The 288,358-nt window shown below is 40.1% G+C and overlaps 3 protein-coding genes and 1 non-coding gene across 9 annotated transcripts; 3 read left to right on the top strand and 1 right to left on the bottom strand.

Moving 5' to 3' along the window:
• Positions 1–5,098: 5,098 nt before the first annotated feature.
• HTR4 (5-hydroxytryptamine receptor 4) lies at positions 5,099–217,088 on the top strand. 4 transcript variants are annotated; one of them, XM_056124495.1, is made up of 8 exons: positions 5,099–5,181; positions 24,303–24,375; positions 116,420–116,545; positions 117,781–117,981; positions 135,711–135,864; positions 141,846–142,414; positions 200,312–200,387; positions 216,909–217,038. In XM_056124495.1, the coding sequence occupies exons 2-7, from the start codon at positions 24,350–24,352 to the stop codon at positions 200,370–200,372; spliced, it is 1,137 nt and encodes a 378-aa protein (XP_055980470.1). In that variant the 5' UTR covers positions 5,099–5,181; positions 24,303–24,349; the 3' UTR covers positions 200,373–200,387; positions 216,909–217,038. The 4 variants fall into 4 exon arrangements, with proteins under 4 accessions (XP_055980470.1, XP_055980469.1, XP_055980467.1 ...); XM_056124494.1 differs by lacking the exon at positions 200,312–200,387 and having other exon boundaries at positions 216,909–217,088; XM_056124492.1 differs by lacking the exons at positions 200,312–200,387; positions 216,909–217,038 and adding an exon at positions 180,722–181,694.
• Positions 30,640–30,746, top strand: LOC130033245 (U6 spliceosomal RNA). Its single transcript, XR_008793946.1, has one exon. It is a non-coding gene; the product is annotated as a U6 spliceosomal RNA (small nuclear RNA).
• On the top strand, positions 202,123–206,229 carry LOC130032790 (host cell factor 1-like). Its single transcript, XM_056124377.1, has one exon. It carries the CDS (start codon positions 202,123–202,125, stop codon positions 206,227–206,229), a length of 4,107 nt encoding a protein of 1,368 aa, XP_055980352.1.
• Positions 217,089–226,876: 9,788 nt separating the features above from the next.
• On the bottom strand, positions 226,877–272,735 carry FBXO38 (F-box protein 38). 3 transcript variants are annotated; one of them, XM_056124512.1, is made up of 22 exons: positions 272,660–272,735; positions 265,210–265,410; positions 263,103–263,236; positions 261,145–261,308; positions 260,801–260,966; positions 258,114–258,251; positions 256,896–257,033; positions 255,625–255,718; positions 253,004–253,134; positions 249,396–249,566; positions 247,628–247,770; positions 246,718–246,964; positions 244,330–244,446; positions 242,740–242,919; positions 240,740–241,234; positions 234,740–234,840; positions 234,482–234,584; positions 232,101–232,267; positions 230,699–230,844; positions 229,578–229,681; positions 228,811–228,924; positions 226,877–227,765 (listed from the first exon to the last, which is right to left on the bottom strand). In XM_056124512.1, exons 2-22 carry the CDS (start codon positions 265,335–265,337, stop codon positions 227,587–227,589), a joined length of 3,360 nt encoding a protein of 1,119 aa, XP_055980487.1. In that variant the 5' UTR covers positions 265,338–265,410; positions 272,660–272,735; the 3' UTR covers positions 226,877–227,586. The 3 variants fall into 3 exon arrangements, with proteins under 3 accessions (XP_055980487.1, XP_055980486.1, XP_055980488.1); XM_056124511.1 differs by having other exon boundaries at positions 240,515–241,234; positions 272,660–272,734; XM_056124513.1 differs by lacking the exon at positions 240,740–241,234.
• Positions 272,736–288,358: the final 15,623 nt, after the last annotated feature.

A 288,358-nucleotide genomic window follows, 5' to 3' on the forward strand; every position in this document is an offset into this window, starting at 1 on the left:
TATCTACTAAGTCCCTTTCTTCCATTGTTTCCCTCAGATGAAGTATGTCCTTGCTAAGCTTGAGTCTGGTTGATCTATCAAGAGGTGACAAAGCGGTGTTGAAGTCTCCCACTAGTATTGTGTTGCTATTTATGTCTTTTTCCAAATCTATGAGTAGTTGTTTTAAGTACTTTGCTGGTCTCTCGTTAGGTGCATATACATTTATTATTGTAAGTTCTTCCTGTTGTACAGATCCTTTGATCAATAAGAAATGGCCTTCACTGTCTCTTATGACATTCTTCACTCTGAAATCAATGTGGTCTGATATTAGGATGGCTACCCCAGCTTTTTTATGGGAGCTGTTTGCCTGTAGGATTGTTTTCCAGCCTTTGACTCTGAGACTGTGTTTTCTTTGTCTATTGAGATGTGTTTCTTGCAGGCAGCAGAATGTTGGGTTCAATTTTCTAATCCATCCTGCCACTCTATGTCTTTTAATTGGTGCGTTTAGCCCATTGACATTGAGAGAGATTATTGTTATGGGATTTTGTCCCATTGTTCTGTTGAAATTTGGTGTATTTGAGGGGCCTGTCTTGCCTTAATGTAGCCCATTTAGTTGTTCTTGTAACCATGGTTTTGAGTCTATGAAGTTCCTGAGCTGTTGTTTGTCTGTGAAACTGTGTGTTGTTCCTTCTATTATGAATGAGAGTCTCGCTGGGTAAAGTATTTTTGGGGAGGCATTTATTTCATTGAGTTTTTTCACTATGTCCCACCACTGTTTGCGGGCCATGAGGGTTTCATCAGAAAAATCAGCTGTGAATTTTAAGGATGCTCCTTTGTAAGAGATTTCTTTCTTCGATCTTGCTGCTTTCAGAATTTTGTCTCTGTCTAAGGTTTTGGTCATTTTGATCAGAATGTGTCTTGGGGTGCTTTTATTCAGATTTCTTCTAGCTGGTACCCTTCAGGCCTCCTGAATGTGGTCACAAGTTTTCTTCAGCTCTGGAAACGTTGTAGCAATGATGTCTTTGACAGTTTCTTCTTCATCGAGGTTTTCTTCCTGTCCCTCTGGGACTCCAAAAATTCTTACGTTACCCTATTGGCTTCGTCACGATCTTCTCTTGCCATCTGTTCCCGAATTGTGAGTCTCTTTTCCATTTTCTGCTCTTTCCTGGAGAGTCTCTGAACTTGATCTTCAAGCTCACTATTCTGTTCTCAGCAGCTGTTACTCTGCTGCTGAGGCCTTCCACTGAGTTTTTCAATTCGCCTACCAGGTTTTTTAGGTCTGACATTTCCGATTGCATTTTCCTCATTTCTGCCTTCAAATCCTCTTGTCTTTTATTGGCATTGCTTTCTATTGTTTCTTTTAGTTCCCGAAGCATCCTAAGTAGCTCCCTTCATAATTCCTTGTCAGAGAGGTTGTCTAACACTACAGTACTGTTGATGTCTTCTGGGTTAGCTTCTTCAATAATAAAGCTTGTTGGGCTTTTAGGTAGCTTTACCATTGTGACAAGTGTGGTTTAGTCCTTCACGTTTACTGTTACTATTCTCATGCAAACTTTCAAAGTAGTCTCTGATAATCTTTTGAATTTCTTTAATTTCTGTTGTGATATGCCCCTTTTCATTTCTGATACGGTTTATTAGGGTTATCTCTCTCTCTCTGTTTCTTTGTGAGTGTTGCTAGTGGTTTATCTATCTTATTTATTTTCTCGAAGAACCAGCTCTTGGTTTCATTGATCTTTCGAATTGTTTCTTTGGTTTCCATGTCATTGATTTCTGCTCTAAGTTTTATGATCTCTTTCCTTCTGCCTGATTTGGGCTCCTTTTGTTGATCCTTTTCTAAGATCTTGAGTTGTGAATTCAAGTTGTTTATGTGTGCCCTTTCTTCCTTCCTGAGAAATGCTTGCAGAGCTATAAATTTTTCCCTTAACATGGCTTTCACTGCATCCCATAGGTTCTGGTAGCTAGTGTTTTCATTCTCATTTGTTTCCAGGTATCTTTTGATTTTGTCCTTGACTTCCTTCCTGAACCACTTGTTGTTCAACATTGAGTTGTTTAATTTCCAGGTGTTTGATTTGGTTCTCCGTGTCTGTGTGTGATTCACTTGTATTCTCAGTGCATCGTGGTCTGAAAAGATTGTTGAAAATATTTCTATCTTCCTGATTCTATTGAGGTATGTTTTGTATCCTAGCACATGGTCTATTTTGGAAAATATTTCATTTGCACTGGAGAAGAATGTATACTCTTTCTTTCTGGGCCCTGTAAATGTCTATAAGCCCTCTCTTTTCTATTTCTTCTTTCAAAGCCAATGTTTCCTTGCTGAGTTTTATTCCTGTTTATCCATCCAGAGGCGATAAGGCAATGTTGAAGTCTCCGGCTACTATTGTGTTGCTAGCAATGTCCTCTTTAAAATCCATTAGCAGTTGTTTTAAATATTTAGCTGTTCCCTCATTAGGTGCGTATACATTTAAGAGTGTGATTTCTTCCTGTTGTACGTATCTCTAGGGTACATTTTTAAAGGAGAGATAGGGAGTTAGAGAATTCACATGTTTATAATGGTCTTACTTACAATAATAGCCCTCTTAAAATTTAAGCCTGATAAAGGTAGCCCTTTAATTGTGGGACTTATCTTCAACAAATACAAAACAAAAAATACAAACACAAAACAAAGGGAAGAACAAAGTCTATATTTTAAGCTCTTCCTCAAAGCAGCCCTGTTCACAACCATTTTACAGTCCCTGAGGTGGTTTCAATTGACTGAACCAACTAAATAAAGACAGATGGTGCAAGAGGAATGTATTAATATCCATCTCTGCTTAACACAACCCAACACTACATGTGTTGTCTTTATCCATTGACTCAAAACAAACAAACAAACAAACAAACATTTATTAAGTCCTCACTATTTACCTGGGAGGGCTTAGTGGTTTGGGATCAGAGAGCCAGAAACACTTTCAACCCATGTATTTAAATTCCTTTCTTCTTTCTAGTTACTTACTTCCTGCTGGAGAACACTGCTTCAAATGGAGTAAATGGAGTATTTACCTTAGTAAATACCTACAGAAAACCTGGGTGAGGCATTCTGAAGGAGGGAAAAATCAGAAACAGTGTGGTGAATTCTGATAGCATTTAAGAGAGCAATGCCAGCAATGTTTGGAGGAGGCTCTTTGGGAGGGCCTCGTGAGTGATGGTACAGATGGGGGCAGAGAAGATGGGAACAGATTGTTTCCCTTTGTCCAGGGAACAGATTGCTTGAAACACAAGATTTGACTAGAGGAAGATGGCTGAGAGTAAGGGCTACCTTGGGAAGAGTTAATTCAAGATATGGCATTTGTGGGCACCTCAACAACAGAAGGAGAGGCATTTTATCAGCGAACTGCTGCTGTAGTAATGAATTACTTAGAGGACTATAACAACACGCTTATTATAGCATGACTCTCTAGGTCAGTAGTGTGCTATGAGTCCCACTATGCTAAAATCAAGGTGCCATCAGAGCTGCACCCCTTTTCTGGAGACTTTAGAGTAAACTCATCTGAAATGTAACAATATCAGCAAAGTCCTTTTTACCAATGAGGTGACATATCCCCAGTAATCGGTAATAGAATGCAGTTATCCTTAGAAAGATCTTTTCCACCCTCCTTGTGCATTAGGGGCATAGGGCAGGAGAGTGATACCACTGGGAACCTGCCCAGGGAAGGGTGTACTGGTATTAGTTAGGAGGAAAGCTGGGGAACAGAGGCCAGTCAGAAGAACTGACCCAGTCATTACAGAAATCACACGCTTTAGTCTAGTGAGAATCAGCAGGGAAGGTCAGTGGATTGGGAAGAGGCTCCCTGGGAATGAGCAGGTAGTTGGATAGAGAGTGGAGGGAAGAGAAGAAAGACAGACTGGTCAGGATAGCTCAGGCCTTGAGCTTCCATGAGGGTGAGGATTATGGTGCGAGTCCTTTACTAGGTTTGAGAAGTGCTATTGAAGTTTCCATCTTATTATCATTGGCGAAATAAGAAATATGAATAAGATGAGAAAGAGAGGAAGTCCAAGAGGAAGAGAGGCATCGACTGAGTCCGGCAAAAGCAGGAGAGAAGTGAGAGACAGGAATGTGAGCAGAGAGGTATTGGTAAACGTACGAGCTCAGAGGTTTGAGGTGGAAGAGGTAGGTGAGTGTAAACTTTCAGTTCACTGGGGTTGTGTTTGCACGGGCAAGTGACTGATGTTCAGGATTGTTCTGGAAGACCTGTTTGCTTTCAACAACTACTTACTGTCCACCTTGTCTATTTTCTCTTTCACACCCTTGCACCTCCCTGTTCCACTTCTCCATTTCCTTTCCCTGTCGCCCAGCCTTCACACTGGAATTGTTGCTCCTGGAATCTGAGGCCTTTGAAAACGTAAATGGAGGACCAGTTTTCACCCTGTCACAGATCCTCACAGCTAGTACAAGGACTAAGGGCCACACGGGTCCAGGAACTTTGTGGGTCTGGACTCCTGGGAACTTATGGTCAGGAGCACCGAGTCCTGACTCCAGCCTCCGAAGAAGTTTACAAATGGACAGGGAAGGGGTTTCCTCTGTCTTGGGGAGGTGACAGACACACGCAGCGCATCGCTTAGGATGGGAAGGCATCCCGGGAAGGGACATTGTCTGGGGAAACTTGGGTGCTTTGTCTGGACACAAAGGGTTCCCTCTGAGCCTTATGCACCCAGTCTCTCTGCCCTGGCAGTCCCAGACAGAAGGAAGTCCGCGCCGCAGCGGTACCCCACCCCTTGGCCGGGACTCCACAGGCGCTTTCAGTTTTTGTGTTTATTAGCTTAGCCAGAGGAAGCGGCGCTCAGAGAGGTTGGCCAACTAGCACAAGCTCACCCAGGAGCCTGCAGGGAGCCCCGGCTCTGCACGGCGCTCCTGCCGGGGAAGGCGCCTGCTGGCCAGCCCTGGGGTACTGAGTTTCGTCCTGGCCGGACCCTACGCCCACGCCCCTGGGGTGGGCTGGGGGCGAGGATCATGCGGGCTGCGCCAAGGTGAGCGGCGGCTGGGGTTCCACGTCCGCCCCCTGTCCCGGGTGTGCGCCCGGCGCCCGCGGGGCCCCTCGCGCGGGGGCTGGAGCCGCAGCCGGGAGGCGGCGGGGAGGAGCGCGCGGCGGCGGCGGGAGAGGATCAGCGGCTGCGGTGGCCGCGGCGAGCTGCGGGGCGCGGGGTTCCCTTGGCCGCGGGTGGCAGGTAGGTGGGGCGCGCGCATCCGCCGGTTCCAGAGCCCGAGCCCAGGGCCGCGTGGGGAGAGGCGGCGGGGGCGGGCAGCGCTCCGGGTCCCAGGCTTGTGGCTCCAGGCGGCTGGCGGGGCTGGACGGTCGCGTGGGACTGTCGCCGGCGTGGACCGGGGGAGGGATGCGGAGCCAGCGCCTGGCGCGCGCGTGTAAGTACTTGTGAAACTGCTCGTGGGATCACAGCTTCTCGGAGGACTGTGTGTAGAGGGTGTGTGTGTGTGTGTGTGAGAGAGAGAGAGAGAGAGAGAGAGAGAGAGAGAGAGAGAGAGAGAGAGAGAGAGAGAGAGAGAGAGAGAGAGAGAGAGAGAGAGAGAGAGAGAGAATGGGACACTGGGCATCCGTATCGGGAGGTGTGTAAAGGGACGCTGCATGTTGCGCCCTGAGGATGATGCTGATGCTGGGCGTGTGACCCACCCGGTGTGGTGCTCTCTCTCCGCGTGAATGCCACCAGACAAGGCATATTTAAGTGTGTAAGGGCTGCATGTGCAAGGGCGCGTGAGTGTGCGGGCAGGCTGGCTGGCTGCGTGATCTCTGGCCACAGCCTCGCTCCTCCTGCATCCCGCTGCGTCCTACTCCCTCTCCCAGCTGTCTTCCCGTGGTGCAGGGGGCTGCAGGGGAGGCGGTGCTGCCCGATGCCTCGGACTGTGAGGACAGAGGAGCGAGTGGTGGATGACAGAGGTGGGGAAATGATGTGCTTTTGCTCCTTATTCTTCGTTTTCCAGTTCCAGACAATGCTGGCTTGCGAGCCCGTTCATTTCAACGGGGAATAAAATGTTCCTGGGCATGCAGGTGTGTCACGAACCAAAGGTGGCTTTGGGGGAAGGGACACTTACGTTGATTGCCTCCTTGTCTGGATAGTGCTGGAAGAGTGGCAGTTCTTACGTGCGTGCGTGGGGATGGGGACTCAGTGGGGAGCTGTGGCTGTTGCATTTCCCGGGGACCCTGAGTGAAGCTACAACCTCATGGATCCCGAGAGAAGTTGCTTCCTGCTCAGGTGGGACACACCACCAAGGACACCTTGAGATGCAACTGTCAGCCAGCAGATGAGACTTGTGGAATTCCAAGGAGTAGTTCTGGACTGGGAAGTAATTCCCAGGGGCAGGGTGACGGGGGGAGTAGAAAGTGAAGAGCTTTTGCGGCTTTATCAAGGCATATTTTCCCTCAGAGCCAGTGATCTTAAATTCTCTCTCATGCATTCACCCTCAACCCCCATGGGAAGGGTCTTATTCTAATCATTATTATGTAGTTGAGTAGAGTCAGATGGTTGGTCCTTTAAATTCCAGGGCCTAGGACCCAGCAGAAAAGAATTCCTCTGAGTAATTTCACTCCTGAAGCTATTTCTTTCAGGGACTACAGTGGCCTTGTCACCAAGTTAAATCTTTTTCCTCCCAGTTGAATTGTCTGGGATCTCCCTGGGACTGTTCATCCCCTTGTCTCTTTCCTTCATGATACATACTAAGGGATTGGCTCTTTCTAGCTCTTTTATTGTGCCACTAAATCCCTGTGAGTCACCTTTTCATCAGGCCTCTGCAGACTCCAGCAGCTGCCCAGCTTTGTCAATAGGCAGGATTTGGCCATTTTCCCTCCATATCCCTTGAATTAACAGCCACCCCCCTTTGTTTTTTTGAATCCCTTTTGATATCAATTTATCAGGGGAGGCAATCTATTGAAAAGTTGCCAAAGGAATAAATATCAATTATGAACACCAAGAGAAGACCCTTAATATTGTTACCCTTTTTGGACTAATCAGTGTCATAGGATTTTTTGGAAACATTCTGGGCATTCTGATGATTGTTGTATTTCATGACCTAATTCAAGTCTCTTGACCTTTCAAATTTGTTTCTTATCTATAAACTGTGATAAAATATTTCAACTGAAATTGAGTTGCTAGATTATTTCTTGTGGGAAATCGTCCTCCTAAGAAAACCTACAAGGTTGGGTTATTGTAAGGTTTTGATCTTAGAATACAAAAGGTTGGTAAATTGCATCCAGGAAAGAATAGAATAGATAACAGAACAAGCAAAAATGCACCCAGGAAAGAATAGTACAAAATGTTGAGGGACTTTTAGATGCCTGCTGGCTGGTTATAAAATACCCTAGCAATTACCTGTTGAATGTTGATGCACTTACTGTCTTTACTGTTTCAGTCAACTTAAACAATGGCTCTCCTGGAAACCCAGAGGGGTGTGTGGGAGGTGGGGAGTGATATTGTGTTGAGTAAAAGGCCTGCCTGTGAGACCTGGTGGCTGCTTCAGGTGTCCTTAAAGCTTGAACAGTCCATTTGTGTTTGTCTCAATCTCTGCTACTGACCCTCACTGGTCAGAGGTCAAAGGTGCCAATCTAAAAGGCATTAGATAATTTCTCAGGTTTGTTCTAATTCCAAAATTCTCTAATTATCCTAAATGATCTTTGGTTTAGCCAGAAACATTTTGCCTTAACTTACGAGTTCTTTCCAACATTAAATAATTGGGTTTATCTATCTACCTATCTATCTATATGTATGTATGCATATATGCATGTATAATTTGTCTTTAAGGGTACAAGAAATAGGGAAAAGGTAGACAAGAAGGGTGAAAATACACTATTATCTTTAAGTTGGGGCCAAGGATCAAGCCTTTATTGAGGAGGTGAAGGGATTATAGAAGAAACATTAATTTCTCTCATCAAATGCTGTAGTCTCCCATGCCGTTGTCTTTTGTTGGGGTATGGGTGCACCTGGCTTTCTTCTGGCTCTGCCCTCAAGGGCAGGACTCAGGGGCCCATATGGGATAGCAGGATCGAACCTGGGTTGACTGCATGCAAGGCAAAGACCCTACCTGCTGTACTATTGCTCTGGCCCCACGTGTCATTATCTTTCTGAAAATAGCAAAAGAATAACGTATCCTATCTTATTAAGATAATGTTACTCTGCACTGTAAGCTTAGAATTTCTTAAATTTCCATCCAATCAGCATTTGGGGTTTTACCACTTTTGATTGTGAGGAACTGTCCTTAGTCCTGTAGCACTGGCCAGCAAGCTCAAGGACATCCAGATGCCTGCAACTAACCCACAGTTGTAACAAGTGAACAGATCATCACAAATGACCATGTCTTGGTTGAAGGACAGTAGTGTCTCTGAGGAAAATCACTGCTGTAATTCAAACATAAGTCTGTGATCCTATGTACAGAAACGCTTATAATAAAGCATTTTAGTAAGTAGGTGAGTAGCCATATCACTCACTGCCTTGCCACCCCCATTCAATTTGTCCCCTCTCACATACCTACCTTTCTCTCTCCTGGTTTCTCACTGCCTTGTTCCTATGCCTGGAAATGTTCAAGATGCTGCTGAAGGCTGTGAAGCATTTCAGAGGCAACATAATAATAATCCTAATAGGTACATTAATCCAGTCCTTGAAACATACCAGGCACAGTTCTAAATGCTTTACGTGGATGATCTCACTTAATCCTCATTAGGAATATGATAAGGAAAATAGTTTCAAGTCCCCCGATTTTAGTGAAGAGGTGAAAGACATGCTCAAATTCTCTCAGCAATGAAGTAGGGGTGGGGATGGGGACAGGATTGGTTATGTGTGCTGTTTGACTCAAGTCCATGTTCAGACCTTCCACCAGTGCCTTCTGTGCAGAGGATCTCACTATCTCAGGGTGGAAATTATCTTAAATACCATCTAGTTCAATTATAGAACCAAGTCTGCTCTTAGAGAAGCTAGAGTCAGGAGGATGGTGGTTATGCTAGTGAAAAGGATGTGATTTCTCTCTCTCCTCTCTCCCTCTTTCTCCCTTTCTCTCTCTCTCTCTCTCTCTCTCTCTCTCACTTTCTGTCTTATTTGTGTCATTGCAGTTATTCAGAAATCCAGAAAGAGCTCCAAAGCATATGTAGAGAGCCAGAGGTGTGGCAATAACATTTGGGAAAACTGAGGAGAGGGACCCTAAGGAATGGAAAGTAGGCACAAAGGTTGGAGCAGACAATAAATGAGACATTTCTCTTTTCATTAAGTTTTTATCAACCACTAAATTTAATATATCTCTCCTGTCACCAAGATCAAAGTGGCCAAGAAAAACTCCCCTTTATCATATTCTTCTTAGTGGTCTCTCTCATTGTTCAAATTCTTCTATACAAATTCTTTTGAGGCAGTAGAGAGTAATGAACTTTTGAACAAAGGGAAAAATTAGTGCAATACAAATGGCCACCAAACCAATCTGACACGTAGAGTCAGGGTATGAATGACTACCTTAATAATCACTCTTAACATGGAAGATCCAAAACAGGTCTGAAGAAGCGTGATAGCTTTGTCTAAGATCTCGGTCCAGTTTACTCAAAAGCAGAGAGCTACTGTTGAATTCATGATAAAACCTTGGAAGCCTCATCATTTAACTAAGATATTATTTCCCAATCGCATCAGAATTCATCAGAATCATTTACAAGACCAATTGAAACAGATTGCTGGTTCCTACTCACATTTATCACCTGCTTCTATGCTTATGTTCTTATTTCTTCTCCAAAATGATCCTCTGGCTGCTATCTTGGAGACCACATTTGAGAATCACATGGCTAAGACCTAGATAACTAAATAAAGCTCTTGGTCCACCCACCCAAAATGTTTTAATGAAGAGACACATTGCAAAAGATGTCTAGCTTGCCTGCTCTTCATTTACATTACTATTCAGCATTCCCTTGCTATGCTTCTTTATATCCTACACATGAGTGAGATCATTCTCTGTCTATCCCTCTTCCTCTGACTAATGTCATACAGCGTGCTACTCTCCAGATGCATCCATGTAACAGCAAATTGCATACACCATCTTTTCTTATAGCCGAGTAGTATTCCAATGTGGAGATATTTCATAGATTTATTATCTAGTTATCTGTTCTTAAACACTGGACACAAAACATCTTGGATGCTTCCAGATTTGGGCTATTGTGAATAGAGCGCCAAAGAGCATAGCAGACCTCTTTTCGGCATTGTGTTTTGGGGCTATTGGGGGGGTATGTTCACAAAGTGAAATTGTTGGGTCATATGAAAACTCAATTCCTAGTCAGGGGTGGGTAGAGAGGGGGGAGAATTAGATTAGGGAAGGGTCCACTACCAAAAATTAAAGAGGTAAGTGGTCATTATACCAGGAACAGGTGATAAAAGGAGGTAAAGTAACATGCATGATATCCTATCAGTAACAGCATTTTCAATCACCGTGCCTAAAATGGTTGGGTGAGCAGGGAAACTGCCTGCCGGAGAGGCAGACTGGAGGGCAGGAGGGAAACTGGGGACATTGGTGAAGGGAAGTGGACACTGTTGAGGGATTGGTGTTGGAACATTGTATTCCTTAAATTCAATAATGAATAACTATGTAATTTAGTAATTGAGGCTATTCAGCAAAATATTTGAAAATAAGTAAATATAAGTAAACGGTGGGGTTTTGAAAATCAGTGAATAAAACAAGACCAAAATAATAATTATTTTTCAGAACTGATTGATACTCTCATTCAGCTTTGCCTCTATTTTCATTTCAAAAATACCTTTGCTTGCTCCCAGCTATAGTTTTGCTAAGTTGGGCTAATTTTGAACATTAAATCTTTTCATGCTTCCTACCTCTGTCCACACCCACTGCTGCCTCAATTTGGATAATATAATCCCCTTATCACCACAACTCACAGAAAAATCCCCCAAATCCCTTAATATCGTGTATACTTCCAGATAAGATCTGATTTGTTCCTCTGAGATTAAGAAAGTTACCTTGGGCAGAGTGGGGGATCACAAGGAGGGCACAGTTTGGGAGATGACTCCAAGGTGCATAGGGCATGTTTTGCATGCAGGACCCCAGGTTAAGCTCCTAGCATCATATGGTCCTGGGAACACTACCAGGTATAAGAAAGAGAGGAAGTAAGGAAGAGATAAAGGGGAGAGGGCAAATAAAGGGAGGAATGGAGAGAGAAGATTTACGCTGGGCCAGGATGATTGCTTGAAGCTGTGCTTGCTAGAAGCTGAGATTTAATCCCTTGTACCACATGGTTTCCAGAAAATCTATAGAGAACCCCTTATGTAGTTAAAAAGAAATAAATATAAATTAAGTTATCTGTGTAACCAGCATTGGTTTCCTGTGTAGTTGTTTTGTCTTTCTTTCCCCTAAAATCAATGTTAGTTTAATGAAGAATCCCAACAGAAACTCAAGTCACAATATTTATGTGTAGCCGATTAAAAAATTTAAATATCATACATTTTAAAGGGTTAAATTAAATTATTATTATTTGTTTCCCTTCCATTTCCTTCTTGTGGTTGTTATTTTGGGATCTGGACCTAGTGGTACTCAGGACTTACTTCTGACTCTAGGCTTAGGAATCACGCCTGGTGATGCTCGGGGGACTATATGTGATACTAGAAATCAAACAAGGATTGGACACAAGTAAGGCAAATGCCTTAACCCTGGTATTTTTCCTTCTGGTCTTTCCTGTTTTGTTCTTCCTGTTTTGGGGAACCTCCCAAGCGGTGCTCAGGATACCTAGGAGTCCCTCAGGCAATTCTCTATCAATCAGCTTGCAGTTCAATGCAAAAGCCTGGGTGCTGCTGGGCCCCTGTGGTGCTGGGGATTACCCAGACCACCCATTGGTGCTTAAGAGCTTCCAAGGTTGTAACTAGCAATCTTGGGAGACTGTGTGGTCCTGGGGATCAAACAAGGATCTGGCACATGCATGCTACCACAGTACTATCTCCCAAGTTCTCCTCTGTTGTCGCAATACTGGGAGTCACAGTGCCTCTCAGGTTATGTGGTTTGCAGACTTGGTGGAAGTGTGCAGTCGGGGTTGAGCAAGTTACACTCAGCCCCTTAGTTGTGGAGTTTGCACATACTTGGCTGCAGAGTGACTTAAATCACGTGAAGCAAAACTAGCAGAGCTGCTGCATGGTGCATGGTCCATGCACCAACAATGGGGGATGAAACTCTGAGCCCCATCTTCAGCCATCTTAGCCATGGAGCTCTCTCCTGGCCACATTTCATTTCATTCTTATTATTGATCCACCCTCCTTCCCTTCCCTTCTTCCCATTATCATTGTTGCTAAGACTGGGTGTCCCATACACTGAATTGTGGTGCATTTGCACTGGTTGTGTAGCATGTGTGCTTACCGGGAGTCACACACACACACACACACACACACTGCTTAGTTGTGTTTGGGTGTGTTTCAGTTGTAGAGCCTGTTGTGGGCTCTTTTTTTTTCTTTCCTTTTTTGAGGCACACCTGGAGATGTTCAGGGGTTAATCCCAGCTCTGCACTCAGAAATTGCTTCTGGTGGTGCTCAAGCGAACCATATGGGATGCTGAGGGTTGAACCTGGATCAGCAGCTTGTGAGGCAAATGCCCTACCTGCTACACTCTTGCTCCAGCGCCTGCCAAGGGTTCTTGTGCTCACACATATGTGTTTGTGGAGCCGGGACTGCACATGGCAGCACTGCTGTGCATTTCTCTCATACATGTGTGCTTGCGGTCAGGTATTGAATTTAAGACCTCATGCTTGTGAGGCAATTGCTCTTCTGCAGAACGACTCTTGGACCAGAAAAAGTTTGAGAGGCCATAGCCATAGTACAGTGGGTAGGATATCTGCCTTGCACATGGTCAACCTGGGCTCTATCCCCAGCATCCCCTAGGATCACCTGAGCCTCTCCAGGGGTAATTCCTGAGTCAGAGGCAGGAGAAAACCTTGAGCACACCCCCAAAACAAACCAAAAAAAGAGGAGAAAAGAGGGGAGATAGAGAGAGAGAGAGAGAGAGAGAGAGAGAGAGAGAGAGAGAGAGAGAGAGAGAGAGAAGAGGAAAAGAAAAAGTTTCCTGGAAATTGAGTCTGCACTGCAGTTTTGTTTCTCACCATTTGGTGGCTTCATTAACAATGTTCTGCTTTGTCCAAAGGCAAGGAACAAAAGTAGAATCGTGAATTTTTGGCATGGCAGTAATGACCATATCTGTCGCTATTTTTATTGTCAATTTCTGGCAGATAACTGAGTTAAGTAATTAATTTTTTGGTTTGGGGGCCACACTCGGCAGTGCTCAGGGTTCAGTCCTGACTCTGTGCTCATGAATTAGTTCTGCCGAGCTGGGGAATTCTTATGACATGTTGGGGATCAAATCCAAGTCAGCCATTTACAAGGTACTATTTCTGTACTATTTCTCGAACCCAATTTAGTTTTTTTATATTGATATCATTTTGAATTACCATTAATATAAAAACAGTGAGCTACTGGTGGAATGTATTGACATCAACATACTAAAACCAGGTTTAATTATTATTTTAAAATTAAATTTTTGTGTTTAATTTTTATTTGAAGCACATGATTTGCAATCCCTAACCCCCCCCCCCCCCCACACACACACACACCACCACCACACTATTTCCCTACATGTCTCAAGGGCCCCTCCTATCTACTCCCTGCTTTTAGCCCTTGGTAAATCAGTCTGTAGACCAGTTCCTAGGTTCTGTTGTCTGACCATTTGTTATTCCCATTTAATGTTTCTTTATATTCCAATTTTAAAGCTCAACCCACTGCTTTCTTATTTTTCACTGTTTCTTCCTTATAAGAGCATACACTCTTTACCCGAGAAAAGGTGGCTGCAAGATCCTAGATGGGAAGATGTTTAGAAAGTGATTCTGAAACTCAGATGGAATTGAAATAATCTACCAGTTCATCTTATTTCATTTTAGTATCACTCCTGGGAGAGGAGAAAAGATGTATTTCTCGTGTTTACAGATGAGGAACCAAGATCTGAGCCTTTTAAAAATGCTTTGTAATCGAAAGCTAATTGTCCTAGTAAATATATAGTTGAGCCATTAATAATGCATGAATTAGGGGTGCCAGCCCCTGTGTAGACTAAAATCCATGTATAGTATTTGGAATCCTCCCAGACTTAATTACAAATAGATTATTGTTGACTAGGTCAATGTTCTTCAACCATTTGTCCACAGGCATAAAAGAGTCGAAACCACTTCTCTGCTGCCTTGGTTATAACTTTCCCATCTGTGGATCCATATGCAAGAGAGGTGCTGGTTTGTAGGTGTGAAAAGTCTGGAGAGGAGTGAATTGGAGACCTTACCAATAACGTAAAGACGTTTGATGAACACATTGTTTATGTACTATGTGTATTATACTCTATGTTCTTTTAAGGGAGTGAACGAGAGAAAAGAAATGTTACTCAAGCAATACAGAATAAATTATTTTGGTTCTGCTTTGGGGACAGGGTTTGGGGTTTGGGATGGAAACATTCGAAATATAGTGGTGGGAAGGTATAATGGTGGTGGGATTGGTGTTCAAATATTAAATCGTCACTGTCCAGTCCTCCCATTGTTCATCGATTTGCTCGAGCGGGCCCGCTGATGTATTCGATATGCCAAACACGGGTAGCTTGCCAGGCTCTGCCCTGCGGGCGAAATACTCTCGGTAGCTTGCCGGGCTCTCCGAGAGGATGGAGGAATCGAACTCGGGTCGGCCATGTTGGCTGCGCGCAAGGCAAACGCCCTACTGCTGTGCTATTGCTCCAACCCAAATATAATCAATTATTGTAAACAACTTTATAAAAATTAAATGAAACGAAAATAAAATTTTTTTTTAAAAACAAAATGTTACTGAGAAAATCACAATAGAAACCATATCAGCAGCATGGTGCTGTATTTATCAATACCATACATTTATGCAATACATTTATACATAATACCATACACTCATGTTTATAACAAGATCTGTGTGTAAGTGAACCGACACAATTCCAAACCATGTTGTTCATAAGGGTTAATTGTATATATTTTTGATTATGCATAATTTTGGGGGGGTCACACCCGGTGATGCACAGTGGTTACTCCTGGCGCATATATTCAGGAATCACTCCTGGTGGTGCTCAGGGGACCATATGGGATGCTGGGGATCGAACTTGGCTTGGCCGCGTGCAAGGCAAATGCCCTACCTGCCGTGCTATAGCTCCAGCCCCTGCTTATACATAATGAAGTCTAGTGCTATTGGTTTAGAAAAAGTTGGAATTTATCCAAAGGATCACGCTTTCCTTTGGATTCTAGGTTCTAGACCTCAGAAAGCACTTGAGCCACATCATCTTTAGAGAACTCAGTTCTAGGAGTTTATTATCTTTTTTACTGTTGCTCTGTCACATGAATAAATATGAACAATATGAATGATGTGAATGGGTGATATGAATGAACTATATGAGCAAACAAGATGAACAAATAGTATGAATGCATATGAATGATATGAATGGACCCAAGAGTGTGTCTTTCTGTTCACATTCTCAAGAGGGAAACCTTCGGGGTATAAATCTATACTTGGTAAGACAGAAACATGGTAAAAACCAAAGGGTTCCCTCACCTTGACCAGCTACTGTCCATACAGTATGTCTTCAGTGCTAATGTCTGCCAAGTATTTATCCTGAGTGCTGCTGAAAGTGCTCAGGTTCATTCAGTTCTTCTAACAACCAATTCTTGCCCTTTTTATCTCCCAGCATTTTATTATAAAAATAAATTCAAAAGTTGAAAGACAGTGAATAGAGCCTTGTTGACTGTAGAATTAGCATTTTGCTAATTTGCTTTATCATATTTCTTATTACTTTCTCCTCAATCCAGTCTTCAGTGCACTTGGGGAATGATTTTTTTAAAGTCATTGTTTCTTGTTTCCCTTTTTATAATTGGGAGGCTGACACCAAGACAGCTCACCTTGGACGGCCACAAACGCTTTGCAAGGGTCCTCTTGACCACTTTCTTCCACCCTCCAATCCCATTTATCACAAAAGCCAGAGCCATTTTAAATTGGAGGTGAGAGGCCGGAGTGATAGTGTAGTGGGTAATGCCTTTGCCTTGCTCACTGCTGACTGGGGTTCAATCCCACATACCCCATGTAGTGTGATCCCCAAGCACAGAGCCAAGAGTAAGCACTGAGCACTGCTGGATGTGATGCAAGAAGATTGGAGGTGAGGGGGACCAGCAGCAACTTCCTCACAGCTGATAAGATCACAGTTCCAGACTCATTCCAAGTCTGTTCTCCTTCCTGCTCTCAGTACTCAGGCACATTGGCTTTGCTACTAGTGCCTCAGCTGTGTTGCATTCAAAACACCTTTGCCCCCAGTCCCACCCCTGAATTATGCCCCCAGAAGCCTTTGCACTTCTGATTTTCCTCCCCTCACTTATGCACACACTTCTCTCCCCAGGGGCCACACTGCAAGGCACTCTAGCTCAGCATTGCCTAAGATTCCAATCACCTAGCTAGAGTGCGTGTACTCACAGCAGTATTTGCTCATGGGAGTGTGTGTACTCCGGGGAGTGTTTGCTCACGGGAGTGTGTACTCATGGATGTGTGTACTCAGGGGAGTGTGTGCTCACGGGACTGTGTACTCATGAGAGTGTGTGCTCACAGGAGTGTGTCCTCAAGGAGTGTGTGCTCACGGGAGTGTGTCCTCACGAAGTGTGTGCTCACAGGAGTGTGTGCTCATGGGAGTGTGTCCTCATGGGTGTGTATGTATTCAAGGGAGTGTGTGCTCACGGGAATGTATGCTCACAGGAAGATTTCAGTTGATTCTTTTTCCACAGCCCTCACTTTGACTGTACTTTATAATGTTGGGAATCAGCAGTCAACCACTTTTATTTATTTAAAAAAACGCTGATTGTGGCAAAACTGCAGTGCCCGTAGAAAATGAGCAAGCATTTGCACAGGGCAGAAGTTAGTCATAGTGGAGGTTAGAGGCAGCTGTAATCCTATGCTTTCCTTGCTCTCCCGTTTGGAAAGAGGCAACTGTAGTTGGTTGATGAACACTTGATGCTTGACTAATACCACTGAAGGATTAAATTTTAAGTTCTATTAATTTCAATTAATTTAAATTTAAGTAGCCCACAGAACTAGTGGTTACCATATTGGATGTGCTATTCCAAGTCTACCTTAGTCCATACTCTGTCCAAATATATTCCTGACACCATAAGTTAGCATAGATGACCCTGCAACCAGGTTAGTTGTGACCTCTCCATCTCTGCGACAATGACTACAAAAATTCATGTTTGCTGTGTGGTTTTCTTTTTAAAAATAAACTGCAATAGATACTGGCCATGGGAAGATAATACTGGTAAAGGGAAGATTATTTTATATTTCTATATGGGTGCTCTTGTATTGTTTTTTTAAATGAAATTAATATAAACATTGTATTAGTTACAGGGGTATGGTATAGTGACTTAATATATGTTATTCTAAACTTGTCTTCTGTATGAAAGCACAGCTGGTAGGGCATTTGCCTTGCACGTGGCCAACTTGGGCCAACCCAGGAGAGCCCAGCAAGCTACTGAGAGTATCGTGCCCACACAGTAAAGCCTGGCAAGCAACCCATGAGGTAGTAAATATGCCAAAAACAGTAACAAGTCTCACAATGGAGACGTTACTGGTGCTTGCTAGAGTAAATCAATGAACAGCGGGAGGACAGTGCTACAGTGCTACCATATATTATGTTATTTGAACATCATGAGTAGTAGCAGATCTGCAAGACAATAAATGAACTGTCTCCCGAACACCCTGGGCAGTGTCAGACCCTGGCTTACACAGGCATTGAGGGACATACTCTGCTCAAGGCAAAGTTAGTTGGATCTTGGTTAATATACCCTCTTTCTAATGCACAGAGACTTTTCTTAGGTGCTTAATAGCTACTTAAATGCTTAAGAAAGCTGAACTGGAAGAGTTAAGCTAGGAGAACTTTGAAATCTAAATCTTTTGTGGATTAATTTAGCAATTAAAGATCTGGACCCTGGAGTCATTGTCTGGTATGGCCCTGGACAGCTTCTCCTTTATATACCTCTTTTTTTCACCTTCAGAACAGAGATCACTGCTCTACTCTTATGATGCACATGGAAAGATGAAATGAGGCAATGCATGGGAAGCACTTGTTACCTAGAACATATTTCATAAATCACTGTCATTGTTCTCCCGTTGTTCATTGATTTGTTCGAGCAGGCCCAGTAACATCGTGAGACTTGTTACTGTATTTGGCATATTGAATACATCATGGGTAGCTTGCCAGGCTTTGCCGTGCGGGCGAGATACTCTGGGTAGCTTGCTGGGCTCTCCGAGAAGGGCGAAGGAATCGAACTTGGGTCTATGCTGTAGAAATGTGTCCTAGCTCCATTCCCAGAAAGGAGAGAAATGTTTCACTTCCAGAAGAGAAAAGAAACATTTCACTCCTAGAAACCTCTTCTGTTAAATGGCTCCCTCTAAAAAAATCTATGAATTTACTTTTTATTTTCCCTCCAAGAGGTTTGTTTAGAGCTATTGGAAGGGGATTGTAGGCAGCAGCCTTTAGGGAAAAGACAATTTATTAAACTAGCAAAGATGCAGATTTTTTTCTCAAGAAGTTCCCTCTATACTGTAAATAGCCTGTGTTGTTTGAGACTGTGCTGGCATGCTTAATTGGATGTGATAATCAGTGCATTAGAGCTGCCCGTATACACTATATTCTAATTCAGGAAATTCAGAAGTAAAAATGAATGAGCACAGAGAAGGCAAAGAGGTTGGCTGAGCCCTTTCTTTTGCCATACTGAACAAATCCTGCTGGTCCTTGTGTTGATGAGGGATTGAGGCAGCTGGAGGAAGCCTCAGAAGAAAGTCTCAAAACGTGTGCTCACCTGGGAAGATTGTGCTGTTTCTTGCATTGTTATTCAAACTGCCTTCCAGGGGTCACCATCACTTTGCAAAATGAACATTCCAGATTAATTGGCTCAAACTTTATTTAGGTGAAATAAAAATTTGGGTTTGAGCTGCTTCAAACACTAGGTCCTTGATGTCAGTGGTGGCTAAACTATTCACATATTCCTAGACTCAGCTTCCGGGAACCTATCCTACCCAGAGAGAAATCATTTCTAAAATCATGTCCCACAGGTGCTAGGCGACCTGTGGGGTTCGTGGCCTGGTTCTGAGCTGGGTGGGTCCACAGCCCCTGAGCTTCCCATTGGGTGTGGCTGACCTGGACCACTCCTGGGCCTCTCTCTGTATCAACTCTCCATCACCATAGCAACCGCATCATGCAGTTGAGATGCCCTGGGCCCACGGCTTCCTGAACGCTGGGCAGTGACTCACTCAGCACCATCTTGCAGCTCAGCTATTGGCCACCGTGCTCTTGGGGGACGTTGGCCACTGGCTCTTTGGGGAATCCTTCCCACAAGTATTCTGGGTCATTCTGGCCCCTCAAAGGGTGATTCCACCCCCTTGGCCTCTTCCATACTCCACAGCAGCATCGGGGGAGCCTTGCTGTGCCAGGTCCAGATACTGGAGGCCCGAGCAGGAGGGACAGCGCCCTATGCTGGACTCAGAGCCCCTTGCTGCATCCTGTGTGCTTGCTTCTGGGGTCCCTGCTCAGAGACTCGCTTGCTTCTCTGCCATTGGGTCCGACTCATCATTAAGATTTTGTGTGTGTCTTTGGAGGCCTGGAGCGATAGCACAGTGAGTAGGGTGTTTGCCTTGCATGCAGCTGACGTGGCTGACCCGGCCGACCCGGGTTTGATTCCTTTGTCCCTCTCAGAGAGCCCGGCTAGCTACCTAGAGTATCCCGCCCGCACAGCAGAGCCTGTCAAGTTCCCTGTGGCGTATTTGATATGCAAAACACAGTAACAAGTGTCACAATAAAGACGTTACTGGTGCCTGCTTGAGCAAATAGATGAGCAATGGGAGGACATTGCTACAGTCCCATAATAGGGGAACGGACCTCCAGGTACAGAGTTACCTTTGTGGAGAAATTGAAGAGGAAGAACCCAGCTTCTGCAGAGCTGCAGAACACCCATCTCAGTATCTGGAGACCACTTTGTCAGAGTAACTGGCCACAGAGGATTCATTTTTAATTAATTTTCTGCAGAAGTCTTTTGAGGTTCATAGTATATAGATATATTCCCATTCTACAGATGAGGTCACTGGGGCTAAGAAAAGCAATTTGTCCAAGAGTATATTGGTAATTAGCAGAACTAGGATAGATCCCAAGACAATCCTCCAAATCAGAGCCTGGAAAATTAATTCTGTATCATCTCCTGATGATTATGCATTCTGAGAGCAGAACTGAGCAGCATCCTTTAAATTAGTGAAAGTGAACTTTTGCTCCAAGAAACATAAGACTTTTGCTGACAAAAGTAACCTACCTTTGCCATAAATCACTTTACCAGTGCTTCCAAAATTTCAATTATTAGACTATTATCTTTGTGATTTTTTCCACTTTTCCTTGTGCCATCTGGAACATTATTGGCATGTTTTTCTGTAGTTTGATTAGTTTTCCTTAAATAAATTGATTTCAAAGAAACCAAAATGTAAGTGGAAGCTAGAACAGCAAGAAACCAAAAGTAACTATCAAAACAAAGGCAAAAACTACAAAACAATGTATCAAATTTCAGCTAACGGGTTGACACAGGTATTGTCACCATTCCTCCCATCTTCCTGCAGATCCTCTATCAATTCTATGTACACAATTCTAACTTTAAAGGAGGAGGCTGCATAGTTCCCAGTTGAGAAATGTTTATCTATGCAGCAGGAATCTTTCCTTAGTAATTTTAAAAGGCATTCTGCATTCTAATTGCACCTAAAAGACCACCATGTCAGTTTGGTAGTCTCTTGAATCATGGAGTTGGCATCTATATGAATTTACATTTATGGAAAGTAAATGGTTAGAAGCTTCTTATTTGAAAGAGACACTTGAGTCCTTGAAAGAAACACTTGCAAATAAAGGTCCAACTCTTCAGAATGCAGGTTTTTTCCTTATATTTTATTCTGGTTTCTAGGCCATGCCAGTAATGCTCAGGGTCTACTCCCTGCCATGTGCTTGGGGATCATTCTTTCTGGTACTCAGGAGACCTTGTGGTGTCAGGATTGAATCCAAAGATCCAACATGTAAAGAATACAAAGACCAGGTCTTTGAGTATCATCATGGCCCTGGAGAGTTTTATAAGATATCTATTCTTATTTGCTGATATATTGCATCACATTTATTATTGTTCCAATTACTCAGTGCCCAATGGATGGTCTGTGATAGTACCCAGTGGATGGAGCCTGATTGACACATGAGTATGTGAACTGAGAATTCATCCTTTAAAAATATTGGACAATGATTAGATAGATGATAGATAGATAGATAGATAGATAGATAGATAGATAGATAGATAGACAGACAGATAGATAGTCTTTTGCGGGGGGACATTAGAGTAGAATTAACATGAACCCTCACCTTCCTTCAATTTTAACACTGGAAGAAATCAGACTCACTGTACTCATTTAGGCATTCTTAAATGAACACTCACATGCTGCCTGACTGCCCCGAGCAACTGGCTTCTTCAACATTTCCTTGAACTTCTGAGAAGCTCTAATTACTTGGAATTTGTCCCTTGACTCATGCTGCCGAGTCCTCAGTCGCAGGCTGTTCCACAGAAGAATAATCGGGTTGCAGACTGGTCAGAAACCTTGCTTTCAGTTATTGGGACCTTGAGACAGCTGGGACTTGTAGGAGAATCAGAAGAGTCAGAAGAGAGCCAGGCCCACTGACTCCTGCTCCTGTGCTCTTTGCAGTAGGCCAGGCTGTCACTGTAATTTGTTTGTGCAGCTAAACAAAGGGATTGGAATAAGTCCTTCCGTGTAGAAATTTAACCCGTGTAAATGAACTATTTAAAGAAATGTGCTTCTTCTGTGCACAGCTATGCATGACTATTGTCCATGCAACCAAACCAAGAAAACAAAGTGCAGCAAGCAAATGGAAATGACAGAGCTCCAGGGTGTTAGATGTGGGCCCAGTGCCCAGACAGCATTGCTAACGAACTCTGACAGGGGGACTATTTACAGTGCTCATAATAGAGATGCAACTCCACACCTTCTGTTAACTATTAACAATAGCTCCATAACAATCTTTCAGAGGTATGCTAATCCAAGAACAAGGGTGGAGATGGGATACATTTCCATTTGGGGGTTGCCCTTTGCTTATTTAAAATTTGTAACTGAAAAAGTTAAAAATCAGTTTAGGGTGGCACATGCTCTCTTCTTCCTTCTCCTCCCTTTTATTGTTTAGCATCTGGTGGTGTTCTGGAGTCACTCTGACTAGTGCTCCGGGGAGCATGCCATATCAGGGATTGACCTGGGGTCCCTGTAACTCAAGGCAATCTGTAGCTCTTTAAGCCATCTCCTGGGCTCTTCTCTTTTCTTTTTAGGAAAGATCTGAGTTTGAATATATAGATATCTGGGAAGGAGCCCCCCAAAAATCTGAGAGTATGTTGCTGTAGCTTTACCTTGTGAGTGGCCAGTAAAGTGTTCTGACTAATTCCAAAATCTTGAGCTTGTCCTCACTCTGAAAAGATACTGAGATCTTAGTTTCTTTTCATACACGGGAAGGACTTGCTTGACTCCATCTCTACTCCTTTCCCAGAACTTGTAATGCTCTTATTCTCATTGTAATGTTTGAGGACTCTTTTCCTAAAAAAAAAGCTGAAACCAACATGAAGGGGATCACTTCCTGTCTCTCTTTAGACTATGTAGTAGAATACAGTAAAACCATTATTCTCTCTCTCTCTCTCTAACACACACATTAAATTTTAAATTAACAGAATATTTAGCTGTACCTAGGAGATGTTTTCAATTGATGAGTTTTTAATTAACTGGCAATATTTTGTTAATAAGTCAGATATATAAGTCAATATAATAGTACAGTTCCTTGTACACCCTTCTCACTGTAAGCAATCTTCCCAACTTGAAGGGTCACTGTATTTATACTCATGACAGAAAATAATAAACTAATGGATTAAAAAATCAAAATAGGTAGTAATTTCTAACTCATCCTTTGTTCCTATCTCTCTGACAAAATGCATACTGTCTTTCTAAGTTGCTAAATGGCAATCATTTTAAATTTGCTTACTGGGCTTTGAAGAGGAAAATATAACAATATTCTTATATAAAGAGATGATGAATTTTTCAAAGACAGTTTTAATAAAATGAATTTTTCACTGATTTTCTTTTGTTTAACTGGTTTTCCTTCCTTCCTTTGAATTGCTACACAAATAAAGTATTGTTTTTGTGTACTATTCAAGATTATTTTGGTTGCAATTATAACTGATAACCAACTCAAACCGACTTCAGGAGGAGGAAACAAGAAATTTCTTGGTGCTTATAGTTGGGGAGTTCAAGGATAAATTGTTCTAAACTTTTAAGCCTTCTATTGTGTCAGCAGGACATTGAATTCTTTTATAACTCTGCATTCTTTGTGTTAGCCTCTTTCTCAGATAGGATCTCACCACAAAGTGTCAGGGAGATGAAACACAACAAATTGTCATCAGAGGCAACAGATGCAACTTTTATCAGTTTAGCAACAGCGACGCAAACAGAAGTTTTCATGTATTTAGCTGGTGGATGTTTTGGGGAAGACATGTACCAATGCCCTTAGGGTCAGTTTCTAGTCATGTGATCCTCACTGGCACTAGGATTTGAGGCAGAGGGAGGGCATTTGCAAACTTGAAAGCTGAGACCTTTTTCTCAGGTAAAGAGAGAAGAGACAGTCATCAGCAAATTTAAGCAAAAGTCCATTTTCATTGCTCCACTGGTGTTTTTTCTAAATAGTTCTCGAGAGTTCATTATGTTGTCAACGAGTTATGATTACCCACACAAAAATGAGTACTATGATTATCAAAAAAAGCTTTAGAAAGGACTAAAATACCTTATAAAAAGCAACATGAATGGCAATTTTTCAGTTATGCATGCACTATTTTAATCAGAACAACAATATGGTCATCAGCTATTACTAGCGAACATCCTCATGCAGATCATATAAATAAGCTGTTTCCAGGAAGAGTTAAAAATGACAAACTTATTAGCATAGAGTAAAAAGTAAAAAGAGATACCGGATGTTTTCATCTCCAGGAGATTCATAACATTTTTTTAAAAACTATCAATACTCACCTAAGCTGTAATTCATTGTCATTAGCTTCTTCTGTTTTTTTTTTTTCTGTAGGAATAAGTAGGAAACACATTACTTCATCATTTGGCTACCTTTTTTAGTAACAAGAAATTTATTTTCCTATGTTACCTTTTCACCTAAACTCTATTTTATTCTTCCATCCTAGGACTCTGTGGGCACTGAAATCCAACTCACCCATGCTGATATCCTGTTATGGACGAGCTTGATTCTAATGTGAGGTATGTTGCATTTCTTTATATGTTATGCTATAAATTATGGTCATACATAATATCGGGTTTCTGAAAAATATGTTACAGTTACGAGCTGATCAATGTGGACTCTCTTCAGTGTTTTCTATTAAATCAATGTGATACTGTTTGACTAATTTTTCACTTTTGTCAAATAATAAATATAATATTACAAATAATAAATATAATATAATATTACAATGTTTCTAGATATCTGTAGAGAAAGTCTGATTTATAGGAAATATTGTAACATGCAAATAAAAGGAAGATGTGTATTAAATCTCTGTATTATCTTCTGTAACAGAAATAAAGATACATTTAAATACACATAAAAACCCCAAACATTTAAGAATAGATGTGCATTTAAACCTTAGATATATGCATTCAAGTAGCTTATTTTTACTTAGTCATTAAATTGGATGGCATATGGCTGCATTAGGGATAGTTACAGAATGCTAAATGATTTTTGTCTTCTTTTCTTTTAACTTGCTGCAACTCTTGGAGATCAAATAAATGTATGGCTAATAGAGTGAAGTGATTTTTTAACTTTAAAGACAGATGCATTTTATTTAGCATAATCAAGTAAAATAGTAATTGTATCGCTTGTATCACTTGTCATCCCGTTGATCTTCGATTTGCTCGAGCAGGTGCCAGTAGTGTCTCCATTTGTCTCTGTTGAGTGCTAGGGTAGCCCAAGTGGCATCTGCTTGCTCCAGGGACATGAAGAGTCTCAAACCGTTTGTTCAGGGTTTTGACGAAGAAGTCTGACAATCTCCTAGGTGGGTGGCCACACGTCCTTATTAGAAAATATTGTTTTATACAGCACTGTACTGTCCTCCCATTGTTCATTGATTAGCTTGAGCGGGCCCAGTAACTTCTCCATTGTGGAACATGTTACTGTGTTTGGCATATCGAATATGTCACGGATAGCTTGCCAGGCTTTGCTGTGCGGGCAAGATACTCTCGGTAGCTTGCTGGGCTCTCCAAGAGGGACGGAAGAGTTGAACTCCGGCCAACCGGGCTGGCTGTGTGCAAGGCAAATGCCCTACCGCTGTGCTATCGCTCCAGCCCCACAGCACTGCACTGTTCTTCTGTTGTTCATCAATTTGCTCAAGTGGGCCCAGTAATGTCTTCATTTTGAGACTTGTTGTTACTGTGTTTGGCATATTGAATACGTCACGGGTAGCTTGCCAGGCTTTGCCGTGGGGCTCCAGTGGCGCAATTGGTTAGGGAGTGGTACTTACATGGCAGTATGTGCTCCAGCCCCATTATTTTATAATTTTATAATATAATAATTATTAAATATTATAATTATATTTAATTATATTTAATTATTTTAATAAATAGTATCATTCATTTATTTTTATTATTTATATTTATGTTTGATAAATATAAATGATCATTTTAAAAGAAAAAATTGTTTATTTATAAATAATTGTCTATTATAACAAACAATAATTATTCATTAGTAAATAATTTCATTATATTTAATTAAATATCATGGTCACGGTCCTCCCATTATTCATTGATTTGCTTGAGCAGGCCCAGTAACATCTCCATCGTGAGACTTGTTGTTACTGTGTTTGGCATATTGAATACGTCACGGGGAACTTGCCAGGCTTTGCCGTGAGGGCGAGATACTCTCGGTAGATTGCCGGGCTCTCCGAGAGGGGCAGAGGAATCGAACTCGGGTCAGCCATATTGGCCACTTGCAAGGCAAACGCCTTACCCGCTGTGCTATCGCTCCAGCCCATAATTAAATATATTTATATTTAATTGATTATTAAAATAATAAAATTATCAAATATAATTATTAAATAAATAATTATTAAAATATTGTAAAATAGTAATTAATAAGGCTTAAATCTTATTAAATAGCATCTGTGGCTGAAAACTACCCATTCATATTAAAAGCAAGGAGACATCCTAAAAGAATACAAGCTTGGTGCAATCCCAGCAAGTTTTACCTTCACTAGAGATTTGTAGAAAAGCAGGTTTCTTTCAGTCATAGACCTGAGACACGTGGCCTCAGTGTGTAATACGAAAAGTGACATGGTAGAGGGAACCTGCTTAGTAGCTCAACAGACAATAAATGAACTGGGTTTCTTTCTTTTTTTTTTCCCCCTTTATTTTATTTTATTTTTTTTAAAGTTGTAGATTTACAATTTTTTGTGCTTTGGTTTCAATTATACAATGATCAGATACCCATCCCTCCACCAGTGCCCATTTTCCACCACCATGGATAATATCCCTCCCACCCCCATCCCCCCATCCCCCCTGTCTCTGTGGCAGGGCAATCCCCTGTGTTCTCTCTCTCCTTTTGGGTGTTGTGGTCTGCAAAAGAGGCATTGAGTGGCAAACATGTTCAGTCCATAGTCTACTTTCGACATGCATCTCCCCTCCTGGGAGGATCCTCCAAACATCCTTTATTTGGTGCTCCCTTCTCTATCTGAACTGCCCTTTCCTCTAGGATACCCGGCTGGCCTCTAAGTTATGGAGTAATCCTCCTGGTGCTGATCTCAGCTATTCTTGGGTATTAATCTCATACTTTGTTACTTTATATCCCCCAGATGAATGCAATCTTTCTATGTCTATCCCTCTCTTTCTGACTCATTTCGCTTAGCATGATACTTTCCATATTGTACCACTTGTATGTAAATTTCATGACTTCATCTTTTCTAAGAGCTACATAGTACTCCATTGTGTAGATGTACCAAAGTTTCTTTAACCAGTCATCTGTTCTTGGGCATTCAGGTTTCTTCCAGGTGAACTGGCTTTCTAAGATGTGCTGCCACCTTGATCTGCCATCTCTTGAGTAGAGAATGTTTTTACTGCGGAATCATAGATACATGGTGGATATTTAATGAAGGGGGTGATAAAGCAGTTCTTGTTGTCCTACAAGAATTTCAAATCAGGTTGTTTTCGTATACCTGCTGCGCACAGAAACTCTTTATAGTTAACAATAAAACATGTATCCCTTCAAGTGATGTCATGGGCTTTTTTATTTACCCAACACGTGAGCTCGATGTAGTCTTTGAACTTCAACACAGATTTTTATGTGCCTGTGCTACATTTTTATCTAAAATTTTGTGAAATTATTTTTCTAAATAAAAGCACAGTGGAATGTAGAGAATCCTGATTTATTTTTGTTCATTCAAAGGTCAAAGTTAACACTGGGAATGAGGATAGGAAATTGTTCTTAAGTTTCAGACACTGTATAAAACTGGATCCATTAGTTAAAATGCATTTCTTGGTGGTAACCCCAATTTTGTGATCCCTAACATTTTTTGATTTTCTTTTTTTTTTTCGTTTATGTTAGCATAATATTGGCAGAGTACAATTCAATTAAATAAAAAGGAGCCATTTCTCTCAGTGCTATGGAGCAATATTAGTGCCAGATGCAAGACACTGCTAAGCTCCACCCCCCCACCATCTTGTCTCTGAACTCTCCTTATTGTCATACTTCTAACCTGATCCCATCAACGTATGCTCATCTTCATCCACACCCACTCCCAACCTATAGTATCAACTTCCTACTATACAAATACCATAAAATTTCTCCCATTTTATCCTCATTACAGCCTCTGGGGGTATATAACAAAGGCCATGGCGTGGTGGGAGGGTTTTTGAGCCATACCCAGTGGTGATGTTCGGATGCTACTCATGGTTCTGTGCTCAGGAACAACCCCACTGCTCCCAAAACACACACACACACACACACACACACACACACACACACACACACACTGCTGGTGCTCAGGGGACTGACCACATGCAGTGCTAGAGATTTGAACCAGGGTTGTAATCACCAAAGCCACATGCAAGGCAAGTGCCCCACCTCCTGCACTATCTCTCTGGCCCTAAAGAGTATTTTTAGGGTTCACACTTTCCAAATCATGATGCACTTCCCAACTCCATGCTAGGTAGTATACTTTTTATTTTCAAAAAAAAAAATTTGAAGTAAATTCAAAAGTTAAGTAACCTTAAAATAGTGAAAATATGGTAATACTATTTTGCTAATAACAATAAATAAACAATAGAGAATTCTTTTAGAATATGGTTATTTAAATTTGGAAAGTAAGTTTATTTAACATGGGAGAAAGGGGCCTAAAGACGGTTAAAATGGCAAAGAGGGATTAACTATTTGGTGATGCATGGAAACTAGACTTTTTTGATGGTGTTATATGGAATCTACAGATACGGAATTACAATGTTGTATATTTGAAAAACACCTACACACATATATTAACACAAATAGATGCATATATATGTTCACATGCATGCACACTACAAATCAATGTTGCTACAATAAACTATTATTAATATTTAAGTCATGTAAATAAAAATGTTACTTTATGATATTTTCCAAAAAATGAATGTGGAAAAACATAACAAGAATACCACGCTTCTGACTGGGGTCTAGAAACTATTGCTCTCGGTATAACTAGACAGAATAAATGTTACCATTTTAAAGATTAGAAGCTAGATATTTTGAGGGGGTAAGAAAACTTAGGTCTTCACTTGGTAAAGATCCTCTGTAAAATGAGAACTAAATAATTCAGATTCTTGGCATAGAAGAGGACATTTATTTGCTTGTTTAGAAGACAGTGTGGTGAATGGAGTGAAGGGAGACGACTGGAAAAGAAACACTCAGAGAATGAGAATCTGGATACCTCTTAGAACCTGTGAGGCTTTGGTGGCCTGGCCTCTGTGAGGCCACTGTGAGGCCACTGTGTCTTTGGGTTGGTTTTTTTTTTTTTTTTTTTTTTCTTTTTGGGTCACACCTGGCAATGCACAGGGTTTACTCCTGGCTCTGCGCTCAGGAATTACCCCTGGCAGTGCTCAGGGGACCATATGGGATGCTGGGAATCGAACCCAGGTCGGCCGCGCGCAAGGTAAATGCCCCACCCACTGTGCTATTGCTCCAGCCTCTGTGTCTTTGTTTTAAGTGTCTACCTTTTTGTTTGTTTTAAATGTCTACCTTTTTGTTTGGGCGGGCATATCCAGCAGAGCACAGGCCTTACTTCTGACTCTGCACAGGGATCATACCAAAGATTATATACAGGGCTAGAAATGAACCCAGGTCAGCAGTATCTAATCTATGGCACGGTCCTTATCCACTGTACAAGCCCTCTGGTCCTTTGCTCTAAATGTCTGTTATGTGTAAGTTGGTCTGTCACAGAACCCAACTCTTCATTAATTCTTCGCAGCTTAGTTAAGAATTGAGTACTGACTGTTTACTAGGATTGATGTCATTATGCACTATAAACCTAATATGTATTTTCCCATTTAAATTTTAAAACAATCTTTTCAAGTTAGTAATCACTGTTTTCTCTAATTTACAATGTATGTAACTATGACACAAAATAAATCTCCTAGCCATCTTATAACTAAATTTCTCCCTATTGTGCTATGAAAGAGAGAAGGGGGAGAGAGGAATAGAGGGAAAGGAGAGGGAAAGAGAGGAGAGAGGGAATGAGAAATGAGAGAGGGAGAAAGGGGAGAGAAAATGAGAGATGAGAGATGAAGGAAGGGGAGAAGGAAGAGAGAGAAGGGAGAAGAGAGAGAAGGAGAGAGAGAGAGGAAAGAGGAGGAAGAGGCAGAGGATAAAAGACAGAGAAAGAGAGGGAGAGTGGGAGATAAAAGAAGATGGATAGAGGGTTGAAAGAAGTAGAGAGAAGAAAATAAAGGAAGAAGAAGGAGAGAAGAGATAGAGGGGAAGGGGAAGAGAAGAAAAGGGAGAATATAATGAAAGAGAGAGAGAGCAAAAAGGAGCAAGAAAAAAGAGGTACAGCGAGGGAGTGAGAGAGACAGTAAGATGGGTAATAGTACTGTTGGATTACAGGGTAAATGTGGTTTGGCATATGCAAAAATGCCTCCCCCAAAGTCAGATTTTAGAAATCTGAAAGAAAGTTAAGTTCTGCAGTCCATAAAATTGATAAAGTCCAGACAATTTTTATCAGGTAACAATGAACAGTAAAACATAACAAAATGATATCATAATTGTTGGCATGTTGGAATAATACAATGTCAGGCATTCAAATATTTTGTCGGATCATGCTGGCTATATCATTATATATATTTTTTGGTTTCACTAAGTTGAATTTTCTAATTTAGCTTGATCATTGACATTACAGATCTGTCAGCAATATTGACTACAAGCACTCCTAGCATAGTCAGAGTTTCTTGGGGAGGTACTGTATTGCACAGGCTGAAACATGCTGAAGTACTAGACTTTAAAAAAAAGAACATTGAGTGCTCGCTTCGGCAGTACACATACTAAAATTGGAATGATACAGAGAAGATTAGCATGGCCCCTGTGCAAGGATGACACGCAAATTCGTGAAGCATTCCATATTAAAAATAAAATGAAATAAAGAACATTGAGAGCACATGGAGACCTAGGATGTGGTCAACCTTAGGAAGAAATGACCATTCTTTGTGTATCGTGGGTAACATTGACCACTTCCTCTTTTTACATATGACTCAAGAGTCTGAAATATGGGTCAGCGGAATATGGAGCATATGTTTCAGATGTGTGATGGCCTGGGTTTTATCCCAGGCATAGAAAATCAACAAACAAAATCCAATGAGACCTCCAAACAGTTCTGTGACGTGGCACCTGCTTGTCCATGCTAAGAAGATCACATGTGTCTAGGCCTCATAATGGGTGACAGGTGCCACTCAAAGATGATATGTCACAGAGAGTTAAGTCCTCCAAAGAAATACATGCATTGTCTGTAGCACTGTCCTCCCATTGTTCATCAATTTGCTTGAGCAGGTACCAGTAATGTCTCCATTGTGAGACTTGGCTAGACAAAATGCTACCAGTGTTCACCCCATTTGTCTGGTAGCAGTAGAGTTTATCTACACTCTCTAAGTATGTTTCTCCATGAAGAAGTGAAAATAACTGAGAAGTCCTTCATTTGTTTTCTCTACATCATTAGTCAAGCCTCTAAACTATATACCAAGAGTTAACCTGAGTAACTATTCTTTAAGACTTAAGGAGCTAGCTAGCAGATGATCACACAAAGGCATTAAAGGGGAAAAAAGGTCTTCTTAGGGAGATACACTAGGAGTTCTATTGGGTAAGACTTCTCAAGGCAGAACTTGAGAAATTGTAAGCATTTATCTCCTGGAGCTCTGCTGCAGAGAGCAGAAGATGGAGATCCAGAGGACTGACTCATGATGAAAAGTAAGCAGAGAATCAGGTTGTAGTTAGAGGGGTAAGTTCTGATGAATCCTTTCCCTTGGTAAACAATGTCTGGCAAACCTGGCAGTCAGCAGACAGCTATTGCCAGACAATGTGACACTTCCTGATGTTAGATTTTGGTTTATTTGTTCCTTTTGGAACATCTGGGTTCTTTTTCAGAGGTTTACAGACAGGAAACTGCATACAGTACTTTGGTGGTTTTGCTACAGGTACTGTGTACACCAGTATCAGTTTGTGTCTGTGGAGTGAGCCTGAAGTTGTTTTACAGCCAAGGTTGTCCCTAACCTGTGAGGTGACTTCCCATGGCATACACACTCAGAGGCAGCTTTCACTCTCGGTTTTGCTTTCTTTACCAAATTGACACATGATCTGATGGGTCATGTGATACAGAAGTCCATTCAGGTCTTCAACCTTCTCTTCCTGCTGTTTACTGCATTTAAGGCGTTTCTGCTCTCTATGAATTTCTCATACCAAGAAAGTACAGTGTTGTGGAGGAAGATGAAGCGGAGAACCCAGAAACACAGGCTTGCTCTTTGAGATTTTTTTTTTTTTTTTTGCTTTTTGAGTCCACTCGGCGATGCACAGGGGTTACTCCTGGCTCTGCACTCAGGAATTGCCCCTGGTGGTGCTCAGGGGACCATATGGGATTCTGGGAATTAAATCTGGGTCGATCGCATGCAAGGCAAACACCCTACCCTCTGTGCCATTGCTCCAGTCCCAAGAAGGTTTTTCTTTTTTTTTTGCTTTTTTTTGTGGTCACACCCGGCGATGCACAGGGGTTACTCCTGGCTCATTCACTCAGGAATTAAATTACTCCTGGCAGTACTCGGGGGACCATATGGGATGGTGGGAATTGAACCCGGGTCGCCGTATGCAAGGCAAATGCCCTACCCGCTTTGCTATCACTCCAGTCTCTGATATTTCTCAGGATAGTGACCCTAGGTACTTTGAGTGGATAAAAAATTTATTTAGTTTAAGACTTGATTTGGGAAAGGTAGTGCTCCCAAAAAGTCCTCAGGGGTCCTTCATGAACCTCTCCTGTCAATATTTGCCAAACTAGGGCTGGAGCGATAGCACAGCGGTAGGGCGTTTGCCTTGTACGCAGCCAACATGGCCGACCCGAGTTTGATTCCTCTGCCCCCTCGGAGAGCCCGGCAAGCTACCGAGAGTATTCGATATGCCAGACACAGTAACAACAAAGTCTCCAATGGAGACGTTACTGGGCCCGCTCGAGCAAATCGATGATCAACGGGAGGGCCTTTACCTTTACCTTTTTAGTGTTGAGGTTCAGTGCTCAGACCCAGCAGATTCTTCTCTGTTAGAAGAACATCCTGGCTGATGACTTTCTCTTCTGCATAGCTGTTGTGATTTCTCATTAATATTTCCCACTAGCAACCAAGAAAGTGTTTCATAGGTATGGTGAATCACATAACTATAGTATCTTCCTCCCTGTACTAAGGTTCCTAGGAGCCAAGTTTATAATTACCATTCACAGTACAGATGATCTCTGGGCATATACTATGGTTTTAACATCCCTTTATTTTATTTTTCCGACCTTCTTTTCCAACTTTGTTTTAGTGCCTTTGTTTTCCTTTGCATGCTTTCTTTTTTTTTTTAATGTTTTTATTCTTTTTTAGTTTTTATTTAAAAAATTTTTTTATTAGTGAATCATCGTGGGGTACAGTTACAGACTTACAAACTTCCTTGCTTGCATATCAGTCATACAATGATCAAGTACCCATCCCTCCACCAGTGCCCATTCACCACCAATGATCCCAGTATCCCTACCCCACTCCCCCCACCCCACACCACCCCATCCCACTCCACCCACCTCTTTGGCAGGGTATTCCCTTTTGTTCTTGCTTTCCTTTTGGTGTTATAGTTTTTGCATGCTTTCTTAAAGGTACTTTATTTATTTTTATAAACCACTTAAAAAAAGGAAGAATAGAAAGAGCAAAAAGGAGAAAGGAATTCAAGAAAAAAAAGCTTTATTTTTAACCAGAGGGAGAATCTTTGCTTCTCCTTTTGGGAGAATGCTCTATATTAGGGAGCCACTAAACATTTGAACAGATCAAAATCACAAAATTTATGTAAAATATAGAAATATATAAATAGACACTAAAGGTGAAACTAAACATAAATACATACTCTTAATGGAATTGTATTCACCAGGTTTACGCATGTGGCAACTTTAATTTAAAAAGTGAGTAGTTGGCTTTAAGTTAATTAAGTAATCTCAGCTCTGTCATGGCCCTGGATTGTAATTCACTATAGAAAATAAAGAAATTAAATTAATTGGAAATCAAAACTGACTACAAGAATTAATTGAAATGATACAATTTTGGTGAAGAGAAAAAGAACTTTTTTTCAGTAAGGGAATTGATATTTAATTTAACATTGGTGGTAATACATGTAGTTCACTGAAGTCTGAAAATAAAGTTGAACGTTTAATGCTGAAGTCTTGAAATAATTTGTAACACCTTAAATTAATATATACAAATTAATATATACAAACTGTCCACTGCAAAGGCTTATGTCATTGATTTGTTCATGTTGTAACCTGGCAATTGGAATGGTGAATATGTGCAACTTTGAGCAGTGGAATTGTTTTGTAAGAAACCTCTCTTGTCAGGCTTTGAAATTGTGACACGTATTAGCATATAAGGAGAAAGTGAGTGGGTGCCACTTAAAAGGGTTATTTTTGTGTTGCTTTAGAAATGTAAATGAGAATAATACTCAACTTTATTGCTTGCCTGATAAAATGGTGATTATTCAGTTAGTCTTTGATTAGATCATAGTGAATAAAAGCTTTTGCTCACTCTGTGTTGAGAACCCCTATGCCTTATGGGGCCACTAGATGCTTCAGACTAGAGGCCTTAAAAATTGCTAGAGGAACCATGATATATTTACATCTCTAAATCAACTCTCTCTTACAATCTGAAATTTCCTGCTTGTGGAAATACACTGGCAATCCTCTAGATGCCTATAACACCATACTGCTTCCAAGGCACAGAGACCACAATGATTTCAACTAGTGACACCCTGGATACACCTTCCCATCTCCCAGACCTGATATTCCTGGGGCATATGGACCAAGGGTAAGGTCCTGATCGGTGGTTTCAAACGCTCCACATTTACTAGAACTAATGCTCACATACTTCAGTGTAGATCCTTGCTCAATCACCTTAGTGTGTCTAATTCCTTTTCTTAGGATACCTTGTCCTTGAATTTTCTTTCCAGTCATTATCATTCTTTTTAAAATCTAAACAATTATTTTTTGAAGAGTAGATTTTTATTTTCACTTAATTTTAAAATAATTTATTTATTTATTTACCTAGTCATAATCTTTATTTATACAAATAAAATTTTTAACCTCACAACCTTCAATGGTCTCAAGTTAGCCTGCATTGAAGCTGATTATGGAAATACATAAGAAACTATTTTTTTACTCTTTTAGTTGAATCACTGTGATATAGACCCTTACAAAACTACCTCATGGTGCTTCACTAATAAAAAAAAAAAGGAAAAAAAACTTATTGGATAGTGGGACTACAGTGATAGTTGAAGCTTGCCTTAAACAAACTTAGAGTGAAATATTAGATTATTTTGTTTCTGCTTTGGGGCAAGGATTGGGGTTGGTGTAATGGTGATGGGACTGGTGTTTGAATATTAAATGTAATAAGATATTGTGAACTACTTTATAAAATAAATTTTTTTTGAAAAAAAACAAAAGTATCCATAATTAGATTTCAGTCATACAGTATCCCAACACCCAAACCACCACTAGTGTACATTTCTCACCATCAAAGTACATTTCTCATCCCATCATCCCCTACCCTCAGCCCCTGTCTGCCTCTGTGGCAGGTGCTTTTCTTCTCTCTGTGTCTCTCTATCTCTCTCTTTCTCATTCTCTCTCTCCTTTTGGGTATTTTGGTTTACAATATTGATACTGAAAGGTTATCAAGAATATCTCTTTACCCATTTTTAGCACTTAGTTCTTGTCCTAAAATATTTTTATTAAGGCATTGGTTGAGTTTCAGACATACAAATGTTCCAGCACCAACTCTACCACCAGTGTCCCTCTCACTCCCCAGCCAGCATCTATGACAGACATACTTTTTAAGTTTGGTTGTTGTAGTTTGGATCTACTACCTTAAGTTTTGGTGGTTTTGTAATATATATATACACACACACACACTTATACATCGATATGTATATTGTATATATTGAGTATATTATATATGTAAAAATGTGTTGTGATATATATGTGATATATATAGATATACACATATACATAAATATCATATATACACATATACCACCCTTATATCTGAGGCCCTGTTACTTCCTGACCTGTTACTTCCCTTTCATCTTCTTATACCCTTGCCCCCTCCCCACTCTATTACTTTCCTTCCCTTTCCTTCTCATTTCTTGCATCTAGGGACCAGGGTAATCTAGCATCCTCCTTTGACATTTGGCATCCCCTGTTCAGTTATTCTATAAACCACAGATAAGTGAGGTCAACTGGTATGGGTATTTCTTATTCTGACTTACTTTGCTGAATACGGTATCCTGCAGTTTCATCCAAATTGCTGTAAATTGCGTGATTTAATCCTTTCTTGCATCTGCATAGTATTCCATTGTGTGCATATGCAACACTTTCCTTATCCACTCATCTGTGCTTGTGCACCAAGGCTGATTCCATTTCCAAGTTATTCTGCCAAATACTGCAATGGACAGTGATGTGCATAGACCTTTTTGAATACATGTTTTTGTGACCTGGGAAGTAGATATTAAGAAGTGAAATTACTGGGTCATGTGGCAACTCTTTTTTTTTTAACTTTTCTGAGAAATCTGTATGCTGTTTCCCACAGGGGTTAAATCAGACAATATTCCTACGAACAGTGAATGAATTTCTTTTTTTTCTTTAAACCTCATCCACAGCCCTGCCAACAGAGAATGTTTTAAGCTTTTTTTTAATAAGTGCCATTCTCGTTAGTGTGATATCTCCTTGCCCTCTTGATTCATGTTTCCCTGATAGCAAGTGATGATGAGTGCTTTTCACATGCGTTTTGACCATTAACCTGTCATCTTCAGACAAGTGCTGATTCATTTCTCTCCCCATTTTTTGATTGGATAGCACAGTGGGTAGGGCATATGCCTGGCATGTGGCCAACCTAGTCAATCCAGGTTCGATTCCTCCACTTCTATTGGAGAGCCAGGCAAGCTATCGAGAGTATCTCGCCCACGTGGCAAAGCCTGGCAAGCTTCCCGTGACATATTCGATATGCCGAATACAGTAACAAGTGTTACAATGGAGACATTGGACACAATGGAGCAAATCGATGAACAACGGGAGGACAGTGACAGTGATTTTTTTTTTAGATTTTTATTAGTGAAACACCATGAGGTACAGTTGTAGATGTACAAATTTTTGTGCTTGGGTTTTAGTTATACAATGATCAAATACCCATCCCTCCACCAGTGCCCATTCTCCATCACCACTGATCCCAGTATCCTTACCACTCCCCATTGCCCCCATCCCATCCTGCCTCTGGGGCAGGGCATTCTCCTTTGTTCTCTCTCTCCTTTTGGGTGCTGTGATTTGAAAAAAAGGCAATGAGTGGCAATCATGTTTTGATTAGGTTTTTTTGTTTAATTGTTGTTGTTGATTTTTATGAGTTCTTTATTTATATTAGATAATGAACCTTTACCTGATGTGTTGACTGCAAATATTTTCTTCCACTCAGCTTGGTATCTTGTAGTTTAACTCCTATTTCTTTTGCTATGCAGAAAGTCTTTAATTGGGTCAAATTTCAACTTGTAAGATAAGATTTTCCAGATAGTTTCTGAGGACCTGTGTAAATTAATGAATGCTAATAGTTTAGCAAAGATTGAGATAGTTCCCATTTTTATAAAAATATCACAAGATCTTTTTGTACTTAGCTCCTGTTTGTTCAGAATTTCCTCTATGCTAAGATTACCATATGCCCTATATTAAAAGGTTATCTGATTCCAGAACTGTTCTTTCAGATTATTCTTTTTAAGACAGATGAAATTCAAGAAACAGTCCTATAGTGAGAATTATTTGAAATTTCTTCCAAGTTCCTTTTCATGATATCGAGTCTGGCACTTGTAGTTTCTTCAAGTTGCTAAAGGCACTGCTCAAAAGAAAAAAGAAATAACCTCCTGAGAGGCTAAGTGAGTTCCCCGAAGCCACACAGCTAAGGAGTGGTTTAGCTTACCCTGAGGTTAAATCTTACTATTGTTTCCCAAATGATTGCTATTTCATAAATTATTCCTAACTACACAAAGACAGCAAATTAATTCCTAAAGAAATTCCAATGCCAATTTAGATCAATATGTTTAGATCAATATGCTAGTTAACCATGGGTTTAGAGAATAATAGAAAAGTATTTAATCACTTGTTATTAACTACTTCAAATGTTTGTTGAAAGTGGTTTGTTGTCACTTAGGTGCTCCTTTAAGCACATGGTCGTTGTGATCTCATTTAATTCTTACAAATCTGTGAATTCCTGACTATTATTATGATTGCATCCCCCTAATTCATATATCAAAGTTCTGCTCCTAAACAAAATGATATTAAGGGCACAATTAGGTTCCGTGTGTGTAATCTTGGCCTGTTTAGTCCCCAGATCTGTGAGATCCTCATACTTGTGTTTAAGCCTCCTACATATGACTTTTTCTTATAGCAACCCGAGCCTAAGACATTCATCAACAGTTGGCTATGTTTCATTTTTCCATCAAGAGGTGAGATTGGGAGGGACTGTCTAGCCATAATTCTGGTAAGAAGTGAAGCTAGTATTTCCACCCAAGCCTGCTTGATGGAAGAATCTAGTGTTTGAGTTGGACAGTTTGTTTGGATAAGAATTTCTTTTGTAGAGGCCCTGTCTTTAGACATTTTCACATAAGGACTCCCCAATGGAAGTCCTGGCACATGTTGGTTGGGCCTGCCTAGGTTTCTAAAATTTAACTGCAATGTCTTTGGGAGGCTGAGTGAACTCTACTGTACCGAGTCACAATAATCCCTACTGTGTTTAAAAAAAAAAAAGCCAATTTGAAAGTTTCCTTCCATGGCCATGGTCTGACTCCTAAAAGCTTTTAATTTTATTCTTAACTTTTTAAAACAGTGGTAAAAAATATTTCCAGTTTTACAGGCCTTACAATGATACTTGGTACCAGCTATCTTCTCCCTAGAAAAGTGTTTTATTGCCATCTACCAAAATAGTGCTGAATTTAAGACCTTTTTTTCAATTAAGGAATTGGAACAGGTTTCTAAATAAATGCCTGTTAAGTGATTACTATATTATCAGTCAGGTAATGATGTTCAGGCAATGTTCTTATTTGCATTTCTAAAGAACTGTAAGAATAATCTCCCCACCCCTCTTCTCTTCTACCCACTCACTTGCTCCTTAACTTATAATGGCTTTATTAATTTCAGTTCTTGCAAGAGATTTTTTGCAAAGTACTCATCTTTTAAATTTTTAATAGTATCACGCTTTTATGCATATCAGGTAGAGATGTCTATTTATTATAAGGTCTCATTCCCAACAGTTTGATTGCCATTTTTAGCCTCATCTCATTTCAAATGTCACCATTTTCATTATTTATAATTACTGCACTCCATGCCCTTAAAAGTTGATCTCTGGACTGTAAAGATAGTACAGAGGGTAGGGTATTTGCTTTGCATGTGTCTGACACAGGTTTGATTTGGGGGCCCCAGGTTTGATTTGTTGGGGACTCCAAATGACCCCTTATTACCACCAGGAGTGATCCCTGAGCATGGAACCAGGAGTAAGCTTTGAGCACAGCTGAGTATACCTCCAAGACAAACAAACAAACAAACAAACAATTGAATCTGTATGGCTGAGAAGAAAGCTCAGAGACTAGAACATATGCTTCGTATATTGGAACTCTGAGATTAATCCCTGGTGCCAAATGGTCCCTTGGGCACTGAGTCAAGAATAATCCATGTGCATTACCAGGTATGGCTCAAAAATATACTAAAGTATTATTTATGGAAAGAATGTGTATGAAGATTTAAGTCTTTAAGTCCCCTTTCCTTTCCCTTGTGGTTATGATGACCGGCGTTCCAATACTCCAGTGCATTGGCTGCTCATTTTGTGGCACCCGCCAGAGGTCACACACTTTAGCTGTGGTACTTGTACACATTTGATTGTAGTGCAGTAGTGAGCACATGCCCTGTTTTGTTGTAACATCAGGGACCTCAAACAGCAGCCCTGCAGGGATTATCATTTGATAATAATGTGAGGAAATGCTGGGATCAAACTCACAGCCTCAGGTTTTCAAGAACTCTGCTCCCACTGCACAGTCACTATTTAAATGTAGGGGGGTGGGGGAAGAGAGAACTTGTTGGCATTTGGAAAATGTTGGTTAAAGCAAGTACTGAAAACCAGGTCTAGAAGTCCAGAAATGTGATCGGTTTACACAAAAGAGGGGAAAGTATTATCAGGTATCTTGGAAGAAGAGTGGCAAAAGGTGCTAGGAGCTGGGGACTCAGAGACTTGCTTGTTCCATGGAAAGAGCTTAGAGGCAAGAACTAAGAATAGGACAGCAGAGGTTGGGGCAGAGGACCTAGATTAAAGAAAATTAGGAAGTTCATGATAGAAGGGGGCCAAGTGCGTGTGAAGGAAGAAGATAGAGTTTTGAAGGTGAAGATGGACAAAGAGTGGTATGTGCTAGGAAATAGAACTAAGTGAGAATCTGGTTGAGATCCAGAAATCTCAGACATTCTGAGGAAAAAAATCATCACATTTATTTATTTATTTATTTCCCTTTTTGGTCACACCTGGAAATGTACAGGTGTTGCTCCTGGCTCTGTACTCGGGAATTACTCCTGGTGGTGCTCAGAGGGCCTTACGGGATGCTGGGAACTGAACCCAGGTTGGCTGCTTGCAAGGCAAATGCCCTACCTGCTGTACTATTGCTCCAGTCCCTATTAATTTTTTTAACATAAATTTCTAATGATATATAGGTTGGAGTGTGCCTCATTACAAATCGACCTGCGTCTATACATGTCAAGTCACTGCTAAAAGTTTAGTTTGGGGCTTGGCATATGGCTTCTGTGGGAAAGCACATACCCAGCATGTGCAAGGCCCAGAGATAGATACCACCCCCTGCATGCTGCCCTGCCAATTAGCATCGCCAATGTGGTTCTGGTACTCCTGCGGTACCACTAAGTGTGGCTCTGTTAGTCTCCCTCATACTGACACAGGTATTAGAGCACCTGAGGAATTGACCATGTCCCAGAACCTCTGTACATTTAAAAATTATACATAACTTTTAAATGTATATGTGTGTGTAGCAGGACTTCATACATGCAAGGCATATGCTAAACCTCTGGGCCACACCCCCATTCTCAACAGTTGATTCTTTTGACCTAATTTACCTACCACCCTTCCTCTTCCCATCTGGTAATCAATGATCTGGTCTTGCATTCAGAATGTTTATTTTAATTTAATTTATTTATTTATTTTTGGTTTCTCTATATATCACACATATAAAAGTAAAATCAGGTAGTGTTTTGTTTCTTCATCTGACTAATGAGAAAAGCTTGACTAAACTGAGGTGGAGCTCAGTGGAAAAATAATTTGGGAAAGATTCTGATTTAATTTGCTACATGGTGAGTTGAATACAATAGAAATTGGCCTCCCAAACTATCAATAATAACCTAGACAAAAAATGAATTTAGCTCTCCAAATATTAATAACTAAACACTTCCCAGACACTTTCTTTCTGAGACATCAAGGGTGACCTTCATTCTCTAACTTGCAAGGACTAAATAAATTTGACAGTTAAGATGTGTTTAGGATGATAAGCTAGAATTGTCCCCTAAGCACAGTCAGGAGAGACCTGAGTGTAGATCCAGGGTAAGTCCTGTGAATTGCTGATTGTAGCCTCCAAACAAAACAAAACAAAACAAATCAAAAAGCTAGAACAATGGGGCCAGTGATGTAAATTGGTGGTAAAGCACATGTCTTGCATAGAATTCTGGATTTAATCCCTGTCATGAAATGTAAATTTTCTGGTCTCTTAGACCACAGGTTAGAGGATTAAACCATCTGATGTACATTTTTGTGTGCTCTGGAATTACTGAAATTTTTTTCTTTGTATTTTCATTTCTAATCAGTACCATTATGATTGTTTGGAGTGATAGCACAGCGGTAGGGTGTTTGCCTTGCACGCCGCCAACATGGCCGACCCGAGTTCGATTCCTCTTTCCCTCTCAGAGAGCCTGACAAGCTACCGAGAGTATCCCTCCCGCACGGCAGAGCCTGGCAAGCTACCCGTGATGTATTTGATATGCCAAACACAGTAACAACAAAGTCTCCAATGGAGACATTACTGGGCCCGCTAGAGCAAATCAATGAACCATTATGACAACTGAGTCTTATATTATTCATAGTAAGTAAATTTCTTATGACTCATGAAGGTTAGAATGAAAATACACACAAGTATTTTGAAATTAAATAGCATGTTAATTTAGTATGCATTTTAGAGAAGCTATAATAATTATTTTTCCACCTATTTAGTGCTTTAGTGGAGAATGAGATAAAAATCACCATCCCTAAAAGAAAATGCTCTGATGACATGTTTCGGCAGAGAACTGAATTGTATTCTTATACTACTGACAGAAATTTTGAAAAACAAATTGAGTCACCCCAAAGAATTCTGAGAATATGAAGAATTATCAAGCATAATAATCTGAAATTATTATGCTTATAAATTTAAGCACGTTGAAGGATTTTACAGCCCTTCAGACCCTATCTCTGGATTATTACCTTAAAATCAGAGTTTTGACTACTACTATAAAAGAGTAACTGGTTGTAGATAAGCATCAGCAGAGGAATCAAGAAGGCATTATCTGTGGGAGAGAAATCAGAAAAGATCCAAAACTCTTCAAAAAAGTTTATCTTCATGTATACACAGTGAAATACTATGCAGCTCTAAGAAAGAACAAAAGTCATTTTCAGCAACATGGATGGAACCAGAGTATATCATGTTGAGCGGTTAGTCAGGACAGGGATAGCAACAGGATGATCTCTCTCATATGTGGGACTTTTATATATGCAGAAAGATAGCAACAAAGGTCCAGGGCAACACAATGGGATAACTGATCCACACAATACAGTTGGGAGGAGGGGTTGAGAGATGGATTGTTGAGGTCATTGGGAAAGGTAGGTGGGTACACTGGTGAAGGGTGTGATACTGGAATTATATGCATGAGACACCAATATTAATAACATTGTAAACCACAGACAATCAATAAAATTTAATTAAATTTTAAAAATGTATCTTCAAGAACACTGCTTTGTTAGTAGAAACAAAGATACTGATAATTTAGAGAAGGGAAATTTGAAAGGGATTTAAAATATCTCATGTATCACTGTATCACTGTCATCCTGTTGTTCATTGATTTACTTGAGCTGGCACCAGTAACATCTCCATTCATCCCAGCCCTGAGATTTTAGCAGCCTCTCCTTACTCTTTCTTCCCAATGGTGCCATATTGGAGGCTCTTCCAGGGTCAGGGAAATGAAACCTGTTATAGTTACTGTTTTTGGCATATCGAATATGCCACGGGGAGCTTGCCAGGCTCTGCCGTGTGGGCGGGATACTCTCAGTAGCTTGCCAGTCTCTCTGAGAGAGACAGAGAATGTATATAAGAGAATACAAGCATGTTAAAACCAAACATATATTCAAGGCTGCGCACTTCCGGGATCTTTGTTTTATAGTCTCTGGATCTTGACCATTGATAGGATTATATGGTGCCAGGGGCAGTTGTGGGTGTGACTGCCAAGCTACTGGAAAATGGAGGGTCTGGGTGGAAGAGGCCCAGTTCCAAATCAAGCAGGCTTGGAGATCTCAGCCCCGGGTCCTGCATACCTGGGTTTCTTTGCCAGTTCCTTCATGCATGAGGCTCATGTAGCAAAATATCTCACATAGCAAAAAACAAAAACAAAAACAAAACAGCTAAGAAGTTAGTCATATCCTTTAAATAAATTTGCAATCCATTTATTTTTTTGCTTTTTGGGTCACACCCGGTGATGCACAGGGGTTACTCCTGGCTCTGCACTCAGGAATCACCCCTGGTGGTGCTCAGGGAACCATATGGGATGCTAGGAATCGAACCTGGGTTGGCTGCGTGCAAGGCAAGTGCCCTACCTGCTGTGCTATTGCTCCAGCCCCTTGTAGTCCATTTTTGATAAATTGACATGCATCTATCTCATGTGGAACTGATGAAGCTTCCTGTTATGTGGAACTGATGTTAAAAAAATAACTAATACCTTTTAGACTACTTGGATTTCAGCATTCTTTGATTTAGAATTATGTAACTCTGACCCCTTTCTCCCTGCCATCCCCCATCACTGCTGCTCTTCCTTCACCATTTTTATTCTCAAGGATCCACACTGTAATCAAACTCCTGTCTTGACTCTGCTGTCCCACCTTCAACTCACTTAACAGCCAGATGATCTACTGTCTTCCTAGAGATTCAGCTTTCTAGAGCCATTTTTGAATATTGTTTTTACTGAATTACTATGAGATACACAATTACAAAGTTGTTTATGGTTGGGTTTTAGTCATACAATATTCCAACACCAGTCCCTTCACCATTGTAAGTTTACCACCACCAATGTCCCCAGTATCTCTTCCTGTCCCACCCCCAGTCTTTAGAGCAGAAACTTTTCTCACCTGTCTGTCTGTCTGTCTGTCTGTCTGTCTGTCTGCTGTCTGTTTGTCTGTCTGTCTGTCTGTCTCTCTCTCTGTTTCCTTTTGGTATTACTGTCTGCACTACAGGTATTGGAAGGTTATCATGTTTGTCCCTTTACCTACTTTCTGCACTCAGTTTTTGTCCAGAGTAATCATTTCTAACTATCATTGTCATAGTAGTCCCTTCTCTATTCTAACTGCCCTCCCCCCACCCCACCACTTGCAGAAAGCTTCCAATGGTGGACCAGTCCTTTTAGCACTTGTTTCTACTGTCCTTGGGTATTAGTCTCATACTGAGATTTTTATATCTCACAAATGAGTGCAATCATTCTATGTCTGTCTCTCCCCCTCTGACTCATTTCACTCAGCATGATACTCTCCATGCCCATCTATCCATCTATATATAAATGAATTTCATTATTTCATTTTCTCTGGTGGCTGCATAGTATTCCACTGTGTAGATATATCATAATTTCTTTATCTAGTCATCTGTTCTCAGGCACTTGGGTTGTTGGCTATCATGAATTGTGCTGCAATAAACATAGAAATGCAGATGGCATTTCTGCTGTGTGGTTTTGGGCCCCCAGGGTATATTTCCAGAAGTGATATTGTTGAGTCATATGAGAGTTCAATTTCTAGTTGTTTTGAGAAATGCCCATATTATTTTCCCAAAAAGGCTGGACCAGTCGGCATTTCAACCAACAATAAATGAGAGTCCCTTTCTCCCCTCATCTGTGCCAGCATTGGTTTCTCTTGTTCTTTTGTATGTGTGTCAGTCTCTGTGGTGCAAGATAATATCACATTGCTTTGATCTGCATCTCCCTGGTGATTAGTGATTTAGGTATTTTTTATGTGCCTTTTGACATTTGTATTTCTTCTTTGAGGATCACTTAAATCTTTGATAAAGGAGCAAGAAATACGAAGTGGAGCAAGGAAAGCCTCTTTAACAAGTAGTGGGAAAGCTGGGCAAACAAACATGCAAAAACAAACATGCAAAACAAATGAACTGAGACCACTCTCTAATGCCAGACACAAAAATCAAAATGGGGTAAAAATCTCAATATCAGATGTGAATCCATAAGGTACATGGAGGAAAACGTAGGCAGAACCCTCTATTACACTGAAACTAAAGGGAACTTCAAAGATGAACACCATTGACCAGGCAAGTGGAAGTAAAAATAGACAAATGGGACCACATTAAATTAAGAAGCTTCTGCACCTCAAAAAATAGTAACCAAGATACAGACAGCCCATAGAATGGGAAAAGTTATTTACCCAATACTCATCTGATAAGGGATTAATATCAAAGACATATAAGACACTGCTAGAACTTTACAAGAAAAAAAAATCCAGCCCATCAACAAATGGGTAAAGAAATTAACAGAAAGTTCTCTAGATCCATCTTGCTGGATCTTTGCTTGCTTGCTTTTACCATCTTCTTATTCACACTTGACACCTCCTCTGCTGGACAGTGCTGGACTTTAGCACACTGTGGAATATGATAGTGTTGGAAGACAGCAACTTGTGCCGAGAAGGACTTTCTATTTTACTTTATAACTTTTGAGGCAAGACGCTATTATCACTGAAAACTTGTCATAGGCAGCCTTGCACAGTTGCCATTGCTACCTCCCATTTCTCAGGCTCTGCATTCCACTTGCAATTATGAATTCTGGGGCTATGGCATTTGTAGTGGAAAAGAATGATGGAAGAAATGCAAGCTCATTGTTTGACACTGGAAAGTCTCTCCTATAGAGCTACTGTTCATGGTATACACCCCTGGTGAAAATGTGGCTCTCTATTTTTGTATCTTCTTCCTGGAACCGAGCACTTTACAGTACTGTCATGCCCTCCCCCCATCCCTGCTAACTCCAGCGTAGGATTACATTAAAGCCTTTTTAAGTCTTCTCCACTTACTCCCTATAACATTAGTGTGAATGAGGCCCCTTTATTATCTCCACAAGAGTCTCACTCAGCTATACAAAGATTATCTAACTTACCCAAGGATAAGTCCCTCCAAGGGATGAGTCCCAAGTTTTGACTGTTGCACTCTTTTTCAGATCACTTTACAGATCTGACATATTAGATAAATCAGGTTCTATGATATCTTGTATTATATATCATGTCTTATATAATCAACATGATATGTTGATATGTTATTTATTATATCATGTATTAAGACTGCAAAAACTCACTTTACTTTAGCTTCTCCAGTGAGTTCCTAGTGCAATATTCTTAGACATCCCTTTTATAGACATCACTGTAAACCTCCCTTATACCTAGAGGGCAGCAGTACAGAGGGCTCACTCTGAAAGAGCACTAGTCTATGGGCTCCCAGACCACAAACAAATTTAATAATATTTGATAATAATGATAGACAAATTGAATAAGCCAGAAAAAATTGACCTTATGATTCAGCACACTCAGGAGAGATTTCTCGAGATTCAACACCATCTTATTCTCTAAAACTTCTCCTGCGTCTCTAATTAGAAATCCTTTTGCTACCACACCTTTTCCTCCTTATCCTCTAAGGTGACTGACATTAGAGGAAGACCAAGAATGGCCCTTGAGCTCAGTATGATACTTGACAGGCTGAGAGTAGAGCTGCCTCCTGGTGTCAGAGGGCCAGGGTAGTGTCCTTCAAAGTAGTGACTCTTCTGCTTCAGAATACCAGCTTTCTCTTTATATAGGTTCAAAGGATTGGTAAGATTTGCTCTAACAATCAATTCAGTTGATTAAATCCAGATTCCTACATAGTTTAGTGAAGAATAGTGAGACACTATCCAACTAAACATTCAGGATTGGCAGTAGGACTTACAGCATAGACTGTTATGTTTAGCCAACCCTTTGCTCTGTATTCTGTTTTCTAGGATGTTGGTCAAATACTCGATGCTGTCTAACTACTCTCCTCATCTCATCCCACTGTAGGCACTGGCAGCATCTGCCTGGGGGAGAAAAGAGGAGGTTCCAGACTTCCCATATTGGCTTACTCTGATTTCTTAAGTTCCAATGCTCTATAACCCCACTCCTACCCCCAATCACCTGACTAGAGCCACTGGGGAGCATAGTATCCATTCCAATCTTCACTCTTAGGGGTTTTCCAAGAAGATAACTATGGCTTAAAGGATGATCCATCTCTTTCTATATTTATTCCCTACTCACTGTTTTTTTCTCTCCTCTCTCTAGCTGTGAGTATGTGCCTGTCACCTTGCATCGTTCACCCTGTCTTCTCTGATTCTCTTTATGTCTTGGCTTTCCACTCCACCCAACACATCTGTGCTCATCCCCCAATACATGTTTTTTTCAGTCTTTAGTCCCTAAATCCTTTACTTGGTTCATTGGCAAACATTTATCTTTTGTTTTACCAAATGAATGTTTTGGAGTACTTGCACACATATTACAAAACTGACAAGTGTTTACTATCTGCAATAAGTATGATGGTTTACGATTGAATTGAAATATGAGATAACAGTTCTAACTAGTGATAAAAACCTGACATTAGTAATTTATTTAATGAATTCGAGCAAATCGAATAAATTAAATAAGAAATTAGAATTTCTAAATTTACGATGTGTTTTCACATATCTTGCTCTCTAATTCTTTTAAATATCCAGGAAAATAAGGAATACCTTTTTAATCTGAATTATAAATAAAATTAAAATTCGTGAGATTATGAGATTTTTTGCATGTTCCTAAAGTCATTCTATTGATAAATAACAGAATGAAGGTTAGAACACAGTTGCTTTGGTTATTACCATATTCTGTCACTATACATGTGGTCATAAGTAAATCCTTGGTGTAAAAAAATATGGCAGAATGGTAAGAGTGTGATAAGATGCTAAGATGCAAATAGAGAGGCATGGTGCTCTTTAAAGGCATATGCTCTTTAGTCTAGGTAGGTGAATTTGTAAAGCCTGATAAAATTTGGTGAAAAGTGACTAAGCTCTGCAGATTATTTTTTTTCACCGAGATGGGAAAAACAAAGCAAGCAGATGATAGTCTAGTCCATAAAGTCATCTTTAGCAAGCAGCTGGCAATAAGCAAATCCAGCAAATGATACTTGGAACACAGCAGTGAGAATCTGGAAGTTAGCCTTATTAAACCGTGTATGTTGTCCCTGGGGAAGTTTCTCAGAATGTACTAGAGATATATCTTTGCCTTCCTACACTGGGAGGAATAATCAAGTAGATTCTTAATGCTGCAGTGACTAAGGTTTGGGCCAATTATTATAAAAGTCAGAAGCATAAGGACGAATTTGGATAACAGTCAAAACTAGAATGCAAATTGGCATCTGGGTCTTAGAATCCATACAGAAGCCAAGTGCTCAGAGCTGGGAAAAAATCCAAATGAGCAACAAGGATGACTCGATGTCCAATATTGTCAGTAACTCAGCATGAAATACCGAAGTGACCTTTGAATTCCCTTGATTATGGAGGGACCAGATTTCCAAGATAACTTATAATAATCATAATGTGCCCTATAAATTGGCAAAAGACAAAGTGAAAGGAACATTCATAGTGAACTTACATCAACAAGGGAAACTTCAAAAGAAGTTGATCTTCAAATTGTAGGAAAAAACAAAAATAATCTAAGAGTCAGATTCTCTGAGTTTTAATCAAATAAAAAGTAGCATAAGAAATAGTTAGAATGTGCTAGCTTACCAGCTGAAAAGTTCAGGAGTATAACTTCTGGACAATATCTTCCAGCAAGATTCTTAGAATTTCTTTTCTCTGCTATCATTTGAAGCAGTACTTTTTAGGCAGTCGTTAAGTTCCTTACTTAAATCCTTTAGCATCCAGTCCATAAAATCCTGTTTTCATTTCCCAATAGTTCTAATGAAGTCCCAGAATAAAGTCTATAGGATCAGCTTGCACCCATGGATGCATTCATAGAACCATTTTGGTTCACATTGAATTTCTATTGGAATTTCCACAATGATTAAATACGGTAACTGTTCAGTCCTGAATTATGTGCTACTCTGGAGGAGAGGAGAGAAAAGGTTTAGCCTCACACAAACCGCATAGAAAAAAAGTAGGGGATAGGTGGTTCCCCCAAGGACAACGGCCTTCTTTCACCAATTGCTAGGAGGATGAATGCTTCACAGCCTGCGCCAATACAGGAGTCATCTCCTCACAAGAAGATTATAACCTTAAAAACCAGAGTTCTTTGAAGTTCAATTTTGAAGGAAATCCTTTGTTTGCTTAAGTAAGTCTGCATTATGTCATTATGTAAAATCATTGTGTTACTCTGAACTGTACCAGATGTTTGATGCGGTTGGAGGGAAGAGAGAGAGAGAGAGAGAGAGAGAGAGAGAGAGAGAGAGAGAGAGAGAGAGAGAGAAAGACAAAGACAGAGAGACAGAGACAGAGACAGAGACAGAGACAGAAAGACAGAGGCAGCGACAGACAGGCAGACACACAGAGATACAGAGAGAGCCAGATGGTAGGTTGCAGTGGATTCAGTGGAACTGACAAGGATTTGACTCAGAAGAAAGCAGAATTTTGGAGATGACAGCTAAAAGAGAGTGACACCAATTGTGTTGGTTGGTGATAGCATGAGAGGATTTTATATCAAGGCAAAAGCTTGGTTTTACTCTCTGTTATACATATGTATCTCTAGAACTCAATTATAGATAGAAGATGAAATCACATTGGGATCACCACTCAGTAAACTCATTTCCTGTTAGAGAATAAAAGACTAAGTTCAAACACTCTTGGATTCCAAAGAACCCATTCTTATTAACAAGCACTAATGACTCTTTCTGTTTCAAACAAATGATTAGTCTTGACAAGTAGAAATAGAAATCTCGCTGTAACTAATGATTCTGTTAATATTTCTTTCCTATTTATGGATATTATTATGACACATACAAATATGGTTGTGCATATATATGGTCAGTGGGTGTACGTGTGAGGAGGTGGTGGTGACTATTCTTCTAAGTGTGTGTTCTCAGGTGGGTGTGAGTTGTGTGGTGTGACACAGCAGCTGTCTAGTCTTGATGTGGTTTTCTTTCCCTTAGTCTAAAACTAGGATCTTCTTGAAACATATAAGAGCTAAGTAAAGACTTTCCAGTATTATACTATCACAGAAGATTGGAGAAAAGTGGAGTTTATCATAATAGCTCCATCCAGTGGAAGTATAACATTAAACACAGACATAAACCACTTGTGTGATTTTGAGCTACCCATTAAAATAGGTTAAAAATAAGTTAGATTAGTTTTAATTAATTTCAATGTGACATGATCATATGTTAGTGAGATAGTCTTCTTATATTTAGTCTTCAGAATCTGGCCCTTATTTTCCACCTACAGCTTCTCTGAATTTGGACCAGGCATATTTTCAAGTCTTCAATAACTGCATGTGACTGGTGAAATCATATTAACTAGCATAGTTCTATAATGCATGATTCAAAGTCAACAGATCACTGAGTGACCCATCCCTCCCCACTTCATTGCCAATCTGCTGCACTTCTTTCCTGGCATGTGTCCTGATTCTATGACTCTACTAACTTTCTCAGTGTTTGAGGTAGCCTTGACCAATTGATCAGACACTTGGCAAATGACTTGAAACCAACTTGCCGATGCAGAGAATTCCACCTCTGACTTTTTCTCCACATTCCTCCACCTTATTGGAGACTTCAGAATTCTCATACTGTTCTGGTGCTGGTGTCCTGTCCATGCCTTGCCTTGCCCTTGGTAAATATTTTGCTCTCAGGAGCAAAGTCCCTCCCTCACTTTACTTCTTTCCCAGAATACGTCACCAAGCTAAGTATGCTGATGTCCTCTTCTTATCCTTGACCATTCATGTTGAATATTTTTAGTCCAAAATATCTCAAAACTTTGCCCATTTTTGGGGTATCATTTGAAATTTTCCAACTGCCTCATTTCAGTGTGAACAGCATACATTTTCCAAACTCCTTCTTTAGACCTGATATGTTCTTCTTGTTTTCCTTGGCTACTCTATCAAGTCACAGCTTATTTCCTTGATCTTCCTCCTACACTTCCCTGAGCATGGTTAGATTAGGTAAACCACACAGCAGTATCGGGACTCCCTATATTGTGGCTTTTTAGCTGGATTTCTAATCTTGCATGGCAGTAATGGCTAGCCTGTGTGGTCTCCTGCTGGCTTCATTAGTGCTTTCCTTAGCAGCACTGCAGAACCCCATTGATTACACCACATTGCCTGTATATAAAATTTGGTCTGTAGCAAGAATTTGAACAAAAGTAATTTCGTTTAGAATTGAGATCAGTGCCTTTGATTTTCATTCCATGATGAACTAAAATGATTGTCTAGTTTTTAAAAATAATTTGCTGTCCGGGGAAGGGGAGACATTTTTAATCAAATATAGTAAAATATCTTTTTAAAAAAGATACTTGTAAGTAGATCTGTTTTCCAGGCATCATCAATTGTTGTTCATTAGAATTAAATAGACTATTAAAACTAGAAGGGGTTTTAAAGATGGTCTAGTTCAATTCCAGAATTTGACAGGTCCAGATAGTGGCACACGTGGTCTTAACATCTTCTGTGGCAAGTCACAGGCAAAACAGATCTAAATCTCCAGGTTTCCTGACTCCCAGGTCAGAACTCTTTGTAATCTGTGCCATTTTCCCATGTTGTCCTTCCTTTTAATCCTTCCTCCTTTATTTTCTCACTAACTCTATTCTCCCTCATTTTCCCTTCCTTCTCTGCTTGAGAAACTGGATCCTTTGCTTTTAAGTATGATCAATGTATACCCCAGGGAAATTCATACTTAACCAAATATAAAAGCAGTTGGAACCACAGGGCATATCAAATCTCTAGTGTACATCTGTGATAACAGTGACTAGAAATTGTATTAAATTGACAGTAGACTTTACTTCTGACCTTTCAGAGGCACATTCATTTCTTGACGGAAGACTTCACAGGTTAATCAGATTTGTTATAAAGGAGCAGGAGAAATTTGATTAGGAACTTGCACTCACCTGTCAAGCTCCTGTAGAAAATGGGAAGAAGTCAATGGGAAGGGGTCAAAATACATCCAGAATTGAAGTCATCAAGGAAGGGAGACTGAGCATCCTGGAACAAGAGCAGAAAAACGTTCTCCACGATCTGCCTGAAAAGGCAAGGGAAGAGTTATGATCCGAGAACTCTGAGGTTGTCTGAGACTGACTGAGCAATTCATCCAGCAAGACCAGTAGTAGTCAGTATAAGGATACAGCAGTGGTCAGTGGGTAACCCCGCAAGGAAGGAAGGGTGAAATCCATCAACCCCACTCTTCTGAATGTACCTCCTGTTGGACACCCAATCAGAAGCCAGAACAAAGTGAAATGATTAATAGGCTCCCCACACAGAGCCCAGGTGGAAAAGTGACCAGTGGATCTTAAGGAAAGAATAGCATATTGACTAATAATAGTAAATTGCTATTGTTTTTGGACTGCACAGTTCTATTCCTCTTTTCTCAGTTTCCCTGTTAACAATAGTCAGGATTTCTGTCCTACCTCTTGTCCTCCTCCCCGACACACACACACACACACACACACACACACACACACACACACACACCTGGGATCACAGGCCAACATAGCCATAAATATCCCCTTGGTATATGCATCAGCACTGGAGATTGAGTCTTGACTTCATGCTTGCCAAAAAAAAAATTGCTTTCAATCATTGATCGGTCTTCCCCAGAATCCTGTTGTTTCTTTATGGAATAACACCTCCTTGTATGTTAGATTCTTGTGTTATAGGTGGAGTAAACAGTGTGCCCAGCTGCAGAGTGGGCATGTTCTCTAGACCTGCTCCCACTCAGAAAGCCTGACCCAGGGCTACTGTGGTTTGGTTGGGGGAGTCAGAATAAAATCAGAGAAATGTTCTTTCCCGTGGAATTTAGCTATCTTGAACATGGAGAACCTGGAGGTCTACGTTTCTTGAATCTTTGGGGTTGAGCCTTCCCAAGAACAAAACAATTGCAGAAGGGAGAATTGCTAGGAGGTGATATAAATGAGGCCAAGTCCCACTTACCTTATTTGAGTCTGAAGAGCTCACTGTGCAATCCACTAGCCCCATGTTACTGTCATCTTTTAGTTAGTTACCAATGTTCTCATAAGTCATTCTGGGTTGGGGTTTTTGGTATTTAAAGCCAATAATTTTACTTAATTCACTCTTATAAGAATTAATGTAAGTGAGCTAGAGGGATGACAGTGGATAAATGCTTGCCTTGAATGCTGCCCATATGGATTTGAACCTCAGCAACACATGATTCCCTAAGCTCTGCCAGAAGTTATTCCTGAGTGCAAAGCCAGGAGCAGTTCCTAAGCAAGTTTGGTACCAAAAGGAACAGCAAAAAGAAGGGGGAATGGGGCTGGAGCAATAGCACAGTGGGTAGGGTGTTTGCCTTGCACGCAGCCAACCTGGGTTCGATTCCCAGCATCCCATATGGTCCTCTGAGCACTGCCAGGGGTAATTCCTGAGTGCAGATCCAGGAGTAACCCCTGTGCATTGCCGGGTGTGACCCAAAAAGCAAAAAAAAGGGGGGGGAGGGAAGGGGAGGGGAGGGGTTGGGAAGAATGAGGAGGGAAGGGAAGGGGAGGGAAGAAGAGAGAAGAATGTATGTATGAGATTTGAGTGAACTAGGACACTAGTAGAAATCAAAAGGGATTAATAGCAAGACTGAGGCATTATGTTTAAGCTCTTTAGGTTTAAAGGATGAACAAGAAAATTATCTTTCAAAAAGTGTAAAATTATCTTTTAACAGGACATTACTGTTAATTACATAAAGATTTATGAAAATAATTATACCATATATTATTGATATAGTATTATACAGAGTTAAGACCAGAGAAATAATTTAATTTCTTGTAAAGACCAGAGAAATAATTCACAGGACTAGAGCACATGCCTTGTGTTTCATCCCTAGATGCCATCCCAGGTATCACATGGTCCCCTGAGTACACCAGAAATGACCCCCAGACACCAAGTCATTTGTAACCACAGAGCACGACGAAGGGTGGCTCAGAACAAATAAATTCCAAAACAACTACATTGGCTGTTACTGAATTTATAAAGCAAGTCAGGGTCTCACATACACAGGTAATACCATCTGTAAGAAAAACAAAACATACTGACTCAGAAAATAATTTAGAACAGTATGTATCAAGACATTTGCATTGATTTTTCTCTCACAACTAACAGAAATAAATATCAGTATTCATCTATGTGTCTGTTTTTCAGTGTTTTGCTTATTGATCATGTATTATTTTGTAATAACAAATTGGAGTTCATTATGTTCAACTGTGTTATATTTCTCACAGGATTTGAAGAGGGTAAAAGGCTGGTCAGAGGAGACAGTAGCTGTTGAAAAGGAAATATAAGATGGGCATATAATTAACCAGCTAGATGAGATGAAGTAAAGTGCAGACTGGGAGCTATTAAAGTTCCCGGCAATGCAGTCCTTTACCTGGGAAATGTAAACAGAGGGCAGTAATAAAATCTATATTCCCACTTTGAGCTGTTGAGTATGGTAACATTCTGTGTCAGCATTCAATGGAGGAGAATTTTAAACACATTTTGGAAATTTAAACCATCAGAAAAGGTAAAAGCATGCATTTACCTTTTCTTGTGTGTCAAAAAGCACTAACCCCTGTAGTTCTCAAAATGGATCACTCACTGATTCTTTCTGTTTTGCCTTCATGCACATGCTCAGAATCCATTTTTTGGGCTTATACATGGCCTCGTTGCCTAGCAACGTTAGTGGAATTGCTATGTATGTTATTTGATGACTGTTAAGCCTTGTTCTTTATTTCATATAAAAAACTACAAAATAAATAAATAAATAAAAGGAAGAAAAGATGTGGAAAACAAAGAGAAAAGAAAATGGCCAGACAGGAATCTGGAAGTTTCCAGATGCAGATTGAATCATAACTTTGATGAGTGAGTTTAGTCAGGGGAGCTTTTTTCAGAAATATTTTTGGGCCCACATGAGGAATTTAGTGACACATGAAAGTCATGAGTCAGCATTTTGTCCCGAGAGTCTGTAAGAAAGCTCCAAGAACTTTAACTTTCCTTTTAGGATTTATATATGTAACACCATAAGTATATAAAAAAACTCATGCTCTTTTTCTCTTGGGTGGTGGTGAAAGACAATTTTTGTCGGGTTTTTAGGAGCTCCCTCTGGTTTCCCTCAAAATTTTCCTGGAAGTTAACAAAATATGTACTTTCACATTCTACCACATTTGGGTTAATGAATTCTATTAATTCTAATTTACTTTTCCCTATAACCAGATCTCCCTGAAGAATCTTTGTGGTCAGTACCTCACTTTTTTCCCCCATCATTTCCCACGGTGATATGGTAGTAAAAAATCAACTGTAATATTTCTTATATTGTACTTCTCTAAAGTACAATATGCCAAATGAGGACTGATAAGCCCCCAATAAATTCACAGTACCATTTTTCTAATGTTGAGACAAGTCACTATTTCTTCTCTTGAGGACCCTATGAAATATTTGGCTATTGTTTAATAGAGGTATGATCTTAAAGAGTCAAAAATGTGTATTCTTTTAGTTGAATGATATTGTAAATAGAATGTTTCTGTCCTGTAAGAGAGAGTGGAAGCTGTGTTGATGGAAAAGACAGTAAGTGTCCATTTACTATCTCATACATTTGGGGTGTTTGTGTGTTTGTGTGTGTGTGTGTGGTAGTGGTGGTGGTGGTTATGGTGATGGGGTGATCATTCAATGGTGCAGTAAGCAGAATTGCCTTTAATATTCAAATGGTTCCTTTTTCTCTCAGAGAAGGTTAAATGAGTGTACCTTGTAACTCCACTGTTACTAGTGTTTTATTTTTAGTTCTAGTGTCTTCAGACCTTATGCATACTTGAGAAGAATCCTGAGTGATATGAACCTGTCCCTTACATAAAATCTCCCTATATTAGCATCCCTAATAGAATTAATCATCATAATTAACTACCTAGGTTCTTGAGGTTGAATATCAGGGAAGGTAAGAATTAATAAAATATTAAAACCAACTGCTTTTTTCTACTTACCCTTTTGAAATCTTTGTCTACCTATATGACAAAATCTTGATTCAGAATACAATAATCTCTCAACTGGGTTGTTGCAGAAGCCTCTTTATTGGTCCCCTGGAAGGACAAATGCCAACTTTCATTTTTCATGTTTTTTTGCAACCCATTCTGCACACTTCATGGAGTGATGTTTCTAGAATGTGAATCTGTGTAGTCTCATGCAGTCAAATTAAATGAGTACTATGAGGCCCCAGTCTGTGTCCAGGTGCCTAGACCTCTAATGCCACCCCTTTTATTGAGGTATAATTATTATTTTATATTATGTTAAGTTAGTTTCAAGTAACAGGATAATTCAATATTTGTATATTTTGTGAACTAATCACCACAATAAATCTAGCTAACATTAATAGTTACAAACTTATTTTTCCTGTAACATCAGTTTCCCCCTATTTTTTTGCATTGAAATACTGATTCTAATAAATAAGATTGGAAATCAAATGAAATTTGCATATTATTATGCCATTTCTCTGTTGGAAAACTTTTAGCAGTTCTCTATCTCTCATCTTCTTAACAGGGCTGGTAAGGATTTCACTGCAAGGATCACTCATACTGTTCTGCTTGCATTTAATCCCTGGACAATGGTTTTTGGCAATTTTATTTGTTTCTTTGGGGTTTTTTTGGAGGGGGGCACACCTGCTTTTTCTCAGGGCTCACTACTGGTTTTGCACTTAGATAATCATCACTGGAGGCACTCAGAAGACCATAGAGGGTGCCAGGAGTTAACTTGTTTGGCTATGTTGTACAATCTTTCAGGTCCCTTGATTTTGTATTTTTAGGGAATTCCCAGGTGATATTAAAAAGGGCTGGACATTCCTTCTAGCATTTCTCAGTCTGAGAATGTGGAATCCTGCCACTGTATTTAGGGGTCATACATTGGATCACATTTGGTAATGCTCAGGACTCACTTTTGTCATTGTTCAGAGGGCCATATAGTGCCAAGGACAGAGCGATAGCCAGTTAGTGCCTTAACCCCTGCTTTATCTTTCCATCCCAGATGACACTTACTCTTGGATTATTTTAATCTAAAAGACTGGATTAGATAACCTTCTATGGTGCCCTCATAATTTCATTATGGAATAATTTCCTATTATTTTTCCCCTACAAGGTCTTAATAACATAAAGGCAGAGACTAACTTACCATTTAGAGTTAAACATGCTTAATAAACATTAGTTGAATCACTGCTAAATTAAGGCAGGCTACACTGCAGCCTTCACGCAGACTTAGCTGTGTCTTGGTAAGATAGTGCTCATCAGACAAGACCATACAGACTATATTTTTTGAATGAACTGAAGATCTTAAGGTGTGGGCCACACTATCTCCTGAATCTCCACTAATGTTTAGGCAGTTCAGAACAAGGGTCTAGGTATATGGCTTGTTCCTTGTGCTAACTCTCTTCTAACTAGAATTCACGAGGAATCAGGGACTTGGAAGGATAAACTTTGCCAAGTGAACTTTGACAGCTTCAGATAGAGTTTCTGTGCTTTCTCTATTTTTACATGAACTCTCAGAAAAGTCTAGTCATTGAATAAAGGTGGGACTTTAATCCTTAGACTTAAGATATGTCCAAGTTCAAATTACTCAAGCCTAGTCGAAACAGAGGATCTTCTGATTGCTCCCTGACCTGGACTCTTTATTCTTAGAATCAATTTGGATCAGGTGTTCAGTAAAGAAGTGGCGAGGCAATCATTGAGTCCAAAGGAATCCGGTACTCTGATTGGCCAATCTGGGACACATGATTCATATCTGGAGGCAAGAGAAGCCACTTGTAAGGTGAATGAGAAAGAAGATATCCATCAAAGACGATTTAGTGCCCTTTAAGGAGAAGAATAAGCAAAGCATGGGTGTGGCATATAATAAAGTTCTAGCTAGATTTAAAGGTAAAAGGTAAAGGTAAAGGCCCTCCCGTTGATCATCGATTTGCTCGAGTGGGCCCAGTAACGTCTCCATTGGAGATTTTGTTGTTATTGTGTTTGGCATATTGAATACGTCACGGGGAGCTTGCCAGGCTCTGCTGTGCGAGCGAGATACTCTCGGTAGCTTGCCGGGCTCTCCGAGAGGGGTGGAGGAATCGAACTCGGGTTGGCCATGTTGGCTGCGTGCAAGGCAAATGCCCTACTGACTAATTTTATTTCCTTCAGTGATCTTCAGCCAATTCTTGGCTCTGTAAGTTTATCATTATAACTACCTTATTTTTCTATGTAGAGAAATATAACATGCAGTTAACTTCAAGAACTAGTTGAACCTACACCTTTTATTGTGGTTCACTGAGCTATTTTGCTAGCTTTCAAATTTCTGGAGCTAAAAATTACAGTGAGATAGTAATACTTATTTTACCTTAAGATTTGCAGTTTATCAAATGCTTTTCTTCCAGTGTTTCATTTGACACACTAGAAGTCATTTTCTCCCAGTTACTCCTCAGCTGGCTCAGAAAAGTAGTAGAAGGAATGTTCCTTTCTTGCTCTTTTTGGTTTGCTTGTTTTTGTTTGGGGGCCACATTGACAGTGCTCAGAAGTTTACTCTTGGTGCTGACTCAGGAATCACTCCTGGATGTCTTCACCGTTTTTGATGTGGGACAAAGGCACAGCAGAGTCCCTATGTGCAAACAATAACCCTTTTGCTATTTTTCTTGCCTCAGAAAAAATTATTCTTGAAACAGCTGTTCTTATATTTTCAGATTTTTGAGGTAGTTGGAGATTTTTGAGGGCTGAAGTATTCTGTACTCATCACCTCCTATATTATATAAGTGGCATTATTATCTTGTTAAGATGTCAGCTTTGACACGAGTGTTTTTGGAATCCCTTCAAATGAAAATTGAATTATAAAGGCGAAGGAAAACATCAGGAATACTTAACAAATGACTTTGCTCAGAGAAAATAGAGAAAAAGACTGCTGAAGAAAACAAATATGACTTGTTATTTAAAAGTAGATTCTCATCAGAAGTATAAGTTATATATAAGAATGTTCCTAGATAATGATATATCTTTACAAAGGTTCGCAAACAGAGAAGACCTGTGTAAATAGTACCTTAATCAGGAGATAGAATGTCACTGGCATTGCAGTGTAGACGGGTTCTCTACATCATCTTCAATGCTTGTTATTTTATTTGGGCTGAGGTTCAGGGGCGGCTGGTATTGGGCCATATACAGCTATGTTCTGGGCTTCCTCTGATTTCTGAGCTCACAGATCACTCTTGGTGTTGCTCAGAGGACTGTGTGAGGTACTGGAAATTGAATGGGTCAGCGGCACTTGTAAATAGCACCAAATTCACTGCATTATCTTTCTGGCCCTTTTTTATTTTCACCCCCCTTCCCCTGTTATTTCTTATTTTATGAACAGTGACAAATCTAGGGTCTTTATTAGTCTTTTCAAAAATGGAAGTTTTCGTTTGCTAATATTTTGCATTTCTTATTGTAATTTCATTTCTGTTTTAGTTCTTTCTGTTTGCTTCAGTTGTTGTTTTGGGAAATGAACTTGTTCATTTTCCTAACTTTTTCAGTGATGATTTAGATTAGTATTGAAACAGGTTTGTTTGCAATGACTTTAGTTTCCATTTTGATTCATTCTGTGTCACCCATGTTTTATTTAGAGGTATAACACTTAATTTAATAGTTTTTAATTATTTATTTTGATACTAATTTCTAGCTTAACTTCACTGTGTTCAGTAGATTATCATAAATGATGGTTTGCAAATTAAATTTAATTAAAACATTTTGAAATGTATTCTTGATAAACAGATGGTCAGGTTCATTAAAACCTTTGAGTACTCAAAAAGGACCCATGTTCTGTCATTGTTGGCCGGGTGTTCAATTGTGCTTCTGACGCCACATCTATTTGTACTGGTCTTCTGCCCTCTTTGGCCTTCTTTTCTGCTTTCTTTTTTTTTTTTCAGGAAAGGTATGTTAATGCTGCCTACTCTGGTGATGGGTACATCTGTTTTGTCTCGCAATTTTCCAGGTTTTTCTTTGATACTTTGAAGATTTGCTAGTTGGTGTGTAATGACTTTGTAGAATGTGTATTATCAGATGAAATGAGCTTCTGACATATTAAAAATTCCCTTTTACTTATGAAATACTTCTGGAATTATTTTGTTATTAAAATTTTTTTCACACCAAATTCCTTTTATATTCATATCATATATATAAGCTGACTTTGTTTTATGCAAGCTCTAATTTTACTCTACTTAGATAATCTTTATTTCCTTTTTTGATATCTTTGAGGCTGCTTCCTTTCCAGGATACTGGGTTTATATCCACTGTATACTTTGTTTTATATTTCCTCTTTTTAAAAAATTATTCTCTATCTTTGTCTATTTCTGTCTTGTAAAAAATCTTCTTCTTGCATTCTTATTAGATTGATAAATCTATATTCTTTTACTATCTAACCTAGAGGTTAAAATGCATATTCTTATGTTATTAGAGATTTTGTGCTTTTACAACTTCTAAATCTTAAATCCTTAAAAACTCTATCCCTACCTTCTCTTATTTTGTTTTACATATGAAATGCGCACAATTTAAATACGCATGATTCTTATACTGTTTGTACAGTAAAATATAATCTACAGCTACTCATAGAGTTACCAATCTTTTTAAGTTTGTGTTTGTATTTCGTTTTTCTCTAGGGTAATTTCTTTTGCTTTCTTTTAAAGAGGACCAAGGACTTAGTAGTAATGTGCATGCTTTGTTTGTATGAAGCCCTGGGTTTGTCCCTCAGCATAAAAAAAATAATTATAAAGAATTTTCTTTAAAATTAGCTTTAATTTATCATTAGTGCAAGTCTGATGATAAATTTTCTTTATTTAGACATGTTTATTTTTCTTTGACTTTTGAAAAATTGTCAGTGAATGCAGAATATAAAGGCTGGCAGTTTTATTCTTATTCAGCACTGAAAAAAATATTTTATTGTTGTTTTACTTTGGTTACAGTTGGGAAATAAGGATGGATGTAAGTTACACTGTTCATTTGAAAGAATGCTTTCTCCTGTGGTTGGTTTTAAATAGATTTGAGTTTTAAGCAATTTTTATCCTTTATTTTTTGCTTGGGTATAATTGTACTTTGTATTCATCTTCAGTGGCGTCATATTTCTGCTCAATGATCACTCTAGGTGCTGTTCAGTGAACCTTATCGGGTGCTGGGGATTGAACCAATGTCAGCCATGTGCGAGACAAGCATTTTACCTGCTGAATATTCTCTTTGACCCCTATAATTACATTTTAGTGTTTTGAATTTTTGATTAAATTATTAAAACTTTTAAAGATTTTTAAAATAAAATCTGTTTATCTGGATTATTATTATTTTAAAATATATTCATTATAGTACTGTTGTTACTGTAATAGTTACAGTATAAGGATCACCCATCAGCCATCACTTCTACCTTTCAACTTGAGCTAGTAGATTCATTTTACGTAGAAGATTTTGTCAGAAATGTTTTTTTAGTATTTACTATGTGGCAAGACCCTGTGCGAAGTGCTAAATTTAAACAGCTAAACCATTTTAAGTTACCGGACTCGATGTTAATCAGCAATTATTCATTTATTGTAGTTATTCTAATCTCAAAACTCCTAATATTTTGATCATCACCATCCTTTATTTCTTTACTCTCCCCATTCATCTCTCTAATCTCTCATTATTGTTTCCTCTTTGCCGCAGACTCTTCTGATCAACATACCCTTTTATTGATCCTTTTTTTTGGAACCTCCTTTTTTTTTTTATTAGTGAAACACCCTGAGGTACAGTTGTAGACTTACAAATTTTTGTGCTTGGGTTTTAGTTCTACAATGATTGAGTACCCATCCCCCCACCAGTGCCAATTCCCCACCTCCAATGCTCCCAGCATCCCTCCCACCCTGAACACCCCCCCATTTAACCCCACCCCTGTGGCAGGGCATTCCCTTTTGTTCTCTCTCTCCTTTTGGGTGCTGTGGTTTGCAAAAGAGGCATTGAGTGCAATCATGTTTGATCTATAGTCTACTTTCAGCATGCATCTCTCATCCTGGGAGGATCCTCCCAACACCTTTATTTGGTGTTCCCCTCTCTATCTGAGCTGCCTTTTCCCCCAGCATGTGCAGCCTGCCTCCAAGCCATGGAGTAAACCTCCTGGTACTTATCTTAGCTATTCTTGGGTGTAATTCTCCCATTTTGTTACTTTATATTCCCCATATGAACGCAATCTTTCTATGTCTGTCCCTCTCTTTCTGATTCATTTCACTTAGCATAATACTTTCCGTGTAATACCACTTGTATGTAAATTTCATGATTTCATCTTTTCTAACAGCTCCATAATCCTCCATTGTGTAGATGTACCAAAGTTTCTTTAACCAGTCATCTGTTCTCAGGCACTCAGGTTTTTTCCAGATTCTGGCTATTGTAAAGAGTGCTGCAATGAACAAATAAGTGCAGATGTCACTCCGACTATACTTTTTTGCCTCTCTGGGATATATTCCCAGGAGTGGTATTGTTGGGTCAAATGGGAGCTCAATTTCTAATTTTTTGAGAATCGTCTATGCTGTTTTCCAAAAGGGCTGAACCAGCCGGAATTCCCACCAGCAGTGAAGGAGAGTCCCATTCTCGCCACATCCACGCCAACACAGGTTGCTTTTGTTCTTTTGGATTGGGCCAGTCTCTGTGGTGTGAGAAAATATCTCATTGTTGTTTTGATCTGTATCTCCCTGATGATTAGTGATGTAGAGCATTTTCTCATGTGTCTTTTAGCCATTCGGATTTATTCTTTGGGAAAGTTTCTGTTCATTTCATCACCCCCATTTTTTGATGGGGTTAGATGTTTTCTTCTTGTAACATTCAACCAGTGCTTTGTATATCCTTGATATCAACCCTTAATCAAATGGGTATTGGGTAAATATCCTTTCCCATTCTGTAGATTGTCTTTGTATTTTGGTTATTGTATCTTTTGAGGTGCAGAAGCTTCTTAATTTAAGATAGTCCCATTTGTTTATCTCTGTTTCCATTTGGTTGGTCAGTGGAGTGTCATCTTTGAAGATACCATTAGCCTCAATATCGTTGGAGGCTTTTGCCGACCTTGTCTTCAATATGTCTTTTGGATTTTGGCCTGATGTTGAGATCTTTAATCCATTTTGAACTGACTTTTGTGTATGGTGTTAGGTCGAGGTCTAAACCCAGATTTTTGCATGTGGTTTTCCAGTTATTCCAGCACCATTTGTTGAAGAGGCTTTACTTGTTCTACTTTACATTTCTTTCTCCCTTATCAAAGATTAGATGTTCATACATTTGGGGTTGTGTGTATGGGTATTTCACCCTGTTCCATTGGTCTGCGGCCCTGGCTTTGATGGAACCTTCTTTTAAAGGGTTAATGGGACTCAGGGCTCTCAGAATTTTTGCTCAGATTTCACCAACTTTTAATTGAGAGTTCTGAATGCCAGGGCGAGAACTTTGTGGACTTGTAAACAGTCCCCAATTAGGGCGAATACAAAAATGAAGTTGGTAAGTGAGTGCATTTGAGATTTGCCCCAGGAAAATGAGTCAGGAACACTTATTAATGAATTAATGGTAATTGAACCATTTCATAATAAAAAGGAATTTCTCCAGATAGTTATTGAGACTAGAATGAGACCATTATCACCACATCTTAAGGTTCTTACCAGCTTAATTACATGTAGATTGCACTGTCACTTAAACTGAGTGTTTCATAGAATCCATACATTCTTGGATTGTTTGACTACTCATTAGTTGTTTGTACAATGACTATCGCCTTAGCTTTTGCTCCGGATTATAACAGAAGCACAAATACCATATGTTTCGATGGATTTGCAGCCATAGACTTTGATCAGAAGTTGTGGGCTGCTGATTGGTGTCTGAGACAACTGATCTTTTGTATTATATTTTTAACTAACTTGGCGAGATAAAAAACATAACACTTCAATTATTATTAGTCATGAAAGTAAATAACTGTGTCACCACCCAAACTCATGCAGCCCACAATTTATGAATTTTCATACTGATGAGTTGTATTACTTTTAGAATTTATAAACAGAAAGATTTTAAAAAATATAGGCTACTGTCAACAGTGCTCAGGGTAGTGTGGGGCCTGGGAGATCAAACTTTTGTTCTCACACATACTAGGCACATGTACTGCCCTTGCACTATTTCCTCAATCCTGAAAAAAAATGTTTTTTAAAATCTTTTTTAGGATGCTGGATAGTGGAGTGGGGTCAGACTGTAGAAAATTTGAAAATGATCTCTTACATGTCATATGAAAGAAAGAAAAAATTAAGTTGTTCATTTCATTTGGAATCAGTTCATATAGAATTACTTGCTGACTGAAACAAAATCTGAAGGAAGAACAAATTTGGGAATAAATGATTCATAGTGTTGTTTTGTCCATTTACTCTAAATGCCACATATAAGTGATATTATCCTAGTTCAAAGGGGAATTTCTAGATCACCCTTAGCCCCAGAGTATACGGGGGAGAAAGGAAAAAATAGACTTAAGGGAAAAAGGGAGAAGACATGATGAGAAGCACTGGGGGCAGGGGTTAAGGGGAGTCAGGAGTGGGGTTAAAGAATGATAGAGCTAAATACCTAAACCACAGAGTCAACAGCACTGAAACTGTGCAACCCAACATTTATAATCAAATTTAAAGGGTGCTTATTAAGATGGCAGACTAAGGCTGATGAAGGTAGAGGAGGGACCCTGGGAACACTGGTGGAGGGAAGTTGACACTGGTGGCAGGATTGGTGATGGAACACTGTGTGTCAAAAACTCAACTATGAGTAACTTTATAATACAGTGCTTCAATAAAATAAAATTCTGGAGACAAAACAGTTTTGTAATGTAGATATAGCATTCAAATTTCTGTTATTGGCCTGGGAACTGTATGCCAAGAAAATGTCATAAAATTGAATCTGGAAGATAGATCCCTTGCTTGAAGGAAATCCTTAACTTCTTTAGAGAGACATGCTGACCCAAGTTTTCTAGCATTCTTACAGAAATAAGGGCTGGAGCGATAGCACAGCGGTAGGGTGTTCGCCTTACACGCGGCCAACATGGCCGACCCGAGTTCGATTCCTCCGCCCCTCTCGGAGAGCCCGGCAAGCTACCGAGAGTATTCGATATGCCAGACACAGTAACAACAAAGTCTCCAATGGAGACGTTACTGGGCCCGCTCGAGCAAATCGACGATCAACGGGAGGGCCTTTACCTTTACCTTTACCTTTACCTTTACCTTTACCTTACAGATAAATCTCACCAAAGATGTATTAACATTTCAAAATTGCAATATACATTAGAGAAAGTTGCTTTAAACAAGAGTAACATTCCTGTCCCAAATCAGCAGGATTCTAAATTTGGGAACTTCATTTTCATATAAATTATAAAATAATTCTTTAAAATCAGTAAAAATTTTAATCTCAAAAGTCAAAGCTATAAATTTATCATGAGATTCTATGATAAACATAAACCAACATAAGCTACTTAAACTTCTAAAAAATACATAAGTGGGATTAAAATTTTTCAAAGGAATGTAAAAGACAACTGAAGAATTAAAGAACTTAGAGAGAAAATGAACAAAGTATCACTTGATCACTTGACATCCCATTACTCATCCATTTGCTTGAGCGGGGGCCAGTAACGTCTCCACTCATCCCTGTCGCGTGCTAATGTAGCCCAATGGCATCTGATCATTCTAGGAACATGAAGAGTCTCAAACCGATTGTTCCGGCTCTTGACGAAGAAATCTGACCATCTCATAGGTGGGCGGCCACGTCATCTTTTGAGGTCCCGTGGAATCCAGTCGGCAATGGCTCTAGTTCAGTGGTCATCTCTAAATCTCATTACGTGTCCAGCCCATCTGATTTTCGATGCCTTGGCAAACAAGACAGTGTCCCTGATTCTTGACCGTCGATGAAGTTTGGAACTCCGGATTCTTTCTCTCATTTGAGTGAAGCGTGATACTCCAAGCATAGCTCTTTTGATTCCTCTTTGGAGGACCCGAACAGTGTTTTCATTCTGTTTTCGTAGGGCCCAGGTCTCTGAGGCATATATTAATGCAGGAAGAACAGTGGAATCAAAGAGCTGTGCCCAGAGCTGGAGGTTCTTGGTCCTCTTAGCTATTTCTTCGACGTACTTGAAAGCATTCCAAGCTGCTCTCTTCCTCCTGTGCAACTCAGGTGCCAGGTCATTTGTCATGTTGACTTCTTGACCTAGGTACACATAACTGTTGCATTCAGAGATGTTTGTCCCATTGAGAGTGAATGGAATGTCAGGAATAAGACCATTTCTCATAAACATTGTCTCCGTGAGATTTATCTATAGTCTGACCTTTCCACACTCATGGTCGAAGTCGGCTAGCATTTGTGCCACTTGGCTGATGTTCGGTGTTATAAGAACAATGTCATCAGTGAAGCGGAGGTGGTGTAGTTGCCGACCGTCTATCTTCACTCCCATTCCTTCCCATTTCAGTTGTCGCATGATGTTCTCGAGGGTGGCACTGAAGAGTTTCGGTGAAATGGTATCCCCCTGCCGAACCCCTCTCTTGACATGAATGATCACTTCTTTGTAGAATGGTGAGAACAAAGTATGGCTAAATTTTTTTCAGAATTGAAGAAAATGGATAATAATATATAGTAGTTATGATCTCTCTATATACATTAAATAAAAATAATCATAAATTTGTAAGCAATTTCAATGATGTGTAGCATCAAGGACATAGACAAAGAGAAATAAGAATGAAGAATATGATTTTCAGAACAAAACCAAACTAAGTAGCAATATAAGCTAATAGATTATTTTCTTCAGAGTTGGGGAGAATTAATTTAGGTACCAATATCCAATTGGGCTGGAGTGATAGCACAGCGGGTAGGGCGTTCGCCTTACAAGCGGCCAACATGGCCGACCCGAGTTCAATTCGTCCGCCCCTCTCGGAGAGCCCGGCAAGCTACCGAGAGTATTCGATATGCCAGACACAGTAACAACAAAGTCTCCAATGGAGACGTTACTGGGCCCGCTCGAGCATCCAATCAAAAAGCTTTTAGTATTAATTCTGAAACAAACACATTTTCAGGGGCTGAATAATCCAACAGGTGAGGTTGCACATGCTCCCCTCTCCCCCCTGCTACTCATATGGTAGCATATGGTTCCCTGAGCCACTACAAGGTGATTCCTGAGCATGGCAGAGTGTGACCCCAAAATAACAAATACTTTTCAAAAAATTTAGTAGTTCATCTTTTAAGTATTAAGTATTTAAGGGTAAAATTTTCTTGGTTTGTCACTAATAAAAATTTGTTAAAAAGTATTTAGGGTAAAATTTAGGAAAAAGAAAAATCAATCAGAATGTAGAAATACCATGCAAAGCAATATGAAGCAAATAATGTGATGAACACAGAAATCATAGCATTGACTTGAGTTTTCTATACTGTTTCTATTCTATCCAAATAGAACAAGATGAAAATAATACTAGTAATTAAGGGAAATAAAGCCAACATGGAACTTAATCCTGGAGTAAATAGCATTTTAGGATGGAGGAGTATTACCAGGACCTATACCAGGCTAGAGTATAGGAAAATATCATTAATGAAACACAGAAATAATACTCCAATGATAAAGTATATATTTATATATATGCATGGCTACATTAAAATTAAAACTGAACATAAAATATGGAAAAAGTGGGGTTTTGTCTTTTCAAGTATCTCTGTATGACCATCAAATTGTTTAATGAATCAAAGACACTGAAGTATTGGCAGAATGCAGGGAAATAGAAGCTCTTATTCATGGGAAGATTAAAGAGTGTAATTATTTCACAGAGCCATTGAACAAAGTTGTAATCTATGTATTTTTCAAAATGCGAGTTTAACTATTTTGGAGAGCAGTGAGTAACGGAACATACACTCAATAACCCAACAATTCTCTCTTGCAGATTTCTGCACTGGAGAAACTCTTGAACTTATACACAAGGATGTTTTTTGTATATTTCTTATGAGAGCACTTAGTACTTATGAGAGTAGTTTTCTTATGTCAGCGAAACAAATGACCTACCTCTCATAATAGAATAAATGCATAGATTGTGGTTTACTCATATAGATGTACAGACATTTATATATCTTGTATGAATGTCTACCCGAGTTTGAGTCCTCTGCCCCTCTCGGAGAGCCTGGCAAGCTACTGAGAGTATCTTGCCCACACAGCAAAGCCTGGCAAGCTACCTGTGACATATTCGATATGCCAAACACAGTAACAAGTCTCACAATGGAGACGTTACTGGGCCCGCTCAAGCAAATCGATGAACAACGGGAGGACGGTGCACTGCAGTGCAGTATAAATGTCAAGATGAATGAACTCAGTATATGTGTATACTACAGATGAGGTTTCAAAGTATGACATGAAATAAATGAAGATACAGCCAATATAGTTCCATTATTCACATAAATGTAAAATGTGTGAAACAAAAATTATTGGTGCATTTTGCTTTTATGTTTGCACATGTGTTTGTTTAAAGAGACTGAAATAAATCTTTGAGTGACATATACTGACTTTTACTGCCGAGTGACCTCTGAGGAGGGGAGTTGAAGTAATGGAAGCAGTTTGCCTTCATCATTAATGTTCAGGCCTCTTGTATCAATGAACTTTCGGGCAACTGTCTTTGAATCCAATTTGACCCTTTCATATCCCCAGAAATCAGTGCTCAGTCCTGGGTGTCTGTTTGTGCCGTTCTTATTTGCTCAACTCTGTTTGATTTTCTTTAATATCTGGAAATTGTAATTTGTAATTGGAAATTGATATCTCAAGTTGTTTTTCTTTTAAGAACTTAATAAACAATGGCAAGTGCTGCAGGGATTAGATCAGACAGATGCTGAGAAAAGCCTACTAGTCCTTGAACCACAAAGCTGATGGATAATCTAGCAGAAAACCAGTTGCAGGGGCAGACTTAGTCTCCAGTCGAAAGAGTCTAGAATGTTATCATTTCTTCCAGGTGAGCACATTTCTTCCCTGTGCAGTCAAAATTCCTCCAAGTTCCTTACATACTCATATGGTAGTAAGGAGAGACTGATAGTAATGTCAGCATGAGAGAGCAAAATAACTGAGGCCACTCATTCTTTTGAGGAGGCAGGCATGGCCAGGAGAGGAAGTTTGGGGATGATGTGGGCGCTTTCTGGGCATAGATAGCTTCACTCTCTGCCGAGGGATGTTGAGTCTGAAGTTCTGACTCTCCTGGTAAGACTTTCCCGGGAGCCCTGGTGGGATGATGTATATGAAAAGAGGATTCTGCAAGCCTGAGTTTCCTTCCATTCGAGCTCTGTTCCAGATTGCCACTTCAAAGGCACGTCATTCTCTCCCACAGCTTGGATCCCCACACAACCTGCTCAGAAAGAGTAAACAGTAATTAGTTACATAAAGTGACAGAAAAGATACAGATACAAATTAGTGAAGGAGGATGAAGGCGCAATGTCTCATTATGCAGGAGGAGCTACCATCCCACCTTTCAGAGCTTTACAGGGAGCAAGGTGGGCTCCGAAACAGGCAGGCTCTGCCCAGGCAGAGTCTTGATGATCTTCAATCCCACCGCCCACCACCCAGCTTCCTCCCACCCTCCCAGTGGCCTTACCCTGTGCCAGACCAGTTGTAACCTAAGCAAGTTTGACTTCCCATCTCAGATCTGCTCTGTGACCTAAAACTCGCCACCTTTTCTGAGTTTCACTTTCCTTATTCTCAAGTGAAACAAGAACAAAAACATTTCTAAATTTCTTCTGCAGTGCATATTATATGAAGTTCTGTTTATCTTTAAGATGCTGTACTCCCAGCATCAATGTACTCTGCATCAATACTTCACAGTCAAATGTAATCTAACGCATTTGAAGAAAGTAAGTTGAGCTTCATAATCAGATGGAAAACTCAGGTGTCTTGAGAGACCAGGGAGCTACCATAAATATCTGAAGATATAACAAGTGTGTATGTGTGTGTGCATGTGAGTGTGCATGTGTGAGTGTGTGTGTATGAGAGAGAGAGAGAGAGAGAGAGAAAGACATAGAGAGAGAGCAGTTGTGAGATCAGAGAGCTTCTGCATGTGAATGCGCGTGTTTCATTATAAAGGTGCTTAAACAGACATTAAGTCTTCTGAGGCTCACAGTTGGGTCATGAGTTACTAAGAGTGAAGTCACTGATGAGGATAAGACTCTGATAAAATTTTATGTATTGATCATTTGCTTAAAATGATTGGAGACAGTGAAGAGGTGAGAGAAGGTCATATCAAAGCCAGGGTTGGGGGTGAAGAGCTGAGAGAAATCATTTAATAATTGATCATCACTTGCTATCTCACCCCAGCATTCCCCAGCTTTTAAGATGAGTCACCTGTGACAAATTCCCCTCAACCTCACTTCCTCTCTGTTTTGGATTAATCCAATGCATTAGATTGGAGACAAATCCTGGCTGTCATTTTTCTCCTTTCACAAGGAAGAGTTGGAATAGCTTTGCTCCAAAATCTCATCAACACTGGGTATGGCTTAAAAACAAAAGGAATGTCACAGAAATAAAATGAGGGAGGCACAGCAACCAGTGAAGAAAATAGTGCCAAAGTCCTAAAACAGGACCAAATTTGAAGTGCTACCGAAGTACACTCCACGTTTTCTGGAGTGTCATGAAAAGAGTGTGGTCAGAAGTGAGGGAATCTCCACAGCATCTATTCATGGAACACAGCAAAGTGTGTACTGCAGTTCCATTGGAAACTCTAAATCCAGGAGTAGGGACTTCGACAGTAGACCATGCAACACCTACCATTAACTTTGTGTCATTTAAGTCTGTAATTCACTTTTTTTTGTAATTAACTCCAGGAAAAACCTTAATTCATTTTGGAAATATACACGTAGATAGCTGCCAAACATGGTTGAACAAACTTAGAATTAGAAATAGAGGGTGAGAAGATGATATAGGCAGCCACTGACACCTAATTCACTTTTCTCTGAGCTTCAGTTTCCTCATCTATACAATCAGGTCATATCAGATAGTATTTTATGTTGGCCCCCATCTAGAACATAAGCCCTATTACAACTTTATTACTAAATTATCATAATTATTACAAACATTCTTACACTTACTAAAGTATATAATGATTAGGATGGTACTGAGCATATATTTGACTAAATTATTGATGGCATCGACTGGTTCAGCACCTCCATGAATGTGCGAGGAACGCCAAGAGAGAGATAGCCACAAAAAGTCGCCTAATTCGCCAGCGTGGTTTGGCGCATGCCTCAGGCAACCGCAAGCTAACGTCCGAGCTTGCAAAGCAGTGCAGAGATGCGATCAAGGAAGACCTCAAAGAGAGAAGAGCAGAAGTACTGGTAGATGCGGCAGAAGCCGGGAAAAGTATTCGTAACGCCCGCCTGTCCTTCGCCAACTATAAGACCAAGATGACTGCCCTCCGACGTCCTGATGGATCCATCACATCCTCCAGAACGGCAATGGAGAAGATTATCCATGACTTCTACTCAAATCTCTTCGATAGCCATGTCCACTTGCCGACATACCAAATTCCAAAGGATGGGTATGTCGTTCCCAACGTTCTCCCTTCCGAAATCCGACACGCCATTTCGTCGGTAAAGAAACAAACAGCACCCGGCCCAGACAAGGTCAGACCTGAACACCTGAAGAACCTGCCGTCAGTACTCATCAATACACTGGCTCGGCTCTTCACTCGCTACCTGTCTGAATGCAAGGTTCCGTCCCAATGGAAAACCAGCAGGACCATACTACTGTTCAAGAAGGGAGACATCCATGACATTGGCAACTATCGCCCGATCTGCCTATTGTCTGTCATCTACAAGTTGTTCACTCGAGTCATCCTGAATAGGATTGGCAGAATACTAGATGAAGGACAACCATGCGAGCAAGCAGGTTCCGCAAAGGATTCAGCACCATCGACCATATCCACACGATAACCAAGCTCATTGAGGTTTCTCAGGAGTTCAAGATGCTGCTCTGCTTAACGTTCATTGATTTAAAGAAGGCCTTTGATTCTGTTGAGACAGAAGCGGTCATTGAAGCCCTAGCCAATCAGGGCATTCAAGCCCAATACATCAGGATCCTCCGTGAGCTGTATTGCGGATTCACTACCAGGATCTCACCATTCTACAAAGAAGTGATCGTTGATGTCAAGAGAGGGGTGCGGCAGGGTGATACCATTTCACCAAAACTCTTCAGTGCCACCCTCGAGAACATCATGCGACGACTGGAATGGGAAGGAATGGGAGTGAAGATAGATGGTCGGCAACTACACCACCTCCGCTTTGCTGATGACATTGTTTTAATAACACGAAACATCAGCCAAGCGGCACAAATGCTGGCCGACTTTGACCGTGAGTGTGGAAAGGTAGGACTACAGCTGAATCTTACGAAGACAATGTTTATGAGAAACAGCCTTGTTCCTGACGCCCCATTCGCTCTCAATGGAACGACCATCTCCGAATGCAACAGCTATGTGTACCTAGGTCGAGAGGTCAACATGACAAATGACCTGGCACCCGAGCTGCGCAGGAGGAAGAGAGCGGCTTGGAACGCCTTCAAGAACGTCGAAGAAATAGCTAAGAGGACGAAGAACCTCCGGCTCCGGGCACATCTCTTTGATTCCACTGTTCTTCCTGCATTAACATATGCCTCAGAGACCTGGGCCCTACGCAAACATGATGAGAACGCCATTCAGGTCTCCCAAAGAAGAATAGAAAGAGCCATGCTTGGAATATCACGTTTCACTCAAATGAGAGAACGAATCCGGAGTTCTGACATCCATCGATGATCAAGGATCAGGGACGCTGTCTCATTTGCCAAGGTGTCGAAAATCAGATGGGCTGGTCACGTAATGAGATTTAAAGACGACCGTTGGACTAGAGCTGTTACTGATTGGATTCCACGGGATGTCAAGAGACCGCGTGGCCGCCCACCTACCAGATGGTCAGACTTCTTCGTCAAGATCATGAACGATCGGTTTGAGGCTCTTCATATTCCCGGAGCGAACAGATGCCATTGGGCTACACTAGCACGCGACAGGGACAAATGGAGACGTTACTGGCGCCCGCTCGAGTAAATCGACGACTAACGGGAAGTTAAGTGATAAGTGATTGATGGCATTGGTAAACATTGAAACATCTTTCTAGCCTCAGCATTCTAGAAATCTTGATAAACTTGTTTGATTTTAGTAATATGGTCCCTTCAAAATGAACCTCTTATTAAGTTCTGAGTGTAAACCATGTTTTCAGCCCCATAATTTTTTTAAATCTCCAAGTAGAGATGTTAGAACTGAACATATGGAAATGAACACTGTCACTGTCAATGTCCTCACATTGTTCATCGATTTGTCAACTAACGTCTCCATTGTGACACTTGTTACTGTGTTTGGCATATTGAATAAGTCACAGGTAGCTTGCCAGGCTTTGACATGCAGATGAGATACTCTCAGTAGCTTGCCGGGCTCTCAGAGAGGGGTGGAGGAATCGAACCTGGCTCAGCCAGGTTGGCCTCATGCAAGGCAACCGTCCTACCCGCTGGGCTGTTGCTTCAATAAATAAAATTTATTCAGCATGTATTCCTGATCATAGAATAATGAAATAATTTTAGAGATAGGTGTCTGGATTTTCTCAAACTACCATATGTTGAGGACCTGTACATAGCACCATTGAATTCCCTTCATATGCAATAGTCATCCTTTATCTCAGGAGGCAATGTCTTTCATAGTTCCTTTGTTAACACCATCATTGGGTGTGGCCCAAAAACAAACAGACCAAAAAAAAAAAAAAAACCCAGAAATTCTGTCACCCAGGAAGCTGGAGAAAATGGCTCCTGGGAAAGTCCTTGTCAGTGTCTTCAGTACCTTCCAGAACATTCTGGTTAATGAATCATCAGGAGGCTCTTCTTGCTGAAGTTGTGATGAGTTGTGATGAGCTATTCCTATTTCATCATTACTTGCTTGGATAAGCACAAACAATAAATAAAGTCACTGAGCAGGGTTTTTGTACTCTAAGCCAGACCCCAGGTGGAGTTGTATAGTGAGAGAGTGCCCCTTTTTGAAATGAGCAACTTCTAATGCCCCTCTGGTCCTGGTGTGGTCCTGGTGTGGCTACTGCCATGGGCCTTGAAAAATAAACTTCCTCAGCTTTTGCACTGGTGAACTGAAGTTTGGACCAGATAAATTCAAAATTCTTTTGGAACTCTTTGCTGACTTATGTTGATTTTGGATAGACATTTAAAAAGAATCAAATCAACAGAGATCAAATGTAATGTTAAAAGGAAGGCATTTTGCAAATTTCACCACTCAGTTGTTGCCAAGACTAGAGGCTTTAAAAGTCTTATATGGGCAGATCCAGAACTTGAGCTCTAATAGCAACAGTCCCTGGGGAAATAGCCCCCCAAATGAGTAAGCATCTTTCCAGGGAAAGAGTGGCTCCTCAGAAATGCCTTGTAAAGCGTCCATCTCTACAGTCTTTGCCTACCTTGTGTGCCAAACTGTGAACTAACAAATCATCTCAAAGGCCATTTTATCTTTTTATGATTTTACACCCATGCAAAAATCATGGGTGCTGCTGTAGGCTTTGGGGGTTCTCTTCTCTAGTATAAAAGTAAGACAGCAATGACTGTCTTAATAAGGAGTAGAGTGATGCTGATGGATGGCAACAGCTTGTATTTCTGAGTGCTAGTATTGTTGGTACCTGCACTAAGTCCTATCTCTAAGCTTCAGTTTCTTCCTTTGTAAATTGTGGTGCTTCTTAACACATACTTTCATAGTACGAGTTATCATGGATGCAGTCAGCATTAGCCGCTCAAGGAGTTTATGTGTTAGGCTCACTTCAAATGGGCTGGTCAGAAGATAAAATGAAATAATGAAAAGCAAGGGCCTCATCTTAAGCATAGTTGGCATTCAAACTTTTTCTGTTGTTTCTTTGTGTCCACATGATTTTTTAAAAATATATAATATATAATAAACACCATTCCCCCCATGTCTGAGATAGAGCCCTAGGAGTCTTACTATGAGTGGCACAATTTTAATATGTCCCTCTGGATTTCCTACACTTTAAAGTACCAACTTCTAGAAACAGTAATCAAGATAAGACTGTGATGGAATCTTTCAGGATTCTTTCAGATTCCAGATAATCTGATCTTAAAGTAGGAAGGTTATCCAGGTTGTTCTGATCCAATTCCACAGGTTCTTTAAACCTCAATCTAAAGATAAGAGGCAGGAAAGTTGGAGATTTGATTTGCAAGAGGGAATGAAAGTGAAAGGAAATTCCTGCTGACTTGAAAATGAAGCTGACCCAAGACTGATAACTAGATTGTTGCAAGAGTCATCAGCAGTTAAAGGAGCCTTAATTGAAGAATCTGAAATAGGCCAACTATTACGTGAGTGTGAAAGAGTCTGAAAGGAGCATTGTACTAGGATACATCTTAATTTCTGCCAGTGAGATCTCTAGCATAGAGTTCACATACTCATGTCCAGACTTCCCACCTGCCAAACTGTGAACTGATGAATCATCTTAGAGGCCATTTTATCTAGCTATAGAAAACTAGTAAATTACCTTAGGGCATATGACTAGCCCAAGATATAGCTAAGATATAGCTAGTGTGCCTGGCTCACTGTAAAACTTTAATTATTGAGTTTCTTTTAAACTGAAGATTTATGCAAATTCTAAATGTTATATTAGGAATAAAATAGTCTAGATATTTTAAATATTTATGTGCAAATATTAAAATCACACGAATAATGTTATGAATTTGGGGTAAATTCTCAGCACTCAAAGGAAAAATAATTCCTTGAAAATTACATATTCTGGGTGTAATAAAATCAACATAAAATATTATTAGAACAAATGTGGAAAAGGAACTAGGTTAAATATCCTCAAGGCTTACCTTAAAGAAAAAAAAGGTGATATATATAAATACTGAAGTGTATTTCTCTAGTTGCCAAATCAATTTGGCAAGAAATGGCAGCTAAAAATAAATCAAAGAAGCTGTTCTTTAAAAAGGATGGAAAGATTCACCTTTCTGCCTGAACATACAGACACAGTGACTCTCAGCCACACCTGACACCCTTTGGCATAGCTCCACCACTGAACCTCTAGCTCCATAGCCCTTGGAGTGAGAGGATATATGACACATTTGAATTTCGTAGTACTGTCAGCCAGCCCAATAGGACCACAACAAATCTTTTGAGAAAGTTGCATAGAAGACCACCAAGCTTAATGAGAGAAAACGCTAACACAGAAGGTCCAACCAGCACCACCCAGCCCAGTAAATTCTCAGACAATGGCTTTAGTAACACCATCATGAGATATAACAGCTCTCACAAATTGACTTTTGTTTCTCTTTTTTGGTAATTCCCATTTCCCTTCATGTGTTAACAACCAAACTGAAGTAAATTTGTTTGTGTGCCTGTGTAAGGGCAGGCTTGGGAAATGGGAGGGAAGGTAGGGACAATGGAGGAGAGGAAGTCATATTAGTGGGGAGACTGGTGTTGGAATACTGAATGACTCAAATAACTGCATTATGAGCAATTTTATAAATAATAGTATTATGATGTTTTAAAAATAAAATAAAAAGAATGCCTGGAGTTTGGACAAGTGCTGGAACCAAAAGATGAAACATTTCCATGAGTTCCACAGTATTTTTGCAACTGATTTACAAAACTGACCCTGTTGACATGAGTGGGTACAAAACATTTTTCTTCTAAGAAGTGGTTATGAATTTGTTTGGCAGAGGTAGAGATGATATCAGAAGAATCCTTCCCCATGAAACTTAATATTGTCACTATACATGATAATAATAACTTATTACACACTATGTGATATGCTGCTAATATACTATTAGGTTCACTGTCATTGTCACTGTCCTCCCATTGTTCATCGATTTGCTTGAGCGGGCCCAGTAACGTCTCCATTGGACACTTTGTTGTTACTGTGTTTGGCATATCGAATACATCACAGGTAGCTTGCCAGGCTCTGCTGTGCGGGCGAGATACTCTCGGTAGCTTGCCAGGCTCTCCGAGAGGGGTGGAGGAATTGAACTCGGGTTGGCCATGTTGGCTGCATGCAAGGCAAATGCCCTACCACTGTGCTATCACTTCAGCCCTTGTGCTATCGCTCCAGCCCTATTAGGTTAATCAAGGATTTCCTAGGTACCAGATTTCTTTGAGTGCTTTACATAAAATTTCCTTATCTAATCTTTAAATAATCCCAAGACTTTGATATTTGTGATTATCTCTATTTTCTGTTTTTTTAAAATATTTAATTATTTTTAAATTTTTATTAGTGAGACACCATGAAGTACAGTTGTAGACTTACAAATTTTGTGCTTGGGTTTCAATTATACAATGATCAAATACCCATCCCTCCACCAGTGCCTATTTCCCACCACCACAGATCCCAGTATCCCTCCCACCCCCCCCACCCCATTCCACCCTGCCTCTGTGGCAGGGCATATCGTTTTGTTCTCTCTCTCCTTTTGGGTGTTGTGGTTTGCAAAAGAGGCATTGAGTGGCAATCATTTTTGGTCTATAGTCTACTTTCAGCATGCTTCTCCCATCTTGGGAGGATCCTCCCAATACCCTTTATTTGGTGCTCCCTTCTCTATCTGAGTTGTCTTTTCCCCTAGCATGTGTGGCTGGCTCCAAGCCATGGAGCAAAATTCCTGGTACTAATCTCTGCCATTCTTGGGTGTTAGTCTCCTATTTTGTTACTTTATGTTCCCCAGATGAATGCAGTCTTTCTATGTCTATCCCTCTTTTTCTGACACAGATTATCTCTATTTTCAAGATGAGAAGCTTGGTATAGAAAATGTGAATAACTTTCCCTGGGTAGATATTAAGCATTAATGGAAATTCAGGCACCTCTCTCGTGATGATTTTCTTAGTTACTATTCCCTTGTCCATGGGGAAAAAATCTGAATTTCAAAAAAATATGTATTTTTTTAAAGAAGGAAGTTCATTTATATAGCCACAACATGAGGCAAAATGAAAGCATCTAAATTATATTATCATATATGTAAAATACAATGCACACTGTTCAAATAAAGTAGAAAAAAATAATAGCAGAAACCTCTGGAGTGTGCCTGAGATTAATGTTAGGTAGCAGTCAAGGGGAGGATTAGATCATCTAGAAGTGCTTGCATTTTTCTCTTCAGTGCTTATAATTTGTTATGAAATAGGTCAAACTAACAAAGTAGCCCATAATCTAGCAGTAGGGTCCATACGTACATCAGATTAAGAAGTAAGACAGGATAAGTGCACATACTATGCCCTTGTCTGGGAGGCCTCTTCTCACACCCCTCTGAGATCATTGGTCCTTTTCTCTCTGGTTTTAGAGTCTGCCATTTGATGCATTTCTTCATATGTTTAGCACATTAGTATGCATTCCCAAATAATGTTTTCATGCTTACTTTTCTTCCTGTTTGTTAGGGGGCCACTCCCAGCTGTGCTCAGGGCTTATTCCTGACTCTGAGCTCAGAGGTCACTCCTAGTTGGGCTTGGGGGATCATATGGAGTGCCAAGTCAGGAGTGCCGGGTGAGGGGTATGCAAGGAAAGTACTGTACTATTGCTTCAGTCCCAGTGTTTTCATGTTTTTAATTTTACTTTTAGAATAGAATATTAATTTACTGTTCTAATTTAATAATGTGCCTCATTTTTTATGGCCATGTGTTTTAAAACTGAACATATGTGTGAAATGTGTTGATAATCGTATCTAGTCTAAATGTTTTCACCTCTGCACCTCTGCATGGAAGATTACTTTCTAAACTGCAGTTAATTTTGATGGACATTTAATTTCTGGTGATTTAGAACAAAATTTTTCCATACCTTCCATACCTTGAATTTATGTCTGAAATTATCTAGATTCTGTGCCTAGGAATGGACTTGAGGGTGCATATTTCTTTATTTTACTAGGATGTGTCCAAATCGTCTACAATCTAATGTCCAGTCTTACTAGCAGGTCATTAGAAAATCCATTATTCCAGATCCATCAGCACATGGCAATGTTGGATGTTCATTTCATTTCATTTCATCATCCTGTTATTCGTCGATTGCCTCGAGCAGGCCCCAGTAACGTCTCTTTCATCCTAGCCCTGAGACTATATTCAAGGCTATTTAGGAGAATGAGACCCATCATTGTTACTGGTATCTGGCATATTTGGTACGCCACGGGGAGTTTGCCAGACTCTGCCCTGTGGGCAGGCTACATTCGATAGCCTGCAAGTTTGTCCAAAGTAGTAATGAGACAACAAGATGTCATAAAAAAAAGGTTCTGATAAGATATCGCGCGGCCGCGAATGCGGCCGCGAGGTTCCGGGACCTGAATTTTATAGTCTCTGAGTCTTGGCCGCTGATGGGATTACACGGCGCCAGGGGGCCAGGTGGTGGGTGTGACCCCCGCCTACTGGAATTTGGAGGATCTGGGTGGAAGATGCTCGACTCCAATTCGAGTAGGCTTGGAGGTCTCGGCCCCGGAACCCGCGTGGCTTTGTCCCTCTGCCAGTACCTTCATGTGTGCGGAGAGTGGTCTCAGCATGGTGGTGGCTGGTCCTGGAGGTCTTCGGCTGCCGGAGCCCTGGTCGGGGCGGGGAGGAAAGCTCAACCCACTCCCCTCCAAGGGGCTCCGGGAAGGAACACCCAGGCGCGGGGGCAGAAGACTGCACTGTTCTGTCCGGGATCTGGATTTTATAGTCTCTGAGTCTTGGCCGCTGATGGGATTACACGGTGCCAGGGGGCCAGGTGGTGGGTGTGACCCCCGCCTACTGGAATTTGGAGGATCTGGGTGGAAGATGCTCGACTCCAATTCGAGTAGGCTTGGAGGTCTCGGCCCCGGAACCCGCGTGGCTTTGTCCCTCTGCCAGTACCTTCATGTGTGCGGAGAGTGGTCTCAGCATGGTGGTGGCTGGTCCTGGAGGTCTTCGGCTGCCGGAGTCCTGGTCGGGGCGGGGAGGAAAGCTCAACCCGCTCCCCTCCAAGGGGCTGTTAATTATTGGATGTTAATTATTGCTAATCTCATTTTTAAAACATAAGAACATATTAATGTTCACTCATGTAATTGAAAAGAAGAAGAGAGAAAAGAGAAAGAGGGAAAGGGAGTGTGGGTGGGGTGGGATGAAGGAATGGAAGGAGGAAAAACTAAGGAGGAAAGGGGACAAGTTGGAGAGAGGGTAGGGAGGAGAAAATAAAGCACAGGGAGAGAAAGAAAGCCAGGCGCTGAACTAATAGGCATATTTTGTGCTAGGGTAGGACCAAATTGGAGTCATAGGCATACTGAATGAATGTTTAACTATGAGACTTACCAGGGGCTACCTACTCTTCCTTTTATCAATAGTACTACTAACACCAGAATTAGAAGTAGTGAGGAATCTGTCATGACTAGAAATAGGAGAGAAGGAACAGGGGAAAGAAGAAAGATAAAGGGGTAAATTACCTAGAAACTCTTCTGTTGAGTTTGGTTCCATCAACCAGGCAGCCAGTATATTTAAAGATAATTTGGTTTATTTTCTTGGGTGCTTGGTGGCTAGTATTATTTATCTATAATACTTTCTTCTCTTGAGATGTTATAATCAGCCACACTCTGTCGTCAATTAAACAACAGAAATCAGAGAAAAAATATTTTATAGGGTCCACACCCAAAGGTGCTCAGGAAGTCTGTGGATAAGCCTACGATATTTGTCCTCATAATATAGATAATGTAGTTTGAGTGATTTGGTACTTGGGCCCACCTTTGCTAGTAAAGTGCCAGGGCAATCTGGGTAGTGCTGGGAGTGCCAGGTGCTGCTGAGATTGAATTTAGTACCTTATAGGTGCTAATTAATTGGTCTACCACTTAAGCTATCTACTTGCCACAGAGAATTTTTTCATGTCCTTGTTGACTTATGACAAATAAAAACAATTCTGTACTTGGTATAAACTTGATTTAATGTAGAAAGATAAGTAAATTGAGAGCATTAGGAAGTACCACATGTAATAGGATTCTTGGCCCCTCAAGCCCAACATTCCATTACCAACTCTGCAACAGGAATGCACTAGTGGGATGAAGAAATTCTTTCTCAGTGTCAACTTTGACAGATCAAGATGTAATTTTTGATACACACCTGCTGAGGTGCTTTCCTGTGTACTGTACAAAATTGCTTGGATAAAAATAAGTGTTAAATTTATCTTGCTGAATTTGATTTTATCTTAAAAGATTGTTATAATAACCTGAACATCTCTTAATTATGTAACTGAAAGGAAATGGCCAGGAACATTTTGCTAACTGAAGGGAAAATTCAGATGTTATTTTTAAAAATGCATCATCTATGTGTGTGTGAGAGAGGAGGGGTGGAAGAGAGAAAGAGAGAGAAATAGAGGCAGACAAAGAAGGAGAGGAGGGGAAAATGTGAGGGAGAGGGAGATGGAGAAAGAGAATTAGCAGTTAATATATAATAGTCTATTTTCTAAGTTGCTTTATATTTATCACTGATTAATTTGATTTTGTAATCATGGACATAGGTGAATAGCACTGCATTTTTCTCCATTTTTCTCACCTAAACATCTGCTGTTCTGTCTGTAGCTGCCCAGGGAAGGATATAGACAGATTATTATTTTATGAGAAAATCATAAAAGCACTTTAAGTCTCTCCATTGGAGTTCTCCCAAATGAAAACATTTACCTTTCTATTTGAATTATATTCACCCATGACGTATTCGATATGCCAAACACAGAAACAACAAGTCTCACAATGGAGACATTACTGGGCCTGCTCGAGCAAGTTGATGAACAATGGGAAGACAGTGTCAGTGACAGTGACATATGATTTATGATAAGGATAGAGGAATATAATGCATTCTCTCCTGGAGAAGAGAAGCAATGGCTAATCCATAATGGTCAGTTATTATCAAGATTTTGGTTACTTGAGTAAAATTAACTCCAGTGTTTGGCTATTTAGTTAGTTTGATAACTAGTGATTTATCTCCTGACAACTAGCTGCACCATGGCTAATTGTGCTTTTTTAACTTTTTTGTCAGTGTTGTAAGGAAAGCGTATGAAACCTTAGTACCATGGCGTCATAACTTCTTCTCTAGACTGTTTGACAAGAGAATAGCCTTTCTGGTATCAGGGGCTCCAATCCTCCAACCTTGACTTGTGCTCTTTTGTGACCAAGAAATTTCCATGTTGTGAGGTTTTGTAGGGGAAGCCCTAGAGATTAGGGCAAAAATGAAAGTAATAGACTTCTCAGCCAAAGTTAGCTGGAGCCGTGAGGCAGACTACTGCTCGCTGTGCTGCTGGTGGAGGTTTTGTTGTCCAGGTGGGAGCAGATTGTTACACACACTTGAACTCTCCCACTTCCTAAGTCCTCTTTCCCTCAAGCATGGTGACATGCAACATAAAGTGGTGTCTGCTCATCAGTATGGGTCTCTGAGCGAATGTGATGAGCAGAGCTTCCTGGAATCACCAAAATGGGCATGTATACTGAGTGAAAAATAAACCTGAGTTCTTTGTTTGTTTGGTTTGGGGTGGGCATGGATTTTGAGTCACAGTGGATGATGCTCAGAAATTACACACACTTTTGGAGTCATGCCCAGCAGTGTTTGGGGGTCCATCTGGTGACAGGAATTAAAATTGGGGTTCCTGCATGCAAGGCATGTGTTCCAGCTCTTTGAGCTATCTTCTTGGCCACTGGACCTTTGTTCTTTTAAACTTTCAAAGACAGGGGATGTTTGTTAGCACTGTAATCTAGCCCATCCTAACAGAATACATGCTGGCTGCAAATGCATTCCAGAGATGTTCTCAGTATGGCATCTCAGCATAGCATTTCAACTTACAGAAGTAGATTTAAATCCATGCCACATCCCACCTACTTCCTCCAAACACACACGCAAGTTCTCTTCACTGCTGTTGATGTTGCAAAGACCAAGGGCCACAGTACACCAGGCTGTGGTATTCAAATGTTTAGTAGTGATGCTCACTGAGGATCTCACAACCATTTGTAATAGTTGCACACTTGGCTTCAGTGCTCATCGAGCTTTGTGCTCCTTTAGTTGTGGTACTTGCACACACTCACCACAGGTCACCCTCCAGCTTACATGCTCTCTGATTATAGTGCTCCCCACGGGGTGCTATAGGAACTAACCGGGAATCACACTTTCTGGCCACAGTGCTCACATATTCTTTAGTTGCAGTGCTTGCCAGGGAGAGAGGAAGAAGGGAAGTCTCAAGTCCTTGTTGTGGTTTTTGCACACACTTTTGGCTTTGGTGTCACCCAGAATTGCTTGTGGCTCCAGGTATCACAGACAGCAGAGCTGTTAGACTAAGACAGAGTGGACAGGATTGATCTCAGCTCGTGTGACAACACTGGTTACTGAATTCACAGTCTTACATCTGCCAGAAAAGGTAGTCCAGGCTCCTAGGTTATTGCTCTGGGTTCCCTACACGTGTGCTGATTAATAAAAGGTACTTGTCATGATCCTTTTGGTCAATTCTTTTCTTCTAGTATCTTCCTTCATGGGACCCAATCTTACTCTTCAGAGCATATCATTTGAGAAATCAAAATGAATTATCCCAGAACCTCTAATTTATTCATGTAAGCTTATCTAGGCTAAAATGCCCATTTCTGACTTCCCTATTTGTGATTCAGGGTATAATTCTGAAGTCTTTTAAAAGTTTGTGTTAACTCTATCTAAGTATGTTTTAGTATTATTTTGGAGTCACTCTTATGTAAGACTATTCTTGGGTCTCCTTAGACTTAAAGAAACTTTAGTATTCATGAAATATTTCAGATCCCATAACCTACTTGGGTGTGTCATGTGAGAAAGGTTAAGGATAGGGAGAGACTGTTAGAATCAATGTATTGAATATCCTCAGAGGGCCAACGAGTTGCTGATGCAGAGTGCTAAAGGAGTGAGTTGTAAATCTCTGGAGAGCTAAGATATTTAAAGTTGGAATTTTGTGATTTATAACTCTTGGCAATGACAAGTTCAAGATTTGGATGTCAGAGTGGAGAATGAAGGAAGAATGGAGCAGAAGCTCTTCAGAGAACAGTAGGTTCAGAAAAGTGTAGTTCTTTTAAAAAAGTAGAGCATTTTAAAAAAGAGGTATGCATTTACACATATATATTTTCAAGATTATGTAGTTAAACTTTTATAGTACTTCATAAATTATTATACTGATTTTTCTTTAACATTTTGGAAATTCATGCTAATTTTAACATTAGTTAATTGTAATATGCTAATTGTAACATTGTACCATGATAATTGTAACATTGTAGAGGTAAGAAAACCTGGGTTCAAATTATGTGATTTTGTACACATCATTTAGGGCGTTTGCCTTGCTCGCCACTGACCTGGCCAACTGGGGTTCGATTCCTCAGCCCCTCTTGGAGGGCCCGGCAAGCTACTGAGAGTATCTCGCCCGCACAGTAAAGCCTGGCAAGCTACTCATAATGGATTCGATATGCCAAATACAGTAACAAGTGTCACAATGGAGACGTTACTGGGCCTGCTCGAGCAAATCGATGAACAACGGGAGGACAGTGACAGTGACAGTGACAATTTAATGTACATTAACTTAACTCCATAAGCTTTATTTATTTCAGTAAAAAATAAATTAGTGAGATCTTATGGTTTACAATGCTACAGAGAATGGTTTCTCATGCACATCATACCAATACCACATTTACCACCAGTGTACCTTCTCCCTAGTTATTTCATTTTTAAACTGGGTATCTCATAGGCTTGTTATGACAGTGCAGTGAGTTACTACTTGAAAAACAATACTCTTCCTGGCACATGGTAGTACTAAGATAATGATAATAAATGTTTTTTGTCCTGTAATTATTAAAGCAGAGAGACCAAAGAGATCTGAGGAGTTAGAAAATTGCCAATGTCAACCCTTAGGGAATACCCTGATTTTGTTATGTTATATTACATTATATTACATTACATATCCAGCCTTGCATTTATTTGAAGCTAAGTACAAAATTAATTTTTCTATCTCAGCAGTTTATATCGCATGGAAACTTTTCTACTTCATAAATTATTCTGAGAAAGAATAACACACACATATACACACCAGAATTTCAGAAAATTTATTTACAAATATTGTCAAATTAGATATTCATAAGATACTAAAATATGACTTTTCCTGGAAGATGTGTATTGCAGCTGCTAAAAATCCTCAAGGCTCTAGATGAGAAAAGCTTATGTCTAGAATAGGTCTTTCTCATCTTTATAGAGAAGGTATCTGCTAATTGTCTGTGCTCTGTTACTTTGAACAGCTAACACTCACTGATATTCCTTAACTGCTTTACCCTGGATTGAATATCAAGAATACTGTAGTCTTTTCAATTCAGAACAGATGCCTGAAGTTCAGGAAAATAGCCAAGCTCTTGAAAAGTCATTGATTCTTCCAAATGACATTGATTTTTCTAATGACCAATGACTGCAGTTATCAACCACTAACCTATGTTTTTGTTAGTAAATATGTTGTAATAGTCCTTGACTATACTTAAGTAAAACCCACAAATTCTATAGCCTATCTTAACACAAATTTAAAACTGGTCATTTAGAGTCTTATTGGATTACTTTTAAAAAAGCAACAAAAGTAATTGATGATCAAATAATATATTTTTTGTTTGTTTTGTTTTTGGGTCACACCCGGTGATGCTCAGGGGTAACTCCTGGCTCTGCACTCAGAAATCACTCCTGGCGGTGCTCGGGGGACCATATGGGATGCTGGGAATCGAACCTGGGTCGGCCGCGTGCAAGGCAAACGCCCTACCCGCTGTGCTATTGCTCCAGCCCTCAAATAATATCTTAGGTGATGTATAGTATTAAGAATACAAAAGCAAAAAGAGGGGCTGGGGAGATGGCACAAAGGGTATGACACTTACATTGCATGTAGCCAACATAGGTTCCATCCCCAGTATTCTGCAGAAGTGATTTCTGAGCACAAAGTCAGGAGTTATCCCTGAGCAGCTCTGGGTGTGGCTCCAAATCAAAACCAAACCAAAGCAATACAACAACACAGCAGGTCAATATGTGCACTTGTATGATCATCACAAATGCTTCCTATGCTAACCCCATTCAGCACGACCGTGTTGTGTTGGCAGCTCCAATACCAAGAGAGACTTTGCTGTTAGTGAAATATAGAGAATATGTGCTTGGAGTAAAATAAGTTTTCCTTCATTTAATTGTCTATTTTTGAATACAAATGGAGATAAATATAAATTATGTAATTTTTATGTATTTATTTATTTTAATTTATTTTTTAAAGTTGTATTTTATTTTCTTATGTTTATAAATAGAAACAGATACCTTTAGTATTCTGGAAATAATATTGATAATTGACAAGTTTCTTAAAATTTCATCTAAGGAATTTTGTAGAGCAGGTAAGGCAATTGCCTTGCATGGGGCCAAACCAGGTTAAAAACTCAGTGGGTACCTTTAACAGTAGAAATACAACAGCCAAAAACAGAATCAGTGAGCTTGAAGCTGAACTGCAGAGAGCATACAGGCTACAACAGAAGATGGAAAAAGACTTCAAAATAGCTCAAGGGCGAATTATGGGATGAATTCAAGAGGAACAACATGAGAATCATCGGAGTACCAGAAGGACAGGGAGGCAACCTAGTAAAGTAGTAACAGTTAAAGATATCATTGCTGATAATTGCTGAGAACTGGAGGATGCAGGCATCCAGATTGAAGAAACTTGAACGGAACTGGATTAAAAAAAAAAAGATTAGGTAATTTTTAAACAAAAATTTCACTGTACCAATGACTGGGAGGGCATTCTCAACTAATGGAGGGGATCAGAGTACAGGATTTAAGGTGCATGCTTTGCATGTGGCTAATTCCAGTTTGATCCCTGGAACCACAAGATCCCCCAAGCATTTTTGGGTACAGTCCTTTATTTATTTATTTTTATTTATCTTCCCCTGATAAATAAAATAATGGAGAATGTGAGACTGTATTTTTGTATGAGAATTCATCCCTCATATTATAACACCATTTTTCCCCCTTATTGCCTTTGGTCATAAGGAAATAGGAAACCACAAATAGGTACCCACAAACATCTCACACAGCTTTGAGGGTTACCACTTCCTCTGAGAACCAAATTCTAGATGATTGACTGAAGTGGCTATATACCAAAAAGTGTTTTAAAATTACTTAGGTCAAAAGTATTCTCAAAAAACAAACAAACAAAATTCAAAGTTGCCTTCTGTACTCACAGCCAAGTCTGATCATTCAACTCCCAGTGGCAACCTGCTAACCTCAAACGTTTTTGGTTTCACACTGATCCAATGATACAAACCTAAGTACTTGGTCCTGTTTTAATCCCATTGCCATCGGGCTCCCTTGCCATGGCACAACTGTTAAGGAATTTTGGTCCTCCAGCTAGTGGAATAAGTTGTGTCATTCTCCTGACTACACTTTAAACCCTGTTTGATACTACATTCTGCCATTTGTCATTATGCTTACCTATATCCTTTTAACTACAGCTCTGTTGTCACTTCTGAAAATGAAGGTCAGTGGTTTCGTGTGCACACCTCTCTTCCTGACCTCAACCATGGCTGCTAGTTGACAAAATGTACGGTAACTGATAATCATAACTATCTGCTCCAGTAACCTCTGGGCTTCCCTGGAGAAGAAACCGAAACCATGCCTATTTTTCCTTCTCAGCGACCCAAATAAAGTAGATCTTAAATATTCCGTTGAGTGAATATACAAACAGTTGAGTAGACAAAGGAATGGTTGAATGAACAAATGAACAAACAAATACCTGTAGCTAAGCTGACATTCCTTGGTGAAACCTTGTAGAGTTAAAGAGTTTGTTTTCTGGTTAGAGCAGCCCAGATACTCAACTGCGTAGGCGAATAAATGCTCTCACCTGTGACCCAATCATCAAGAACAGATTAAACTTCTAGTATGAAGTCAAAAGTGTTATTTGCTAAATAAGATGGAATTTCCAGGAGTATGGAGTAGAACTTCTTTATTTTCCTACCTAACTAGCAATACATAAGCTTATTTTTATAGCCTAAAATCTCCCAGAGAGTTTTCCATCATCTTCCATTTTTCCTATTCAAAATATTTATGATTATTACTTTTGTGCATTTTTATGGTCCAAACCTCTGATTCTACATATATGTATATGTATATCTCTCTTTCTTTCTTCTCCTTTTTCTTTTAAGCATTTTATGTTATAACACTATGTGTATCAGTCTATGATTTTTTCATTTGACTATGTCAGAGCTATTTTATTATTATTATTTTATTTAACTTATTATCATTTTATTGAATTACTGGGATTTACAATACCCTTAGTTATCTTTTTCTTTTCTGTTTTTTTATTTGATTTTTAGAATGTTGAAAAGTTTATTGGAAAGGGAAGAAAAGGGAAAAGGAAGTTTCCATGTGGGGAGAAACTTAGTATAGAACCAAATTCTGTATTTTTCACGTACACATCATTCCAACACCACAACCATTTCCGAAGAGCCTGCTTTCCTCCACTAGAGCCCACGTCCTCTACCAGCCGTCCCTCTTTCCCGAAAAACTCAGTTTTCTACACAGAATCTCCAATTCTGATGACTTGGGCTATATGTTGTTTGTTTACTGTTTCCTTATATCCCACATAAGAGAGATTATTTTTTACCATAGTGGTGGTGACACATACATGCATATAGATGAGTAAAGCCAAAACTCTGGAAATTTAACAAAACTATAAATAAATAATAAGTTGATGACAGTTTTTTTCCAAAACTTTATCTTTCTGTATCTGTATGCATAGGTCCTGTCCTCCCGTTGTTCATGGATTTGCTCCAGCGGGCCCAGTGGAGACTTTGTTGTTACTGTGTTTGGCATATCGAATACGTCACGGGGAGCTTGCCAGGCTCTGCCATGTGGGCGAGATACTCTCGGTAGCTTGCCGGGCTCTCCGAGAGGGGCGGAGGAATCGAACTCGGGTCGGCCATGTTGGCTGCGTGCAAGGATACATTTTAAAATAATCACTGTCACTGTCCTCCCATTGTTCATTGATTTGCTCGAGTGGGCCCAGTAACATTGTGAGGTTTGATACTGTGTTTGGCATATCGGATATGTCACGGGTAGCTTGTCAGGCTTTGCCATGTGGGCGAGATACTCTTGGTAGCTTGCTGGGCTCTCTGAGAGAGGTGGAGGAATCGAACTCAGGTCCACCGTGTTGGGTGCATGCAAGACAAATGCCCTACCTGCTGTGCTATTGTTCAAGCCCTTTAAAATAATATGGATAATAATATGAGTAAATATACATACAGGCTAATGCATTTTAAAATTTAAAAGGTAAAGGTAAAGGCCCTCCCGTTGATCGTCGATTTGCTCGAGCGGGCCCAGTAACGTCTCCATTGGAGACTTTGTTGTTACTGTGTCTGGCATATCGAATACTCTCGGTAGCTTGCCAGGCTCTCCGAGAGGGGAGGAGGAATCGAACTCGGGTCGGCCATGTTGGCCGCTTGTAAGGCAAACGCCCTACCCGCTGTGCTATCGCATGAGATAAATCCTACAAATATACAATTTAGTAAGAGTGAGGAGAGGAAAATTAAAAATAATTTAAGGGAAATCTGGATAGGTCTATAAAAGTATAAAAGTGTGTTTTATCCTAAAAAGGGGATATTGGCTTTATATTAAAAATATCATAGTAAAGATAAAGCTTTCAATGTCTCTTTTACAAACCACAGCACTCAAAAGGAGAGAGGTAACAAAAGGGAATGCCCTGCCACAGTGGTAGGGTGGGATGGGGGAAAGGGGGGTGGGAGGGATACTGGGACTGGTGGTGATGGAGAATAGGCACTGGTGGAGGGATGGGTATTCGGTCATTGTATAACTGAAACCCAAGCACAAAAATCTGTAAGTCTACAACTGTACCTCATGGTGTTTCACTAATAAAAATTTAAGGAAAAAAAAAGTATCTGCATTAATAAATGAAAGGTTGTAATAAAAATCTCTATAACTTTTAACAAAATCACCTGCATAAACATAGAACATTTGATATAGATGAAATACTAATTCATTATTTATAGTATCAAATCCTTTAGCTAGCTAAGAATAAACAGGATTTACTTATTTCTGCTCTCATATTTTCTTATGCTTTGCTGACTACCTATGCCATCTTTTTCTTTGAGCTCATTAAATATCCTCAACATGGCTTAGTAACATGCTACTAAATTTTTCCGAGAGAGCCTTCTGTTTTATTATTTTAGCTCATCGAGCTTAGTGGGCTTCTGTTCATCTTCTCTACTGTGTTTCCTGTGTTCCTGCTATGCTGGGGATGAATCTTGGTCGTTGTCACCCACTTCATAATCTCTGAGTGGTGAGGTTACATGTCGCTTTGTTGCTCTTCTTCTTCCCTACCTGTTTTTACCCAGTGACAGGAAGTATAGTGTGAGCAGTGTGGCAGAGTGAGGTATGATGAGTATAGGTTTGGGAGATGTTAAGGTGGGCTTGAAGGCTTTCAGCAAAGAGAGGAGAATCCACCTAATAAGTTACTTCAGTTATGATGTTTATTGTTTATACTTAAGTGTTCTGGTATACCTATATATTAATAGACAAAATATCTTCAGAAAAACAAATTAAAAACCCTGTATATCTATAACCAAACTCCTAATATAAAATATTCAAATACAGTTGAAATATTTTTTGGTTAAAACAGCTATTGCTCCCTCTACCCATTCCATAATCATGCCCTTAGTTTCATTATCAACAAGCCTATCTTACCTGTCTCTACTCTCTTTATTACAGACACACACACACACACACACACACACACACACACACACACTTACACACACCTTTGTATTTTGAATTTCTGCGTAATATTTGAGAATCATAGTACATGGTCTGTTTAATCACTCATATACTAGTGAACATTTATATTTTTTCCAAATGTTGGTCTTACAAATAGCATCACACATCCTTCTATCTTTGGATATCCTAAGCAAGTGTTTGAACATTTCCACAGAAAAGATATGTGGAAAATTCCACTCAGAATTCATCAAAGACAATGCTAATTTAGCATCCACAAAGCTCCACTACTTCTTCTTCCCACTAGTCCCGAGATAAGAAATTTAAAAGATGAAAAATTTTATGTTTTTTCCAATCTGGTGGGTAAAAATGATCTCTTTATCATTATATGTTTCACAAACTACTCATGTATGTATGCAAACATAAAATGTTGGGGATTACTTAGACCACTTATGGAAAAAACAGCATTTGTGATGATATAATTTGAACTACATATTCTGTAAGGAAAAGGTATTGTTTTTATTTTTTAACACTGTAACTTCAAAGCCAAACATGTTAAATATGTAAAAATATTGTTTCCTTTTTTAATTTATTTATTATTTGATTTATAGGATCTCCTTTACACTTAAACTTTTCTCTAAAAATAAAAAAGAATTTCAACAAGAACTTACCTATTTGAAAGAGTCTATTAACACTGAAAAACAAAAATTGGAACTAAGGGTTAAAAAAAATATTGAGTTGAGAACTACATTTTGAAAAATATTTTAATTTTTTGGGCGGGCACACCCAGCTGTGTTCAGACTTTATCTTGTGTGTACACTCAGAGATCACTCCTGGTGGGGTTCATGTGAGGTACCAAGGATTAAACCTGGATCAGCTTCGTGGTAAGGCAAATTGACTTACTCACTGTATTGCAACCACTGAAAAATATTTTAATGGAACTGTTACAAAGACAGTGGAACTAAATGGGAAAGACTTATTATGCTCTCTGTTGGATACAAACTATGTGAAGTCTGATGAGGAAAAAGATAGAATATTTGAAGCAGGTGACTTTAAGTAGATGACTGAACTAAAAGTAGCAGTTTGGCCAAAATGAATAAATAACCATGTAATTTGTTATACACTGAGTTGTGTCACCCTTTCTCCCAGTTCATATGTTGAGGGTCTAATCCACCACCCATATCTCAGTGGGGTGGTGTTTGAAGACCACTGGGAGTTAATTAGTGTTAGATGAGGTCACGAATATGGACCCTTAGTTAGTGTTCTTACAGGAAGATTTATTAAGGGAAATTTTCTCTCTTTTTCTTCACCTATCAAGACATAGTGAGGGAGTAACCTTCTGCAGGTAAGGAAGAGTTCACCAGGAGCCAAATCTACTGGCATTTTCATCTTTTCAGATCTTTAAGCTCAAGGGCTTATAGTTATGTTTGCAATTAAAACTCTTTTTAGAGAGCACAGAAATAGTACAGGAATTACAGTGCTTACCTTGCAGGTGACTATCCCAGTTTGTTCCCAACACCACATTGGACTCCCAAGGACATCAGGAGTTATCCCTGAGCACAGAGGCAAGAGTAAGCCCTTTGAGTGTGACCAAAAGATAAACCAAAAATATTAAGAATATTTTTAAAATCAAGCATGTCAGTCAGTTTAATAACTGGAAAATAATACTTGTGAGTTTAGTGTATTTATTAATGCAATTTTCTGAGCAGAGAAAGATATATGCAATGCATTTTGGAAAAATTGTGCATTTAGAATGTAATAAATATTAGAAATGAAAAATCAGGAAAAGGTAGAAAACTTAAGAATTCAAATTTTCTAGAATGTCATATGTACACAGAGAACTATGTAAGATATATAATTTTAATATGTGTTATGTATAATATGATACATACCTATTTTAGAACAAATGTAAAGATCTGTATGTAATCTAACTGAACATTTATGTGATAAATGTAAGTGTATATGTAATACACATACCAAGTTGCATATGAACTTTACTTTGCAACATGCTGGTCTAAAAGTGACACATTGTTTCTTCATTCTAAATTGGTTAACTTTCATATGGATCCTTCAAAACCAGTTCAATAACTGAACCCTTTGCTTTTTAGTCCACACTTGTCATCAACACCAGGTTGATTGTCTACTTCTGCCTGCCAGAAGGAGAAAGCCCTACTGCTTCCATGTCAACCTGTCAATCTTGGCCTCATGTAATTTGATTTCATCACATGGTCTCTTTGGGTCCCCTTCTGGCTGAATTGCAAGCTGAGAAATCCTTTCCTTTTCCACATCACAGCTATTCAACACTCTCTGCTCTCTTTGTTGGGCACTGCTGCATTTTAGGTCAAATTATCATGTCCTTGACAGAAACTTCTGCCTTCAGTCTGCAAATAACTCATAACCCAATTTGTTGTTAACTCAAAACACAGATATTGATTATCTTCTTGTGATAGAAGAGGAGATGATTATTTATTTCTTCTAGTCTCGTCTGTGACTTTAAGAAGGTCGTAAACTAGGTTGTGAGGGTGATCTGGCTGCGACATCTTTCACCCATTGATCTCTAGGGTAGATTCTGCTGATCTGGCCTTCCTCCCTCATTATTTCCTGAGTGTCCCCCTTCCCCTACCCCCAATGCTACGCTCTCTGTCAAAGAGGATGGCCTTCCCTGAATAGAGACAAAACACACTTTGGCTGAAGGCATTTGAGTATCCATGCTCTTCTGCTTTAACCTCCAAACAAGCTCTCAAGAAGGTCATAAACTTATCTCTTAATAGTGATTTTTCTGGACCTATATATAGAAATTTTTCTTTAAAGAATTGTGCTTGTGCTTTACTGTTTTAAATCTGCTTTTATAATTGAACAATATTTATAAGAACTTTCCCCTGTTATTATTCTTTTCAAACATATATTTTAATGGGGGTGTAGATGTAAAATAGATATGAAATTGTTTATGTAACCAATACCTAAATTTAGATATTCATGTTTCTTATTTTTCCAATTATAAGCAATATAGTTGTGAGTCATAAAGCACACAAGTCTATATAAACAACTCTAATGATTTTTTCTCCAGAGTAAGTTTTCAGAAGTAGAATGCTTAGAACATGAATATTTTTAAAGGTCCCTTTTATATTTGTCATAAGCATCTCCTTGCTTATAAAGTAACAATGTATTGGTGAACTGTAATAATATATAGTTCTTAGGTCTGCCAGGTTGGAATGCCTCAGTTGTCATTTTAAAACAAATCTGTTTTATATTAACTGGTTTTAAACTCCAAAGAGTCTTAGTATGATCCAGGTAAAGAAACTGAACTTTATTCTGGCTATCATTGCATGGTAACCCACCATTCATAACAAGGCTGCCTTTATTCTCACCTACCAAGCTTGGTGTATAGACTGTGTGCCTATAGGTAAGAGTATGCAAATATTGATGGTGAATAGTGGGGTATTTCATTTCAAAATTTACATGCTTCACTATGGTATTGGGTAATTACCACTTTTTTTTTTTACTCAGAGTAAGGTACCTAATAGTCCCTGAGATTCTTACTCCTTACATTTATACATTTACCCCTTCCAAAACTCTTATCTTGATGCCTATGAACGTTTTTGACACAGTTTTTTCCTTCTCTGCTCTATCACATTTGCTTATCTGGAAACCCCCAGCATATTATTACTCAGTACCTCTTTCTTCTGAACTCTATTTTTACTTATTATTTCAACAGTCCCCAGACAAATTATGAAATTCTGTTATAATGATCAGTCATCAATCAGGCTCTTTTTCTTCCTAGACTGTGAGTTAGGGGACCAGGACAAAATTTGAATGCTATTTGCACATATTTGAGATGAATAGAAAAGAATAATACTAATAGTTAGTGTTTATTGAACATGTAACATATTTTAAGACCCCTCTTGCACTTTGCATGTATTTCTTTAATTATTACAAGTTCATTACCCAGGAGGTTACTAGAAGATACCTTTAAAAATTATTATCGGGAAATGCTTCAGATCTTCTCTGAGAAATTAGCTAACTACTCAATAGTTATGACTATGATGTGAACGATTATAAGTTCTATTTCAAAAAATTAGTAGTAGTCTTAACATCTTGATTCAATCAGTAATTTAGTCATGTTTAGCACCAAGTCCATACTGGTCCGTAGTGCAGAAAGGGTAAAAAATGTTATGAGAATTGTAAATGTAAAAAAATGTGCAGCCAGTAGGTGCTTGCCTTGCATGTGCTCTACCCAACTTTGGGTCCCTTGAGCCTACCAGGAGATATCCCTGAGTGCAGGACCAGAAGTAAGCCCTGAGCACAGTGGGTGTGGCACAAGAACAAAACAAAAAACACAAAAAGCACAGACTGCCACTATGGTTGTTAATACCAATTTATGTACTGGTTTGTAAATAGGTGCTACTCCATAGACTTAGCGCAGTTGATGAACACTGGTTTGGACACAAGACTAACGCTAATTATTGAGTTAAAGAAAGAGAAGAGACCCTGAACTTATGTGGAATACTGGGGTTTTAGGTTCTTTTAGGCAAGAGCTAACTTATACATACTTTTTTTCTTTTTTAATGCATATCTATTGTGCTAGGTACTGTACCCCTAGTACAATAGATATGAAAATAAACACTAATTTGGGAAAAGATGTTTAAATGAGTAATTAAAATATAGCTTGCTAGGAGCTAGAATGCATAATTATAGGGGTGCTATAAATGCATTTTGAAAGAAAAAAGCTTTTGAAGTCATAGATGGGATGGCCTTGCAGAGAATAACAAACCTAATTAGCACCCAGGGGCTTGCACAGATTTCCAGGTAAAGAAGAGGGGTTTTGTTTTTTAGTCTTTGTAGATAAAAAGAAATGAGGGAGAAAGAGAGATTGATGTTTAACATGAGTGCCCTTCTCCCTTGTGTAGGCATCTAGGTACTTCTCAGCAGTAGAGTTGGTTAATGAGCAGTGTTGGATATAAAGTGGTGGTGCTAAGTACAGATAGTGTTAAACCAGGTCAAATTTGGTATTTTACTAACACTACAAAAGTATAAAGGCATAGGATGTTGTTAGGGGGAGTTGAACTCATTTCTTTTGGAAAAAATTTAAAAACATTCTGAAGTTATTGCTGATAATGATTGGGAAAGAGGAAGAGGCAAGCCAAGATGACTTTATTCACTCATTCATTCATCCTTTCTACAAATACTTTATTTTTCTAATTTTATGTACCAAGTACTGTTTAAGGTGCTAGAAATTCATCAGTAAACATAAAGACCAAGTGAGCTTACAATTCAATCTCATGTGTAACAGCTGTGAAAATCCGTAATACAAGATATGAATAGAGAAAGGAGGCACTATTTTAAATATTGTATTTAGAAAATCCCTCTCTGCAGTGGTTGGTCACTCTGAGCATGGACTTCTGAGCATGGACTTGAATAAACTCAGGGAATGAATGGACAATTCTCAAACCATGTGGTAGAACTTTAGGGAGAAACCTGGAGCAGTAGTAAAGTGGGCAGGGTGCTTGCCTTACAGATGGTCTTCTCAGGCTGGATTCTCCTGTAGCCCTGACCCCAAAGGAGTAAATCCTGAGTGCAGAGCCATGGCTTGACTGTGGCCTGAGCATTGTAATCTGTCTCAAAACCCACCGCACTCCCAGCCCCGAAAAGAAACCATATCAAATGACCTGTTGTGGGAATCTGGTTGGCTCCCTTTGGGAATGACAAGGACATCTTTGTCATTAAAATAGTATGGGAAAAAGAGAAAGTGGCTGGAATCAAGACTATACAAGACTCCAAGAGCCATCTTTGTGTCACTCTGAATGTGATGACAAGCTATCTTAAAGGTAGTGAGAAAGGGACATGTTCCCATCTAAATATTTTACAAGTCTCATTCTATGGGATGAAGGATTGTATGCAGAAAATAGTGGAAGTGGAAGTAAGAGTACTATTTGGAAGACTATTGCCATCATCCAGATGAGATCTGATCTAGTTTAAACTGGGTTAATAGGGCTGATTGAGATAGTACAGTGGATTAGGCCTTGCATACGGTCACCCAAGCATCTCCTATAGTCCGCAGAGAATCGCCAAGAGTGTTGAACTAGTGAGCACTGAGCAAATAAATGAATGAAGTTGACAATAGAATATTACTCACCTATTTAAAAAATGATAAATTCTAGCCATTTGCAGCACCATGGGCATCATAGTGGACATAATGGGCAGCATCCTTAGAGAAGTCAAAAGGAGAAAGATAAATGCGTAATTTCCCTCATGTGTTGCACAAAAAATCATATGAACAAATATAAATATACTTTATAAATAAAAATAAACATAAAAATAAAGTTTTAGACTAGAAAACCAAATTATGGGTACAAATAGGAAAGGGGAGAGTAAATTCATTAAAAGGGGCTTGTTATATGATAAAGGATTGTAATGTTAGTGGTGAATTTCATGTACAATAAATGTATGTTGATTTTTTTAATGGAACACATATGAAACATACTTAACAACATAATGCATGGAATAATGGTGGCAGAACTGGGCTACGAATTGGGAGACATTTCTAAAGTGGAGCTGGTAGAATTTTTCCGGTTTTGTGAGTGAGGTATAAGAGAAAAGAGCTTGTTAAGAATTGTTCCAAGATTTTCAGTCTGAGCAACTGGAAAGACAGATTTGCTGTTTATTGAGATATCAAGCAGGTCTGAAGTGAGGAAACTCAATAGTTCAGTTGCAGACAGTTTAAATTTAGTCAGCTTAAATGATGACAGAGTCAATGGGAGAATCTGAGTGGTTGTAACAGTCTTGTTAAAGCAAACACAAAGTCCTCAATCTGTTATTGACAGCAGACTTACAGAAAGGAAGTAAAAGCTACTTGAGTAGGTAAAGGAAGAGAAATGGGAGGAGACACCTGGTTCCTGCTGCTACTCTCTCATAGTGAGGACAAATCACTCCCATTAATTAGAACTCTGTTCAGGAACTCAGAGATTTTCAAGCCTTTGTACATTGTTCTACTTTAGACAAACTGATTCCAAAAGAGTAGGGATGATCAAACTTATATCATAAGGGGTCAGAAAGGAAGGGAACAGACAAAGTTAAATGGAAAAAAATCCCTCGGACTCTGCAAAACTAAGACTTCCCAAAGAATTGCACCCATAAAACATATACAGTTTTGTAAAGCAATGTTATTTCAGTTAAAACAAAAGAATTGGGGCTGAGGAGATAGCTCAAAAAGATGAAGCACATTCCTTGTGTTCACTAGACCTGGAGTTTGGTTCCCAGTGTTGATGTCCTGTTCCCCCAGTGCTATATATATATACCTCATTCCCCCAGCACTGATGGGTTGAAGTCCTGGAGCACCAAGTACCACTGGGTCCAAGTAGTATTGCATTCTGAGGTGAGCTCTGAACTGGTAGCCACACAACTAGGTAGAGTATCATCAGTATCCCTGACCATCTGACCCTGCTCGGGAGGTCCCCCACAAAACAAATGACTAAAATTCTTTCCCCAGTAGCGTTAATGAAAAGGTATATCATTTCAGGTCTTCTAGTTTGTCATAACTACTCCACTCTACCTTTCTAGTGGAACACAGCCATAGAAAATACAGAGGTGATTGTTGTGATTCTTCCAATGAACTTTTGTTTACAAAAACTGGCCATGGTCTGGATTTGGCCCTTTGACTGCTGTTTGGCTGCCCCTGCAGCCGAGCAACACTAAGTAGTTTCTGCTTTCATCCGATTTTAAAATTATCAGAAATAGAGGCAAGAAGAGAAATAAAACACTTAGCAATAGCAATCCCCAAATCCCTGGCAAATACACAAAACTGGCTCCATTAGCCATTGTTCCCGTGACAGAAGCAGCATAGCAAAGGGCTTGGGAGAAGGCAGAGAGCAATGTATGGGAAATTCTTCTTTTCCCTGAGCCCTTATCCCTGGAGTAAATGATTGACTATATGGGCTTCACATTTTCCCCCCAGGGCTGGATTTCTCATGGCCACAAGAATAGTTTTGAGAGCATGATCAACCAAGTACCAAAAACATACCACAGTGGGTTTTTTTTTTCCTAAAAAACACAATTCTGTAGCTGATGGCTATTTCTAGAACCTAAACTGGTATGGGCAAACTTGTTTTCAAATCAAACCAGAGGCCCTGCACTCAATCTACATAAAAAGAATCCACAGTATACGTTTTAAAGAAAATAAATTCTATTGTGGGTTGCTGAGTTCCGGTTTGGAAAGCATGTATATTTTCAAGATGAGACCCACTGCAAAGGTCTAATTTACTGGCACTGCTCTCTAGCAATTTAGTTCCAAGAAGAATAAAATCCCTGATGGTTAAAAATCTGTGCAGCACTGTGAATCTCCTCACAGATGTGGATTTCACTTCTCAGATCACTTTTCAGGTGGGCCTTAATTCAGGTTTAGCCTCAGACTGGTGTTCATGCCTTTGATCCTAAAATCCTTTGTATTCCTTGCAGCCTTGAACTCCTTTATACTCTAGACATACAGATGCTTTGGGGCTTTGAAGTTTTTCTCATGCCTGATATCTATGCTTTTTAAGTCCCTTGAAGTCTAAAAAAGCTTGTCACTAGAAATTTTCCTCTTCTTATTTGCATCTAAAAACGACTTAACCTTCATCCTCACTACACCAACCACCAAACCCATTCCTCCACACTCCTCTAATGGGTCCTCAGAAACAATCAAGACAAAGTTCTTCAGAATTGCATAGAAACTCCATTATAAACAGTTTATATTCTGGAAAGATATCTTTCTTTATCTTTCTAAGCCATTTTCTTTAGCCAGCACTTAAAAAGAAAAGAACAGGAGGTATATTAAGCTGTCATTATCAACACTTTGTATGTTAAATTTTTAGATAACAAGTAAAACTTAACTTGTCTTTTTTAAGGAAGGAAATCTATTCAGTTTCAAATGAGCATGCTTAAAATTTAGTGGGGAAGCACTGGATTTGCAATCCAAATATATGGTTCTAAATCCCAGGTGCTCCACTTGATAACTGTAGGATCTTAAGTCTCTTAAGGACATTGAGCACTAGTCTCTTCCGAGAAAAGGTCATCAGGACCGTTGGTAATGCCAATTACCTAATGGTAATTATGAAGATGAAGAACCCAATAGCAAAACTTCCTTAGTCCATTGTTTACCATCTAGTCAGGTCGAGATCAAAATCAAAATCTACCCACTTCTAGACCTGAGTTTAAAACCTAGAAGCAAAGAAAGTCATCCACAATGGAGGAATACGGAGCTGAAATTACAGGCATCCTTTACAACAGTGTCAGCTGTCTTCAAAATGTGTTTCCAAGATCAACAGCCTTAGTATTATCTGCCTAAGAATTTGCTAGAAATGTAAATCTGAGGCCCAGATGCAGATGCACTGAATTAGAAACCATGTGGGTTGGTCCAGCAGTCTGTTTTCACCAAGCTTTCCAGGTGATTGCCACGTTCCCTGGTGATTCTGGGGCACCACTGTTCTGACACTTCTCATTAGGGAACAGTTTTACACAAATTATCTTTAGTCCTTGGTTAAAAATAAAATAAAATAATTTCTAAGGAAAAGAGCACCCTGTTAAAATATTTGACTTGGAGAAACCTAGACACCTACTAAGAACTCAAAGTAACAGAAGCTAAGTCATAAGACATGTTCTCTCCCCAGAACTGGGCAGATTTGAAAGTGTAGGCATGCAGAAAAGTATCATATCTAGAACATATCAAGAGCATAGTAACATTTGGAGCTGGAGAGATAGCACAGTGGGTAAGGTGTTTGCCTTGCACACGGCCGACCTGGATTTGATTCCCAGAGTCCTGTCTGGTCCCCTGAGCACTGCCAGGAGTAATTTCTGAGTGTATGAGCCAGGAGTAACCCCTGTGCATCTCCGGGAGTGATCCAAAAAGCAAATAAAATAAAATAAAATAAAATAAAGAACATAGCAACACTTGAAGACCATACAGAGAATGATTATTTAGTCTAGCAAAACTATCATTTGCATTTAGCAAAGACTTACAGTCATTTGAGGAATACAAAAAGCTTTAAAGGAAATTAAAGAAGGTTTTGGATCTCAGTGGAGGTCACCAGCATCAGGAAACAACAGATGTGCTAACAAAAAGTGGCTTTGGGGAGCATATTTGGCCTTCTGTGGTTAGTGTTGAGTTTGAAGCAGGTAGGAAGAGGGAGAATGCAGACACTGTTGTATAAGTCCAAACCTTTCTGAGCTGACTATTGCAGACATTGTTAGTAAGTTATTTTGTTTTGCAGGATCTAACCATTGTTTATGTATTAGTTTTTCAAGAAAAAATTGTATACATTTACAGGGAAATTACTTATGTTTTTAAAAGACATTGCAATTGCTCAAGATATTGGTTATGATGGCCCTCCCGTTGATCGTCAATTTGCTCGAGCAGGCCCAGTAACATCTCCATTGGAGACTTTGTTGTAGTAACTGTGTCTGGCATATCGAATACTCTCGGTAGCTTGCCGGGCTCTCCGAGAGGGGCGGAGGAATCGAACTCGGGTCGGCTATGTTGGCCGCTTGTAAGGCGAACACCCTACCCGCTGTGCTATCGCTCCAGCCACTGGTTATGATGAAAAACAACATATTTATAAACACTCTGAGTTCTGCTTTAATTAAAAGAAAATTGAAGAAGTAATTATGTAAGAAATAATAGCCATGCAATTATGTTTGACTAGCTTTTATGTACTCCACTTGTTATGGAATTTGTTCAGGGCAATTAATAAAAATAATGAAGACAACACACATCACAATTGTAAAAAATAATTTTTATTGTTTCAGTATAGACAAAAATCACATGGAATTAAACACACGTGGCTATTGGAGCAGGTAAGACAGAAATACTAGAATGCAGTCTGAACTCAATTCCCGTGGAATAAAGAATAGGACAAGTTTCAAGAAACAGATTGTGAAAGGATAGGGAGAAAAATCTTATTGGTCTTTTATATTTACTAATTGGGTTTATCCAAAGGAAAACAAGTTTTTATGTTTTCATGATAAAAGGTGGTTTTACAACTTGGAGAAATGTGCCAACTAAGACTGGGAGATTGTTGTTCTCTATTCATTGATGATTATATTTCTAAAGCAAGGCTTTGAGAATGTTCCCTGAGAAACATCATCTTAGCCTGTACAACCAACAAGAGTCTTTTAAAAATGTTTACACCCTAAAAGTTCAGAGAAAGTATGTTGAAATTTTCTAATGTAAATGATCTAAGAAAAGGGAATGCCTCTCTTTTTAAGACAGGGTGCCTTTGTATCCTTCCAACTAATAGTTGATTGGTAAGAAAATGAAAATTTTTTTAATGTTTTAATTTTAAATTGCACCTAATTTACCTGTAATATTTAACAAAGGGCTATGCAGTAGTACTCAGTACGGATAAAGAAAGTGATCATTTTTTAAATTGTTCATTATCCTTCCCAAATGTATGAATTTTCAAGAAGGATGTTTCTTTCTTACTGCTGTTCTGAATTATTGGGCCTAAGAGTTAGATCTTAATGGGTAGGTAAGGTACATATGGCATCCTCCTGGTTAGATGAGGACCATGATTGGTCTAGTTATGGAGTCCTCTCGTCAAATATAATGTGATTGCAACGTTCAATGCATAACATGATAAACATGCTCTAGGGGCCGGAGAAACAGTGTAGTGGGTATGGAGCTTGCTTTGCACGTGGTTGGTCTGGGTTCAATCCCTGACACCCATGGTCCCTTGAGCCCCGCCAGCTATAATCTCTGAGCACAGAGCTTGGAGTAAGCTCTGAGTACTTCCAAGTGTGCCCTCTGCTCTCCCCCATCTGCCCCAAATGAACAAGATACTTTGCTTCTGTTATATTATACTTCATTCCCAGAGGTGGCTCAGTGATATGTCCAAAGACTATTTTCTTTGCTCTCAACTTTCAGGACATTACATTCATGTGTAATGTTCCTCAAACATTCCTGGAAATTTTTCTTAGTCTTTTCTCTGGTGCCTCCTCCTCTCCTTCATGGCTCAGTGTTGGAGTGCTCTGTGACTAGTGGTCACATTCGTCTCTTCCAAGAAGTATGGAAACACATACTGAAGACCTTAAGATTTATCTCCTGCCCAGTCATCCTTTCTGTGTTCCATAAATCCACATCACATATTCAATTGCCTACTTGACTTCTACTTGAAATTCTTATAGAGTCTTATACCAAACAATGCTTTCCCATACCTTTTACTCAGAGAAGCAAATTAAAAATATAATTTTTGTTTCACCTTCATCTTACTCCTATATGGAATCTATTGGTCTTTCCTAAACATTTATCTCCCAAGTGTACTTTGATTTCACCTCTCTCTCTCTCTCTCTCTCTCTCTCTCTCTCTCTCTCTCTGTCTCTCCACAGTCACTACCTTACCCCAAGAAGCTTTCCTCCCTTGGACTCTGGCAAGGCTCCCTGACAGATTTATTTGCTTTCTGTCATACTTATATATCCAGTTTCCTTTTTGGCTTAAATAGTTTTATTACTTTATCATTTATTGTCTAGTAAAAGATAAATTTCTCACTAGCTCCTACAGAGCCCCTAGAATCTATTTTTGACTCGTTTCAGAGCTCATCCAAGACTATCCCTTGTTTATTCCCCTCCAATGGTGAACACAAGAGGTATTTTTTTGCCTCAGGGCCTTTGCACTTGCAATTCTAGTTCTGTAATTGTGGAAGTCCTTCTCACTTCAGCTTGAGGGACCAATTAGCCTTGTGACAAAAGTGATTACAAAGAAATCTTTATTTAGCAACAAGCTGACAGGTTGGAAGATAGTTCAACATAGCCATCTTATTTGCATAGTCACAATAACCAGTTTTTATTAAAGAAAAAGAAAGGAAGGAAGGAAGGAAGGAAGGAAAGAAAGAAAGAAAGAAAGAAAGAAAGAAAGAAAGAAAGAAAGAAAGAAAGAAAGAAGAAAGAAAGAAGCTCACTCATCCAGGTACCTGCTTGGCGGGAGGGCCCCTTCCCTGGGCTGTGCTGCTAACTATATCCCTGAGAACGGCTGGCTTTTATCCTTGCTCTGCAGGGAACGGGAATGAGGCACACTGCACGCACCCAAAGCTGAACCTTTCTGGGCACTCTCTGCTCACTCATTCAGGTACCCGCCCGGCGGCAGGACCCCTTCCCTGGGCTGCATGTCTAAACAGACCCCCAAGGACAGCTGGTTTTCATCCTTGGGTTTCATCAGACAAATCAGCTGTGAATCTTAAGGATGGTCCTTTATAGAAAATTTCTTTCTTTGATCTTGCTGCTTTCAGAATTTTGTCTCTATCTAGGGTTTTGGTCATTTTGATCAGGATGTGTCTTGGGTACTTTTATTCGGATTTCTTCTAGCCTCCTGAAAGTGGTTGCATATTTTCTTCAGCTCTGAAAATGTCATAGCAATGATGTCTTTGACAGTTTTTTCTTCATCAGGGTTTTCTTCCTGTCCCTCCGGGACTCTGATAATTCTGATGTTACTCCTCTTGGCTTTATCACGATCTTCTCTTGCCATCTATTCCCGGATTATAAGTCTCTTGTCCATTTTCTGCTCTTTTATGGAGAGTCTCTGGACTTCATCTTCGAGCTCACTGATTCTGTCCTCAGCAGCTGTTACTCTGCTGCTGAGGCCTTCCACTGAGTTTTTCAATTCACCTACCAGATTTTTCAAATCTGACATTTCCGTTTGTAATTTTTTTTGCATTTTCCTCATTTCTACCTTCAAGTCCTCTTGTCTTTTATTGTCATTGCTTTCCATTTTTCTTTTAGCTCCCTAAGCATCCTCGGGAGCACCCTCTAAATTCCTTGTCAGAGAAGTTGTCTAGCACTTCATTACTGTTGGTGTCTTCTGGGCTAGCCTCTTCAATAAGTAATCTTGGTGGGCTTCTGCATTGCTTTACCATTGTGACCTGTGGTTTAGAGCTTCATGCTCTTTTACTATTCTGCTTATAATGCAAAATTAATTGAGATGGGCTTAATGAATTATTGGCTAATGTGTTTCTGGTGGTTAAGCTAACCTAGTAAAAGTTCATCTGAGAGGGTAACTTATGGTTCTTATGGAATATATAGGAAGAGAATAACTCCTCAAAAGGCTTAGTACACATTCTTCTCAAGTGTGCATGGAACATTCTCCAAGATAGACCAAATTCTGAGCCACAAAACATACCTCCATAAAATTAAGAAGATAGAGATTGTATCAACAATCTTCTCAGGCCACAATGTGCTGAAATTAGAAGTAAATCACACACACAAACAGAAAACTAAATCAAACACATAGAAATTAAATAGCTCACTATTGGACAACGAGTGACTTAGAAAGGATATCAAAGATGAAATCAAAGATTCCTGAAAATGAACGAAAATGAGGACACGTTACCAAAAATTATTGGACAAAGTTTATAGCTGTACAAGCATTGGTCAGGAAGGAGGAGTGAGCCCACATAAGTAACCTAACCTCACAGCTCTTTTATTGGAGAATGACCAATAAAAGGAACTCAATCCAAACAGGAGGAAGGAAATAATAAACTCAGAGCAGAGATTAACAAGATGGAAACCCAAAGAACAATCCAAAAGATCAATGAAACCAAGAGCTGGTTCTTGGAGAAATAAACAAGATTGATAAGCCTCTAGCAAAACTCACAAAGAAAGGGAGAGAGAAAACCCTAATAAACCGAATCAGAAATGAAAAGGAGGGCATTACAACAGAAGCTACAGAAATTCAAAGGATCCTCAGGGAGTACTTTGACAAGCTTCATGCCATAGAACACAAAAACCTCAAGGAAATGGATAAATTCCTAGATTCCTATAGGCTCCCAAGGCTGAACCAAGAAGACTTGGAATAGCTGGACAGACCTATCACCATCAAGGAAATTGAAACGGTAATAAATTCTCCCCAAGCACAAAAGTCCTGACCCAGATGGATTCACTAGTGAATTCTTCCAAATCTTTAAAGAGGACTTACTCCCAATCATCTTACGCTTTTCCATGAATTGAAGTATCAAAAACACTTTCGAACAGTTTCTATGAAGCAAATATCATCCTGATACTAAAAGCAGACTGAGATACTAAAAAGAAAAAGAATTACAGGTCAATATCCCTGATGAACACAGATGCAAAGATCCTCAACAAACTATTAGCAAATAGAATCCAACGACTCATCAAAAAGATCATACACCATGACCAAGTAGGATTCATCCCAGGGATGCAAGGATGGTTTTTAACATTTGGAAATTGATCAACATAATCCATCATATCAACAAAAAAAGATAAAAACCATATGATCATGTCAGTAGACTCAGGAAAAGCATTTGACAAGATCCAGCACCCATATATGATGAAAACTCTCAGCAAAATAGGCATTGAAGGAACTTTCCTCAATATAGTCAAAGTCATCTACCACATGCCCATGGCAAGTATCATTCTCAGTGGGGAAAAAGTAAAATCCTTCCCTCTAAGATAGGGCACAAGACAGGGTTGCTCACTTTTGCCACTCCTAATCAATATAGTACTGGAAGTCCTGGTCATTGCAGTTAAGCAAGAGAAAGGTCTCAAGGGAATACAGATAGGAAAGGAAGAGGTCAAGCTATCACTATTTGCAGATGATATGATACTATACTTAGAAAACCCTAAAGATACTACAGAAAAGTCCTAGAAGCAATAGGTCGGTTTAGTAAAGTGGTAGGCTAGAAAATCAACACCCAAAAGTCCATGGCTTTCTTATATACAAATAACGACAGAGAAGAAATACACATTATAAAAACAATCGCGTTCATAATAGTACCTCAGAAAATCAAGTACCTCGGAATCAGCTTAACCAAATAGGTGAAGGACCTATGCAAGGAAAATTACAAAACACTACTTCAGGAAATAAAAGAGGACACTAGGAAATGGAGACACATCCCCTGCTCATGAATAGGGAGGATTAACATTATCAAAATGGCAATACTGCCCAAAGCACTATACAAATTTCAATGCGGTCCCATCAGGATACCCAAGACATTTTTCAAAGAAATAGACAAAACACTCCTGAAATTCATATGGAACAATAAACCCCCATGAATAGCTAAAACAATCCTTGGGAAAATGAATATGGGTGTCATCACCCTCCCCAAGTTCAAACTGTACTACAAAGCAGTAGTAATTAAGACAGCATGGTACTGGGCTAGAAACAGACCTGCAGACCAATGGAACAGAGTCGAATATTCTGTCACAGACCCCCAAATATATGACCATTTAATCTTTGACAAAGGAGCAAGAAATGTGAAGTGGAACATGTAAAGCCTCTTCAACAAGTGATGCTGGGAAAACTGGATAGATACCTGTAAAAAAAATGAACTCTGACCTCTGTCTAATGCCAAGCACAAAAGTCAGATCAAAGTGGATTAAAGATCTCAATATCAGACATGAATCCATAAGGTATATAGAGGAAAATGTAGGCAGAACACTCCACAACATTAACTAAAAACTAAAAACATCTTGAAGGTGAAACAGCATTGACCGTGCAAATGGAAGCAAACATAAATAAATGGACTACATCAAACTAAGAAGCTTCTGCACTTCAAAAGAAATAGTGACCAAAATACAGAAAGATCCCACATAATAGGAAGAATATTTACCCATTACCCATCTGATAAGGGATTAGTATCCAGGATATACAAGACACTAGTAGAATTGTACAAGAAAAAGACCTTCAACTCCATCAAAAAATGGGGAGAAGAAATGAACAGAAGTTACCTCAAAAGAGAAATACAAATGGCCAAGAGGCACATAAAAAATGTTCCACATGGTAGCCATTAGGGAGATACATACCAAAACAACAATGAGATATCATCTCACACCACAGATACTGGCACACATTTCAAAGAACAAAAGCAACCAGTGCTGGCGTGGATGTGGGGAAAAAGGGACACTCTTTCTCTGTTGGTGGGAATGCCCACTAATCCAGCCTTTCTGGACAGTCCTTTAAGATCTAGAAATTGAGCTTCCATATGACCCCACCATACCACTTCTGGGAATATATCCCAAAGATGCAAAAAAGCACAGTAGTAGAAATGACATCTGTACCTATATGTTCATTGCAGCACTGTTCACAATAGCCTAAATATGGAAACAACCCAAGTGCCCTAGAACAGATGACCGATTAAAGAAACTTTGGTACATCTACACAATGGAATACTGTGCAACTGTCAGGAGAGATGAAGTCATTAACTTTGCTTATAAATGGATAGACATGGAGAGTATCATGCTAAGTGAAATGAGTCAGAAAGAGAAAGACAGACATAGAAGGACTGCACTCATTTGTAGAGTAAAAAACAACATAACATGAGGCTGACACGTAAGGATAGTCGATACATGAGACAAGTAGATTGCTCCATAGGAGGAAGGCAAAGGGGAGAAGGCAGCTCGAATAGAGAAGGTATCACTAAGAAAAAAATGGCTCGAGGAATTGGTCGGGGTGGGAGATGTGTGCAGAAAATAGATAAAGGACCAAACATGATAACTTCTCAGGGTCTGTATTGCAAACCATAATAAGTAGAGAGAGATTATGGAGAATCATTTTTGCCATGAAGGCAGAGGGAGGGTGGGAATGGGGGGGTATGCTGGGGATATTGGTAGTGGGGAATGTGCACTGGTGGTGGGATGGGTGTTTGATCATTGTGTCATTGTAACCCAAATAGGAAAGCTTGTAACTATCTCACAGTGATTCAATTAAATGAAAGAAAGGAAAAGAAAAGAAAAAACAGAACAAGGAAGCACTTTTTTTTTCTTTTTTGGGCCACACCTGTCACTGTCACTATCCTTGTCCTCCCGTTGTTCATTGATTTGCTCAAGCGGGCTCAGTAACGTCTCCATTTTGAAATTTGTTACTGTGTTTGGCATATTAAATACATCACGGGTAGCTTGCCATGATTTGCCGTGTGGGCTAGAGACTCTTGGTAGCTTGCTGGGGTTTCCAAGAGGGGCGGAGGAATCGAACCCGTGTTTTGATTGATTCAACTCCATCAAGTGTTTTGATTGATTGACTACTTACAGCAAAAGTTCAGATGAAAAGAAATTTAAGGTATATCCATCTAAACCACTTAAATTCCAACCATTATAATACAGACATGAGAGGGAAGACTCAAATCAAGATTTAAATGAAAATATCTTAATAAGATAACATAGTTGCTCAAAACTAATTTGATCTAAGGTTATGTTAATTGAGGTCAATTGTCTAACAAATGAGGTGGTTATTTCCACCCTTTGTTTGGAGGGCCAGAGTGGAGAGGGCTCATACTTGTGCTGCCATCAAGGTCTCTGTACTTGTTGAGTTTCCTTTTCTTGAAGGCTGCTTTGCCTAAGGAGATCTCAGATTAAAGTCATCCTCATCAAAAGTCCCACAATCAACAAACATATTTCATTTTCTTCATGGCATCTACTGTTTCCTAAAATGTCTTCTGACAAATTCTCACTTATGTAGTGGCCCTAGAGAATAACACTGCATATCCTTTCCATTACCCTCCCCAGTGCCTGCCTTTGGGTCTAGTCAATAGTACATGACTAGTACATGTGGAGTACACCTGTACTCTAGTACATAAGAATGTGTATAAAGAATGTAATAAATGTTGTTATTTTCTGATTGAGTAGAAAAAAAGATATTATACAGTCATAATGGTGAAATTGATTCTTTAATGTCTTTGAAAATTGCTTGAAGCTACAGAGAAAATTTTACTTAGAGGCAACCCAGGGCTGAGTCACAAGAGTTTTTCTTATTAATTATAAGGGCTGTCATTTGAAAGAAGATTTATGTCTCTATTCATTCAACAATATTTTTCTGGGCACTGCTCTGATATATAATGTTGTATGCCCTAGGAAGTAGATAAAAGCAAAACAGAAAGCCAGAAATGACTAGATTACAAGAAAACATACAAAGTATTAGCTGGTGATACTGTAGCACTGTCCTCCCATTGTTCATCAATTTGCTGGAGCAGGTCCAGTAATGTCTCCATTGTGAGACTTATTATTACTGTGTTTGGCATATGGAATACGTCATGGGTAGCTTGCCAGGCTTTGCTACGTGGACATGATAATCTCGGTAGCTTTCCTGGCTTTCTAAGAGGGGCGGAGAAATCCAACCTGGGTCAGCCACATACAAGGCGAACACCCTACCACTGTGCTATTGCTCCAGCCCAGCTGGTGATACTACTATGACAAAAAAGTATATATATTCTAAGAGGGAAAGTGGAGGACCACCAATGAGGGTAAAGACTGGTTATTAAAGGGGGTCATCAAGCAAGACTCAACAGTGCAGTCTTCCACCAGCCTTGAAGACTGTATCTGCTGTCAACTTGCTTTTCAACTTTAGTAGAGAACTAAAATTACCCAAGGATCCATATTAAATTAGTAATACCAGGGCCTCAAGAATGTTGATTTGATTGGTCTGGGTTTTCAATCTGAGTTTTGTAAATTTTTAAGTTCCCAAGCGTTCTGCTATGCAAGCAAAATTGAGAATCACCTCTAGACAGTAATGGATTTAGTGTGAACTTCCTAACAAGTAATACCTTCTTTGTTTTGTTTTGAGGTCCCAGACTCAAGAATTGTCTGAGAGGATATAGAGGTCTATGGATTACCGCTCACATCCAATAGGATGGTCATTCTGAAAACAAAGCAAAAATACAAAAGAAAGAAAGTGCAGGAGAGAATTTGGCAGAACTGGATATCTAGCATACTAACATCTGCTGATGAAAAAGTAAAATTGTGCAGCAGGAATGACAGTTTCTCAAAATAAATTTTCTTTAAAAGTTGTATGTAAAATGATTCTATTGCATGATATAGGTATATACTCCAGAGAATCAAAAGCTGGGAGATTCATGAGTTCTATACACTTGTGTTCATAGTGGTATTGTTTACACTGACCCAAAAGGTAAGGGGAAAAATATCAAGAGTCCACAAACAGATAAGTTCTTAAACATAAATATGAATATATTTCATATATATAATACATATATATACACTTTGGAATGTTATTCAACTATGAAAAACAAAGTGTTGTACATGCTACAACATAAACAAGCATTGAAAATATTACGCTAAGTGAAATACTACTCTGGCACAAGAAAGATAAATACCTTATTATTCCAATTAAGTGAGAAGTCTAGTACTTCAAACTTCATTGTGTTAGAGAGTGAAATGGTTGTCAGGGTCTTAGAGAAGAGGCAGAAATTATTTAGAGATAAAAAATGTCTATTTGGGATTATGAAAATAATTTTGGAAATTCTATAGTGATAGCTGTGTACATTATTATAAATAAAGTTGGCATCACTGAATTGTATGCTTAGGGGTCATTTTATGTATTAATAGTACATTTTAGGTTACATTTGTCACAATAAAAATTAGGGGCTGGAGTGATAGTATAGCAGGTAGGGTGTTTGCCTTGTATGGGGCCGACTTGGGTTCACTTCCCAGCATTCCATATGATCCCCCAAGCACCACCAGGAGTAATTCCTGAGTGCATGATCCAGGAGTAATCCCTGTGCATAGCTGGGTGTGACTATATATATATATATATATACATATATATATATATATAACCATAAATCAGGATACTATATGAGGAAGATTCCTAGTTTGTAAGCAGGTGGAACCGGTTGATTGGGGGTCAAGGAGGTGGAGGGTTGCTGGGGAGGTAGAGTGCTTTTTGTTGCACAGAAGCTATTTCTGGCTGTTCCTGCTTCTGTACTCAGGAATGACTATTTTTAGGAGAACACATGTGGTGCCAGTAATTGCACTGGGATTGCCACATGCAAGGCAAGTGCTTTAACCCCTGTACTATTTCTGTGATCATTGATTGGTTGATTTTGGATTCCTTTCTCTTTTTTTGTGGGTCACACCCAGCGATGCACAGGGAATTGCTCGGGGATCCATATGGGATGCTGGGAATCAAACCTGGGTTGGCCGAATGCAAGGTAAATGCCCTACCTGCTGTGCTATTGCTCCAGCCCCCTGAATTCCTTTCTTATGTAGAGACCATCTGAATACACATTCCAAATATGTATTCTCCCTCAAACACTCACAGGCCAATTAGATTTATTCCTTCTTTACTGTTTTTTTTTTTTACAGGAGAAGAAAACCAAACTATGTGTGGTAAACAGTTCTGGATAAGGCAAGGAGTATTTCATGTCACGTAGGGTGTCACCGTCAATGTGTTTTCATTTGTGGCATGCCATCTAGGAACTCAGAAGAGCTAGGCCTTAACCTGCGAGATAAGCAAAATTTAACCAGAGAAGAAAAATTTTAAATTAGGCTGAGCTGTCCATCAAATTAGATATAAATCCTATAAAGATAATTTAATTTGGAACAACTCTTGCAAAATTGATGATAAGAGTCTTGTGGGTTTGAGAAGTGGTATCTCACTGAGCTCTAGGCCTTATTAAATAGTTTCTGAGTCAGGGAATTCAAAACAGCACTAGTAAGTCGTTGTAGGTCATCGTGAATTGACATAAAGTTGTTATTACCCACTGCTATGCCTTACTTTTCTTACAGGTAATTCTTTACCTTGGTTGCACAACAAAATGACTTTGGCACTTTAAATATTCAGAAACATTCAATGGTCAGACTATAACCCATACCATTAAATCGGCATCTCTTAGAAAAGTGCTCTGATATTAGCATTTTAACAAGCTCCTTGGTGATTCGAGTATGCAGCAGGAAGTTGAGAGTCACTGCTGAGAGAGGATAGAGGCTGCTTCAGGCCAGGTGGAAACCCCTAGCACTGAGCCTACTCAGAACACCCTTATTTCTGACCCACGCAATAACTTTGTCTGATATGACCAGATGGTTCTCAAAGTTCTCAGAGTGGTTCTTTGACAGTTACTCTTAAGGGAAATTTCTCTCTCTCTCTTTTTTTTTTGCATTATCAGTAAACTCTTGATCCATTATTAATGAAATTTCACAAACTTGATGACTATTTCTTTCCTTACTTTTAGTAAAGAAAAACCTTTGGCAATGATTGTGGTTAAGTTTTATTATAGATTAATATATAGGAAAGTGGATTGTATATGCTAAAGTATAGCAAAAATAGCAATCATTGTTCTTAATTTCAGAAACCCATACAAAGACAATAACTAAAGTAGATCATGATTTTTTTTCTAACAGCCGGAACAACTGACTCCAAGATCTTTCTCTAACACACACACACACACACACACACACACACACACACACATACACACACGTGTGTGCACACACACGCATCCATGCGTTCACATGAATACATGCACACACACACATGCAGGCATATACACACATGTGTGTGCCTTTAGACACATGCCACTTTCTTAGTACCTGTTTTAAGCACTTTAATAACAGCAACCTGACTTCTAAAAAGAGAATTGCAGTTTTTATCTCAGTGAATCCACTGAAAAAGTTAGATTAAATTTATTATTTATCAAATATGTATCACCTGCTGGGCATATGGGAAATTTTAGGGTACAAACCAAGAGGAACATAAAATCCTAATCTGAAAAGTCTCATTAGTGATGGACACAATGAGCAAGTGTACACTGTAGAGATTTAAAAAAATTGTGATCAGAGCTTGAAAGTCAGACTCAAATGCTGTGTTTATATGAACTTATGGAAAATATGGTAAAAATGCAAATTCTGGTTCTCAATCTGGAAAGGTGCCCTGAGGGGTTCTTATTTCTCTCAAGCTTCCAGGTCCATAATGAGCATCAGTGATGCTCATGCTGTTAGTTCAGGGGTCCCACTTGTGGCAGACTGTAGAGATCAGTAATCGCTGTGCGAGAGAACAAATGAGCTGAAGGAAGATGATAGGCAATCAGGAAACAGTGGAGGGGACACTTAGCTGGGAGCATGTAAGTGGAGAATCCAGGAGTGGGAGAAACTAAAACCCATCCCTTCCAAATTAAAAATACAAAATTAAAATCCAGCAGGAGCTGAATGCAAAATTTAAATCCTGTAAGTTCTTCTGGACAGGGATAGTGAGAATGTCTCCCTTACCTGTCACTGTTTTGGGATTTTACTTTTTTTTGGTGGGGGTGGGGAGGTTACATATGGTAGTACTCAGGGGCTACTCCTGGTTCTGTGATCAGGAGTAACCACTATCAGTGCTCAGAAGATAGAGTGCCGAAGATTTGAACCAGGTTTGCTGCCTCTGCTGCTACAAACAAGTGCCTTTTGGACTTTCTCCCCGAGACCTCTTATATTATTAAGAGCCCTTAATCTTTAGTCATTAATCAGAAATCTGTTCAAATTTGCAGATACTATGGATCATGCCTTTTAATATGATCCTGGGAGGAAATTCATTGATTCTCTGGGTGTCTCCCATCTGCAACCTGCCCTTTCTCAAAAATGTGCTTCCTTTGCGGTAGGGCGTTTGCTATTTTGCTTTTCCACCTGCTACAATATGACCTTACCCCTTCCAGCTGACACTGTGTCTTCTATGCCAGGTTTAGGATCAAAAATTAGGGGTGAGGCCAGTACCTGAATTTGGTGGGATGCTGCTATCTGCTGGCCCCAGATAGCAGTGAAAGAGCAATTGGCTTTTAATGGAAAGAGCTCTAAAAGAGGATTTCTTGTTCTTGGGGTCTGACAAGCAGCCTCCCTCAGACTAGACCCAAATGTATTCTGACAGCATAGTTCTTCTGGGAACTCAGCTTCTCATATGGAAATGTGGGGTTTGGATCTGAGACTTTTTTTGGCCTGTTTTATAGTTAATACTTTGGAAATGTGCAGATGCTTCCTGGGCCACACCCAGTGATGCTTGAGGGACCATGTGGTTCCAGGGAGGCAACAGGATCAGCTGAACACAGACAGGCATGAGTCTTGACTGCAAAACTATCTCTCCAGGACCAAGTCTCTTTTCTGTTTTTATTTGTTTGCTTGTTTATTTTTTTTAGTAGAGTCTCTCCAGCCGTACCCAGGGTCCTCTGCCAGTGATACTCAGTTCTGCAGTGCTGGTGGCCATGGAGGGGTAAACATATAGTCTCAGAAATCAAAGAGGGTCAAGTGCATACAGAGCTCCACCTCTTTGAGCTGCCTTCCTGACCTATTCTGAGAAGTGCATGTTTCTTTGAAACCTCATTTTTATGGTTCATTTTGGGGCCACACTTGGATATGCTCAGGGGTCACTCCAGGCTCTGCATTCAGGAATTAATCCAGTCAGTACTCAAAGGACCTGGGATATGGGAGGCCTGAGATTGTACCACGGTTGGCCATATCAAGGAAACTGTCCTACCCACTGTACTATATATCCGGTCCCTGAAACCTCATTTTAAAATGACATGTTATTCTTTTAATAAAAGGTAAAATCTTTTTTACAGCACATAGGACTCTTGTCTTGCACATGACCAACCCATATTCAATCCCTGGCACTGCTTATTGTACCCTGAGTGCAACCAGAAATGATCTGTGAGCACAGAGCCAGGAGTAAGCCCTGAGCTATGCTTGGATGTATGCCACACCCCCAAAAAATTTTTACTATAATTTCTGAATAATCTGCAGATAATATGCTTTTATTGACATGTCACATTCACTTCCAACTTAATAAGCAAAAATGTCATTTTATTAACTAGGAGGGTGTGTATTTATAGAATCAAATTATATGCTAAATTGATAGAAGCACCCATGTTATACCAGGCACCAAAAGAAATGTGGTTCAAGGCAGTGTAAGGGGCTTATTGATTGGCTTCTGATTTTCTAATGGATTTCACAAAATCTGAGATCAATGGATTCAAGTCTGTTATCGAAGAACAATCTTTAAGCAAGTTTTGACCAAACACAGAAACAGCTGCCTGCCCACATTGGATTGGTATAGCAACAGAGTGTCATAATATTAGTGCAGACCTAGCCCATCCAATGCCATCTTTCCATAATTGTATGTCTGCAAATGATGCATTGAAATTGAATTTACCAGGGTTCATAGAACAGACAAAGTTCCAATCACAAGGTACCAAGAACCAAGAACAGATATCAGTTTAGTATGTTTCTGAATACAAGCTGAAGTGTGTTCTCTGGAGAAAAGACACACAGGTTCTCTGATGGAGGATACTGGCACAATTTTAGGGTAGCCACTATGCCTCTCTGGGCCTCCTCTTTTTTAACAACATTGAAATTGACTAGATAGGACAAGTGACAGATGCAAACATTCACATACCTCAGGTGCACAATGAAAGATGAGGTGGCTGCTGAGGGTGAAGTTAATTTCAATAATTTAATATTTCTCATATTTCTGTTTCCTGAAGGTAAACAAGAAATGAGTTTCTTTGCCTTATCTAAATTTGTGTTTTCATGAGTGTGTGTGTGCATATGTGTGTCTTCCAGTTCCAAGGAGGGCTTCGGGTCTGTGGAGAAGGTGGTGCTGCTCACGTTTCTCTCAGTGGTGATCCTAATGGCCATCTTGGGGAACCTGCTGGTGATGGTGGCTGTGTGCAGGGACAGGCAGCTCAGGTGAGAGCACCAGGGGGCTTCCTGATGAAACCACAAACTGTTCTGGGATTTCTTCTGAAACTTGAGTGCAGAACTTATATATTCACTATGGTTTGTAATTATGAAAGCAAAAATTACAAAGGAACCACAGAAAATAAAGCAGGAGAACAAAGACAACATGTAATCCTAAAACTCTAACATGACAAGTGTTGGCATTAAGTGAATCGCCACCTCTTTGTTTCCATGCCCAGCTTTACCATTGTTTTAATGGTTGCAAGTGATCCACATATGCATTTAATGTTTCATGTAAAAACACCTTCCTTTCACCCTTGAACCCTGTAAGTGGCCCAGAAAAGGAGTGACCAACAAATGAATGGTGAAGGATTTAAACCTGAGTCTTCTGCTCTTCTCACCTTCCCGATCTCAGCCCTGTTCTTTACCAGAAGACCTTTTAAAATAACTAATGTGTAGTCTAAATGTGTCCCAAGAAATATCTGGGACATGCCCTTTCTGAAGTCATTGCTGATGTGAAATTTAGTCCCATATTTGGTCTATGTCTGGGTGTATTAATCACCCAAATTTCCTCAGCTAAGTGATGTGAACAGAGACCCAAGCACCCATATTTATAAAAATCCACTGAATGATACTAGGATACAGCTGGAGTGAGCCACTGGGTCATGGGAGGGGGTGAAGGGCTCTGACTTGGCCTTTCTGTGCCCTCCTTTCTGAGCAAGATGTGCACTCATCCCATGGCGACCCTAGGTTGAGTGCCGAATGTTACACTTCTGACTGCGTCATAAATGAGTCATATGTCAGTCCAGGAGCTGAATATAGCTAAGTGTGACCCTGTGGGAGACAGGGTGCCTCTTGGTTAGGACTCAAGAATGACTGAAGGTGGAGGGGTGTGACTAGGCTGCTGATGGAAAGGTCCTGGGGTGTGGATTCCATGCATGGGGTGTAGGGCTCTGGGAGGGTCAGAAGAGCTAAACCAGACCAGTGTAGCTTGAGGGGGGAAAAACAAGAGCAGATGTGATTTCAGGGAAGTCTAAAAGAGGTCAGAAGGGGCCAGACCAGCAGGGTCTTTGCAGCCCTGTCACAAAGGGGAAGCTGAACTTCGGGAAACATGTTACACATGTCTTTTCTCTTCCCCCTCCTTCTTTCTTTGCTTTCCTCTTTCCCTTTGTCTTCTCCCTTCTTCCTCCCCACTCTTCTTCCTCCTCCTTTCCCTGCCTCCTCTCATATCTTTTCACTCCTAGGAAAATAAAGACCAATTATTTTATTGTATCCCTTGCCTTCGCGGATCTGCTGGTATCGGTGCTGGTGATGCCATTTGGTGCCATCGAGCTGGTTCAGGACATGTGGATTTATGGGGAGATGTTTTGCCTGGTGCGGACCTCTCTGGATGTCCTGCTCACGACGGCGTCCATCTTCCACCTCTGCTGCATCTCCCTGGATAGGTAAGGACAGCACATGCATGGGAGCCAGAGGGCTGTGCCTTTAAAATCCATATTAGAAAGAAGTGCCCAAGAGGTAAACCCGGTTACTCACTTACTCCCTATTCTTTACCAAGGGTCCTTTTCTGTTAGATATTCTCCAAGGCCCTGAAGATAGAGATTAGCGAAGCCTGGAGCCAGCCTTCAAGGAGCTTGCAATCTGGAATGTGAGAAGCAGAGGCAATCAAGTTAACTATGAACATTTGACTCTGAGAAACTTTTGAGGGGGCTGAGCAGGAGCAAACAATAATCTGCCTGAGACAGAGCTCAGAAGTTCAGAGTGACATTTTTCTATGTTTGAAGATGACTCTCTCCTGAACCTGTCGATACAAAAAGTTGAACATGCTGATTTGGGTGTGCGTATATGAAGTTGTAGTCTCTTTTCCAGAAAGTTAAAGGTGATTCTAAAATCCTCAGTGATGGTTTGGATCTTGAACTCCAGTCCAGTCTTTCATTCCTGTTGCATAATAATTTTGTATTTTTTTTCCTTCACCCTTGATGGGGAGAAATCTTAATGAACTGCATCATTGCCTTCTTTAGAGAATCATATATGGTTACAGGAATTGAACCTAGGTCAGCTCTGTGCAAGGCAAAGGTGCTACGCACAATACTATCACTTCAGCCCCCAATACTTTTTAAGATAGTTGGTATATGCCATATGAAAGTTCATATTAGGCAAAATAAAATAGAAATAGCTAAAAAAATATAGGAATCCTACAAGGTGATTTGTAGTTTATTATGAGTGGTGAGATGAAAGCTATTATAGAAAAAATTAGTGGGATATAGAAATTGACAATAATGGAAATGTCTGAGCAAAGCAAGGAAAATGAGGAAAGTAGAGAGTCACTCATCTTCCCATAGGTAGAGAACTTTATTCTGGGAAACCCTGAAAGAACGACCAAAAAATCTGAGGAAGATTTTCTTTTCAGGTGAATGATCAAGTTCTTTTTTCTTCTTTTTTGGGTCACACCGGCAATGCACAGGGGTTACTCCTGGCTCTGCACTTAGAAATTACTCCTGGCGGTGCTCGGGGACCATATGGGATGCTGGGAATCGAACCCGGGTCAACCACGTGCAAGGCAAACACCCTACCCGCTGTGCTATCACTCCAGCCCCGAATCATCAAGTTCTTTTAAAATAAAATGTTCCCGAGTAGACTTGAGTTGTCATGTGGCAGAATGGGCCATTTTGAGGCCATGCCTTTTAAAATTGAAGATACTTAGGTTCAGATCTGACCTCTGCTCATGTTCAACTCTAAGAGTGGCAGTTAGTTGCTACCCCTTTGCTGTTTTTAATGCTGTTCTCTCTGAAAGGGAAAGTGATAACTAGTGCCTATTTTCTAGGATTGCAGTTGTAGGATAAAATGAGATCATTGATTTAAGTACAGCTCTGGCCCCGTGTCTGTGATGCCACTTTCAGTTCTTATGACTGTCCTTACCTACTGTGATCTTTCTTACCAAATTGATATCCCTTCTCATTGAACAGCTGTTCTGGAAGCTTCATCATTCACAAACCAGGGAGCTATTCTTAGTGTGGTCTTTCTTTATTCCCTGCATTTAAATTATGACAAGTTCATAATTTCTCTTCCTAAATACATCCTACTCTATTTCTCTACATCTTGATAGCTTAACCCGAGCTAATGAAGTCTCTTGCTTAAGTCACTATAACAACTTTCTGAGAGTTCTCTCCAGATCTATTTTAAATTCTTCAAATCCACTCACCAGTTCTAAGATCTCATAACCCCCAGTGATAAATTTAACTTTGATCCTTTGGTCCTTTGCTTAAAAACCTTTCTGTGGCTATTCATTGCACTGAGGACCAAGAACACACACATTTGTATACAGGGTTTTGCATTGTCCATTTCTCATCCATTTTCCAGCCCTCATTTCATGCCCTTTGCCAATCCACCTCCCTAATCCACTGCTGTAGGCCTTGCCTCACACAACTCCTTTCTGCTCAGCCACAGAGGCGTTGGCCCTTCCTTCTGCCTGGAAGTACCCTTTCCTTTTTCTTTTCTTATATGTCTTTCAGATTTTAGTTCAATCCTCACTTTACTCTTGAACCACCCGCACACGCCAGCAGTCCATTCTTGTCTGTTTTTGTATACCTTAGTGCAACTGTGATTAAAGTGAACTCATTAAATTTTTCTTAAAGGTCACTGTCTTTTTCAAATAAGAAAAGGTAAAAGGATATAAATGAGATCAAGGTCTCAACCCTAAGGGAGCTTACTTTTTACTGAGGAGATTGACAATGAGCTAATAATGGCATAAGTCCTGATCTGGGTATTAGGTAAACAAATGAAATGTTGGACACATTTTCTTTTAGAGCAATAAAGCCAGTAATTCCATTTCTTCTCTAATGGGCAGGGGGGATCATAAATTCCAATGATGATTTTATTTGCCTCTGGGAGCTTAGGGAATTTCCAAATGTCTCTACATCCCCGTCCCAAGGGTGATGTTCTCATGGAGTTTGCAGGAACACCATGAACATTTGTACAGTAGAGTCTGATTTTACTCCTCATCCTGTTTCTGCTTTGATTGTATCCCTCTAAGCCTGGCAGTGGGATGGGGCCAAAGCATAGAGGGAGTATCTCAAGCAGGTGCCATGTTTGGCCCCTGGAAAAATGTCCGGTTCTCCTCTATAACGCTGCTGGGAGTCTGGGATAGGCTGAGAGTGAGTAGTGCTTCTCTGACAGGATAACTCACTGTGGTTTGTGATCCCACCCAGATAGCAGACTCCTGGATCGAGCTAACTTCAGCGTGTCATTAATATAAAATGTGTATGTAACTACCAGTCTCCATCCATGGTGCTTTCTGGTGTTTTGAGAATTGAATCCTATTAGCAAATGTTTATTGCCTCACTAACAACAATTCCAAAACAATCTAAAAATACAGGTATCATGGTGTATGGGTCAGGGATGCTGACAAATGCACTAAGGTGTTATGATACTATTGATTATTTTCAACCTAAGATTTTATGGTGAATAAAAATGAACCAAGTATCTCTAGTATTGCTTTTATAAAGAAAATATAATGTAGCCATAAAAAGTATGAAGAACAGCTCTGTGTGTTGTCCTAGAGTGATATCGTGAGTATATTGGTATTTGATATGAAAAAAAAAAAGTAAGCTTCAAACTGTAGTCTTAAGAATAATTTTGTTCTTCTGAAAAAATTATATAAATGTTTGATGCTGAATATATTACAAATAAAGGAAGAGATATAAACGGAGAGAGATATAAAAACTGAGAGAAATAATGTGAATATTGGATAAAATTACAACATACCATACCATCCATGTGAATATTGGATAAAAATCCAACTGACCATCCAGTTTGGTCATCACCAACAGTGGTTATAGAGGTTGGTGATGACCAAACTGGATGGTCAGTTGGATTTTTGTAAGAAAACCACCAATTTTATTAATTATAGCAATATGTTTTAATCTTTGATTCTCCTTTTGCTGGAATTAACACTTGTTGAATACCAGAGTCCTTCCAAAAAGAACCTTTTACCAAAAACTTTGGGCCATGCCTGGAAGTGCTCAGAGGCTAGACCTGGCTTTTTGCTCAGGAGTGACCCCTGGCAGTCCTCAGGAGACCATACTGAGTATGAGAGATCAAAGTAGCTCAGCAGCATGCATGGCACTTCTGCACTATCTTCTAGCCCTGCCTATTCTTTTGTTGTTCATCTTATTATTGCTTTAATTATCAGGCTGGATCTAGAAAATTAGAAGCACATGAGTTGAATGTCCTTAACTCTTGAGTCTAGAGGAAATGAAACCTAAATTCTGTTTCACATGGAAGAATTTCAGTTGGCTTTGCCTGGAATGCTAGTTGTGGGCTGAGATGACATAACCTGGTTTCCGAGCAGTAGCAGAACTATATGGTCAGGAGAATGGCAGTGTCTGGTGCAGAGAAGGATGTTCTGCGGACAAGAAGAGAAGAACTCATCTTCTAGTAAGCCAGCTGAAGGACTGACTGGCATCCTTAGGGAGCTTCCACCACAAGATAGAGAAGTGCCATCCCGTCTGTCCTATGCAACATTCCACTGGCCTCTTCTGCATATTTTGCAGACCTATCACCATGCTGGCTCCCTATTTCTTATTTTGCTATACTTTGTCCAAGATACAGCATCAAATGCAGTTCCCCTTAAAAAATACGTCTCAAGTTTTTGAAGACAGAATTCTCTGCTGCTTTGTCATATTTTCTCTTTAATATGCCCAACTGATCCATTGCTCTTCCACTTGGCAGCCCAGGAATATGATGTGTTTTATCTGCAAAAACCTTCTGACAGCTTCTCAGTGACAGATATCTTTTAATGCAGGTTGATGTGTAAAACATACAATTCTCACTCAAAGATTGTGTATTCTGTTCTGTGCTAGAGATAAGTGTGTGCATTTTGTAATGATCTCTCTGGAGAACCACTCAAATTTGTAATGTGTAAATGAAAAGTGTCTATCATCATGAACTTGTGTAACACACATACATTTGTTTCCCAGCAGCATAGAAATGCATTTCTGCAAGAACAGCTTTTTAAAGTTCCCCCTTCTTGTTTGTTCTTTAAAGCAGATATATGCTATTCACATAATATACTGTTTATTGAGTTGAATTTCATGCTAGAGAATCTTTAATTTATCAAATATTTATTGAGTCTTTTCTAATTGCCAGGAGCTGAACTGATCTCTGGAAGCATAAAGGTGAACAGCTGAAGAAAGTGTTGAATCTTAGAGCTTTTAGTCTAGTGCAGAATACAGGTAATAATTAGGTAATCAGAGTAAAATTAGCCACCTTTGCAATAGCATAAGTAAAGCCAAAGTTGCTCCTGGAGTGCATAGTCCAGAACAGGGAAGTGCAGGTGAAGCTGGGGGTATGGGTGAGGCAGATGTTGGGAGGGTAGGGCGAAATTATGAACCAATCTAGAAGACAGATTCAGAAAACAGCACATGCAAATTTCCCAGAGATTTTGTCAATTATCAATCAAATTCTTCCCTTGTCTTGTAGTGCTTTTGTCATGTGCCCTGTTCAGCATCTCCCCAAAAGTGACCTAGCGTCATTTTCTGAGTTTGTGTCCTCGTTGTCTGCGTGCCTCTCTGTGCCTTTTCTTCTTCTCTCCTCAGGCAAGACATCTCTCGCTCTCCACTCACCAGCTGGATTTCATTACTAAAGATTTATTGTTTTTCTCCCGGAAACATATATAACTTTCAGGCAAGCATGGCACTTTTCACTCACCTCATTAATATGTATAATAATGGCTTTATTTGTCTTTCTCAGCCTCATTTATCATCGTCTTTTTATTTTTCATTTATCATCTTCTTGAGGATCACTCTCCACCTCACCTGTATCTGTGTTCTTATAGATGCCTTGTGTGTTTTGCTAAGCATAGAATGCTCCAAGAGACAAGTTGTTCTACATAGCTTTGATGTTAGTTTCTCTACATTTTTAGCAAATGGTTAAGAATGAGTCAAGAACTATGCAGCAAATGGTTCGGAACTACCCAGCTTGGCTTGTTATTAATGTGTATGATCTTGAGGAAGCTACTGCAATTTTCTGTGTTTCTTCTCCTCATTAGTAAAAGGTGCTAATAATAATGTATTCTACTTGGAATTTTTGACAAGTAAATTACCAAGTGCATGCAGAGAATGTAAACCAGTGTCCTGAGTAAGCACTCAGTAAATTTTAGCTCCAAGGATTACCTCATTATGTTTTCTGTTTTGAATACAACTTCCTAGTGGCTACTGTGGGCAACTCCCCACACTGCCATTTTTTCCCTGTTTCATGTCCTGTGTGTCCTTTAAGACTGGACCCGAGGTCTACTACTCCTGGGCCTCTCCCCTCCCCTCTTTGGAATGCTTACTTATCCTGTGGCCTCATCTATCACTCAGTTCTCCTCCCTTCTGCATCCCCCTGCCCACTCATGCTAAGCTCTGAGGTCCTCTCTACTTGCCTGTTCAATACTGCATTGTGTATTTGTCTGTTTTCTCAACTCCAATGTGCTTAAAATGGAAATTTCCATCGTAAAAGTATTCCTTTTATACTTTGTACATCAAAGGTACATCTATTAGTCAGCTTTTAGTCATGTAAGCATCGTTCTTTGAGGTCATCCTTTACTTATCTGCTGTGACCAGCTGCATGCCAAATATTTTTCAAATTCGTCTTTCTCTTTATTCATATTTTCCTTGTTCCATTTATAGATGATTGCAGTGACTTCTTAGTCATTTTCCTGTTTATTATTTTATCTCTCGGTCTATCTTTAAACAAGTCCTTTTCCCTCATGTGTCCTCAGCTGAGTTTTTTTTAATTTCTAAATTTTATTTGATTTTATAATTTTATTCACAATAATTCACTACATTTAATATTCAACCACCAGCCCCACCACCATTGCACCTTCCCACCACCATATTTAGAATGTTTTCACCCCAAATCCCAAATCCCAAATTATTCCCCCAAAGCTTGGTACATCAGTGATGTAGAGTATAAGATGTCATTTCAGAAATTCTAAAATTTAGAATACAATTGTAGAGCAGATTCACTCATGGGTGAGGCCTATGTTGCTCAATTCCAGGAGCTTTTTTTCTGAGTCTCTGGGTCTTGGCAGTTGATGAGATTATATGGTGCCAGGGGCCGTTTATGGGGGTGACTGCAAAGCTACTAGAAAACTTGAGAGATGCGGGGGAAGAGCTCCATTCCCACTCCTTGCGAACTTGGAGATTTCAGTCACAGGTCTCGCGTACCTGGGTTTTTTTTTTTACAGATTACCTCATGGGTGAGGCTCGTCCAAGTCTGCTCGTGACAACTCAGACAGTTTTCAGGGCACTTCCTAGTGTCTTTTTAGTCCTATATGGTGTCAGCTCTGCCCAGTCACACTCCTTTACTAACATTACCAGGGCATGGATTTGATGGGTGTGGGTGTAAGTTCAAGTTCTGCCATTGCCATATCCTGGGTATATGATGTCAGGCAAGTATATTGAGCTCTTTGGGTTCCAGTTTCCTCATATTTAAACTGACATGCCTTGGTGGGTCATTGTGGAATTAGATATTCCATAGATTATACTTCAGGAGTTTTCAATAAATGGGGTAGGGTGTAGTAGTAATAGTTATTTCAGAGAAGAAAGTGGGAAATTACAATATAATGAGTAGCATGCTGTGCCACACACACACACACACATATTTGTATGTGTGTGTATATATGGTATATGTCATATATATGATATACATATATGTGAGTGTGTATATATTTGATATACACAGCACATATACATATCATATATACATATCACATATATACATATATATGCACGTATATGTGATACCTATATGTGATATACATATATATGTGAGTGTGTGTGTGTGTGTGTGTGTGTGTGATAACAAACCAGGGTAGAGTTGGAGAGCTAATCAGATCTTTGGGAAAAAGGAAACTCCTTTCTTTTGTGCTTGTGCTTTTCAGAACCAGAAGGAACTTTTCAGATTCTGTGCCCCTTGAACTAAGCCTGGGACAGATAGTCGGACAATCATTCCATGTCTGCATGTGGACCAAATAAGCCATAGAATAGATCTTGGGCACTTTGTGTATGTCCAATAAGCTCTGCCTGACTGCTTCCAGTTTTAGATTAGCACTGTATGTAGCACTGTAGTCCCATTGTTCACTGATTTGCTGGAGTGGGCACCAGTAATGTCTCCATTGTGAGACTTGTTGTTACTGTTTTTGGCATATCAAATATGCCACAGGGAGCTTGCCAGGCTCTGCCGTGTGGGCGGGATGCTCTCGGTAGCTTGCCAGGCTCTTCGAGAGGGATGGAGGAATCTAACCCGGGTCGGCCACGTTCAAGGCAAATGCCCTACCCGCTTTGCTATCACTCCAGTCCAGTTTTAGATTATCCTTTTTATTTCCATCTGTGAAAACTCAGGAAGACCTCAGAGGATAAACTTCCTGCAGGTTTTATAAAAATCAACAATATGCAAGAGAACAGCATAGCAAACATGAAAACTTCAGATTGTACACTAGTGTGATTCCTGCAAATTCTTATCTGATCCGATGCCTGTCAGAGCCCTGACACAACGGAGTCTTCCCATCCCCCAGCTTCAATGGGCTTTCTTTCCTGGACCCTAAATTTTTACTTCCCCCTTAAGCCCCATGACTGCTGCCCTTCCCGTGCCTGGCTCCTGGTGGGTGAATATCCCTGCTGGACTTTTCTTTATTTGTCTTCCTGGTGCCTGGCAGTTGTCAACTTGATAGGTAGTTGGAGACTTGGCCTGGCCTGGAGGGTTCAAGGCGGTTCATGTATTTGATGCCTTTGAGGAATGTCTGCAAGCTTGGGCTCAGCTCCTCTTGTGCATGTAGTACCCAGTCTCCATACATGATCTCATGTGATGTATGTTAGATTTCTCATGACTGAGAGACCATGGCATCTTAAAACTGAGCACTATATGGATGCAAAACATTGCTAATGTACTCTATTGATCAAAACTGACACGAGGAAGCTCAGATCCCAAAGAAGAGACAGATTCCCACTCTGCATGGGAAGAATGCTGGTGAAATTGTGATTTTTTTTATTAGTGAGACACCATGAGGTACAGTTGTAGACTTACAAATTTTGTGCTTGGGTTTCAATTATACAATGATCAAATACCCATCCCTCCACCAGTGCCCATTTCCCACCACCACAGATCCCAAATTGTGATAATTTTTAATCCATTGAGTCTATAACCTTTTGACAAAAACTTGGTGTAATCGTCCCTTTATACATAGTATACCAAGAGATTTTTTCCAAAGTTGAAAGAAAAGTTCATAAAAGAGCTGGCAACGAAATTGTTGATAAACTGCTAATGGGGAAATGCTCCTAAGAAGGTGGTGGAGATTTTGTCCCTCTTAATTTGAACTCTGGGAGATAATCAATTTACGTGAATCAGAAATTGTATAAAAGCAAATTTTATGGTGGGATGGAGGTTTGGGGATTACATCCAGCTGTGCTCAGGGATTTCTCTTGGCTTTGTGTTCAGGGATCACTCCTGGGGACCATATGTAGTTCTGGAGATCTAACCTAGGAGTAATTTGTGGAAGGCAAGCTCCATAAATCCTGTACTCTCTCTTTGGTCCTCATTTCTGTTTATGTGATTCCATCCAGTTCTTATATCTTTGCAGAGAGCTGCCACTTTGTTTCCTTTCTCCTACAGTTGGCATGTCTTTTTTGGTTGATCTTTTTCAGAGATTAGGTCTCAATGATCATCCAAGATTCTCTCTCCAGACACATCATGTCAGTCTAGGCTTGGATGGGACAGCCCTTGAAATGATGCTTTATTTAACTCCATTCTAAGCAGTCTCTTAATTTTCCTTTAAGAACCAATTTGTTTACATTTTAGTTTCTTGGAATCGACTATAAAAAGAAATTTTGCCACGAGTGACTTCTACCTTATTTGATTATATCTGTTATTATTAAATTCTAGAAATTGTTAAATAAGTACCTGATTGTCAGGTATGTTTTTTAGTTTTTTTTCTGGAGATCATACCTCATAATGCTCAGGGGGCCATGAAGTACCAGTGATCAATCCTCAAGACTTACATATGCCGGGTATATACTCTGCATGTAAAGGCATATCTTCATCTTCTCTACAGTATTTTGGAATGTTTTTTACAATAATATACAAAAAACAGAAAATATATGCAAATATATATGTATATACATATTGTATATTTATGTATAAAACCAGAGGGAATAGACATAAAAATATGGTTTAGTTATCAAGTTGTATGTGCAGGAAATTTCTGAGATCTGGAACATATTTCATCAGTTCTCATAGTGTATCAAACATGAGTGTACAAACACAATTATCCTCATTTTACATATGAGGAAAGTGGTTCTAGAGAGTTTAAGTCAATGATGCTTAAGAACACAGAGTTAATGAATAGGTAAGTGAGAATTGGTACCCAGATGTGAATACATAAAAATTGACTGTTAAAATCTCATCGAATTCGGTAAGTCTAGCATTCCAACTTGTACTATTTGCTCTTTCTGCCTTCCCTTAGATAGGAGGGCAGGAAGTGAGGAGGAAGAATTTTCCTTAATTGCAGGAGGAACAGAGAATAGATTAGCATGGAGCTTAAAATATACAATTGCCTTCTAAGAGTTGTCAAAGTAAATTGTGTCCCCAGAGACATTTAAAAGCAATTTGATCACACATTTACACATGGCTGCAGATGGGAAGCTGGTGACTGGTCTACCAAAGGGGATTTAAAAGGATTTTAGAAGAAATACTTCAAAATGTTTTGCATAAAAAAATGCTGTGTAAATAATTTTGTTACATCTTAGTTAATCCTGGATATCTGGAACCTTGCTTGTCATTTGAACATTTATTTAAGTACTTTGTAAAAGTTTTCTACTTGAAGAAAATTGGATTTTTCCATATGGGACTAGAGAACAGGCCTCCAGATTAATATATTCCTGGGATAGCTCTATTGCTTTGCCCCATGAGCTCTGTCCACCTAGCCTGAGAGCAAGCCCATCTTACTCTTAACTTTAGTGTAATTTTGCACCCTCGTTACAACATGTAAACATGTTGGTCATTACAAATATTTCCCTGTTCAAAAAATTTTAACGACTTCTCTTAGAGTATCGTTCCAACCCACCTTCATCAGCATTGCCTAGGAACATATCCAAAATTCATATTGTTGGGTTCCATTGCAAATGTACTAGAGTCTGTGCTCTAAAAAGAAAAAAAACCTTCATCAAGTATCACTTGTTAAAGTTGATCCATTGCCTGCCTTTTAGTTTGTGTTTATATGGTGGGGGAGAGGGGGGAAGACCAGTGCATTTCAGGGAAAAACACACATATTACTCAGCGGTCATTGCATGATGCTGGGGCTATAACCTGGCTCTTCAGCACGCAAAGCATGTGCACTAGCTAACACACAGTTTTTTTTAAGGCTTATTTTCTTCTATTTTCTTATAAACACTCTAGATATAGCTAACTTGTATGCTTATGTTTTTATGGAAATCTATAGGTATATGTTTATACATATGCACTTTATAATTTTATAAAATTTCTGTATCTCAACCTTTGTGTATGGTTTACAGTATATGGTTTACAAAATTTACAATACTTGATTCCTTGCCTCCTTCATTATATTTATCCAGTTTCTGAAATGCAACTTAAAATAAGACTATTACTACAGAAAGCCTCTCCCAAAACCTGTACTGGATGGGTCCTTTCAGAACCCCAAAAACTTGGTTCTACATTTTAATGAAATTTATTTTAGTTGGAAGTGATATAGGGGTAACCATTTAATCCAATTGGGGAGTTTCTGGACTGTATTTAATACTATATTAAGTGTTGGTAAACAAAAAGGCATCTCTGAAACTTATGGCTTAATTAGATTGAAACAAAATTCTTGAAACTGTCTTTACTCAACAAATTTTTTCAACCAGTATTCTCAAAAGTGATCAACAGTAGAGCAAGTATAACTTCTCTTCATTTAAGCCTTATTTGTCTTCTCTGGGATGATAGATGAAGGGATTCAGTAATCAGAGCTGTAAACTGGAAATACAATGAAATATATTGAAATATATTGAAAAACAAAGATTTTTTTATAACAAAGTATGGAGTGTCTGGCATTCAAAATCATTTTTATTGAGGAGAAATACTTGTATTGCAAAGAAATAAATAGAGTCTCTATTCAATTATATTAGCTAATAGAGCTCTCATAATAAAATTCACCAATTGGGCAGCTCGGAACAACCAAAATTCCTTGTCAGTTTAGGAGACTGGATATCTGAAATCAATGTTAGTATAGTCATGCTCCCTGGGTAGCTTGGCGGAAAGGCATGCTTTGATGCCTCTTCCATACTTTAGAGGAAATTTGGTATTTTTCAGGCCCAATCTCCTGTCTTCCTATAGCTGTCTTCTCTCTGCACATTGCTCTCAGTTTCCAAATTTCCCTTTTTAATGAGGGTTTCAGTAATGTTAGTTCACATGCCATAATTTTCATTCATTCAGTTGCCATGATAAAGATCCATTTCCAAATAAAGTCACATTCCAAGATGCTTAGGATTAGAACTTCAATATATCTTCTGGGAAAAAGAAAATATGTCAAGTTATGACATTAACTTCAACAGATATGGAATTTATTAGAAATGCATGGGGTGGCTACTTAAATTAAAGAAGAGCTACAGAAAAAAATCTATCCAGCCGAAGGAATGTGCCTGTCAGGGACAGACTGTGCTTTCTGCCTTGTCGGAGGTTGCTTTGAGTGGGGTTTTTTTGCTGGCTCTCCTATCTTGCATGTTGACATCAGAGTGACTTCTGATTTCCCCAGGGGAAATCTGGATGGAGTTATCTAGTAACTGCAAAAGTCAGAGTACCAGGGCTGGAGAGAGAGTAGGAAGCTTTCCTTGAACATAGCTAACCTGGGTTTGGTCCCTGGGACCCCCTATGATTCCCCAAGCTCCACAAGGAATGATCCCTAAGTGCAAAGCCAGGAGTAAGCCCTGATCACCACCAAGTGTGGCCCCCAAGAAAGACAAAAGCAAAGTAGAGTCCCATCATTTGTCTTCCCAACACTACAGTGACAGAGAAGGATTGATTTCCCCAGGTTTGGGATCTTATTAGAAAGATAAAGGAGAAGAATGCTAAGTAGATGTTCACTTAATCACTTAATCACTTAATCCCCATTATTCATCTATTTATTCGAGCGGGTGCCAGTAACGTCTCCATTCATCCAGGTTGCGTGCTAGTGTAGCCCAATGGTATCTGTTCGTTCTAGGAACATGCAGAGCCTCAAATCGATCATTTAGGGTCTTGACGAAGAAGTCTGACCATCTTGTAGGTGGGTGTCCACGTGATCTTTTGATGTCCCGTGGAATCCAATCAGTAATGGCTCTAGTCTAGTGGTTGTCTGTAAACCTCATTACATGTCCAGCCCATCTGATTTTTGATGTGTTGGCAAATGAGACAGCGTCCCTGATTCTTGAGCGTTGACGAAGATCAGAACTCCGGATTCTATCTCTCATTTGAGTGAATCGTGATATTCCAAGCATAGTTCTTTCGATTCCTCTTTGAGAGACCCGAATAGCGTTCTCATCCCGTTTTTGTAGGGTCCAGGTCTCTGAGGCATATGTTAACGCAGGAAGAACAGTGGAATCAAAGAGATGTGCTCGTAGCTGGAGGTTCTTTGTCCTTTTAGTTATTTCTTCAATGCTCTTGAAGGCATTCCAAGCCGCTCTCTTCCTCCTGTGTAACTCAGGTGCCAGGTCATTCATCATGTTGATTTCTCGACCTAGGTATATATAATTGTTGCATTCGGAGATGGTGGTTCCGTTGAGAGCGAATGGAGCATCAGGAACAAGGCTGTTTCTCATAAACATTGTCTTCGTAAGATTCAACTGTAGTCCGACCTTTCCACATTCACAGTCAAAGTCGTTCAGCATTTGTGCTGCTTGGCTGATGTTTGGTGTTATTAGAACGATGTCATCAGCAAAGCAGAGGTGGTGTAGTTGCCGACCATCTATCTTCACTCCCATGCTTTCCCATTCCAGTCGTCGCATGATGTTCTCGAGGGTGGCACTGAAGAATTTTGGTGAAATGATATCACCCTGCCGAACCCCTCTCTTGATATGGATGGTTACTTCTTTGAAGAATGGTGAGATCTTGGTAGTGAATCCGCAATAGAGCTCACGAAGGATCCTGATGTATTGAGTTTGTACGCCCTGATTGGCTAGGGCTTCCATGACCGCTTCCGTCTCAACAGAATCAAAGGCCTTCTTTAAATCAATGAACGTTAGACAGAGAGGCATCTTGAACTCCCGAGAAACCTCAATGAGCTTAGTAATCGTGTGGATATGGTCGATGGTACTGAATCCTTTTCAGAATCCAGCTTGTTCACATGGTTGTCCTTCATCTAGTGTTCTGCTAATCCTATTCAGGATGACTCGAGTGAACAGTTTGTAGATGACAGACAATAGGCAGATTGGGCGATAGTTGCCAATGTCGTGGATGTCTCCCTTCTTGTATAGTAGTACAGTCCTGCTGGTTTTCCACTGGGATGGAACCTTGCATTCAGACAGGTAGCGTGTGAAGAGCCGAGCCAATGTATTGATGAGTACTGATGGTAAGTTCTTCAGGTGTTCAGGTCTGATCTTGTCTGGGCCAGGTGTTCTTTGTTTCTTTACCGACGAGATGGCATGTTGGATTTCGGAAGGGAGAACATTGGGAACGACATATCCATCATGTGGTATGTGGTATGTGGGCAAGTGGACATGGCTATTAAAGAGATCTGAGTAGAAGTCATGAATAATCTTCTCCATTGCCCTTCTGGAAGATGTGATAGATCCATCATGATGTCGGAAGGCAGTCATCTTGGTTTTGTAGTTGTTGAAGGACAGGCGGGCATTACGAATGCTTTTCCCAGCTTCTGCTGCATCTACCAGTACTGCTGCTCTCCTGTTTTTGAGGTCATCCTTGATGGGTTCTCTGCACTGTTTTGCCAGTTCAGATGTTCGCTTGTGGTTGCCTGAGGCATGTGCCAAGCCACGTTGGCGAATAAGTTCAAGAGTGTTCGAAGAAAGGAAGTTTTTTGTGGTTATCTCTCTCTTGGCATTCCTTGCACAATCATGGAGGTGCTGAATCATTCGATCGTATTCCTCATCAATGTTGTCAATGACGGCATCTTCCCATGTTGCTGCAACAGAGCCAAAGAGCTCCCAGTTGGTGGTTGTTCTGGGAGTCTTCTTCTTAAACCTTGCATTCTTTTCTCCTCGTTCTGTGAGGTAGAATTTTGCACGAAGAAGACGGTGGTCTGATCCCGTTTGGAATTTTGGGACAACAGCAACATTGGTTAGGCAAAACCGCCGATTGAATATGATGTGGTCTATTTTATTGTGGAACCGTCCATCGGGAAACTCCCATGTCCAACGTTTAGATTCAGCCTTTTGGAACTGTGAGTTACCATGGAAGGTTTTGGTTGACATGATGAACTCAGACAGTCTGTCACCCTGTTCGTTCCATTCCAGGCCATGGGTCCCGATGTGGAGTTCATCGACTGATCTTCTTGGTCCTATCTTGGCATTAAAATCACCGACAATGATCTTGTAGAAGGTGTGATCTTCTTTATAGAACTTCTCCAGCTTCATGTAGAATTTCTCAGTTTCTCTTTCACCATAACTGGATGTTGGTGCATAGACAACAAAGATAGAAACTGCCGGTAGTGAGCCACATTTATTCAAGTATAATCGTCCGATTCGGGTTGTTAGGCATTCGAATGAATCAATGCTCGTGACTAAGTTTGTGTTGACAAGGATACCGACACCACCAACGCCTCTTTTATCACATGTTCCAAGGAACAGTTCTTCTCCAGTGTCGAAAGCGGCATGATGTGATTGATGTCTTCTCATTTCGGTCAGACCAATGATGTCGTACTTGATCTTTCGCGCTTGTACCATAAGGTATTCAATGGATGCAGCAGATGCCAGCGTACGAGCATTAAAAGTACAGACAATCATTTTTGTTTTTCTGCGTTTTGGCAGCCTATTTCTGCCTTGGTATTTTATCAGCCTCTCCTTCCATATCCTTCTCGACTCTGCATACTCAGGGTTAGGGAAATGAGATCCATTTATTACTGGATTTGGCATATCAAAGTGGATGTTACCACATCTTTATTTTTATTTTATTTTATTTTGTTGTCCCCCTCCCCTCCCCACCTTTATTTATTTTTTATTTCTTTTACCACATGTTTAAATTAGGCCTTTTATTGGAAGTGATGAAGGAAGAAGGTTTTTATATGTATTTTTATAAGCTTTTTAATTTATGATGTCATCATTATAATGTTCATTTATAACTTCTTCATTTATAATGTCAATAGTAAACCAATGGTGATCACTAATGTTTTCATTCATAGAAAAAGAGTCACTACTAATGTAATTTGCCCTTTGTAAAGTTGGAAGTAATTTCAGATAGTTGTGAATCTTTTTATTATCAGTTGTCTTAGTTTTTGCCTCTTTTTTTAGTAAAGAACCCGAGTTCCTGAACAAGCACCTTTTTTATTCTTTGGCCTGTTGTTTCTTGTGCAGTGCTCCAAACTATGATACCCCATTGTCTGTCTGGCCACAGGAACTGATGGGCACAGGGGTCAGTTGTTCCTTGAAATAAGAATGAATGGTATAACCTTTCCACCCCAACTGCAATGCACTCACTTCCCAGGCTCCCACACTAAGTTGTCCTTCTCATTTTACCCTGTCTCCCAATTCATCCTACCACCACCTCTTCAAGGAACACAGCCATTGTTATATTGTGATTCTCTGATTTAAGAAAAGAAAGAAGAGGTGGGGAAAAAGTACAAAATGAACTGTCTGAAATGAGTGGTAGAAGGGGGTGGCTCATCATGAAATGCTATAAAATTTTAAAGAATTAACTTATCATGAAAGGTGACATTCTGCAAAGACAAACAGCTGATAGACCTACCATGATATTTTGCCTATTGTTAAATTCCATGAACTGCCTGGACATAGATGTGGGTATCTCAAAGACTAGAGCAAGACATTGTTTGTAAGCAACTATTTTGCCAGCTGTATTAATTTGCTAAGGGTTATCAGAGCAAAGAATACAAGCTGAGCATCTTGAAACAACAGAAGTTTATTGTCTGTTAATTCATGAAAGGAGCAGTCTGGGACAAGATCATTGAGTGGGCAGGTTGCACCTCTATCTGGGGGTAAAAAAAAAGTTAATAACAGAGGCAGAGTATGAACTGAGGAATAGAACAAACAGGAATCCCAGATTGAAGATTAGATCTTGATAAATGGAGATAAGATAGTCTCTTCCAGCAACTAGGAAGTGATGTGGTGGGAAATATTTTCAACTTTACATTTTTGGTATCTAAAAGTCAATTAAATGGTTGTCCCAGAAGTAATTTGTGTCAATTTTGTTCACCACTCATTGACCAGGTCCATTTCTTAGCTCCATTGGACCCTAAGAAAGTCAGGAAGTGGACATACCCTGTTTGAGAACTGTGAATACTTAACAAACAGCAGTAACGATTCCTGTTTGTCAAAATGCAAGCTCCAAGTCTTAACTTAGCATGCTCTGATTCAAGATATTGTTGATATCTGTATTTTAAATAGACCTCCTCAGACAAGTCTGAACTAGGAGGCCTAGCATGAATATATAGACCAAATCTTAGGGAATGCTCACTTAGGACATCCCTGAGCTCATAGAAAGAGGACCAAGCATTGGTCACCTCGGGTTGTTATCTAAGAGGATTATGGATGCCCAAAGAGTTACTGAGGCCCAGGAGTCTGGATACAAGTTCCAGAAATCCTCAGGCATCAGAGTAGCGTTGGCTCTGTGCTCAGACAGAGTAGACTTCTCAGGTACTGGGAGAGGAAGAGAGATGTCAGTCTGGTACATTGCCAGAAACTCATTGACAAATATAGCATATTTTATTGTAGAATTAGCTTCTCATTATTCTGTTCTTTTCATCACTTCTTTCTTCCCTTCTTTTACCCATACTGTCCTTTCACCCATACTTCCTTTTTGCTTTATTATTTGTTTTTATTCTCCTTTCTTTTTGTTCATTCATCTTCCTGCCCCCTCCCACAAATCCACTTTTATCTCTTTTCTTCATTACTCTCCCTTACCACTTTTCCCACCTTCTCTTCTCCCTCATCTCCCTCCTTTCTTCTTGCACCTGCCTGCACTATCCTCTTTCTAGGTACTATGCTATCTGCTGCCAGCCCTTGGTCTATAGAAACAAGATGACTCCTCTGCGCATTGCCTTGATGCTGGGAGGCTGCTGGGTCATTCCCATGTTTATCTCTTTTCTGCCAATCATGCAAGGCTGGAATAGCATTGGCATCATTGATATGGTGAGTACCCAGTTAGATTCTGCTGGTTTACTGTCCAATTCACTTTGCTTGGCATTCTAGATAAATAAACAATGTCCAATTGGGTAGATAACCTAAGAAGTATTCAGATAGTAATCGGGATGAAAGATTGAAACAAAGAGCAAGGTAACATTTTTGAATGTTTACCTTCTTGCTCTTTGCAAGAAAGTATACAAGGCTATTTTTCCTACCATCGTGATAACACCCTTGACTCATCTCATCCCCATGAGAAAAGCCAGACTCAAGAAGATGAGTTCACATGACAAGTAATATGCCTAGTTAATATCAGAACAGGCATTTTAAACCTTACAATAAGACTTCAGCATCTGGGGTGTATGATGTGTTTAAAAAGGCCCTCAACACTTTTCTTACTGAGAATCCAGGAGCATTACAATGACCCTTTGAACACATGTAATTTGGGTAGAAATGTCAAATAATTAAGACTGTTCTGGGCCATAAACACAACCCTGGGTCCAGAACAGTCAGCAACCCACATCCCTAGAAATCTCATCGATCCTAAATGGAATCTAATGTCTTCTAGGGTGTGGGTAAGCAGCACCAGTACTCATGTGCCAGGTTCATGCCAACCACTCTCTGTAAGACCTTTGAGAATTGCCCAGCTCTGACAAACTATGTTTGTGATGCCAAACCTGTGATGAATTAAAGAAAAATCTACTATGATCTGGATTCATTTACAGGCACATATAGTCCCTGAGGAAATTATTGTAAGACCATGTCCAGGCATAGGGAGAATAGAGAGGAGATATTGAGAGTTAGCTCCAGCCACACTGAGTTGATTACTGTAGATGCTCCCTTCCCTCTTCAATCCATTTCCCAGCCTCATTCTTTGTCAGCAAAAGATATTTAAGCCAAGGCAGGGCCAGGATATGCATGGTATATCAGAGCAAGAGTTTCTTGGCTTCTGAAAGAAAAATGAGGAACAAAAGAAGAAAAGAGAAAAGAGATCCACACAACGAAGATAAGATGAATATTTTACGGAATCCTATTCATCTTCTTTCAAACTTTCAGTTTTATTACTCTTAGGTGAAATTTTATTTTTACTTTTTTTTTTTTGCTTTTTAAGCCACACTCAGCTATGCTCAGGGTTTACTCCTGGCTCTGCACTCAGGATTCACTCCTGGTGGTGCTCAGGGGACCATATGGAATGCCGGGGAGTGAACTGAGTTCTGCCACGTGCAAGGCAAATGCCCTACCCTCGGTACTATCGCTCCAGCCCCTAATTTTACATTCTTAACAATCAATAGAACATTAAAAATGGCTAACAGATGAATACGTGTTGTGTGCTGAGTTCTGGTTAATCAATATTCCTGCAACTGTCATACAGTCTTGACAATTATTCTTAGGAAACTGGGGATCGAAGATGTTAGCTGGTCACATTTGTGAGGAGTAATGGTGACTGTATCTAGGTTCTTAATATTTGTGGTAAACTTAACTGTTTCTAGAGATCTTTAGAACAGTATATTTTATACATCAAAATGTCTAAAGAGGGTGTAACCTACTACAGCAGAACCTAGGGAGCTGTCTGTTTATGAAAATCAGAGAGATGCATCCATTAAGAGCTTTATATAAACGGGCAATAGGGCAATCTAGTCACCATAAACATGCCTATTATTTAACCAATGACAGTGTGAATAGATTCCATAGCATTCTATTTATTTTTATATTGAATCCACCTAGAAATAAGACAGTACAACCCCATGTTCACAACATGCATACAGTTGTTTCTGGTTATTCCTTGATAGGTTGTTCTTTTATGTTGCTGCAGACATGAATTAGTAAATAAAGGATTTTTATTCCTACAAGAAATACAAATTTAGGTTCCTGTTAGTCCCAGGTCACAATATTTTCATCAATTAGTGTAATCTATGGTGTTTAGAAAGTTTAGAAAATAAAATAATGGAAATATACAACATGAAAATACAAATCAAAGGAAAGCTGGCATAGTTGTACTATTATAAGTGATAAAATAATTTTAAGACAAGTGATAATACTTGATATGAAATCCTTTCATTTTTTGAGTGTTAATAGGAACATGAACAATAGGTTTTAACAATAGGTTCTGCGATAATAAATGTGTGCATAAGTAATGAAAGTGCATATGTACATTTCCTATATATTTTTAGTTATATATTTACGCATGTGTATAATATTACTAATGTAACCTGACCTCAGAAGGAAAACAACCCTGAGTTTCAAAGCACGCTTCAGCCAACAGATCCCTAAAGAAGTCTGATGATTAAGAGCTCTCCATGGGCAGTTACTTGAGAGAAAAGTCTTTTCTGTCCTTAAAGGAAATCAAGTGTGCCATAGTATCCAATAAAAGTTGGTTTATACCAGGAATCAATGTAATTTTAATGTAATTTTCTATATTAATAAAACAAAGATGGGAAGCCCACATTATCATCTCATTACTGCCAAAAATGCATTGATAAAATTTAATACCCATTAAAAATATCACATCAAACTAAGAGTAGGGGTAACTTCTCAATCAAATAGAGGCATTAACAAAAAGCTTACAGCAACTATCATGAATAATAGTAAAACATTTGTGGCTCCCTTTCTAAATTGGGAAATGCAGCAATAGTGTCTGCTATTAACCACTTTTATTCAAAAATTTCCTAGAGATCATATAAAGTTAAAAAATGCGACAAATGTAGGATGAAGATTAGAAAGGGAAAGGCAAACTTGCCATTATTTTCAGACCACATGAGTGTTCCTGGAGAAAATTCAAGATTCTAGAGATGAAAGGACTGGGAAGAAGTGCAGAGGGCTGGAGCACATACTTTAATATGCAGGGCCCTGACTTCTATCCCTCGGCCCACATTCCTCCCATCATTTCTTGGTGTAGCCTTACTGCACCTCTCACCACTGAGTCCAAGTAGTCTTTATCACTGGTCAGAGCCCTGAGCTTTCAGACCTACGCAGTTGTACTGAATATCACTGGGAAAAGTTCCCTGTCCCTCTAACCACTGCTTGGGCCCTATCCAAAAGAAATAGATTCATTATTAATAATTCATTTAACAAAGTTGCTAGATACAGAGCCAAAATACAATTTTTTCACTGAGTTCTATATATAAGCAATGAGCAATTTTAATTGACAACTTTAATAGAGCCAGAGATATAGTAATGCTGATAGGACCTTTGCCTTGTATGCTGCCTACCTAGGTTCAATTCTTGGAACCACTTATGGTACCCTGATCTCTGCACCAGGAATGATCCCTAAGCACAGAGCTAGGAGTAAGCCCTGAGCACTAATGGATGTGGCCCCCAAACCAAAATAAAAATCATTTTAATAATTTGTAATGGACTAAAAGTCAGATACTTAGCAATAAGTATATGTGCATGGCATTTACACAAAATTTATAAATATTACTAAAATAAATTTTTAAAGACTTAACAAGAAGGAACTACTATATTTGTAACTTGAGAGACATATTGTAAAGATGCTCTTTTCTTATTGTATTCTATCTTTAATTAAAACTAGCTGACTTTTTAACTGGTAAATTAATTTTAACTTTTATATGGAAATTCTGAGGTATAAAAATAGCTCAGAATCCTAAAGAAGATAAAACACAATTTGAAGACTTTTATTTCAGATATTCAACATTATAAAGTTATCAAAATTATTCTGACTGCATGGGAAAATCCCTAGAACAGAATAGAAAATCCAGACATATACCTATGCATACAGAATTCTCTAATTTCTGGCTCTGAGTATACTGCAACATAACAGGAAATGTTACTTCACTCAATGCTACTGGATCAATTGGCTATTTGCAAAGTAAAAACTTAATTTTGAATTCTATGTCAGACTATACAAAAGCAGTAATTTCAAATGGATAGTAGAATTAGATACAAAAATTAATGATAAAGATGTAAAGAGGAAGTATAATAGGCCAATGAAGTAAAAGAGGTGTGAGACTATCTTTACACTTAAGGATAAGCAAAGATATTTTTAAAAAGGTATTTTATAGTAAAAGTATAAATCTTAAAGTGAAGAACTTTTAAGCATAATGGTACAAAGATCTAGGAATTACTTGCAAAAGAAAATGTAGAAAATTAAACATTTGAAAACATGAAAAAATCAGTAAGAAAGGCACATATCATTTTTATGTGGGAAAAAATACCTGAATAATCACATCACAAGAGAAGATATTTAAATAGCAATTTGGTGATTAACATCATTATTCATCAGGAAATGCACATTAATACCACAATAAGAATTATGATGTGCCATGTTGACCCATTTTGATTTAATTCAAGCTCACTTGACTTGATTCAAAATTTCAATCAGGTTAAGCATGAAAACAGAGATGCAGAGAGCAGTTTGAGATGATTTATTAGGATTAAAACTAAAGATATAGCTGGAAGAATTTGGGCTGATGAAAGCAAGGCAATTTTAAAGGCAATGCTCCGATCTTAGGAAGGGAACAAAGTGCCAATCAGGAAGTCAGAGCAGAAATTTAGTCAGAAAAATTTTTTTAAAAGAAAGTCACTGCATTGGAATTACATGGATATGAGTGCCCAGGACATGTTTTGTAATCAATTAGAGCATAGACAAACCCTAATATGAACACAGTGGAAGTAGAGTCCAGGAACACAGAGTATTTCACTGACTTTATGAAATAAAATTGCAACCATTAAATAAGCTAATGAACACATGTGAGATACTATACCCTACCATAGTAGCACCAGATCTCATTTTCCTCTATCATTGTTGAATATGTTTATCCTGTAGCAGTAACTTTTAAAATGTTTTTTTTTGTTTTGGGGGCCACACTGAATGGTGCTCAGGCTTATCTCTGGCTCTGTGCTCAGCGATCATATGTTCAAAGGACCATATAAAGTTTTGGGCTCAAGCCCAGATTGACTATGTGCAAGACAAACACCTCACCTGCTATACTATCTCTCCAGCCCCCAGCCAATAGTAAGACATGAGCACTGTTATATGTGTGACTTCCAAATATGTGTATATCTAAGCATTTTACTGAAATAAAAATAATTGTACAAAGGGATAAAAAGAGATAGAGGATTAGGCTGTGTCAAAAGATATAAATTGGCCTTTTCAACCTTCAGGTCCTTAATATCTTGACCAGAAGAATTTAAATTGAGTGATGGGGTTGAATAGCTAAATAAAGTGCATCTCATGCAACAGTGGGAAGTAGAATCTGTGAATATTAGCTATGTTGGGCTTTAGTACCTTCATGGTCTTGCCCTAGTTTATATACTTTTATCCCATACCCTATTCGTCATTGTTTCCTATCAATTAAAACCTGCTATATAAGTGGTAAAATTCCAGCAGATCAAAGAATATAGAGAGATTAAGGGCCCTTGACATCCCCCAAACAGCTAAACTCAGAATGACATAGAGAAATTGTTCTTTAATATTGATAAACTTTAAAGTGATTTTTAAAAGAGCTTGTTAAAAATGCGGGTATTTGAGTCCTAGAGCTCAACGATTTGGATACAGTAGAATTGGGTGGGAGGCCGGGAATTTGTACTTGTCATCAGCACTCCAGGTGATTTGGGTGTTACTGTTTGCAGTCATCTTATTGAGACACTGGCATGTTGTTTGCAAGTGGACAGGTTGGGGATGGGAGCAGAACCAAACTATTGGTTGGGCATATAGAATAAAGACTTTTGTCTATTTTATTTCTACCTATTTTCTGAGGTCTTTTGTCCTCAAAACCCTGAAACTCCACCACACTCCTTTTTGAATTTCATGGTTAATGTACAATATATGGGTAAGAAAAAGAAAACTTTGCTGATAAACCCTTCTTTTCTTTTTTCTTTATTCTTTTTTTGATACTACCCCCCATGCTCCCATTCTATTCACTTTACAATTTCTTTTTTATCTTTTTTCTGTTTGTACAATGTTCTTCATTCTCTTGCTTTTTCCTCTTCACTTCCCCCCTTCCTCCCCCGTCTCCCACAACTCTCAGATAGAAAAGAGGAAGTTCAACCAGAACTCTAATTCCACGTATTGCATCTTCATGGTCAACAAGCCCTATGCCATCACCTGCTCTGTGGTAGCTTTCTACATCCCGTTTCTCCTTATGGTGCTGGCCTATTATCGCATCTATGTCACAGCAAAGGAGCATGCCCGCCAGATCCAGATGTTACAACGGGCAGGAGCCCCCTCAGAGAGCAGGCCCCAGACAGCTGACCCGCATAGTACTCATCGGATGAGGACAGAAACCAAAGCCGCTAAGACCCTGTGCATCATCATGGGTTGCTTCTGCCTCTGCTGGGCTCCATTCTTCATCACCAATGTCGTGGATCCATTCATAGACTACACTGTCCCTGGACAGGTGTGGACTGCTTTCCTCTGGCTTGGCTACATCAATTCTGGATTAAACCCCTTTCTCTACGCCTTCTTGAATAAGTCCTTTAGACGTGCCTTCCTCATCATTCTCTGCTGTGATGATGACCGTTATCGAAGACCTTCCATTCTGGGCCAGACTGTTCCCTGTTCAACCACAACCATTAATGGATCCACACATGTGCTAAGGTGAGTGTTTAGGAAGTTGATTGTCTTCTTTTGCATGATTCATGAGAGTTAGCTCTCTAGTTTGTTTCTAGGATTATTCTTGACAAGCTATTTTGTATTTGCAAACTTTAAAGAAATTATGTGTAGTTCTACAATAGAGTAGTTTCAAAGGGCTTGGGCTTGAGGAGATAATGACTTATGTTTAAATCCATCCCATAGTTCTATGACCTTGGACAAGTCATTTAATCATTCTGAACTGTAATTTCATTTAAAAATTAAGCAAATGATGATCTACATCAAAGGTCTTTTTTGAGACTCATATAAGCAATGTATGCATAGCACACAATACAAAGCTTGATACCTGCTAAACATTTGTTGAATCTCATTGACTATTACTTAAAGGTAATATTTTAGGGGGGTTTTCATTCTATTTCTTTCTTCTTTTCTTTTTTGGGACTGGGGCCATACCTGGCTATTCTAAAGACTCACCCCTGGCTTTGTGCCCAAAGATTACTTCTGAAGGTGTTCAGTAGGTATATGAAATGTCAGGGATAAAATTGGGGTTGACTGTGTGCAAGGCAATCTCCTTACCCACTGTACTATTTCTCCAGCCCAAAAGCTTGGATTTTAAAGTAAAATAGACTTTATCTCAGTGTCAGTGCCGTATGTACAATCTCTTGAGATTTCTGTTTCCTCAATTGTTAACAAAGTAAAAATATCCATCTCCTGGTTTTTGTGACCCGTAGACATAATATATATAAGGTTATTCATATTATTATTCATACTATTGCCTATAGAAAATTTAGTAAAGCACATTGCATATTCATTAGGTGCTGATCATAAAGTGACATGATAAACTAATGTAAATAAAATGTTAAATATGCAGTAGCAGAGCCACGTGGTAAATGATCTATGGGATGTGTGGATAACCTAAAAATAGGAATTTAAGTAGGAATGAAGCTGATTTAGGAACGCCTTCACAAAATAGCATTTTATATAAATTTAGACCTAGTTAGGATACAGAGTAAGGTAAAAAGTGTGAAAAATTCATGAAAAGGCCAAGTACCCCAATACAAGCCGCTGCTGGAGGTGAACTTTGGACTTGAATATTCAGTGACTAGTTACAATATTTTTTCCAAACCCTAAAAATTTACCGATGATTCTGAGCTATAGATGCTTTCAGGGTGAAAAGCTCTGCATGCTCAGTACATTCATCTTGCATAAGAGATGAATTTGTAAACATTTTTCTTCCTTTGCCCTAAAATGCAAAAGGATTTCTAAGGAGCAGTTACTTCTTTGAGCCAAGCATTCAGTTTTTCTGATGACAACAGTGTTCAGCTGTTCTGGCAGCTGAAAATTGGGAATTTTCATTTGCATGTGTAAGAAAAGAAGAGAAAGGAGGATTGCCATGAAATAGAAACACTTTGCCTGAAGGGCTCCTCAGAAACATAAGTTCCAATTGGTGGAAGAGTCTCAAAGATCCGCATTATCTTTTAATTATCATGTCTTATTGTGTCATGGAAAGAATCCAACCGTGAAGTAAAGCATGTTCAAGAGCTGTTGTGTGGATGCCAGAGAGCTGTTGCCTGCACTGGGCTGTTGACCCTTTACAGAGTCTGCTACTGCAGTGTTTGCTAAGTCAGCTGTTTGGAGTTGGCTGATTTTCCCCATGCAACAGTCCTGGAAAGGGTCCAAGAATTATGAGAGCAACCCCAGAACCTCTATTTCATTAAACTTATATTATTTTTGCCCTTGCTGCTTTAAGAAAATTGCAGTTTGATAAAGCAGACATATCAATATGGGGATGGCTTATGGCTATTTATTCTGCTTTCTGCACCAAATAAAGAACAACCTTTATGAAGTCTCTCCACTATGAGAAACGATTGCCATCCCACCTGTGGCCCCAGAAACTATTTCTTACATGAAATTATGAAAAAATGTAGAAGGTTGGTTTAAGACTTGATTCTCTGGAGAGTAACTAACCTTTGCAACAATAGGACCTTTTTTAGTCATGGCTATGTACCAAACACTCAGTGAGTCCCCTGATATGTAGAGGAACTGAATTTCTCTTTCTGTGTCTCTTCTGTGTCTGTGTCTCTCTGTCTGTCTCATCTCCCCGTCTGTCTGTCCCTGTCTCTGTCTCTCTCTGTCTCTGTCTCTCTCTCTCTCTCTCTCTCTCTCTCTCTCTCTCTCTCCCCCTCTCCCTCTGTCCCTCTTTCTCATGGCCCTGGTATTGAAGCCTGGGCCTCATATATGGAAGGCATGCCCTGTACAACTAAGCTCATCCTCAACCTGAAATCTTATCGATGAATAATGTTAAACTACACTATTAATTCCCCCAAAACAATTTCTTTAACCTCACTTAAGAAAAATATGTTTTTCTTTTAAATATCCTCTCAAGTAGGACATCAACAAGTTCAAGTAATTCTAGGAAATGCAAAAATAAAACTTTGAAAAGAAAATTCAGTTATTATCCTGCTAGTCCTCTTTGTAGTCTGAAAGACTACAATTATTACTGGTCTCATGATCTTTCAAGGTTCTCACAAAAATTTACAGAAACATACAAATTCATAGATTTGTCTCTATTCATTTGTTATAAATCGGCCCATTTTATATGTAATTTTTTGCACATTGCGTTTACCCTTGCCAGAACTTCCTTTTTTGCTTTTTGGGTCACACATGGTGATTCACAGGGATTACTCCTGGCTCTGCACTCAGGAATTAATCTTAGTGGTGCTCAGAGGACCATATGGAATGCTGGGAATCGAACCTGGGTCAGTCTTGTGCAAGGCAAACGCCCTACCCACTGTGCTATTGCTCCAGCCCCCCTGCCAGAACATTTAAGAGATCTTTCTATGATAAAACCAAACTCATGAAAAGAACCTTCTTAACAAAATAGGAGACTAACACCCAAGAATAGCAGAGATAAGTACCAGGAGGATTACTCCATAGCTTTGAGGACAGCCGCACACGCTCGGGGAAAAGGCAGCTCAGATAGAGAAGGGAGCACCAAATAAAGGATGTTGGGAAGTTCCTCTCAGGATGGGAAATGCGTGATAAGAGTAGATTGTAGTCCGAACAAGATTGCCACTCAATGTCCCTTTTGTAAACCACAGCACTCAAAAGGAGAGAGATAACAAAAGGCAATGCCCTACCACAGTGGTAGGGTGGGGTGGGGGGAAGGGGGGGAGGCATACTGGAACTGGTGGTGGTGAAGAATGGGCACTGGTGGAGGGATGGGTATTCGATCATTGTATAACTGAAACCCAAGCACAAAAATTTGTAAGTCTACAACTATACCTCATGTTGTTTCACTAATAAAAATTTAAGGGAAAAAAAAAGAACCTTCTAACTAAAGAGCTCTATAATCTTCTGACTAAATATATATTAAAATGTAATTATTTACCATTAGTAGACACATAGGTATTTCTAATACTTTCCTATTATGTACTGTGTTTTAAGGTCTTTGAACACCTCTCTTTGTGTCTGTCACAGTATTCTTTCAGTCTAATTGATCTGTTGTCATGTATACACATTTTAAAATGTTATGTTTAGTGATAAAATTGAACTTCTGGAACATGATAACTATTTGCATTCTCATCAGATGGGTGTGTGAGTTGCTTATATGCCTTCTGTTCACCAATGCTGAATATTATGCACCTCTTTGCTCATTAGAAATCAACCTCTTTGTTATACATCTCATTTGCATTTCTTAGATAATGAACATCTTCTAAATTAGTAATTGACTAATTTAAAAGTTGCTTGTTACTTGCATCACTTGTCATCCCATTGATCGTCGATTTGCTTGAGCTGGCACCTGTAATATCTCCATCCGTCTCTGTCGTGTGCTAGTGTAACCCAATGGCATCTGCTCGCGCCAGGCACACGAAGGGCCTCAAACCATTTGTTCAGGGTTTTTACGAAGAAGTCTGATCATCTTATAGGTGGGTGGCCACACGTCCTTTTGAAGTCCCATGCAATCCAGTCGGTAACAAGTCTAGTCCAGTGGTTGTCTCTACATCTCATTACATGTCCAGCCCATCTGATTTTCGATGCCTTGGCAAATAAGACAGCATCCCTGATTTTTGATTGTTGACAGAGGTCGGAACTCCGGATTCCTTCTCTCACTTGAGTGAAGCATGATACTCCAAGCATAGCTCTTTCAATTCCTTTTTGGGATATCTGAACAGTGTTCTCATCCTGTTTTCATAGGACTCAGGTCTCTGAGGCATGTGTTAGCGCAGGATGAACAGTAGAGTCAAAAAGATGTTCCCAGAGTCGGAGATTCTTCATCCTCTTAACAACTTCTTTGACACTCTTGAAGATGCTCCACGCCACTCTCTTCCTCCTGCACAGTTCTGGCTCCAAGTCATTCCACATGTTGAGTTCTCAACCCAGGTACACATAGCTACTTCATTCAGAGATGTTCGTTCTGTTGAGAGCAAATGGAACTTCAGGGACTAGTTCATTTTTCATGAACGTTGTCTTGGTAAGATTCAGCTGCAGTCTAACCTTTCTACATGCATTGTTGAAGTTGGCCAGCATTTGTGCCGTTTGGCTGATGTTTGGTGTTATTAGAACGATGTCATCAGCAAAGCAGAGGTGGTGTAGTTGCCGATCATCTATCTTCACTCCCATTTCTTCCCATTCCAGTAGTTGCATGACATTCTCGAGGGTGGCACTGAAGAGTTTCAGTGAAATGGTATCCCCCTGCCGAACCCCTCTTTTTACATCGATGATCACTTCTCGTAGAATGGTGAGATCCTGGTGGTGAATCCTTAATACACCATATCCACCCAGTGACCAAGCTCATCGAGGTTTCGCGAGAGTTTAAGATGCTGCTCTGTCTAATGGTCATCAATTTAAAGAAGGCCTTTGATTCTGTTGAGACAGAAGCAGTCATCAAAGCCCTAGCCAAACAGAGTGTTCAAACTCAGTACATCAAAATCCTTTGTGAGCTGTAACAGTTGCTTATATTTATTTATTTTTATATGAACAACATTTCTGTATGATTCATGCTTTATATGAACCATCTTGCATTTTTCTTGTTAATGTCCAGGTGTTCTTTAGTCTATTTTGAGTATTAAACCTTTGCTATACAATTTAATACTACATATTCCCATCTTTTACTTTAACTTTTGTCATTTAGAAATTTTAAATTAAAAATGTATTCTTATTTACATTACCTTTAAACCATTTTCCTTCTTGATTTTTCACATTAATTTTCCCAAGCACCATGCTTTCCTGATTTTCTTCCGAACTTGCCTGAAACTCTAAACTTGCCTGAAACTCTATATTAGTGCTTCTTTTATTCTCTGAATGTTGGAGTTCTTTGGAGCTTGATTGTCAACTTTTTTTTAAATTCTCAAACAGCATCCTCATTTTATGTGATTTATCCATCCACAGTTTCAAATACTATCTTTGAGCTATCAACATCTAATTAATATCTCCAGGTCATAGCTGTTCTCTCAGCTCAGAACACAAGATTCAATTTGTTTCCTTGACAACCATACAGAAGCCTTCTAGGAATCTCAAATTTATATGTTGAAGACTGAATTATCCTATGTACTCTGTCCTAAACTCCTGTCTTCATAATTGAAACCACCATTCACCATACTTCCAAAACTAGACAATTTCTAGAATAAAATAGAAATCACATAAATGTAGATACCACATTATTAATAACAATAACTTTGCAATCTTACATAATTTCAGAAAATTTTGCATGTATTATCACATTTAATTTTGTTACTAGTATTAAGTATTATATTTTAAAGAGGAGAAAATTAAGGTTTACCAAGAGTAAATAACTAACTGGCTCAAAGGTAGTAATAAATGCTAAAGCTGTGTTTGAGATCTACATGCTTCTGCTTGTGGAGTGCAATTCTCTTCATCTCATTTAGAGTCAAGATTAGGGTGAGAGTCAAGGTTAGGGCTTCTCTCTTCTTATGTTTATCTCATGTTTTAGTAATTTATATGAGTAATTTATCAACTCTTCCATCCTGCTCATATTTTTCTATTGTGTCTATGCACACACAGTTACTTGTTCAAATTTATGTATTTTTCGATACCTTTTCTATAAAGGGCTGTAGCGATAGCACAGTGGGTAGGGCGTTTGCCTTGCACATGGCCGGCCAGGCAGACCCAAGTTTGATTCCTTGGCCCCTCTCAGAGAGCTCGTCAAGCTACCAAGAGTATCTCTCCTGCACGGCAAAGCCTGGTAAGCTACCCGTGATGTATTGGATATGCCAAACACACTAACAACAAGTCTCACAATGGAGACGTTACTGGCCCCACTTGAGCAAATCAATGAACAATGGGAAGACAGTGCTACAGTGCTTTCTATAAAGGGAATGCATGTAGATGATTCTTCTCTCTTAAATACTCACTGAAGGTATTTAAAGCAATAATCCATGTAGAAGAAGTCCTACTCCGAATTTGTAATATCTTCTTTCTATTGTTTTCAGACCAACCTTTTCATGCTTAATTAATTGTGGCATTTGTTCTTTTTAATATTTCCCAGGTGGGAATGGCTTGCTTACACCACTATTTCCATGGATTTGTGCAGACTTAGAGAGTAGAATTCCTTGTTTAACTTCTGTAATACCAAACATAGAAAGAGTGGTTTTCTCTTCTCTATGTACAAATAGTCCCTCACACAGAGTCTACCAAAAAAGAAGATTGGTCAAATAATCAATGTCAAGTGATAAAATGTCTTTATGACTCTCTTCAGATTCATGAAGGATTAAAATATCCCATAATCGAAATTTATCTTTTTGTAGTCTACAATGAAGGAATAAAAGGAATAATATTGAGAAAACTCATGATAACGCTCGACTAGATTGGAAACTTTTTCTCTTGGGTCTTTTATGAATTAAAATCAGGCCAGTTTGGGCCAGGGAGATAGTACACTGGTTGACTAGAGTTGGATTTCTAGTACCGCTTATGATCCCCCAAGCCCAGCCGGAGTGATTCCTGAGTGCAAAGCCAAGAGTGAACCTCAAGCACCACCTGGTGTGGCTCCCCCCACCAAAAAACAAAAACAAAACAAAAAAACCCCAAAAAACCAAAAACACAAAAAGAAAAAAAAAAAGAACCCAAACAAACAAATCAGACCAGTTTGGCAGTTTGGTCACATAGTTTAGACAAAAAGTTTTCAAAGCTTGGTCTTCTTTCTCACAGTGCTTTAATTTATGTAGCTTTCTATTATTCGGCAAACAGATGGATAGCCAGTAAAGTAAAATATGCTTTTCTAAGACATTCTTAGATGACACTAGAACTAATTCTACAGTGTACACAGTAGAAGAAGCTGCAACTGTGTTTGGTTGTTTCCTGCTGAATAAATAGCTTTCTTGGTATCATCCAACCCATCAACCTATGACCAAAATAGAAGTGAAGAGATCTTTTGGTTGGCTAATGAGTTTTTATATATATGTATGTTACATAGTCTTTTAAAAATAATTTCCAAATATGAATTATTGGCATATGAATATTTCATGGAAGAGTTTTTATTTTAGAAAGAGGCATAATAACAGCATTTAGGCAATGGATTTCAATGTGTGTGATATGATTCTCAGTGAAATTGGAGCCAGCTTCTCTCTTATCACATCCTTAATCTGGTGCTATAGACAAGCTTCCACCACCACCCCTTATGTTAACCTATTGCAGTCACTTTTCTCGCTTTAGAAAAATCACATTAAACATAATGGCAAAAAAAGGAATAACCTAATTATAAAATGCTGAGTGTATTATTGTGGAAGTGAGGAATAAGAAGTCCACATTTACAGATTTGGAAGCTTAATTGATTAGGTATCAAGGTTTGATTCTGTGTTTGACTTGTTTTAACTGTGTTTGGTTCTTTGCACCTCATGTGCCGAGCAATATGTAAGATATGGTGGAAATAAAAATGTATGAGAGTTAGTGTTCACTGAGCTCACAGCCTGAGGAAAGGAATGGGAAAACATTTCATAATAGTACAGTGGACACCCTGGGCTTGTGCCCAAGGCTCAACAAGTACTGAAAATATTGGCTGACCAGTAGTTTTCTCATCATTATGATAGTCACCAACCTGTGCAACAGAGGAAATTCACTTTTTTTTTCAGGGTCACAACACCCAGAGGTATTTAGACAGACTACTCTTGTCTTTGTGCTCAGGAGGTTGCCCCAGTGAATCTCTGGGGACTGTGTGGTACTAGGGATGGAGCCCAGGGCTTCTACATGCAAAGCATATGCCCTAGCTCTTTGAGTTACCCCCTCACCAAGAAGTTTACATCATGATGAAACTGTTTGGTGCTTGGACTGTGTTAAAGTTTAAAACATCCTTCATATAGTGAGTCTAATTTTCCTACCTATGACTTCTACCCTGGACAAGAGAAAATAAAACTGTATTTCTTCTTTTTTTATGTAACTATTTCCTTGTGTTTTAGTTATATATCCCTCTGGATTTTTTCACTGATAGTTCAATATCTTAATTTCTTTCCTTACTCCCCTCTTTCAATATTGCTAAAGGTTACAAGAACATAATAATGTCCCATTATATGCAGTCTTCTTACTTTTGGGGGGAAGGCACTCCCAGCACAGTGCTCAGGGAACCATGTGAACTTGGAATTGAACCCTTATGGATCACTTCTACATGCAAAGCATGTGATGAAGCACACTGAATCCCTGACCCTATTATCACTTAATTTATTAAAAAAATTTTAGGGACTGTGATTTACATTACTGTTACTGGTTGGGATTCATGGGTAAAACATTCTAACATCATATCATCTATCAGATAGTCAACTTCTGTCCATCACCATTGTCCCAGTTCCCCACCTATTTCTTTAAGTAGTTATGTATAATTCATTCCTAATTACAAAGTAAGGAATAGGATCACATTTTCTGAAATCCATTTCAAGCTCAACTCTCTACAAACAAAATAATTTGGTGCTCCCTAGACACATATTTCTTCTTTATAATTTTATCTCATGATGCAGATGGTGCACAGAAGTTTCTGATGCAGAAATAATGCCCTTATAAAAACTTCCTTTCTCAAGGTTGTGGATCCAAATATTAGTTTAATCCTGAAACCAAAAGTTCTACATCTTTGTTAAGTATTTTCCACTTACTTGACTCTTCCTATTTTTTTCTGCTTGTTCATTCTATTAGTGCCTCTTCAGAAGCAGACTTTTACTTTTTTCTACAAATGTTTCAAGTCTTTATATCTTCATTTTGGGTACCATACATATGTAATTAAATTTGTCTTTTTTCAGCTAGTTAGTCTCATGCCAATTTAATTATTATACCAAGCACAGACCTGATCGAAAGAATTTCAACTTAGTTAAAAGAATATGAGTATCTTTAATTGTTGCACCATCTTCTATTTTCTTGAAGGAAGGAAAGTAGGAAAGAAGGAAAAATATGGTTACTTATAAAAAACAACAACATTCTTGTCCTTCAAGACTAGTCTCTTAGAATTATTTAAGCACTTAGCAGAAAACCACTGCCCTACTCACTAAATGTAAATAGCTTTAGAAAAATCACTTTTTTGCCAAGATGACTCTGAGATGTCAGGATCATTACTTTGAGCATTACAGTTCTAAACTTTCAAGGTTCAGAATATTTCACTGTATACTGACATTGATTCTGCTTCCAGGTTGTGACATATTATAAGTCTTAGGTTCTTTCGGATAATCTATTAAAGGATAATAATTTTGTCTGATATTAAATGATAAAATGTGGGGGAAAATTTCTTTGGAAACTTGCCTCAACTCACGCATTCCTCAGTCTATTCTATTCATTTAGAAGCCACAGTGTGACCACAATAGATGTGAACACTCAGTCTCAGGAGGAACAAGCCCTATAGATTTGATTTGCTTGGGGCTTCTTTGTCCATTGGATAGATTCCAAGGCTCTTTTAAGTCTTCTTACTATTGTACACTCAAAGCTTAATGAAATACTTGGACCCCTGAGACTTGGCAGAGAGCTAAAGGAATGCTTCTATCCCTTCTCCCCTGACTTAGCCTGTCCTTCTCCCTACTTTCAAACTCACTGCAATTTTTGGTTCACATAATCTAAGGCAGAGGTGGGATTTTGGAATTTTGACAGTAACCTTGAAGAAAACCCAGAGATTTTTCTCCCTATGAAATCCACTGAGATTCCAGTTTTACCTTCTTGGGTAAATAAGCCCTCTCTTGCCTTTCTAAATACCTCGTGAAAATAAAACAAGATAAAGGATATGAAATTGCTTTACATTTATGAAAAGTTTTGTCCTCATGAGAGATAATTATGTTATAAGAACAGACTGTTTATAAGTTAAGTAACATAAGCAGAGAGATTGCATGTGAAGTTTAGCTTTGGAACTTCTCTGCTCTTATGTTGGCATTAACTCTCTTTTATTCATTGACTTGGTCTCAACCTAGAATACCTTATCTCTGAGAATTTCTACAAACATATTCTATAGAATTTCTTTTTACTCCATTATCTATCCTTAGTTTTCCGTATTACATGCTCTTTACTGACCTGGGTCTTTCTGGATCTGTGCTGAGATAACAGCTAGCCACATTCAAATGCTTAGCAGTGGCCTGGTGTTGAACTGCTGAGTTAGACTTCACAAATGTAGATAGTTTTCATCATCATAAAAAAGATATCTAGGGGCCAAATTGGGAGGTTAACAGGCACTTAGCACATATTTAGCATATTTGAGGCCCTGTAATTCAATCGCTGGCACTACATGCCCCCCTGAATACCAGTGGCTATGTGCACTCTTGCTCACTGCGAGTAGCCACTGACCATTCCCCCAACCCCGGCATTGATGAGTGGGCATATAAAATATAAAATATAATGGGAAATAAATAGTATAGGGGTTAAGGCATTTGTCTTGTATGCAGCTGACCATGGTTCAATCCTTGGTACCCCATATAATCCACCATGCTGAACTCTGAGAATGAACTCTGAGAGCAGAGCCAGTAATAAACTTTGAGCACTGCCAGAGTGGCTCAAACACACAACACACACACACAGTTTTTTAATTTTTTTAAATTTTCAATCAGTGTGAATTACAAAGTTACAAAGTGATTTATGGTTGATTTTCAGGTGTGCAATGTTCTAACAACACCAATTCCTCCGCCAGTGTGCACTTCCCTCCACCAATGCACCTAGTTTCCTATTCCCCTGCCTTCCTCTATAGCAGGTACTTTTTCCCACCACCATTGTCTTGGTGTTCCCCCCATTGACCCCACCCCAGTCCAGTGGCAAGCTTCCTGCTGAAGACCAGTTTTCAAACTCTTTGTTTTTATCTATTGCCTTGCGGCATTTGTTATTCTCCTATTATGTTTCTTTATATTCATCACATGAGAGAGATCATTCTGTGTCTGTTCTCCTTCTAACTTCCCTCAGCATACATATCCACATAGCAACAATTTTTATGACTTCATCTTTTATTATAGTCAAGTAGTATGTCATGTATGTGTACCATCATTCCTTTATCCAGTCATCTATTCTTGGGCACTTGGGTTGTTCCAGATTTTGGTTATTGTGAATAGTGCTGCAATGAACATAGGTGTACAGATATCTTTTCTGTATTGTGATTTTTGAGTTCAAAGAATATGATAGCTGTAATAGCTGGGTCATATGGAAGTTCTAGTTCCTAGCAGTTTGAGGAATGTCTGTATTGATTTCCAAAAAGGCTGAACTTTTCATCATTTCCACCAACAGTAATAGGGATCACTTTCCCACCCTCCCATCCCCACATCAACACCAACCCTGGTTGGTGTTGTTCTTTTGATAAGTGTTAGTCTCTCTGGTGTGAGGGGATATTTCATTTAATTTGCATTTCCCTGATGATTAGTGATACAGAACATTTTTTCCATATGCCGTTTGGCAATTTGGATTTTTTTCTTTGAGAAAGTTTCTGTTCTCTTCTCTGCATTTTTTGATGAGTTGGACTTTTATTCTTGTAAAATTCTACCAGTGGTTTATATATCTTAGATAGCTTCCCTGTCTGTAAGGCATCTCTGTATTCTGGTCATCATTTCCTTTGAGGTGCAGAAGCTTCTTAATTTTGCTTCCACTTGCTTAGTCAATGCCGTTGTATCCTTAAAATTGCCTCTAGCTCAAATATCATGGAGAGTTCTGCCTATATTTTCCTCCTTGTAACTTATGAATTCAGTCTGACATCAAGGTCTTTAATTCATTTTCATTTGATTTTTGTGTAATCACAAAAATCTTATAAAGAATCTGAGTTCATTTTTTTTCTTTTGCATGTATCTAACCAGCTTTTCCAATACCACTTGTTGATGTGACTTTCCTTGCTCCACTTCATATTTTTTCTCATTATCAAAGGAATACCTGAGTATATCTCCCTTGATTTTCAACTCTATTCCACTGATCTGATATCAGTGGTGCTGTCCTTATCCCAGTACCATATTGTTTTAATTACTACGTTTTTGCAGTATGTTGTGGAAAGTGATTCTTCCCATCTTCTTTTTCTTGAGAATTCCTTTATTTGTGGGGTTTATTGTTCCATATAAATTTCAGACACATTAGATATATTTCTTTGGAAAATATCATGGGTATCCTTGTAAGGACTTCATTGAATCTGTACAATGCTTTGGGAAATATTGCCATTTAGATGATGTTAATCCTGTAATCCATGAGCATGGAGGTGTGTTTCCATTTGCCTTCACGATTTCTTTTAATAGTGTTTTGAAGTTTTCTGTGTATGGGTCTTTCACCTTTTTTGTTAGACATATTCCTAGGTACTTTTCTGAGGCACTATTATGAATGGAATTATCTTTTAATTTCTCTATCTTCTAATTCATCATTTGCTTATATGTGAGGTTTTTAAGGTTCTTTGGGGTGTTGGAAAATAGAAAGATTATTCTAAGAGGTGGAAAACATGGATTGCATACAGAAGATCCAAGTTTAAGCTTGGTTGTTGGTGACTGCATGGCCTCTGGATGACCCTGGTCTGAGCCGGAGCAGCATTACGTTGTCAGACTGAGCACTGAATTATCTAGCTGGGCTAGATAATTAAAAGCTGGGCTGAGGATATTTGAGTGTGGTCTCTCAAGCCTAGTGAGCACTCTTTGGAAGGGTCCCTCCAAAAAATATTTGTATTGTGAAAAATAACTCTGGACTTAAAAGAAGACTTTCTCTAGAAAAAGCTAATCTGAGCTTTTCCTTCCTTGGATTATGCTTAATAATAAACCCAATCATAAACAAGCCAATTTTACTGAATATTCTATGCAAGTTTTTGACATTCTTATACAAAATATTTATAAATCCAGATTGATAGGTGAAATCAATAGAAGAGGAAAATACGGAAGTTAGAGACAAATATAAACAAAAAGAATAGGAAAGAAGTTTTCCCACTTGTTGTCATTTGTTGCTTCCTTTATAACTAGTAATAAGCAGAAGCTATACTTTCATTTATTTTGGGATTTGGGGGCCACAACTGGCTGTGTTCAAGGCTTACTCCCTGCTCTGTACTCAGGGATCACTCCTAGCAGGGCTTGAAAGACCATATATGGTGATGGGGATTGAACCCAAGTTGTCTGTGTGCAAAACAAAAGCTTTTACCCACTGTACTCTCTCCAGTCTCATGTTTGTCTTCTATTTGCCTATTTACTATCTGTCTCTCAAGCCACATGATATATGAGGGATGTTACAATGTCTATTTTATTCCCAAAAGCTCTCCCAAGGTATAGTTCATTTGATGAGTTCATGTATTTGTTGAATGTGCAAAAGATTACTCTTATGACACCTTATTCTTCACCTGGACTGCAGTTTCAAAAAGATATTAATTTCAGACTTGAAATAACTGTAAAACCAATTTTAATTTTGATGTTCCCCCTTTAAATAAGGGTTTTCTCATAAATTGGAAGATTACTCAGGGATGAAGAAAAAATATTAATTTAATTTACTTTGGGTCCTTCTAGGTTTCTTCTAATGTTAGAAAGTTGCTTGACATTTAAAAAATATTTTTGGCCTTTACTTTGAACTTTGGAGTCACAATTGAATTCAACATTTACCTCATTTTTTGAGCAGGAAGACTTAATCTAGGTGAGTCAAAGATGGATAGGGTGCCCTGTCTTATCTCCCAACATGGTCCAAGGCTGGCTCTCTAATTTGTGGACTCATGACAGGATTAAAATAGGACATAATATTTAAAGAGAGAGAGAGAATCATCATTAAAGACATGAAAATGTAAAGCCTTACTCTTTGGTCCTTCCTGCAACTTGTGACTGCACATTTCATTAGATATTTAATCTTTATTCTGTAGAAAAATAAAAGGCAACTTTAAATTATTAGCATTAAATTTAGCATTCAACTTTGCATGATTAATGTTAGTTTTATATGCAGATATAAGAGCATTTAACTTGTTATGTGGGGTTGCTAAAACCACACAAATTGTAATCTGCTTTTAGGTTTTTTTTTTCTTTGGGTGGATCAGGGATTGGGGTCGCACCTGGCAGTGCTCAGAGCTTACTTCTAATTCTGTGCTCAGGGTTTACTCCTGGCAGTGCTTGGAGCACTGAACCAGGGTTGTCCTGTGCAAGATCAACTCCTCACTCCTGTACTATCTCTCTGGCTCATGAACTGCATTTTGTAGACCAAACATGCTTATGTGTTTTTTGAACCAGATAGTGCACAAAACAAATACCACTATTTTTCTTTCACTTCTTGAATACACACACTTTTCACAAAAATGTTATTTGTGAAGTGTTTCACAAAAACTACAGCCAACAATTGGATGAGTAAAGGAGGATTAAAAAGGGAAGGAGCCATGATTTGCCCTATTTTATCCTTTTCTTTTTGTGCTAGCATTTTCAACACACTTAGTTTGTAGAGGAAAGTAGCACCAAGATTAAAAGACATTATAAGGTTCCTTGATGGTTCCTCTTTCTGAGAACACCACTGGTTTCTTTCTGCACCTGGAAAGCTGTAGTTCAAATAGGAAATGTGGCTTATTAGAGCCCATGACCTATTTGGTATAGTCATGGACCAAGTAAGATGTGTTGATGTGAATTGAGCACAGAATTTCAGTGGGTCCAGGATTTGTGGATGTGCATAGTACAGAAGCTTCCACCAAGAAACATGTCAGGAAAAGGGAAAATATTCCTTGTAAATAGAACACAGTTAGCTTGTTTCTCCTTTGAGCCTTACTTAATTCTTTATGCCTAGTGAATCCACCAGAAGCCCAAGTTCATGGAGCCTGGTTAATACAGTGTAGAGGTCAGGTGCAATGGGGGTACACACAGATTTCTTATGTGTGTGGCTTCTCTGTCCCACACATAAGTTTTATTAAAATTTTTTAAGCCTAGTTAATAAAATCTTTATTAGTTATATATAGTTTTATTGGGCTGGAGCAATAGCACAGAGGTAGTTGTGTATAGTTTTATTGGGCTGGAGCGATAGCACAGAGGTAGGGCGTTTGCCTTGCACACAGCCAGCCTGACCAAGCTGGGTTTGATTCCTCCACCCCTCTCAGAGAGCCCAGCAAGCTACCAAGAGTATCTTGCCCGCACGGTAAAGCCTGGCAAGCTACCCGTGACATATTCAATATGCCAAACACAGTAACAATAAGTCTCAAAATGGAGACATTACTGGGCCTGCTAGAGCAAATCAATAAATAATGGGAGGACAGTATGACAGTGTGTATGATAGTTTTATTAGTATCAACTACTCTCTTAGTGTGCCACACCAGTTTTTATCATGTGACCAATACAAGGTTTGTCAAAACTTTGTTTCTTTTGTGGGGCCAAACCCAATGGTGCTTAGGGCTTACTTCTGAATCTGTGCTCAGGGATCACTCCTGGTGAGGGCTCTAGGTTCAAAGCAAGTGCTCTACTGACTAGACTATTGCTCTGGCTCCAAAAATAATATTTTTAAAATTTTTATTAGTGAAACGCCATGAGGTACAGTTGTAGATTTACAAATTTTTGTACTTGGGTTTCGATTATACAGTGATCAAGTACCCATCCCTCCACCAGTGCCCATTTTCCACCACCATGGATCCCAGTATCCCTCCCACACCCATCCCCCCATCCCACCTTGTCTCCATGTCAGGGCATTCCCTTTTGTTCTCTCTCTCCTTTTGGGTGTTGTGGTCTGCAAAAGAGGCATTGAGTGGCAATCATGTTCAGTCCATAGTCTACTTTCAACATGTATCTCCCCTCCTGGGAGGATCCTCCAAACACCCTTTATTTGGTGCTCCCTTCTCTATCTGAGCTACCCTTTCCCCTAGAATGCCCGGCTGGCCTATAAGCCATGGAATAATCCTCCTGGAACTGATCTCGGCTATTCTTGGGTATTAATCTCCTATTTTGTTACTTTATGTACCCCAGATGAATGCAATCTTTTATGTCTATCCCTCTCTTTCTGACTCATTTCTCTTAGCATGATACTTTCCAAGTGGTACCACTTGTATGTAAAATTCATGACTTCATTTTTTCTAACAGCTACATAGTACTCCATTGTGTAGATGTACCAAAATTTCTTTAACCAGTCATCTGTTCTTGGGCACTCAGGTTTTTTCCAGATTCTGGCTATTGTAAAGAGTGCTGCAATGAACAAACAAGTGCAGATGTAACTTTGACTATACATTTTTGCCTCTCTGGGATATATTCCCAGGAGTGGTATTGCTGGGTCAAATGGGAGCTCAATTTCTAATTCCTTGAGAATGGTCCATACTGTTTTCCAAAAGGGCTGAACCAGTCGGCATTGCCACCAACAGTGAAGGAGTGTCCCTTTCTCGCCACATACGCCCCAGCACCTGTTGCTTTTGTTCTTTTGGATGTGGGCCAGTCTCTGAGGTGTGAGATGGTATCTCATTGTGGTTTTGATCTGCATCTCCCTGATGATTAATGATGTAGAGCATTTTCTCATGTGCTTTTTTGCCATTCGAATTTCTTCTTTGAGAAAATTTCTGTTCATTTCATTGCCCCATTTTTTATGGGATTGGATGTTTTCTTCTTCTGCAGTTCAACCAGTACTTTATATATCCTTGATATCAACCCCTTGTCAGATGTGTATTTGACGAATATCCTTTCCCATTCTGTAGACTGTCTTTGTATTTTGGTCACTGTTTCCTTTGAGGTGCAGAAGCTTCTTAGTTTAAGATACTCCCATTTATCTGTCTCTGTTTTCACTTGCTCAGCCAGTGGTGTGACATCTTTGAAGATACCATTAGCTTCAACGTCATGGAGGGTTTTGCCAACTTTGTCTTTAATGTACCTTATGATTTCCGGTCTGATGTTGAGGTCTTTAATCCATTTTGATCTTACTTTTGTAAACTGTGTTAGGCAGAGTTCTGAGCCCATTTTTTTGCATGCAGCCGTCCAGTTTTGCCAGCACCATTTGTTAAAGAGGCTTTCCTTACTCCACTTCACATTTCTTGCACCTATATCAAAGATTAGATGATCATATGATTGAGGAGAGATGTCAGCGTATCTAACCCTGTTCCATTGGTCTGCAACTCTGCCTTTGTTCCAGTACCATGCTGTTTTAATTATTACTGCTTTGTAGTACAGTTTGAAGTTCGGGAGGTTGATTCCTCCCATTTTCTTTTTCCCAAGAATTGCTTTAGCTATTCGTGGGGGCTTATTGTTCCATATAAATTTCAGGAGTGTTTGCTCCATTTCTTTGAAGAATGTCATGGGTATCCTTATAGGGATTGCATTGAATTTATACAATGCTTTCGGTAGTATTGCCATTTTGACAATGTTAAGTCTCCCGACCCATGAGCAGGGGATATCTTTCCATTTCCTCATGTCCTCTTTTATTTCCTGAAGTAGCGTTTTGTAGTTTTCTTTGTACAGGTCCTTTACTTCCTTAGTTAAGCTGATTCCTAGGTACTTGATTTTCTGGGGCACAATTGTGAACGGGATTGTTTTTTTCATGTTGCTTTCTTCTCTCTCACTGTTTCCGTATAGGAAAGCCATGGACTTTTGGGTATTGATTTTATAGCCAGCAACTTTACTATACAAGTCTATTGTAGCCAAAATGGGTATAGAGGGGAATTTCCTCAACATAGTTAAAGCCATCTACCACAAGCCTACAGCAAGCATCATCCTCAATGGGGAAAAACTGAGAGCCTTCCCTCTAAGATCAGGGACGAGACAAGGATGCCTACTCTCTCCACTGCTGTTCAATATAGTACTGGAAGTACTTGCAATAGCAATTAGGCAAGAAAAAGATATTAAGGGCATTCAGGTAGGAAAGGAAGAAATCAAGCTCTCACTATTCACAGATGATATGATACTATACTTAGAGAACCCTATAACCCACACATAAGTTTAAAGAAGAAATTAAAGTTAGGGCCAGAGTGATAGTCCAGTGGGTTAGGCACTTGCCTTGCATGCATCCAACCCCGGTTCCCAGGCACTGGGTACCCTGATCCCCTGAGAATGCCAGAAGTCATACCTGAGTGCAGAGCCAAGAGTAAGCCCTGAACATGGCGGGGTGTGGTTCAGTCCCCGTCCCCACCCCCAACCCACACACACAGCACCACCACCACCACCACCACCACCACCACCACCACCACCACCACCACCACCACCACCAAAGTTTTAAAAATGGCAACAAGTAGATCATCAAACTAACTTCTGAGTTCTCCTGTGGCTGCAGCTGTGTTGCACAAGCAGTTGTACTGCTGGCCCTGTGCTCAGTCTTGCCCCAACACTCATTAACAACTTCACAGAAAAGCTATTTTGGTCACAGGGGTAAACAATGACAATAACAGAATCAGGCGAGCTCCTCTTACCTTACCAAAACTGAAGAAGAGAAGAATCAGTGCTGTTTGAAGAATGGCTCTATCCTCTGAAATTTGGTAATTGTGTAGCCCAAGCTGTCCTCCAGGATGCCTACTTCTGAGTCACCCTAAGTTAACATTAACCCCTCCTATGAGATGTATTGTCAAGGGAAAATCCCTCTTCCTGATTTAGAAGAAATATTTTGGTCCTTAATTGAATAGCACAATAGCTATTTGTGTGAGAGGTCCACACACCTGATTTTCAGTCCTTGCTCATAGTTGCCATTTGCAATTACGGATCTGTCACTGTAAATTTTACCACATGACCATCCTTTGTAAAATAATGTTAAGACCTTTTAACCCCTTCCCTAAGGCTTTTGGTAAGGTTACAATGATAACATGTGCAGGATTGAGCACAATGTACTGAGTACAAAGCATTTTGAGCACAAAGCTTTGTCACGCAAAGCATTCGATGAATGAAAATTGTTCTGTTATTATAATGGTATATCTGACATTATTCATATGTAAGTTAAACATCTTTCTCCATTTTCCAGTTTATTTTCTCAGCTTCCTAATAAGCATTACTGAAGAAATGTGTCAATAGAAACCTCTGTGTGCCAAATATTACTCCTTAAATAAGGAAGGTGGCACTCCCTCTGCTAGAAGAAAAATCAGAGTGGAATGAAATTCATCACTGTTTATAAGTAATTGTTTAAGCGACATAAAACAAGACTTATTCCTGGATGCATCATGTACTGTGCTAACCATTTGAGGCTATTGTCTTGAATATACCCTTTATCTTTTTAATTACCTGTAGCCGTTACTTTGATCCAGCATAAAGCATGGTAACCAAGCATGTTAAGCAAGTTGGATACATCATATATGTCTTTCTCTACAAGTGCCTCTATTTTATGGCATTAGCATTCTGAGGGTCAGTCCTCTGAAAATGATGTGCACAGTCTAGAAAAACTGTATGACCCTTTAAGGTGAGTTCCCAAACAGCACCCAACACCCAAGCTTCCCAGAATAGTTTATCCAAGATCAAAAGTAGGAGTAGTGTGGGATGCTTTGACCCTTGACCCTGGCCTTGCACAGGTATTACCTGGAACTCTTAATCAATACCTGAGAGTCTGATGTGTATCAGGGTGGAGCAGCACTACACCACTGAAGTGAAGAGTCAGAAGCCTTTCTTCAAATTCTCACTGATCACCAATCAGTCTTTATCTTCCTCAGCACCAATAGAAAATGCTTCAAGTTTAAACCCATCTCCATCTATTACACTGCTGAGAGTGTACATGTAAACCTTGACTTCTTAGTTGGAGATGTTTTTTCTGAACAAGGGATAATGGGTAGTGTCTGAAGTTATTGACATAACTGATGGAAGGAACCAGCTTTCAGTGAGAAGAGACCAGCAATGCTAACCTCTGTCAATGTACAGCCTCCCCACATGGCAAAGAATTGTCATATCCCAAACACTGAAGCAGAAACTCTTCTAAGAGATTGAGAAATCCTTGTGACCTTGCAATGCAGCACCTCTTTATTGTTTCCAATGGGTAGCAAAAGTGATCTCTTCACAATTTCTTGAGTATGCTTACCTTCATCTGCCCACTTAAAAACAACCCTGCCCATTGCAGCACCACATAGGTCATTTTAATCCATATCCATCCCCAAGACAAGACAAGGAATAACCAAAAGAAAAATAATGACCTCCTATAGGATGAGATGGTGGGAGGAAGGGCCCTGAACTTGTGTGATGGGGGAGCTGGCAGTAACCTTCCAGATAAGCCCTTTCCACAGATAGGCTCCCTGAGCTTGTTCTCTTACAGTGTGTACTTGGCAGGGATGCAGCCCTCCCGATTTAGTCAGAGCAGCTGTTCAGGAAGGAATTGCCTCCAAGCACACTAAGCGACCCACCAGGAAACCAGACCCCCATGCAAATGCATGTTGAGTCCTCACTGTGATGATGTAGGTTCTTGGCCAATTGGAGTAGTAAAGCCCCATCTTACAAAGCTGAATTTGTCCAGAAGAGGGCAAAACACTATGGTTTTTTATTTGCAGAATTTATGACACATGAATACTATCCAGAGATAAAGGGATGCTGAGCTTAGACAAAAGAAGATTCAAGACACAAACATTATATATCTAAGGTCTGTTACTGAGCCCTTATTGAGAACGGCATCCAATTGAGGGTGTGGCGAGAGAGAGAGAGAGAGGGAGAGAAAGAGAGAGAGGACTGACTGATAAGGAAATGTATTTCAGCATAGAATGATAAAATGGACTGACTTCCTTACTAGAGAATTCATAATATAGTGGAAGGAAGATAATGGATACCTGTTAGTCACTTTTGAAGGATTGGTTGATATCAGATACTGGAAATATTGATGGAACATTAGTCAGCATGGCTGAGGAATGGTGGGAGGTTGAAGATGTTCTCAAACCCTTCTGTTGTGAGACTGCAAGTTGCAAGTCCTCAGACATTCTTCCATGGTGCAGTCCAGCAACAGGGAGTAGAGTCTACTTAGACTGGTGTCAACATTTTGTTTGGTTGTTGAGGATAATTGAGTTCTCAAATGATTCCTAGAGGGAAGGGATGTTGTAGAGATGATACTTCTGTCAATTTAGAGACCATTTTTTAAAAAGTTGTTATTTTTCTGATAATATGGGATATGTGGGAAATTTAACATGGGATATGAGGGGCTAGAGAGATAGCACAGCGGGTAGGGTGTTTGCCTTGCACACAGCCAACATGGCCGACCCGAGTTCGATTCCTCCATCCCTCTTGGAGAGCCCTGCAAGCTACCGAGAGTATCTCGCCTGCTCGGCAAAGCCTGGCAAGCTACCCATGATGTATTCAATATGCCAGACACAGTAACAACAAGTCTCACGATGGAGACATTACTGGGCCTGCTCGAGCAAATTGATGAACAATGGGAGGACCGTGATCGTGACCGTGGGGAATTTATTTAAAGCAGAAATCCACCCCAAGCTCTGCAGATGCTGATTATGTATGATACCTGACATTCTATTTGTGGGTAAACAAACAAAAAAACAAACACTGTCCTCCTGTTGTTCATCGATTTGCTCAAGCAGGCCCAGTAACGTCTCCATTTTTTTTTGAGACTTCCTGTTACTGTGTTTGGCATATTGAATATGTCATGAGTAGCTTGCCAGGCTTTGCTGTGAGGGCAAGATATTCTCGGTAGCTTGCCAGGCTCTCTGAGAGGGGTGGAGGAATCAAACCCGGCTGGGCCAGGCTGGCTGCGCACAAGGCAAATGCCCTACCCACTGTGCTATCACTCCAGATTTGTGGGTATTATCAAATAAATTGCTATTTCAAGAATGAAGAAGTAACCCTAGGCTGGGAGTAAAGAAACGTCTGGGAGTAAAGAAACATCTCTTCAATCTCTGATTTCCCACTTCCCCACCCCCCAAGCTATCAGGATTGCCTTAGAATGTGAAGGGCACCAGGAATGGGGATTAAAACCACAACTCATTCCTACTCCTGGATTCTTTTTTTTTTAAAGTTGTTCACAAAAATTTGTTACATTTAATACTCCAACACCAATCCTACCATCATTACACCTTCCCACCATCATTAGTTTGAATTTTCCCAACCACCACCCAAGCCTGCCCCAATAACAGGCCCTAAATTTTGTATTGCTTGTTCTGAATAATTAGCTAAAATGATCAAAATAGGTATTCTTAGAAGAAAGTATGTTGCATCTCACCCTGGAGTCATTAAGCTCTTGTATGAAAGATTACTAGCATATTGTTACAACATATTCCAAATTCTTAATCATTTAAATGATATGTCATAGTGCATACCTATAGATACATATGTGCATTGCACATGTGCTGTTAGCACAGGGAGATGGTGGTGGGGGAGGTCAACCATTCCCGACTCCATGTGATCCTGGAGATTTCAGTCACAAGTTCCTGGGTTTTTCAGCAGATTCTCTTATGGATGAAGTTGTTTAAGCCTGTGGAGAACAGCCTTGAGTATGGCTGTGCTTGAGTTCTGGAGATTCTTAATAACAAAGGCATCAGTATTGCCTCAGCACTTGTACCAGGATTTGAGATTACAGTCTCAGCCTTACTGGTCTAGTGCTTTTAAGCTCCTGCATTATCTACCACTGATCCAAAACTCATTAAACCATATGGGATTCCAGGAATCCAACCCAGGTCAGCTGCATACAAGGCATGAATCCTACCCACTGTAAATCTCTCCAGCCCCAGGGCTACAGAACTCTTAAAAGGACAAGACAGAGGCCCAATCAAGACAGAGGAACCAGAGTACCATTGAAGTGATTTAGTATTATTGTTTAGAACTTAGGATAGCAAATTACTTTCTCTCTGTTTCTTAATTTCTTCCCTTGAAAAATGAGAGTAAAAATGAGAGAAAAAAATGAAGAGACCATTGTGAGTCTTATGGGACACTACACTTTCAAAGTCTGGATTGTGGGTAAATGTGTTCTCATGATCATGACCAATCTCTTTTTTATCAGAAATCAGGAATACAGGTGAGTAGGACTCTCTCTCATTGCTTTATTTTATTTTTTTCTCTCATTGCTTTAACACTGCTTCATTGTAAGAACAGGATCTGAAGAGAAACAGTTTGATGTAAAAATCACCATACTATCCTCCTGGTAAGGAACAGAATAGTCTCCAAAAAGTGTGTATAGGAAAAGGGGGAAAAGTAATGCAAGGATGCAAGGACAGGTAAACTGGGGAAAAAACTGATGCAGAATGTTCTAGCTGTTGTTATGCTAGAAAGGCTGTGAATCCTTGTTTACCTCTGAGTGGGGAACATAATGATGGTTATTGTGAGGTAAATTAACAATTAAGTTCACTCTGTGTAGTTCTCAGACAAAGAACCAAGGGCTTGCTTATCAGTAAAATGACTTCTGAACAGACTTATTTTATTTCTGTGCCTGTATCTGGTTATTTTTAATAAAATTCTTAGAAACAGTTTGCAGAATTATTCTTGGAGAGCTTTTGAGTTACTGAGAAATAGATTGATTCATATTTTGATAAACCAGACAAACAAATACATTTGGTGCTTGTTCATGTTCCCTTTATTCCTTTTATATTTCTGTCTCTTATTGCTGGCACATTTTAGTTTTTCTTTTGTTTATGAATTGGCATTGCCTCCTTTAAGTTTCTGAGTTTGAGAAAAAGAGTGTTTTTTGTGTATATATATATACACATATATGTGTGTGGGTATACAATGTATATATATATGTATGTAACAGATGTATACACTATATGTATAATATGTAATATATAGCAAGTTGTCTTAGGAATAATTTGGTTTAGTTTCCTCATCCACAAATATCATCATCTTTATCATCATCTAAGTACTCATTTCCTGAATACTGATTTGCTTGTTTGGCACTGAGCCAAGTGCATTACATGTGTAATCTAATTTGAATCACAAATATTCTCTATAAGCAGGTACTATTATCTCATTCTTACTCATAAGGTTACTGAGACTCAGATCAAATAGATATGTTGGCCAGTGTTTTGCAAGAGGTAGGTGCTGGGGTCAGGATTCTAACATGTGTTCATGTGATTTCAAAGTCGTTGCTGTTCATCTTTAGACTACCGTCTTTAATACTTCACTGAACACTAACAGAGTGAATAACATTTGTTTTAAGACACAGTATTGTATTTAAAGTGATTTGGTCAAATATTCCAACAAATACCACCATCTCTTCTAAAACTTATCTGATAGCTGTTCGTATCTTCTCCCAATAAAGAGCAGTTCATTATTATGCATTCTATTGTTTGAACAATCTAGTTGTTGAAAAATTGTTCAAATTTTACTTCTATGTATTATATAATCATAAAAGCTTAGGGTTTTATAGCTAGAATGATAAAAAGAACTTGGGCAACCCCGGGGATTTTTCAACAATTTTTCAGGTGTGGAAATTTGTTCAAATGAGATTTTCCTTATAAATCTGAAAGAGAATTGAATTACTTTCCTCAAAATATATGGGGAGGAGAGTATATACAGAATCATGACCGTTGACCTCACTCTTCCAAATTTTCCTGTGGCCAACACCATGAAGTTATTTCTTAAGCTCGTATTAAGAATAACCCAAAGTAGAATGCTGAGCCCAGTATTTTGGATCAGATTTTGAGACACAGAGGCTTAAATCATTTACTTAGGATTTCTGTTATATCAAAATAACAAAGATTAAAACCCAGATCTTGGTACAGCCCGCCCCCAAGGGCCTGGGTTCCTCTCTGGGCACGCGCAGCTAGAAACAGCCCCGAGACAGCCGGTTTTCAACCCCTGAGCCGCGTGGGACGGGCACAGAGGCCCAGCTCTGGGCAACAAAGCTGAACGGCTCCAATTCCAACAGGTACAGCCTGCCCCCAAGGGCCTGGGTTCCTCTCTGGGCACGCGCAGCTAGAAACAGCCCCGAGACAGCCGGTTTTCAACCCCTGATCCGCGTGGGACGGGCACAGAGGCCCAGCTCTGGGCAACAAAGCTGAACGGCTCCAATTCCAACAGGTACAGCCCGCCCCCAAGGGCCTGGGTTCCTCTCTGGGCACGCGCAGCTAGAAACAGCCCCGAGACAGCCGGTTTTCAACCCCTGAGCCGCGTGGGACGGGCACAGAGGCCCAGCTCTGGGCAACAAAGCTGAACGGCTCCAATTCCAACAGGTACAGCCCGCCCCCAAGGGCCTGGGTTCCTCTCTGGGCACGCGCAGCTAGAAACAGCCCCGAGACAGCCGGTTTTCAACCCCTGAGCCGCGTGGGACGGGCACAGAGGCCCAGCTCTGGGCAACAAAGCTGAACGGCTCCAATTCCAACAGGTACAGCCCGCCCCCAAGGGCCTGGGTTCCTCTCTGGGCACGCGCAGCTAGAAACAGCCCCGAGACAGCCGGTTTTCAACCCCTGATCCGCGTGGGACGGGCACAGAGGCCCAGCTCTGGGCAACAAAGCTGAACGGCTCCAATTCCAACAGGTACAGCCCGCCCCCAAGGGCCTGGGTTCCTCTCTGGGCACGCGCAGCTAGAAACAGCCCCGAGACAGCCGGTTTTCAACCCCTGAGCCGCGTGGGACGGGCACAGAGGCCCAGCTCGGGGCAACAAAGCTGAACGGCTCCAATTCCAACAGGTACAGCCCGCCCCCAAGGGCCTGGGTTCCTCTCTGGGCACGTGCAGCTAGAAACAGCCCCGAGACAGCCGGTTTTCAACCCCTGAGCCGCGTGGGACGGGCACAGAGGCCCAGCTCGGGGCAACAAAGCTGAAGGGCTCCAATTCCAACAGGTACAGCCCGCCCCCAAGGGCCTGGGTTCCTCTCTGGGCACGCGCAGCTAGAAACAGCCCCGAGACAGCCGGTTTTCAACCCCTGATCCGCGTGGGACGGGCACAGAGGCCCAGCTCTGGGCAACAAAGCTGAACGGCTCCAATTCCAAACAGGAGACATTCCCAACTCTTCGCCCAGTGCCAGGGACTCTTTCCGGAACCGCGGCCGCTAACGCGGCCGCGAAATGTTTTCCCACTACATATGCCATAGGAACCATAAGCTAACTTCTTAGATGGAAACTTCTCTATTTTAGCTCAGCCACTAGAAATACAGTTGCCAATAACTCATAAGCCTATCTTAACTCACACTGCATATCAAGCAGAATAGTAACACTGAACGTGAAGGACTAAACCACACCTCTCACAATGGTAAAGCAACGCAAAAGCCCACCAAACATTCATATTGAAGAGTCTATCCCAGATGACACCAACAGTACTGTAGTGTTAGACAACCTCTCTGACAAGGAATTCAGAAGGGAGCTACTTAGGATGCTTAGGGAATTAAAAGAAACAATGGAAACCAATGCCAATAGAAGACAAGAGGATCTGAAGGCAGAAATGAGGAAAATGCAATCAGAAATGTCAGACCTGAAAAATCTCGTAGGCGAATTGAAAAGCTCAGTGGAAGGCCTCAGCAGCAGAGTAACAGCGGCTGAGAACAGAATCAGTGAGCTCGAAGATGAAGTTCAGAGACTCTCCCGAAAAGAGCAGAAAATGGAAAAGAGACTCACAATTCGGGAACAGATGGCAAGAGAAGATCGTGATGAAGCCAAGAGGGGTAACATAAGAATTATTGGAGTCCCAGAGGGACAGGAAGAAAACCTCGATGAAGAAGAAACTGTCAAAGACATCATTGCTACAACATTTCCAGAGCTGAAGAAAACTTGTGACCACATTCAGGAGGCCCGAAGGGTACCAGCTAGAAGAAATCCGAATAAAAATACCCCAAGACACATTCTGATCAAAATGACCAAAACCTTAGACAGAGACAAAATTCTGAAAGCAGCAAGATTGAAGAAAGAAATCTCTTACAAAGGAGCATCCTTAAAATTCACAGCTGATTTTTCTGATGAAACCCTCATGGCCCGAAAACAGTGGTGGGACATAGTAAAAAAACTCAATGAAATAAATGCCTCCCCCAAAATACTTTTCCCAGCAAGACTCTCATTCATAATAGAAGGAACAACACACAGTTTCACAGACAAACAACAGCTCAGGAACTTCATAGACTCAAAACCATGGTTACAAGAACAACTAAATGGGCTACTTTAAGGCAAGAAAGGCCCCTCAAATACACCCAATTTTAACAGAACAATGGGACAGAATCCCATAACAATAATCTCTCTCAATGTCAATGGGCTAAACGCACCAATTAAAAGACATAGAGTGGCAGGATGGATTAGAAAATTGAACCCAACATTCTGCTGCCTGCAAGAAACGCATCTCAATAGTCAAAGCAAACACAGACTCAGAGTCAAAGGCTGGAAAACAATCCTACAGGCAAACAGCTCCCATAAAAAAGCTGGGGTAGCCATCCTTATATCAGACCACATTGATTTCAGAGTGAGGAAGGTCATAAGAGACAGTGAAGGCCATTACTTATTGATCAGAGGATCTGTACAACAGGAAGAACTTACAATAATAAATGTATATGCACCTAATGAGAGACCAGCAAAGTACTTAAAACAACTACTCATAGATTTGGAAAAAGACATCAATAGCAACACAATACTAGTGGGAGACTTCAACACTGCTTTGTCACCTCTTGATAGATCAACCAGACTCAAGCTTAGCAAGGACATACTTCATTTGAGGGAAACAATGGAAGAAAGGGACTTAGTAGATATATACAGGACACTTCATCCACAAAAAGCTGAATACACATTCTTCTCAAGCGTCCATGGAACATTCTCCAAGATAGACCACATGCTGAGCCACAAAACATGCCTCCATAAAATTAAGAAGGTAGTGATTGTATCAACAATCTTCTCAGACCATAATGCGCTGAAATTAGAAGTAAATCACACACAAAAACAGAAAACTAAATCAAACACCTGGAAATTAAACAGTGCACTATTGAACAACGAGTGGATTAGACAGGAAATCAAAGAGGAAATCAAAAGATTCCTAGAAACGAATGAAAATGAGAACACGAGTTACCAAAACTTATGGGACACAGCAAAGGCTGTGTTAAGAGGAAAGTTTATAGCTCTACAAGCATTCCTCAGGAAGGAGGAGCGAGCACACATAAGTAACCTAACCTCACAGCTTAAGAGCTTGGAGAAGGACCAAAAAAAGGAGCACAACCCGAACAGGAGAAAGGAAATAATAAAACTCAGAGCAGAGATTAACGAGATGGAAACCCAAAAAACAATCCGAAAGATCAATGAAACCAAGAGCTGGTTCTTTGAGAAAATTAACAAGATCGATAAGCCTCTAGCAAAACTCACAAAGAAAGGGAGAGAGAAAACCCTAATAAACCGAATCAGAAATGAAAAGGGGGTCATTACAACAGAAACCACAGAAATTCAGAGGATCCTCAGGGAGTACTTTGAGAAGCTTTATGCCACGGAACATCAAAACCTCGAGGAAATGGATAAATTCCTAGACTCCTACAGACTCCCAAGGCTGAACCAAGAAGACCTGGAATACCTGAACAGACCTATCACCATCAAGGAAATTGAAATGGTAATAAAAAGTCTCCCCAAGCACAAAAGTCCTGGCCCGGATGGATTCACTAGTGAATTCTTCCAAACCTTTAAAGAGGACTTACTCCCAATGCTCTTTAAGCTTTTCCACGAAATTGAAATATCAAAAACACTTCCGAACAGTTTCTACGAAGCAAATATCACACTGATACCAAAAGCAGACAGAGATACCACAAAGAAAGAGAATTACAGGCCGATATCCCTGATGAACACAGATGCAAAGATCCTCAACAAACTACTAGCAAATAGAATCCAACTACTCATCAAAAAGATCATACACCATGACCAAGTAGGATTCATCCCAGGGATGCAAGGATGGTTCAACATTCGGAAATCAATCAACATAATCCACCATATCAACAAAAGAAAAGATAAAAAGCATATGCTCATATCAATAGATGCAGAGAAAGCATTTGATAAGATCCAGCACCCCTTTATGATGAAAACCCTAGCCAAAATGGGTATAGAGGGGACCTTCCTCAACATAATTAAAGCCATCTACCACAAGCCTACAGCAAGCATCATCCTCAATGGGGAAAAACTGAGAGCCTTCCCTCTAAGATCAGGGACGAGACAGGGATGCCCACTCTCTCCACTGCTGTTCAATATAGTACTGGAAGTACTTGCAATAGCGATTAGGCAGGAAAAAGATATTAAGGGCATTCAGGTAGGAAAGGAAGAAATCAAGCTCTCACTATTCGCAGATGATATGATACTCTACTTAGAGAACCCAATAACCTCCACCAAAAAACTCTTAGAAACAATAGACTCGTATAGTAAAGTTGCAGGTTATAAAATCAATACCCAAAAGTCCATGGCTTTCCTATACGCAAACAGTGAGAGAGAAGAAAGCAACATGAAAAAAACAATCCCATTCACAATTGTGCCCCAGAAAATCAAGTACCTAGGAATCAGCTTAACTAAGGAAGTAAAGGACCTGTACAAAGAAAACTACAAAACGCTACTTCAGGAAATAAAAGAGGACATGAGGAAATGGAAAGATATCCCCTGCTCATGGGTCGGGAGACTTAACATTGTCAAAATGGCAATACTACCGAAAGCATTGTATAAATTCAATGCAATCCCTATAAGGATACCCATGACATTCTTCAAAGAAATGGAGCAAACACTCTTGAAATTTATATGGAACAATAAGCCCCCACGAATAGCTAAAGCAATTCTTGGGAAAAAGAAAATGGGAGGAATCAACCTCCCAAACTTCAAACTGTACTACAAAGCAGTAATAATTAAAACAGCATGGTACTGGAACAAAGGTAGAACTGCAGACCAATGGAACAGGGTTGAATACACTGACATCTCTCCTCAATCATATGCTCATCTAATCTTTGATAAAGGTGCAAGTAATGTGAAGTGGAGTAAGGAAAGCCTCTTTAATAAATTGTGTTGGCATCACTGGACGGCTATATGCAAAAAAATAGGCTCAGAACTCTGCCTAACACCATGTACAAAAGTAAGATCAAAATGGATTAAAGACCTCAACATCAGACCAGAAACCATAAGGTACATTGAAGATAAAGTTGGCAAAACCCTCCATGACATTGAAGCTAATGGTATCTTCAAAGATGCCACGCCACTGGCCGAGCAAGTGAAAACAGAGATAGATAAATGGGACTATCTTAAACTAAGAAGCTTCTGCACCTCCAAAGAAACAGTGACCAAAGTACAAAGACAGTCTACAGAATGGGAAAGGATATTCACCGAATACACATCTGACAAGGGGTTGATATCCAGGATATACAAAATACTGGTTAAACTCCACAAGAAGAAAACATCCAACCCCATCCAAAAATGGGGCAATGAAATGAACAGAAACTTTCTCAAAGAAGAAATCCGAATGGCAAAAAAGCACATGAGAAAATGCTCTACATCATTAATCATCAGGGAGATGCAGATCAAAACCACAATGAGATACCATCTCACACCTCAGAGACTGGCCCACATTCAAAAGAACAAAAGCAACCGATGCTGGCGTGGATGTGGCGAGAAAGGGACACTCCTTCACTGTTGGTGGGAATGTCCACTGGTTCAGCCCTTCTGGAAAACAGTATGGACGATTCTCAAAAAATTAGAAATTGAGCTCCCATTTGACCCAGCAATACCACTCCTGGGAATATATCCCAGAGAGGCAAAAATGTATAGTCGAAGTGACATCTGCACTTGTTTGTTCATTGCAGCAGTCTTTACAATAGCCAGAAACTGGAAGAAACCTGAATGCCCAAGAACAGATGACTGGTTAAAGAAACTTTGGTACATCTACACAATGGAGTACTATGTAGCTGTTAGAAAAGATGAAGTCATGAACTTTACATACAAGTGGTACAATATGGAAAGTATCATGCTAAGCGAAATGAGTCAGAAAGAGAGGGATAGACATAGAAAGATTGCATTCATCTGGGGGATATAAAGTAACAAAGTATGAGATTAATACCCAAGAATAGCTGAGATCAGCACCAGGAGGATTACTCCATAACTTAGAGGCCAGCTGGGTATCCTAGAGGAAAGGGCTATTCAGATAGAGAAGGGAGCACCAAATAAAGGATGTTTGGAGGATCCTCCCAGGAGGGGAGATGCATGTCGAAAGTAGACTATGGACTGAACATGTTTGCCACTCAATGTCTCTTTTGCAGACCACAACACCCAAAAGGAGAAAGAGAACACAGGGGATTGCCCTGCCACAGAGACGGGGGGATGGGGGGATGGGGGTGGGAGGGATATTATCCATGGTGGTGGAAAATGGGCACTGGTGGAGGGATGGGTATCTGATCATTGTATAATTGAAACCAAAGCACAAAAAATTGTAAATCTACAACTTTAAAAAAAATAAAATAAAATAAAGGGGAAAAAAAAAAAAAAAAAAAAAAAAAAAAAAAAAAAAAAAAAACCCAGATCTCATGTTTTGTTTTACCTGTTGTCTTTTTATCATCTGCCTAAAGTGATCTGGGGACTGATCTAGGCAGTTGGGATACAGCAATGGTCTAGGGAAGTTATGTCCCATTAAGAAGTTCAGAGTTGCAGTTTTGCTATATCACTTCCTTTTCGTACTTCATGTCCTGCCTTTTGGGGGGAGAGAGAGAGAGAGAGAGAGAGAGAGAGAGAGAGAGAGAACATGCACACACCACACACACACACACACACACATCAGACTATTCTGGCAACTTCTTCCATTCTAGTTTGTCCATAACTTCCAAAAGTGTGAGTACAGGGCCTAAACACAAAGCTATTCATGTATTTGGTGATTTTTTAGAGTGTCATTTCCTTATCAGTATTGCAAAATACATATTTTTCTTGCCTCTGGTTTCCTTGTGGTACTATGTATATAACGTAATCACAGAAAGAGAAGCAGTTCCATATCTATCACTCAAAAGTATGAAAAGGGCATTCAGGCATGTGGGATTTTAAACAGAAAATGCCAGCTGGATGGAGTTGTAATAGAAAAGCCATAAGCAATATAGTGTGATTTGAAGTGGGCAGATAGTGAAGGGCACATAAAGCCTTTCTTGCTTTAACCAACCTGCTTCTCAGCACATGTCCCTCAGCTAGCTTCAGTCTTGCTTCCAATGCAATAAGCATGAAAAATTAATCAGTTTCCCCCAAATAGTGAATTCTCCTGCCTCTGGAATGTTTCGGCTCTCAAATATTCTTTCCCAATTTGCTGCCCAGCCTACTTAATACCTGAATCATGGTTTCAATATGAACTCTCCAGACTTTCTTAATCTCAGCACACCACTTTTTTTGATAGATGGGAATTCCTGACAGTGGTCAATTTTTACTATATCAACACACTGCCCATGATATCATTAATTATCATGTCTTTAATGATAACGTGTTTGTTAAAAAAATAATGAAAAAAACCATCTCAAAGAAACAAATAAAAAGTCAAACAGAAGTAATAAAAAGCAAAGAGGTTATTATTAGTTGTATAAATTCTGTCATCACTGTCATCACTGTCATCCTGTTGTTTGTCGAACTAAGCAGGAGCCAGTAATGTCTCTATTCCTCCCAGCCCTGAGATTTTAGCAGCCTCTTCTTCCTCATATTTTCCCAACTATTGGAGGCTCTTTCAGGGTTATGGGAATGAGACCTGAGTCATTACTGGTTTTGGCATATCGAATATGCCAGGCTCTGTGCCAGGCTGTTCTCACTCAGGGCACCCCAGAGTGGCGTGGGTGAGAGCCCTCCCCACCCGAAGGGATTCAGTCCTGGCAGCCAACCTCCACTACCCAACCGCCACCACTCTCCAGACCTCTTTCTGGACTGCACGGATGGTTTGAAACACTTTCTACCCATTTTCCATAATTACCACAACATATTACACCATATTTGATGGGGTTCAGTCAGTAGGCAACAAATAATAGAGAGAAATAGATAAATATATGCCTCTCAGAGAACACAGCAAGCTACCAAGAGTATCCCACCTGCACAGGCAGAGCCTGGCAAGTTACCTGTGGTGTATTCGATATGCCAAAACCTGTTGTATAAATTATCTTTGATAAAATATGCATTGGCAGCATTCTCACCAAAGGCTCTGAATCTAAGGCTCTCTCCAAACAGCTAGGTACTAGAAAATTGTTAAGGCAGAGAGAAGCTAAACTGAATTTGTCTCTTTAAAATATATAGGATAAATTAAAGAAATATAAATTTCTCCTACTGTAATTCAAACTAATTAAGGATGTGTCCATGGTTTTGCGTACTGCCCCCATAGAACACAGCCTACGTTTGGTAATTAACAGACCCTCCATGAGTATTCTGCCTGGATTGAGAGTTCTTTAAGATACATAGTCAAGACAGATAAATTGTGTCTTGAACACACTGAGAAATGTTGGTGAGTTGACTAATGGCATTGGCTTTCGAGTAATTGAGTGATAATGTCACACAAATCTACATGTTTTCTGTTTGTGGAAGATTCAGTTAACTTTTATTTGTATATTTATGGGTCAGGGACTCCCAGAGGTGCTCAGGAGGCCTAATGGCTCCTCCTGATCATCCCTGCATCACCAGGTTGTTGGTTCAATGCCAGAGCCTGAAGCCTGCATTGCTCTAGCCCTGTAGTGACAGAAATTTCCTGGACCATCCTAAACTTCTTGGGAACCTGCATGACCACACAGACTGTTGCTCAGAGGCCCTCAAGTGCTCAGGGGTTTTCATTGGTGCACCCAGAGATACTCAGAGGATCATGTGGTTCCAAGGACCAAATCTAGTCCTATACTATTTCTCTGACCCCTCAGTTAAATTTTTATCAACTGATTGTTCTTAAGCCTTTTGTCTTTTTGTAACCTAAAGGACACTTTAAGAAAAAAAATTGCTTTGTAAATTTCTTTCTTTTCTTGTCTTCTTATTTTCATGATTCATCACTAAGTCTTTTTTCATGTCTTCATCACCAGTGCAATAAAAAACTGAAAAATATCCTCTTATTCACTGTACTGAAGCAAACTGCATGCATTTTGTGCTTTGATTATGATTCCTGGGCAGTGACATTGAATGTTTTATTCTCACACACATACACTTTCTCTTTACTGTTTCCGTACTCTCTGGTTTGAAACATTGTTTTCAGTCAGGGTAGACTAACTCAATATCCACCAGTTTGGTAAGAATCACTTGAGAGCAGTATTTTGAAGAATTCAAATTTCTGTTGCTTCGCTACTCTTTTCTTGTCCTCTTATCTATGTTATCAAGTCTGGGAACAATCAGATACTGGTATGGCTCTTGGGAGTCATTTATGGCAAGACAAGTCTGATGCACATTGTTACTGGAATATTTTGTGAAAAACGACTTAGCTAGTGATTGTTCTCTTCCACTTGCCTATGTCTCTTCCTTCTCTTCCTCTTCTATTTCTAGAAAATGGGTAAATTTTTTTTTGGTGGGGGGTGGTTTGTGGGCCACAACCAGCAGTACTCAGGGTTGCTCCTGGATCTGTGCTCAGGAATCAATCCTGGTGGGTCTTGAAGGATCACATGTGACTGACCTGGATTCAGTCCCCAGGTCATCACATGCAAGGCAAGTGCCCATCTCACTGTACTATCTCTTTGGTCCCCACAAAAAGAGGTAATTATAAGCCTATTTCATAAATTATTAATATTAAACAGCACAAAGTTCTTCCCACCACATAAATTATTCCCACATCTGCCAGTAGATAAAATCCCTGGTTTAGAAGATAGACTTCCTGATTGGACTGGATGTGCTTATACCCTTCAATTAACCCATGCACCTACCCTGTGCTGCCTTCTTATAAAATTAAACTAATATGTGTGTTAGTATGTAATATATAATGTGCAATATTCCCTCCTGTCAATATTGAGGAAATTTAAATGTGGTAAAAGATACAGAAATGCTTTATAAATGGTAGAGGATTTTACAAAAACTATTAACAGATACTGCATTTTAAAACTCATCTGTTAAAATACTGGAGCTTCTTTTTTAATGATGTTTTGCATCAGGGATATTGAGCTACTCTGCCAATGTTTCTGATCAAACATATGGTCGAGGAGAGACAATTGTGATCTCGCTGCATTTTAAGTTATGGCATCTCAGCCCATCCTCCCCAGATACATTTAGCAGCTTTGCAAAATAATTTCACATACTCAGAAATTGTGGATTTGCAGATACTTAAATCAAAATCCAAAAATTATCTTCTCTGTGTTTCCAGTGAAGCCTCTTCCCTCCACATGGAATATAAAGTATCAGATACTAACAATAGAATATTAAAAGCCAGATCCAAAGCAATTACCCACAGCTTTGGAGAACAGTCCCACACACAGATGGTGCCCAATCAGAAGGTCTGTATCTGTCACCCACCATCTCTGCTACTCACAGAAACAGAATGTCAGAGTTGCAAAGGATCTTACAGACAATTCTTCTCAAGTAAAACAACCGGGGCGATTGTGGCACGGGAAAGGGCCTCCATCCTCACAGTCCTGTATGGATGGAGGCTTAGAAAAAGCATCAGAAACTAGGTCCTTGGTCTCTGATTCCCTGTTCACATTGCTACACGCTACTGCTGCCTTTGGTGAGCTGGCAGGGTGATCTTGTCCTTGACAGTGAAAGGGGCCCAGCAGGAATGGTTAAAACCATGTACATTGAGTGTGATCTGTTGCTGAGAAGGAGGTCTCAGGGTGAAACACAACATGCGATGATGCTACCTCTTTGGTGAACTCCTTAACACCACATGCCACTCACTCAGTTAACAAATCCATGCACTAGGGTACACTGAGACAGTCCAAGCCCAAACACAACACAAGGACACCCATTTGCTTTGTCAAGGGAGAGTGCTGGATATCAGTCCTGGATTGAGTTAGAGTGTGAGCCACTATCCTTTTTCTGTGACTCATTCTTTGGCAATGATCAGATTGATGTAGTCTGAAAGACAAAAAGAGGAGTGGCACATGTATCCAGTTGCAATTCCCTGGGAATCTGACTTTATTTGAATCTCTGAAAAGATTTTACGGGGGCTACTGTAATTTTTTGAAAAAGCTTCACAGAGAACTTCCTCCATTCTCTCTTGTCCCTCTCTAAAACATTCTCTGTGACTCCCCATGACCCCTCTTTCCTGCCTCACCGTGTATTTTTTCCTCATTCTTTATTTTGTTTGCTTTCCTAGTCTTATCCCCTCTGATTTTTCTTCCTACTGTCCTCTTGCTTTCGAACACTTGTCCTTCCATGTAGGGTCCCTAATTCTGCACCACAGAAAATTTAAGTGCCAACTGGCATAAAGCAAAAATACATTTAATGGTTAGAAGGAGTGAACAGGAAAGGGTTCTGTGTTAATGTCCCAGTTGTACTGTGTTTTAAAAAATGTCGTGTCACACCGTGCTATTTGGCTTAGATTTCTTCTGCCTTAGAGTCTGTCATAGTGGGATGTGGGGATGCTAGAGACCATAGCACCTGAAATCAGGACTTATGCTTGTTCTCCAGGAGATAAATGGCAGTATGGTAGGATGATTTAGAGGACAAACTTCGGGATTAAAAAGGACCCAAATGTAAAATATAACCATATAAATATAAACTGGGGGGAAAATTGCAAGGTATTCTAAAACATAGTTTCCTTATCTGTTCCAGAGAGAACTCATAAAATATGTAATTAAATGATTATAGTCCAGCCCTATTCCAGGCACACTACTCTAATAGGTGGTAGTGGGGTTATCTGTTTTAGTTTTGGTTTGGGAGCCAGAAACGGTGGTTTTTCCGGTTCTGTGCTCAGAAGTTGCTCACGGTAGTGCCATGTGCCATCCAGCAACCAAATCTTGTCCTTCCGCAGGCAATACATGCACTGCACTCATTAGGTTATATGTCTCTGTCCCACAGGGGTGATTTTGATTGAGGCTAATAATTACAGTGATAACAAGAATGATAGACAAGGAATTTGGGCAATGAGAAGAAACCCAAACATCCTTATTTTTTCTTTTTCCCTTCCTTCCTCTTCATTATTTTTCTTTTAGTATATATACTTAATGAATGATACCTAAAATGTAGGGTTAGATAAAAACATGAGGTCACATCTTAAACTAGCTAAAGAGCTCTACTTGAAAATAACAAGAAAAATCTGGAAGAAAGAATGTACAAGCAAACATAAATCAAAAGCTGTGTTCAGAACATGTAGCAAGCCCATAAATAGTTAGCACTCATTATTTAGGGAAGAGATCTTGCATATTCCGTTGCAATAAGAATAACCTTCCAACCACAAAGAAGAGACATTTGCAAGAAGAAAGTTGCTGACCAGAATTGAAGCAAAACATTTAACTCTCTCTGAGCCAAGACATGTGTACTCAAGGGCTTAAAGAAATTCACTAATAAGATCTCTGACTAGTGCTCTTTCAACTCTTTCAATGACCGGGGAAATCATAGGACCCAAATATATTGCTCTCATTCTTAAAGAACTATTAGCCAGAATGCAGAAACTATGGGTTCATACATAGAAGTAGATCTTATAAAATCCTAAGACAGTTATTGCAATTCACACATGATTTGTGAGAATCAGTGTTTCTTCATTAATATATGATCTCTGTCAACTAATTTCATTATCTATTTGGCAGAGGTACAAGCCATTAGATAAAGCCTCCCAGAAGATTGCCATTCTAGGACCACTGTACCTGTTTTCTGAAAAGGTTTTTGTGGTAACCCAGAGTTCTCTATTTTAGCATTTTTTACTCATTGTTTTTTGGGGGTTTGTTTTTGATTTTGTTTTTTGTTTTGTTTTGTTTATTGCCTAAAATCAAACTCTTTCTTGGTATTGTATTAGTGATCATAATAAGACTTTCTGAGGACAGTTCTCTTTAGAGTAGTGAAAAGAAAAGCATGATCATGTGGATATTAAAAAGGGGCTTAAAATGCATAGTCTGGGGGCAGAGAATGTGGGCAGCAGTTCCAGAGAGTCAGTCACAGGAAGGAGATTTTGACTGGATGTAATAATTTCTTTACAAATACCTAAATGTTCCTAGGCAGGGCTAACCACCTGTATGTGTGGCATGGGGGACTTTCCTTATACCTATTGACTCTTTCCCAGTGACACCCATTGCAACTCTCAGGTTCTGTCATCTTCTTCTGTCTCCAGGGATGCAGTGGACTGTGGTGGTCAATGGGAGAGTCAGTGCAACCCCGCGGCAACATCTCCTTTGGTGGCTACTCAGTCTAGTGGCACTTAGTCCCCTGGGGCAGTGACCCAGAAGACTGTCATCCCTTGGAGAAGGGCCAGGTCCTCACTGCAAGGCACAGGACTGCACTGGTATCTCTTCACCGAACACCGGCTGGCTGTTGGGGCAGCCACCCTTGCTCACTGGACTGTCCTCTGAGATTCCAGCAGATGGCATTCCTGGGAGTCAAGGGACAGGATGTTACTCTCTGTTCGCTGGGAGTTCTCTTCCTAGAACCCCCCAGGGAGGAGTCTTTTCATCTCCCAGTACTTCATCTCCCTAGCATATCGCCTTTGCTTCATGCTGTTGTTCCCAGTACGTTCCCTTCCTGTGCCTGATTTATCTCACTCATTCCAAACACTGTCACTCACTGTGTCCTATCTCAGTCGTGAATGTCTCCAAATATGTCTTCTTTGCTTTCCCTGCTCACAGACACTGTCAAAACACATCCTCCAGGACCCATCTTGGTCTGAGTCCTGTTCCAAAAGCACACATTTCTTGCTTGTTCACATCTGTCACGTCCATGTTCAAACTGTGTCCCCATCCTCCTCAGTGCCAGTCACCAGTACATTTCCGGCATGTCTGGATCCAAATCTGTAATTCTCTTGGCCAGCCTTGTGTCTGTCACAGACTTCCACCACTCTTCCTTAGGTCCAGGTGCAGTCCTGCTCTTCAGGCATATTTCAGAAAACAGAAACAAGGGCAAAGTTCTATCAGAAGAGCTGTCTCTCTAGAACATCAGAGACAAGCAGAAGACAGCCTTCCCTGCCTCCATCCCCCATTGCCAAGGCCTCAGTTCCCTGTTCTGAGATGATCAATTTTCCTTTGAACTGGAATGGGATATCTTCTCCTAAAGACTCTCGGATTGGTGACAGTGGAGTGTTAAAGATGTCAGAATTGCTGCTGGAAGCTTATGAGGAAGCCAGTGGTGTTGATTCCAAACCCTTGAATCGGGCTTTTCTGTTCCCAAAGGAGAGACCTCCTGGATGTACTCACTGAAGAGCCCTCAGGTAGACAAGCAGACCCAGCAGGTGGGGAACGTAGAGTAGAGACTTGACATCAGAGGACCTATATTCTACCTGTATCTGCTCCTATTTTGCTGGCAGATCTTAACTTTCCATCTCTGGCCCTCACTTTGAACATCTGTCAACTGATGCTTGAACTAGAGCCCTCTAAGAATTCCCCCAATTTCTAGAGCAAAAGGATGCTGCTATAGCCATCAGCTACCTCGACAAGCCCTGGACTTCCCACCTTTTGACTTTGTTTCAAAGAAGTCATCTTCTTCATTGGCACTTTCTAGACCCTCGCCAGCTTTGACCTTCAGACTGCCCTAGATGTTTTTTCCTAATATTTAGTCTACAGCTCTTGCCAACATTTCCTGAGTGAAGGTCTCAGAGAGGTTAAATACAAGTTAGTCCTGGTGTCAACTGAACTTTCGGCTGTCAGCAATAGTATCTCAGGATTTTCTCATTGCTTTTTGTTCCTGCTACTTAAGAAGTGTCAGTTATCATTTCTGTCACTGTTTACTTTCATTAGGGATTCAACCTGGACAGGAAGAAACTGTGGAATGTGGAAGAAACTGGTTGCTTCAATACCACCCATATGCCCCAAAAGAATCCTCTTGTCCTGTGAAAGCCTAATTTTTGGTGGGGTGGGGAACAAAATCTTGCCTTAGAAAAGGAGGAAGAGAAATGCTATTTAGAACTCCTGAATGTTGTTCATATCATTGCATCATCCCACGTGCACTGCATGGAGGCTGGGTGTCTGGCTAGTCAGTAAAGAAAAAGCAACTGGGAAACTGTCCTCCTGTTAAAAATGAAAAAACTAATATGAAAGAAGGTCCTAATTTGCACCTTCTGGACACTGACTGGAGCCACAGCACCCTTTGCTTTTTCCCAAGTCATGGTTCCTCTGCTGGTACTAAATTGGGACTGCTGCGGCAGCACCCTCTGAGATTGACACTTCTCTGTTACTGAGAAGGGTGTAGAATGACTTTGGGTCACATGATCCTCAACCTGGGGATGAGACCCAAAATCTGCCACTGGGCATGGTTGTGGTGAGGACAAATGGAACATGGTTGTGGGACATGATTGGGACACCCTGTAAATAGTATGCTGTCATCTAGTAGTTTTATATTAGAATTTGGGGTTATCCGGTTTCAACCTGAGCTCTCAAGGACCAAGAACATTTCCCCACCCTGAAGTGAGTTACTTTCGAGAACAAGCTTTTTGGGTAGAAAACTTATTTCCAGGGCTTTGTTCCTCCAAATCTGCCCCTCCTCATCTGGTCACTCTGTGTTGCTCCGTGCACACCAACACAGGAAGTTTATACACTGCAAACACTTTCAAAGGGGTAGAAATATATTTTAAAGCATCATCTTCTTCTCAAACTAAAGGGGTGGGAAAATGTGGAAACAACAGGCTAATTTTGGTAAGAAAGAGCCTAATTTTCCAAGTAATTTCCAAGTCACAAGGAATAAAGTCAAATGCTGCTTGCCATAAAACATAAAAGTATTTTTGATAAAATAGAGCTGAATCATAAAAAAAATTACTCCATAAAAATAACCCCCAAAACATGTACCAGTCTTTGGTCCATGAGACCAACTAAGAATGCTAGGCTAATAAGATACTGAAATAGATAACTTTTGATTATTTTCCTATTATGACAGTCTTTGTAAATGATTGTTAATTATGGTTTAACATGATTTATCTAATATCTAATTTTGTTTACATTTTTAATAAGGTACAATTACAAGTGTAGCCACTCATTTATATATATTATATATATATATTTCCTTTGTATAATCTACTTATGAAGTACATAAGCATCATGAAATTTAATATTATTTTAAAATGTTCAAAATTTTAATAATGGTTGTATTTTTTATTTGGTGAACTTGTTAACTATATCTAGACTTTATTTGAATCTAAAGCTTTGAAGTCACTAGAATCCCAGCCTTAGCTTTATGATAATTACATTTTGAAGCAGTTTCCAAAAATGTGTTCTGGGAGGAAATAGGAAATTCATAGATTATTTGTTTTTTATTGAAAAAATATCTCTATTTATTGATGGACATTAATTAAACATGTTTATTATATTTGTGTATTTCTGTATATGCTTAGATAAACTATATACCGAAGTAAATTGTAATTCAACACTAAAAATTGAACTTTGAACACAGAATAAAATCAATCCCATACCTCAGTTCTGTGCAGCTTTTTGTAACCTTAATCACTGTAGCACTGTCCTCCCGTTGTTCATCGATTTGTTCCAGCGGGCCCAGTAACATTGTGAGACTTGTTACTGTGTTTGGCATATGGAAACGTCACGGGTAGCCTGCCAGGCTTTGCTGTGCGGGCGAGATACTCTCGGTAGCTTGCCGGGCTCTCAGAGAAGGGTGGGGGAATCGAACCCGGCTCAGCTGGGCTGACTGCGTGCCAGGCAAACGCCCTACTGCTGTGCTACTGCTCAGTCACCAGCACTGGTAGTGATCAACCTTAATCAATCCCTCGGAAACTTTGGGTCTTTGAAAATGGAGACATTTCTGTCTCTAGCATAAAATTCTCCTCAAGGCAAAGACAGAAGTCCACCAGGTAATGGGGTTCAACCTGCCTCCCGATCTGTGCATTTGTCAGCCACCTGCATCCAAGTCTCAAGCACCAGGACAGCTCTCTCTGGTATGGTTATCCCAAGAAGAGAAGGAGGTAGAAGGGTATCCAGTTCAGTCCCTCTCTTGTATAGACCAGAGGAGCATTCAAGAGAGCATGACAACACTATATCCAGAGACATGGAGTGATATTTTTGAGCATATGCCTCTTGTGAAAATCATCTTTTTGTGGTTGTTGTTACCATGAATATCCTTACCTGAAGTTCCTGGAAGATTAGATTCAATGGTGGTGAAATTCAAGCTGATCTGAGAAGGGTACAGGAAATGACCCTTGCCAGCAGGCAGGACTATGGTACTTGTCCAAGCTCTATGAAATTCCCCAAACCTCTGTTATCTCATGTATAAAATGTAGGGATGGGCAAGAATCACTGTCACTGTCACTGTCCTCCCATTGTTCATCGATTTCCTTGAGTGGGCCCAGTCACATTGTGAGACTTGTTACTGTGTTTGGCATATCGAATACGTCATGGGTAGCTTGCCAGGCTTTGCGAGCGGGATACTCTTGGTAGCTTGCCAGACTCTCCTAGAAGGGTGGGGGAATCGAACTCGGCTCAGCCATGTTGGCTGCGTACAAGGCGAACACCCTACCCGTTGTGCTATCCCTCCAGCCCGGGCAAGAATAAGGGTTTCAAATAAGACTTTCTTCAAGTACAAATTTACCCCAAACCCTACTGAACATAGGCCAAAGTAGAGTGGATCCAAGGTAAGTCCAGGTTCCCCATCTCTGCCCATTTTGTTAGTGACCTTAAAAGCCTTAAATAGCTCTTCCAGATTTTTCCTCTTAATTGTTTTCTTTTCCCCTTCTAGTTTTCCTAAAGTTTACTCAGGATTCCTATAAACAATTTACCTAGATATTACTCTCAGAATCACATCTGTCTACTTAGAGAACCTCCTCTATGTGGAAAATGCTCTTCTTGTGTCCTAGAATGAAGACCTGAGCTTTCTGTGAAGTATGTTCTGTGAAGCATCTGCTATATCTGGCAGATAATCAGTCTTATCTGAAGCCTTAGAAGACTGTTCTCTTTCTTGCTTGCTTTTGAAATGATCTTTCTTCATTTTGGAGCAGCCACAGTACTAACTTATCCAGCTATAGTACTAACTCATCCAGTACTAACTGAGTTAGTTCTTACTTTGTATTATAGGTTTATTTTACAATTCTGTGGATACATAATGCTCTCTTTAAACAGAAAATAAGCAAGTAGATAGACATACACAAAATCTACACAAAATCAGATAATTTTATATATCAATTTTATAAAACAAAACAAAAAAACAAAAAACAACCAAAGAGATGGAATTTATGTTATCTGAAGAAGTCAGGCAAAGCTTCCAGGAGGAATTCAACTCTGTGACCTGGACAAGAATGCTAAAGGGGCATAAGTAGTCTATTTGTGGGAAGAAGGATTGCGATGCCAAACAAAGGAAACAAGAAGTACAAAACCTGTGGCCGAAATGAGCATGGCTCGTGTGGCTGGGTCAGTGAATGTAAAGGAAATTATTGGAGAAGGGTCAGAGAAGAAAGGAGAGCTGATAATGATTTAGTGCCAGGTTGGTGGGAAAATAATATCCATAAAACCCTACAAGGTAAGTGTTATTTTTCCATCATCTGGATAAAAAAAATGAGCTACACATCAGTGAAGTTAATCCAAATGCAGATACCCTAACCCAAGGATCCAAGAACTGCAAGGAGCTGTAAATAGAACACAGGCTCTACTAAAGGTCTATCATATGATCCCCATATCACTGATTGAGAGGGAGCTTAATCAACCTGAGGTCTGCTGTCTTTAGCAGCAGGTAGCACTGTAGCACTGTAGCACTGTCCTTCCGCGTGGGCCCAGTAACATCTCCATTGTGAGACTTTGTTGTTACTATGTTTGCCAATCTTAAAACAAAATGTCTCTTTTCCTCTTCTCTTTTCTTTTATCCAGGAACTGTCTGTAAACAAAGAAATGCATATTTGAGCAGTGTTTGTCTTCAACTCTAAGTGAACTAATTCCAAATAATACCTACATATAAACCTATTCTTAGCCAGCCATAAAGTGGTTTCTCATTAAAATTGTTTATTTTATCCAGAAATAGAAGATTTTGTAATGGTGCATGTGTGTGTGTGCTCGTGCACATTTGTGTGTGTGTGTCTTTATCCCATGTTCCTTAACTTCATCATTATTGATATCATCCTTAATCATTTCACTTATCTTTCATTTGGGCAGTTACATTGGGATCAAAAAGACATCTAAGATCATTCTATTTCCTTATCAAAACCACTCAAGAACCCACCATTTCCTAGCTAATTCTGGGCTCCCCCTAAGGTATCTAAGTCGACCAGGAAGTTTTTCTTCCAGTTGCTCCTACAAAGCTCACAATATACTCATGTTCCACACACTGTCTCTGCAGTTCACATTTAAACCATTTTCCTGATCTTTTCCAATAAACACATGTCCCCTAACATTCTCTTGCATGATCCATCCTTTTACCTGAAGTCTTCCAACTTCACAGAAGCATGTTTTATTTTTTTGCTTTTTATCTATCCCAATCCCCAAAGCACCATATCTGTTCTTCTTTTGATATTTGTCTTTTTCCATTAAGTCCATGAAGTATTTCCTTTTGGAGTTTCACTATCAGATTATGAAATCCTAGAAAAAAATAATTCCTATTGACCCTTTTACCCCAGACAATGTCCAACAACAGGTTTTGTGCCCTGGAGCTGTCCAAAACTTTATTGAATATTTTTGTTTGCAAGAATATGGAGCTATTCATGATTACAGGATCTGTTCTGTACTGGTGCTATGCTCTCAAAATTCATGGTTGCTTTACCCACACCCACAGCAAATGCAGCCTCCAGTAAGAGGCAGATTTTTGGTGAGAGTTTAGAATAAAATAAATGTTTTTAATATTTCTTTCATGTGGAAAAATAATTATAGCTTTTAAATATCATCACTTATCTGATTTATGGAAAGACTTCTTGGTTCAGTCTGTTGCAAAAGGACTTAAGCTTAAAGTTTGTGTTTATCGGATGCAGATGTGAATCAGACTGAAGTAATATGAGTTAGCTGAATTTGTATAATCCTCAAAAACGTTGCCATCTTTTTACCATTAATGACATTTATTGAGACCACAGACCACAGTATGAATGAACAGTGGCTAGATCATGTATGTATCACAGATGCAGATGTGACGACAGAGCATGTTAAAAAGATGTTAGAAAGACATGTTCTTCCCCCGGTATTCTCACTGGTGTGTGAGTCTGCACAGGTATGAGACCTTTCATGGGTTAAGTTTTGCCACCCATAAATTCAGAAACTATTTGTGGTTCAGAGCTTGGGTATTTCCATAAGAGAGACATTATGATAGATGTAGCTTATACCAATAACTGATGATGTATAACTTTGAGTGAAATCTTTTTTGTGTGAGCCTCAATTTCTTCTTTGTATAGAGATAAAGACATCCCAGAATGCTGTTGGTAGAATTATTTAAGCTAAAGATCATGAATATCAGAGAGTAGTTCTTGAAAAGCACTCATCAAAGTGTAGCTGTCAATATGATTACATTTCATGGCATTTGAATTTCAGAAGCTGCGGGTGTAATGGTATGAAAAAATATTGGGAAACCAGGGGTGGAAAATGGTAAAAGTATTTAGCAGCGGTCATTTCTGTGTCAGTTGTCTGATTCAGAAAGAGGATAAAAGACTATATGGGAGAAGACCAATATGGCTGGGATTTTTTTTAAGAATCATAGATAATAAATATAGAAAAGAAATAGAGTATGTCTGTCATTTAGTGTGACTATGGGAGCGATAGCACAGCGGGTAGGGCGTTCGCCTTACACGTGGCCAACATGGCCGACCCGAGTTCGATTCCTCCGCCCCTCTCGGAGAGCCCGGCAAGCTACCGAGAGTATTCGATATGCCAGACACAGTAACAACAAAGTCTCCAATGGAGACGTTACTGGGCCCGCTCGAGCAAATCGACGATCAACGGGAGGGTCTTTACCTTTACCTTTATGGAAAACCTAAAACATCTCTTGATCTCTAATCTGTGAGTTTCTGGAGCAAATGCCAGACTTTACCTTCTGAGATGAAAAAGGAAGTTCAGTCTATTGAGCACTTAAGCTTAACACTTTATAAATTTTATAGCACTTAGTCATCAAACAATACTGACTTGATTGAATCCCAGCCTCCAGTCTTGCCTGTTGTGTTTCTTTGGATAAGTCGATAAACTTCTCCGAGCCTCAGTTTATCAGTCAAATAAAGGTCTTCATGCCACTTCATCTATAAGGATGTATAATTTAAGTAAAATTGTGTCCATGAGAGCAATTAGAATACTTCTGGAAAGATCATTGATAATTTTTATCATCATCATCATCATTGTTATTTTATGTAGCCATTTCCATGTTGTGAGGAAGAAAAATGAGACTTACAGGATAAAATTTTTGAACCAAAGTCATATAGCAATAACAAGCTGTGTCAAAAATTGAACCAGGACTTGCCTGTCTTAAGATTATATTTTCTTCTTTTTTTAAACTCTTGTTGAGGGGGTATGTTGCCATCAGCAGGTCAATCTGTACCTGTGAGGCGAGTGCATCAGCAGCCTGATGGCACCATCAGACTTTCAGATACCACAAAATTGCTGCTGTGCCTTTGTCCAGACCCTAAAAAGTTGGGGCAAAGTTTACCAAGAAAGTAAATGGCCAAAAGTTAGGTTTGTGGGAGACATAGCCACAAACCACCTCCGGCTCAGCTATATAATTGGAGGCATGGCCTCTCTGGTTCCTGATCGAACTGCTTAATGACCATGATCCCAGAGCTCAGAAACGAACCTCAGAATCCAAAGGCTTTTGGTAGAAATTCATCCTGTTCCTGCAGTAGGTTACTGGTGCTGGGCCACTCCAGGTGGGAATAGGTTTTGTGCCTTGGCCTGTTCTCCTTGACAGTCCGGTGACCATCATCCTCCAGAGGCCTCTGGACAGTCAGGTTTGGGCCTGCAGTGACGAGACACACGGGGCCTCACCAGATGGGGGTGGAACCGGCCATTTCCTCCCCATCCCATCAAGACCCCGAGTCGCCGCCTACAGGCAGCCTCTCTGGCTCCTGATCAAGCTTATTAACGGTCATGATCCCAGAGACTCAGAAACAAATGTCGAAACCCAGTGACTTTTGGTAGAAATGCATCTGGACTGTTTACAAGGTGGCTGCCACCTCAGAGCTTATTGGAAAGCCAGGTATGAGCCAGCAGTGACGGGGGCAACTGCAGTCTCATGGGAAGGGGAATGATACTGGCTCTTCCTTCATGCCCTACCGAGGTCATGAGTTTCCCCCCACAAGCGGCTCTCTGGCATGACCATGGCTCCAGAGGCAAAAAGAACTTAGTCCAGAGCCCGGCAGCTTGCAGCAGAAAAGTGAATGGACCATGCGTTAAACCAAGGCGCCATGCCTCCCCCAAGAGGGAAAGGGTGTTGCTCCCTTCCGCCTGCCTCCCCCCACCCCCCGGCAGGAAGGTGGCCACTTCCTCAGAGCTTATAGGAAAGCCAGGTATGAGCTGGCATTGACGGGGCAACTGCAGTCTCATGAGAAGGGGGGCGGTACCAGCTCGTCCTTCACGCCTTACCGAGGTCATGAGTTGCCCCCCACGAGCGGCTCTCTGACACAGCCATAACACCAGATGCACAGAAACAAATCTCATAATTATCTGGCTTTTTGCAGAAATTCAAAATCCACGTGGCTGCGATAGCGGCCACACAACATTATATGATTCTCATAACCAGCTGTAGAAGACAAAGTATTTCACAATGCCTTTTCAGCAATTCTGATTGTTGAGGGGGGGGATTCTAAACAATAATGGTGCATCTTTTGTCTAAATAATGAATTCTATCAATGTATAGAAGAGTTAAGTAGAAATCATCTGCCTCACAGGCATTGGGAGGGGTGGGAGGGGGTTATAATGGGGTTCTTGGTGGTGAGAAATGAGTACTGGTGAAGGGAAAGGTGTTTTATCATTGTATGACTGAGACTTAAAAACCTGAAAGCTTTGTAACTTTTCTCACAGTGATTCAATAAATAAATATAAGAAGAAAAAAAATAAACTCTTGTTGAAGGTAAGATACAGAGGCAATATCATAAAATTTTGAAGGTACCTTTCCCCTAAAATGAGAAGACATTTTGTAATATGTGTGGGTTTCCTGGTAGCTTGGATGAAATCATTTAAATTGGCCTAAAGCCCTGAAGAAAAGGTCAGACATTGTCTGTTCTTTAACAAACTTGGTTGAGATCAGATCATTGAATTTCAGTTGAGTCTTCCTCAGTACTGAATGCTATCAAAGGGCTTCACATCATTTCATTCCACCCTTTGGTATCAGAATTAACATGATAATCTTTAGAATGTGGTCTTATCAGCAGAGTCCAAATAGGAGCTCATATGCTACAGCTTAATGATGAAATTCTTGACCAGAACACAACCAACCCCTCTCCCTCAATTTTTCTCCCAAATTTTAGAGCAACTTCTCTTTATCATCCTTTGGAATTTGTTACCATATGAGTCACCAGTTACTATGGTTTTAGGTTGAAGAAGTCAAGCCAGGGTTTCATAATTCCAAGTAAAAAGCTCCAAGCTGTTAAACCATAGCACTATTTCTGGTGGGATCTCTTATAACAGCTGGCCAAATGGACAGTTTTTCTAGGGAATGTGAGTCAATGGAAGAAACCAGGAAAAAATAGACTTATCAGGGTCATCCTTATTGGTGCATCTGTCTCTTCAACACAATCTTCTGGAAACACTGAGCTTACAAAAGTAAAAGGCCAAAGTCAATCCAGAATTCTGTCTCATCTAATAGTAGCCCTCTCAGTGGAAGCTATTTATTTTCTAATTTCCTGGCATGTCTTTGCTGTTCAGAACTTCCTATTGCAGCTGATCACTTCTTGTGATGGTTTGTCTCTTTGCTTTCCTTTTCCATGGCTGACCCTGGTTCAATCCTTGGCAATTCATATAGTGACCTGAGCACCACCAAGAGTAATCCCCGAGCACAGAGCCAGAAGCCAGCTCTGAGCATAGCCAGGTGTTGCTCAACCTTCCACCCCCCAAAAAATAAATAGCTGAGAAAAAATATAGTTAAACTAGGTTAAAAGTTACAATTTCAAAGAAAACAGTATTCAAAATGTATAGTACTGGGCCACAAAGACAAGTTTGATTATTAATAATAATAGTATTATTTATTAATACGTCAGATAAAAAACAACCTCCAATTTCTTTAACCTCCTATACCTTGTACATTCTGTATCCAAATTCTCTCTTGGAAAAAAATTTAATCTGGGTTTTTGTCTCCAGTTTCACTGCTACCTCTTAGGTCTATTGTCTCATACCATATGACTATCACCTTCTAACTCTTTTCCCCTTACCTCTTTCTGGGTTAATCTGTCTTCTTAAATTCACATACATCTCACCTAACAAAAATAAAATAGCACCTTTCTGAAATTTTCCATAGGCTGAAAATTTTCCATATTCAACATCTCTTCTCTGCATTGCTTATCAATATGTATTCCACCCCCACAACACAATGCCAGCTCAGAGTTAAAAAGGAAAAAGAAACAAGTCTCCCTCCTTTCCTAGCTCTCATGTGACTTTTTCTTGCTCAATCACAGTCAACCAACCATGCTTTACTCCATCTCTTGCCAACTGAGCAAAGGCCTTGTCTGGGAAAGCTACTGCAGCCAAGCATGCTCTAGGTCCCCCAAAACAGTAGCTACATTATCTAAGTAAAGACATTCTAAAGCCCTGCAAATAAGATGCATCCAATTCTGTATAAAAAACATCACCTACAACAAACAGTACGAAGTAGAAATACCTCTAAATTGACAAAAGTGTCTGAATTCATGTAATTTACCCATTATATAATAGGATAAAACAGCATCATTATTATCTCAGGAATATGAGAAACTTGTTATAAATTTTTTTCTTAATCTTCACTCAGATAACAAACTTTTATTAAACATCTTCTGGTATTTGGAGAAGAGAGGAAAGAAAGGAAGAAGAAAGAAAAAAGACAGGAAGGAAGGAAGGAAGGAAGGAAGGAAGGAAGGAAGGAAGGAAGGAGTGGGAGGAGAGAGTGGGAGGAGAGGGTGGAGAGAGGGAGACAAGGAGAGGAGAGGAAATAGAAGGAAAAGGGAAGGGAGGGGAAGAAGGAGAGGAGGGGGAGAAAAGGAGAAAAAGCTTCCAGACTTCCTATGTTACTTCTGTGGGCTTGATCTTTCTTACTGCTCAACATAAAATAAAGACACTCTGAAGCTTTTGCCCAGGAGGCTTCCCTAACTGCTGGTCACTGCAGTTAGGTTAGGTTAGTAATTGCTCTTCAGTTAGATGTACAAACCCGAATCCCTGAACTTTGGAGATCTCGCATGTGTTGTTACTTGATTTTATGCGACAATTTTGATAGCATTTCAACAATCATGCTGACATGAGTATCTGGAAAACCTGATATTGATCACTGAACACAAGTAAATGTCATCTTTCTTTTCTTCTTCTTCATCAGGTATAATCTAGAAAAGAAAAGCGGTAGAACTTTTTAATCTTAGCATTAGAGCATTCACAAAATTTTGAATACATTCATAAAAGTTCATTTATTCTCCAAAGTGAAAACCCAAGATAATATAAAAGTTCCTGTTTTAATGAAAACTGTGTTGGTGAATATGACAACTTTGAATTTGATAAGTGACAGAAATATCCTACGATTCTACTTTTGGTTGGCAATATATTTATATCAAAATTTTAAGTATAGGCTTTGAAAACTACATTGTCAGCAGAATGTTTTGTTTTGTTGCTTGAGAAAGATAGAGTTACAGGAAGATGCTAAGTGATTTCTTTTCTGAATATAAATTGTAGGCCAAGTTGGGAACTTCTGAACTAGATAAATGTTACTGTCTTCATCATATACTCAAATGCATTGTCCAGGTGAATTTGAGCAAATGTCTGAAATCTTGGTGATTGAAATACAATGATAAGTAGGAATTATTACTTTCAGTAGAACTGTATTCTATGGCCAGTGGAACCAGGCTCTGTACTTCTCATTGCATGTGCTCTCAGCCTTCTCTTGTCTTTGAGTCTGTCTCAAGAAGAAAAATGTTATTCTCTTGGAATTGAGTTGCATGGAATAACACCCCTAAAATGTAATTTATTTAATTTTCACAGCACACTTGAAAACACACTTGTAAAATTTGAAAACAGATAAAACTGCCATTTGTTGAGGCCAAAGAGATGGTATAGCAGGTATGGTGTTTGTCTTATATACTGCTGGGATCCCCAATGCAGTAATAGTCCCCCAAGCACTGTCAGAAGTGATCCCTGAGCACAGAGCTAGAAGAAAGTCCTGAGGACTTCTGGGTATGGCTCATTCATGCATATGCACACACACACCCACATGCACGCGCACACACTGGGGCTACTGTCTTGATTGTACCTACTTAAGTGATTGAGTTTTAGTGTCCTTCACTGTAAAAACAAATTATTTTTAAAGCAGAGAACAGCCAACTACTTAGCAGGGGTGAGCAAAGTACAAGTATCAGTCTATTTTTTTTATAACCCTTGAACAAAGAATGAGTTTAACATTTGTAAAAGCGTTTAAAATAGTGTGTCAGCAGCAACTTAGAAACTAAACAGAAAAAAATATCAGAGAAGACTCTGAAACATAGATTACTGGAAATACTTCCATTTGGAGTTTTATAGGAAAAATTGTTAGCAACTTCCTTTTTCTAGACTCAGATCACCTATGTTTGGATCTTTGTGGTTTCTTACCAGCTGCATGATTATGAACAAATCACCCAATTCAGGTATTTAATTTTCCTCATATGTCAAATAGAGATGATATTAATGTGCATTTCCAACCATTTAAGGATTGTGTATATTACCAAGTATAAAGTACTAAAGACAACTGGTGTCTAGTTAAAAATGAAGGAATGTTAGCTGTTATTATCATTACCATCATCAGCAATCCTTCTGAAATTAGTTGTTTGTGTTAAGTGAGATAGCATCACAGAACCCAGTGACCTCCACACAGTAGGAGCTCGCTAAGTGTCAGATATCCTTGCTACAGCATCTCCCACAGCATAATCCTATTAGCAGCTCCCAATGATCCACTGGCAGGTGTTATTATGTCTCTCCAATAAATGAGAAATGAAGCTTGAGAAGTAAAATGATACTGATAGAGAAAAATAAAGACTATGACCAGTACCAGATTTTGCATTCTGGAGCATGCATCTTCTTTCCACACCACATTGCTTGCCTCTCCATCAAAAACGTCTGAGGGGCTGTCATTTTCTTCACATATTCATATATTTGGAGTCCTGAGAATCTGAGAAGGCAGGCAAACATGGCTGTATTCTTGCTTGACAGGGCTCTGCAGACAGGAAGCTGGGATAATTGGATTCCAGCCATTCCGTTTTAGCACTAGATTTGTAACCAGCCAACTGCTGATGACCAAGCCTAATGGAAAAATCCTTGATCAAACAAACACAACCCACCCAGCCCAATAGGATATAGATATTTAGTTGCAGAGTGAGATTTATCAACACCCTCCTAATAGTTTCTCTGCAGAGCAGAGATGGCATCAGAATGTGTCAGAGCTTAGCCTGATGCTAGTGACAAGCAGCAGTATGTGGCATAAGAGAGTATGAGCTGAGAAATGGGGACATTTTTGACAACAGAGATGGTGTGGTCAAATCAAAACTTTTAATTTGAGTTTCACAAAAAAGGCTGTGGTATGACTTATTTGAGAAGCGTGCCTTCAGAGTGATGTTTAAAGTGAGACATTGAGAACACAGTGGTACATCAGAGTTGGTGAGTATAAAAATAGGTAACATTTCAAAGTTAGTTCATCAAAGGAGTCCCTGTAATTGCCCGTCAATTTTAGTATTAACAAACTTTAGCTAGGATGCTTCTGTACATGTTTTTTTTTGTTTGTTTGTTTGTTTTAGGCAATGGATCCAAATAGATTATTGCTGTATAATGTCTAAAGCTGTGCTTACTGATATTAGCGGCAAAAATAATGAAAATTGCCCATAAGAAATTTCACTATTGTTTGGGCTGGAGCAAAAGCACAGCGGGTAGGGCGTTTGCCTTGCACGCGGCCAACCTGGGTTCCATTCCCAGCATCCAATATGGTCCCTGAGCACCGCCAGGGGTAATTCCTGAGTGCAGAGCCAGGAGTAACCCCCGTGTATAGCCAGGTGTGACCCAAAAAGCCAAAAAAAAAAAAAAAGAAATTTCACTATTGTTGCTGATGTATAGTGCAGACTAAAAAGAAGTGCACTTTACAGACAGAAATCTGCCATTCTACATAAATCTGATGAATTGCCTGTCATTCTGCCAGAGTTTTTTTTTTATAACCAGTCTGGGACTAGTCCCACAATACTTTCCTGGAAGTACTAGTACTTCTCATCTGAGGAAGACAGCATGGCTTCCCCTCCCAAGAAGGTCGTCCCTTTGGTGCCCTTCAGTGGGTCAAATGTAGTCTTCTCTTTTTCCTGTACCAAGCAACTTACAAAACTAACTGTGCGCTTAAGACCCTTTGAAGTAGCAAATATTTCCTCCAAGAGCGATGATAATAGAGCTAAGTAGGAAGGCCTCAGAATGAGCTAATTAGTAAGTTCTCAGAATATCATAGAACATATCAGGATCTATCCCAATGTATGGAGCACTCTGAACTATTATTCTCTGATTCTGCTTTCTGCCTGGTCCTTCCTTATGTTTGCTTCATAAGCCTTATTTTCTTAAGTAAAAAGGAAGTTTATTGAGATACCAGAATTTAAAATACTATTAATTTTACTCTTCGTCTAACTCGTTTCCCATCACCAGTGTTCCAAGGATCCCTCCCCTGTCTCCCTCCCCATTTACATGGGGACTCAGTTCTAGAAAAAAATTTTCAGTTCCGATGACATTGATCACTTATTCTTCCCTTATATGTTTATTTTTATCTCATACATGGAAGAGATTTTTTTTAAATTGTGGAAATGAGTTAAATGAAAATGAGCTGCTTCCTTAGGCTACCTAGCTCAGTTATGTTCCAAAATGCTGCCTAATCCTCTTCAAGTCAGCATGTTTTAAGTAATACTAACTTTTCAGTCTTAAATTCAAATATACTTGCTCGTAAGGCCTTATGCCATATGCTATCTCCAGTTAGTAAGGCAAGAGAGAGAGTTCAAAGTTTAAGACACTTGCCTTGCATTCAGCTGACCCCCTTTCCATCCCTGCTACCACATATGATCCCTGACCACTACCGGGAGTGATATCTGAACACCAAGTCATGAGTAATCACCTAGAACTTTTGGGTGTGGCCACAAAAACAAACAAAAATCTGACAGTGTGGTCTGGCAGTGTTTCCCAAGTTTGCAGTACTTTCCACTAAGGTAAGGGTGGGATGTTCTGGAAAGGGGAGGTTCTCTAAGGGGAGAGGTTGGTAGTAACCTTTAGCACAATTGGGAGGTACTTTATGTTACTTTTAAAATAGGGATTTTTAGGGGAGTTCTGAGTGATTTTTTTTCTAGGGGGGGGGTGCTAGACCAAATAAATTTGGTAACCTCTGGTCCTGTGTGATCATTTAAAGCTCTCTGTTTTTTGAATACTAGGATGTCTGAGACCTTTTTGTGATAAGCCTTCACAATACCAACCTCATAAGTTGATGGTGAATAAAAAAATAAAGTAACAGATATCAGATCATATAAAGTCATGATGTGCAGTATAAGTAAGACAAAATCTTTGCATATAAAAACATAGCTGGACATTGTTTTATAGAATCACTCCAGCCAGTGAAACTGCAGTCTAAGTTCATTAAAAAAAAACTACATTTTTAATTCAGCAAAGTGGAAAAAGATGAGATAGTTAAAAATAACTTTAGCACTGCACTGTAGCACTATCCTCCTGTTGTTCATCAAGTGGGCCCAGTAACATTGTGAGATTTGTTGTTACTGTGTTTGGCATATCGAATCGTCATGGGTAGCTTGCCAGGCTTTGCCATGTGGGTGAGATACTCTCGGTAGCTTGCTGGGCTCTCCGAGAAGGGTGGAGGAATCGAACTCGGATCGGACGGGTCGGCCACGTGTAAGGCAAACACCCTACCCACTGTGCTATCGCTCCAATCCAAAAAATAACTTTGGCACAAAAATTTTAAATACTTAAAACCTAGATTTTTAAATTTTATTTTAATATTTCGTTGTGAAACATCAATCATATTTTTCATTTTGAAGTACAATGTCAAATGTATTTATAAGAATTCTTATTTGGTGGGCTGGAGATATAGATGGTAAGGCCTTACATGTGGCCTATCCTAGTTAGATCCCTGGCACTACATGGGGTGACCCACGAGCACAGAGCCAGGAGTAAACCCTGAGTGCCACTGGGTGTGATCAAAAAACAAAAAAGAAACACAAAACAAGAAGAATGTATTATATTGATTTTTGAGATTGTTTTATCCCAATTTTTTTAGAAATAAGGGCCACATGTGGAGAGCTGGTGCTATGCTGGGGGGCTGGTAATGGGGTGTTCCCTTCCCGTTAAGGCACAGCAGATCAAACTCAAGGCCTGATGCATGGGAAACATGTGTCTCCAGCACTTGAATTATTGCTTGAACTCATTCTGAGATTTTCCTCAGAAAAGATTTTTTTTTGCCAAAATTTGCTATTTTCTGACATGTCTATAATTTACCTACATTCTGCCATTTACAAAAACGCATTCATTAGATTCAGTAAAGATTATTTCATTTTTCATTTCATTTCATCATCCTGTTAATCGTCGATTGCCTCGAGCAGGCCCCAGTAACGTCTCTTTCATCCTAGCCCTGAGATTATATTCACGACTCTTTAGGAGAATGAGACCCATCATTGTTACTGGTATTTGGCATATTTGGTAGGCCACGGGGAGTTTGCCAGACTCTGCCCTGTGGGCAGGCTACATTCGATAGCCTGCAAGTTTGTCCCGGGGAGAGTTCTCAGTAAAGATTATATCCAAGAAAATAATCTTCTGTTTACATTTAAAATTAAATACATGAATACAGTACGTGAATTTAAGAGTGGTTAAAATTTTAATTATCAAGGTTTAGGGGCTGGAGAGGTAGCACAGTGGGTAAGGCGTTTGTCTTGCACACGGCCAACCTGGGTTCGATTCCCAGCATCCCATACGGTCCCCCGAGCACTGCCAGGAGTAATTCCTGAGTGCATGAGCCAGGAGTAACCCCTGTTCATCGCCAGGTGTGACCCAAAAAGCAAAAAAAAAAAATTTTAATTATCAAGGTTTAATAAAACAACATTTAGGCATATTAAGTGTATACAAAAATATGTATCATGTGCGTACAAACATAGGTGTATAAACCAAGCATTAGCTACTTATAAATCATTGATAATTACATTAGCCTGTGTATAATCCCAGCTCCATGTGAATAGTTAACGTGAAAGTGCCAGGCTGCAAGATTGGTTTATACTCTTCCCTAACTGCTAAACTGGGATCGTGGTATTTATGTCCTGGATCTGGACTGCCTGATTTTTGGGAAAATGTGCCATAACATCACATTATTCTTCACCATAGACTTATAGGATATTGGCTACAGAATAGAAGGGAGGAAGAAGAGAACATTATTTAATGTGGTATTTTGCCTGTTTGTTTCTTCAAACACCCAACATTTTTTCTTAAACGTCCTCCACCATTTCTTCTCTCTGCCATCTTTGCCTCTAGGGACTTTAGTTATCAATATTCCTGAAATTTTTTCTACTCAGCCTTTTTTTTGTAAGCCTTGTAGTATACAGGTAGCTTAAATTATCCAAAACAAACATCCATTTTTTTTAACTAACTCACTTCACTTAAGTGATTATTAACTTAATTTTGAATTATTCTAATCAGTTGCCCTTTTAAAAACCCTAAATCCAGGATAGTGTCGTTGTTTTTCTTTTTTTAACCTCATTTCATCAGACTTGATGTTTCAAATAGGGTATTAGGTAGTTAGAAGAGTTTTTTAGAAACTGGGACCCAGAAGATATGAAACTTATCATGGGGGAAATGTAAGATAACCACAGAAGGCCCTGGTAGCTTGAAATGGAGCCCTGAACTCAAGGGAAAGAAGAAGAAAGTCCCATGCTTTTGTACTTTACTTGACTCAGAATCTGATCCAGGAATGGGGCAATGGAAGTTACGGATTTTAGAGCCATGCCTCTGAAAATTGTGCTGCTATGAGTTTTAAAATGTGTTTCTGAATCATGTGGCCTTGGGTGGAGCATCGTATTTCCTTCCACCTTAGCTATATTATCTTGGCCACAAATTATTTAACCCTCGGTTTTCTTACTAGAAAAAGTGGTGTGTGCAAAGATAATACTACTTCCCAAGGTTGCTATACTATTATAAGGGTTAACTCACGTAACATAGGAATGCACTAAGTGACCTGCCAGGCACTGAGTCTCAAATACCAGGTATCTGTGAGGAGGAGCAAGGGAGAAAAGCTTGCTACATGTGGATGGTAACTGGGAACATTTGATTTTCATTCAACAGTGGCTACTAACACAAAGAGCTAGGTTTCAGTGAGTAGGCAATTTTATCTTTCATGCCTATTTTCTTACTTGGTAAAATAAATAATCTACTAGGTTGTTGTGATAACACGATGCTACCTGTAAACATGTTTTTTGAAGTGCAAAGTATGCCAGAACCAGGGTGTGTAATAATTATGCTCCCATTCTTAATCTTCATTGAAGACACTAAGAAACTATTAGACTGCTCATTTAGGCTAAGGTCGCTTATCTATTAACCCCTCTATTTCCTTTCTTTTTCCTTCCAAATTCCTGCTTGGCTCTCCCTCACCTGTGACTGTTTTCTGTTTCAACCAAAAGTGGCTGTTCCTCTGTCTCCAGCTTCCTCCTACTGTTCTGCAATAGACCAGTTCCTGTCTAACTCTGAACGTGCTCTGTAAGTCTCTCACAATCTGTACCTTGATTCTGTCTGTCTGTCCATTTATTTCCTCCCATAAAATGTCTCAAGTTTCTGTTTTCTCTTCTCATTGCACCCAGTTGGAAAGGATGAAACCATCACAGTTGGAATAGAAACTCACAAGGCTGAGCTCTTTTGAGCATTGGTTGCTACTAATCTGAGGACAAAAATTCCTTGAAGCATTTTCTGCCCCTTAATTTTAAAAATATGTTAGGCATCACTTATATGCACTGAATATTTAATTCCTCTTAAATATTTGATTTACAACTGTTTTCTCCCATTGGAAGCTTGCTTTTTGTCCTTATATTTTCTTGTGCTGTATTGAAACTTTTATATTTGACATAAAAAAAAGTTAGGCATCTTCCATGTTTAGGAAGAACAGCTTTCCCAGTTCTGAGTAAGGTGAGCCCTTGTTGGAGCAGATCAGCAAATCACTTATCTGTTCAGAAGAGCAAAGTAACTGTATTCCTCAGAGAGAGAGAGTCTCCACTTGGTTAGTCTCATTGCCCCAATGTGTCCTATGTCTCCTTGGCTGGGTGGAGAACCATCTCTCTCTTCTTAAATTAAATCAGGTTTTTCTTTTTCTTTTTTCAGGTTTTTCTTAAATCCTTTTATGTTTATACTGATTTTATATCTATAGATTAATGTAGAGATAGTACTGCATTCCTATATAATTTTAACTCAGCTTCTCCTAATACTAGTAATTTTCACACCCTAGGAATACTGACCAAAGCTGGAGAATGAGTAGTTATCTAATGCTGTTATCTGAACTACAGGCTTCATCTAGATTTGATAGTCAGATTTTGGGTGAATTGGGCAAGAGTTGTTTTTTTGAATTCCTCTTAATTTATCCTACACCTTAGTAAAAGCCTTGGGAAATGTTTGAAGCACTTTCTTCTGTATTAAAAAAAAAAATACCCTCATGGTCTGGGTGGGTTGATTTTAGTTGACTTTCTCGTTTCTTTTTTCTTTTCCTCTACCTAGTTGGTCCTCACCTCTGGTAGTGTAGGTCTTCCCCTTCCATGCCATCCCACGAAAAGACTGAGAACCAGAAATACCCACAGTTACTTCCAAAGGCCAAAGCCCAAGTGCGCAGAGACATCGGAACCCCTCCTTCTCTCTGATCCCCTTCTCCTTTGTTCTCCCCTCCCACTCCAAGATAAGGTATTGACCTTAGAAGAATAAAATCACAAGTGCAGAGGTAAGCTAAACTGAGGAGCAGAGGGTCCCTGTGAGGATCAACGGGAGAGGAACTGCCAAGACCCTCTGTACGCAGTTCCTGTGGCCGGAAATGAAGGGGCGGGTTCTTCCCCTCGGCCCAGTAATCAGCCGCGCAGAGACGCTGCGCACCTGCCCGCTGAACCCCGTAGCCCAGGATTCGGCACAAGATGGCGGCCTCCAGGGCCTCGCTGCCGAGTCCGTAAGCTAAGAGTCTTGACGAGTCAGCCTGGAAGCAGGCTTCGGCAGCCTCCAGCTTTGGGGGGTTTCGAAGTGCGACAGTTCCAGGGGCCCCTCGAGCAGACCTTTTTTGAGGGACTCGTTTGGGGAGACTGTGGAGGGCGAGCGAGAAGGGGCAGCGTGGGAGCGAGTTAAGATGGCGGCCTCCATGGAGCCAGCGGCCGCCATGGAAGGACCCGCGGCGGCGTGATTTGCTGCCAGCTGGCCGTGATCCCGTCCCAGGTGCTGCCCTTCTCCCGCGCCCTGCCTGCAAGCCATGGCCACCTCTGCGAACACCTCTGAGGTGCTTCTGCAGCCCCGCTGGAAGCGAGTGGTGGGCTGGTCAGGGCCAGGGCCCCGACCCCGCCATGGCCACCGGGCCGCGGCCATTAAGGAGCTGATCATAGTGTTCGGTGGAGGAAACGAGGGCATCGTGGACGAGCTGCACGTGTACAACACGGCCACCAACCAGTGGTTCAGCCCCACCGTGAGGGGCGACGTGCCCCCCGGGTGTGCGGCCTATGGCTTCGTGTGCGACGGGAGTCGCCTGCTGGTGTTCGGCGGCATGGTGGAGTACGGCAAGTACAGCAATGACCTTTACGAGCTCCAGGCCAGCCGCTGGGAGTGGAAGAAACTCAAAGCCAAAACGCCCCTCACCGGGCCCCCTCCGTGTCCTCGGCTGGGCCACAGCTTCTCCCTGGTGGACAACAAATGCTACCTCTTTGGGGGTCTGGCCAACGATAGTGAGGACCCCAAGAACAACATCCCGAGGTACCTGAATGACTTGTACATCCTTGAAATGCGGCCGGGCTCTGGAGTAGTTGCCTGGGACATCCCCATCACTTACGGGGTCCTGCCCCCACCCCGGGAGTCGCATACGGCCGTGGTCTACACTGAAAAAGACAGGAAGAAGTCCAAGCTGGTGATCTATGGAGGGATGAGTGGCTGCAGGCTAGGAGATCTCTGGACCCTGGACATTGAGACTTTGACTTGGAATAAGCCCACTCTCAGTGGGCTAGCACCTTTGCCTCGGAGTCTCCATTCAGCCACCACCATAGGAAACAAAATGTTCATCTTTGGTGGCTGGGTACCTCTGGTTTTAGATGACGACAAAGTGGCCACACATGAGAAGGAATGGAAGTGTACCAATACACTGGCTTGTCTCAACCTGGATACCATGTCCTGGGAGAGCATTCGGATGGATAAGGACACCCTGGAGGATAATATCCCCCGGGCTCGGGCTGGCCACTGTGCTGTCGCAATCAATACCCGTTTGTACATTTGGAGTGGGCGTGATGGCTACCGAAAAGCCTGGAACAACCAGGTCTGTTGCAAAGATCTCTGGTACCTGGAAACAGAAAAACCACCACCCCCGGCCCGGGTGCAGCTTGTGCGAGCCAACACCAGTTCGTTAGAGGTGAGCTGGGGGGCAGTGGCAACCGCTGACAGTTACCTTCTGCAGCTTCAGAAATACGACATACATCCAACCACTGCTCCTGATGGCAGCCCTCCATCCAACCTCGTTCCTTCTGTGCCTGCTTACCAGCCTTCAAGCCCTGCCCCAGCATCCGTCACACCTGCACTACAGCCACTTACCTTTGGCTCTTGCCCCAGGCTCCTGCCCCAGGCTGCTCCGGCCCCCTCAACCACCAGCACCATCCAGGCCTTGCCAGCAGTGCCTGGCAGTTCAGTTTCTGTGCCAGTGCCGCCCAAGGCTCCAAGTGTGTCTGCTCTTCTCAAAATGACTGATTTGCAGGCTACCACAGGAACCCCTTTGGTTACCGTGAGACCTACCAACCAAGCTGGAAAAGACCCCGTCATGGTGACCTCCCTTCTTACAGGTCTGCGAATGGCCCAGCCAGTGCAGAGTGCCCAAGGGGCAGTGATGGGCAGTAGTCCCAAGATGTGTGGGATGGCTGCCCTGGCAGCTGCTGCTGCTGCCACCCAGAAGATCCCTCCTGTATCAGCCCCCGCACCCATGCTGAGCATCCCAGCTGGCACCACTGCTGTCAAGACTGTGGCCAAGACACCTGGCACCACCACCCTGCCAGCTACTGTGAAAGTGGCTTCCTCACCAGGCATGGTGAGTAATCCAGCCACCCGCATGCTCAAGACTGCGGCTGCGCAGGTGGGGACGTCTGTCTCTTCTACTACCAGTTCATCTACTCGGCCCGTCATCACAGTGCACAAGTCGGGGACTGTCACTGTGGCCCAGCAAGCCCAGGTGGTGACCACAGTGGTGGGTGGGGTCACCAAGACCATAACCTTAGTGAAGAACCCCGTCTCTGTCCCAGAAGGCAGTGCTCTGATTTCTAATCTGGGCAAAGTCATGTCAGTGGTCCAGACCAAACCAGTTCAGACCTCAGCCGTACCAGGTCAGGTGTCCGTGAGCCCTGGGACTCAGATCATCCAGACTAAAGGGCCCTGGCCGGCAGGGACCATTCTGAAGTTGGTCACCTCAGCAGATGGCAAGCCTGCCACTATCATCACAACCACCCAGGCCAGTGGAACCAGGAATAAGTCCACTATCCTGGGCATCAGCAGCAGGTCTCCCAGCACCCCCAAGCCTGGCACAGCCACCATCATTAAGACTATCCCCGTGTCGGCCATAATCACGCAGGCCAGCTCCACGGGTGTCAGCAGCAGCCCCGGCCTCAAGTCTCCAATCACCATTATCACCACCAAAGTTATGACTTCCGGTACTGGGGCGCCTGCCAAAATCATCACTGCTGTCCCCAAAACTACCACTGGCCATGAGAAGACCGGCGTGACTCAGGTAGTACTAAAGGGGGCTCCTGGGCAGCCGGGAACGATCCTCTGCACCATGCCTGTGGAAGGTGTCCGCCTGGTTACTCCCATCAACGTTTCTGCCATCAAGCCCGATGTCACCACGCTGGTGATGAAGGGTACCACAGGTGTCACAACACTAGGCACAGTGACAAGTACTGTTTCAACCAGCCTCGCAGGAGCTGGGGGCAGTGGAGTCAGTGCCTCTCTGGCCACGCCCATCACCACCTTGGGCACCATTGCCACACTCTCAAGCCAGGTGATCAAACCTGCCACTGTCACTGTGTCATCTGCCCAGACCACACTAACAGCAGCTGGCCGGTCCACGATTCCTACTCTCTCCATGCATCCTGCGTCCTCCCAGCCCACCCAGGTGACTCTGATCACAGCACCCAGCAGGACGGAGGCACAGCGGGGGCATGATCTCCCCATGTCCACGGCAGCCTCATCTACTGCCACAGTGACCGTCACCACCTCTGCCCAGGGAGGCATGCAACCCAGCATGATGACATTGATGTGCTCTAGCCTGCCTGGTGAGACCCAGGAGACAGGGACACCCCCTGGCACTGTCATGGGGAACCTCAAGGGACAGTCCCATGGCCGGCAAGTGCAGTTCGTCTATGACAGACAAGATGCAGCCACTTCTCTGGGTTCCTTGACAGCAGAACAGCAGAAAAGCAGTGCAGGGGGTACCAGCTCTGGCTCAGCATGTGAGACCCATGAACCAGACACCACCCATACGGTCACCTCCACTTCAAGCATGGCCAGGAATCATGGCTGTGAGAGCCAGGAGTCCAGTGCCACTATGTCTGCCTGGTTCACCTGTGCAGCAAGCACCACTCCTACTGTGATGGCAGTCAGTGTGCCTCCTGGGATGCTGAAAGGAGCTCAGGGTGCTCTCAAGCCTGTGAGCCAAATGCACCAGACCAGTGGATCCGGCGCCACCGTGACTGAGATGGCTTCCAGGTCCCCACGGTTTGAGTCCAGCCTGGCCCTGGAGGCTGGTGATCACACCCCTGCATTTATGCATTCAGCCTCTTTGTGTGACCATGTCAGGTGCAGTGACCCTGGCAGTATGGACAGCCCCACAGCAGGACTGGGTCAGCACATGTCTGTTGGCAGCTCTGGGGAGGCTCATCCAGCCCATGTTACACCCTGCTCCACCATGGATGCCGGGGAGCCCTGCCAGGCCCAGGGGACCTCCCTACCTGTATGCAAGAGCTCACCCCACAGGGGTGTGATTGGGACAGCCACTGAGACACTGTTGCACCCCTCGGCCACCATGACTCAGGTCTGCTTCAAATTACCCTGTGAGACCCACAAAAGAGGTCCTACCTGGATACCCCCCACTGCCATCTCTAACCGGGGTGAGGGCCTGTCTGAGGGCACTCGACCCTGTGAGACATACCAGGCCACTTCCATGGCTACCACCACGGCCATCAACGTGGATGCCTTGCGACCAGACACTGCCCCCTCTCACAGGACCCTGGAGTCCAACTTGGAGGTGGCGCCGCTTCCCACCGTCACCTCCCAGAGCAGTGTTTCATTTCTGTCCCCTTTCTCGACACAGCAGGTTTGCTCCAAACCTCCACTGTGAGATGTCCTTGATGGCACCACAAACATGACCACCACCGGCACCTCCACACAAGCTACAACCATTCCCCCCCAGCCAAGGACTGTGGGAGGCTGAGTACCCAGAACGACAGCAAGCCCTTGTGTCATCCTGACAATTGACTATGTCCTCCATGCTGAGAAAGGAAATGCACACCAAAACACAGTCCACTCAGTCCCTGGCCCCAGAGGAGCACCAGATAGCCACAGCGCCTCACCAGCAGTTATCACCACAGCATTGTTTGCAGTAAGCCTCCCTAACCCTAGTGGTGGAGTCAGCAAAGGTCCTGTCAGCCTTCCAGGTGCCGGGGGTCCAGCCACTAAGCCATATAAGGAGCCCCTTTCAGGCCAGAGCTTGCCAGCTGATGGTCATCCAGCCATGCCTGCCTGCACCATCTGAAGTAGAGCAGTTACCACTACCCTGAGACCCAGTACCCTCATTTTACTGGGTTTCATCCCTAAAGAGCTGGCGATGATGAGACTTGGCAGAGCTGCCACCAAGTTGCTGCCACCTTGTACAGCAGGACCAAAGGAACCACTGGTGAACCCACGAACAGGGCGGCTGCAACAGCTGTGACACAGTGGGGACAGCCAAAGGGGGATGCCCTCTTCACCCCTAGGCTCCTTCCATCACAGAACTGGCTTCAAGTCTAACACTCTCAATTCAGCCACCCGCCAGGCAGAGTTGTAAGAGAGGAGTAGGTGGGAGGTAGGGGAGGGCACTAGTGGGTAATGCTGATGTCATACTCAAGTCAGCCAGCTCCCACCAGAACAGTCTTGGGGCCTTGGGGCTCTGCCGGGACCCACAAATTAGAAAGCTTCCTGCCTCACCCTCATGCTTCAGGCACTGAATAGGGTTTGAGGCTGGTCACCCAGAAGGACTGAAGATGAGCATCTGACTTTTGCAGCCCCTCACACCTGCTGTGGAGTTTCAGCTGTGGTTGGAGATCCCTCACCTCTGCCACCCTACCACCAGTCATTCTCCTCCCCCCACCCCCACGCCCTCGGGTTTGTTGTATTATAGATGTTTTGTGGGAAGCGTCATGTTTAGTCACTTTAGAACCCGCTCATCTTGTCCCATTTTTCTGCCTCTCTCCCATTCATCTGTTGTAGAGTAACCCCAGTGACTCAATATTATCATAGTGCAATGTAGTTTTATGCTATTTTGAACAATTAAAAGACATTTTAAAAAGTAATAAGGTTGGGAAACACTAATCAAAACAAGTCTCTGGCTTCCAGCATGCCTGGGCCCGTATCCTGGCTTTGGCAATTGTTGGCTAAGTGGCTTCTGGCAATATCTTCATCTCTCTGGGTTTCAGAATCCTTACCTGTGAAATGGAGAAATGTAAGGTACCAGTGCTATCATCACGGAGTCATTATAGACATTAAATATAATAATTTAAAAAGTACTTAGCAAAGTCTGGTTCAAAGGGATGAGAAATTGCTATTGTCTAGGAACTAACAAGATGTAGTCTATGTCTTCCAGGAGTGTCAGGATGCCAGACATCCCATTGGCAGGTAATTTGTGTTATTCCAAACAATAAGTACTGATGGATGGTATCAGACTTGTCTGAAAGGAGGTGGGCATTGACGGGTTTTGAAAGGTGAATAGGATTTAGATGTGACTAAATTGTGGTAAGTCTTTATGTCCTTGATACACAGGCATCTTGGGTATTGCTTAATTAGAACACTGGTATGGTAATCACTAACATATCTAACTAAGTATAAACAATCCTACACTTATTAATTTTCAAATAGAAAGTTCAGAGCTTGGCAGCTTCAGGGAAGGTAAATCATTAATTTCACAATACTGGAGGGTTTCTCATATTGCCTCCTAGCTGTTTGTCTTTATCTTGGGAAGATCCCCTAATGGTCACAGAAGAGCTGCCATAGCTCGATATCTCATTCTCCTCACATGATCATTACCAAACAGGAGAAAACTAGACAGACCCTTCTGACACTGTCTTATATTCAGGAGAAACAGTTCCCAGCAGGTTGCCTCAGCTGACCTTCAGATGCTGTAGGCTAGGAGAGCATCACAGACCACATCCTTAGTTAGCTCTAAGTCTGACAGTTAAATCTCTTTACTAAGTGGAAAGAAGAGAGATTGTAGCATGCTTTCAAGTATGTGAGTCAGCATTTACCAAATGTTCTTAGTGCGTTCATTCTTCCTAAAAAAAAGCTGAGAGTTGTTGGAAAGACAGAGGCATAACTCACTGAGCCAGGCAGCAGGAAGTTGACTAATCTTTTCGGAGTCTCACATAAGGAACAAGAGTACTCTCAGGAACCAGCAGTTCTTCCATTTCTACACTTGAATGTCACCACTCTCTTTCAGGGCAGCCTTGCCAAACCTGGTTCCCAAGGCAATCCTGCATTTCTCATTGAGCAGAAACCCCAGTTACACTGTTCCTGTAGTTTGGGGTGTTCTAACTTTGCACTCAGCTCTAGTCAGGAGGCAATGCCTACTGTTCACGCGGCCTCATCCCTCAAGTGGCAGACAGAGGGCAGAAAAAGCCCCAGATATGGGTCCTGCAATGCAGAAGCACCTTGAGGAGACTGTGAGCCCCTCTTATGCTGGGGGGTGCATGGAGATTGAGGTGGAGTGGGGCAACCAAAGGGAAACACAGTTCAAGGAAACTGCCTTTTTTGTTGCCGTTATTGCTTGGGGGCTACCATCAGGCAGTGCTCAGGGTTTACTCCTGGCTCTGCACTCAGGGATCATTCCTGGTGGTGCTTTGGTGATCAAATACTGCTTGGTCACAGCAATACCTGTTGTACTATCACTCCAGCCCCGGAAACTGTCTTCTTTTCATAACTATACCATGCTTGAGTCAAAAGGAAGAGCTGGGCCTTTTGGGTCTGGGCTCTGCTGATAATTAAAGGGAAGCCTGAAGCTTACCCAACCACCCTGAGTGTCTGCCCAGAACAAAGCTACTCCAGAGTGGCATTGAGACTCACATCCTTGTTCTCTGAGGATTATGGGAAGGAAGTACTCTTCCTCCTGGTGAATTCCCACCTCTTCCATCATGTTCTCAGTCACACCATGTTGCCACACTACCCTTGGTCAGACCCCTGAGTCTCACTCTCAGCACCACCAATGCCTCTCATTCCAGACCCCTGGACATGATTCCAGTAACAGAGGTGCCCCCTGCAGGACTTTGAGTCCCATGAGGACAGAGATTGTGGAGATCTTTTCTCATTGCTTGGTACAGTTCCAGAGAGTAGTAGATACATCAAATACGTTTTTATTAAATATGTATATATATGAAGGAATTTGAAAGTGTGATTCCTCCCTGACCCTGTAGAAGTCATCCAATGTTCCAGGTGATAGAGCTTTGCTTTCAGGAAACTGCTTTGAGGTTAAAAAGCTTTAAGTCTAAATACCTCCCATTTTATTTGATCCTATCTTTTTGTTTGGGAGCCATATTTAGTGATGCTCAGGGTATTTACTTAGCTCTGTGCTTGGGAATCATTCCTGGTAGTGCTTAGGGGAAGATATATCATGCTAGGGATTGACCAGTTCAGCTGCATGCAAAGCTAGCTAGCTTCTTAACCCCTATCTCATCTCTCCAGCCCACACCTCATATTTTAATAATGAAAACATCTTGCACGTGCCCCTGTTATATAATCTCTGTGTGAAGGAGGGCCTGGGTGATGTACAATCAAGTTTGATCATTTCCTTATAGTGCCAGACCAGGCAGGCAGAGGGGCTATTACTATGCAACTAATTGCTGCATGCAGACTGGTCTAAGTGAGATGCTAATTGCTCAGTGAATGAATTGTAGACTCAGGTAATTACCCAACCCAATGTAACTCCTGTCATGTTCGAGTAAATTAATGCAAAGCAGGGAAGAACCTAGCTGAAAGGTGGCACTTCGTGCCTTACTGTTGCTTAGGAAACAACAGTGAGATTTTTCTTGTGGACTGAAAACTGCCCAGATACACCAGCCATCTGGTCTCTGCTTTCTTTTCCTGCGCACCTGCAAGTAAGATCTTACACTGAACAAACAGGTGAGACTGCTGTTTTTTTTTTCCCGATGACAGTCTTTCAGTTGTTTCTTGGCTGAGAAGGCCATCTTGAGTTTCCTGCAATCAGTAGTTGAATGAGCAAACATTTTGATCAGTTACTGAGAAGTGAAGCACTAGCTTCTTGTTTTACTATGTTCATCAAACAGTACCAGAAACTTGGGGAGTGCTCAGTAGCAGATGCGGCTCTATCTGCAGGGTATCCTCACGAGCTGTTCTCTTAAGCATTTTATGTGCACTGTCTCATTTAATAAGCATAACTCAGGTCATTTGGAATAAATCACAGAGATAGGCAATACCAGATACAATCTCTAAACCTGGGATTTTGCTTCAAGAGACACTCTTAAGCTTCCCATAGGTCACTAGTGTCCAGATGTTGGGAAAGTCACATTTTCTAAGCCTTCATTTCCTTAACAGTTCTGATCTCTGTACCAGTGTATGTTCAGCCCTTCGCTACATTCTTTGTCGATGCTACATATATTGAATTGTATTTAATTGCTGTTTGACTCACTGGACAGAGTGAGTTAAGTTGGGGGATATACAGATGATCCCAGATTTGACTGGTTATTTGCCATTAAAGTAAACATATCAAAACACTGGGAACTTGCAAGCATGGCTAGGTTCCACTGGAGCTCTCCTCTCTCTGAGTATCTCCCTCATTACTGTGGAGGGAACATCCATCCACCATAACCATCCATAACCAGGGCACCTCTCCATGTATTCTCCTGTACCTCTCAAGAGCTACTGCCTGTAAGAGTCACTCCTAGGTAGTCTTTAGATTCTCTGCTCCAGAGAGCCCGGCAAGCTACCCACTAATGCAAGAAACAGAAATCCCACTTAGTCACTCATAACCCTCCTGGTGGAATTCTGTGTAGAAATGAGAAGCTGCCATTGGTCACCAATGAAAGTGACTTATTGGCCATGAACAGGACAAAGATTTGGGAGTGTATTTTAAGGATATGAATATGGCCATCCTGGACACAGGGCTCTCATTGCTTCTCAATTGAGACTTCTCAGGGTCTCAATTTTCTCTTCTGTAAAGTTGGTCAGTGGGTAGGAGCTATTGCTCAATTTTGTGAAAAGCAAATGAGATTAATGAGATTACACATGGGACCATTACAGATGGAGCCTGGCACACAACCTAATTCTTTGGTTAGCTGAGCTTATTATCATGAACATGACTCCTTCCTTCACACACATCTCCTTCAAAGACATCTTACATACCATGCACCTTACATACCATGAGCTGTCTTACAGGAGCACTAAGTTCAGAACCCCTTTTCAAAAACTTGTTTCCAAGTCATTAGACAATGATAACTAGGACAACAATCAGAGTCTGACTATGGTCATGGCAAGACCCTGCAGCTCTCACCATGATGCTCAGAAATTCCTCGATTGTTAACTCTCTGGGAAACACAGATCTTAGCTCCTTGTCTGCTTGACTGGCAAAGCTACTTATCAAAGTAGCTTTGGGTGGGAAATACAGCATGTCTGCTTAGGCACGCACATTAGTGAGAGAGCGCTTGTGATTTTCAGAAGGGAGAAAGGCAAAGTTGGTATGCCTCTCTCTATTTATCGAGGGCTTCCAAAAATATTGGACTACCACCACCTTTTCAAATAAAAATATGGCTCTGTGATCTCCTGAAAGTATACCTTTTTTAAGCAAAGTGCTCCCCAATTACACCCAGGGCTACCAATGATCCCTAAATCAGGATCATTCCAGCACCCACTTTCCCACTTTGGGAAAGTCTGCTCTATATCATGAGTTCCTTAAAAGGAATTTCTTACCCATAAAGGGGAAAAAGAGGAAAATCATCTAGTAAAACTTTTACAGATGTATTTTATTATCATTATTATATTCTCCTCACATAGAGAACTATGAAGAGAAGTAAACAGAGTTTACAGAGTTTCGTTTTGTATGATCCAGGATATTACGTTAGTAGGCTGTGAGGCCATCAGTTCTTCATATCTAACATTGTTTTGTCCACCAGCAACACCAGGTGGCACAGGTGTAGACAAACTGTTCGAGGGAGTAAAGTGGGAAGAGGCTGTGAAGTCACTTGCCAGATATCACAAAGCTGAGCCATGGGGGAGCCTGGTTTAATTTAGATCAGGCAGACTCCGATGGGTGGGGTAAGGTGTGTGATGCATACCCAAGCTCTGCCTGGCAGGGAGACACAAATGCACCAGACAGAGTCTCAGAAAAGTCAGGAAGACTCAAATTTCTGGTAGATCTAAGCAGTAAGTTCCGTTTGTGTATCCAGAGTCTAACCTTTTTATTTTCTCACCACCTGGTGAGAATTAAGTTCTATTTCTGTATTCAGAGTCTTTTATTTCCCAGCCTGTATCAAATCATTTCTCTGACAATAATCTTTCAGCCAGAATATTGCCCTAACCTTCATGCTGTTCACCCTGTTCACACCCACCTCCATCCCACCTGCTCTCAATAGAGTGTCACTGAGATGGCATCAGAATAGAGTGTCACTGAGATGGCATTAGGGCACTGCCCAAACTCATCCCTAGACCTTCTGACTATAGTAAAAGCCAAAGTCCAGTGGGGTCTACACACAGTGCCCCATAACCGCTGTACCCTACCCTGGTTACTGACCTCAACTCTGAGATCCCCTCCTCTCTTCCCATTTCAGCCTTGCACTCCCAGAGTCCTCAGAAGTACAGAAGGGATGCAGTCACAGGACTTTAGCACTTGCCGCTCTTCCTGAAAAAGCACCTGACATCTATCTTTCTGAGGATCTAAAGAGGAGACAGAAAGTCCCTCAGCTATTGAACAATATTTCAATATAAAAATCGATGAGTAAACATATAGTGTTAACTACCTAGAGAGTATAGAAGAATGCTCTAAAACACTATGAATACAACTGAAGGAAGTAACATCTAGTTCCAGGGCTGAAGAGAAAAAGGGAACAAACCACAAAGACTTAGAAACTTAGAAGACGGAACCAGCAGGGTCAAATAGACATTTGAGGAAGAGGTGATGGCTGGTGGGAGCCTGGGAAGGTCTGCCTGGAGGCTGGTTGTGCAAGAGTTGGGAAGCTTCACAGATGCTCCAGGAAATCATTCCTCTGACTGGCTCAGAAAGAGTCCTGGGGTAAAGCTCATAGGAACCACAGGCAGAGAGGATGCTGACAGAAGAAATGTGTGTGTGTGTGTGTGTGTGTGTGTGTGTGTGTGTTTGACTGTGGCATTCTTTAACTGTACAGAATTTTTACAGAAATAATTGCCAAGTATAGGAATCTGGGTTATCAATGACAAACTGGTCTGCTGTTGAGATTGATTTCAATACGATTAACGTATTGAATACAACAGTGCTGTACTGCAGGTTTAAAAAAGTGAGGGATTAGAGCAATAGCACAGCAGGTAGGGGGCTTTCCTTGTACACGGTCAACCCGGGTTCGATCCCCAGCATCCCATATGGTCCCCTGAGCACCACCAGGGGTTATTCCTAAGTGCATAGCCGATCCAGGAGTAACCCCTGTGCATCGCCAGGTGTGACCCAAAAAGAAGAGAGAGAGAGATAAAAAGAGAGAGAGAGAGAGAGAAGCAGTTGTCAGGTAGCAGATTTTAGGTGACACTTCAAATCAACTTGCTGTTCCACTCACCCAGTTGATTTACTGCTCCAAATGTCAGTGAAAGGAGCCAGAGTAACAGACAGTTCCATTGTCTCCAGGCTCAGCTTTGCTCCTCAGTGCTCTCTGATAGATTGGCTGAGCACAGAACATTTCCTGATAGGGAGAACTTTTTGTATTCAGGCGCACCTTGAGATGCTGTCTAGTGCTCATTCTGATGAGTTACAAAGACCCACAGAGTTATTAAGAGGAAAGAAACCTGGGTTCCAGGGCTGAAGATTCAGCAGGTGCAGTGTTTGCCCTGGCATCTCAGATGGTGCCCTGAGCACCGCCAGGAGTGATCCCTAAGCTCAGAGCCTGAGCATCTCTAGGTATGGCCCAAGAAGGAAAGAGGAAGATAAAGGAGAAAAAAAGGGGGGGGGGGAGAGAGAGGAAGGAGTCTGATTCTAGTTCCAGCTTAATTCCTCCTCCTTAAAATAATTTTTTAATTGAATCACTGTGAGAGATGCGCAGTTACAAAGTTGTCCATAGTCTGCTTTCAGTCATACATTATTTCAACACCCATACTTCCACCAGTGTACATTTCCCTCCCACCCCCTCACCTCTCACCCCCACCCGTCTTTATGGCAGGCAGGCATTCTCTCTCTCTCTCTCTCTCTCTCTCTCTCTCTTCGGCATTATGGTCTGCAATAAAGATACTGAGAGGTTATCCTGTTTGTTTCTTTACCTACTTTCAGCACACAGTTATTATTCAGAGTGATAATTTCTGACTTTTTTTATATAAATTTAAAAAAAAATTATTAGTGAAACACCATGAGGTACAGTTGTAGACTTACAAATTTTTGTGCTTGGGTTTCAGGTATACAATGATTGAGTACCCATCCCTCCACCAGTGCCCATTCTCCACCACCACTGATCTCAGTATCCCTCCCACCCCCACATCCCCCCCATCCCACCCTGCTTCTGTGGCTGGGCACTCCCTTTTGTTCTCTCTCTCCTTTTGGTTTCTGTGGTTTGCAAAAGAGGCATTGAGTGGCAATCAAATTCAGTCTATAGTCTACTTTCAGCATCCACCTCCCATCCTGGGAGGATCCTCCTAATAGCCTTTATTTGATGCTCCCTTCTCTATTTGAGCTGCCTTTTCCCCTAGCGTGTGCGGCTGGCCTCCAAGCCATGGAGTAAACCTCCTGGTACTTATCTTGACTATTCTTGGGTGTTAGTCTAATTTCTGACTATTTTTGTCATAGAGGTCCTTTCTCTATCCCAACTTCCTTCCTCCCCCTGCATTTGAGGCAGGCTTCCAAACTTAGAAACAAGGGCCTGGAGGATTAGCTTCTCCATCTTCACATCAACAAGATGCTGTTCTTCATATATCCCTATTTGAAGTAACACACTCTTCCCATAACCCACTCACTGTGGCCTCAAAAAATGTGTAAAGAAACACCAAGTGGGACACAGTGCCCTAGAACAAATGACTGGTTAAAAAAAATTTGGTGCATCTATACAATGGAATATTATGCAGCTGTTAGGAGAGATGAAGTCATGAAATTTGCTTGTAAGTGGATAGACATGGAGAGTATCATGCTAAGTGAAATGAGTCAGAAAGAGAGAGACAGATATAGAAGGACTGCACTCATTTGTGGAGTGTAGAATAACATAATGTGAGGCTGACACCCAAGGACAGTAGATACAAGGGCCAGGAGGATTGCAAATAGCTGGAAGCCTGCCTCATCAGCGGAGGGGAGAAGGCAGATAGAATAGAGAAGGGATCTCTAAGAAAATGATGGCTGGAGAAATCAGTCGGGATGGGACATGTGTGCCAAAAGTAGATAAGGGACCAAACATGATGACCTCTCAGTGTCTGTATTGCAAACCATAATACCCAATAGTAGAGAGAGATTATGGGGAATCATGTCTGCCATGGAGGCAGGGGGAGGACGGGGAAGGGGAATATACTGGGGAGATTGTTGGTAGGGAATGTGCACTGGTGGAAGGATAAGTGTTTGATCAAACATGAAAGCTTGTAACTTTTTCACAGTGATTCAATAAAATTAAAATAAAAAACACTGAGTGGGGCACAGCAGCAAGTCCCGGAAGACACCGCAGCACTAGAGATCTCTCCAGGCCTTGTACTGAGCCAATTCCACCGGGGCACCCCAGATGGAGCTAGCGCGCTCTCCCCGCCTGCTCCAGATGGAATCCCGGTGACCACAAGCTTCCACAAGCAAGGCCCAGGTATGCGGGTTCCAGGACTAAGTCTCCAGGCCGCAGGCGTTGGCAGAGGAATTGGGCTGTCTTTCCCCGACTCCCTTCCCACTCTGCATCCTGGCTGTCACGCCCACATTCTACCTCAGAGTGCCAACTTAGTGCCAGAGACTCCCAGTTGAATCCCAAAATGGATTAGTGCCCTACAGAGATGTCTCTGGAACCCAACCATTTACAACCTTAGAGTTCCATAAGCATTTTGCGGCCATGTGACCTCTCACGATATTCAAAGTGAACAATGGAACAGCCATGGTCTGGAGACTCCCAGTTGAATCCCAAAATGGATTAGTGCCCTACAGAGATGTCTCTGGAACCCAACCATTTACAACCTTAGCGTTCCATAAGCATTTTGCGGCCATGCGACCTCTCATGATATTCAAAGTGAGCAATGGAAAATAAACTATCTAGCATCTACCCTCCCCAGTCAGGCTTTGAATGGTGGTGGAAAAATTTGAGCAAAACTATAATGCCCAAAAGTAGAGAGAGAGAATTGAGAAATTGTCTGCCATAGAGACATGGTGAGGACTGGGATGGGGGTGGGGTAGTGGAGGACACTGGGGACATTGGTGGTGGTAAATATGCACTGGTGGAGGGATGGGTGTTCGATTATTGTATGGCTGAAGCTCAAACATAAAAGCTTTTGCAACTGTGTCTCACAGTGATTCAATAAAAAATAAAAATAAAAATAAATAAATAATAAAAGAAATACCAACAGTAATGGAAATGCCCCATTTTTGTTCAATTTAAAGATACTTGTTGAATTTCTTCCTTTCTTTTCCTTGCTCTATAGGTACACAGTTCTGCACAGTGGACATCACCAGGAACTTGAGAAGCTGCCCATCCACAATGATCCTGAGTCCCTGGAATCATGCTTCTGACTGAGGACATGACTGATATCTAAATTAATCCATTAATCCCCATTCATGGCTGCATGAGAAAGACTCCCTGGCATTTATCCTGACCCTCATGACCACCAGTGAGGCAGTGGAGCCAAGGGCTCTGTGAACATCCGTGCCTCACAGCACCAAGAAGATCTGAGTCCAGAGTGTGGAGAAGTGCAGAGTTGAGAAGGGATTTCAGGCATTGTCAGATCCAGCCTCCCTACCAACCCAGGAGTGGCGTCCTCCTAGAACCCCTGGGGATTGGTCAGTGCCTGTTTTATGCTTTGAAGGGTAGAGATGCTCACTACCTCCTGATGCATTTCTTTCCAATGCAGGAAGCTGTCTTCATAAGGAAGTTCTTTCCTTTGTTGGGATACAAATAAGTCACTGGTCAGCTTCCATCTGGGGCCATGCAATTGACCCCAATACCCCTTGAAATTCCTTAGCTGTTGGAAGACAGTGATAAATACCAGCGACCAACCCTTTGAAGTCTTCATTTTAAATCAAACAGCTCTGCTTCCCTCTTGATTCCGATCATCTTCTTCTGGACATACTTTGGAGGGTGAATTAGTTAAGACACTTTGTAATTAGTGAAAGTTAGATTATATAATATGTTGTAACTATCCAGAGGTCTGACTTCCATTACCAAAGTGGCTGACAAATGAAGTCTGAAGATTTTGGGTGTGTAGCCACACACACTCATACACACATACACACACACATACATACATACATACATACATACATACATACACACACTCATACACACTCTGCACCAAGCTGTTTTCACTCAGAGCACCCCAGAGAGGGGCAGCCAAGAGCCCTCCCTGCCCCCAGGGATCCAGCCCTGACAGCCCACCTCCACTACCCAACTGCCGCCACGTTCCAGGCTGCTTTCCAGACACTTCACGGCTGTGCAACACTTCATAAAACACTTCCTACCCATTTTCCATGATTATCATACTATGTTTGATGGAGTTCAGAGACAGTAGGCAATAAATCATAGAGATATTGTCACTGTCACTGTCCTCCTGTTGTTCATCGATTTGCTCGAGCGGGCCCAGTAACATCTCCATTGGGAAACTTGTTACTGTGTTTGGCATATCGAATATGTCATGGGTAGCTTGCCAGGCTTTGCCATGCGGGTGAGATATTCTTGGTAGCTTGCTGGTAGCTTGTTGGGCTCTCCGAGAGGGTCGGAGGAATTGAACCCGGGTCAGTCGGGTCAGCAGCGTGCAAGGCAAATGCCCTACGGCTGTGCTAACCCTCCAACTTCATATATATATATATATATATATATATATATATATATATGCCTCTTGGAGAGTCTGGCAAGCTACTGAAAGTATTCCTCATGGGCAGAGCCTGGCAAGCTCCCCATGGTGTATTTGATATGCCAAAATCAATAACTATAACAGATCTCATTCCCCTGACCCTGAAAGATTCTCCAATCATTGGGAAAGACGAGTGAGGAGAGGTAGCTAAAATCTCAGGGCTGGGATGAATAGAGACGTTACTGGTGCCCGCTTGAGTAAATTGATAAACAACAGGATGACAGTGATACAGTGACAGTTATAAATAATATATATACATATATATTTTCCCCCTGGGAGGTAGACTTTGGAAGCTGTTTGGGCTTTGGTTTGGGATCTGTTATCAAAAAGCATCTTTATAAATGATCTGGCTGACATGCATGCATGCACACACACACAAACACACACACACCACACACATGTGTAAAGAGAACATTTCTCATTGACACACTGACCTTGTGATCATTTGGAAGGAGTCTTCCTAGGAAAAGGACTAGCTGTGTTGCTGAGAATGTTGTAAGGATTGTCTCAGAACTCATCTTTTGAGAAGTAAAGTGAATTGACTCCCAGGAGACACATTTCAGGGGCTTTCAAGTCACTGTGCCAAAACAGGCCTGGTTGCAGGCAGGATATTTCACCCCTTTTGGCAAAATCTTCATCAGAGTCTTCTTGAGAAATGGCATTTGCCTCTTGCCTAAGCAGGAACTGGAATTGCCATCTTCTTATATCTTTTACTAGCACTTCATATTTCCAAATTCCCCAACTGATGATCCCCTCCTACCTGCTTATTTTATGTTGGAGGACATTGCCCATTGCCAAGGGGAGACTCGGAGGCTTCCCCCTGCCACCCCAATGAGTGGACTTTCTTTAGGCTGCTGATCAAAAAACCCTCTTGAAATGATTTGGTTTTTGCTTTGAGGCAGCTGGTACGCTTTGTTTTGTGTCCCCATCGTCATCTATTTACTACCTATGTGCACTTATACACGTCGATAAATGCAGCAGACTTGCTTTCAGACTTGCTGAAGTCCTTTTCTTCCCAGCTGGCATATCTACTTATGTAAAATAATATTTCTCAGTGACAGGTCTCCCATATTCAAATGACAATGTGGATCTCAGAGCTATTCACATATTGCAACCAAGGTAGAGAAAGTAAGATCTTGTTAACATTGCCTACCTTTCTGGATGACTGGAAGTGCTTCTGTGGACTAGCTTGAGATGAGTGTCTGTGAGGACCCAGGCACCCCAGGCCTGATGACAGCAGGAAGAACATCACACTATCAAGAAGATGTCTTCTCTTCAGATCCACTTCATCTGGAAATTTTGCTACCCGAGCAGAGTGGGCAAGGGGGTCCCCAACGACCAAATTGGAGGTTCACAGCACAGAACCAATCCTGCTCTGGCTTCAGTTCACACAATCACTGGCTAGTTGCACCCAACTCAAATCTCTGACTTTCAAAATCCAGGTAGTCTAAGCTTGTGGGGATGGAAGACTGAGAAGAAAAGACTTGGGGCTTGTCCTAAGAAGAAGATCTCTATCTTACCCTCTTCCTAAAGGGACCCCATCTTTTTTGGAGGACTGTAGAAGCCAGATGAGTCACTCGTGAGGAAGAGGGCTCATGCCCCTAGTCATGTTGTCCAGGGTGTCTTAGCAACTAATTACATGGATGGTGGAAGCAGCCACCATAAGATCCCACACCTGGGACATCGGCTCATCTGGGTATCTTCTTAGGCAGATTCTCCAGATCACAGGAATTACAAGGAAAATCATGAAAATCCCCCTTAGCGTTCCTAAGCATCAACTCAAAAGTGAAGAAGCTGAAGACCAATTCTTGAATTGACAACCAATCTGGACAAACATTCTGAGTTTCCACCTTGTTTTCTCACCAACATTTCTGCATCCTACTGCTACCTTGCTCTGTCCTGTTTATCTGGGGAATGGAGATGGGTGGGGTGGGGGGTAGGGGGTGCTCAGGGGTTCTAGGGAAAGGCTATAGCTAAGTTGCTTTTAATACTGTCTTCAAGTAAGGACAAAGTACTTTCTCTTCAGTGCTGTGCTGTTTAGTTATTTTCTCTGTTTGGTGTATCTTTGATGATGTTTCTCTTCTTTTCTCTTCCTCTGCTGTGCTCTGGTGAAAATACTTCTGTAAAAGCCACCCTGATGGGGGGGAAAAAAGTCTGGTGTATATTGCTTCTTTTAGCCATAATTTTCAAACTCTTAACCACCCAGTCTAGAAAACTGAGGCTAAATACTTTATTTAAATTTAAACAGATCTGGAAAACTTCCCCCCCGGTCCTCAGCCAGCCTTGCTTAATTCTCTAATCTACAGGAAGAGAACCTATTGGAGCCAAGAGGATTGTTGTGGATATTCCAAGGGCTGCCATGAGAATTTTTACCAAGTTTATGACTTGAGTTTTCCACTATGTACTTAGTTTTTAAAGTCAATTCAAATTTCCACTTATATAAATTCTAAAAACACACTGAAACCCAAAATAGAAAATTAATATTCCTTGCCATAAATAGAAAGTGGTCACAGAGGTACATAAGTGGAAACCAAACACGGTCATTAAGGGAGCCAACACTTCCAGCTTGGCCACTGCTTAAACTTTACTGGAGAGAAATTTAAGCTTTCTGGATTAATGTGAATTAATGACAACTTGCCTTTCTTGTTGGAAGGAGAAAGAACATGAAACTCCTTATTTATTTATTTATTTATTTTTTAATGTGTGTCAGGGACAAGGCCCAAGACCTCTATCACGAGTCACATCCCTGGCTCTACTTTTAGCTCCCACTGGGCTTGATTTGGATCGGGTTTTCCCTTATCTTTGTTTGACCTTGACTTTCAGCTCTCTCCAAAACATAGTACAGTAATTGTGTGACATTAAATAATAGGAAAAGCTGACATTCAATGAGCTCTTTCTGCTAGGCACTGTGGGAACTTTCTTACATGGGTTACCTAACTTAATTATCTTAATGTTCTTGTAAGTACAGAAATCTCAGAGGGACACACCTGAACTGAGAGAACTGGTGATGAGATCAAGGTAACAGACTTGGAAGTCTGGATTTGGAGTGCAAAAGAAAGCCATCAAATTTCAGAGCCTGTAGTCTGGAACACGTAGGACTGCCCCAAGGGCCTGACTGAATTCCTCGAGCATGTATGTACTAAACCTTATGGTGGGAAGAGCAGTGAGCAAGTGTTTCAGTTCTGTCACCTAATATTTTCCATCCAGCCTCAACTTGGGACTTTCCTTTTCCAGACTAAATTTCTGCTTTGCTGCTTACCTGTGCAGTTGTTTTCCTCTGTTCCCTTCTGCTTTCTGAGCCTCGATTTCCATGTGGAAACAATGGAGGGAATTAGGTAGTCAGGAGAGACTGTTGCACATGAATCTCTTCTTCCAGCCCTTCCGGTATCAGCAGCCTGGCATTCCCGAATAACCAGTAGCAGTCTGGAAACCAGGTGTGTGAACGAAAAGGCAGCTGCCATCCTTTCCATTCCCGCCATCACTGGGGGAGCTCAGAGCAGGAGCTGTAGAAGTGAACTTGCCTTCCCCCACGTTTTTTTTTATTGAAACCCCCAAACTTTCCTAAGTGATTCCATCATACATGTAACAGTTTCTCTGTTCTTTTACAAGCTGAATCAGCAGTATTAGGAGGGAGATATTTGGCTTTATTTTACAGAAAGGAAATGGATTTGGTCATGGAAAGGGTTCCGCTGAAGGGCTCCAAGGCAGATGAGAACTGAACACGCTACTGGTCCCTCCATTCTAACAGTTTTCGCTCCCCCTTTTACAATATATTTTACATGTAAATAAACAAATGGCATAGTTTTAAGCTATATATAAATTATGTTGTACACCTAATATATCAATTTCCATTAAAGTTACATCGATACGGCAAATACCCCTTTGTACTGTTACTCAATTCCTGTCTCCTCCCAAGAAGCAATTGTTAGCTCATCTGATTTATTTACATTTCATAGAAACGTACATCTAAAAATAGATGGTGGTTCTGTTCTTATATATAAATGATAGTGCCACGAAGTAACTGTAATTTGTCTTTTTCGCTGATATCTGAAGCATCATTCTCCACCTGCGTGTGGAATCTTTGGTAGCTGCTGTGCATTTCCTACTGTTGACGCAGGTCTACAGAGTCACAGTTTTCCTGCTCAGGCTGCCACTCACGCCTACACGGAGATCTCAGGGCTGCATCAGAGCGGCAGCCTCCATGGTCTGCAACTGCATCAACTGTGTGAAGGTCAGCTGGAGAGGGTTCAAGTTCAAATAGCAATCCAGCTGTGACTTGCCAGATTTCTGGGAGGAAGGCCTCTCAACCCCCACACGCACACCCTCTCTGAAGCCTTGCCATCTCCTCCCTCCCTCTGTAGGGCTGAGAAATTCTTCTCAAGTTATCCTGGCCTGGAATTCAGACTGATAGCTTTCTCCTTAAGCCAATTTCTAGCTGTGTGTGTGTGTGTGTGTGTGTGTGTGTGTGTGTTGTGTGTTGCCGAAGTTATTTCTAATAGCCTCATTGTCCTCCTCTGCTTCCTAGCATCCTGGGATGTGATCTAAGGTTAGGGAGATTATTCCTGAAAACTTATTTCATAAGGTGAATTGAAGTGGATGAAATCTAGTAGAGAACAACTGCATGCACCATTAGTGAGTGCCACACTCAGTAACACATGATGGGAAGTTTCTCCTGTTCTTTAAAGGAGCTCTTTTAATGCTTCTTACAAAAGTAGTTTTAAGGTTATGAATTCCGTAAGCTCTTCCTGTATATTTCATGAAGCTCTGTATAGTTTCTTCAAACCTGAATGGCAATCAAGCTGGATAGAGTATTCTTTTATTTATTTTTTCGGGTCACACCCGGTGATGCACAGGGGTTACTCCTGGTTCTGCACTCAGGAATTACTCCTGGTGGTGCTCAGGGGACCATATGGGATGCTGGGAATCTAACCTGGGTCGGCTGCATGCAAGGCAAATGCCCTACCCGCTGTGTGCTATTGCTCCAGCCCCTGGATAGAGCATTCTTGGTGAAGTGTTCATTTCGTTGAGTTTTTGCACTCTATCCTTCCATATTCTTCTGGCTCATAGTGTCTCATTTGATAGATCTGCTGTGTATCTAATAGACTTTCCTTTGCATGTAAGTTTCTTTTTTGATCTTTCTGCATTTAAAATTCTATCTCTGATGTGTGCTGTGAGCGATGATGTGGCCCCTCTGCTTGCTGCTCGACCAGCCCAGGGGAGGCTGGCCTCAGGCTGACATCACTGGGCCTATTCCAGAAAGGGAGGCAGAACCCCTACCTCCCAGGTGGGCCCCAGCAGCCTCCAACACCCTCCTGCACCATATGAAGGATCCACACCACAGCTCCTGCTTGACCTTTAAAGTCAACTTTAAAATTGAGGGACTGAGGCTCACAGGGGGTGTGCATGTGGCTGGGTGTGCACGTTGTCTGAGGGAGCCAGAATCTGAATCTAGGTCTTCTATTGCAAATCTTTAGTCACTGTGATAGAAGCTCTTTTTCTACAGGACCAAAATCCCTGAACCACTATGTGACACAGTTACCAAACTGATACGAATCCTTCCATCGACCAGGACAAGATTTTAAAGCCTTTGAAACATGTGCCAGATACAGATGCTGTACTGTAAGCACATGACTGAAGAAGGAAAACTCAGTGCTCTATGATGTACTGAGGCAGTACCTCAGTCAGTAAACCAAGAGTTCTTCAGTTTAAGAGCAGATTATTTTCTTTTTTTTTCTTTTTGGGTCACACCTGGAGATGCTCAGGGGTTACTCCTGGCTTTGCGCTCAGAAATTACTCCTGGCAGTGCTCAGGGGACCATATGGGATGCTGGGAATCGAACCCGGGTCAGCTGCGTGCAAGGCAAACACCCTACCCACTGTGCTATCACTCCAGCCCGGAGCAGATTATTTTCTAATGTAAAAATGATATGAAATTCCAATTTGTTTCTATAGCATTAGTGAACAGAGCCAGACATGAGATTCATCCCTATGGATTTTTTGCAGACTAGATTAGCAGTGAATGGTCACAGAAAAGCCTAAAATATTTATACTAGACAGTGTGTGCTGACCCCACTCTAAGGAATCAGTGACCAGCCATTCATTCTATGTGAATTTACCAACTGCATATTAAAGCAGAAATCCTGATTTTTTTTTCATTTGTTCAGTTTGAGCATCAGCATGATTTTAATCCTCCCTGCAGCACTATTACATCTGACAATGGACTAAAATAAAGCTCACAGGCACAAAAACAAATTGGGAAGCTGCGCCCTCTAGTGGCTACTCTAATCACTGCTCTACTTTCTTATGCTTGTGAAAAACCAGTGAGGATTTTGGTCAGGACTTGGTATTATGTTGATACAGCAAGAACGTTGTCACATTTCTAAGATGATGATTCTAATATATTTTGTTTTGGGGACACACTGGAAATTCTCAGGGCTTGTTCTTGGCTCAGTATTCATGAATCACCCCTGGCATTGCTCAGGGGGACAATGCACGTTGCCAAGGATGGGACCTAGGTCCACCACATGCGAGGAAAGCATCCTATCTACTGTACTACAGACCCAGCACCCGCTCGATGGTCTAATTTGAAGAGTAGAAAACTTTGAACAGCTCAGCTGAGTTTAAAAGGTGATGATAACAAAATGATAGAATATACTATTGGGTATTATAATAGGAAGAGTTTTGGAACATCTTGGGAAAAAAGGAACTTTCAAGACACCAATTACCATTTATACTATTGGGAAAACTTGCTGACATTCTTGCACTTCCCTGAACATGAAAGATTCTTGTTCTATTCACTTTGATAAGTTTTTGATCTTGGGGGGAGTTATTTTCCTGTTGATTAACCCCCTTGTATAAAGGGGTTAGACAAATCTCTAAGGGTTTTCACAACCCTTACAGACCAAAATTATGTCTTTTTTTAAAAAAGATTTTACCTTAAATTGTGATTGAAGTCCTGTAATTTATAATAAAGATGGCTTCCCATGTAAAAAATTCCAATACCACACCCATCACCAAGGCACCCACTTCCTTCACTGAGGTTCCAGTGCCCTTTCACTTTGAACTCCAATCCTCCCTTTGCTGCTACCTTGCTGTGCTATGTCTTTAAGTTATCGGTAGTTGGGCACTCGGGTATTTCTATACCTTGGCTATTGAACTAAGTGCTGCAATGAACCAAGTGTGCATCTATCTTTAGTGTTTTTGGGGTAGATGCTCGTAAGTGGTGTTGCTGGGATGTACGGGAGTTCTGTTTCTATTTTTTCTTTTAATCTCTGTATTAAAGGCCCTCCCGTTGATCGTCGATTTGCTTGAGCGGGCCCAGTAACGTCTCCATTGGAGACTTTGTTGTTACTGTGTCTGGCATATCCAATACTCTCGGTAGCTTGCCGGGCTCTCCGAGAGGGGCGGAGGAATCGAACTCGGGTCGGCCATGTTGGCCGCTTGTAAGGCGAACGCCCTACCCGCTGTGCTATCTTTCCAGAGACTGAACCAAATGACATTCCCACCAATGGTAAATTTTTTTTTCATCTTTCACACCACAACCCTAACATGAGCTTTTTCCATGTTTTGTCCACAACTGGCGATGTTCAGGGCTGACTCCTCGCTATGCACTCAGCAATCACTGAATAAACCCAGGGCAGCCACCAGTCAAGGAGTGTCCTACCTGTTATATTGTCTCTCTGACCCTCTTTCCATTTTTTGGTAAGTGCCATTCTCACTGGCATGATTTTACTCAATGTCACTTATTTTCTTTATGAGTAACAAGCACTTTTTCAGTCTACTAGCCATCCACATGTCTTCTTGAAAAATGGTTTGTCTCTTTACCCATTTTTGGATATGGTAATTGGATGTTTTGTTGCTGAGTTTTGTGAGTGCTTTATCTATCTTGGATATTAGCTCTCTATTTGGCGATAGCACAGCGGGTGGGGCGTTCACCTTACAAGCGGCCAACATGGCCGACCCGAGTTCGATTCCTCCGCCCCTCTCGGAGAGCCTGGCAAGCTACCGAGAGTATTCGATATGCCAGACACAGTAACAACAAAGTCTCCAATGGAGACGTTACTGGGTCCGCTCGAGCAAATCGACGATCAACGGGAGGGCCTTTACCTTTACCTTTTTACCTTTGGTCTATTGCGTGCAAATATTTTTTCCCCTTTAGTAAAGTATCTTTTTATTATGTCTGTTTGGAAGAGTAAAAATTTCTTCCATAGATTTGCCACTTAAGAAATTTACTAAGGTTATTCAGCTAGAAGTGGCAACACCATTCCAGGCCAGTGTTGATCTCAAGTTATTTTGTTCTTGACAGTGAACACCGTGGTTCTGAGGTATTACTGTGACTGCCACTGCAGGGCAATTTCTCTTGGAAGACGATATAGGGCATCTCTGGATGACTGGGTATTTGGGAAATTTTGCTGTGCTTGGTACTCTGTCAAACAGGATTATTTGAGTTAAGAAGGCATGAATGAGGAACTGGATTACAGTGGAATCTTACTTCGACAGATTAAGAATTCCTTTTCTGTGCAGTATCTGCTTTTTTTTCCTTTTGAGTGACTGAGGTTCAAGGCAAACAAGTCTTTTTTTAATAAACTTTTATTTTCATATTCAAGGTAATGCATGTACACAATTGATGTGGAAATAAATAACTAGAAATGCTTTTAGAAACTTTTCCATTTCTCCCTCAAACTCAATTTTTTAAGTCATGAGTCTTTTTAATTTGACTTTAAGAAATATGGCAACTATAATACTGAAAGAAAAGGGAAGCACAATTTGTACAGAAACATGTAGCTGTCTGATTACAGAGTTTAAGTGGTGTCTTAATAGTAAAACAAAACAACAAAAAAAAGCACACAAGACAAACACTCTTCAATAGATTTACTCAAACAATTCTGCTCACTGAGAAGAAAAAAGGCACAGATTTAAGAGATTTAAGAGGAGAATAGTGATTAAGAATATTGTAAATGGGGCTCAGCCAAAAAGTCTGGGGGTGGAAAATGAACTCTTTCCAATTATTTGCCTTCATTAAAATGAGTTTTTAAATTAAGTTGTATAAACATATGATATAAAGTTGGTATGTAAGAGCTGTCTTTGTATATTTCCTCTATGTACAAATATTTGTATACAACTTCAACATTCCTTATGTATTTCCTGTATATCAAACATTCAGCGCTCCCCAAATGCATACCCCTGTGGAGCTCTGGAAGCTGGAGGGCCCCAGTGGCTTTCAGTCAGAATGGCTGGGAAGCAGGAAAGTCCAATCAAATATAGTCATCTTCAACTGGCTCTCCATTGACATCACAATAGTGGATAAAAATCGCCACTACTCGCTGAAACACACCTTTCTTCATCTGTCGCATCTCTGAAATTTCTTCCCCTATTGTTTCCATACAGATGTCTGCTGACAGCTGCCCTTTCCTTCGAGGAGCATAGATGGTGCCTTGGAAGAGGGGGAGACAGGAATGATCATTAGAATCATCTGGAAGATCACTCTGATTAAATGGGTCCTTGAGACACACCTATATATCATAATGCAATACAACTGAGAGAATATGAAACGGTCATGATGAGGTTCGCTCTCAGTTCAGTAAGATAGCACATATGGTATCTAAGACAGCATTCATCATTAACAGGCTCATGGGGAAAATGCACCAGGGCTAACTCGAGTACATGCATAAATTTATCTCTTCTTTTTTGTTTCTGGACTACAGTCAGCAGTGCTCAGGGCTTACACCTGGCTCTGTGCTCAAGGATCACTCCTGATGGTGCTCAGGGGACCATACGGAGTACCAGGAATTGAACCCAGGTCTGCTGCATGCAGAGTAAGCATCGTAGGCACCGTACTATCGCTCCCATTTCTTCAAATTTTAAAAAGCTTCTTACAAATAGGTACGAAGTCTGCTAACAATGAAAATTCCTTCAAGTTTCCCCTTAAAGATGGGAAGAGATAGCTCAATAGGCTGTCTCACATTGTTTGTATGCAAGAGGCTGGTTCAATCCCAGGAAGCCCATGGTACCCTGAGATGCTGTTATGACCTGGGGAAGGAACCCTATTTAGAACTGGGTATGACTACAAGACCAAAATAAACAAACTTTCCCTCTAAATATCTATGCCAAATGTAAGTTCTCATAGGTTACCTCACAAAATGCATTAGGATAATCACTATAACGAAACAACTTTGAAATAAAATAGGTGACCAAATCTTCAAAAAGGCATAATACAATTACAAGCATGCAGCAATGTAAGAAAATGCATTGGAAGGAACCTTCCCATCCACCTTCACCATGGGGCAACTGATCAGCTAAATTAAACATTTGTAGCTATTTCTCATAAGGAGAGAAGCAAATAACAAAAAGCAAATGAAACGTTAATATAAGGAGCAATTTTAGAGTTATACTATTCCTGTCACACAAAATATTAAATATCTAGAACACTAGAATATACTAAAAATGGAGAATCCAAAATCAATTCAGGTAATAATTACTTTCTTCATCATCTTCAAAGTCATATCTGGCAAAGCTATTGGGCTCTGCTGCTCGTAGTGATCTTAGCCAGGGAAAGTCCGAGATCATAGAATACGGGGCTCCATCCACAACACCTATAAGAAGAGAGGTTAATGACCTATGGCGTTACCGTGATGACAAACACTACGATCATTCTGAAATATAAAATGAACTTTCAAGCACACGGAGACAAAAAATGTAGATTCCAGCTCTAGTTCTGCCACTGTCATGTGACCTTGTTCATCCTCTCCTTCTGCTAAGCCTGTTTTCCTCTCACTATACATAAAAATGAAGTCAAGTTAGGTGCCCTTTCAAGGCCCTCCCAACTCTTTGAAAAGCAAGTTTCAATCTTTACTTTTATGCATCGATACTGATTAATTTAGGTATGGTAAAAATGCACAGGGAGAGAATTATTTATCTGGTCCTTACATATTTAAGGATGTAGATATTTAAATCACCCGTAGATTTGATAAACTTACAGTTTCTTCCATCTCATCCTCCATCCCATCTTCCCTACGAAATGTCTTAACTTATAGCTAACCATCCAACACTGGGGGCTGTTAAATGATAGTACAGTGGATCTAGGGCACTTGGCGGACGCAGGTTTGATCCCCAGCACCCGAGATAGTCCCTGGAGCACTGCAAGAGTGACTCCTGAGTGCATAGCCAGGCGTGAGTCCTGAGATCCTCCAGGTATGGCCCCCCAAAAACAAAAAATAATAATCTTTAACACTTTGTAAATGCTCACCTTCTAGAGTATAGATTTCTCTGCCCCAGGGATACTTGGGGTACTTCTTTAAGTCGTCTTCACTTCGTGTGGCTTCAGGGAAGAATTCATACTTTATGAGCTCTCTGGAGACAATAGAAAAATGAAGTAAAAATTACAAAGTGATTCTGGTGCATGAAGGATAGAAACTTACCAAACTACGTAAGGGTTAGATTCCACTGATGATCTCAAAGTATTATCTACCAAACAGAAGTAACATATACTTCACTATCCTCCCGTTGTTCATGGATTTGCTCGAGCGGGCCCAGTAACGTCTCCATTGGAGACTTTGTTGTTACTGTGTCTGGCATATCGAATACTCTCGGTAGCTTGCCGGGCTCTCCGAGAGGGGTGGAGGAATCGAACTCGGGTTGGCCATATTGGCTGTGTGCAAGGCCAATGCCCTACCACTGTGCTATCGCTCCAGCCCCTGAGAATATATATCTAGTAAAATTAAAATTACTTTTGTCACCATCTTTTAAAACCATACTAGACCAAGAAAGGCATTCTCTAGGCAAATGTCTTGTATGTGGATGACGTTTAATATGCTTACATAACAAATCACATAGTCTTTGCTATGGCCTAAGGCTGTGAGGAATAAAATTAAAAACAGTCTGTTTTGCGATTTTCCTGAAGTCTGAATATGAAAAGGTACAAATGTTATTCATGCTTTAAAGTTTAAGTTTTGGGACCTCAAGAAGTTGCGTGTATGCTTTGTACGATTCCGGTTTTGGTTCCTAGCCACATGTGGTCAGCCGGGAGCAATTCCAAGCATAAGACAGAGGGAAGCCTAAAAACCAAAGCCAAAACCAGAGGGCCAGAGGGATGGCCCAATGGGCTATGTGCATGTTCTGCATGCAGGATGCCCTAGTTTGATACCCCACAGTGCATTGTCTCCCAAGAACCACAGAGCCAGTAGTCCCTAAGCACTGCCAGATGTGGACCAAAATTTTTTTTTAAAGTTTGCTGCCATTTCCCTTAGTTTTCCTATTTCAGAAAGACACTGAAAACAATCTGGAAGTGCTAAATTTAGAATATGTTTCAGGAAGTCCTCACTAGGGGAAACAAAAGTAAAGATTCTCAGGGGGATCCAGATTACTTACTGATTGATGTTTGCAATTGTGTCCATCCAGCTGCGAATCCTCACTTTGTTCCGGACATTGGGAGGGTTACTGAATTCATGGATAATACAGATATGATAAGGGTACGGTCCACTAAATAACTTCTGCTCCAATGTTAGTGTGTCCACCTATAGACAAAATCAGAGAAGGCTCAGAACAAGGGAAGAAAACAGTTTAGAAAACACTCTTCTCCAGTATGAAGAATCCTTTCTTGGGCCTTCACAGTTTAGAATCTCCAGATGACTGAAAGTCAAATAGTTCACTTAACCCTGAAAACACTGACTACCATAATAGGAGTAAGGGTTAAGCAAATACTTCTGATTAGTCTATGATTTACATCTATTGGTACCAAATGCACATTAAACCAGAGATTCTGGATTCAGGTTAACTATTCCCAGGAATCAGTCTACTTCCAAATATTCACTTTAGTGATTTAAATACGGACTGCATTATAAGTGGACCAGAGCTTGTCCCTAGACAGATGCCAGTTCCTTACTCACTTGTACTCTCTGCTGTTCACAATTTAATCTCAGCGAATGTCTTCCTATGGAACCCCTGTGCAGTCAACCTCCCCAGAGAAGGCAAATTTCTCAAGGGAAGGAGAAAAAAATGGTGCAACTTTCAGTCCCAGAAAAATTCTAGGCACCCAATCAACAGTTTGTTATAATGATGGTTTTACAAACACTGTCTCGAAAGGCTGCTGAGTATTTCCTCTATAGTTCATTTTGACATCAAGTACAATCTCACATAACTGTCACTTGTCATAATAAGGACAACGAGAGCCATAATGGCTGTCACTGCGATTGCTTACTACATCTTCCCAACTGTTCTAGCATTTCACATATACTAATTTAACCATCGCAGTAACTAGGTTTCTATTCTTTTAATTTGACATATGAAGAAACTGAGGGAGAGAAGAAGTGTAATCTGTTAGAGGTCGATGAATGAACCGGCAGTTAGTTTCAAACCAGAGTCTGTACTCTTAACTACAGGCAAGTTCTACTGAGCACAAAATTTGTTGAATAAGAACTTCTCTCATCATACAAGCTGCAAAAAACTAGCAAAGCATCATCCAGTAGAGACACAACTTAAAAAGATTGGCAGAGTATTTTTTATTTTAAAAAAGTGTCAGCGATGATTCAATAAATAAAATTATAAAAAATGAAAAAAAAAAGTAAAGTGGAGTTCATGCACAATTCAATCAGCTAATCAGTGGCTGAATAAATAGCAGTACTCCTACATTTAAAAAAAATAAATAAAAAAGTGTCAGAACCTCAAGGATTATCAAACTATCAGGCAGAACAAATGAGTAAATGCCAAACTCAAAAGCAAACAAAATAAATTACTGCGATATGTTTAGCATCAGAGAGGCGCAATGTATTACCTGCTGCATTGGGCGTAGGTATATGATGCGGTTTCTCTCAGGAGGCATCCTTAGTATTTGATCTAGTACCTGGTCCATATTCAGTTTCTTACACTGTGCATAGTCAAATCGATTTACAATTGGAGCATTTTCTACTTTTAAATGTTTCAGTACTCTGCACCTGGTAGCTACAAAATAGAAACAAAGGTGTTATAAATAATTCACACAAAATAATGAGGCAAGGGAGAGATTATTTAAAATCATGTTTTGAGGACTGATTCCATTTCTACCAACATAAATCTGCAGACACTGATAACACTGTAAGTCACAGTTAATGTATTACTTGAAAATAAAATTCTTTTCTGTTCAAAACAACGTAGTCTCCATCATGCTAGAAGGACATTAAGGTACTTTTTATTATTTAAGATTTTACTAGCAAGAAACCTAAGTCCCAGAAAACGACTTATCTAAACCACTAAGGAAATATCCAATAAAAATTAATGATAGTCACTACTAAAAGATATACTTTTATGTTCAACAGTCAAGTAAGCCACCCACATATTACCTTAGATTCTCCTATAGGAAATGAACACAACTGACTTTAATTCCTATCACAAGCATAAAACAGAAACTTGATAAAAAGACCTTATGAACATTTGTATATTTTGGTCTCAAAATTTTTTTTTTATAATCCAATTTGGTAATCACTAGCCACAGGTAAAGGGTAAAGGTAAGGTAAAGGCCCTCCCGTTGATCGTGATTTGCTCGAGCGGGGCCAGTAACGTCTCCATTGGAGACTTTGTTGTTACTGTGTCTGGCATATCGAATACTCTCGGTAGCTTGCCGGGCTCTCCGAGAGGGGCGGAGGAATGGAACTCGGGTCGGCCATGTTGGCCGCTTGTAAGGCGAACGCCCTACCGCTGTGCTATCGCTCCAGCCACAGGTAGTTAAAAAAAAAATCCCAACTACTTTAAATGTAATAAGGTGAACAATTCTGTTCTCTAGAAAACAGCCACATTGTTCACTGCTCAACGCTCATCTGTGGGCAGGGGCTTCATTAAGCAATGCAGAGGACAGAACAGTTCCGACACTTCATAAAGTTCTAATTGAAAGTTCTGTTTTGAAATACTCAATATTCTACTGACTTCAACATGTATATTATGAAATTATAGAGGTCATGGTGACACAGTGTATATCTATAATGACATCCTAACCTCAGTAAAGTATCCTCATTTCCCGCTTTTTTCCTTTGGAGATCAAGTATGAGATTCTCAGAAATCAGGGGCAAAGCAGAACTCTGACAGACTCTTAATAACTTAAGGCTAGGCTGGGTCCTAGTCCTTTTGCTTTAGAAGAAAACTCCAATAGGATGTGGTGACAGATATTTTAAACTCTTTTGGTTGGAACTGAGTGAAGGGTCACCCCTTAAGGGGAAATATGAGTCTAGGTCTGGGATCCCTAAGTCTGGAGTTTTCTAGAAATCAGAAAAGAAGTAGTATTCCAATTTTAGTTTTCTCTCTGATTTCTAGGGTTCTCCTAGTTTGACAAAATGTTAGATAAAAAAACGGTCTTTACAACTGCCAGAATCACAGGTGTGAACAGAAAAAAACAAACAAACAAAAAAACCCCTTTACACTTTCCCTTTACACTTTCCCAGTTTTCACTAGAGATAAGAGTCTGTACTATGTGCACGCACAATGTACGGACATATATGTATCAGTGCATTTACCTTGTTAGGTTAAATGACTTATAAGATGAATACAATTATTCATATTTTAAATATCAGAAAAATAAACAAAATAATACATTCTGCTCAATTCAAGTAGACAGTCTCAGTGCCATAATTTTTATATGGAGAGTTATCAAAAATAGATTTTTAAGTAAAATGTGAGAAAATAGATTCTGTGCAGGACAAACTACCAATTTAAAATTTGGTAAGTGCATACAACGTGATACAAAGTCTTTACAGGGTGTTAACATACTTTGCCAGATTAAGTAACAAATATCATTTGGAAAGACAAGTGGAAAGACTATTCTAGAAGGCTAATTTAAAAGACCCAAGTCTCTGCACGAGGAAACTCACAAATTCTATGGAATTGCTAAGAAGTACACACAACAAGGAGGTAATTATAAATTATCCAACAGATTTTTATGTTATTGTTGGGGTCACACCCAGCAGGAACTAGGTACATGGCTACTCCCAGCTGTGCTTGAGGACCATGTAGCAGTACTAGGAAGAGAATCAAAGATTCCCACATCCAAGGCATCTGCTCTACCATCCATCCCTAGTCCCCAATGATTCATTAAAAAAAAAAACAAAACAAAAAACATACATTTATGAGTCTGCCATTCCTTTAATTCATTTATGATTGCTTTTGGATGATATAGTCATAAATACATACCATGGATGAACATCATCTTGGGACAGTCTTTTAACACTAGATCTGTGATTCCACAATTGGTCATAGTGACTCCAACAAGATTTTTAGATTTTAATACAAGGACCTACAAGGAGAAAAAAACTTAGAGGAAAATTTTAAGCTTAATTTTTTGGTACAACTAAAATGCAGTTATTATCAATTTTCTTTTCACAGAAATAAAAGTTTAGCCCCTCTAGGAACTTCATTGTCTTGAAAGGTAACTAAGGGCTTTTTCCTCACCTGCACGTGGTCATCCTCAATCACAGGATCACTGGTACTGGTGGATTTATCGGCTGTCCGCTTCCGTTTCATAGCATGACGCGACTTTGTTTTGGCGACTTCTAGAAGAAGAGGAAAACCCCAATTTTGGCCTTGTTTTTTTTTTTTTTTTACTTTTAACAGAACACATTTGATTGTAATGTATAAACTACACCAATGGAAATCACACACATATAAGTTGATTTCCATAGGAATGCAATCTGAGGGCTATTTTCAACTGGCTATTCAAAACCAAGATTACCTTCCATGATCTCAAATATTTACACTAAACACTGCATTCTTTTATTCCTTTTAATAACTAAGCTGTTTCAACAATCTAACATTCCAGCCTAAGTATGTATACCTGTAAGTTAAAGCTGCCATTTTCCTGCAAAACAACTTCATGTTACTAACAACTGCCATGAATGTCTGATATCTGGAGTTAGGCTTAGTCTAGCCTATTCTCAATTTTATTCCATTCTAATCCCCAGTGCCTTTTTTGTTTGTTTTGTATTGCTGGCCAGTTCTGCTGGTCCTATCCCATCTGTACCATTGCTCTGGCCCCAATGTCAGTAATTTTTAAGCAATACAAAAGCATCTTCTGTCCAGAATATCTTTTCTGACTTCACTTCTTTAAAATTTACTTATCCCTAAAAGGTCCAGCTCTAACAACATCTGCTTGAATGGTTAATCTGGATCCCCAAACATAATACAGGGTTTATTGTAACTCTTTATATGTTATTTTTTTCTTTCTTCATTTAAAGTTGGCAACTTCATTTGCAAGTGAAATATATGCTGTCATGTCCTTCTTTTAGGAACTTTTTATAGGATATTTTGATTTGTGTGCTGTTTTAGTCTCTAATCTCTTAATCATCAAGCATATAAGTAGCTATCTGATTATCTGGTTAGTCTACATTTAACAGTGCTTTTATGATAATGCTTTTTTGTTCAGAAATCTTGTCTTGCTTGTCCTAGAGTTACAGAGGGGTTTCAAAGGCCCTAATAACCAGGCCCTTTGTGATACCTTCATGACTTTCTTTGAAGAACTATATCACTGTACACACCATACCAGTTTTCTCTTCAGTGTCTCACCTTAATCTCTACTTTATTTTTTTTTTTGTCTTGGAGAGCCCGGCAAGCTACTGAGAGTATCTCACACACACGGCAAAGTCTGGCAAGCTACCTGTGATGTATTCAGTATGCCAAACACAGTAACAGCAAGTCTCAAGATGGAGACGTTACTGGGCCCGCTCGAGCTAATCGATGAATAACGGGAGGGCAGTACTACAGTGCAGTGCTACATTTAAAGTTTACTTAATGCAAAACAGTTCATCTTTGTATTGATGTCATCCATTTCAATGAGCTAAAATAAACATTTGTTGAATGAACTGGCACTCAATATTTATTAAGTAAATGGTGCCTAACAGATTCAGAAATTCAAAAATAAAATATTTACTGAATGCTTATTGTGTGCCAGGCATTTTGCCAAAGGTTTTATTTGAACTATCTAATGTAATCCTAATAATAGCTCCCTGAGATAGATTTACTGTATTACTTATCTTACAAATTAGGTACAGACACAGTGAGACAAATAGCTTGCCAGTGTCTAAGTGGTTGTGACCAAAAAGTCAACAACCCATCAGGCAATCTAGTGCCACACTACACAAGAAAACCTGAACTCTTTCATCTGTCAAACCCTGGTTAGTAAAGGCCTAAATAAAACAAGACATCATGAACTATAGCTGACCATCTACTCTTCCGATTCACTTCACCTGGTAATTCTCGAATTTAGATGAAAAGAAAAAATAAGGGTGGGAAGAAGGTATAAGTACTGCAAAAGCCCAGGGCTAGAACCACAGTACAGTGCGTTGAGTGCTTGCCTTGCACTCATCCAATTTAGGTTCAATCCTTGGCACCCCATATGGTTCCCTGAGCACTATGAGGTGATTTCTCGGTGCATAACCAGAAGTTATGTCCTGAACACTGCCAGGTGTAGTCCGCAGACAGAAATAAACAAACAAACAAAACCCCAAAGAAATGGGCTCAGATGGGAACTTCCTTATTTTTTTTATACACCCAGAATCCTTTTTATTGAACACTGAAATTTTACTATGCAAAATAATATGATTACTCAAAACTACTCATTAAACTTTCTCTAAGGACCCTTATGCCAAACCACACCCTGGAGAATTCTGAAGGGAACCCATGGAAAACTTTCTTCCACAGGGCTTGAGTGACAGTAGTGGGGTAGGGTGTTCGCTTTGTACGATGCTGACCCAGGTTTGATCCCCGAACACCACGACAGTCCCCCATGCCTGCTAGGAGTGATCCCTGAGTGCAGAGTCAGGAGAGGCTCGCACTGCTGGATGTGCCCCCCCAAACCAACCAACCCCTCCAAAATAGCAAAGAAAGTTTTCTTCCACTGTTACTGTCACAGATGACTATCAACACATCTGCTATAATCAATATTAGGTTCAATATTAGGTTCTGGTTCCCTTTCTCAGGAATCAGGACAAAGCTGAAAACAAACAGAAAACAGATGTTTCTATTCTTTCATGACAACATTCAAGTAAGAATCTTCTAGTCTTTTCTTTTAAATCACCTGACTTCGCACGCTAGCACGCGCGCGTTTGTGTGTTGTGTGTATGGGCCACACCTGGCTCTACATCAGGCTCAAGGAATGATGTAGAATGCCAAGATTGAACCCTGGTTTGGTACATGTACAGCAAGTACTTTACCCCCTGTATTATACCTCTGGTCCCTATTGCCTGATTTTCAAACTTCCACTTCTGTGGACTGCATTTGCCCCTTCCCTTTTCAACCAATCAGAGTATTAAATTCGAGGTTAAATTTCCTACTCTGCATAATATACAAACTGTTGCTTATTTTCTATGGAGAGTTGTAAAACTTGATTACATTTTATAGGTAGATACCTGAAAAAGGCTACCCATAGTAAAATAAAATAAAAATTTTCTTATTTTCTTATGTTGCTCTCTGTTTAGGGGTAATTCTTAGTCATTTCACACATCCACTAGCATCAACCTACCTCATAAGATGGATCCTACCACTTACTAACTTCATAATTATTCACTGAGCCCCAAACCAAGTAAGATACTATGTTAGAAGGTGGGACTATAATGATGAACAAACAGACAATGTCCCTGCCCTCATGGAGCTCATAGTATACTGCAAAGATAGGACAAAACATAGAGTGCAATATGAGGCAATAAACATTAGTTGAAAGAGGCTACTGAAACAGAGAAGCTCAAAAACCCAGTCCTGAGGTGTAAGGGAAAAAAGGTTGTTAGCATTTTTGACAACTGCAGAGTAAATCTAAATGTTGGTCTCTCACCCAATTTTGTTTGTTTGCTTTTTGGGTCACACCCGGCAATGCACAGGGGTTACTCCTGGCTCTGCACTCAGGAATCACTCCTGGCTGTGCCCAGGGGACTTATGGGATGCTGGGAATCGAACCCGGGTCGGCTGCGTGCAAGGCAAACATCCTACCCGCTGTGCTATCTCTCCAGCTCCCTCGCCCAATTATTTTTTTTTTCGCCCAATTATTTTTTATAAAATTTATTTACAAAGTATTACACAACAAGGATAAGAAATTTATGTGTTTATTCCCAAGGTAGGACCTCATAAGACAAATAACTACATTAACTTATATAAAGCTATAAATAGAAAACCAAATAAAAACCCAAGTGCTTTCTTTAAAAAAAAAAAAAATCTGGAATGATTCTGTTACTCTGCAAGATAGTACTTATCCCCTTTAAACTTTCAAAGTAAAATGGCCAAGAGAAAGCAAAATATGCCATATGTAAAACACCAGGTTATAAATCACTCAAAAAAGAGACCCAGAATCAGTACCTTGACACCTGTTCAGAAAAGATGTTATTTAAAGTAAACAGACATTTGCATCATGTTTAAGAATATTAGGAAATAATCTGTCTCATAAAGACACATTGGCAACATATAGCAATTTTTCCAAACGGATTAAAAAAAAACCACTTAATAATGTGTAAATAACTAGATGAAAAACGTTTTCACCTAATTATTAAATTTAAGAGTTTTAGTCATGAAACAAGTCAGAAGGACATGGTAAAGAAGACAGCAGAATAGAAGGCAAAGAGGAAGCCAAAATACCTTTTTATATGAAGGTTCTACATTAAAAACCAAATACCCCTAACAGAGAAACTCTACTAGAGACAGAAGACAAAACTGGATATAGAACTATCCTCAAAAAGGAAGAGTTCTACTATAAAGATGATATCATTCTAGTCAATTATTGTCAAAGTTTGACAAAATAAAAGATACAACTATAAAAATGATAAATACATGACTAGACAAGAAAACTTTAAAAAATAATTATAAAAGGAAACAGAACAGACTGCTCAGAGATAAACCTGAGTAAGGCAGACAGTAAAAAGAGCAAACATTTTCTGAAATGTCAACAGGATGGCTGTCAATAAAAAAGCACTGAAACAACATGGTGACAATCTGAAATAAAAAGTTATCATGGCCAGGAACTAAAACAAGACTAGATTAATGAGCCAAAGAATGAGAAAATGTGAACAACTCTCTGAACCACGCACAGTATTTGAACAACAGCATAAAAATAATTATATAGGTTAACATGTTGATCTGAGTTTATATATATGAAAACCTGAGCAACAAAAATGCTAAAATGAGGAGTTTCTCTTTAACAAGTAGTTTCAACTCAGGACAATGAATGTGGTGACGGGGCATAACAATCTGAGGCATGTTAGTGCCAATGAACGATATGCTTCAAAATTGTCAAAAGTAAATTGCATGTTATTTTACAAAATAAAATAAAATCCAGGCTAGAAAAGTATCTTCATCAAACGAGATTTTAACTAATGCCAAATTACAATGTAATTTTACTCTGAGTTTATGCTACTATATGATAGTAAGAGTATCACATAATGAAGGTCTATTTATTTTATAAAGCCTTGTTTCTGGTAGTTTAATTACATTTTAAAAAATGTACCAATTCTTGTATTCTAGACTGTTAAGATTTTAAAATTGAGAAAGAACTGAACTGTTATTCATTATTAGGCACTGATGACTTAATATAGTTGGGAGGAGATAATTTTAAAAATAAGGTAAAAATACAAACAATTAAGATTTTTAAAAAGTGCACACGCCCACATTTATACATATCAACAAAATTACATACATATATTTTACCAGTATCAATTCATTCAAACAATTCTCAGCTAACTACTTACCTGTTTAACTCCTGAAAAACCTCACAGGAAGCAAAAATAGACTTCAGAAAAAAATTAAAATGACCAGTACTACAGACAAAAGGGTATATCTCCCACACATGTTCCCACAACCCCAGTAACCTCAGGACCTTACCTGGTAACTAAGATTTACAACTTCACTAAATTAAGACTTCAGTAGTGAGAGGTTGGGAGTGGAATTAATTAATGGGACTTAGACATTGGAATCAATATTGTCAATATTGCCTTAAATATAGTTGTAATTTTCTTTAACACATGGTTGAGTTTTTCTGTGCGGATCTTTTATAAGCTGTTTTATAATCCCCCCACCCCCACCCCCATTCCCACCCCCCACTGCTGAAAATTAGTTCAAAAGCTTTAAGAGTCACAAACCTCCCACGTCAGATTCTATTTGCCAAATGGGCTTTGCGCACGCAACCTTACGGAATGAGCGAACGCCCATCTCCGTCCTAACCTGCAGGTGCTAACCCTGGGAGCATTGTCATACCTGACTCGGATACCAGCAGTACATGGGAGAGTCTGCTCCTGGCCCTTGTTAGGGGCCTCCGAGGGAAGTCTTCATGAGACTGCACGTCACAGTGCTCAGGCTGGGAGCTCCCCCTCCTGTCCTCACCTGTAGCCCCAGAGCCATTCCCATTAGTCCTCTCATCATGTGCTGGGCCTGAAGACCCCCCTTGTGGTAGAGTCCTAAAGGAAAAGGCGGATCTCGTACCATCCGGGCCATTCACAACACAGGCTCGGCTGGTTGAAGGACGTTCCTCATCAGAACACCTGCTAGTTCTCCTTTGGGATTCCTGGGGCCTGTGACAGCAGCATCTGGGGCAGACAGAACTCTCTGCATCTCCCTCCTCCATGGCCTCAGAGTCCTCTGACCCACCGGGGGAGCAGACACACTGCCTGGACACATCCACTTCTGGAGGGCTAGGCTCCGAGGAGCCGCCGCTGTTCACCGTCCTTACAAAGTCGGGGCTTTGAGAAGCAGCGCTGTGTGAGCTGGAGGCGGCGGTGCTGCTGCAGCTGGGATAAACATCCTTGTTTTTTTTCTTTTCAGGAATATCCCTAGCTGCTTTCATATCGGCTTTGATCTGCTCACTGGTGACCTGACAGCCTTTCTCACAGCTGCTTTCCTCGAGGGGAAACTGCTTCGACTGGCCCATTTGATGGGAGTTGTACCTCTTTCGAAGTGGAGTCTTGCCTTTTCCACTTACTGCTTACAGAAAAAGAAGAACGGCCCGAGGAAAAGAAAAGATTTCAGTACAAATTCTGGACAAAAGGGCAAGAGCAAATCTGGAACAGGAAACAATGCAAACTGATGTCCTAGCACATAATGGTGACCACATCCCTCAGCCGCTCAGCATGTTTCTAGTCTCCTTGGTGCCTACCTGGTGTGTGCGTCTTAGCTTGGCCTTCCAGGCTCTCCATTTTCACCTGCTGTGTACACATTCTACAGTCCAACCAAAACTTCCTAAATACCTGCCTTACTATCTTGGCCTCTGCTCAAACCTCTTCTACACCCCCCACCCCAAATCCCTGAAGCAATTTTATCTTTGTTTCTGATTAGACCTTCCATAAGAGGGGAGGTCCTCAAGAAAGAGAAAGAAATTATGCCTTCACAGCCCCGGGGCACAATCAGAATCAATGACTATATGAAGGAATATGTCAACAAATAAGGCCTTGTCTGGCTCACAGATCTAGTTCCTAAATTCAGAAACTGAAATTTTCTAGGAAACAGGTTAATTTTGGGTTTTCCTACATAGTTTTCAGTTTCCATAAGATATCAGATTTTCTTACAAGGCATAAAATAGGAATTAAGTGGTCAGTTTATGATTAGTGAATTATTTCAAGTCTAAAGAACTGAGCTTTCCATACTCAGGTTCAGTGTAAAACATACACTGAACATTCAAACATACTAGGGAATAAGATACCAAAGGACTGACAAGTAGACAAATTAAAAAACATCAAATTTGGGGTCAGAGTGATTTGGATAGGACATTTGCTTGCACGCATCCAACATGGGTTTGATCCTTGGCAACCCATATTATGGTCCTCCCAGCACCACCGGGAGTAATCCCTGAGCTTTGCCAGTGTGATCCAAAAAAGTCCCAAAAATAAAAACAAAATTTAAAAAAAAAAAAATCACTTTTTTTTTTTTTTGCACAAGTAGTTAAGTAAAAGGTTCTGAAAAAGCAGAAGAAAGATAAGGAAGAATCTAAAAGCTAAGAGATTTATAATTTCCTCATGAGGCAAATGGCAGAAGGCTGTTGACCATATTTTAGGCAGGTAAGGGATTATAGGAAGTATTTTGGGACTCCCTCGAGCACCACATTGACCACCAACATTTATTAAGTACACTGAAGAGATGATCAATGGGGACAGGGTTGTTTTCTTGTTCCTCTGATCATTCCTCACTCTAGACTCAAGTCTCTGACTAATCTTATACCCTGATTCCACAATTTCTTCTGCAGACCTGCGATTCTTGTGTATGCCCGTCCACTGAGAGATGATTCCAGTGTTTTTATTGTCCTACACCTGCTCTCAACAGTGCCACTAGATTCCCTCCCGTTTTGCTTGGCCTTTCTTGATTTCTGTGACATTCCGTAAGGAATATGTAGCTGTACCACAAGATGTGGCAGCAATACATAAGTAAAGGCCAAGTGTCAGTTTCCAGGATGCCTCTCACTAATAGGACACTAATAAGATATAATCTCTCACCTGACAATTCTCGGGACTGCCCTGAATCACCAGATTTTCCTTCACGCTCAGAATAACGGCGAGCACCATTCTTAGGAATCCAGACTTCTTGGAGTTCTAGACTGTCTTCCTCATCATCACTCTCTGAATCGTGAACAGTAATTGGGGTTGGTTTTACTACACGCTGAAGACCACTGGGTCCTAGAGGGGGGAAAAAACCCACCAGTCTATCATTAACTTTATCATCAAGAAAGGTTTTCCTGAGATCTAGGCTCTAGAGATGTTTTGGCTATAGTAGCCTCCCTTATCGCTTGTTTGAAATGATTACGTACTTGGACAGTGTGAAAGACTTTAACTCTAAAGCATTATGTGAACACTGTGGACACCATGTCAACCATTGATGGATACTCTCAAGGTCAAATTAAAAGGTCTGGACCTCAGAGTCACATATATGGTCGTGACCATTTAAAAAACAAGCTAGGTATTTCCTTCCCCAAGTTTGCAAATGTCTGAGTGAAGGTAAGCAAATAAAGATAAATGTGAGAAACCTATGGCAGTCCGGTGAGCACTCTCTGCACTCTTTAGCTAACAGTATCATTTTACTGCAATTCACAATATAAGTGCTACAACTAGCATGATACTGGGACAGGTGTTCGAGGCCACTTCTAGGGATGCTCAGTGCAGCACTGCAAGCCTGAGGAACTGGTGCTCAAGCCCAGCCCGATGGTAGGTATGTGTTCTGCCATTTGAGCCATCTTCCCTACCCAGTTAATGTGTCCTTGAAAGATTAGTTGTATAGTATAGGTTATTGGGTTTTTGTGTTTCTATTTAAAAAATAGAAGAGAAAAAATGCTTTCTTTGTAATACATCTTATAAACCTTCAACTTTTATGATTGTCTTTAATGATTAGTATTTGATCCAGTAAAATGAAAGGTATAAGGAACCATGCCTGTCACATTGTAAATTGCCTGGCAGAGTAGAAATTCCTTAAGTATTTGCTGAATTAGTGACGGTATCTGTAAGACACTTAAAACAAATTTAGTTAATGATATTTTCAATTCAATGGGAAAGTAGCATTCCAACAGATCAGCAGTGAGAAAATGTGTTCTGACTTTTGTTCCTGGATCCTGAGCTCAATAATTTTGAGAAAATTTCTAAATATTAGTTTCTCCCTCTGTAAAAAGAAGCGCTTTATTAGATAACCTTGAAGGTCCTTATGATTTTGTATTCTAATGGCAGAAACTAGATCTTGGTCTTTACTAAACCAGCACAAGCTCTCTACTGCTCATTTTTATTCCCAAATGAAGGGAGAACATAAGCACAGTATGTTTCCAAGTACAACTCAGTGCTGGGAGGGGTCCTCGGCCTCCTGAGTATTGTTTGTGGGACCCCAAAATACAATACAAAACAAAAATCATGCAGTAAGGAAGAATATGTAGAATATAGGTACTATAATACAATAATATTGTAGAAGAAATATTATTCTGTTATGAATGTAACAGATCAAGTAGCAAGTTTTAAAAAAAAATTATCCTCAGTGTTTTCTTCTCTTCCTTAGAGCCAAACTTGAGTTTTCAGAACCAAGAATGTGTGAAGTCATATAAATTTTACCTGCTTGTTCCTCATCAACATCCACAGGAATAACTGCCTGGCTCTGAGCTGGGTTCCCAAGACTTCCCTCGGCTACTTCTCCATCTTCTTGCACCATGTCTTCCATTTCATTCAATGCTTCAAAGAAAAATAAACACAGTCAAGGTAAAACCAAGAGTTTTTAACCACTCCACAATGGCAGATAAAACTGTGTTACCTCTGAGGCATGAACCCATGACAGGGCCCACTCTGCAAAATAGCATGTAAAGTGCTCATCACAAGGACATTAACAATCAGCAACTGATTTATCCACAGAGAAAATCACAAAGAGGAAAAGACCATTTGGTGGGGAAAGGCTGTTTTTATAAGACAGATGAAAGAAGACAGAAATAAGGAGAGAGAAAAGTAAGGAGAGAGACAGTTGAAAGAAAAGAGCGCAGTGTTTCTTCTGCAAAGTATTATCTGGGAAGGCTACACTAAGGAAACTTTCCATCTCCTACTAAACTATTTGCTGCAAGGAAGTATGAGCCAGTTGCTATGATCATCTGATCAATGAGCTGTTACATGTCTTTGTGGGCAGGAAAATTGTTTTTCGGCAATGGAAAGGCAGTGGAAAGCCAGGATTATTAACAAATACACTAAATAAATATTCCATGTTTAACACCCTAATATTATTAGTCAAGTGTTTTACCTGCATCAGTCTTTACTACAGTAAAAGTGCCCGTCAATAATTTTATTTATATTATTCCTAAGGATAAGCCCTATGTGCAATTTCACATCGGTAAGCCTCAGTTTACTTTTTCTTAAGAAAAAGAAAATGCTCCCTTTTAGTAGAGTACCCCATTGCCTGCACTGTCCTCCCGTTGTTCATCGATCTGCTCGAGTGGGCCCAGTAACGTCTCCATTGTGAGTCTTGTTGTTACTGTGTTTGGCATATCGAATACGCCACAGGGCACTTGCCAGGCTTTGTCGTGTAGGCGAGATACTCTTGGTAGCTTGCCAGGCTCTCTGAGAGGGGCGAAGGAATCGAATCCAGCTCGGCCAGGCCTGCTGCGTGCAAGGCAAACCTACCACTGTGCCATTGCTCTGGTAGAGTACCCCAAACAAAACAATAATTGACTTTGCTAGCTTTTGATCTGATTAAATCCAAGACCCTAAAAATCACATTATTCAGTCCTAAATCATGAAATTCAATGAGCTTATCTAAGAAATGTGCAGTAAGAAAAAGGGACATCAAAGTCAAAGTGGACTAGAGAGCAAAGAAAATGAAAAAAATCAATGTCAATACGAGGAAACTGAGGAAAATGGTTTTAGAGATAGAAAATATCTCTGGAAAGAGGCGAGCAACAATGCGAGCATTGCTGAGATGTCAAGTAAAATGAAAGTGGAGAAATAACCGCCAGCTTTCCTAAGGGTCACTGATGACTCTGCCAGGGGCCAAAATGGAGAGAACATGTGAAAGGAGAAAAAGAATATCTAGAGATAAATAAAGATAATTCTGAGATCAGGACCTGTATTCTCAGAGCAATCTAAAGGAATTCAAGTGCTACAACACAGAATGTTTTTCTATAAGAGCATCAGAACATCAAAGCAGTATCAGAACACCGTAGTTCCCATCAATTGCTGTGTCAAAGAGAACTGTGCCCAAGACAACGGCGAAAGGGGCAACATTCTTGATAACCAGAAGAGATTTCTTTTTCAGTTCTTAAGGGTCACCCGGCAAGTTGAAAAATTTGTCAAAGAAATAATCTCCATCTTCACTCATCAACAGAATGGCAAGTAGAATATGTTGGCACAGATGTGCAGTCACTTTTTGTGGTCAGAAAGGACAGGAACTTAAGTGGAATAAGTAAAATTCATTAAGTAAAATTCATTATGTCTTCACCTATTAATTCATGGACTTTATTTGCTTAATAGCTGTAAAGATTTAATGATGAAAAGAATGTGAATGGTAACCAACACCACAGCACAGGGCAATGTTCATTTTTTCAAGTTTGTAGAAAATATAGAAATGGGTTGCACAGTTAAGACATCAGTTAAAATGTATTGAGATGCCTCCATATGTCCACAGGGGTTAAGGAGCTTGTTTGCATGTGATCAGTATGGTTCAATCTTCAGCATCATATATGAACTCCTGACTACCACCAGGAGTGATCCCAGAGCAGAGCTAGTTGTAAGCCCAGAAAACTGCCAAGTACGGCCTAAAAACAAAACGAAAAGATGCCGTCTGTACCTCAATCTTAAAGGCTGACAAAACTGTCAGGCCTCTAAGGCTCACATTTCCAAGATACTAATGACCATATTGATGAAATACTTAATGTGCAAAGTGACGCACTGAAATGGGAACAGAGTAATATAATCCAAAGTAAAAATTATTTCTATCTGGAGCTCACAAAAGATCTGGGTTACCGTCGGCTGCAAATTGCTGCTCCCCTGGCTGCAGGTCTTGCCGGAAGTCATTCTCCTCATCTGAGTCATCTGGATGATGATGGTGATGATGATGATGATGGTGGTGGTGGTGATGATGGTGATGATCATGAATGTTGGCATTATTCTGGGCATTATTATCGTTATCATTGTTAGAATTCTGGTTGCTGACCAGGGCTGAGGAAACTCCAATTCCAGTGCCTGCACTCAGGCCAACTCGAGCACAGCCCTAAGGGAAGACAAAACCACATGTTTATCGATTTATTTCATTTTCAAAACCTATTCATTTTCTCTTTAAGTAAGAATATTTATAAGAACTTTATTCCTTTCTTCACTATACCATAGGGCTTCTACAGAAGGAATGTAACCATTAAGAACTGATGAGAAAACATAATTCACTGAATCATGAAGTTCTTATTATACTGAGAACATAGCATTCATCTGTGAAGCAGTTTTTAAGTAACATTTTATATAACTGGATAACCAAGCACATACTACTAAAAAGAGTTAAAAAAGTAAAATATTTCAAAATGAATTTCTAATATACATTTACAGTATGAGTTTCTAATTAGGAAGAAATCTGACTTCCTAACTAATTTTACTAAGTAGTAACTTTTGTATTAAGCTTGTATTTCCATTTCTGTTCTTACCCTACTGCCAATTAATAAACCTACGGGAGATTACTTCTCACTTTTTCTTTCCCTTCTCAGGAGAACCCTTAATACTTATTTATAAAAGACCTATCTTACTATAACATTTAAGCCTTCACTGGGGCTGGGAGTAAAAAGTTCTATTAGTAACAATGTGAAGGTGCATTGTTACTAAAGACTATCACTTAGGTTTTGTTTCCTTAAGAATCAAAATAAATAACAGCTTGCTCAAAGTGACTAACTTTGGGTGGCTCACGAAACATCTGGTCCAGTGAAATAAACTCCAGGCTGGGTAACAATTCAATAAATTGGCCAAAGGAATCCAGCTTTAAAGCATGGCACCGCACTAAGTTGATATCAACCAATCGAGTCCATCTTGAGTGGTCTGTTGAAGAAATGACATAGCAAGAGAAAATGTAAGAAGCACTTTCTCCACTTCAGATGAATTCTGCTATATGTCAGAGACTCTCATAACTTTTCTCTTTAATTTTTCCAGATTTCTTGATCTCTTAACTTGGTAACTCTACTGATGGCATCTTACCTAATTTCAGTGTGAAAACCTAATTTCTTGGGAATCATTAAACTGAAACCAAGTCAGCCTTGATTTAAATGTGATCCACTCAGCAACCAACATATCAATTCAACATGTCCATTTAGTGTTCAATTTCTTTAGGACACTAAAGAAAATTGGTGTATTCACTTAGAACATTATGCGGCTATTAAGAGAATGAAGGGGAACTGCATATGCTGCTGATATTGACTGCTCTCCAAAAGACACTTAGTGCAAAATACAAGTCACAGGACAGTGTATACACATTAAGATCCTTTTGTATATATAAATCAGTTTTAAAATGCTATACATGTATAGGCTGCAATATGCACGAAATAATTTGTCCAGAAGAATATACAAGAAACCATTGATGGTGGTTACCTTTGAGAAGAGGAGACTTTTCATTTTGTACCTTTCTGTACTGTTTGATACTGTTTATCAAGTACATGTATTACTTTAATTTTTTAAGTGTTAACAGGAGTTCTGAGTGATGGGATTATAGGCCATTTTTTGTTTTCTTCTTTAAACTCTTCTGTATTTAAGAAAACAAACAAACCAAAAACCCAATAAATGTTATTTTTTAAAAGTGATCTACACCTGCTACAACCTAAAGTTATTATTTCCCAGTAACTTCTAGTTGCAGCTGGGGCAGGGGCAGAATTTCATTTCTTTCTGGTGGACGAGAAAGAAATTTCATTTCTTTCATGGCCATTCAAAAGAGTGAGTTCAGCAGAGACCCCAGAACCCTTAGATGGGTCTTGTGGAATGGTAGAATCACTTGAGAAGTGCATGAGATAGTGGAAAAGGCTATTCTGCAGGCCACAGGAAGGGGGGGCTTCATTTAGTTCACGGGGATGTCACAATGAAAATCCTCCAGTTCCACATTTACTTAAAAATTTATGAGTCTAGGTATTAAAAGAAGCTTTTTGATTAATCATCATTTATCTCTACATTCTTAGGGAGAAAAATGAACTTCCCATAAGAAAAATATCAAATGCAAAAATCACACCCCTAAGGGAACAGAATGGAAAGAAAGCTCTGAAACAGTCTAGAATTCTAAATCAATAGAAAATTTTATCTCAAGTTAATGTCTGCACCTAAGTCCCTCAGCCCCCTAAATACATATTCACATTTTCTTTTCAGGTGGTGTACTATTTTGAAGGTAATTCACAGAAAATAATATCCCAGGTCACAGCTCTTAACCTTAATTCCATGATCAGGGTGCTTGAAACCATAATCTGGCTATTATTCATTTATAGGCAGTGAATTTCATTTCAAAGAAGAATTATATATATATTTCTAACTTGACTCTTATTTGTAAGATTCCCAGAGCTGGTATGAACAATTCAAATAAAATATGCACATTTTATGTTAGGAATGAATCATACCACACAGAATATAGACATATTATTTTGACATCAATAATTTTTTAAAAAATAAAATAGAAAAGCCTATAGTACCTGATATCCAGTTGAATGGGTTATGTAGATGGGGGCAATTATAAATTGCCAGATACTTGATACAGGAAAAAACTTCATTGACTGCCTTCATTCCTATATCAGTGATGATACCGGGATTCTCTACCACATCAGCCAAACCATACTTCACTAAATCAGCATTAGCCATTCTACCTACAAAGAAAAATCAATTAAAAACCATTTTTAAGTGTCAAAGGGTATTGTAAGTGCTATACCTTAAAACTTATGATGGTCACTCTCTGTGATTTTGTGTCATTTGTCGAACATTAGCTCAGGTTTGGACCTATTTTAGATTAGGTACTCTCGATACAAACAGGAGCACTTCTTTTATAAGATAGGAATTAAAAGTTAAGCAACAGCTAGTAGCAAAACTTTACATTCGTTTGATTAGCAAAGGAACAAACAAAGCAAACATTTTTGCAGCAAAACTGAGGACTGAATTATATTAGCTAACAATTAAGGTGGTTTTATCTTTTAAAGAGGAAAATAAAATCTTAACATTGTAACTCTTTTCTCATAGGAAAAGGATCATGTTTTTAATATGACCTGCAAAGAGACGGGTAAATTCTGATGATCCTTAGGGTCTACTAGACTAAACAGAATTTAGATAGGAAAAAGGGTGTAAGAGTACCCTCCATCTTAGATTATAGCACTGAAAATTATACTTCAATCCTTGACTTATCATTTCTCTCTTCTGCATGCCCCTTACTCTTCAGGGTCTATAAAATAATCTGCACCTTGGAGAAGAAAATCAAAAAGGACTACACCTAGCTAAATTATATTCAATTTTCATCTAGCATATAGCACTGTGGGTATAGAAACTCAACACATGTTGTAATCGATGGACGGAGTACAAAGCACACTCCGCCCCAGCAAAGCAATCTTGCACTTTGATTTAAAACTAGCTCAGAAAACAACCAAACAACCAAACACTCCAAACACCTTACAATATGACTCTCTGTGTAGTTCCATATCAATTTCCTATAGTGGTTTTGGTCTTTTATTGTTTTTTCTTAGATTTCACTTCAATAGTATCATTTACAGTTTAGTTGGGCCATCTTAACTTCCCTCTTCTAGGCCTTGGACACAAAATTTGCCCTCTCCATTAATGCAGAGTAATTCATGAACTCATCCTGCTCCTTGAGAACTGTCAGCAAAAATGCTGCAGTCCAATATGACAAATTCATACCTTATATTCATTCTTGAAACTACTTTGTCATGCTTAAGGTTTCTTATTTTACGCATTCCCTTCAAACTCTTGAGTCACTTTTGTTTCATTCTCTTCAGTCAACTGGTCAGCTAAAAGTAAATGTGACCATGTATACATGTACTGACTACTTTCAAAGTGTCAGATACTTAGAAAGTCCAAGCTTTATCATTTGTTAAACAGACGCAAGAGCACGTTCCTCTTAGAACCTCCAAACGAAAAAGGGTAATATAGTCGTTTCAACTTAGCAGAGGAAAAACCAAGGGGAAGAGAAGAAATTTGTCCAAGGTCCTAGGAGTTAACAACAGGACTCGATCAATTTCTTTCCCCCGCTGCAAGTCCCAGCATAAGGACTATTCTATACTGCTTCACTTCATAATCAAGTATGACAATGCTGTCAGCTCTCCACTATGCCCTGAAATCATGAATCGAGGTAAAGGACCATCTCCAATGTGATTTTTTTATAAAGTAATATAAAAGCTTTGTCTCTGGTTTACAAGGCCCTCTGTAATAGACATGTGATTCAGGTTTTACCGGGGCTACCCTATCACACTTTCTGAAGAAACACTTCAAAACCTACATTACTGAGGAGGGAGAGGAATAAAAAGGTTTGAGAGTAATCTTTCCTTTTTTTCTAGATAATCACCTGGCACCTATTTTGTGATATAGAATTCTCAGTAGTCTCTGTTGGAGTAGAAGTGAAAACATATGAAAGAAATGGATAGGCTACAACAAATAAAAAGAATAGTTTCTAAAACGGTGAATACAGACTATTAGATATGAAAGATACATAAAAAATAAAACATGATGAGTCAAAAAGGGCTTTTCTGTTAAAAAATGTCTTCCAAAAGAAACAAAAGAGAAGAAATGGCTGGTTTATAAAGATCATGCTCAAAGACAACTTTCAGTAAACTTAAAGGTGAACATCAAATACATATATATATGTGTATATATATATGTATTTAAGATGATATATATCAAGGTTGAGCACTGGGAAGAATAAAAAACAAGATTACAGAATACCAATTAGCTATTATCTAAGAGAAGTTTGTTATGTAGATATTGTAGATACACAAAGATAGCAACTTCATTCAAAACTAAGAAAGCATGGCTTCAAATACAGTGAACTTATGTGAAGCTACAGAAATAGCAACTTTAAGCAATCTTGGTTGAAATAGTTTTTCTAAAGTTATACAGATTAAAAATGATTCCTAAATTGGTTAGAAAATAATTTAACCTTTTGATCCTTCCCTTGTACTAACAAAGAAATGTAATCCCACCAAAAGTGCCAAATTATTGTGAACTATATTAGAAATGAAAAATGTCGTATTTTAACATCAATGTCCTGAGTAAAGAAATTAAACATTCTTAAATTCTTCTACTATGCAAATAAGAGCCATAGAAAAATACCAGATCCATAGACAAATCCATAGAAAATAAAAATCCATAAAAACCCATAGAAGATTCATAGAAAAATCTGGTATCACTGTGCGAGCTGAAGAATGAGTTGTGGGCTGGAGAGAGAGCTCAAGGGGCTGAGCATCTAATTCACACGCAGGAGGCCTGGGTTCAATCGTCGGAACTGCAGAGTCCCCTGAACACTGCTGGACTGACCTCTGAGCAGAGCAGGGAGACCCTGAGCATCCTCAAATATGGCCCTAAGCTTTTTAATTACTAAAAAGCAATTAAACTTGTTACAAATCACAAAGGGAAGAAACAAATTCTAGCAAAAATATAAACATGCCAATGGCAGAATTTTTTCCATTTCTAATGGCATGAGGGAAAAAAACTCTGAAATCATGAACCGACATGCATTCAAACCCAAAGGAATGAAGTTGCAACTGTAAATGCATTCTAGAAAATGCTGTGAACAAGCCAGCCAACAGCAGTCATCATTAAATAAATACTGACCATTATGTGCTCACACTATCTGGAAAATCCAGAACCCAGCAGACTTATTATGGAAATGAACAGCATGGGCAGGGAATGGACCCTCATTTGTGAGGGCCATCAAAAGCTTCAAGAAGTGTGGCAGATCAAACTCAACAAATGGAACCAAAGATGAAATTCTGTGAAAAAAATGAAGCAGAATGGGAAAGAAACTTGGGCAGTAACGTAGAGACAAAATCATATATATATAGCTAAGGATCTTTGAGGGGATACTGTTAATCACTTTTTTCTATAACATGTTAAAACTGGTGGCAATACAGAAGAAAAACGAGGTACTTCAAAGTTGAAATTTGCTTTTAAGAACTGAGAGCATCTAAACTTTAAGTTATCTTCACTTCACTTCAGGAAGATAACTGGCATAGCCCAGTTTGGATTTTAGTTTGTAATTAAGTTCTCTATAGAATTCTAAGGAATGAAATGGGTAAAGTCTTACTCTGCAGCAAAAACTCATCTACATATCCCAGATGAAGGGTTTCAAACTGAGGGAATTCCAACTCTGCCATCTTAAGGGCAGAAAAGACACCATCTTTGGTTAAGGAAGGCTGGATTCGAACTTCATGTAACCTAAGAGCAAAGAGATAAACAGTAAAATTAAAGCAATTAGAATCAAGATTCTTCCTACAGTAGGTCTTTGAAAGTTTACTGGGATGTCTGATGGATATAAAGGACAAAGAACATTGCTGTCCCAGCAAAGTGATCCTGCACTTTGATTTAAAACTAGCTCAGAAAATGTTTAAAACACCAAAACATTCCAAACTCTTTACAATCTGAATCTGTGTAGAGCTCAAGTTTTAAACAGTATCCATTCAATATCCATTCTATTAAATAATATCAGAGACTTTTTTCCTTTATGGGAATATCCTGCTGGGCCATAGGTGGCACACAGAAGTTACAGGAAATAATAAACTAGATGGTAAGAATTGCATAGTCTTATTTATAAATGCTTTCTTAAAATAAAAATCAGCGTTCTTAAAACTAATTAAGCGAAGGTGAGAATCTTTTACCTGGTGCTGATACTTCTTTTGAGATCTCTTGTAATGTTTTCTATGTCCTATTTAAACAGAATGTGTTCCCACTGCAGAGATGCCATGGTACCCTACCTCTCAGGCTGTTTCATCTGGGGCAATTTGGAGGTAGGTGGGAGGGGTGAGACTCACCACCTGCCCCAAAAAGCCCTAGCAGCTAAAAACATCCAGAACTCAATTGCTTGTGGCTGATCTCCACAGGCTCGGATAAGCCTAATCCCTGAGGGTATCCGCTGAAAAACCCAGGTATGCAGGACTTGTACCGGAAATCTCCAGGCTCGCACAGTCAGGAACGGGCTACCTTCGGCCATCTCCCTGTGCTTCCAGTAGCCTGTCAGTCACGCCCACAAACTGCCTCGGTGCCATGTAAGCTCATTAGCAGCCATGATCCAGAGATTCATAAAGAACCTCAGAAAAGGAAGAGATCAACTCACTACAGAGATGCCTCCAGACCCAAAGTCACCTACCAGTTAAAAATTTAATTCTAGTTTTATCACCCTATTTAAAATCTTAGAATTCTTGGAGAGCACAGCTGCGGTTATGCAACATCTCATATTCTATACAAGGGTTTAATGACTCCAGGGTGATACAACAATCTTCACACACTTTCTTCTGAGGAAACCTTTGTGGATCATCTTTTGCAGAGTATACATAATAAGCAATATACGAAATAAATTATTATGTTCTGCTTTGGAGGCACATTTTGTGGATTGGCATGGAATAATTTGAAATATGGTGGTGGGAAGGTGTAATGGTTGTGGGATAGGTGTGGTGTGGGATAGGTGTGGGAATATTAAATATAATCAATCACTATTAACAAGTTTATAAAAATAAAATTTGAAAAAATATAAACAGAATGCATTCCATAGAACAATATTTCTTTACATAAAATCAGAAAGTTCTGTTTCATTTGTATTTGTAATGTTCTATTGATAGAGTTTTGCTTCTGAAGAAAGAAATGGTTAAATAACACTGTAAGAGTTGACTTTGATAGGTAGGAAAAATGAACGTTGCAGAAACTGATAAAAAAGATGTCTTAAAAAATATAAGATGGGGGGCTGGAGTGATAGTATAGTGGGTAGGGTGTTTGCCTTGCTCACGGCTGATCTGGGTTCAATCCCCAGCATCCCATATGGTCCCCCAAGCACCGCCAGGAGTAATTCCTGAGCACAGAGCCAGGAGTAACCTCTAAACATCGCTGGGTGTGACCCAAAAAGCAAAAAAAAAAAAAAATTATTATATATGTGTGTGTATATATATGTACACACACACACACACACACACACACACACACACACACACACACAGTGGGGCTGGAGAGATAGTTCAAGAGGGAACTCGTCTTGCACATATGCCACCCACACCTATCCTGGGCATTGCAGAAGGTAAATTCTGAGGCCCGCCAGAAATGATTCCTGAGCATAGAGCTAGAAGTCCTGAGCCCAGCCACGCATAGTCCCCAAACCAAAAATATATAGATATGGTTTGATAAGGGACCCTGGAAACATTTTTAAAAACTATTTTTCCAAGCGTTCGCCTTACAAGTGGCCAACATGGCCGACCCGAGTTCGATTCCTCCGCCCCTCTCGGAGAGCCCGGCAAGCTACCGAGAGTATTCGATATGCCAGACACAGTAACAACAAAGTCTCCAATGGAGACGTTACTGGGCCCGCTCGAGCAAATCAAATATTATCACCAACTAAAACAATTCAGAATTATCTGAAAAAATGAGAGGGTCGCAGCAAACACCAGCGCTTCACTGTGGACTTTTTGCTGCTGGACCCTCCGGTATACCCAGATAACTGACTGCTTCTCTGTAATGAGACTGAACTTGTTGGATCTCTGGAGTGCAATCCAACTCATCATTGGTTGGTAATAGCAAACTACCAAGAATGACCTGACTGCTTAGACAACGCCCAGATAGTATAGCCTGAACAAGGCACGATCAAATTTCACATTCATATTTCTCTAAATTTTTGTGAAGCTAGAAAAACAAAGACAAAAGATACACCATGGAAAAGAAACCTACCTACGGGCAGCAGTGATGATGAGGTAACCAAGATCTACTTCAAGAGCATTTTTGCAAGCTCCCAAAACAATAGTGTGCAAATTCCTAAAACCACCTAAGGAAAAAGATCAAAAACAATAAGCATTCCTTTTGTGGAATGCAACCCAACTCATCATTGGTTGTAATATTATTCTATTACATGATTATACTGCATTTTAATTCTCTACTCTATTGATGAAAGACATTTGGTTTGTTTCCATTTTGGATCTATGTTAGCAGTGCTGTTATGCTATTGATTCCAAAGTAGCTTGCTCTATCCCTCTGATGCAATGAAATACAGTATGCTTACACTTGACTTGATTAATCACTGACAAAACATCTACAAATGTAGTGTGTGCTCTTACTTAAACATATGCTTGTTACCAATGGTACCGGATGATTTTCCAATTATCATTTTGGATACCCAGTCAAATACTTAAAATTTTCAATTAATAATTATTTTATCTTGTTAAACTCTGGATAGTTTTATTGCAATGAAAGGATTAATATAAAGCACATTCTGTTATAATCACTATTTAAAATACAAGAAACCTAGAGCAAAACTTTTATCTTTTAAAAGTCAATATCTGAGAAATAGAAATGATAACAAAGTGACAAACATAAGTGGCACTTCATATACTAATTATTAAATACATCTAAGGTATTAACATTTCTAATGCTGGAACTCTATAGGAGACCTAGGGTATCTAAGTCAAAATAAATGCTGCATTACCAAAGGCCACTGGAAGTTCTGTCAGCATTTCTAGGCAAGATAACTAAGACTCCAAATAACTAAGATGTAGTAGTAACTTACACATATTAACATGAGAGAATATGCCCCACACTCTGAAAAGATCTAGTAACACTACATCAAAAGAAAGTGTCAGTTCAGGTTCATAGTTAACTTGTTTTCCATAAATATGCCAGCTAGGAAGTACAATTACGAAAAAGCATTAAGATAAAAAGCTCAAAATATTTTTGAGCTATTTTTATATTTGTGGGTGCTCCCCGGGCAGTGCTAAGATCGGACAAAGGGGAGTAAGTGGGAGGAGCATCAGGGATAGAACTCAGTGCCTTGCACATGCAACATGAGCGCTCTACCACCTGAATCACATTCTGTCACTGTCACTGTCCTCCCGTTGTTCATTGATTTGCTTGAGTGGGTCCAGTAACATCTCCATTGTGAGACTTCTTGTTACTGTGTTTGGTATATCAAATACGTCATGGGTAGCTTGCTAAAGAAAAATGAATACCTGATCTCCAGCTGTCTTCAACTACATGTTGAATAAGACCTCCTAGAAAAGGAACTCGAACCATTTCCAAATGTTCCAAGTTTCGGGCAGAGGCTAAGCCTGTTACTAAGGGGACATATTTCAAGGAGTTTGTGGGTCCTAGAATAAGAAAAACATAGTTTAATGAAAAAACACTGCTACAAAGGCAAAATTTCAACTCTACTTAAATGACTGACTTAAAAATTCTGTATCTAAAAAGGATAACTAAGTTATTGATTCTTTATAATTTTTATAAAGTATTGACATTTTTGGAAAAAAGATTTAAATTTTTTTTCTAAAATACTTTTAATATGCATATAAGTATTCACTATCCAGCTAATCACATACTTCATTACATATCCCTGGTGTGACCAGTGTCTGAAGATGACAGAAGACATCATCCTATCTATCAAAGTGTGTAGTTGACATGGAGGTAAAACACAATTATAAGCATAAGACGCAAAGGCAGACTATATCAAATATATTTTTAAAAGACTTGCCGTATTACATGGAAATTTAAGAGAAGACAAATATAAGTTGGAAGATACAGAACTTCAGAATATATCCTAGTATGGAGGAAGGGAGTGCATATCCCAGGACTGTAGCACTGTAGCACTGTCCTCCCGTTATTCATCGATTAGCTCGAGCGGGCCCAGTAACGTCTCCATCTTGAGACTTGTTGTTACTGTGTTTGGCATACTGAATACATCACGGGTAGCTTGCCAGGCTTTGCCGTGTGTGCAAGATACGCTCAGTAGCTAGCTGGGCTCTCCGAGACAAAAAAAAAAGGTAGAGATTAAGGTGAGACACTGAAGAGAAAACTGGTATGGTGTGTACAGTGATATAGTTCTTCAAAGTAAGTCATGAAGGTATCACAAAGGGCTTGGTTATTAGGGCCTTTGAAACCCCTCTGTAACTCTAGGACAAGCAAGACAAGATTTCTGAAGATTTCTGAACAAAAAAGCATTATCATAAAAGCACTGTTAAATGTAGACTAACCAGATAATCAGATAACTACTTATCTGCTTGATGATTAAGAGATTAGAGACTAAAACGGCACACAAATCAAAATATCCTATAAAAAGTTCCTAAAAGAAGGACATGACAGCAAATATTTCACTTGCAAATAAAGTTGCAAATAAAGTTGCCAAGTTTCTATTAGCATATTTTTAGTAAAGTCCATGTATAATCCCATTATACCTGCACAGTTTCTCATGACGAAAGTTCGCAAGCTGATACAAAGAAAGTCTTTGAAGGGCTGTGGTTTAGTGAGTCTTACCCACTTCATGTAAAGGTGCCTTAGCATTGGAATACAAGGAATTTCAGGAACATTCACTCCTAAAGCAAATACATATATAAAAAGAAATCACAAAAAAAGGTCTTCATTCTGTGTATAAATTCAAGTGTTTTTTTTTAAGTTGAAAATTTATCACTCATTGGCATTTTCAACAACAACAAAAAAATTACCCAAAATTCATTTACTAAATTCTACTTATTAAATTCTGGTTAAATAAACTAATTCTGTACAGTTGGCTTACTTACTTGTCAAAAACTAACCAAACCACAACAGGCACTTTAAAAAAGGGAAAGTGGTACATAAAAAATATTTTTGCATTTTATATACATCTTCTCATAATCCTACACAATTTCCACAATAAATTTTTACAGAATATTTAAACGAAGAAAGGTTATTGAATTCTAACCTGTGAAGATGTGGAAGGTATATAGAAAATTACCAGTTGCTAGGGTGACCAGGCAGTGCCCATTGCCTCATCAGTGAAACACCTTTATTTCTAAAATCTATAGTTCTAAAGTGACTGTAGTTAACTTGGTTCTAGATATCCAGAGAAAGAGACAGATTATTTCTACAAATGTATAAATCACCAAGATTTGTGAAAGTATCATAACAGTCAGTTAACATGACTGAGAAAAGTGAGAAATTGGTCAATCATTTCAATATTCATATTGAAGTTATTTTATTCTTTGACCCATAGGGAATCATACATATAGAAAACCACATCTCAGAGAGAGGGAATGTACGGTTTGAGGAAAAGTCAGGATTTGTGAAGAAGTATGATAGGTAAGTACAGTCAAGTGAATGGAAGGAAGCAGCTTAAGGAATTTTCTCAAATCTAAACATTGTAAATTAGAAAAGGAAAGATAGTCTCTAAAGAAAAAAATGTAAAGGATTTAGGGTGATGGCTTTCAATGGCTGTAGCTAGCAAACCCTCAGTTTAAATCTGTTTAATGTAACATTTTAAACTCAAGGTAGCAAGAAGGCCTGTTAGCAACAGTAATCAGAGAAAGAAAAATCAGATTACTTGCACATTTGTTTCTTTGCATAATGTATCTACTATCAGGATACAGATTTGACCTGATTCTATCCTCCACCCCCCAGTTCCAAAATTTAACTTTTTTGAGGGCCACAACCAGCGGTGCTCAGGGTTTACTCCTGGTTCTGTGCGCAGTGATCTCTCCTTGTAGGGGGACCATATTGGGTACCAGAGAGCAAACCTGGGTTGGCTGCATGCAAGGCAAATGCCCTTTCTGCTATGCTATCTATCCGGCCATCCCAAAACAGTAACTTTGAACTATTCATCCATACTATGCTGTATCAGAAGGGAAGTAAAATTGGGAACAAGTATAAAGAAAGAGAGGCAGAAGACAGTTACTTCTATGCTCAATTCACATTTTGATTGAAATCCATCACATAAACTAAGGATACACCTGGCTCATTAATTTACCATATTCCATCACCTAAATCAAACAAATTAAAGCATTTGAATAAAGTTTACTATGTACAGATATTTACAATGATCTGTGACAGACACTAGAGACAATAAAGACAGAGTTACTGATTTTGTTTTGAGGCCACAACTGGTTGGACTCAGGGACCACTCCTGGAGCTGTACAAGAAACACTATGTAGTGCTGGCTGGGAATTGTACTGGTATAGCTGCATGCAATGTAAGTGCCTTAACGCAGACCTGTATTTTTGGTACCAGTCATTACTTTATGGAGTTTGTATTACAAAATTCAGAGAGCACAGAGTATCTTTATTATCTAGATATCAAATCTCGAACAAGCTCCTTTATCAGAACCATTTCTTGGTCTTGTAAATTAATTAACGCTCCAGGCTTTTTACTCTCTAGTACTCCATAACTCTACACAGAAGTCTTATTTAAGTAACAATATTTCTTATCATTCCCGCTGCCCTCCTTTATGAAACCTCCTGATTCAGTTTCACAAATTTTCAGTTCTTTGCAACTATCTCCACAATGAGTAAGTTATTCAGATGCACAGTATGTAGATTATAACATAATTAAATTTTTAAAAATAATGTGAGTAAAATAATAAAAATATAGAACATTTCCATTACCATAGAAAGTGGTACTGGAGAACTCTAGAGGGTAGAACCAAAGGTGGATTTTTCTAGAACAAGAAGTTTTCCAACTCAATGGAAACAAACAATAAGGACACCTACCCCCAACTCTGTAGCTTTCAGAACTAAAAATTGGTCAAAAAAGAAATAGGTTGGGGCTGGAGAGACAGTACAGTGGGTAGGACGCTTGTCTAGCCAGGTTTGATCAGCATTCTGTATGATCCTGAGTCAAGAGTAATCTCTGAGGACAGAGCCAAAGTAAGAGCTGAGTAACATCAGGTATGGTCCAAAAGCCAAGGGGAGGGAAAGGCGGGGGCAGAAAGAAAAGAAACAGCTTTGTTGAGGTTGTGAAGCAGTATCTCCCCCACCCCACATTCATCCCCAGAACCCTTAACTTGTGTGTGGGGGGAATCAATCTATAAAATCACTTCTAAAATTCATTCTATTCCCTTTCAGTGAATATTAAATTCGAGGTGTCACAAGCAACCCAAAAAACATGTACTCACCAACTAAATGTAAAGTTTGAATTTTGGCTCCTATAGGGATTTTCAGTTTATTTTCAGGGGGAATTGGAAATGCTCCATTACGATTACGAAATTTCCCCAAAATATGAACATGTGGCATGTATGTCCAAATGGATTCTACCAATTCCAAATGAGATGTTTCCACACCCTAGAAAATTATACCAAAGGCAGCATAAGAAAAGTTTTAAATTTAGCATCCAAAGTTTCTGTTTCTATAAGATGCTAAGTAATTAATGGAATAAGTAAGCTTCTTATGGATGAACAGGCATTTTCTATCATCCTTTTGATTTGTTTGAGATCACTTAGTTGATGTCGGGTATGCTCACCACTAGGTTTGGGCATGCCTGCAGAGCTTCCAGAACTCCTGGAATGCTAAAAGCCTCATGGCCCCGCACTCTTCGTCTCTCAAGATATCTAGGGTGAAGGCCATACAGCTGCTCAACATCTGGCATCTTTTTCAATAGTGTTAGAAAACTGGAATCTGTGAAGCCTGAAATCAAAAGTATTGAAAGTCATGTTACTAAGCACTTATAATTTTTATCAAAAGTTAAAGTTTCCTTTTTAAATTCTCAAAAGGCTAATGTGACAACTTAGACAAATGGTTACAACTGAACACACAATCTTTTAGCAACAGAGAAAAGAGTGTCAGAAACTATTACTTTTGAGTTAATTTCTTTAGAGCAGGGAGTTTATCACTGCTTTTTTGTTGTTGCTACTACTACTGTAGGCATTGAAATTCTCAAATGTTAACAATCTTTGCAACCCATTTAATTTGGGACTGCCCCACCTTGTGAATAAAGGACTTCCTACCTGATCTACACAACTGTCCCTCTCACACAAAGATCTGATCCCTAAAACACTAGAGTTCTGCAGAGAATAATACTCAGGAAATGAGTAAAAGATTATCCTTGTCTACATGAACCTTACTGTCACAAGCTAAGTACCATTTCATATGGGTTCCTTTAGTCTATCTCTATCCATTTCCTAATAATGACTCTGCCCGTTCTTATTGTTTCTTGGACATTACAGACAATTCCTTCTTTTGAAAAAGAAAGATGCACACCAGTTAAGAAAACATAAATGATCCAAATTCAGAGGCCATGTGCTGACTGAAAACGATCTAGGTCAGCAATGCTCCACAGTACCAATTAATCAGAAGGAACCAGAGAGACAGGGACTTCCCTAGCCACAGATGTTAGTGTGATATGTTGGAGACAAATCTGTACATACGATACTTTATTATTTGGGTTTTTTTTTTAATTTTTAATTGAGGCGGTTATAGAAAGTAAGCAGAAACATTAATTCAAGGATATAAAATGAAGCTCAAAATCATTATACTATATATACACATAAATACACATAGCTAAGGTTTTCAGAAGTTGTTCAATTTTTACAGGGTCAGTTCTGGTTATATGTTCAACTTTAGAATCTGCATAAGTGAAGAGAAAGAGGAACCTCAAAGACTCATTTGTTACTCTGAAGTTTTACCTTCTTTCTGGAAAAAGCATGAAAATCCAAAGTGATCCTGGTATAAATCATACAGTATTGCACACACATAAGCCTTACTTAACCTTTATTAGATAGCAGGAATAGGGAACTTTTTCTCTGCACAGGGCTATTTGGATATGTATAAAGTCATTTGCAAGCCACACAATACAGATGGGCAGAGGCAGCTTAAGAAAAAGTGGTTATCTATCTGTCCCATCGTGTACCTGGGCCAGATCACACGATTTTGAAAACCCTGTATGTCCCATATGCTGGACATTCCCCACCTCTGCTACGTAAAGAATGACTGTAGAGAAGTGCAGATTCTTCTCTAATTTGGTGAGGGATGGAGATATTAAACTACATCATGTGGGAGTTCTGTTAATCTGCCTCTTTATTAATACTAGTTTCTGTAGTAGAGCAGCTTTACAAAAACAAGTGTGTGTTTACCAAGAGAATACCATTATGGGGTACTGGAAAATTATAAAAACCTGCATTGCAGAAGGAAGGACTCCTTGTCTAATGTGTTAAAGACATTTAAACAGCATGTATTCTACACTCAAACTATGAAACAGGCTGATGAACTTCCTTAGGAAGTAGAAGAAATAAAAAATAGACCTTCAAGGCAGTGTAAAACCTCAGGCTAAATTTTGATCAAATCTATAAACCATCTGAATTAAGTTAAACAAAACTCTTCCTTCCCAACCTACAAGATTAAGAATGCCTTTCTCAAACTGGATGGGAATATTTTTCATTTCCACTAGGGCTCCACTGAATCTAACAAGCTAAATATACTTACCACTTGGCATGTATTCCCACCACCGCCCTGCACAGAGATCCACAACCCTCACAACTCTGAGATACAAGGTCACTGCTTCTTTTAGCTTCCGGGATAAACATTCCATACACATAATATCCTGCAGAGGGAGGTACCTTTGTGAGAGAAAGAAACTCATATTTAAAGTGGGCAAGAGTGTCCTCTGATAAGTTTTTTTCCTTCCTCATTCTCCCACCCCTAAAATGAAATACAACCACAAGAATATTTAAGAGATGTTAAGGTTAACTTGCATACAGGAGTTTTTTGTTCATTTTACTAAAATCAGAAGTCAGAAAAATGCTAAGTAGTCAAAGATAAATTAAAAAAGTATATGTACATTTTAGTGTCTTTCAATCACTAATAGTGATCCCTAGAAATTTCCTGCTGTAACACAAAAAACTTACTGCCGCTTAACAATAATGTGCCTGGATAAAAATTTACTTTATTAGATTTTAAAATGAATACACAAAATACTATCATAATAATGTTGTTTAATTTTTTTTTCTGCAAATTATTTCCCCCTATTTTAGCAAAAAAGCAGCAAAAAAAGAGTGAAAAAGCACGGCTTTGGAGTATTTGGAATATATAATTTTCTTCCAAGATCTTTTCTCTTAGGGCACCCTCTCTGATCAAATTATTACCTAAGTTTTTAAGTAAGAACACACCATCTGAGCACAATTTCCCCTTTTTCAACTTCTCCAGTTAGCCCGTCCTAAATTTTTCCAACTACTTTTTTTCTGCTTCTGTTTTTTTTATGTAACATCTATATTTGAAAGATCACAAACATTCTTTTTCTTTCTCCAAACACCCTTTCCTGGTATACCTAGATTAATGATAATGGTGATGATGATACTAATAGGTAAAAGCTACCCCTTATCCAGCTATCATTACATAACTCTTTTATAATCTTACATGTAGATCTCTGCGACACAATCTGTCCCTAATTCTCCTTTTCTCTTCTATGCTCAATCTAACCCTCTGGCTCTCAGCAAAAGTTGTACAATAGAAAAGCACTGCTACAAACTTTCAATTACTGTGGCCCTTGTTGAGTGTGTCAACATCTCTTTCTGGTTCTCTTAAAACCTACCTCCAATTGTCTAAACAGTCCCTTCATTGTGTTATCTATCTTAAAGTATCAAACCACTATTTCTCATTTTGTACTAGAAGTCTCTCTGAAGCAGTGCTGTTATAACGCTTATTTTACGAGAAAAGCTGGCTCCACAAAGCTAACCACTTTGCAAAAACTCAACATCTAGGTACGAGATCAACACAGAGTGACTCCTGATTCCATAAACTATGCTAATTCTAAAAAGCAAAGTCTAGGTTGTCTGTTAAGCGTTTCTTTGTTTCATTTTTTTTAACCTTTGGTTCCTTTCCCTTCCTTTAAGAGTAACTACAGAAAACAAATAAAACTTTGCACACAAAGTATTAAATTGTTAATTTATAGTCTCTAAACACTGGACACTCCAGTGGGATAATTTTCAGGAATGATAATATACACAAAATGTAATTTTAAAAAAGACTATTTCTAAATTAAGCTTTGTCACTAACAGTTTTATAAAATTCCTCCAAACTATATTCCTAAGTTAACAGTGGACTCCCTTTATTTTCGTTTTACTCTGTTTGGATAACTTTGGGTGCCACACTGGCAGTGCTCAGCGTTTACTCCTGGCTCTCTGTTCAGGGATCACTCTTGGAAGAGCTTCGGGGATCATATAAGTGCTAAGAACTGAACCCAGGTAGGTTAAGTACAAGGCAAGTAAGTACCCTGCCCGCTGTTATCTCTAGCCCCTATTTAACAAGACTCTTGTTTCAATTACATGTGAGTACATGTCAGTCAAAAAGGTCAGAAATGTGGTCTTGTGTTACATGTATAAAGCACTATGATTAAAAAAAAGAAAACAAATCTATCAATTAATAAGAACTGGAATGTTAAGAGTCAGAATTCTCTGCGACCAAAAATGTACTCTAATTTTAACAGCTAGGAAGTTAGGAATGGGATTTAAATTTAACTTAATTTAAATGAAGTTGCCAAATACAGCTATTGGGCAACACAACTTCTAGGTAAATGAAAAAGTATCAAACTTACCTAAAAATATGGCAAAGCACTTCATGTGAAAGTTGATTCATATAGTCCTTTGTTTCATCTGGTATGGTTTCATCAAGGATTTCATTACTCATGAGACATGTTTTAACAATTTTCTTTCTTGGACCCATTTTTGCGTTACACCAGTATAAAAAAACAAATTTCAAATCTTCCCTCTTGGTTGGTTACTTGACTTCAATGAACCTGAAAGCAAGAGAATAGAAGGCTAAAGCAAACCAAACACAGATGAAAAACATATCCTATAAAACCTACGTAAAGCAAAGCTTTATTATTTATTTTTAAGGAATGCGTCATAAATCTGCATATTATCCCTGTGAAAGGGCCATGCTAATTCTCTAAATCACTCCAATTTCACTATTTGTGCCACCAGAGAGAGTCCGGCAATGCTTATTTTAAAATACAAGAGTACAGACTACATTCAAATTAACAAACATTAGACAAAAGGCACAGACTGTCTTTTTTCTGAAGATAGTAAGAAATATAAAAATGCATTACGAATAGCAAAAATATCCAGAAATCAGGAGTCCTAGATTCTAAGTTTTATTTTACTGCTTTTCAGCTTTACTCAATTTCTCCATTTAAGGTTATTAAGTCAGATTAACAAAACCTGTCCAATCCCAGAAGCATCTGATTCTAGGATTGCCCCAATATAGATGACTTTTTTGGCTTCTAGTCTTGTAACTACCAGAAACTATATTTATTAATTTGAGTCACCTTTTCAAATCTTCATTTCCTAACCTGGATGATAAAATAATTCCAAGTACTTTTTTCACTTATTACACTTCTACATATTTATCTGTCATATCTTAACTATTTCTTAACTTAAAATTTTGAGAGCCTGGAGCACTAGTACAGCAGATAGGGCACTTGCTTTGCACATGGCCAAGCTTCGTTCAAGACCCTCAGCATCTAAGCACACAACCAGATGTCAGCCCTTGAGCATCACCAGGTTCCCCCTCCCAATAATAGAGTTGAGATCAGCTGCTTTAAGTATTTTGGAAAATACAAAGATTTATAATGTGAGGGGGGTTTCCATAAAGGCACAGAGTTCCTTCTGATTTCTGTTTAATAAGAAAGCTAAAGAGCTTTGCACTCATGTTTCAAGATGTTTCAGTAATTCCAAAGATGGCTGATATGTAACCTTGAGAATATACTGGATAGAAAACTTAAAATTGTAATCTAGGTTCGTTATAGATTAATTTTATGAACTTTATAGAGCACTCCAATTTAAGTGGTCCAGTTCAGTATAAACTTATGAAATAACCACACACTCTTAGAATTAAGAAAGCTCTAAAAATCATCCCTTAAAAAGAATTTTTAAAAAAGTTCAAATATATAAAAATGTATCTGCTGAATAAACTCTCCCACAAACATAAAGTGCCTCCCTTTCCCAAACAAACATTTATTTTCCCTACTGTAGTTAATTGGATTCCCATACTAGACACTCGGAAGTCATACTCAATATATTAAGATCTTTCACCCTTTGGAAAGACTTAATGAAATCTTGCCAAATTAATCTACAGGACTGTTCTTACAACCATGTCTACTCTTCTGATTTTCTGTAATGGCTTCCTAAATATCTACATAATTCTACTCTGCAGTCTACATTCCAGTACAGTAAGGCCTGGAAAATGGTCAACCACAGAGCAGGCTCATAATGAATTTACTGAAAAACCTGCTTAACATACACTCCACACTGAAGTTAAAAATTATCTTTTTCAACATTTCTCTATGAATTATACAAAAAATGTAGAGCATGTCTAAAGCATTACAATTTGCATAAAAGAAAACTGTCACGTGCTGTGCTTGTTTGGGGCATTTGAGAAGAATCCATGAAAAAAATGTGAAAATGGTTGCCTCTTGGCACTGAGGAAAGGTGTAGGAAAGAGACTTGGACTTTCCATATTCTGGTCTCTGCCTGAAAACTTTAGATGACTGTTGCCCAAAGTAGGGGCTTGCAGCCCAGGGGCTGAGGTGAGTTGCTGCAAAGATTCAGGTTGGCAGCAGCAGCCTCAAGTATACTGGGGAGTGGTGAGTGATTTTTTTTTTTCTGAAAAGGGGACAATAGGTTAAATACGTTTTGGCTGATCAATTATATTAGAAAACAAGCAAAGACAAGCCTACAAGAACTGTTTCCAAAAGGGACTCCCCCCCCCCCCCCCATTTTTCCTTGGAAGGACAAATTTTTCCAATTTATCTTCTGGAAACAGTCTAAAATCACCTTTCCAGTATCTGCTTTCAATCCATACCACTTTCCTCAGCATACTGACTCCAGCTGCACCCAAATCCTCAACTCCCCCTAACGAATGCTGAATGCTGACCATTCATTCCTATTTTGCTATTAACTTGACAAGAATGTTCTATTTCTTCCCTTCATTTTCATTTTTCTGTTGTTTCGTTTGGGGGCAATACGCGACAGTGCTCACTTCTGGAGGGTTTAGGAACCTATGGGGTGCAAGGGATTGAACCTGGGACAACCACGTGCAAGGCAAACATCCCCCCTGCTGTACTTTCTCTCCTGCACTTCTTTTCTCTTGTTTTTGACTAGAAAACCATCTACCTTCAAAATTTGGCTTAAATATTAAATCATCTGTTAAAGCTTCTGATTATCCACCTTTTCAATCTTCTGAGGCTTTAATAATAATTTTTTTTACTCTAGCAACCTGTATCTCCTGCTCTACATGTTAAGTCCCTCCATGTTAAGTCCCTTGCTCCTAATAAATTCTCAAATATCTAATACATGAATTTTTGATCAATCTCTCCTTTATCCCATATGCATTCAATTGTTTCAAGGCTACTCAGCACCAATTTCACACTCCTATAAATTCTGTTTGCTACCAAAGTACTCAATGATCTCATTGACATGTGTAACCCCCAATGATCTCATCAACATGTGTGTAATACAGCAAAAATGTAATTAGCTTTTACTCCAATAAAGATGCACAATAAATAGCTACAATATAGCATATGAATTCCTAAATCAGGCACAGATCAATCCATGGATTATTCTAATATTCTGACTTAATCTCCAGCACAGGACTTACTTTTAGAATCTTCACAATTTGTATCCTTCAAGAATATCATGATCCTTACTTTTTTGTACTTATATATCAAACTCTGGTTTAAACTTCTCACTATCCATAACATCATCTTCAAATTCTGGCTTCTATCATTCATTCTTATTTTGTAATATTATACTTTTGTGTAAGTTAGATTTAAGAGCCGTCAAGCACACCTTACAGGCCAACATTGTACATAGGTTAGGTCTGCAGCACCACAAAATCCACTTAGTCTATCATGTGCATAAACTCTACCTACCAAAGGCTAAAATTTAGGTAAAAGATACTATATATACATATATATATGAACATATATATATATTTATTTCCCATATCTTGCCTAAAATTGAAAACACATTCTTGTAGCTACCTACTCCTAGCAGGTTTAATAGTAACTCCTTACTCTAAGTCTTCTGTGGGAAGAACCATGTAAAGATGAACATGCGGTTCAAGATATGACCTCCACCCTACACTGAGGGGTGTAACAGATCAGGGCCTTTAGCCAGATGAAATCTACCAGGCTTCTCCAAGTCAAGTGTCCCTGAAAACGTTCAGTAGGTAAATAGCTGCCCCACTAACAGACTCATTAATTATTCCTTACCAACACACAAACTCTACAAGAACAATAACATCGCTTCAATTCCACTGACATGAAAGAGCATTTCAAACAGAGTCACAGAGGTCTAATACCCATCTGACTAGAAAACACCATGCATGCAAAAGTACCAAGTGATGATGCTATCTCTTCTATGTGTGCACTATTTCTTCATCTTTCTTTCAGTGACGTGAGCGATAATAATGAGAATAAAACACTGCAATGACCACTCATATCCTGGTTTCTTTTATTTCCACCCCTATATGAAACCTATTTGCAACTTAAACAGCTCCGAACGGCAGGGAAGGTCCAAAGACCTGAGAAGGACAATACAGAAAAAGAAAAGGAAAGCTCTTCCAGAGGCACTTCAGAATGTCTAACAAAGGAGGCAAGGGTGGTGAGGGACAAGCAAGTGTTAAGTAACAAGAAAGCTTAAATTATTTGAAGACTATAATGTTATTTCTAGTGCTATTTTTAGAATTAGTCAGTTCTGGTGCTCGGTCTTTGAGTATCAAAGAAATGCTCTTCAGACAGAATTAAAGATTCTGCAAATGTTGATAAAAGTCTGAGGATCCTGAGAGAATATCCAACCACATAGCACTTAATTTTTTATGGGCCACATATATATCTGAGACTACAATAAAGACTTGCACATTTTCTCCCTAAGAGAAAAGCAAACTATACCTGAATCATGTAATGCTGAATTACCTACACAATTTCAAGGCCTTCGAAATATACCAAAGCTCACCCAGAGGTCTGTATCCAAGACTGGCTCCTTCAATTTTCAGACTGTCTGCTGGAAGTGTTGCTCAAGGGCACATATTAAGTACTAGGGGCTCAGCCAGAAGTCAGACTACCAGTCTGTACCACAAACCCCACCATCAAGTCAGTCCTCCTCACTGCAACTGCCTCCTTGCATTTCAAAGGTACACCACAGTGTTCAGAGAAGGGTTCTGGATATTCTTGATAAAAGTGCTGCAGACTACACCCTCTTTCACAAATAAGGCCTTTTGGCACATCCAATACAGACTTCCTTTAGTAGCCTAATCTCAGCTCTGGGTATTCCACAATCTTTCTGTGGCTATTCTTAAGCCTCCCATTCTAAGTCTAGGAGTTTTGTTAAGTTTTGTTTTTGTTTTTTTGTTTGTTTTTTTGTTTTTGCTAAAATAGTGTATCTCTCTAAGCATATAGAAAACTAAAGCCATATTAGTCACAGGAAACATGATTTTTTTTCTGGCAGCCCCAAGTGCATTTTGAATCATAATGCTTGAGTTTGCCTCATGAGCCTTCTTTAAGCCAGGGTCTTCTCACAACAGCCTCTTAGGGACCCCTTTTCTTCCAATAGGTGACATCAAATCTCCTACTTTGAATAGAACTACACTATCACCTGGTTGTTCTCAACTTCATTCTGGTTGCTCCCAAATTTATATTCTAATTAAAAAAAATTTGGGGGGGGGCACATCTGGTGGTGATCATGATTACTACTCTTGGTGGGGCTTGGGAACCATATGGGGAGCTGGAAGGACTGTGAACCTGTGTCAGTAGCATGCAAGGCAAGCATCCTACCCACTGCCCAAGCCCAATTCTCTTCATTTCTAATCCTTAACCCTTATGGTTACCTCTACTTCTTAACAAGAAAGTGCCAACAATTCCTTGCTTGCAAAATCAAGTTATTTTCCTTTAAATCATCTATTTAAAACTTCAAGCTACAGTTTCTATTATGAACCTACTCTTTCAGTCCTTCAATGTGTCACAATCAAAAGACATCCTCAACCTGTTCTATCTTGTCAATAACATGCACCTCTGCCTAATTTATTCTACAAATTACTCAGGTCACACTTACTTTTCCAGGGTATCTGTCTCTAATGAACACACAACTCACAGCAGAGATAAACCAACATAGTTTGCAACAGACAAGAAAACTTAGAAAACTCTTTAATTAGATTTGCAAAATTCTTAATTTCCCATTCTGTCTGCAATTCTGAGCATTTCTTTAGAAAAACTTCATCCATCCCCACACCCAATAACTGTCCATGAAGAACTTGGTGGTGAGACTTACAATCTCAGAGTGGAGACAGATTCCAACTACTAGGTGCCAACAACCTCAGTGATTTCAATTCACAATAATTTACTTGTCATTATACTAACCCAAAACACCTCTCTGCCCTTTAAAATCTGCCAATGTCCTCAGCCATTCTATCTGGGCAGAGGCTATTGTGTTCGGGTTTCTAGTACTTGTTCTTTTAGAACTTACTGGCATCACTTTGCTTGTTTTCAAGTAACCTTACATGTCACTTACTGCTCAAACGGAAAACAAAAACCAAGAATTACAGGGCTGACAGGATTCTGGAATCAGAGTTCAACCCTTCATCTTTCAGTTAGAGAAACTGAGGACCAGACAGGAAAGTCAGTTTATCCAAAGCTGGAGAGACAGAAAGTGCCTGTAATGAAGCAAGGGCCGAGTGGTGTTCAAGTCTAATTTCATCCCATTGGATCACTTTATTTTAATAAAATCTAGATTTTCATTTCTCCCATTCTAAACCTTAGCAACTTTACTTTTTTTACTAAAGTAGCTCACGCACATAGTAAATTTGCACACACACACACACACACACACACACACACACACACACACACACCCCTTAACCTAAAAGAACATTAGAATCATAGCAATAACACACTTGCTATGGTAAGAGGAAAGGTGCCTTAGGGACCACCTAACTGGTTCATTGCCAAGGAAAGCCAAAAATTGCAAAGGCAGATTTTCCATTCTACAGGATCATGCAGTTACCGTGCACCCTCCAGACCCGAATCTTTTATCCCCTCCCTCTGAAAAATCATATCCTCAACAGAACCACCATTCTATCCTTCAGCTAGGAGGATGAAAAGGGTGATAACGAGGCAATGACCTACTCTAACACGTTCATTAGACAGGTGAGAAAGCTCTGCCCAGTGACCCAGCAAGTTAATAGCAGCTCTAGGACAAACGAACATAAAAGCGCCTCTTTTTTTTTTTTTTAAAGGGGCTGTGTTTTACAGCAACACAGCAATTTACATAACAAAGTCTTCAGGCTCCAGCGTCTCACGGCCCCGGAAGCACGGGCACCTTCCCGAGTGCCCAGCTGCCCTTGGGCAGAGTGCTGCCGGGGAAGGCCACGCGCTGATGCGGGTCCGCTGGTGACTCCGAGGCCCACGGCGGCCCACGCCCGCCCGCTCGCGGCCGTCTCCGAGGGAAGACTCCGGGAAAGCGGGCGGGGAGGCCGATCTGCGGCGCTGGCCGGGGGGAGGCGGGGGACGCCCCCAGCATCCCGCACACCCTAGCACAGACACGTCGACTGGGCAAGGTCAGCGGGAGGGTCCGTGGGCGAGGCCGGGCGTCCGGGCTGGGCTGCCCCGTGAGGGATGCGGGTGTTCACCGCGTCGCCAGGGGCATCCCCGCAGGACGCCGACCACAGTGGCCGGTCCAGTTTACCCAGCCAAACCCTGACAACACCAAGATGTGGAATTCGAGAGGTGCGGCGTGCCCTAGGGGGGTGCCCCGACCTTCCCCCTCCGCTCGGCCGCCGCTTCTCCGGGCCCAAAATCTTGGGTCAGGTTCAAAGGAGGTGGCGGAGCCACAAGCAGGGCCTAGAAGGCCAAGAGCCACAAACCTCGATCCTCCGCGGCCCGAAGGGAGCGCGACACGCAGGCGGCGGGAAGCCCGGAGGTCCCATCCGGCCGCCCGCACCCCTCCCGCGGCGCCCGGCTCCTGCGACCCGCCCCCGGACCCCAGTCTCACCTCGGCCGGCCCTCCGTCTGTTATTGTGGTTGAGAGGGAGGGAGGAACGCCACCGACGCTTCCCGCGGCCCCCCTCCGCCGCACTTCCGCTTCCGCCGTCGCCGAGGCATTTCCGGAATGGACTCATCCGGGGCGGAGTTGCAGTCCGAATCCATCTTGGGTGTGGAACCTAAGCGGCGAGGCTCGGCAGCCATATTGAGTGTGGCGCGTAAGGGCGGTCAGCCCGGTCCTTCTAAGTAATAATTGAAGGATTGTTCGCTTTATCCTTGGAGCTAATCTCAGCTGAGAATTTTAATGCAGAACCTTTTAAAGAAAAAAAATTCTTTTTCAGCCATTATAAGTGAAAAGTTGTATTTAGTGGTCAGCAATGCAGGCTTTAGATCCAGAAAGATCTGGTTAGTTAAGAGTTTCTCTACTTATTGCCAGAGAAGAGCACTCAACAAAGACTTAGGATTGTCATGTGAAAATGAACATCTTGAAAAATATTTTCATACCAACCACACAATATATTGGCTTAACACAATTTGTTGGGCTGGAGCGATAGCACAGCGGTTAAGGCATTTGCCTTGCACGCGGCCAACATGGCCAACCTGGGTTTGATTCCTCCACCCCTCTCCGAGAGCCCGGCAAGCTACCGAGAGTATCTCTCCAGCACAGCAAAGCCTGGCAAGCTACCCATGATGTAATCAATATGCCAAACACAGTAAGAAAAAGTCTCAAAAAATGGAGATGTTACTGGGCCCGCTAGAGCAAATCGATGAAAAATGGGAGGAAGTGTTTATTTTTTATTTAACACGATTTGTTATATTCTTTTGTGATATTGTGTACTCAGCTGGGCTCTTTGAGCTTAGAGTTCTATGGAGCATCTAGTTGGCTGTCAGTTGAAGTGATTTCTAGCTCAAACTGATTTACAACATTGATACTCTAGGCCTGTATATTCATAAAACGAGTAAGAAGCCAGAGGCTCTCTCTTCGTGCCTACATTTAGTGGTCTTGGGCCACTTCCCCATCCTGGTCAGCCGATGCCATGGGCCCACAAAGGTGGTAGAGGGCCAGTATGGTTGGTGATCAGTTGCTGTTTATTTCTTACTCCCTACTTGACTGTTCCAGTCTCACTAAGCTCCCCATTACAATCTCATCCTGCCCCTCATTCCCATCTCCTCCTTTCTCCCATGCTATTTCTCTGTCCACCAATTTGCTGTTCTGGTCTCTTCAGTCTCTCACTGCTTCCCAACCTTGGCCATAGTAACCACACCTAGGTCTGGTAGCACAATCAGCATATGAAAGTCCTTCCTGGTTTCCTGCAACCAGGAGATTCTGCTCAAAGGCAAAATACCACCTAGAGTGTGATTCTCTTTTCCTTAGTCCAACAGTCATTTAAACATTCATGTTAGGGCTGGAACTATAGTACAGCGATTAGGGAGTTTGCCTTGCACCCAGCGGACCTGGGTTTGATTCCCAGCATCCCATAGGGTCCCCCAGGAGTACCACCAGGAGTAATTACTGAGTGCAAAATCAGGAGTAACCCCTATACATTGCGGGATGTGACCCCAAAAAAAGCAAAATAAATAAAATAATATTAGTCATTGTGTATGGACACAGTAAGTGATACATTAAGCTCTCCTGGGAGCATCTCGCTATAGATCTCAGACTACAGTGCTCAGGTCTTTCCTAACCCTAGCAGAGTCCTAATCCACTTGTTACTTTTTGGATCATGGCAGAATTTGTTCATGACCATGCTCTTAATTTATAGTTAAGTATTATGGTGCTTTGGCCTGGCCCATTTCAATACCAGGGTAGCTCACTGCTTGCCTTCATCAGGACCCTGCTTTTCAGGTGCTAGGAAATAAGGGCAACTGAAGATTAAGTCTAGAAAACATGCCTAAGAGTGAATATTATTCAAAGTCAATTAACTTCCCAAGTTTCAAAAGCATAGCATTAACTGTCTTCCTGTGTCCATACAAAAAGGACATTGCTTTGAAGTAATTATGCAAAGGACATAAGGAGAAGAGAAAAGCAGTATTTATAAATTAACCGAGTCTGATTAGGAGATAAAGGTGATTGACCAGTAGGGGAAGCAGAGCACAAAGAAAGAGGTTACAGATAAACACAGAAGAATGGGAGAGTCTCGGGAGCACTGTGATGGGAGTAAACTAATAAACTTAAGTTCCCTGTGGCAAGGCAGAAAGGACAGACCAATGTTATCCTCCATAGGCCCAGCTGACATGACCTTTTGCTCAGTTTGGAGTTTCTCAGAACAAAGAAATTGAGTTCTGAAAGGGAGCTCAGGCATAGAGAACTTATAGAGCAAACTGTTCAAGGAGGATTTATCATCTAACATAATAATTCTGGAAACCACTTTCTGTTACATTTTCCTGAGGAAGCTGCAAAGCCAGCGCAGAGTTAAAGAAAGAACAGTATGTTATCTGAAGAAATAGGCTGAGACCATCTGTAATTTTAGCACACTAGCCCATTTGTTTGTCTTGCATTTGTTGGGATGTATGTAGATTTTATCAGCACAAGTATCTAGAAGGAGGGCAAGGGACCCCACCAATACAAGTCGTGCCGAATCTTGAATTAATCACATGAATTATTATTTACGTGATTTTTAAAATTAGGGTAAAAATACACATAACATTTATCATTTAACTTGCTATTTAGATTTTTTTATAGCAGCACACTTGATGAGTCCGGCCAGGTGATACTAGGAGCCACCAGTTGGTGCTGGGAGAGATGCATGTAGTGCCAGGAATTAAATCTGGGATTTTTCAGGTGCTACTACTTGAACTCTCTTCTAGGCCCCTTATAGACATTTTAAAATATACAATTCACCAGCAGTAAGTACATTCACGTTGCTTTTCAACTATACCACCATCTACCTCCAGGATTTTTAAATCTCAAATTGAAACAGTTCCTATTCATCCCTCCCCATCATTTGCATTTCTACTTCTGTCTCTATGTACCTCCTGCATAAGTGGAATCATAAAATATTGTTTATTTTGTATTTAGATTCTTTGATGCAACTTAATATCTTAAAGTTTCATCCACATTGTATCACGTGTCAGAATTTCCTTCCTTTTAGAGGCTGAATTCTACTATAGATGTACATTTACATTTATATAAACATGTTATATATACATTATTTGATTGTATATATGTATACATCCTTACATTGTGCATATCTAATCACATTTTTGTCCATTTGTCAATTAATGGGCATTTGGATTGCTTTCACCTCTTGTCTATTGGAGTAATATTTCAGTGAACTTGAGAGTAGAAATATGTTTTCTATTCCTTTGGATAAGGAAGCACAAGTGGAATTACTGAATCCTATGCCATTCTTGCAAAACTTTTCAGTATCAAATGCACCATTGCTATTCTTGCCAATAGTGCAAAAGAGTTCCAATTTCTCATTCTTATTTAGATTAATTTTTATGAGATGATATTTATAACTCATTAGACGAATGTCTGGCATAGAGTAAAAACTCCACAATGGTTGCTGATATTTAATTGGTCAGATGCCTCTTTTCTTTCCTTCTCAGCTACTATTGAGTTGGAAAAGCCTAAGCATTTAGCACATGGTATTTCTGAAGTTCAGTTTCAGAGCATTCTAAATTTTCTCATTTCATAACAAAAATCTACAGAAAGATAACATAAAGAATCTCAGTTGCAAAATCAAATACAGGGTGTTAAGGAAGGGCAATAGCAACAATAAAAAAGACAGCCTGGATAGAAAGGTTTTTTATAAAGATCATTTCTGAGCAAGAACTAAAGTAACAAGGTCATTGCTTTTCATCTTCAATATGCACCATTCTGCATAGAATTAAGTGTAAGAGATGAGAAAGTGGAAAAGTAAAGGGTGAAATTTTGGAAACTTGATGAGTTTTCTTTCTAATAATTAACCCTATTAGTATCGTTCTTTTATCCCAATTTCTGGGAGGATGAGAGCAAACAAGGCATTCTTTAGAAAAGAAATTGTTTGAAATACCAAGAACTGTGGTTTATTAAGATTGATTTACTGTGAGTTATTCATTTACATGATCATGTGGAATCTGGATATGTAAGACACTTGTACTGTAGAGATGACTGCAAAAGTCTCTGTTCTCAGACTGGAAGACATCATTAACAAAGAAGAGAGAGTTGGGAGATATTGGCAAGGTGGGAACTCAGGATGCCTGGAGCAGCCAGCAGGCAAGGAAGGCCTTTTGCAACCACTCTAAAATAATCACAATCACTCTCACTAGTTCTCTTTCCCCTCCCAATGGGTTTCTGCATCACTACTTATTTTTCTGTCTCATCCTGGCTTTAGTCTCTTCCTCTCATTTTTTTAAATTTTTGCATTAAAAAAACTCACAATGTCACTAAACTAATCACTTAAAAGACATCAGTATCATATTTAATCCTTGTGAATTATATGAGATAGCCCAAAATTAATAAGGAATGCAGCTCAATTGTTAATTCAGAGAGGTTAAATATTTTGCTATGTGTCACACAGCTTGTAAACTAGAAATTTATCATTTAAAATTTGGGGTGACTGATTTTAAATTTCATATTTCAAATGACTGTGTTGTATTGTAATCCCCCATGGCAATTTTAATAATCCTACTAAAGCTTGTTTCAACCTTGTGCTCAAAACAAGATGTGCCCTGTTTGGAAAACAACCTTGTGCTCAAAACAAGATGTGCCCTGTTTGGAAAACAAACCTTAAGAACATACATTTGTATCTTGTCAACTCTCAAACTCAGTAGGTATGATTGCAGGCAACCCTCAAACTCACTTCTGTTTCTTTGGGGGAGGTTAGAAGGAGCATACCCTGTAGTGCTCAGAAGTTACTCTTGGCTCTTCACTCAGAAATTATTCTTGGCAATGCTTGGGAGACAATATGTGATGCCAGGGATTGAACTCCAGTTAGCTGTGTGCAAGGCAAACACCCTACCCATTATACTATCGCTCTGGACCCTAACTCATTTCTCTTTCTAAACTGTATGTCCTAGCTGCACATAGGACTCAAAGTTTTCCCTCATACATTAGGACTCTCCGATTATAGGCTAAGAAAATGGGTTTCCCCTTTATAAGTACAATGCAGATCAATCTCATTTGGCAGTGTCAGGGGAAGACTAGGCAAAAGCTACTAAACTGACCTACAATGGCCCCTAAATTCCCAAAGCAGGAGCCAAAGAGATGGTATATCAGGCAGGGTGCTTGTCTTACATGTTAAGGGGCTGAGAATCACGATCACGATCACGACTGTCCTGTTGTTCGTCAATTGCCTCGAGCAGGCCCCAGTAACGTCTCCTTCGTCCTAGCCCTGAGATTTTTTTAAAAAGTGTCATATTCAAGGCTCTTTCAAGGTTAGGAGAATGAGACCCATCATTGTTACTGGTATTTGGCATATTGGGTACTCCACGGGGAGTTTGTCAGACTCTGCCGTGTGGGCAGGTTACATTCGGTAGCCTGCCAGGTTTGTCCAAAGTAAGAATTAGATAATAACTCAAAAATAGAAGTGAGAATAGGCTGAGAATAGAACTCAAAAAGTAGCTCCCGAAAAATGCCAGGTTTAATTCCTAGCAGCACATGCATATCCCCCAGCACCACTGGATGCGACGTTGCTGGCCCCCAGAATCACCAGGTCTGGATTCAAAAACCATCAGGTGCTCCCTATGAAAATTTTAAATTGCAAAGCTAAAATGATAAATGTCATGGATAGCATTACCATAATTTTTAAAAAAAAATAGTATATGTAATAATTTATGTGATCAAGTTAAAACTAGAACTATTTGTACCAATGGGGTCAGCTGGTCTCCTTGTGCTAATAAAATCTACATACATCCGTACAAGTGCAGGACAAACAAATTGGGTAATGTGCTAAAATCACAACTGTTCCCAGCTTATTTCTTTACTGTGAAATAATATCCTGTTCTTTAACTCTATCCTGACTTAGTGGCTTCTTTAGTGGATTGTGACAGCAGTGGAATGTGACAGAACTACTGGGAGGTAGATGATAAGTTCTAGAACAGTTAACTCTGCTCTGTAGATGTCCATAATAAATGATTAAGGAATATTATTCAAACTAGTTCATAAGGCTTCTCTTATTTGGGGGAATTGGGGGCAAGGGGCACTTGCTTCTACTGAAATTGTAACTATAACTTTCAAACATCCACCACCAGGATGAGAGTGGGCAACACCTGCCTCAGAATGAATTTTTTTAAAAAGCATGGATGAATTCAAATGGAGAGAAAAATTTTGTGACATCTTTAAATTATAACTGTGCCTGAATTCAGATGTTTCTCTGACTTAAAAGTCAGATGTAGTATTCTTGGAAAATTTCTTCTCTCTTTTTGAAACGTCAGTAACTTTGAGTTATGTTTTCTTTTTTCATTTTTGGGTCCACTTGACATTGTTCAGGAGTGACTCCTGGCTCTGCACTAAGGATCTACTCCTAGAAGTGCTTGGGGGATTATATGGGATGTGTGGGATCAAACCCAGGACAGTCTCACGCAAGGCAAAAGCCCTACCTGCTGTACTATCACTAGGGCCCCAAGCTGTATTTCCTTTTGTGGTTATTCTTCCAAAGTTCAACCTACTATGCCTGGTTCCCCCAGTAGAGGGTGTAGCTCACTCACTGAATTGGAAAACATACTGTTAAAAGGTAATGCTGGCAAGCAGAGATACACTGTTCAAGGGGCCTGCTAGAAAGATGTAGAGTCATGTTTTTAAAAGTCTTGCTTTAGAAGAAACAGGGAGCAGCCAGATGATCAGACATGGTCGCAGACATAGGAAAAGGCACAGGATCAAGGTGCCTGGGAGACTTCATCTCAAAAACCATGAAGTTTCCTGAATTATAAGGAAAAAAAGTTAGAGCAAAAAGGAAATAACAAATAGACTTTATCTTTCATACCAAATATAATTGATAAGGCATGGCAAGATTGTATGCTGAGAAAGATTTTGAACCACTCATCTAACTTTAGTTTCATGGTACTAATATCACTGATATCAGGTGTGGGCCTGAGGAGAATCAGAGGATTGCATTTATATTCTATTTGAGACAAGAGTATATTGCCCAGGGATGTACCAGTGTGGCCATGGTTATTATTTGGAACTGAAAGCAATTCAGAAATGGCAGATCTGAGAATGCAAGGCTAATTCCTTGCCTTATATCAGTCTCCCTATGAAAGATGAAGTAAAATTTGTCCCTTTTCTCTGAAGGTGAGAAACAGCATTATAACCCCAAATTGGTGTTCCCAGGTCTATTTTCTTATGTTAATAAACACTTTCTGGGACTAGGAGATAGTATAATGGTTAGTGTGTACATTAAGCATATGTGAAACCTGGGTTTAATCCCCAGCACACATGATCTCTTGTGCATAGCTTGGACAGCCCTGGAGGTTCCCCCTGAGCACAGGGCATGAGCAGCACGGAATCCTCAGAGCCTAGCATTGAACCACTGGCCTGGTTGACAGAACAGCTGGTAGTGACCCTGGACCTCCTGAGCCCTTCCTGGGAGCCCCCCCGACCCCCACAAAAGAATTAAGAATTAAAACATTTCTAAAGTTGTGTTCTAAATCCCAAACTTTCTTTGTTCTGTATTTATTTTTCTTAATTTTTTTTTTATTTTTTTGCTTTTTGGGTCACACCTGGCAATGCACAGGGGTTACTCCTGGCTCTGCACCCAGGAATTACTCCTGGCGGTGCTCAGGGGACCATATGGGATGCTGGAAATTGAACCCAGGTTGGCCGCTTGCTCCAGCCCCTCTTTGTTCTGTCTTTATATCTCAAATGTATTATTCCCTTTACATAATCTTGCCTTGCTGACTAGGGCACAGATTTCATCAGATATACCACTGTATCTGAAAAGTTGATTCTGTCCTGTGAACATGTTTACAGAACTGAGCTCACACAGGGTGAAGATGTGGTTAGGGAGAGAAGTGGAGGGACACTTTGGTGGAAGGTGTTGGAATGTTGTGTACATGAACCCTTTTGTATTATGAATCAGCGTGCTTCAAATTAGAAACAAACAAATAAAAACTTTCTCTTACTAATCTCTCTGTCGTTGTTTCATAGAAATAGTCAAAGAACCAGTATCTCCACTGTTTCTTGTAAGTTTTATGTTTTATGATGGGGGAGATTCCCCAGGGAGGACTATAAATGCCTCAGTCCATTGAACACTAATCATTCCATGCCAGTCATCCTAAAAAGAGGAAAAATCTAATGCCTATGGTTTGGAGGCTAGTGTCTGAGAAATGGTCAGAAGCCTTAAGGGTCACACCCAAGATTCTTGGATGACCAGTGCTGCATGGGCCCTGACGTGTAATGTGAGGGTTCACCAGGCACAGCCCAGAGTTCCACTCTGGGGACACCAGAGTCATACCCTGTGTCTCAGGAATCTTCAGGGATATATGCGGTGTTAAGGGATGAAGGTAGTGCTTGGATCTAACAGGGCTTGGGCACATGCCAGGCTATACCAGCTCCCCAACCCCATCCACAGTTTTGAATGTCTCACAAGAATACTATTATTGGACTTGAAAATCATCATGGTTTACTCAGAGTAACTTGGTTTACTTGAGGATTGACCTAACACTCCTTGAATTTTTCGAGACTAAGGGAGAAAGTTTTTCTTCTCTTCAGGTCCTGAAATCAGACAGCATGTAATCAGCAGGGCATCATGATAACAAAGAGACTTCAGCAAATGGGAGAAGATGCTTACAGGGACAAAATGTCTTGTAGAACCTATAGCAGGTGGTTAATGCCCTAGAAAGACCACAGGTGGAGCAAGTGTCAGTTGTGGGAGAACAGAGCTGCTATTAAGCATCAGTGTTATTTAGAATGGTCTTATCCCACCTGATGGCTCCATTGTCTTTTTTTTTTTTGAGGTAATAGGTTTGTTAAAGTTTTTATTGTGGTAATCATTTTATAATGTATACATCTATCAAAACATCACATTATACATCTTAAATAAATACATATTTATTTGTCAATTGTGTAGCAATAAAGTTGGAAGCAATTTTAATGTGAAAACTTGGTGGTTTCAGAAAATTTAAATGTAAGTGATTTAAAATACACTATGTGTTTCTTATGAATAAAAAATATAAAATAAATATAACCAAAAATTGATAAAGCTCTAGTCAGGCTACCCAGGAGTAAAGGAGATAGAAAACAAATTAGTAATATTAGAAGTGAAAGGTTATTTTTGGTCACTATTGAACATCACTATTGATCTCATGAACATCCACAAAATAATAAGAGAAAATTGTGAACAAATTTATACAGACAACTTAGATGAAATGGGAAAATTCTTTAAAAGCTATTCGTGGGGGCTTATTGTTCCATATGAATTTCAGAAGTGTTCGCTCCATTTCTTTGAAGAATGTCATGGGTATCGTTGAATTTGTACAATGCTTTGGGAAGTATTGCCATTTTGACAATGTTAATTCTCCCGATCCATGAGCAGGGGATATCTTTCCATTTCCTCGTGTCCTCTTTTATTTCCTGAAGTAGCATTTTGTAGTTTTCTTTGTACAGGTCCTTTACTTCCTTAGTTGAGCTGATTCCTAGTTACTTGATTTTCTGGGACACAATTGTGAATGGGATTGTTTTTTTATGTCACTTTCTTCTCTCTCACTGCTTGCGTATAGGAAAGACATGGATTTTTGGGTATTGATTTTATAGCCTGCAACGTTACTATACAAGTCTATTATTTCTAGGAGTTTCTTAGTAGAGGTTATAGGGTTCTCTAAGAATATTATCATATCATCTGCAAATAGTAAGAGCTTGATTTCTTCCTTTCCTATCCGAATGCCCTTAATATCTTTTTCTTGCCTAACAACTATTGCAAGTACTTCCAATACTATATTGAACAGCAGTAGAGAACTGCAGACGAATGGAACAGGGTTGGATATACTGACATCTCCCATTAAGCATATGATCATCTAATCTTTGATAAAGGAGAAAGAAATGTGAAGTGGAGTAAGGAAAGCCTCTTTAACATATTGTGCTGGCAAAACTCAATGGCTACAAGCCAAAAAATGGGCTCAGATCTCTGCCTAACACCATGTACAAAAGTAAGATCAAAATGGATTAAAGACCTCAACATCAGACCAGAATCCATAATGTACATTGAAGACAAAGTTAGCAAAACCCTCCATGACATTGAAGCTAATGGTATCTTCAAAGATGTCACACCACTGGCCAAGCAAGTGAAAACAGAGATAGACAACAGATATAGATAACAGATAGATAGTTTGTCTTAAACTAAGATAACAGAGATAGATAACAGATAGTTTATCTTAAACTAAGAAGCTTCTGCACCTCAAAAGAAACAGTGACCGAAGTACAAGACAGTCTACAGAATGGGAAATGATATTTGCCCAATACACATCTGACAAGGGGTTGAGTTCAAGGATATACAAAGTACTGGTAGAACTCCCCAAGAAGAAAACATTCAGATGTGGCCTTAGTGGCCCCCAAACATTTCAGGGCCTGAGTACTTCATCACAGTTCTGTGGACTGAATCCTTAGGTCAACATTGATTGGAGTACCCTTTGATGGGAGTAAGTCCAGGACCACTGAGTATGGACTCTCTAGAAAAATACCTAAATAACTAAATGTATCATGTCCTATTTTTTCTGGCAATTCTAGATAAATAGTTTTAAGTCATTTTTACATATTAAAATATTATAAAAATTCTTTATTTTGAAATAAAATAATTCATTATAACTTCAAAGTAGCAACTCTATAAAGTTGAATGACTATTTTCTCTAATCAAAAGCCCTCCCGTTGATCGTCGATTTGCTTGAGCGGGCCCAGTAACGTCTCCATTGGAGACTTTGTTGTTACTGTGTCTGGCATATCTAATACTCTCGGTAGCTTGCCGGGCTCTCCGAGAGGGGCGGAGGAATCGAACTCGGGTCGGTCATGTTGGCCGCTTGTAAGGCGAACGCCCTACCGCTGTGCTATCGCTCCAGCCCGTAATCTAATCAAAAGCAATTTAAAAAAAAAATATGATTTTACTTCAGTTCTTCAGCAGAGCCTGGCAAGCTCCCCATGGCATATCCAATATGCCAAAAACAATAACAAGTCTCAGAATAGAGACGTTACTGGTGCACGCTCGAGCTCGATGAACAACAGGAGGACAGTGCTACAGTTCTTAGTCTGTGTAAGCTGACATGACATGAGTTCTCTTCAATACTATACTTCAAAGTAATTACCAGGTTCTACTCTCAGCAAAGGTGGGAATGCTGTAATTGCTTTTGAAGTGAGAATTGAAAAGAGGAGAAATGATCTGGCTAGAAGGTGAAATTATAGTAACAAAAAGCTTAGTAAATGTTATCATTATATTCAGTGATAAATAACTGTGGAATGTAAAAATTGGTTTTAAATTTTTAAAATATCGAATGTCTCCAATGGAGATGTTACTGGGCCCGCTCGAGCATTTCATTTCATTTCATCATCCTGTTAATCGCGATTGCGTCGAGCAGGCCCCAGTAACGTCTCTTTCATCCTAGCCCTGAGATTATATTCACGGCTCTTTAGGAGAATGAGACCCATCATTGTTACTGGTATTTGGCATATTTGGTACACCACGGGGAGTTTGCCAGACTCTGCCCTGTGGGCAGGCTACATTCGATAGCCTGCAAGTTTGTCCAAAGTAGGAATGAGATAATAAGATGTCATCAAGAAAAGTTCTGATAAGATGTAACACGGCCGCGAATGCAGCCGCGCGGTTCCGGGATCTGGATCTTATAGTCTCTGAGTCTTGGCCGCTGATGGGATTACACGGCGCCAGGGGGCCGGGTGGTGGGTGTGACCCCCGCCTACTGGAATTTGGAGGATCTGGGTGGAAGATGCTCGACTCCAATTTGAGTAGGCTTGGAGGTCTCGGCCCCGGAACCCGCGTGGCTTTGTCCCTCTGCCAGTACCTTCATGTGTGCGGAGAGTGGTCTCAGCATGGTGGTGGCTGGTCCTGGAGGTCTTCAGCTGCCGGAGCCCTGGTCGGGGCGGGGAGGAAAGCTCAACCCGCTCCCCTCCAAGGGGCTCCGGGAAGGAACACCCAGGCGCGGGGGCAGAAGACTGCACTGTTCTCGTCCGGGATCTGGATCTTATAGTCTCTGAGTCTTGGCCGCTGATGGGATTACACGGCGCCAGGGGGCCGGGTGGTGGGTGTGACCCCCGCCTACTGGAATTTGGAGGATCTGGGTGGAAGATGCTCGACTCCAATTCGAGTAGGCTTGGAGGTCTCGGCCCCGGAACCCGCGTGGCTTTGTCCCTCTGCCAGTACCTTCATGTGTGCGGAGAGTGGTCTCAGCATGGTGGTGGCTGGTCCTGGAGGTCTTCAGCTGCCGGAGCCCTGGTCGGGGCGGGGAGGAAAGCTCAACCCGCTCCCCTCCAAGGGGCTCCGGGAAGGAACACCCAGGCGCGGGGGCAGAAGACTGCTCTGTTCTCGTCCGGGATCTGGATTTTATAGTCTCTGAGTCTTGGCCACTGATGGGATTACAACGGCACCAGGGCCCGGGTGGTGGGTGTGACCCCCGCCTACTGGAATTTGGAGGATCTGGGTGGAAGATGCTCGACTCCAGTTCGAGTAGGCTTGGAGGTCTCGGCCTCGGAACCCGCGTGGCTTTGTCCCTCTGCCAGTACCTTCATGTGTGCGGAGAGTGGTCTCAGCATGGTGGTGGCTGGTCCTGGAGGTCTTCGGCTGCCGGAGCCCTGGTCGGGGCAGGGAGGAAAGCTCAACCCGCTCCCCTCCAAGGGGCTCCGGGAAGGAACACCTAGGCACGGGGGCAGAAGACTGAACTGTTCTTGTCCGGGATCTGGATTTTATAGTCTCTGAGTCCTATATTTTTTAATCGACGCTCGAGCAATTTTTAAAAAATACTGTGTCAGTCATAGATGTCCTGTCAATGTTATTTCTATTTACCATAGTAAGAAGATTCTGTCGATTTCAGAGGTCAAGAATGGGTTGGTTTTAATTGTGTTTAATGTCAGCATTTTTGCATTAAAGCAGAAGGGAAGTGATTATGGCTTATTTTGGGTCTCACCAGAAACTACTTTTTGTTGTTGTTTTTGAGTCACACCAGAGATGCTCATAGTTTACTCCTGGCTTTCCACTCAGGGATCATTATGACAGAAATAATGGTGCCTATTAAATGTTTCTTATGTAATGGATATTCTAATCACTTATTCAAGAACTCATTTAATTCCTACAAAATCCCTGCAAAATGAGTATGAACGGAGTTCTGTGTGACTAATGAGGAAGGAAGCTGAGCCAGAAAATGAAAAACTTACCGACCTTAATCTGCTATCCATAAATAGAGTTGGGAAATACTACTGTAATCTCTAAAATGTATAAAAGAGAAGGTCCCTGTATTGAAGAGGGAACAGAGGGTTCTGACATGTCTGTCCTTTTTCTTTACTGTGTTCTTCAGGGAACCCTGGAACTTTCTAGAGTTCCTTAGAACTCCAGAGCATTGGGGCCAGAGTGATAGTACAATGGGTAGAGCATTTGTCTTGCAAGCAGTCAACCCAGGTTCATTCCTGACATCCAATATGATCCCCCAAGCACTGTAAGGAGTAATTTCTGAGAACAGAGCCAAGAGTAAGCCCTGAGCATCATCAGGTGTAGCCCCAAAACAAAAACGAAAAGAATGTCAGAGAATTGGTCTTCATGAGTAGTTCTTAAATTCTGGTCTACTAGATATGAGACTTTTTTCTCATTCTAGAGCAAAATATAAAAGATAAAAACCCTTCAGTACTAAAAATGCAAGTGCAAGATTCAACTATTATTTTGTTACAAAATTATTAAGGTAAAGGTAAAGGCCCTCCCGTTGATCATCGATTTGCTCGAGCGGGCCCAGTAACTTCTCCATTGGAGACTTTGTTGTTACTGTGTTTGGCATATCGAATACATCACGGGGAGCTTGCCAGGCTCTGCCGTGTGGGAGAGATACTCTCGGTAGCTTGCCGGGATCTCCGAGAGGGGTGGAGGAATCGAACTTGGGTTGGCCATGTTGGCTGCGTGCAAGGCAAACGCCCTACCGCTGTGCTATCACTCTAGCCATCTCTATTAGTTGTATTTGGTTACTCTATATTAGTCTTTCAGTAGTTCTTTTTTAAGGTTACTGTTTATGCTGGGTATTTTAGGAGGTTGGAGATGAAAAGTAAAACAAGAAAAATTAAAATATTCTTATGATATGTCCTTAAAAAATGAAACACAAAATCACATTTGTTATATTAGTTCCAATATGTGAAAGTCTTCTAACTGAAAAGGTATAAAAATATGAGAAGTTAGAATCTTTCCATGTATCTAACTATTAAGACTCACCCTCAGAGAAGCAGGAACAGTCACCCTCAGGGATGGTGTATAGAAACCCACCATGTTCAAAGGGTGAAAACAAAAACATGGTAGCAAAAACAATACCACCAAGCTCTGTAAATTCTCAGAAAATGACATTAGTGAAACAGTAGTGAGGATGTTTAATAAGTGCAAAAAATGATGTCACAGGTAGCTGCAAAGCAAAAGAAAGCATGAGAGGTCTCCATCTGTCATGGAATGAAGTTGACTATCCTATTCTCTACCAACTGTCAATTAAGACTGACTTCTTTAGTTGTTTTCAGTTAAGGTAGAACTTACTGTGGGATATTTATGCTATTAGAATGTTGATGGCAAAGAGTTAAATATATTCAACCTAAGTTTGTTTTGATGTTTTTTTCTATGACAGCTCAAAAATGACAGAGATTTGTCTTTCAGTGCCAATTACATGTCAGGCAGTGGAGTAACTAGTAAACATCTGGTTTTGATATAAAGATGAGCAAGATTCAGTTTCCTGCTTTAAGGGGCCCAAAATCAAATGATAGATAATGTTTTCAAACCAAAGATGAGAATAATGTTTTGAAAGAGTCATTTTAAGACTTGATGGCAGATTGGTGTTTTTATTTGCTGCAATGAAACCACCTACCTGACTTTTGGGGTTTGAACAGTGTCACCCATTCTAATAGTGCTTTCTTCCAGGACAGAGTCAGAAATAGATGGCAGTTGGGATAAGGTAGGTTTGGGGAGAAGGCAACAAGAGTCTAGAACCTATGTTTGAACTACTCAGTATGTTTAAGGTAGAAGTTTAGGACATCTACAGATTTAAACTGATACATGTTTAAATCAACCTTTTATCAGTTATGTATCAGGCACAGTATTATGTACAGTGTATACATTAATTCATGCCTCTTGCTAAGGAACTGCTGCTGCCCTTTTGTACTGCTGCTGTTTACAGTACAAAAACTAAAACATAAAGACTAACTCACTCAGGGTTATGTAGAAATGGAAATCTACTTCTACATTTCCTACCTCTATATCTCCTCATCAACCATTGTATTATATAGGCTTCACAAATAATTTCAGTCTGACAGGGAGGATATATTAATATTTGAAAGGTAATTTCATCATTCCTAAAAACTGCATAGCATTCCATTGTGTAGATGTACCAAAGTTTCATGCTTAAGTTAAATGAGTCAGAAAGAGAGGGACAGACATAGAATGACTGCACTAATTTGTGGAATAGAAAATAACATTATATGAAACTAACACCCAAGAACAGTAGAGTCAAGGGCCAGAAAGATTACTCCATGGTTGGAAGACTGCCTTATGAGCTGGGGCAGAAGGCAGCTGGGACAAAGAAGGGGTCACTAAGTCAATGATGGTTGGAGGGATCA

The sequence above is a fragment of the Sorex fumeus genome, unplaced genomic scaffold (genome assembly GCF_029834395.1).
Source record: "Sorex fumeus unplaced genomic scaffold, SorFum_2.1 ptg000051l, whole genome shotgun sequence".
NCBI classification, from domain to species: domain Eukaryota; kingdom Metazoa; phylum Chordata; class Mammalia; order Eulipotyphla; family Soricidae; genus Sorex; species Sorex fumeus.

Coding starts and splice junctions, on each gene's coding strand:
- HTR4 (XM_056124492.1), top strand. CDS start 24,350: ATGGACGAGCTTGATTCTAATGTGAG. Junction 135,865..141,845: donor GCATTGGCATCATTGATATG/GTGAGTACCCAG, acceptor CACAACTCTCAG/ATAGAAAAGAGGAAGTTCAA. Junction 142,415..180,721: donor GGATCCACACATGTGCTAAG/GTGAGTGTTTAG, acceptor TTCTGTCTCCAG/GGATGCAGTGGACTGTGGTG.
- LOC130032790 (XM_056124377.1), top strand. CDS start 202,123: ATGGCCACCTCTGCGAACACCTCTGAGGTGCTTCTGCAGCCCCGCTGG.
- FBXO38 (XM_056124511.1), bottom strand. CDS start 265,337: ATGGGTCCAAGAAAGAAAATTGTTAAAACATGTCTCATGAGTAATGAA. Junction 249,567..253,003: donor AGATGAGTTTTTGCTGCAGA/GTAAGACTTTAC, acceptor TTTTCTTTGTAG/GTAGAATGGCTAATGCTGAT. Junction 234,585..234,739: donor TTGAGGATGACCACGTGCAG/GTGAGGAAAAAG, acceptor TTCTCCTTGTAG/GTCCTTGTATTAAAATCTAA.